At 45.8% G+C, this 287,542-nt stretch overlaps 5 protein-coding genes across 15 annotated transcripts; 3 read left to right on the forward strand and 2 right to left on the reverse strand.

The window, feature by feature from the left end:
• The first annotated feature begins 33,617 nt into the window (after positions 1-33,617).
• On the forward strand, positions 33,618-56,693 carry NEMP2 (nuclear envelope integral membrane protein 2). The gene is made up of 9 exons (XM_064157740.1): positions 33,618-33,931; positions 37,628-37,743; positions 40,438-40,666; positions 41,518-41,590; positions 43,137-43,230; positions 45,069-45,183; positions 46,943-47,168; positions 50,650-50,826; positions 53,344-56,693. Exons 1-9 carry the CDS (start codon positions 33,808-33,810, stop codon positions 53,567-53,569), a joined length of 1,380 nt encoding a protein of 459 aa, XP_064013810.1. The 5' UTR covers positions 33,618-33,807; the 3' UTR covers positions 53,570-56,693.
• Positions 56,694-58,203: 1,510 nt separating this feature from the next.
• On the reverse strand, positions 58,204-99,915 carry MFSD6 (major facilitator superfamily domain containing 6). 8 transcript variants are annotated; one of them, XM_064157766.1, is made up of 8 exons: positions 99,894-99,910; positions 91,831-91,950; positions 87,809-89,405; positions 76,866-76,963; positions 68,491-68,652; positions 66,693-66,791; positions 62,926-63,206; positions 58,204-60,282 (listed from the first exon to the last, which is right to left on the reverse strand). In XM_064157766.1, exons 3-8 carry the CDS (start codon positions 89,350-89,352, stop codon positions 60,100-60,102), a joined length of 2,367 nt encoding a protein of 788 aa, XP_064013836.1. In that variant the 5' UTR covers positions 89,353-89,405; positions 91,831-91,950; positions 99,894-99,910; the 3' UTR covers positions 58,204-60,099. The 8 variants fall into 8 exon arrangements, with proteins under 8 accessions (XP_064013836.1, XP_064013830.1, XP_064013854.1 ...); XM_064157760.1 differs by lacking the exon at positions 99,894-99,910 and adding an exon at positions 99,413-99,608; XM_064157793.1 differs by lacking the exons at positions 91,831-91,950; positions 99,894-99,910 and adding exons at positions 60,505-60,556; positions 99,413-99,612 and having other exon boundaries at positions 60,189-60,282.
• Positions 99,916-126,873: 26,958 nt separating this feature from the next.
• Positions 126,874-192,292, forward strand: HIBCH (3-hydroxyisobutyryl-CoA hydrolase). Its single transcript, XM_064157825.1, has 14 exons — positions 126,874-126,975; positions 127,977-128,019; positions 128,750-128,890; positions 130,407-130,491; positions 131,787-131,867; positions 138,324-138,376; positions 161,948-162,026; positions 170,311-170,456; positions 172,442-172,528; positions 175,429-175,487; positions 176,482-176,563; positions 182,924-183,043; positions 185,042-185,075; positions 191,206-192,292. The coding sequence occupies exons 1-14, from the start codon at positions 126,944-126,946 to the stop codon at positions 191,319-191,321; spliced, it is 1,158 nt and encodes a 385-aa protein (XP_064013895.1). The 5' UTR covers positions 126,874-126,943; the 3' UTR covers positions 191,322-192,292.
• Positions 192,293-196,781: 4,489 nt separating this feature from the next.
• Positions 196,782-215,188, reverse strand: C2H2orf88 (chromosome 2 C2orf88 homolog). 4 transcript variants are annotated; one of them, XM_064157837.1, is made up of 6 exons: positions 215,077-215,188; positions 214,763-214,899; positions 209,455-209,548; positions 207,216-207,289; positions 206,523-206,599; positions 196,782-201,262 (listed from the first exon to the last, which is right to left on the reverse strand). In XM_064157837.1, the coding sequence occupies exon 6, from the start codon at positions 200,867-200,869 to the stop codon at positions 200,606-200,608; it is 264 nt and encodes an 87-aa protein (XP_064013907.1). In that variant the 5' UTR covers positions 200,870-201,262; positions 206,523-206,599; positions 207,216-207,289; positions 209,455-209,548; positions 214,763-214,899; positions 215,077-215,188; the 3' UTR covers positions 196,782-200,605. The 4 variants fall into 4 exon arrangements, with proteins under 4 accessions (XP_064013907.1, XP_064013925.1, XP_064013915.1 ...); XM_064157855.1 differs by lacking the exons at positions 209,455-209,548; positions 215,077-215,188 and having other exon boundaries at positions 214,763-214,971; XM_064157845.1 differs by lacking the exons at positions 206,523-206,599; positions 215,077-215,188 and having other exon boundaries at positions 214,763-214,971.
• A 62,507-nt stretch (positions 215,189-277,695) lies between these two features.
• On the forward strand, positions 277,696-285,875 carry MSTN (myostatin). Its single transcript, XM_064166619.1, has 3 exons — positions 277,696-278,088; positions 280,247-280,620; positions 284,243-285,875. The coding sequence occupies exons 1-3, from the start codon at positions 277,716-277,718 to the stop codon at positions 284,621-284,623; spliced, it is 1,128 nt and encodes a 375-aa protein (XP_064022689.1). The 5' UTR covers positions 277,696-277,715; the 3' UTR covers positions 284,624-285,875.
• Positions 285,876-287,542: the final 1,667 nt, after the last annotated feature.

The raw sequence follows: 287,542 nt of genomic DNA on the forward strand, positions 1-287,542 counted from the left end.
TCCGTGGATTCCTTTGGTCCTACTCCAGCAGGTCAGTGTCCTTGCACTGAGAACTCCAGAGCTGCTCCTCCTCCTCCTCCTCCTCCTCCTCCTCCTCCTCCTCCTCCTCCTGTGAACTGGTCTGGTCACTGATGAAGTAGGGTGTGGTGTTACCACACATATAGTCTTGAACTGCCCCATGCCTGGAACACTGCTCCTGTGGACTCTGTGAAAGCAGCTGCACAGCTGCTGTTCAGGAAGTGCTCCCAAAAGGACACCCTTAGACCTAGTAAGGAACAGCAGTACGTGAGATGAGGGCACTCTACAGCTTGTGAGATGCATTGGATATTACAAGTGGCAGAACTCAAAACAGTGAGCAGAAAGTGTGACACCAGCTAGTGGCAGCAGCTCAGCTTACTTTAGGTGGCCATCTTCAGCCTTACTTATGTCCATCACTCAAGTCAGATTTTTCTTCTTTGCAAACAATTCCTAATATGATGACAGGAGATCATATTTGTGCTCTTCACAGGAGTGTTGCTTAAAATCTGGTCTTTCATCAGAATTCCTTAATTTAGGTTTTTATGTATGCAAAATACAGGTGGACAAAAATTCTATGCAAAATGCCAGGTGTCAGGTCAAGAAAACAAATGAGACCATCTACTTAACTGTTGGGGAGTTGATTAAAACAGAAGTTTTTAGTAATATAAAGCATATTTACTGCAGATAATAGAAAAAACAATAGAAAGAGATGTTCCGTCTCCTCTTGAACTGGGGAGCCCAGAGCTGGACACAATACTTCAGATGTGACCTCACTTGGGCAGAGTAGAGGGGCAGAAGAACCTCCCTTGACCTGCTGGCTACACTCTTCTTCATGCACCCCAGGAGACTATTTGCTTTCTTGGCCACAAGGGCACATTGCTTGGCTCACTGTGAACTTATTGGCTACCAATGCTCCCAGGTCCTTTTGGCAGAGTTGCTTTCCATCAGGTCCTCCCCTTATCTGTATTGGTGCAGGGGGTTATTCCTCCTCAGATGCAGGACCCTACATGTCCCCTTGATGAACATCACAAGGTTTCCCTCTGCCCAACTCTCCAGCCTGTCCAGGTGTTGCAGAATTCCAGCACAGCCTGACGGTGCATTAGCAACTCCTGCCAGTCTGGTATCATCAGCAAATGGACAAATATACCAGGCCCCTCTGTCAGTCTCCTCGTTTGTCCCCATGCCCATGTACGCATGGCATGGAGTGGTGAGTGGGAGAATCATACCTCTGGCTAGGAAACAGGAGTGCTGCTCTTGTGCAAATCTCTCCCACAAACGAGCAGTTTCCCAATCCTGAACTCACCCTGGGGGCAAAACTGCCACAGAATGCACAGAGGGGACCTCATCCAAGGGGAAATAGCTGGTGTCTGCAGAAATGGGCATCACCCAGAGGCCCTCTGCCATACAGAGGCACGGTCAGCCCTGCTGTGGCCTGACACTGGGTGCTGGTGGTTGTCTCCTGGAGTTTGGGGTGCGACCCAGCATCCCAGCAGAGCAGACAAGGAGGCAGAGGCAGCTTTTCTCCCTGGCATGCCATGGTTCCCATGAGAAAACTCAACTGCGCATTGCCCAGCAAAACCACAAAAATGTTCACAGCGCTGCCTCCTCTCCGCCCACTCCAAATGCCTTTGCATACGCCTCCAGGCGCCACAATCGTCGTAATTACAGCGGGAAAATATTATTAGTATCACCCTTATATAGGCTTCTCAGCCTGAATGCATCCATTGCAGCAGTGCTGCTGCTCCTATGGAGGGTGCATGAGAGATGGGAAGTCAAGTCTTCACTGGATGTGCTTGATGCAACTCCCTTCTTCAGCAAGCAGCTCTCAGGACATCTCTGAGATCCACTCAAGGACCTAGGCAGAGAATCTACATACAAAGAACTGTGCATGCCTATCTCAGAGAGACTAACATCACTGCTGTGGCAGTGCACAGAAGGACTTGCAAAGAGGCTCCCAATACACACTCGTGGTCCTGGTGGCTGAGTGTATGAGATGAAGCTCAGCCTGTCCTGGCCTTTTGGACCATAGAATCATTTTGATTGGAAGAAAACTTTAAGATCATCAAGTCAAATCACTAACCCAGCACTGCTAGGTCACCACTAAAGCATGTCCCTCAGCACCACATCCACAAGGCTTTTAAATCCCTCCAGGGATGGGGACTTCACTACCTTCCTGGGCAGCCTGTTCCAGGCCTTGGCAACCCTTTTAGCATTAGAAATTTCTCCCGACACCTAACTTAAAATTCCCCTAGTGCAACTTGAGGCTGTTTCCTCTTGTCCTGTTGCTTGTTACTTGGAAGAAGAATTGGACCCCTACCTTACTCAAACCTCCTTTCAGGTAGTTGTGGAGAGTGAGGAGGTTTTCCTTTCAACCTTCTTTTCTCCAGGTTGAACAAGACTGTAACCTACTCTGCAGCGTGTGCTTAGACCAGGAATGGTGGATTATCTGTTCCAGTCTGGCATCTCACACTGGGGAAGAGGAATAGGATAAATGTGCTCTGCTATCTCCCTTTCACCAGCAGATCTGAGAATGCTGGCCAAAAACACAGAGTCAATGAGATAAACTGAGACTTCCCCGGTGAAAAGCAAATGTTTTTACAGTGTTTTTTACCACTGTCCTGTCATTAAAATCCAGCTAATTTCCTCCCCAGGTACTGTGTTTCTGCACACAGATGACAAACCCACAGATGACAAACCAGTGCTGAGTCTAATCCCTCTCCCAGAAGTTCTGGCATCTGGAGGTAGAAGTGTCCTCCCAAGATGTCTGCCCTGCACGAATGGGAAGGCTGGGATAGAAAGAGAGATGGTAATGTAACAGCTATTTTTGTGCTGCTACATTTTGATTTTGAAATGGTTGTAGTGTACTGGGAGTGGGTAAGTAGAAGCGAGAAATTGTAATGCCAAGACATTGAATCAAGTGGATCCATTTATGGAGGCAGCAGAACTTCAGCTCAGAAGACAACCTCCATTTCATATCTCTTTCACCAAATGCTTGCAAGCTAGAGAATAAATCCACAATTTTAAGATCCTTAACTAGCATGAGGAGTATCTAGTCTGACCTTCTTCAGGACACAGGCACTACAGGGCGCTGAAAAGCTTGTGAAGAACATTCATCATAGAATGGGTCACGTTGGAAGTAACCTCAGAGATGATCTACTCCAACCTCCTGCCATAGGCAGGGACACTTCTCAATTAGACTTGAGTCCACACCCTCTCTGGGCATCCACAACCTCTCTGGGCAACGTATTCCAAAGCCTCACCACCCTTATCCTGAAGAACTTCAGTCTAAACTTACTCTCCCTCAGCTTAAAACCATTCTTCCTTGTTCTGCTGCCAGATGCCCTTAGAAAAAGTCCCTGTCCAGCTTTCCTGTAGGTTCCCTTTAGGTATTGGAAGGCAGCTACAAAGTCTCCCTGGTCCCCCGGAGTCTTCCCTTCTCCAGGCTGAACAGCCTCAGGTCACTCTGCCTATCCTCATAGCAGAAGTGCTCTAGACATTGGATCATCTTTGTGGCCCTCCTCTGGACTTGTTCCAGCAGTTCCATATCTTTGTTATGATGAGGACATCAGAACTGGATGCAGTATTTGAAGTGTGGTCTCACAAGATCGGAGCACAGGGGCAGAATTCTCTTTCTTGCCCTGCTGGCCACACTCCTCTTGATGAGTACACACTCTTTTGCATCCTGATAAACACCTAACCTCAACACATACTTTTTCTACCACTGTTCTAAGGTACCTGCATGGACATCATTCACATTCTGGATAAGTCCGTGAAAGGATTTGGTACCTTGAGATCTCCAAGGAACGAGAAGTGGATTGATCCATGGTACATGCAGATTTCCAGGCAGACAAGCTCTTCAGGGATTCACCACAGTCATTGCTGTTCCAGCAGTCCTACCCCAGTGGGCTCTGCAAGAGAGGTAAGGTGCACTGCCACAGAAAACTGGCAAGGCTGAGCAGCATGGGACATAGGGAGGTAAAGCACAGGGTTAGGAAGGAGGAAGCAGTAGATGTGGTGTCCCCTTCACCTCTACTGAGTCAGAAGCATCTGTGCAGGATCAGTCCTTTCTTCCTCTGCCTGGTGCACAGACTTCACCAACACACTCTTCCTCATGTTCTGTCTGATTAAACAAACAAAAGAGATTGGGATCACACATGGTGTGGGGACACTTCCATAATACAGAGAAGAAATCCTTCTTCAGACTCCCCAGACTGCAAGATTGATGAGGAATCTGAGTAGGTCACAAGTGCCACAGAATCAAAGGGAAAGAAAAAAAAGTAAAATCATCAGTAAGCAATTATAATCAGGGAGACAAGTCAGACCCAGAGGCAGCTCCAAGGCTGCCAACACAGCAGCTGGTACAGCTCCCCAAGGAGCTCCACACAGAACGTCTCCGTGGTTGGTCCTCAGCCTCCCCAACTGCCAACAGAGGAGCAGAGGAGGGTGAGCAGAACCCGGGAGCATAGGTGGTGCCTCTCCCCACACTGCCTCCTTCCAGCAGGTCACAGCTGCTAGCTGGGTCATAAGGCAGGCAGAAGCATTGCTGGAAAAGCATTTTGAAACATATTTCTCAGGGAGGTTATTAATGCCTGTGAAGAAAATACTTGAATTGGTCACTGTTAATGGAGAAGAGAAAAATGCATCACTTAGACATGAGTTTCTTTAGCTGCCCTTGAGGAAGCTACAGTGTCTAGTGGCTGGAACACGTAGCTGGGGACAGGGATGGCTGCACTCCCCTTCTAGCTCTCCTCTGTCTATGTAGGACAAATTATTTCATAGAATGGTTTGGGTTGGAAGGGACCACCAAAGGTCATCTAGTCCAAGCTCCCTGAGGTGAGCAGGGACATCCTTCACTTGTTCAGATTGCTCAGAGCCTTATCAAGCCTGACCTTGAGCCTCAACTACTTCCCTGGGCAACTTATTGCAGTGTTCCACAACCCTCATGGTACAGAACTTTTTTCTAACACCCAATCTAAATCTGCTTTTCTCTGATTTCAAATCATTGCCCCTCATTCCCACAGGCCTTTGGAAACAGTCTCTCTTCAGCCTTCTTGCAGGTCCCATTCAGGTATTGGCAGGCTGCTATTAGGTCTCACTGGAGCCTTCTCTTCTCCAGGCTGAAAAACCCTAGCTCCCTCAGCCTGTCCTTGCTCCAGCCTCCTGATCATCTTTGTGGCCGTCCGCTGGACCATCAGGTCCATGTCCTTTCTGTGTTGATGACTCCATAGCTGGACACCGTACCGCAGGTAAGGTCTCACCAGAGCAGAATAAAGGTGGCAGAATCACCTCTCTTGTTCTGCTATTGATTTCACCTCACAGAACCTCATTTTCCCCATCTGAAATCAGTACGATTTGACTGCTTCCTTGGTGAAGCGATTCTAGATCTGCTGATGAAGAGTGCTGGGTCAGGGGCATGGATTATTATTTAGCATAATAAATATTCATACCCTTGTGCAATGGGTGGGACACACTGAACACCACCCTTTCAAGACCATACCCAATAAAGTTTGCAGTCTCCGAAACACTATAGCTATGGATTCTTACAGTGCAACAAAGAACAAATATGGGGCAGCCACAACACCAGACTGAATGCATGGTTGGGAAAGAGAGTTTAGAAGAAGAGTTTGTGTGCTTGGGGCACATAAATGAGAAAGTGGCTTCAGATGAAAAGGGCAATACCCACCACACACAGAAAGATGTGCAGGGTGGGGTGGAGCTTCCATGAAAAAAAACAAAGACATGCAAACCTGACAGGAAGGTGAAAACCAGGAGACCAGGGTCAGGACTGAGTGTCAGAGGAAATTACCTCATCCACACAAGCAATATCTTTCCATTGATTTTCAAATGAATAGATTGTATGACCAGGAGCAATGGTTTAAAATCATAGGCTCACCTCTTGTACCCATGAAGATCAAAGAGTTTCATCTAGTGATTTGAATTAATCCTATGTAACCAGTGTGCTAATTACCATTAGTTGGAGGATACAGATTCACCACAGACAGACTTGGGCAAGCATATGGTTCATAGAACATGACTTGGCTAAACCATCTCATTTAGTCTTCATCAAAACCAGGCACAAAGCTGGAAACTACTCCATTTTAGTGTCGTGCCTGCCCATTTCTGTCCCTCAGGATACACAGGTCCTGCTGCTGTCCTCCCTTGAGGCACAAACCCAAGCAACACATGATTCTACAGCTGAAAGTTGGGAAGAGCTGCACGATGGATAATTGATAGTCAAAGCAGCAACTGCTTGTCTGGCCACTGCAACAATTCTTGCGAGGATGAAAAGGTACTAGTGCTTACTCCACTCCAGCATCACCTAAGCACCTGGAGAAGACTGGGCAGAACATCTGATAGCTGGGGAATGTGATGAAACATAGTGTCCTGGAGGATCTGAACATCTTCACAGGTTCAGTCTGTGATGAAGAGCTTCATCTGGGAAGTGGAACAGCTGCTGAGATGTCAAAATATGCCACGTCAATGTTTTCAGAATAGCAGTGCTGAACTTCTTCCTTTGAAACAACCTGATCCTGATTAAAAGCACCCCAAATTGTGTATATATAAAAAAAAAAGTTGGGGAAAAAATAGGGAAAAATTACTCCTGAAAGTTCAGCATGCCAAACATTGTGATGATGGCAGAATCATTATCTTGGCTTAGACTCACTGCTTTGGTCATATCAAAAACACAAGCATGGCAGTAGTATTTGTGGTTAGGGACACAGTTTTAATTCTGTGCCCTTTAGCCATCAAACCAAGGCAGCCATTTTTTGTCCAGTCCTAATGAAGATACAAGGCAGAAAAAAAGGCAAGAAAACACACTAACTGCAAGCATATCTAGCAGTGGGTTTGCTAGAGTGAGGCTTGTATGACACCTTTATGAAGGATTACAAAAGGGAACTTGTGACCCTCTCTGCACGGTTGCCATCATCAGTGGTAGCCTGCACCAGTCTTGGCCTTCATCCCAACCAAACCAATCCAGCAACTGTCACATCAGCAAACAAGGTGTCAGTAGAAGCTGCAACCCACAAAAGCTCAGGAGCACAATAATGGGGAATGCAAACCCATCCTCCTGAGCCCCTGGGTATTGCCAAGGCATTGCTCAGAAACCTCCTTCAGGGCAAAACTCTGGGCACATAAAAATAGCTGGAACTGGTGGCAGGAAGGGATGTCAGGAGCTGGCAGCTCCAGTGCGAGCAACAGCGCACGCAGCCCTGCCCCTCCAGAGTGGGAGTTCGGCTGCACAGAGAGGCGTGCAGATCGCATCGGCAGCCCGAGGGGGTTTGCAGTTTGTAACTTTAATCTTTTAATCTGGTTCTCTCCTCCTCTGCGTGGGTGGGGAGCATGCAGTGGTGGGTTAAGCCTCTGACGCCTCTTCGTCGCTTGCTGCTCACCATGCAGCAGACCCACACAAGCTGAAAATGAAGGCCGTGAAGTGCTGGTGCACCGAGGAATCATCCCAAGGAAATGGCTTTCAGCAAATGGGGAGACAGGGCACCTCAAGTTTGCTGAGGACAGGGCAGGTTAGGAGCAACAACAGTGGCCTCCATTGTGTGAAGGTGAAGACACAAGCAGCAGAAAATAACTAGAAGTTGTAAGCTTGCAATAAAACTAAATAACTGCCAATGCTGGTGTGTGCTCACAGCTGAGAGCAGGATGGTCCAGGTAAACGTTGGGTATTAGGAAAAATGTCTTTCCCAAAAGAGTGGTCAGGCATTGGAACAGGCTGCCCAGGGAGGTGGTGGAGTCACTATCCTTGGAGGTGTTAAAAATACGTGTAGACGTGGCACTTTAGGACATGGTTTAGTGGCCATGGTGATGTCAGGTCTTTTCCAACTGAACAGTTCTGTGATCCTACCCATGCCAGTATCCTGCCTATGCCGGTGCCCTCCACAAACACCAGCATGTCAAACTCCTGACAGGAGAGCTTGGTGCACACTTGCTCTGCAGCTCGGTACAAGCCTCTCTTCGCTGCCATTTAACACCAAAAGACAAAATGTTAACCTTGATCAGGATGTATTCACTGCTCTTCTTGCCGTGGCTAAGCAGACATCTGAATCCCTGCTGAATTCCCTTAAAGAAAGCGAGCTGGTTTTCAGTGTGCTGTACCTCTCCTTAGCTCCAGGTGCCTTTATGTGGCCCTGAGTGCCTAAATGTCAGCACATGGATTGAATCAGTGCCTCTGTTTATCCATCACTCAGTGATGGCTGAGGGCTATCACATCACAGCATTTTGGAAAGCCAAGCACTTGCAAAGAAGCTCAAAGCCTACAGGTGAAAGCCTGTGTGAGAGGGGAGAGGCAATTATCCTCCAGGCCCTTTTTCCAAGTAAGGAGAAGGCTTCTGTGCCTTCCAGCTCCTCTCTTGGCAGTGATCTGTGTGTAGGCAATGGTCATAATCAGGAAGTGCCTCCTCCAATTTACAGCTGGTGGTACCACCTGTGTCTTTCCAATTCCAGCCAAAACAGCCACCTCCTCAAACCCACTTCTAAGGAAGGGCAGAGGATCCAGCAATGACAACTCAGAGGGAAAAGCAAATTCCTTTATAAGTGCTGACATTTTCCCTAGACATGTACCACAGCTTATGAGTATTTTCCTCTTATACAATAATTGTGTGTAAGCTGAGAGAAGATCCCACTACACCACAACAGCAAACATCTTATGAGTGAAAGGCTAGACATGGGACAACAAAAAGGGTTAAGATGTTAAAGTTGGCTGGGCCAACAGGGGATCAATGTACATGCCTGTGTGGCAGCTGGAGTAGAAAAAAGTAGAGTCATTACTCATCACTTTAAGTCTGTCAAGGATTTTCTATCTGGAAGGAGAGCAGTAAGTGCTAGTGAGGCAGGGAACATTTCTTTACAACTGAGATACAACTCTCTGTATGGGAGTGTGTATAAACACATCCCTCAGTGGCATCATCCTTTTGTCCTCTGCATTGCTTTTTGACTGCCAGGTGCTCCTCAGGCTTTCACCTCATTGTGACTGAGACCATCTCCTTGCTTGTGGAGCATCACAAGAAACAGTTCTGGATTAGCAAACCCTGCTTTAATCTAATCTGGACTTTCCATAGAGTTCTTTTAGTCTGAGAACAGAAATTTGGTAGAATTAGGTCTCTGATCAGCCAGAACTAATACCAGCAAGGGAACTCTCACTGTTCCCATTGATGCCATCAACAACAGGGCTTCCCTGGCTTCCACAGATGAGACAGTGTGGACTAAAAAAAACTGAGACCAGCACCTTGTGAACCGGCATTCATTCAGGGTGATTTCATTTTTCCAGATATATGTCCCTTGTGTGGCATATGCTGTGTTCCTGCTCTGGTCCTACTCACAAAGCTTAGATTGGTTTCTCTGAAGCACACAGGACTGAAAGGCACTGATTTTCAGCGCATTTCCAGATAATCTGGCGCTGTGGGTGCCAAAACCTCAAGAGAGTCACTTACTCTCCTTGGAAATAACTATTTGAGCCTTTCTAATGCCACTGGAAAAGTAATCTTTTGAGAAGACTTAAGGGGATTCTAAAAGCTATACACATTAAAAAAACAATGGGCTCAGAATGAAAGCCAACAGTTTCTGGTACCAGATACAACACTTCCTTTCCCCTTTTCTTCTTTTCACCAGCTAGGTCTTTTCACGCACTTTCCATAGCCTCACAAGGTTGTTTTTGAGTGACCTACTTGCTGCAGACCTCCTGAAAAGGCCCAACCATCTACTCACATTCAGAAAGTACCTTGCTGCTGCCTGATCCTACCATCACTCGCATATGAACCTAGAGTGGGCAGGCTCTCATCTGCCACTCACTTTTGTTTAATGGAGGATGAAAGCGGAAGCAATTCAGCCATGCAGCTCTGCAAGGCTTTTGATCTGCAGCTTTCCCAGTCCAGCACCATGGTGACAGGCCAGCAGATGGAAAATCCACTGCACAATAAGCAAGAAATGTGCACTCTGTGTTTCAGAAAGCACCCTTCATGTGGCAAAACACCTCTCCCAAGGTATGAAGGGGGCATCTTCTTGTCTTTGAAGGCACTCCTGTCACAATGCCTACAAATCACTTTCCTTTGGAAAGAGGGATTTTATTTTTTCTGCTCAATTCTGTTCATCAGACTGGTCCCCACCACCTGTACCTGCTGAATCTGCACAGCATACTCCTATCTCCTACAACTGGGCTTGTCTTGTCAGCAGGATCCAGCATGACGGGGTCCTGACCCATGCTTGGGAAGTCCTGAAGTCCTGCTGCTACTGACACACTAATAAACCATAACTTTCCTTCCTCTAATCCACAAAGTCAAATGGTGACCTCATACCCTTGCATCAAAGCAAACCCCTGTGAGGCAGCTGGAAGCACATATTACAGCATCACCTGCTCTGACAGCTCTGGCTAGTCTCAGTGACCATCTCCACTGGCTACAGAATAAGGAATCCCTTTTTTTTTTTTTTAATTTCTCTTTGCTTCCTTGAGGCAGAGCAGCAAATTTTGTCTTTGCCTGCTACATGACCATAGAATCATAGAATCAACCAGGTTGGAAGAGACCTCCAAGATCATCGAGTCCAACCTATCACCCAGCCCTAGCCAGTCAACTAGACCATGTCACTGAGTGCCTCATCCAGTCTTTTCTTGAAGACCCCCAGGGACGGTGCCTCCACCACCTCCCTGGGCAGCCCATTCCAATGGGAAATCACTCTCTCTGTGAAAAACTTCTTCCTAACATCCAGCCTATACCTACCCTGGCACAACTTGAGACTGTGTCCCCTTGTTCTATTGCTGGTTACCTGGGAGAAGAGGCCAACCCCCACCTGGCTACAATGTCCCTTCAGGTAGTTGTAGACAGTAATAAGATCACCCCTGAGCCTCCTCTTCTCCAGGCTAAACAGGCCCAGTTCCCTCAACCTCTCCTCATAGGATTTGTGTTCCAGGCCCCTCACCAGCTTCGTTGCCCTTCTCTGGACATGTTCCAGTACCATGGTGGTGGTGCCTCAGAGAGCATCATTTCTAGCTGGATGAACTGGAACAAAGACTAGCTTTGTAATGTGTCAGAAAGCAACTGGTGGCCAACACAGACATCTGAGACTTGGGCTTTTGCAACAGACAGATGAAAGCAAAGCCTGCAGATTGCTTTCTTCTGTGCAAGTTGGACACAGGTGAGAAAAATCACATAAAGATACTGAACACAATTAAAATACATTCAGGACTTCTTCCAAGGGCTTTGCTAAGAAACAAAGCAGAAAAGACATTATCATCTTTGAGTAACAGGTGGATAGCTGCAAGGTTTACTCCAGTAATTGCTCTACAGGCCTTTTGTTTTCAAAATGAGCTGCCAGCTTTTCAAAGACAGAACAATATATGATCTTCTTAAGTTGTTGATCTGTCTTAAGGTGATAATTACTAGCAGGGCTGTGAGCTTCATCTCTTACCTACCATTTCCTATAATGAAACACTGTTTTGAGATGCTTCATTCTTGCTAAACTTTAATCATTTGAAGTTTTCCACACCAGGTATTTACCTCAAGCTGATTTTTTTTGTACCCATCTTTAGAGGTCTTACATCATTAAAATTGCTCACTGGACTTGCAGGATCATGGATAAGTAGGTCTGGTGTAAATCCACAACACAGAGAGAGAGATGTTAGATATACAGATTGTATCGAGTTAGAAGGGACCCTCAAAGGTCATCTTGTCCAACACCCCCTGCAGTCAGCAGGGACACCTCCAATTAGGAGGCCACATCAAGTCTGATCTTGAATATCATCAGGGATGGGGCATCAACCACATTCCCAGGCAACCTGTTCCAGCATTTCACTACTCTCACTGTAAAGAGCTTCCTCCTTATGTCCAACCTAAACCTGCCCTGCTCCAGTTTCAAACCATTACCCCTTGTCCTACCACTCCAAGCCCTTCTAAACAGTCCTCCTGTAGGCCCCCTTCAGATAGGGAAATGTAGCTCTAAGGTGTTCCAGATGATCAGACTTTTTTTGAGACCAGCTGAGTTTTTGTGAGACTGAGCCATTTTGCTCATTCCGTAAGTCTTTTCTATGCTGAGGCTTATTTTTAGCATTGGCAAAACCTAGCTCATTAAGTTGAAGTACATGAAAAATGCTTCCAACAACTGAGTGTTGCAGCTCATTACAATGTGCGGAATTCTGCAACCCTCTGAAAGCAGGACATGTGTAGTTTTACATTGAAAAGTGTTTCAAGGACCCTTCAAATGTCTTGCTAAAGGGAATATTCAATGTCAGGTCCTACATAACAGTGGAGAACAAGGATGAAGCTGAATGCCCAAAGCTTGCTGTTTTCTCCCCTTATACTGTACAGAGAAGTAGTTTCAGCTCTAGGTCAACTGCTACAAGATGCTAGAAGACGACATCATAGATTGGATGTTAGGAAGAAGTTCTTCACAATGAGGGTGGCTGAGCACTGGAACAGGTTGCCAAGAGAGATGGATGAGGCCCCCTCCTTGAAGATATTCAAGGTAAGGCTTGATTTGACTTAGGGTGACCTAATCTAGCTGAAGAACTCCCTGGTCACTGCAGCGGGGTTGGACTAGATGACCTTTAGAATAACCTTACAACCTGGGTGATTCCATGCTTGGTCAGGTATCACTTGTTGTCCAGCTAGGCACAAGCCTGGCCACTGCTCTGCCTGCCAGGCTTCTGTCCTAGCAGGAGGACATAGCATTAGCATACTTGGTGTGGGTCCAGTGACACAGGATTTTAAAGCAACCCGAAAGTGCTCTAATGGCTCTGATCTTGCTAAAGCCGCCAACAGGACACTTGGTAAGGCTGAGTTGCAGAGCTCAGTCCTGTGCTGGGACTTGTTGGGCAGTCAGACCTGGGCCAGTATAGTGCACACATAAGCATGAGGGGTGTTGTCCTGGTGGTGAGCAACTCTCGTCTTTAGAGCAGATGTGTTTAATCTTCACTTTGCATTTAAGAGTCCAGCTCCAGGGCTGAAGTTACTTCAGTATTAGACTTCATGAAGTGGTCTAAGACCTCTTACTTAGCACAAGACCCAGAGAACCAGTATGAAGCACTAAAACTTGGTCAGATTCACCTACAGCAGAGCTCAGTCTATCTGGTATGACTAAGAATGGCAGTTAAGCCCCAGGTGCTCCTCCAAACCTCAGCAATCTAGTGGAAGGGTTCCCTGCCAATGGTAGAGGAGTTGGAACATGATCCACCAGTGTGCATTTGGAGCTCAGAAAGCCACCCAGAACCTGGGTTACATCAAGAGAAGTGTAGCTAGCAGGTCAAGGGAGGTGATTCTCCCCTTCTACTCTGGTGAGACCCCACCAGGAGTACTGCATCCAGTTCTGGAGCCCCTATTACAGGAAGTATATGGAAGTGCTGGAATGTGTCCAGAGAAGGGCCACAAGGATAATTAGAGGGCTGAAGCTCCTCTCCTATGGAGACAGGCTTGGGACTGTTCAGTTTGGAGAGAAGGCTCTGAGGAGACATTATTGTGGCCTTCCAGTATCTGAAGAAAGCTACAAGAAAGCTGCTGAGGGGCTTTTTAGGATGTCAGGCAGTGATAGGACTAGGGAGAATGGAGCAAAACTACAAGTGGGCAGATTCAGATTCGATGTTAGAAAAAAGTTCTTCACCACAAGGGTGGTAAGACACTGGAACAGGTTGCCCAGGGAGGTGGTGGAAGCCCCATTCCTGGAGGCATTTAAGGCCAGGCTGGATGTGGCTCTGAGCAGCTTGAGCTAGTGTGAGGTGTCCCTGCCCAGGGCAGGGGGCTTGCAACTAGCTGATCCTTGAGGTCCCTTCTAGCCCCGACAATTCTATGATCCTAGATGATCTTTAAGGTCCCTCCCAACTCAAACCATTCTGTGGTTCTATAATTGTGTGAGCCCTGCTTTCTTTGCATCATGTTAGCTGAGAACAGGGTTTGAAGTGGCTGGCTGTCCGTTGTATGGCCAGTGTTAATGATCTAGCTCCGAGGGACACCACTGAAAACAATGCCATTCTGGCTTCATGACTTGCAGTGATTTGGGTTTCTTTTCTGGTTTTCCATTGTCTTTTCTCCAGCAGGAACTGGTTAGAGAGAGGACAAAGTGATTGTGGGAAAGAAAGAAAAAAAGAAGTGTGAAAATGGGAACCTGAAAAAAGGAGCAGTAAGAATTCATTGGAAGTGTCTTTAACAGTGAGAATGTTTCAGGGTTGTTGAGAGGCAGAACTATTCCTCACTGTGCCACAAGTAAAACTGCTGAACCGCACTATTTCCCCTCAGCTAAAAGCCAGTTTAATCACATAGATTTCAACTATTTAAGCAATGAAATAATGGCCAAAATGGCACTTGCCCTTCCTGTTATTAGTATTCATTTTTATTTGTGCCAAAAGTGATTTCTGACCTCCCATATGTGCTCCAAAAATGGTGACTGAAATAGAAAGCAAGACTTTCTCTCTGAATAAATGTTCTTAAGTTCTATGGTCACATAAGATGCAGAGCCCCTGCCTGATAGTTTCCTTCAATTCCTTCTTGGTCTTTAGGAATTCCTGGTGAATGATATCTGGGAAATCTGACCACAGTGTTTCAGGGAAAAGAAACCAGAAGAAGATTTCAACAATTACAGTGACATAAGAAAGTAATATTGGGGGAATTATTTGAAAGACCATCTTATCACTTACAGGATCACAGGATGTCAAGGGTTGGAAGGGACCCAAAGAGATCATCGAGTCCAACCCCCCTGCCAGAGCAGGACCATACAATCTAGCTCAGGTCACAGAGCAACGCATCCAGACAGGCCTTGAAAGTCTCAGAGAAGGAGACTCCACAACCTCTCTGGGGAGCCTGTTCCAATGCTCTGTGACCCTTACAGTAAATAAGTTCCCCCTTGTGTTGAGGTGGAACCTCCTGTGCTGCAGCTTCCATCCATTGCTCCTTGTCCTATCACAGGAAGAAAGTGAGTAGAGCCTGTCCCCGCAGTCCTGACCTCCAGCCCTCAGATATTTATAGACATTTATTAAATCCCCTCTCAGTCTTCTCCAGACTAAAAAGCCCCAGGTCCCTCAGCCTCTCCTCATTAGGCAGCGCTCCAGACCCCTAATCATCCTTGTAGCCCTCTGCTGGACCCCCTCCAGCAGATCCCTGTCCCTCTTAAACTGGGGAGCCCAAAACTGAATGCAGTAGTCAAGATGGGGTCTCAGCAGAGCAGAGGGGAAGGAGAGCCTCCCTTGATCTACTGGACACAGTCCGCTTAATACACCCCAAGATCGCATTGGCCTTCTTGGCCACCAGGGCACATTGCCACCCCATGGATAATTTGTTATCCATCAGCACTCCCAGGTCCCTCTCCACAGGGCTGCTCTCCAGCAGATCTCCTCCCAGCCTGTACTGGTGCAGTTTATTATTCCACCCCAGGTGCAGGACTCTGCACTTGTCCTTCTTGAACCTCATTTGGTTCCTCTTTGCTCAGCTCTCCAATCTGTCCAAGTCTCACTGTGCCCAGCTCTCCAGTCTGTCCAAGTCTCACCCACAGCTCCCAGCAGCAGTTCCAGGCAGGATTTATTCTTGCAATAAAAAATATCTAGGGGATAGAGGTATCAGAAGCAGCAGCACTGGTAGAGCCAAGTTATATATCCATGGTGTCACCTCCTACCTGCCTGCCCAGGGCAGGTTCTGTGGGATCACAAATCGGTAATTTTGTTAGCAGAAAGACTTGGGAGCAGATGAAAGCTTGGGTCCACCATCCCCCAACATACCTGCCAGAGAAGCTGAGCTGGTACAGGGCGGGGAAGTTAACTCTGTGAGGTAAAGGAGTGGTATTACAATCTCCCTTTGCCTGGAGCAGTAAAGAAACCAAGAGAAGGAATAGCAGCTCTGCAAAGGATACAGCTGCACACCACTCCTTTTTGAGGGCGAGCTGCAATACTTAGCTGTTACCTACTGAATTCATGCCTGAGTAATTAGAAGATGGAGCAAAACTAGGGGCTTTCACTGATTTCTTCTCCCCAGCCCTTTGTGCAGCATTCTTTATCTGTGATTTCATAGCTCTTACCGTCCCTAACTTCCGCAATTTCAACCAGAGGAAAAATGTGATTGGATTTTTTGCATGACTCACAGCTCTTGTGAAACACTTTGAAATGGTTCATCCTCCAGGCTTTTTAACCAGACTGAAGCAGAGTAAAAACCTGATTTCTGCAAAATGGCCTGGCCTGTAAAGTATACTTGGTGCTTTTTAAATGCGATTTTCTTCTGAACATACTACATCTGGCAAGTATCTACCCAATTAAGTCCACAATGGTGTGTTTCTAGATTATTTGGTATGTTCTTAGATACCTGCATACAGCTTCAGACTTGGTTTTGCCTTTTTTTTTTTTTCTTTCCTTATTTAAAATCAAGGACAAGTTTTCAATTTGCAAAATAGATCTGCAAATCTGGGCTTATTAAGCCAATGAGGAGTCTTTACCTGAAGCCTGCATACCTGATTATTCTGCTCTGAGCTTCTGGGCCCACATTCTCAGCTGGCATGAATCTGCAATAAAACCACCAGAAACCTGATTGTCAGAGATGACTCACCTGAGGGAGCTGGGCCTCTTTAGCCTGGAGAAGAGGAGACTGAGAGGTGAACTCATTCATGTTTATAAAGATGTGAAGGGCAGTGTGAGGAGGACAGAGCCAGGCTCTGCTCAGTGATGTGTAATGATAGGATGTCCCAGGTTGAGGCTTTATGGTTAAGAAAATTTTCTGGGGACTAGAAGTTTGTTATTCAATCCCATAATTCTGCTATCTCTCTATAGATTCACAAGGTCAGTTCGCTCTCCTTTCCTCCTCCTCCTGCCCTGAGTGTGTGGTGGGAGCCAATTTATCAGGAACATGTAAGCAGTAGGCCTCTTGGATGGCAGAGGTGTTGGGGGGGAGAGTGGGGGAGGGTGGGATTGGAGCACTGGGGAATGTAGATCTAGCTTTTTTGGTGATGGGGAAAACTTCAAGGGGGTTTGCCATTGTAATTGCTTTGTAATGTCTATCACTGTATTTTCTCTCCAATTTGATTTGAGAATTTAATTTCTGTCATCTCTCTTTAAAAACCCACGACATAGGACAAGGGGCAATGGGTACAAGCTGGAGCACAGGAGGTTCCACATGAACATAAGGAGAAACTTTCCAACTCCTGACGTTTTGGAATTCTGTGATTTTTAGTGCCTGTTGCATTTTAATTTCCACTTACCTTTGACCTGCTAACAGCCTTTCTCCTTCTCTCTGACTTTGTTAGTGCTTATGACAGAGAGGCCAGTAAGTTCTGGGACCTCCTTGAACAGCTGCATGCTCCTCATGCCTTTCTAAGTGCATTTTTGTGGCACAGACATCTGTTGCAACACCAATGGTCTGGGCTTTGCAGACATCAATTCCATCTTCTGTTTGCTTTCTAAGACACCAGAGTCCACTATACTCTCTCAAGACACGTACCTTCACAGAATCACAGAATGTTAGGGGTTGGAAAGAACCTTGAAAGATCATCCAGTCCAACACCCCTGCCAGAGCAGGATCGCCTAGAGTAGATCATGCAGGAATGTATCCAAGTGGATTTTGAATATTTCAGAATTACAGAAACATCCAGGTTAGAAAAGACCCCCAGGATCCCAAAGTCCAACCAATATCCCTACTCTACAATGTTCGCCCTAAACCATATCCCCAAGCACCACGGCCAAACAACTTTCGAACACATCCAGGGTTTGTGACTCCACCACCTCCCTGAGCAGCCCATTCCAATGCCTGACCACTCTTGCTGGGGAAAAATGTTTCCTATGTCCCATCTAAACCTACCCAGTCCCTGCTTGAGGCCATTCCTTCTTTTCTATCACTAATTACCTGTGAGAAGAGACCAGCATCAACCTCCCCACGAGGTCTTTTCAGGTAGCTGTAGACAGCAATCATGTATCCCTTCAGCCTCCTCTTTTTCACACTAACCAGCACCAGCTCCCTCAGTTGCTCTTCATAAGATTTCTTCTCCAAGCCCTTCTCCAGCTATATTGCCCTCCTCTGCACTCCACATCCCTCTCATACAGAGGTGCCCAAAACTGAACACAATACTTGAGGTGTGGCCTCACCAGAGCAGAGTCCACAACCTCCTGGGCAGCCTCAGCTTCCAGTCATTGTCCCTTGTCCTGCTGTTGGGCATCACTGAGAAGAGCCTGACTCCATCCTCTTGGCACTCACCCTTCACATATTTATTAACATGAATGAGGTCACCCCTTAGCCTCCTATTCTACAAACTAAATAGACTCAGTTCCCTCAGTCTCTCCTTGTAAGGAGAGACCCTTTGATCTTTCCATCTATTTTCTCTGGTCACAAGAAGATGACTTTTAAGCTTTCTAGTTTTCAAACGCCTGCATTGTGCACTGTGTTGGCAACTTCAGCTAAGGGCTCCCTTGTACAGAGAGGCTTTGTAAGGAGGCATGAAGAGAGAGCAGAGGCTTGTCTGGAAATGGTCCTTCAGCATGGTTTTGAAAAAGAAAACCCATGACCAACACAGAGAAAACCAGCAATTAGTAGTGATAATAATGGGTCACAGAGCAAATACATGTTTTTGACTGTCACTTAGCAGAGAATGAAATGTATCACAACTCTTGTCTCTTTTACAAGTGCTGGGAAATCTTGTCAGAGGTAAGAATGAAAGTATTAGGCAGATGTGACATTTGATATCTGAACTGCCATCAGACAGGAAATTGTATTGTTAAATTGCATTGTTACCCAAGTTAATACGGGGTGGGGGGGAAGGGAGAAAAGAAAAATTGACAGTGAATATGTGGGGCTAGCAGCAGTGTTGATCAGATTGAAGGTAGGAAGGCTCTACAGGCTGGATTGATAGGCCAAGGCCAATGGGATGAGGTTCAGCAAAGCCAAGTGCTGAGTCCTGCAACTGGGTCACAACAACCCCATGAATGCTACAGGCTTGGGGAAGAATGCCTGGAAAGTTCCTTCAGCAGAGAAACACCCTGGGGTGTTGATCAAGAACAAGCTGAAGGTGAGCCAGTGTGTGCCCAGGTGGCCAAGAAGGCCAACAGCACACTGGCCTGCATCAGAAATAGTGTGATCAGCAGCATCAAGGCAGTGAGTGACCCCCAGTACTGAGCACTGATAAGGCCATACCTTGACTATTGGGTCCAGTTTTGTCACCACCACTGCACGAGTGGGTCCAAAGAAGGGCAACGAAGCTGGTCAAGGATCTGGAGAACAGGTCTGATGAGGAGCAGCTGAGGGAACTGAAGTTGTTTAGCCTGTAGCTCTCTTCAACTACCTGTGAGGAGGTTAGAGCAAGGTGGGAGTTGGTCTCTTCTCCCGTAACAAGTGATAGGACAAGAGCAAATGGCCTCAAGTTGCATCAGGGGAGGTTTAAAATGGGATGTTAGAAAAAAATTATTCACCAAAAGGTTTTTCAAGCCCTGACACAGGCTGTCCAGGGAAGTGGTGGGGTCCCCATGGTTGGAGTTATTCAAAAGCTGTATAGAAGTGGTGCTGAGGGACATGGTTTAGTCACTTGGTGGTGTTGGGTTAATGGTGGGATTTGATGACCTTAAAGGTCTTTTCCAGCCTATGGTCCCTAGCTCAGTACCATCTGCTGTAGCTTCCAGCACCTGACAGTGGTTCCTGTTCTGCATCAGCCCCATGGTTGTCAACCTGAGCAGGCATCACATGAGGGTCCTGCAGGACTGCATTGGACATGCTGCACACTTCTAGGCTGAGCTATACAGGATGGCAAACAAAAATAACACTAAGAAACCTTCCAAATCAGAGCAAAGGAATCTCTCTTCCCCCCGCCCTTCCTCCCCCCCTCCCTTCCTTCTCCCCCTTCTTCCCCTTCCTCCTATACTCTCATCTCTGAAACATCATCTCACAGTGCCTGCTTCAACCTCTCAGCGCTGAAGAGGCTGCAACACTAAGCTGCAGGTGGATGGACTGAGTTCTGGCAGAGATGGATGGAGCAGGGAGGAAGTTCAGGGATAAAGTTTCACATTTCAGTAGACAGACAAATACGTCTCTAGAAGCAGAGGTCTGACAGAACTTTTTGCACACCTTTCTTAGTGAAAGGCTGAGCTCCCTTTACTCCTTCCATCATGCCTCAAAGAAACCCTTCTGGAGATGAGCACATGCCCGCTGTACAATCTGACATTATTCCAGTGCTACAGGGAACATCTTGAACATAATTGCACCACATGGAAGTTGACTTGCTATGAGAAAAACAGACCAAAAAAGCTATCACAACAAATCTGTAAACACATTTATGCTCCCAATAGCCGTGATAAATCCAATTAAACAGCCAGAATTTGTGCTGCAAACTGTCATTAAAGGAGTTAATGCAGTTTCTGTGACAGGGATGTACCAGCTTTTAGCCAGAAATCACTGTTCCCAGCCGCCTGAGGTTTACAATTGTGTAGTCAAACCTCCCTCAAGAGGACTGGCAGCCAAATCAAGACTCTAAGACTCATCTAACTCACATCCTGTCTATGCTGTAACTGCATTGCCTCACCCTCACTCTGCCCAGTCCTGGCATCACCTTTCCTCTACCCCAGCTAGCTCCTTCACAATGTTCTAACCTTTCTTGCAGTAGTGCTAGCAATGGGACCAAGGACATCAGAACAAGGCTTGCCTGGCCTTGTGACAAGCAGTTTTATTTCAGGTATGGTGCTGACACTTCACAGAATCCCAGCATGGTAGGGGTTGGAAGGGACCTCTGGATATCAACTAGTCACCCAGAGCCAGTTGCTCAGGAACACATCTAGAGGAGTTTTCAAATTCTCCAGAGAACGAAACCCCACGAACACTCTTGACAGCCTGGTCCAGTCCTCCAGCACCCTCACAGGAAAGTTTTCCCTCATGTTGAGTTAGAACTTCCTGTGGTCCAGTTTGTGCCCATTGCCGTGTCAGTGGACACCACTGAAAAGAGCCTGGCCCTATCCTCTCGGTCTTGGGTTGAGACTAGCTCTGAAGAAAAAGACTTGGAGGTGTTGATTGATGAAAAGATCACCATGAGCCAGCAGCGCCCTCATGCAGCTGAGAAGGCAGCCATGTCCTGGGCTGCATCAAGAGGAGTGTGGCCAGCAGGACAAGAGAGGGGATTCTGCCCCTTTACTCTGCTCTTGTGAGACGCCCACCTCGAATACTAAACCCAGTTCTGGTGTTCCCATCATAAGAAGGACACCAGGCTACTGGAGTAAGTCCAGAGGAGGGCCACAAAGATGATCCAAGGTCTGGAGGATAGGCTGAGGGAGCTGGGATTGTTCAGCATAGAGAAGTGAAGACTCCAAGGGGATCTTAGAGCTGTCTTTTCATACCTGAAAGGAGGCTACAGGAAGGCTTTAGAGTGACTTTTTCTAAAGGAGTCTGGCAGTAGGACAAGGGGGAATGGTTTTAATGTGAGGGAAAGTAAGTTTGAACTAGATCATAGGACGAAGTTCTTCCATATGAGGGTGCTGAGACTCTGCACAGGGTGCCAGAAAGTTTGTGGGTGCCTTCTCCCTGGAGGCATTCAAAGTCAGATTGGATGAGGCCTTGAGCAGCTGAGTCTAGTTGAGAAATGTCCCTGGTTGGAGTAGATGATCTCTGAAGTACCTCCAAAGACAAGCCATTTTATGATCCCCGCTCTTTAGATATTGATCAGCATTGAGTTATCTGTAGTTACAAAAAGTACTAAAAGTCAAACAAGAGCCTGCAGATCCACACAATAGCAGGAAACCAAATTGTAGGATACAATGCTGCAGAAAACTGGTTGTAAAAACACAAGTCTGAAATGTGAGGTAACTCATTTGCCAAGGTGCTTGGTGTCCCTCTGTTTGCTAAAAAGCATGGTTAGTGCTAATAAGCACACTTCTAAAGCCAGTTTAGCAGGCAGCCTTGCCCCAGTCTGATGCTCCCAAAGCACCAAAAGCATACAGCTAGCACAGAACAGGAATTATTTCAGCCTTCTTTCCTGCAGATGCCAGGAGGAAATAAAGGAGGAATGCTGCCTTTGCACAGGGAAGAACATGGTACATTGCAGTGTCAGGATGCAGGAAACTCTGTCCAGAGAACATCTGCCTTCTGATGCCTGCTGAACGCTGGTCCCGGCTGTAGCACACCACTGGAAACCCCAAGTGGTAGGGACTATCTTAGCACTCAGCTCCATTTCTGAGCATCCTAACCACCCCTGAACCATGTAGGTAAGGCTTCAGTTCATTATCCTTCAAATAAAAGGAGTGCAAGTGAACCCAAACTTGTCCTACCCTTCTGCAGGAAGAGGCTGAGGAGCGCTTTAGCCATTGCTCTTCCTCCAACCTGTGGATTCTATGCATATAATAGGTAACCCCTTCACAACACTGATTTCTGCTGTTCTTCCAAGGTCTGAAGCCTCCATGGCTCAGTGGACATAAGAATGGTCTCTCTCAAGGCTGTGGTGCTGCAACTCAGCAAAAAATATAATAGAACACCTGGCTTGGAGGCACAGATAGGCAATAAACCCAACAACAGTACACATCTACACAGCAATTTATGTCTACCTTGGGCAATTATTTTGAGCATTTCAAGTTTGGGTCACTTGGAAACATTTTAGAATCTTCTAAAGGTGTCCCACTGCCACACAAGGTCAGCCCAGAACATTTTGGGCTGCAGTACACCGCTGCTAACAGTAGGCAGGGCATATGGGAAGGGCAGGAATTGAGCTGTGCTACAGGCAGTGGGGTCACCCACAGGATGTTTCTGAGCCTCTCCCAGCCTGATGCCAGTGGGCACCACCTTTTTTCCCCCCATCTTAGATGCTTTTATTCCTGTCCTTTCTGCATCTGGGTACCTGGAAGAGCTGGGATCTTCTCTCCCCACACAAAAGCTATAGAGGCACAAATTAAGATGCCTTAATGTGGACAAATTAAGCTTTATCTGCATGCTTTTAGCTTAGTGAGTTTCTTTGGGCATCCAAGCTCCTGAAGCCACACCTGTCTGGCTCAGACATTGTTTGAATGTTTGCAGAGCTGCTGGGCACCTTGAGCAACAGAAAGCACTTGAGCCTCATCACTGAGCACTGCCAGGTGTGTCCAAATTGTTTCTGACCTTCTGTTTGAGTCTGTTTGGCTCACAGTGCTGGCAGGATCCCCCAGTCTGTTTGGTGCTTGTAACTTCTTTGAAGCAGAGAACAGTGTTTGCCAGCTTACCAGTTCTGCAGCTCCGTGCTGAGGAAGCTTGCTTGGAGCTAGGAACTGCCAAAAGTCCAAGTCAGCTGGCCAGAAACACCTGCCTATGAATGCTTTCCTTTGAAAACAGAGTTCTGGGAATTTAGACTTGAGGTTTCATGAGACAGAAAACCTGATGCATCCAGACTATGCTACCTTTGAGATTAAATGCTTTAAAAGTTGTTTGTTTTTTTTTTTCCCTGGAGTGACAGAAAATGTCCATGTCAGAAGCTTGCTACCCAGTTAACTCTCTGACACTAAAATGGGCAGACAGACATATGAAATATGTCTTTGCTTTAATACCCACATTACACAAGAGTGGAAAGGTCAGGAGTTCACTGTGCAGTTAAAAAAGTTGGTATCTCATGGAAACAGTTACTCTTGTGTCTCTAGCTCTCTCTCTTTTTCCCAGCAGTAAACGCATAAAAAGTCCATCAGCTCTAACCCTAAGGTGACAACGTCCTAGCACCAGTGCCTCAGAGAGGGTCACAACATTTAGCAGACCTATACTGAATATGGAGTATGATACAAAGTTAGTCTACAGTATATGGTAGGAACCACAGGGACCAGCCCAGCATCTACTCTAACCTTCAGAAGGTGGTCTTCATCCACAGGTCACTGCAGTGAATGACACAGGACAGTGAAACAGGCTGTCTTCCTGTGCAGCATTCACATCCCGCCCCAGCCTCAACGGTTCACAAAGAAATGTCAGCTCTCTCTAACAACTTGCCCTGATAACAGAATGGACAGCGCTCTCCTGCTCTTTCTTACACACTGTGCAGACTTGTGCCCTGCAGTCAGGAGCAACATTTTCACACAGGCTCAGAAGCAGCCTCAGCACAGAGGAATCCCGCTAACTCCAGCAGAAGCAGAACAGTAGGACACAGTGAGGTGTAATGCTGTAAAGCCTCAGGACAAGCCCCATTGCAAGGTCACCAGGCAAGTACCTCTGTTGTGTTTGGGACTGGATCAGAGACAAAATCCTGATAGTACTTTGAAAAGAAGACCTCTCACCTCAGCACCCCATTTATTTAAGTTATTTTTTCCTTTTCAGATAGATGCCAGAGCTGGAAGCACTCATTTTGTGAGGAGGATGGAGTGAGAAAAAAAATATTACTTTATGATTCTGTGTTCTTTGACTTGATTAGAGAGAGTCAGGTAACAGCTGAACTCAATAATCTTAAAAGTCTTTTCCAGCCAAAATGATTCTATGACTCTCCTGAAGCTTCTCTGGCCACTGCCAGAGACAGAAGCCCAAACTTGTTCAACCTTTCATCTGAGTCAGTATAGCAAGTCTTCACTTTTACACTTTCCAGCTGGCATTATGGGGGGGGGGGGGGGGGGGGAGGGGGAGGGGCAGGGGGTGGAGGGGTGGGGTGAGGAAGGAAATCCCACACCCAAACTCTGCTGCCGCCACCATCATGAAAATTCTGGTTTTGTCAGCAAGAGCTGATATGAATGCTGGGAAATGGGAATATTTGTAAAGATTTATCTGGGGCATGTTCTGCAATCCTCAAGTGCCTGCAGGAGCAGCTGTGATGAGCAGGGGCAAAACAAATGTACATCCTGGCTCTCCCCACCTAGCTGCTCCCGCACACACCAAGCACCTCTTGCTTATCAGTATTTTACAAAAGATAGCCCTGCAAGCAAAACACCCTCTTCCAGTAAAAGACACTGGAAAGCTGCCTAATGGGTAATGCACAGTGTAAATCCATTAATCAAGCAAATCCACCAGCCTATCTCTACCAAATCTTTCAATACCACTCGATTCTTTGCCTCTCCCATGTTTATATTTAAATAGGCAAAAAATGCAGCAGTCAAAATTCTGAGCTGATGAGGAAAAGAAGTAGTCACTAAGCAGCCTGCTCAGAGATGCATAGAAACATTATAATGAAAGACACATCTGGAAGCAGGAAAAGCAGACATTTAAGAACACCAGGTATGCTGGGAAGGGAGGGGATGCATGCCAAGGTGGCATACTTGGCTGGTAATGGCACTGCACAGCAGTGGATTTCACGTGGGTGCAGGGTGAAGGTGCACAGTGGGTAAGCAACATCAGGCTTCAAAAAGCAGCAGTCAACAACCCAGACCAGACAGGCTCCAAGGGCAAGGGGGTGTTAGAGGTAGTTTGGAAGTGCTAACAGCTGCCAGCCTGAGCATGCACGCAGAAGAAAATAGGAAGCAGCAAGACACCCAAAAATATAATGCATAAATGGCAACAGAAAGCCACAGGCTGCCTTTCTACCTTTGCTTTGGACCTACACAGTCAGGATGGTTTAGGCTGCCCTATATCTCACCATTTACTTAAAGCCAATGACAACAGTTTCAAGTAGAAGCAGGGCTGGTCCTGCTGAGGTTCTTCTCACCACTATGCTGGGTCATGCTCATGCCAGAGCCCAGCTGCACCCTGTGGGAGTAAGGCAGCAGGTGCCTGGAATTCCTGTCAGAGGTTAAAGCAGATTATCTCCTCTCTTGAAAATCTCTGCAGAGCACTTTCCTTGAGTGAAGCCTCACAAGAAGGTTTCCATAAATCAACTGGCTATTAAAAAATTACTCATCAACACAAAGGATCAGTTTTTGATCTGGTTTGACTCTGTTACTGGCTTGTGGACAGGCAGTTTGGAAGAGATGCCTATTAAACTTGCTGTCTTGGGTTCAAATGCAGGTTCCCAGAGACTCTTATAAATTTGGTAGACCCAATGACAATTTATAGAATTTATAGAGTGCCCTCCCCTCTTCCCCCTCCTTTCCCCAAAAGACAGGGAGAGACATAAAGGTAGGGACACCCAAATAAATCAATCTCACTCGATTTGGAAGTTAAAAGGAAAAGTTTAACAATAACTTAGAAAAAAAAAAGGGGATTGGAGGTAGGGGAGTTTACAAAGGATAAGGAAGGGAAAACAGCAAAATACAAACAGGGATGGATACAACCCGAGTAGTGTGATGGTGTCTCTGCCTCGTGGCTGCCACGTGTTGTGCTGGTATGCAGTATGGGTGTGTGGTCATGAGTGAACGCAGGAAAAAGAAAAAGAGGAAGAGACGGGGAGGTCCTGTCTCTTTTATACCACAGGAAGTGGGGGGGAGTGGGCTAACCATCACCTGGAGTGTGGCCCACCCCTGAGGAGGGGCCAAGACCCCTAGGGTCAGGTTCAGGGTCACTCCCCCAGGAGTGTTAACCCTATACACTTGCACCAGGTGAATCAGAAGTCCTCATTCGCCCTGACCAGCACACTAGCACAGCACTGTGGCAGCATTCACACAGAAGTGTCACTGCACAGCAACTGGAAGACACTATTGGAACCTTTTTAATATAAAGCAGCTTCCTTTGATCTAACAGAGCTTGACAGGCTCCTCTGACAATACTGAGATTAATCATGAAGGTAGCTGAGCACACTGGAACTAATATTTAATTCCAAGAACCAGTAGAAAGAGAGTAATTCTTTACACATTTTTTTAACACTGCCAGCAGTTCATTCTTCCAAGAGTGCTTTGTCAAAGCTAAAGACAATTACTAGAGGCTACTGTCTAAATGTAGTAACAAGCACCACCGGTTAATAAGAACATCAGTCTGAAGGTACAATCACATAAAACATTTGGTTGGAAGAGACCTCCAAGATCATCCAGTCCAACCCTTAACCCAGCACTGAAGGGTCAATGCTAAACCATGTCCCTAAGGGCCAGGCCCACGGCCTGCTTGAACACCTTCAGGGATGGTGACTCCACCACTGCCCTGGGCAGACCATTTCAATGTCTGATAACCCTCTCTGTGAAGAAGAATTTCCTAACATCCAGCCTGAACCTCCATGGTGCAGCTCCTTTCTTCTAGTTCTGCCACCAAGGAGCAGAGGCTCCCCCCTCCTTGTTTCAACCTCCCTTCAGACAGCTGTAAAGAGCAATGAGGTCTCCCCTCAGCCTCCTCTTCTCCAGACTGAACACCCTCAGCTCCCTCAGATGCTCCTCATTGGCCATGTGCTCCAGGCCCTTCTCCAGCCTCCTTGCCCTTCTCTGGACATGCTCCAGTGCCTCAATGTCCCTCCTGTAGTGAGGGGCCTAGAACTGAACACAACACTTGAGGTGTAGCCTCACCAGTACAGGTGTATGATCACCTCCCTGTCTCTGCTGGCCACCATGCTTCTAATACAGGCAAGGATGCCACTGGCTTTCTTGGCCACCTGGGCACACTGCTGACTTGTATTTAGTCAACTGTCAGTTACATGTCTGAGACTATCAGTCAGGATGAGAACATTAGTGGTAAGGCTTGGCTTTTGTGATATGGTTCTTGGCAGGTAAAGACCAAGCTAGGAGCCCCAGTCTGGTTACCACAGACCATTCGCTATCAAAAGAAAAAGATATTTTGATAACTACTAAGCTAAGCCACATATAAACTAGTGACCTAAGAACCAAAGGCTCATTGCTCAGCCAGCACGTTCAACCACACTGCTTTGCAGGATCTCCATTCATCATACACTTCACATGTCTTTTCAGAGACAATGTCCTGCCCCACCACACCGGCATAGATAGGAGCTTGCTCACACCAGTACCACCATCTGCCTGTCCTACAGCCAGCAAAAGCCCCTCTCATAAGAGGACATGTTTTATTCTAGGATCTTGTTAGCAAGCAAATAACCAAACACAAACATCCTGTTTCTCTCTGTTGTACCAGATGCATTAAAGAGTACCAGCTCCTTTCAAACTGTTTGCTTTGTCAAGAGGTCTCCTCACAATCTAGGGGGGACACAAATGCATGTAAGGGGTCAGTGCCTGCACAGCACCAGAAGGCAGCCTCACAGCTGCTCTTAGGTTACTTCATTGCTCTGTTAGATAAGTAGCAAGATCCCTTATGCTTAGGAGTGGAAGTCAACAGGCCATTGAAAAAATGAAGTCTTTAACATATTAATCAGAGCAAATTTACAATAATAAGTAAGGGCTCACGCTGCCTCTCTGTTGTAGATTCAAAGCAAAGGAGGAATCCAGTCAGGTTTGTCTCACTGCTTCCTTGCTACATAAATAGCTGCAATTGGCATGCTAAATATAAACCAGATAAATATTTAAGGCCCACAGCTACTTAAATTACTGTTGTGCTTGCTTACTGCTTACCGTTGTGTGAATCGGGAGTAACATCCGTGAGATCAATGAATTTACACCAGAATGCTTTGCTGAAGACAGAGGGAGGGACCCTGCAGACACATCCTCCTGTGCACACTTCACCATCAGCTGACTGAGCTTGCCTTCCTTCTGACCCTTTGGTAGCAAGGAGAATGTGAGCAGAAGAAAGCTGAAGAAGTCAGAAGCCACACAATAAGGGAAAAGCTGCTTTACTAAGAGAGCTCAATCTAAAAAACATTTGGAGTGCAGTCATCTTGGACATCCCTGAAGCCCCACCAGTAGTGTAGCAGGAAAACAGGCAGTATGGCACACAGGTTTTCAAAAGCAGGGACAGATAGAGTAAGTGTCTCATTCTATAATTTAACAGGAAAAAACAACAACAACAACAACAAACCAAACCAAACCAAAACAGCATAATGTGAGGGAAAAAATCCTTTTGCTTGATGACACATAGGTAACTTAAAAAAAAAAGAGAAAGAAATATTCCTAGCAGAGCAGTATCTAGCTCAGCCTCCCCACACATCAGCTAAACCAGCAATTACCATAAAACTACTGCAAAAATAAAGAGCTACACTTCTCTTTTGTAGATCATTTCTCTCCCCCCAAAATAAGTCCATATTTTGCTTGTGAAATACTTCAGGCTAATGCACTCTTGAAAAAAAACAACCAACAAACCCACCCAAAACCAAAAAGCAACCCCATAACAAAAACAACAGTCAGAAAGGAACAAAACAGTCTCAAGTGGCTCTTCTGCCTTATTTTAACTCTAATAGACTATTTTACATCAAATATAAAAGACAACATAATGTACCCAATAATAAATGGTATTATTTTGTGAGGGCACTCATGGAACACAGATTGTTTGTATCACTGGAGTAAACAGTCAACAGAATCCACCAAAACTATTTCAATGGAAACACAATCCCTCTCCATACTGAGTAAACCAAGTACACCCAACCCCAACTGTGCTTTAGCACACACAGGTATGGTGTCACTCTGATTACAAGGGAAAACCAAAGACACAAAGGCTGCCTGTTTTGCTACCTTCCCCTTGCTCTTCCAAGAACCCAAATACTAGGCACCACTTTACAAACCTCCTCCAGCAAGTTGATCCCCCTTCCCCTGATGTTCACCTTCTACAAATGACACAATCCATTCCCCATGTGGCAGCCCTAGGAAAGCAAGAATGTGGCTTTAACAAACCCCCATCCACTTGGGGAAGAACCAGAAAATGCCCTGGCACTCTGCAAACAAACTATAGCCCTTGCTGATGTCAGGAGGAGGAAGAGAGAGCAATCACCCACAGCACCTGTTGAGCTTTTGCTGCATACCTAGACATTAAAAGCCTCTGCTGGCTACAGTTAGGAAGTGGACGATAAGGCTGCAAATGGGTAAAGACAGTCACCTTGCAAAGTGGGAACTGGGACCCTAAGTGCCTGGTCCCCAGGTCCCAGATGGGAGACTGGTGTTGCAGGAATGAGGGGCTGTCCCCAACAGCACTAGGTGAGGCTTTGAGGAACACAAGTGACCTCCTCATCAGTGCCTTGTGCAGCTATAGCCTATTTCTACAGCTGCACAGGCCAAATAAATCATCAGTGGTAAGGAGCTGGGATCTTTGCAGTAGAAAAAAGATTTTCCAGCACACAGATTTGGTATTACAGTTCACATTGCAGTCAGCCTTTAAGCACCTAGACTAAGGGTATTGGGGATGATATTAAGGAGCATTTTAGGGACCAGATTGCATTGAGTGGAAAAAGCCAAAGCACCAAAAGCCTGAGAGGAAAATACGTGCTGGGTATGTGGCTCTGCACTGCCCACTTTTCCAATTACTAAAGTGGCAATTTGTCAAAAGCATGCAGCTTGAAAGCTCTGCATGCTGCATCCTGTCAATGTGACCCATTCCCTGTACCGCCAGCACTGCTGCCTGCTACAGACAGGTGTTCCCCTCAAGCTTTCCCAGCCAAAAACTTGTTTCACTCAACTCTTCTCAGCTTATGAAGGGCAAAGCTTCCACAAGCTGACCTGCACCTGGAAACGACCTTCTTCTCCCCTGTTTTGAATTGTATTTGTGAGCCAACACTTAAAAATACCACCTTGAAGCTCAGAACCCAAGATTTGGCCTAAGCAGCATCACCATTTAAGAAGCCAAACAAACAAAATAACACTATATAATTACTCAGAGCCAGCCTGGAAGGAGGATTGTGGCAAAAGCACTGAGTCTCTTCTATTAAGGATCTCTCACTGCAGTACAACGCTGCCTAATAGCTGCTGTATCCTGCTTGAGCAAGCACGTTCTCCTCAGAAATCACACAAAGGTTTCCAATCACTTTGACAGAGTGAGGTCCCTTAAAGCTACATTTTCTGTCTGATTCATGCTGACTGACTGTAACCCTACAACAGTTATTGAAAGTTAATTAGCAATGAAGTGCAAAGAGCTCTAGGAATGAAAATACAAGCGAGAAATAAACGTGGAGTGCCTCCTTTCCCAGAAAAAAAAAAAAAAAGCTGTCAAGAAGGTTAATATAACCCACAAAAATATTGCAAACTGAAAACAGAAAAGGGATTCCTGTAATAGCTTGGCTAGGACTGTCCCTTGCTGTTCAGACACACAACCAAGAGGTAGCATACTTCTAAGGGTTCATTAGGCAGTCAGGTAAGCCCCCAAACCCAGCATTTCTTTCGTCATCACACTCACTAGAGAAAGCTCCTGAAAAATTATGTAAAGGCAACACCCAAATTACATAAAGATAAATACAGACGAAAATCAATCGGTGCTTCCTTTGGAGACTGAAGTTTGTCAGATGTTGCACACACTATCAAATACCAACTATTTTTTGCCCTTGTCCTCTGCTTCCTCAATATCTGCAAGGAATAATACATAATTACATGTGAGCCCAGCCAGAGCAGAGTGGGCGTAGGAGGCGAGGCAAGGCGAGATGTAGCCCTGCACCGCCCACTCCTCACAGACATAAGCGCCAAAACGAGGTGCAAGGCAGTGGGCAGCACCCCTTCAGGTGTCAAAAAAGCCCTTCTTGGTACACCCAGGAGTTAAATCTAGTCTGAAACAATAAAAAAACAAACCCAAAAGTCAGCTTCATGCAGAGAAATGTCACAGTTTTAAGAACGAGGAAGGGAACATATTGGAGCAAAAGCAAGTATGTTGGAAAAGCCAAATGTAGGGCTCGGTATGAAAACAGATGTTGGTGATGCCTTGGCAAAACTGTGTCTATTGATTTTCATAGAATAGGAAAAAATTCCAGCCCTTTCCACCCCTGACTGCTGGCTGTGACTCACAAGTGATCTGAAGCAACCGCAGTGAGCAAGCAGGGACTGAGCTGAGTTGGACCTCACTCATGCCTTCACAGTGCTGATGAGGGACCTGTGTCCTGCTCCTGGCTCTTCTAGTGACTGCCTGGGGCATATGGAAAAGCTGTGGGCGTTCACTCCTATCAAGGCACCTAACAACATTTCATCCCGGGAGTTCCTCAGGGCGGGCAGAGGGGTTGATTAATACAAGTCCTTTAATGGTTGACTCAAGCAGTTGCAGGCACGCTGCTGAGCTGAGCTGAGCTTTCCCTTAGGTTGGATGGGGAAATAGACGCAGGAACAGAGTGCATAAGGAAGCAAGTACTAAGTGTTCTCACAGCGTCTCAGAATGTCAGGGGCTGAAAGGGATCTCGAAAGATCATCCAGTCCACCCACCCTGCCAGAGCAGGATCACGCAGGAACGCATCCAAGTAGGTCTTGAATATCTCCAGAGAGGGAGACTCCACAACCCCCATGGGCAGCCTGTTCCAGCCTTCTGTCACTCTCATAGGGAAAAAAAATACTCATGTTTACATGGAACTTCCTATGCCTCAATTTCCACCCATTGCCCCTTGTCCTGTCACTGGGCATCACTCCGCAGAGCCTGGCTCCATCCTCCTGGCACTTACATTTTACATATTTATAAACATGAATAAGGTCACCTCTTAGTGTGCTCCAAGCTGCAGAGCCCCAGCTTCCTCAGTCTCTCTGCAGATGACACCAAGCTGGGGGCAGATACGGCTGGGTTGGAGGGCAGAAGGGCTCTGCAGCGGGACCCTGACTGCCTGGACAGATGGGCAGAGTCCAAGGGGATGGCGTTCAATAGCTCCAAGTGCAGGGTGCTGCACTTTGGCCACAAGAGATACAGGCTGGGGTCGGAGTGGCTGGAGAGCAGCCAGACAGAGAGGGATCTGGGGGTGCTGATTGATACCCGCCTGAAGATGAGCCAACAGTGTGCCCAGGTGGCCTAAAGAGCCAGTGGCATCCTGGCCTGCATCAGGAATGGTGTGGTCAGCAGGAGCAGGGAAGTCATTCTGCCCCTGTACTCTGCACTGGTTAGACCACACCTTGAGTGCTGTGTTCAGTTCTGGGCCCCCCCAGTTTAGGAGGGACATTGAGATGCTTGAGCGTGTCCAGAGAAGGGTGACGAGGCTGGGGAGAGGCCTCGAGCACAGCCCTACGAGGAGAGGCTGAGGGAGCTGGGATTGGTTAGCCTGGAGAAGAGGAGGCTCAGGGGAGAGCCTCAGTTGCTGTCTACAACTGCCTGAGGGGTGGTTGTGGCCAGGAGGAGGTTGCTCTCTTCTCTCAGGTGGCCAGCACCAGAAGGAGAGGACACAGCCTCAGGCTGTGCCAGGGGAAATTTAGGCTGGAGGTGAGGAGAAAGTTCTTCACTGAGAGAGTCATTGGACACTGGAAAGGGCTGCCCGGGGAGGTGGTGGAGTCGCCGTCCCTGGAGCTGTTCAAGGCAGGATTGGACGTGGCACTTGGTCCCATGTCTAGCCTTGAGCTCTGTGGTAAAGGGTTGGACTTGATGATCTATGAGGTCTCTTCCAACCTTGGTGATACTGTGATACATAAGAGAGGTGTTCCGCTCCTTTTATCATCTTTGTGGCTCTGTGCTGGACTCTCTCAAGCTGTTCCCTGTTCCCTCAAGGTCATTCTTGAACTGAGGGCCCAGAATTGGACACAGTATTCCAGATGTTAGCCACACCAGGGCAGAGTAGGGGGGATTTTTTCTGTTCAGGTGGGATAGCTGCCTCGGTGGCTGAGATTTGGAAGTGTCACAAGCTGCTCACATGAGCCTTTGGGTTTGGATCAGTTTATACCGGACAGCAGCGGCCTGACCCAGAATAAAGGCAGCCCTGCCAGGACCGCCTCTGGACTGCTAGAGACTGCCTTGGATTTCTCTTTGTTGTGTTTGTAGCATGGTTTGGGCTGGAGGGGACCTTAAACCTCATCTCCTTCCAACCCCCTGCCATGGGCGGGGACACTCTCCATGTTTCTCAAGGCCTCAAAAGGACCGATTTCCACCGGCTCTCAGCCGGCTCTCCAAGCAGTTAGCTCACAAGTCCATAGAACAAGCAGGAGTAAATCCCTAGCTGGCGGCCAGCCACTCTGCACCCCTGCGTCCCTGCTAGTGGGGAGAAGGGCGGCGGGGGGGAGCTGGGGGCCGCACCGCCCCTTCCCCGCCCTCGCCGCGGCGGCTAGAGGCGAGGCTGGAGCCGGGAGCCGGCAGCCGCCGTATGGGTCCGGCACGGCCACCCTGCTGTGGGCTGCGGCTCCGGGCCCGGCCAGGGCCTGGGCTGGGGCTGCTGCTCCTGGCACTGTCCGGGGCGGCCGGGGGAAACGGGAAGGCGCCATCAGCAGGTACTGGCCTTCCCCTCCCGCCCCCAGGGGGCCAGGATAGCTCCGCCGGCAACGGCGGGTCAGAGCCGAGCAGACCGCGGGTGGGGTGGCGGTTGTGGGAGCGTGTGTGTGGTCGTTTCCCTGTCCGGGTGGTCACAGACTGGGGCAGGGCTCTTCAGCTCCCGTGGTCTGGAGAATAGGCTGTAGGCTGTCCTTCCCCCGCCCCGTTCCCTTCATTCTCCATCGCCCCAGCGAGACCTCCTGCCTCGCTTCTGCCCAAAATGGCGCCGCCCTGGAGAGAGGCAGGGGCCGCCGGTCCCGCCTGCGGCCGAGACCCTGCGGCTTTGGAGGGGCCAGACGCGCCCCTCGGGGGCTTCGCTCCGCTGGCCTGCTCGTCCCACCTCGGGTTGGTTGCTGCAGGAGTACTGCGCCTGCTGCCTCTTGGGGCAGGCACCGGCGACCGGTCCGGGAGAGCTGGCGCGAACAAAGCGGCACTGGGTGATTCCTGCCCCCGTCAGGGGAATGGGTTCCACTGCCGTGGGAAGCCGACCTGTGCCGGCGTTCCCGCTAGCCTGGCGCCGAGAGCTGGGCGCAGAGCACATCAGTTGTGAATGCGAGCCCGGAAAAGCCCGTGTTAGCGGCGGTAACAGAACTCAAGAAACTGCTCCTCCCCTTGCCTTGGTGTTACTGAGTCTTAGGAGTCATCTTAGGAGTCTCTCCACTACTCATCATCTCAGAACCTGAGACTTGTGCTCCCTGTGTGCTTTCACAGTAGCTAAAATTCTCTTCCATCTCACTTTTCCTGTTGAGAAACATCTTTCCTTTTGAAATGTGAGTGTTTCACTTTATGGAGCTGATGTCATGTCTAAGAAATTTATTTTCTCAAGAAAATGCCTTGAGAATGAAGACTAAGAAAGTAGTTGCTAGTCTTGTCTATGGAGCAGGTCATTGTGAAGAGTGGCTGAGGGAAGTGGGCTTCGTTTAGCCTGGAGAAGAGGAGCTTGATGGAATACCTCACTGCTCTCTGACTCCCTGAAAGGAGGCTGGAGCGAGATGGATGTTGGTCTCTTCCCCCTAGGAACAAGTGATAGTATGAAAGAAAGTGGCCTCAAGTTGCACCAGGGGATGGTTAGATTGGACGTTAGAAGAAACTTCTTCAGTGAAAGGATTCTCTGACAGTGCTGGTTGAATCCCCATTCCCCAGAGGTGTTTAAAGGATGCTTAAATGTGGAGCTCAGGTACATGATTTAGTAGCCCACTTGGTAGAGTTAGAGATTGGTTGGATTCAATGATCTTAAAGGTATTTTCCAACAGAAAGGATTCTATGATAGCTTACCTGTATTGGTAAAAAGCCCTCATACACTGCAGGGAAGGTGTTGGTCACTCAGATGCGTTTTGGACCTGCTCAGGCACTGCCACTGCTGTTTAGCCCTGGGCTAACAGGGCTGGGCAGTCAGCCTCACCTGCTTGCTGTGTCAGTTCACCATGCTCCAGAGCCTCATCAGTCCTTTTGTAACTGCATCTGGTGACTCCTGTGGAGGTGCCCATCGAGAGGCAGAGCCAGCCCTTGGCCTCAGGGGTTGTGCTCTCTCCTACTGGATTTGCTGTGGATGAAAAGTAATCAGAGGGTTAATTTTTCCCAATGAAAACACCCACATTTTAAACCAGTTTAAGCAGGATCATCTGTGGATGCTTTAATTTTGGAATAATGTAATAAACTTCTGTACAAACATGCACATAGGTAGCTTTCATTGGCTTAATTAAATTGGTTAAAAATCAATTTAGCTGAAGTTCAGCTGCCTTGCAGAGCCAGGGCAGGTTTTTACCTGCAAACAGTATCTCCTTGTCCAGATTGAGACTGTTTTTGCATGTACTCATTTTGCTGTTCTGAGTGTGTGACAGTGTTTTAGCAGTTATTACTGAGCTTGGCTTAGACCTACATTTTCTATTCAGTGAGCCAGATGATTCCCTCTGTTCAGATCTGTAATTATTTCCTTTATTCTTCTCTTTAATTATGTTCCTGGAACACTGTGGTAAGGCACTGTAGGGTATATTTTATACATGTATACAGATGGGGATGTTTGGTACTTGTCAAAGTTTGCTCCACATGCAAGGTTCTGCACCTAGGTCAGGACATTTCCTGATAGGTAGCAATATAGATCAGGGGATGATGTGATAGAGAGCAGCACTGCAGAGAAGGACCTGGGGGTACTGGTGGGTGAAAAGCTATATGTGAGCCAACAATGTGCCCTCACAGTCCAGAAGCCAACTGTGTCCTGAGCTGCATCCAAAGCAGCTTGGGCAGCAGGCAGAGGAAAATGATTTTGCTCTTCTGACCTGGTGAGCCCCAGCCTGCAGTACTGGGTGCAGCTCTGGTGCCCTTGGCACAGGAGAGACATGAATGTGAATCTATTAGAACTGAGCCAGAGGAGAGGCCACAGCAATGACCCAAGGGATGGAGCACCTCTGCTATGAGGACAGTCTGAGAAAGTTATGGTTGTTCAGCCTGGAGAATAGAAGGCTCTGGGGAAGCCTTCTTGTGGCCTTTCTGTACTTGAAGGGGCCAATAAGAAAGACAGAGAAAGGCCTGGTGAGACAGGACAAGTGATGATGGTTTGAAACTAAAAGAGGCAGATTTAGATTAGATACAAGGGAGAAACTTTTTACTTAGGGTGGGATGAGAGGTTGCCCAAAGGGATGGTAGATGCCATCCAAGTCAAGATGGTAGAAACGTTCCAGGTCAGGTTGTTTGGGTCTCTGAGCAACCTGCTCTAGTTAGAGGTCTCTTTTCTCACAGCAGGAGGTTGGGTTAGATGACTTTTAAAGGTCCCTTCCAACCAAAAGCATTGTGTGATGAATCTCTTAGGTGCATTTCTGCTCAAAAGTGCAGTCTAACTCTGAAGTTCACTTAACACTGCAGGAGAGTTAGACCAATTAAGTCTGTAATTAAATGACACCATGGCAAGATACCACTGCTGCTGTCTTATTCTGCGTTGTGGCTGAACTATGTTGGGCAAATAGGTTTGGAAAAAGAAGAGTTGTGGTGTTTGACACTAGAAATATTTCCTGAGGAGAGGAGTTTGGTTTCTTGATCAGCAGCTGTGTCATGTGCATGGTGACTATTTTGATGCATGAGCCTGTTTACCTGCTCAGACTCCCACAGTTGCCTTCACCATTGCTGTAAGAGTGGAGTTACACCCACTTGTGCCAGCAGTGCATTTGGCCCAGAGGTGCTATTCCAATGCCATCGAAACACTGCTACTGTAGCCAAGCTTTTATGGATTATATTTTTTTAATAAACATCACTCTAGATTATTAATTCCCCCCTCTCTGCCCCCCAAAGGTGTTGTGGTTTACTTTGGAGCCAAAGTGACTCACTCAGGAGTCTAAATTGAATTTTCATCTAAATTATATCCAGTGTGCCACCCTGCAGCTTGGTTCTGAGGTTTGATCATCTGTCAGTTCCTTGTGATTCCCTCAGCATACAGAACATCAGGCATTTGTATCTGACACAGAGCATCGTAGAATTGTTTTAGTTGGAAAAGACCTCTGCTATCAAGTCCAACTGTCAGCCTAAGACCACCATGGCCATTAAACCATATCCCAAAGTGCCATGGCCACGCCTGTTTTGAACACCTTCAGGGATGGTGACTCCACCACCTCCTTGAGTGACCTTGTTCCATGCTTAAAATGAACTTTTCTGCCCTCCCTCCACAGGTGGAAAGTGTAGCTTGCTGCAGGAGATGGATGTCATCCAGAAACAAGATGAAAACTGTTACTGCTATGTGCAAAACAGAACCTTTCACTTACAGTACATTTGGTCAACTCTTCAGGTAAGAGGCCACGTTAGACGTCGTTCAGATAAATCATACATGCCATATCGACTTCAAGCTCTAACAAGATCAAAGCAGTATGTCTGTGTAATTCATAGAATCTCAGGATGTTAGGGGTTGGAAGGGACCTTTAGAGATCATTGAGTCGAACCGCTCTGCTGAAGTACTTAGAGTAGATCACACTGAAACACACACAGGCACATTTTGAAAGTCTTCAGGGAAGGAGACACCGCAACCTTTCTGAGCAGTCTGTTTCAGTGCTCCACCATCCTCACAGTAAGGAAGTATCTCCTTGTGTTGAAGTGGAATCTCCTGTGTTGCAGCATGCCCTTGTTCCTTGCCCTGTCTCTGGGCACCACCATAAAGAGACTGGAACCTTAGATTGACCCTCATCTCTAGATATTTATAGACATTAATAAGATCCCCTCTCAGCCTTTGCAAGTCTACACAGCCCTGGATCTTTCAGTCTTTCTTCCTTGGAGAGATGTTCAAGTCTATTAATTATACTCATAGGTCTCTGTTGGTGTCTCCAGCAAATCATTGTTTCTTTTGAACTGGGGAGCCCAAAATTGGACACGGCATTCCATGTGTGGTCTCACCAGGGCAGAACAGAGTGGGAAGAGAACCTCCCTACACCTGCTAGACACTTCTTTGATTCACCCTAGGATACCATTGGCTCTCTTGTCCCATGGATAACTTGGTGCTCACTAGGACTCAAAGGTTCTTCTCTGTGGAGCTGCTTTCCAGCAGGACAACCCCTAGTCTGTACTGGTACCTGGTGTTGTTGCTCCTCAGATGAAGGACTCTGCACTTGCTCTCATTTGACTTCATGAGGTTCCCTTTGCCCAGCCCCTGTCCAGATCTCGTTGGATGGCAGCACTAGAAGGGTGTCAGGCGGGCCTATAGCATGATGCTACACAAACAAGAACTAAATGTTGTGTGGTATTTTTCTGCATGCTTTTTCTCCTGATGGCCCACTGCTCACCTCTGGAGCCAATGTTTTTGCCTGTCACAATCACCTTTATGAAACTTGGAAAGGTGAGGATAAATGGCAGCTCTGTGACTCACCCGCACACCAGGCCACAGCATAGGAGCCAGAAGTGCTGTTGTGACTAACCAAAAAGCAGCAGGAGCAGTGAATTTCTCCTTTTCTGACTAAGAGAAAGTCTTTCTACAAGAAACATGTTTAGAGATTGTACTGGTTCTAGTGTAAGCTTCCTGGAGCTCAAAAGCCTAATAGAACAATTTAATAATAGGATGCCTTCCCCTCTCCCCCCTTTGGAAAGAAAGGAATTAGATGTAGAGAGTGAAAAGGGGTAAAACACCCAAAGAATAGTCTTGCTTCAATTTGGAAGGTGAAAGAAAAAAAACTTTAACAATGAATAAAAGTTATTTAAGATAAGGGGAGTTACAAAAAGGTATAGGGAAGGGAAACAAGGTACAAAATATATATACAACTAGATTGATGACAATGGATGGAGGTAGAATCAGGAGGTGGTTGTCCCATTGTGTTGTAGGGTGGCCACGTGGCAAAACAGGAGCAGCAGGAACAAGGATGGTGCTACCAGGCAGGCAGGGCAGAGAAAGAGAAACAAGAAGTTCCTCTGTTTTTATAGGGGGTCTAGACAGGAAGTGTGAGTCGGCTCCCCACTACACTTAGGGTCAAGTTCAGACTACTCCCAGGAAGGGTTAACCCTTTATAGAGATTAGTTCAAAGCAATATAAAAAATTGGCCAATCCCAAGCAGAGATACAGGCTGGATGAGGAGTGGCTCAGGAGCAGTCTTGAAGAGAAGGACTTTGGGGTGTCAATTGATAAGAAATCAACATGAGCCAGCAGTTGTTGCTGGCAGTCCAGCAGTGAGCTGTGTGCTGGGCTGCATCAAAAACAGTGAGAGCCACAGGACAAGGGAGGGGATTCTGTCTCATTACTCCACTCTTGTGAGACCACACCTGCTGTGCTGTGGTCCCAGCATGAGGGACATGGAGCTGCTGGACCAGGTCCAGAGGAAGGCTACAAAAGATGATCAGAGGGCTGGGAAACCTCCCCTATGGGGACAGGCTGAGAGAGCTGGGGCTTTTTATCCTGGAGTAGAGAAGGCTCTGGGGATCAAAGGGGCCTACAAGAAGGGTGGGAAGGGACTTTTTACAGGGGCTTGTAGTGATAGGATGAGAGGGAATTAATTGAAGCTTGAGGAGGGCAGATTTAGACTGGAGATCGGGAAGAAATTCTTTACATTGAAGGTGTGAGACACTGGAACAGGTTTCCTGGGAAGGTTGTGGATATTCCCTCCCTGAAGCTGTTCAAGGCTAGGCTGAATGAGGGCTTGAGCAGTCTGGTCTAGTGGAAAGTGTCCCTTGCCATGGCAGGGGAGTTGGAACTACATGATCTTTAAGGTCCCTTCCAATCTAAACCATTCTATGGATTTTGTGGGCAAGTGTTACGGTGAAGCCAAATCTACTGAACCCTTCCATAGAACTTCACTGATACTGACTTTGTGGAATCACTTTGAGAGGCCTAAATCATTACTATTTGCATAATAATTAATTTTCAACAGCTAAGAATTGCACTTCCATTTTATTCCCTCTGTACTGATTTTCATTATCACTTGCATGGCTCACACTGCATAGTTCAGAAAAGCAGAAGCCCCCAGTGATTCTGAGCTGTTTCTCTGTGGCTTCTCTTTGGTTTTAGGTGAAAGTTAACAGCTCAGAAACGTTCAGGTTTGAGCCTATTTCAGAAAACAGCAACTGTCGCCATGCAGAAACTGTTTTTGAGTTCGCTGCATGTGCTGTTCAGATCTTCTGGAGACCTGAGACATCTACAGAAACTTCCCTAAGCATCAAGCAATATGGAGAGGATCTGTGTTTCAAAATACAGCCGTTCAGAGCTGAGCCCTACACCATCACTGTGAAACGAGAAAGTAAGTGCAGGAGTTTCACCTTTACATTGGTGTTTCCAGTGTTACTGAAAGCACCATCCTGAATTCACCACCATCCCTGGTGGTGTTTACAAGATGCAGAGATGTGGTGCTGAGAAACATGGTTTAGCTCCAGCCTTGGGAGAATTAGATAATGCTTGGACTTGATGATCTTAAAGGTCTTTTCCAACCCAAACAAAGCTATGATTTTATGGTCGTAGAATGGTTTGTGTTGGAAGGGACCTCCTAAGGTCATCTAGTCCAACTCCCCTGCAGTCAGCAGGAATATCCTCCACTAAATCAGGTTGCTCAGAGCCTTGTTTTAGCCTGACCTTGAATATCTTCAGGGACGAGGCCTCAACTACCTTCCTGGGCAACCTGTTGCAATGTTCCACCATCCTCATGGTAAAGAACTTGTTCCTAACATCCAATCTCAATCTCCCCTTCCCTAATTTCAAACCATTGCCCCTCATCCTATCACTGCAGGCCTTTGGAAACAGTCTCTCTGCAGCCTTCTTGTAGCCCACTCCAGGTTCTGGAATGCTGCTATTAGGTCTCCTCTGGAGCTTTCTCTTCTTCAAGCTGAACAACCCAAACTCCCTCAGCCTGTCCTTGTAGCAGAGATGTTCCAGCCCCCTGATCATTGTTGTGGCCTTCCTCTGGACCTGCTTCATCAGGTCCATGTCCTTCCTCTTTGAGGGCTCCAGAGCTGGATGCAGTATTCCAGGGGAGGTCTCAGCAGAGATCATGATGTAGATTCTTGGGACATTTCTGCTGATTCTTTATATAATCATTATGTTAGATTGAATTAGTCTAAAGTCCATTTCTTTTTTTTCTCTTCCCCCTTTTTTTAGTGCTAGATGGAAAGCTCTTGTTTTTGTTTGTAGCTGGAATTTTTCTGTTCCATTTTGCAAACAGCCTGAGCAGGTGAGTACTAGCTGCTGATTTTTGACCTCCTTTCCCAAAGCCTGTACATTTTTGGTCTGTTTTGTAAGCTGAAGAAGGCATTTCTTTGGGAAGGTGAAACAAGGAAATCAAACATCCATTTAAAACTTCTTCATACCATTTGTGTTTGGACAGATTGTGAAATACCTGGGAATGCTGCACTCTATTAATTGCTTAGCTGTGTTAGGGTTCTTGTAGCCAAGCTTCATGCACTGAGTGACACCAAGACAACCCTCAGTGAGAAGTGTGTGGCTGCAGAAAAATGCTCTCTCCATTTTGCAGGCCACTGAGGTTGGCTGAGTGCTAAACAATGCAGCCTGTGTTACAAATCATGCCTTCCTGCAGCAAGAAATGCTTAGGATGGGGTCATATGGTACCTCATTTCCCTCCACCTTTGTGCCAACCTTTCTCCATCTTCCCACTGATACATAGCAAGTAAGGGAGGATATTTGTTGTTATAGCAATACAGGTGTCCCCTGACTTCAAAGCAGAATGAGTCACAAATTGTCAGGAGGCACCTCTACAGCAAGGAGAGCAGCCACAGGTCTCAGACCTTGAATGCAAAGTCAGAGTTAATAAAAGCATAAAGCTTAAAATAAACTTGGGGTCGTTTTTGGTAACATTTGGTAACATTACAGGATCACAGGATGTTAGGGGTTGGAAGAAGGGACCTCTAGAGATGCTTCAAGCCCAACCTCTTGCCAGAGCAGGGCCATAGATTCTAGCACAGGTCACAGAGGAACACATCCAGACAGGGTGTGAAAGTCTCCAGAGAAGGAGACTCCATAACCTCTCTGAGCAGCCTGTGCCAGTGCTCTGTGACCCTTACAGTAAAGAAGTTTTTCCTCATGTCAAGCTGGAGTTTATATCCGTTGCCCCTTGTCCTGTCCCAGGGCACAAGTGAGCAGAGGCTGTCCCTGTCCTTTCTTGACTCCCATCCCTCAGATATTTATATACATTTATTAGATCCCCTTTCAGTCTTCTCCTCTCCAGACTAATCAGCCCCAGGGCTCTTAGCCTGTCCTCATCAGGCAGTGCTCCAGTCCCTTCATCATCCTTGTAGCCCTCCATTGGACTCTCTCAAGTAGATCCCTGTCCCTCTTGAACTGGGGAGCCCAGAATTGGATGCAGTTTTTGCAGTACAGAACCATGTCAGGAAGTAAAAAAAAAAAAAAAAAAAGAATTACTGCTAAGTAGAAGGTCAGGGAAATCAGAAATAGTGTATGAGCCTCAAAAAAATCAACATCATGCCCTAGGGGATCCAGCTTTGGCAGGTGGGTTAGACTTGATCTCTGGAGGTCCCTTCCAACTGCTAACATTCTGTGATCCAGGGACCTTGAAGGCTTCGTTGGGAATTTTTCCACACAAGGATTTAATATCTAAACTGGGCCTGTTAACTGTGTACCTACTGCATTACCTTTAAGCTGTGTTCAGTCCTTACTGAAGATCATTGCTGCCTTATGAACATTGGCATCTTAACCAAGCACAAGTGATGCTTCTCACAGCATTCTGCCTTCTTGTCTTACAGGAGTACCAAATGCTTTTACCTTTCTGGAATAATCCTGGGTGTTCTAGCTCTGCTGGTCTTTGTCCTGTTGGCACTTAGAAGGTTCATTCCAAGGGTAAATGTACATTTCTAAACCAAAATACCAATAGTCATCGCCATCATAATATAGAAATGAAGAACACAGAGCCAGATGCTGACCTTGCTCTGGTTTTGTGGCCAGGTAACTGCTCTGCAACGCTTGCCGGATTGCTCACATCCAGTAAATGCATTTAGGTCAGAAGCAAGTCGTAGTTAGCTTGCTCCAGGGTTCAAACTAAACAGGAATCTGCTGATGTGCAAAAATTGCTTCTTTTGAAACATACATTATTTTTATGGATGTAAGCTTACTTTTGAATTTATAAATCAGTGTAAATCAAAATGTAGTTTTTTAGTGGCATCTGAGAGAGATTCTTGTCCGTTCACCAGAGGCAATTCATTGCAAGACAGATGTGAATTTTCCCTTTACTTCAACAGAGTCCATGCATTCCCACAATGTTGCTGAGATCTCTTCACTGGGAATGCACTACAGTGGGCTCCAACAAGCCACAGGGACATGACACACATGTATGCAGTTGCTACACTTAGAATTGAGATCATAAAGTTGTAGAAAGCAGAGCACTACAGTGGAGTAAGCCCTGTAGCTCTACCAGGTATCACATCGGTTTTGGCTTAAGTTCCCTTGCACACAATGGACCTGATTCTGACTTGAAATGTTTTCACAGAATCACAGAAACGTTCTGGTTGGAAAAGACCCCCAGGATCACCAAGTCCAACCAACATCCGTGCTCTGCAAAGTTCACCCTAAACCATATCCCCAAGCACCACAGCCAAATGACTTAAACACATCCAGGGTTGGTGACTCCACCACCTCCCTGGGCAGCCCATTCCAATGCCTTACCACTCTTGCTGGGAAAAAAATGTTTCCTAATGTCCCATCTAAGCCTACCCAGTTGCTGCTTGAGGCTATTCCCTCTTGTTCTATCACTAATTACCTTTGAGAAGAGACCAGCATCAGCTTCTCCACAAGGTCCTTTCAGGTAGCTGTAGACAGCAATGAGGTCTTTCCTTAGCCTCCTCATTTTCACACTAAGCAGCCCCAGCTCACTCAGTCACTCCTCATAAGATCTATTCTCCAAACCCTTCCCCAGTTTTGTTGCCCTCCTCTGGAACTGCTCCAGCACCTCCACATCCTTCTTGTAATGAGGTGCCCAAAACTGAACACAGTACTCAAAGTGTCACCTCGCCAGAGCCGAGTTCAAGGGAACCATCAATCACCTCCCTACTGCTGCTGTACACAGCATTTCTAGTCCCAGCCAGCATGACATTGGCTTTCTTTGCCACTTGGGCGCACTGCTTGTTTGTCAATGACAACCCCCAGGTCCGTTCCTGCCGGGCAGCTTTGCAACCACACTTCCCCAAACCAGTAGCATTGCTTGGGGTTGTTGTGGCTCAAGTGCAGGACCTGGTATTTGGCCTTATCACAGCTCATGCCATTGACATTGGCCCATCCATCCAGTCTATCCAAGTCCCTCTGTAGAGCCTCCCTACCCTCCTGCAGATCAACACTGCCACCCAACTTGGTGTCATCTGCAAACTTACTGCTGACACGCTCTATGTCTTCATCAAGGTCATCAATAAAGATGTTGAACAGAAGTGGTCCCAGCACTGAGCCCTGGGGACACCACTTGTGACCAGCTGCCAGCTGGATTTAACTCCACTCACCACCATCCTCTGGGCCCTTTTGTCCATCACTGCTTTACCCAGTAGAGCTGTGCTTGTCTGAGCCATGAGCAGTCACTTTGGCCTGGAGAATTCTGGGGGGAGACAGTGTCAAAGGCTTTTTGGAAGTCTAGGTAGCCTTTGAGTTTTGATTTTTTCCAAAGGTTTTAATTTTTTTTTATATTTAATTTCCAGCACAGTACCTTCTGGATCTTAATGAGTGGCTGCTGGATGTTCTCCCTCTATTTAATTTACTGCTTCAAAGAGAATACTCAGTGGTTGTGGTCTGAACACAGAGTCTACTTACTGGGTAAGACAATTACCAGAGAATGTGCTGCACATTTTGTGTTAATTTAGCAGTTAGGTGAATACCTGCCCATAAAAAAACCCAAATCAAGTGACTCATTTATGGAGTACATTTTTCTCCCAAGCCATTGATGTTGGAATATTTCAAATGCATTCAACTGAGCATTTACTCACGTTGTGTCATTAAAGGAGTTTGGGACAGTGGGCCAGTCGCAGCTGTAAGAGCAGACTTCTTCTGTATTATTTGTTCACTGATTTGTCATTACAAGCCTACTTTGTAACAGCAAAAGGGCAGCCACACTGGTTTGCACGTTGCTGGATCTGGGAACTGGATGCAGAAATTACTAACTGGATGTTACTGGACTCTGGAGTGACTCCAGCTGCAGTGCTAGGTACAGCTCTGCAACCCTCAGCACAAAGACGTAAACCTGTTGGAGCAGATGCAGAGGACGCAAAATCGATCCAAGGGCTGGAGCACCTCTGCTGTGAGGACAGGCTTGAGAGAGCTGAGGTTGTTCAACCTGGAGAATGGAAGACTCCAGGGGAACTTTACTGTGGCCTTTCAGTACTTGAATGAGCCAATAAGAAAGCTAGGGACAGACTTCTTAACAGAGCCTGTTGTGACAGGATGAGGGGTGATGGTTTGAAACTAAGAGGGAGATTTAGGCTAGATACAAGGAAGATTTTTTTACAGTGAGAGTGGTACAACAGTGGCTCAGGTTGCCCAGAGAGATGGTAGATGGATGCCCCATCCCTAGAACCATTCCAGATCAGATTTTTTGGGTCTCTGCACAACCTCTGTAGTTGAAGATGTCTCTGCTCAGTGCAGGAGGGTTGGTCTAGATAACCTTCAATGGTCCTTTCCAACCTAAAGCCTTCTGTGAATTCATGTGGCTGCAGAGGTTGACAGATCTATTGACCTGGCACCTGCCTCAGCATTCTTGCCTGGGCAGAACTCACATGCTGCATTAGCTAAAAGCTGCTCACAGATCACTTCCTGAACTCTTAGCACACTTTTGAAAGATAAAGCATACAGAGATACCTGCAGGATGTTGTAAGACAAACAAGAATCAGTAGTTTCAACTTCCCAGCAGTTGCAAGCTTTGTGAACCAAACTAATGATAGTTATATGAGTACTTGGCATATTTTTCTCCATGTCACAGAATTGTCAGGGCTGGAAGGGACCTCAAGGATCTTCTAGTTTCAACCCCCCTGCCATGGTGAAGGATACCTCACACTAGATCAGGTTGCTCAGAGCCACATCCAGCCTGGCCTTAAACTCCTCCAGGAATGGGGCTTCCACCACCTCCCTGGGCAACCTGTTCCAGTGTCTCACCACTCTCATGGTGAAGAACTTTGTAACATCCAATCTGAATCTGCCAACTTGTAGGTTTGCACCATTTCCCCTAGTCCTATCACTACCTGACACCCTAAAAAGTCCCTCAGCAGCTTTCTTGTAGCTCCCTTCAGGTACTGGAAGGCCACAATAAGGTCTCCTTGGAGCCTTCTTCAGACAGAACAGCCCCAAGTCTTTCAGCCTGTCCCCTTAGGAGAGGAGCCCCAGCCCTCATGGCCCTTCTCTGGACACATTTCCAGCATGTCCATATCTTTCTTGTAATAGGGGTTCCAGAACTGGAAGCAGTACGCCTGGTAGGGTCTCACCAGAGTGGAGTAGAGTGGAAGAATCACCTCCCTCGACCTGCTGGGCACACTTCTTTTGATGCAGCTCAGGATACAGCTGTCCTTCTGTTCTGCTTCTGCAGGGTATTTTCTGGCTGTTGGATTTGCCAGCTTTGCTGTTTGCTATCAGCATGGACCACTGACCACTGACCTGAGCATAACCTTGTTCACGTGGACGCTCCAGCTGACAGCCTTTCTCCTGATATACTGTGGGGTCACCATCCCGCAGGTCGCGTATGCGGTAATAGCAGTCAGCCTCTGTTCCAAAGGCCTGGGCTACCCCCTTGGCGCTGCCTGTCGCATCGGCAGGTTGGTACATACGTGTCAGTGTCCATGTCTCGTGTGGGGAGACAGCCTGCAGAATCTGAGAGGAGCAAGCAGATGTTAAGAAGTGACAATCCTTGCAGATTAGGTAGCATCAAGTTCAGAGACTAAAGACCCATGTCCACAGAACCACAAAGCGGTTTCACAGAATCATAGAATGGTCTGGGTTGGAAGGTACCTCAAAAGGTCATCTAGTCCAACCCCCTTCGCAGTCAGCAGGGACATCCTCAAATAGAGAGGTTGCTCAGAGCCTTTTTGAGCCTCACCTTGAATATCTTCAGGGATGAGGCCTCAACCACCTCCCTGGGCAACCTGTTCCAGTGTTCCACTACCCTCATGGTGCAGAACTTGTTCCTAACATCCAATGTAAATCTGCTCTTCTCTAATTTCAAACCATTGCCCCTCATCACTGCAGGCTTTTGGAAACAGTCCCTCTGTGGCCTTTTTGTAGGCCCCCTTCAGGTACCACAGGGCTGCTGTTAGGTCTCACTGGAGCCTTCTGCTCTCCAGGCTGAACAACCGCAGCTCTCTCAGCCTGTCTTTGTAGCAGAGGTGTTCCACTGATTTTGGTTTTCCAAGGTTATTATTATACCTTTAATTGGTGGAAACAATCTGTGGAGACATTCTCCTGTCTTCCCAGAGCTATATTTACACTGTGGCCTCTGGAATGTGAACTGCGTGCAATGTGTAGACCTCTGTTTACTGAGTGCATTAGTGACAGAGGACCAGCGTGTTTGTTCATCCTTCAGTTAGAGGCATAAATGCAAATACACTCTCAAATGAAGCACAAATGCAACACTCAAAATGAGGATTCTAAAAAGCCTTGTCAATTTACATGTCTTTTTAACCTTCAGTGGTAGTATCCGGATTCAGAATCTGTTAAGTCCAGACTGCCCTGTAGCAGTCGACTTCTCCTGAATCAGAGAACCAGGAGGATGTAAAGGCTAGAACTGGCATAACCAAAAGAATAAAACCCAAGTATTTTCTTTTTCAGTCTTTTACACATTGTTTAGTTTTGAAGAACTTATTGCTTTGCTCCTGTGTTCTTTTTAGATGAAATGTGGACTGGGTCAGAGCTTTTTTATTGTAGGTAGAAGTTATTGCTTGTTGAAGACTGATATTTTTGAGGGTTTTGCCTGCAGTTGAGCAGCACACAGAAAACTGCAATATACAGGATCAATACATACCTGATGTAAGCAGGTTCAGCTTACTCTGAAATTAGCAAGGGTGGGTTGAAAAAGTCACAGACTCACAGAATGGTAGGGGTTGCAAAGGACCTCCAGGGATCATCGGGTCAAAACCTCGGCCAAAGTAGGATCACCTAGGGCAGGCCACACAGGAACATGTCCATAGTGACTTTGAAAAGTCTCCAGAGAAGGAGACTCCACAACTCCTCTGCACAGCATGTTCCAGTGCTCCATCATCCTCACAGTAAAGAAGTTTCTCCTCCTGTTTAGGTGGAACTTCCTTCTAGCTTATATCCATTATTCCTCGTCCTATTACTGGGTGAGAACATGTCTGGTTTACCCTGGGACACTAGTTTGTGCTCCGTGTGGACCTCTTGTGTTTCATTTACTCATACTTCTATAAAGCCCCAAAGCACTGAACTATAGCTCTATAAATCTCTTAGGAGAATAAGGGTTTTTTTGCCCTGGTTCAAAACATGAAGGAGCAGCATCAACCTGTGAGGTCATGATGCCAGCTACACAGTTCAGAGCAGCAGATGAATCAAAATCACTAAGAATCTTGCATTATTTGTTGATAAGCTCAGTACTGATCCCACTGAGCCAGCAAGGCCTTCACCATTTGACCTGAGCATGGGCTACAGTTCATTCTTGCTCTGTAGGCAGACTAGGAGGGAAGCTGAAGGCTGCTGTTTGGACCAGGTGTTTTTATACAGAGCTGAAAGTTTTACAGGCATCCAGCCCTTGCTTTTCTTAACTCATCACAACATCTAAATTGACAGCAGTCGACAGAAGGGAGCAGAACATGGCACACTTTCTAATTGATAGCTAATTAGATTCTACATCGCTACGCAGCAGCTTAAAAAACCCTCAGCTTGAAAACAGTTTGGCCTCAGAATACTCAGTTTTGTAACTTAAAGCGAGACTTAGGAGAAGTGATCCAGTAAACAACAGGAACAACTCCGAACAGACTCAGCTTGCTGCTTGTCTTTGAAGTTATACATGCAGCCTGTGCCTCTGCACAGGCACAATTTACATGTTGCACCTAAAAATGACTGAGCAAGCAGCCATCTCTGGAATTCTCTGAGATACACACTTAAGGATCTGATCCAGAGATCATTTGAAGCTCATTTAGGTGTCATTTCCTGCAGTACTCAGCACTGGCAAGGCCACAGTTTGAGAACTGGTTTCAGGTTTGGGGGCTTCACTACAGAAAAAGACATTGAGGTGCTGGAGCAGATCCAGGGAAAGGCAATGAAGCTGCTGAAAGGTCTGGAGAAGAAGGTTGGTGAAGAGTGCCTGGGGAAACTGGGGTTGTTTAGTCTGGAGTAGAGGAAGCTAAGGGGAGACCTCATTGCTCTCAGCAACTCCCTGAAGGGAGGTTGGAGCCAGGTGTGGGTCTGTCTCTTCTCCCTAGTAGCAACAGGAGAGGAAATTGCCTCAAATTGCATCAGGGTAGGTTTAGGTTGAATATTAGAAGAAAGTTCTTCACTGGAAGGGCTTTTCAACAGTGGAATAGGCTCCCCAAGGAGGTGGATGAATCCCCATCCCCAGAGGGGGTTTAAAATATTGGAGAATAAATCTTAGAAGGAGCAACTGAAGGAGCTGGGGCTGTTTAGTGTGAAAAAGAGGAGGCTGAGAGGAGACCTTCTTGCTCTCTACAGCCACCTGAAAGGATGATGTGGAGAGGCTGGTGCTGGTCTCTTCACACAGGTAATTAGTGATAGAACAAGAGGGAATGGCCTCAAGCTGCATCAGGGTAGGTTTGGCTTGGACATTAGGATTTTTTTTCCTGGAAAGAATGGTCAGGCATTGGAATGAGCTGCCCAAAGAGGTGGTGGAGTCACCAACCCTGCATGTGTTTAAAAGTTGTTTGGATGTGGTGCTTGGGGATATGATTTAGGGTGCACCTTGTAGAGTAGGGTTATTGGTTTGACTTGGTGATCCTGGGGGTCTTTTCCAACCTGAATGTTTCTGTGATTCTGTGTAGGCAGAGCTGTGCTGAGGGACATGGTTTAGCACTAGTCTTGGCAGGGTTAGATCACGGTTGGACTCGAGGATCCTAAAGGTCTTTTCCAGCCCAAAAGATTCTAGTTCAGTTGATGCCTAGGGGGTAAACAAGCTAGCAAACCGAAGACATCTCATCCGAAAATGTTTGTGCAAGAATGCAGTTTCTTCTCTTGAAAGGGTGAAAGTTAGTAAGAGGTAGTAGAGGAAAAATGATAGACCATACTTACATGGCAGAAGACCTTGAGATACTAAGTGATTTTTTTTCATTCTAGAAAAATGAAAAACCACTTTCAAGCTAAAAAGTTGGAGTTTAAATTCCTGACCGAAGAGGAGTATCGAGAACAAGGTGAAACAGAAACCATCAGAGCCTTGGAGGAGCTACGCTCGTTCTGCAGGAACCCTCACTTCCCATCGTGGTTAGCTGTATCCAAGCTGCAGTCCCCACACAGGTAAGGACCCTTGGCCTCTCTCCAGCAGAAACACCTTGTGCAGCTGCTGCTGCACAGCAAATCCAAACACTACTGCAGGCACCATCCCAGCTGCCTTTATCTCACAGGCAGCCAGACCTGTGGCCAGCTTTACCTTCTTGAGTTGTCCCACTAAAGAGCACAGCCACACCTCTCAAGGATATTATGTGCTGGTGGTAATAAACCCCTTGTTTGTTCCTCCCTGACCATAAATTACTCTGGGAGTTTGCAGACACTCACAGCTAATTCATGGTGATGGCAGCTTGCCTTAAAACTCTTCCTACACTGCCCCTAAGTTCCTTCATGGTGACCCTGGTGGCTGAGGCAGTGCCACGCCCCCTTCAGTTTTTAGAGCAGTAACCTTGTGCACTGTGTGAAACTGGGACAACCTGCTCAAATATAACCTGCATTCAGCTTTCCAACTGCAGCTGCACAGCCAAAGGAATCTTACTGCTTGAAGGATCAAACAATATCTAAGGCTAAGAATGCAGAGAAGGAAATTGGTACCTGCACCTAGGGGGTTTAACAGGTAGAAGAGCTGCTCCAGGTGTAGTTTATTAGATGTGGTTTTGGAAGGGTCAGATCAGTCAAAAGTCTTGCAGAATATAAAAACCATCATCATAGCAACACATTTCTCTCCAACCCAAAACATCAGCATATCAAAAGCAGAGTTTCACATGGTGGTTACCAGGAAGACTTGGCTCTTGCCATAGATCCAAATGTCAGGGTTCCAAAGGAGCCCCACAGAGCTAAGTGTCAGGATTCCAAAGGAGCCCCACAGAACCAAGGTCAGGACTCCTAAGGACTCCCACAGAACCAAGTGTCAGGACTCCAAACGAGCCCCATTCAGCTCAGAATTTAATCAATAAAAAGTCCAAACTAGTTGCAGAACCTTTTTTTCCCTTGGATGGGCACACAGCCAGCCTCTTTGCCACGTTTTAGAAGTAGCAGGTTTCAAAGACACAAGAAAGAAAAGCTCACTGCAGTATTGTGACACAAAATACTGCCAAACGCACAAACAACTGAGAAGTATTCTCTAGCTTAGTTAGCACGGTTCTTGTAAGCTGTTGATTATAAAAACACAAAAAGGAGAACCAGCAGCAGCCTGATGGAGTTGAGCACCTCTTCAAGCTTCCATTAAGCATCAGAAGACAGCTCAGCTTAAAGCAAACCTGTCAAACACAGCCAGTCCAACTCTGTTCCCCATTTAGACTAACAGTGCTTCCAAGAAGAGCGAGGTGACAACACTCCTCTTGCAGAAATGTGAAGCCTAAGATGTAAATTATTGATCAGTTTACCAGAACTCCAGAATGTAGCTGCATTTCCTTCTTACATTTCTCTGATGCTGTCGACACTTACCCAGGTGTCAGAACTGCCGTCTGTTTCCACACGCCTGCCAGAAACCTCCAGCTCCATTCTCTCTCCTCAGTGGAATTGCCCACTGAAAGTCAATTCCTGGCCAACTGAAATGTTGGGAGGGTGCTAAGTTCAGGCTTTGTTCTGCCAGACCTCCATTTGGGCATTTACTCGCCAGTCTGCAACTCCAGGTTCACCCAAGGCAGGAATTACAGAATCACAGGATGGAAGGGACCTGTGGAGACCACCCAAGCCAACCTGCCTGCTAAACCAGGGTCACCCACAGCAGGTTGTCTGGGATCATAGTGTCCAGGTGGTTTTGGAATCTCTCCAGAGAAGGAGACTCCACAACCTCTCTGGGTAGCTTGCTCCAGGCCTCCAGCACCCTCACACCAAAGAATTTCTTCCTTGTGATTAGGTGGAACCTACTGAGGTTCCAGTTTGTGCCCATTGCCCGTTGTCATGTCACTGGGCACCACTGAAAAGAGTCTGGCCCCACTCTTTAGCTACTGCTCAGCACTGATCAGATCCCCTCTTAGGCTGCTCTTCTGCAGGCTGAACAGCCCCAGGTCTCTCAGCCTCTCCTCAGAGCTGCTCCAGTCCACTATTCTTTGGCAAGACTTTAGCTCAGCTTGCCCAGAGTGTCCCTGCAGCACCAGACGTGAGGTGACAGCACAGCAAGGTAGGACTGTGATGTTCTCCCCATTTGCCCTTCCCTTGGCAATGCCACCTTACCTGAGCTCTTACAGCCCTTGTCTCAGGTACACCCCAGCTTTATTTTCAGAAGCTAAAGCCCCATCTATCCAACTGTACAAATGCTTACTCTGGATTACCACACGAGTACTGACAAGGTGTGAAAACTAAGCCAGATCCTGCTTAGTCACAAGACCTTGCAGATGGTCTCCAGAAGAGAAAAAGATCACTTTTATGGAACAAAGTGAAAAGATGAGGCAGAACAGATCCTCAGGGTTGTTGCCACCTGTTGTAATTTACTCTCTTGTTCAGGACTCCCTAGCTCACACTGCAACTTCCCCTTGTCTGCACTGGCTGTGGGCAGATCCTTATGACATCCCTGCTTAACTGGCAATATCCTGGGCTTGGGCTTTACAGTAATTTGGTTTTTCCCCTTCAATAACCTGCCAGGTTTGCAGCTTTTGTCCTGGGATCTTCTCACATCTCACCTGCAGAAGCAAGGGCGCATGATGAGGAATACAGCATTTGGAGCTGCTTCCTTGAAGAGCAGCTCTTTGAGCCAAGGGCAGAATTTGAGCAGGACAACCTAGCCAATCCCATTCATGAAGGAGATGAGGAGGATGAAGATGAAATGCCTAAACAAACTGTATTTCCATATGCTACTGAGTTGCTCTGAGCTTTGAGAAGTAAACAAAGGAGAGGGGAAAGACATTCATCCTGGAAAGGAAGGTTATGGAGAACTGTGTGGTGGTTTCTTGTGGTTGCTGCTGGACAAACAAGGACTGCTGAAAAAAAACTTTCCTGTGTCACTGATATCTGCTGGTAAGAGCAACAGGAGACCAGAGGGGCTGCTCCAGTGAAGATGATTCTCCTGCTGTTAGTACTTCTAACTGGGGAAGTAAATGCTGCCTATCACCACAGCAAGCGTTGGCAGCAGCCTTCTCACCAGGATGCTTTCTTTCCACAGACACTACATCCAGAAAACAGAGAATCTGTTTTGGCCTCTTTTCATTGTCAAGTCCTCTCTGGTGAGCACTAAAGGGAGAAGTCACTATCAGTACTCTACTTTTACTAAGTACCTTGAGTGTCAACAGTTGTGATAATGCTGATACACCATTTTTATTGATTGTGAGACTTTTCAGTAGAGAGGGAACACAGCTGAATGAGGGTGGTTTGCTCTTCTGGCTAAGCTTGCTCTCTGTTAGCTTCACTTCGCCTCTCTATGGTTGGCTGAAGCTCCTCTTACACTGCAGAACTCTGCCTGACTTTTCACCCTTTGCTTATATTCTGCTCTTGATCTCTGCTCTTAGTTACAATGCAACTGTTTCTTTCCAGGCCTATTTCTTCACATACTCTTCTCTACTTGTCCCTCTGCTGAACCTGTCTCCATGCCTCGGTTTATCCATCTCTGACAACTACAGATGATTTAAGAGGGGATTTCTGTCCCCAAATGCATTGTTACATTTCAGTTTCACTATCATCTTACCTCAGACAGGTGCTTGGCCCATTCCAGGCCTCTCAATGAGCCAGAAGACAAGGCTGAGGCTGTTTCAGCTGCTTAGAAGAAAGGGAGCAATGCTGTAACCATGTAGTTGGGAATGCAGATAACCCTCACACAGCTCCTCGGAGTCCTCACTAGTTTGCTTATTCAGTAGTGTGTGGCAAGTCATTCTGGGCCAGACAAGAAGGGAAGGATACCTGGTTCCTATCATTCCTTCTGCCCTCTTTGGGATTTACCACAGGAGGGTGTGTGGGGAGGAGAAGAGCAGAAGAGGGAAAGAAGCTTAAATAGGCAAATGTCTCTCAGCTTATGTATTAGAGCTCTAGACTGTCACCTCATCCACCTGCAGAGGTCATTTCCTTTTGTCGTTTACACTGTCTCTGGACTCCTCTCTCTCCAGCTTGCTGTTTTCCTTTACTGTCATCCAAACTGCAGAAAACAAAAGCTGAACAATTCTGTCATTACTTTTACAAACCCTCCCAGAGCTGCCCGTGGTGGGAAGCCTCTCTCTCTCCAGAAGGGCATGTCCCACCAGGGTATGCTTGCTCTCTCTAACATGCCTAGCATGCACTGCTGTAGTTTCTGGTTGTCTACTGCTGGACAAAGGAGTCTCTGAACAGAGCTAAGAAGCGCTGCTGCTTTACCGCATTCCAAAAGCTTGTCTGTATAAAATGGGACTCAGAGTCAGTGCTTGAAAGCCTTGTAGGCTCCTTTCTCTTTTATATATGGCTTCAACTTCATTGTAGAATGAACTGTTCCATTTTACAGCCAGGAGACACTTCACACCGTTCAGTGATGTAATTCATAAAAACATATGCAGAAGCTATAGCACGTGTAGCAGAGAAGCCTTGTCAAGGAGGTGAGCCAAAATACACTCCTGGTTAACTCCACACTGTTCAGACACAGAGCAAGAGTTCTGTTCAGGGGGGCCACTGGCAGTAAGCCTCTGAGAGAGGCTGCTGCTACCAGAGTCACAGTTAAATGGCATCCACCCTCTGGAAGTCAGGCTTGGCTTGCAGGGTTATGTCACTAGCAAAAAGCAGTTGTGAAAATCAAGGAAAGCCTCAGTCTCTCTGGTGGTTTGGGAGAAGGATGGAAATTCCCTATCCCAAACAGTGCTCTTCGTAGACTGAAGAGTAAATACTGGAACAGGCTGCCCAGGGGTGTGATTGAGGCCCAGTCCCTGGAGACATTCAAGATGAGGCTTGATGTGGCCCAGAGCAGCCAAATCTACTTGGAGGTGGTCCTTGCTGACTGTAAGGGGTAGGGCAAGATGACTTCTAAAGGTCCCTTGCAATGCAATGTGTGACCTAAGGCCTGTGTCTCTGTTGTGAAAATGAAGTACTTAAAATTGCGACAGAGGAGTTAAAAAAGGCTACTTGAAATGATGCCTGAAATGGGTTTTTGCATGTTTTAAAACGCACAGGTTTTATTCAGTGTACTTTGTAGCAAGCTAAGATCTTCCATCCATCCAACTGGAGGCAAAGTTGGAGAATCAGATTTGTTCTAGCTTCAACCCAATTTTTCTGGATTCCTTCTCTTTACTGAGGCAGCAATGATGATCCAGCCATAAGTGATATGTATTTATATACAGTAGTCTATATACATGCAGATAATGTTTTACATAAGCAATGTACTAATGGGAAAATCCCTCCAAATGCAGGCAATTCCAGATTTTGGACACTGTCCCTATCCCTGAGTTCTTTAGAACATCACCAAGCAAACTTACTTCAACAAAGGGAAATACATATGTGTATATATATATAAAAATAAATCATCTCAGGTTTTATGCTGTTGTAAAATCATTTGCCAGGGATGGGTAAATTCCTATCCAAAAAGCAGAGCAGGAAGCTAAGTACATCCAAGGCAGAAGGGCAGCAGTATGACGATGACTGCTTTAGCAGACAGCTGATGCTGACCTTCAATATCCTCCCAGGCATTTTCCAAAGCTGGGAGCATTCTGTAAGCAAAGCCCTCCAAAAACAAGTGCTGACACTGAGCCCTCTGCCAGCACTGAGATACTGGCACAGTGTTCTTCCTGTGACAGATGAAGAGGTTGACTGACACACATCTGCTAAGTACTGTCCAGTGTCCAGCCAGAAAATCTGGGAACAGGGTCTGGATGTTAATCCGTTGCCTTAATCTTTGCCTTTCTTCCCCAAGGAAGGATGAGCCACATCCATTTTCTGTTTCATGGTTTTTTAAGTTAGAAATCCATCGTTATTTTGCATTCAGGCACAGCACATTTGATAAACTTCTGTACTTGCAAGACTTTCAAAAATAAAGTATTTTTGAGCTATGTGCTTCTTCTCCCTCATCAGTTCGCTCTCCCCTCTACCTCCAGCATAGCTCCCTGAAGGGACCTGCCATTCTCATTCTCCACTCACGACAGATCCAAAGTAGCCTGAGGGCAAATTCACAAGGTGATAGTGAGGTCTGGCAGTCACAGGCACACGCACAGCAAAGCAGAACAAAGACCTCTCCCTGCCATCACTTTGTACAAGTTCAAGTTCAGCAGCTGAAATAGGGAACTTTCCACTGTCATACACCTGAGCTAACACAACTCCAAACAGATGTGCTGCTGTGCAGGGCAGGTGGAACACTGCAAACACATCTCCTTGATCAGAAATAAGAAGTGGAAGCACTGCCATGCAAGGGACTTGGCCCTACACTGAGCAACCTCCACCTCAGGAGTCTGAGGTGACAAATGTCATTGGGTTCAGACTCACAATGTCCTGAACACTTCCACCCCAGCCTGTTTGTGCTGTGCATTATGTGCATCCCCTCCATTCTCCTCCCTCCACAGAAGGAATTATTGCTTACAGTTGGAATTTCTGATGAAAGGAGTTGTAATGTTTTGCAAGGAGGGCTCTGCAGAAGGATCTGGGTAGACTGGATCAATGGGCTGAGGATACCGTGCAAGGTTCAACAGGGCCAAGTGCCAGGACCTGCACTGAGGTCACAGCAACCACATGAACACTCCAGGCTTGAGGCAGCTGCCCAGCAGAAAAGGACCTGGGGTTATTGGTTGACAGTTGGCTGGACATGAGCCACTAGTGTGCCCAGCTGGCCCAGAAGGCCAACAGCATCCTGGCCTGGATCAGAAATAGTGTTGTCCCTTTGTACTCAGCACTTGTGAGGCTACACCTCGAGTACCAGGTTGAGTTTTGGGCCCTCACACCAAGAAAGACATTGAAGCTCTGGAATGTGTCAAGAAAGGCAACAAAGATGGTGAAGGGTCAGGAAAAACCAAGTCTTGCAAGGATCAGCTGAGGGAACTGGGGTTGTTAAATCTGGAAAACTGGAGGCTGAGTAGAGACCTTCTTCTCTACAACTCCCTGAAAGGAGACTGAAGTGGGCTTGGTCTCTTCTCCCAAGCAGCAAGTGATAGGATGAGGAAATGGCCTCAGGTTGCACCAGGGTTAGCTTAGGTTGGACATGGGAAGAAACTTCTTCCCTGAAAGGGTTCTCAAACACTGCAACAGGTTCCCCAGGGAGGTGGCCAAGTCCCCAACCCTGGAAGTGTTTAAAAGAGGCAGAGATGTGGTGCTGAGGGATATGGTTTAGCACCAGACTTGGCAGATTTAGAGAATGGTTGGACTCAATGATCTTAAAGGGTCAACCAAAATGCTCCCACAATTCTAAGAACAGTTCCCATGCTCTAGGCTGACTGTCCTCCAGGCAACATCCCTCAGTGTACCTAGCAAAAGGGCATCATCAGGGAATGATTTTCAGTGCAGGTGACTGTGTGGGCTGCTGGCACCATAACGGGAGCCCAGGTAAGTGCAGCAGACAAAGAGAGGAGTCAATACCTTACGAATGGTTTATATTTCTTACCACAGCTTGCACAGTGTCACAAATGTCAACCCCCAGGTGCACAGTATGCTGTGCAACACAGAACGACCAAACAACTCCCCCAGCAGCAGGCATTCCGAGCGCACGATTCCCAGGTGTCAGCACAGTGGGCAAGCTCTCCTTCCAGCCAGCTGCTGTGCAGCAACGGCAGCCAAGGGAACAGCATCAACTCCACAGATGCTTGCTTTGCCTCCAGATGATCTCGAGCATCCTTCCGTCCTGTCCCCTGTTCAGTCTTTTAGCTCTCCCCCGGGATATACAAAGATACAATAAATACATTTCTGATTTTAAAGGACACTTAGACAAGTCATGAGGATTTATGTGAGTACAGTACATTTGAGTGCAAAAAAAGTTAACTAGTGGCTAGTCATTGATATCTCTTCTTGTCTATGGTGTTGGTCCCAAGCACCACCAGAACATGGGTTGTTCTAAAAGCACAGCTAAAGCACAGCTATGGGACACCCATTTGGTCAAGCTAGCTGGATGTCAAAGCGCAGGATGCCTCCTGCTTTGCTGCTGCCGTCTTCCTCTCCCCTGACCCCGTGCTGATGTTAGTCCTGCCTCTGGATCACTGCACAGCCCCACAGCACACACCTTCCCTGACACACACATCTGACTTGATGGAGGGCTCAGCTGCACGTGGTCCTGTAGGAGCTGAACGCTCAGAATCTCCCAAGAACTAGCTCTTAATAAAAGCAAAAGGGACAAAACACTCCTGACTAAACTCACCCAGACTCCTCCCTGAGCCCAAGTATTCCCCTCCAGGAGCAGCTGTCACTATGCAGCCAGTCAGCTGTCTGCAAAACACAACACAACAGCATCCAAGGTCTTCCAGTGTCTGGACATTGGGCAAAGCAATTTACTAAACCTATTGCAGCTGACTTACGTTTGCTTCCTCCTGAGAATCTCCCACTCTGCTCCACAGATTTGCCTCTATAATTCTAATAAGTTTTACATGATTCCTCCCTACCCCCTCCATCTTCCCTAGGCACTTAAAGCTTACAGTTTTCTGAATAAATAACCACAGTAACCATACTGCATTAAATAAACCATTGTCTAGATGATGAAATACATCACCCCCTGAACGGCAGCCTGTCCATTGAAAACCTTCAGCAGTCTTGCGTTGTGCAATCCTGAGCAAAGATTCTACTCCAAACACATCAAACCTAAAATGAGCCCAACACACATCCTGTGCCCAAGCAAAGGGCTGTGAGCACAGAGGTGACCTTCAGAAGACTCCCTCCAGTGCCAAACCTTTGCTTTGGAGAAGTAAACCTTGATCTCAGACAATGTAATCTTAGTTTCACAAACGTGCTCTGAATACGTGAGTGTGACTCCATCCATCATGCAGCTACTCTGTTGCTGAGAAATCTTTACAGAGACAGTTTGGTCCTGTTCCTGTGTTTAATGGATCTGAGATTTTCTAACAGACAATGCAGGGAAACTCAAGTTTCTCTCCCAAAAAGTCTTTCGTCTGTGGAGCAAATTCAAAGAAGATCACTCAATTGAAGTAAGATGCTCTGTGCCTCAACATATGAGGAGTGAACTCCTTTCACAGACTGCAAAGAAATCTCATAGCACTTGACTCAGCTTTAGCAAAGTAGCCAAGAGTTCTTCCCACTGTCAGATCCAGCCACATCACTTCCCTCAGCAACTCCAAACTCTTGGCTTCCCTGCTCATGTTGCTCTGTGGTGTAGTTGTATGAATATTCTTTATATAGTTAAAAGCTTGCACTGCATCACATTATGATCGTTAAGATGAAGGAAGTCCTACTTTTGAACTTCTACTCCAGCGTTTCCCAGGTGAGAAGCAGAATTCCATGCAGGAGATTTGATAAGATGAGGGCCCCTCAGGGCCCTGCAGCAGCAGGCTGAGCAGCATGATCCAACACAAGGCAGTCGCCGTCTGCATGGGGATCGGATGGTGCTGGAGGTGTCGGTGCTGAACAAGTTCTGGAGTGCCCAGAATCTGTTTGGCTTGGAGGCTGTCTTGCTGAGCTGGCTGATGAAGCGCTGCAATCCTCACTGGTTTTCTAGCGAGAGGGGAGAGGACAACATGCACAAAGTCAGGACAGACCCTCAGAGCACTGTTCCCAGCAGAATACTACCCCCAGGATGCATTCAGGCACTTCTGAAAAGTCACAAAGCACTGACTCTGAATGCCCGCAACAGAACAAATCAAACTCAAAGCAGCAAAGCAAAAAGTAGTACATTGAAATCCAGAGGACACCAAGAGCAAGCAGACAGTCACTTACCTTCCATCTCTTTTCCTAACTGCACTTTCCCAAGAAGCATGCAAAAAACAAACTTGTTGTGTTTCAAGGGGACAAAAAACCACAATTAACTGGACTTCAAAGTGTTCAGACAAGATCATTCTTTTCACTAAACAATTCATAGCTTTTTATGCTTTCCTCAACAGCTCCCTCCCCAAGACACTGCTCAGCCTTTCTGCAGTGCTGATCGACCACTCCATCCAGTCCACTCAAACAGGCCTCACCTAAAGGACATGAAGAGCACATGGCTCAGGGTGAAGCTGCAAGCCTTCACATTCATGCACTGCACATCACAAGGGTGGTGGGACACTGCAACAGGTTGCCCAGGAGGGAATTGAGGCCCCATCTCTGAAGATATTCAAGGTGGAGCTCAACAAGGCTCTGAGGCAGTCTGATCTAGTTGAGGATGCCCCTGCTGACTGCAGAGGGGGTTGGACTAGATGACCTCTGCAGGTCCCTTCCAACCTAGACTGTTATGGTTCTATGACATAAATTATTTGTTTTGCACTTAAGAACAGAAAATATGACAAGGATTACCCTCTGCTTGAAGCAAGCAGCAGCAAAACCAAGCCAAAATCTCAACGAAGATTAAGTACGTTTTGTCACTAAGTCCATTTCCTGTGCACTGACCCTCCTTCCAGATGGTTCATTTTCATTTAGAGGTGGCTGTTTAACCAATTTAGTGAAAAAGCTGGGCAGATCTGGTTCTAATTTTAGTATTTTAGTTATCACCAGCCTAAAATAAATGACTATGCACAAGCCCTAAAATGTTTTGGAGCACCTTTGTCCTTTCAGGGCACTGGAAGAGGGATCAGAGATTTCTGGAGAATATGGATGATAGATAAAATAGTACTGTGGGGTGCACTGAATTTCAGCAGATTGACAAGAAGCCCCACCCCTGGAGGCATTCAAGGCCAGGAGGGATGAGGCCTTGAGCAGCCTAGTCTAGTGGGAGGTGTCCTTGCCCATGGCAGGGGCATTGGAACTGGATGACTTTCGAGATCCCTTCCAACCTTGGCCATTTTATTCATCTAAGAAACTACTTTTCTATCAGCACTGTATACTTTAAGGAAGGAAAGAACAATGAAGACCTCATGTGCCACAGAGAACAGACAGGAGAGCCCTTCTGGCCTCTACCTAGCTGTCAGAGAAGCAGCTGGGTGATGTCCAGCAAGTATGGACAAGTTTCCCTCAGACAACACACAACTACAAAACATTGTTTTTCTGGACATCTTCATCATGGAAGTTCTGTGCAACTGCTTTCCCCTGATTTAAAAGGGGGCAGCTGATGCTAACCACCACCCTGAGGACATTCACCAGTGGGATGCAGAACAGTTTGGCTGGAAAAATTACTTTAGGTGTCACAGACCATGTGGGATCTTCAGAATTACTACAAAAAATAGCTTCTTTGACTCAGGGAGCAAAGCCAAACACAAACCCCAACCAATCTAAAGCAGATGTGCCTATAAATATATCTTTAAGCATAAAGACAAATAAAGGCAGGAAATGGCTAAGCAGGTGAAATTCCTCCAAGCTCTGCTCTGCTGATTCATGCTGCTGTCCCAAATGACCCACTTCTAAAAGCAGCAGTACTGGAAAAAGCATTTCTGTGTTCAGGTCTGGCTGAGTACGTAAGAAGGAACCTCAGCCACTCCCTTCCAGACAGGCAAGCACCATGGTTTTAACATCAACCATGCTGCTCTGAAGCTTGCACTGACAGCACTTCTCCACTTTGCTTCGGCAGCATTCTTCAGCTCCATTCTGAAAGGCATGGCCAAAGCATTAGGAGATAGTCCAAGATCCATCCTGATGAAGTTATTTTGTGTGAGAGACTGAAGAGAAATGGTGTAAGCAAGCACCAGCAACCAGGGATTTTATAGATCACAGAATGGCTCTTATCTGGTGAAATTCTAGGTAAAAAGGAGACCCCAGAAGTCTCTGTATCCCGTCAGTGGTTGTCTGGAACAGCTACTTCAGCTACCATGCAGCCAAGGAAGCAAAACTGAACAGAAGTCATTTTACACCCTGTTAAGCAGCTGTACATCCCTGTGTTCAATTACCCTGTACACGTTGCAGAATGCATAATCCAGATTCCAAATCACATGAAATCAAATGTCAGCTTAAAGGGAATTCAAGTCCAGCCCAGCCTGTAAAACCATGCCTTTCTAGATCTCTCCCTCTCCTTCCATATTCAGGAAGATAATACTTGCAGAAAGTAATTCCTGCTGTCCTATACATAGAAGCCCACTCTGGTTCACACACTGGTTCAACTGCTGTGTCACAGCTCCAAATTGTTACAAGCTGACAGAGGATACCTGCCAGGTGCTAACACATTTACACAGCTAGATGGGTTTTTGAGCACCTAGCAAATACTTGAAAGGTTCCTGTAGATTAGAAGATTACCTGCAAAGGCTGATTCTCAGATGTTGGATTGGTTTTAGACAGTTTAACCATCTCTTTTATCTGGTAGACAGCATAAGCTAAGGTGACCCAAGGAGAAGAGCTGATGCCCCAGGCAGGCTTGTTCACATCCTCTTGCTCTTCCTGGTGTTTTGTTTTCTTCAGAGGGAGTCTGGGCTCAGTTCGAGGCACGGTATCTTCTGCTTGCTGCTGTACAAGGTCAATGGTTGCTATGGGAACAGGACTGGAAGGCACTGGGATCCTTTCCGCCAGCATTGCCTTTTCTGAAGTTTGAAACAAAACAATCAGTGGCAAGGCAAACAAATTTACAAACCCCACCAAGCTGCCAACCAACACAGAATGGTTCTTGCTTTCAGAACAACCTGAATGGTTCTGTGCCTAACATTCAGTTTCTGCTACTAACAATGTGGCAAGTTTGAACGTGCTCTTTTCTTTCTGTGACTAAGGTCACAATCTTTACAATGCCAATCATTTAGTGCCCTCTCCCAGTTTAACATATGCATGTAGGGAGAGATGGCAATTCCTCCTGGCTCTGCTGAGGGAACTGCCAGTGTGATCTAGTGGAGGATGTCCTTGCTGACTGCAAGGGGATTGGACTAGATAACCTCTGGAGGTCCCTTCCAACCCAAACCATTCTATGACTCTATGAACGCGGCTATCACTATACTGAAGGCAGAGCACTACAACAAGGAGCCAGGAGTGAGACTTGCCACAGCCTGGTTAATGAAGCACCACGTGGATGTCACCTGCCCTGCAGCCTGCAGTGTGATGTGTTAGAAGTCTGCAGAAATAGGAGGTGGTTACAGAGTGTGAAGTGCTCCATTTCTTCCCAGGAAGCTATTAGAAATCCCTGCTTTTATGTTACAAAAACACTGGCTGCAAACAGGAACCACCTCACAGGGCAAGGCTGCATGGCTCTCATCATCAAAGCAGCCATTTCTGGTCTGGACATTTCTAGACCTACTGATCTGCCTTCCTGAGAAAAGTTGTACTACACCTTCATCTCTTTTTCTGAGAAGCAAACTATCCCTCCAGAGCTACAAATGGAGTTCTGCAGTTTGTGAGAAAGGAACACAAGTAGTGAGTGACCTTAGAGGAGACAAGGTAGCTGTCACAGTTTCAGGGGAAAGGATCTGAAGAACCTTTAGATATAAGGTCTTCTGATAATCTGAAAGAGTTTTCACAACTATCTTGAAATACAACCCGTGAAATGACTCTTGTGACCCAACACAATGTGCCTTACACCCTGAAAAGTAAGGGTACTTATACATGAGAAGGAATTATATATGAAAAGGGATGGACATGAATACAAACTAAAAAGAATTAAATCACATCCTGGGCTGCATCAAAAGCAGTGCAGCCAGCAGACTGAGAGAGACGATCCTGCCACTCTGCTCTGCACTGGTGAGATCTCACATGGAGTGTTGCACCGGGGTCCCCAACACAATAGAGGCATGCACCTGATGGAGCAGCCACCAAGATTCATAGAGTCACAGCCTGGGCAACCTGTTCCAGTCTCTCACTGCCAAGAATTTCTTCCTAATCTCCAGTCTAAAACTGCCGCTCTCAATCTTAAGATGATCAGAGAGCTGGAGCATATCTCCCATGAAGACAGGCTGAAAGAATTTGGGCTGGACAAGAGAAGGCTTCAGGGACATCTTACAGCCATAGGTCCAAAGAGGACCTACAGGAAGGCTGGGGAAGGACTGTTTAGAAGGGCTTGTGGTGATAGGATGAGGGGCAGTGGTTTGAAACTGGAGCAGGGCAGATTTAGGTTGACAACAGAGGAAGGTCTTTACAAGGAGTGGTGAATACTGGAACAGGCTGTCTAAGAATGTGGTTCAGGCCCTGCCCCAAGAGACATTCAAAACCAGACTCGCTGTGGCCCTAGACATCCTGATGCAGTTGGAGGTGTCCCTGCTGACTGCAGGATTGTTGGACAAGATGACCTTTGAGGGTCCCTTCCAAGTCGATGCAATCTGTGTCTGTAAGACACTGCTGGGCATTTTCAGTAACAGCTCTGTGTTCTCTACCAGTCTGCAGAAATATTTTCTCCTAGTAGAAATATGTTACTCCTTAAAAATATCCTATTTTCCTCAAAATTCTAAAGTTTACAGACTTAGATAGTACTGGGTATTTTAAGCAATGGCTGGATCTTCTCTAGTAGTAAAGAAGTGAAGGGACTAATCCTGCACACATTTGACCACATGGCTTAATTTTGACTCATCCAACTGGTCTTGCTGAAAGCAGGCTCATTACTGCCATGCTCAATTTTAAGACACACACTGTTAAGGTGGGAGGTAGTGTGAGAGGTTCTCCTCCCCATCTACTCTGCCCTGTTTAGACCACATCTGGAATATTGTGTACAGATCTGGACTCCCCAGTTCAAGAGGGACAGGGAACTACTGGAGAAAGTTCAGTGGAGGGCTATGAGGACACTCAAGGGACTTTCATCTCTTAGGATGAAAGTCTGAGAGACCTGGGGCAGTTCAGTCTGGAGAGGAGAAGGCTGAGAGGGGACCTTATCAATGTTTACAGATATCTGAAGGGCAGCTGTCAGGAGGATGAAGCCAGATTCTCTTCATTGATGATGAGTGACAGGACAAGGGGCAATGAGCGTGAGCTCAATCATAGGAAATTTCATCCTAATAGGAGAAAAACTTCTTTACTGAGGTTGCTGGAAGCCTGGAGCAGGCTGCCCAGAGATCTTGTGGAGTCTCTTTCTCTGGAGAGACTTCAAACCCACCTGGACATGTTTCTGTGTGACCTGCCCTAAGTGGTCCTGCTTTGGAGTGGGGTTGGACTCTTACGATCTCTGGAGGTGCCTTTCAACCCATGACATTCTGTGATTCTGTGTGTATCAAACAGAAACCAAAGACTGATGCAAACTAACTGGAGTGAGGCCACTAAGAATAAGCTATTCTTTTGTAGGGTGATGTGTAATGAATCAAAAGTTGATGACAAACTAAAACCGCAAATATCCTACTCATCTTTTCATTTTTTGCCACTATCATTGGTGAAGAAATTGCTATAAAAACAAATATTTGAACAGCTCTGTAGAAGCAACTTAGCAACTAGCTAAGGGCAATTAATTTAACATCCACCTAACAAGAACTAACCATTTTATACTCAAAGCTGATGTTGGAAAGTAACATTTGGGTAAAATGCAGCTCACAAATTCATTTCTTGAAAGATTTTTAGTTTTATTGCCTTCTAAGAATAAGATTTATGGTAAATACTTTACTTTGCACCATCATACTTAATTTCTGATTAGCCTTTATATTAATAAAGACAGACATGAAAAGGTTCCAAGTTCCACCTGAGGGGAAACTTCCCAGGTGCCAGAACAGAACTGAAGCAGCTATAAAAGTCTGTGTTCTCTGAAGCCATCTCTACAGTTTCTGGCAGAAGTGTTTTGCAGTGATAGAATGAGAACATACAGTGGTCAAAGTGACCTCAAAAACTGAAATGACTTGCTACAGCTGTTAGGAGCAGCCCAAGGGATTCTCAGGACCAAAAGGACCTATGTTATGCTTTCCTCCTATTGACATCCAAGAACTCAATCTTGTCCTTACAGCAGCAGCACACCACTTCAGTTTCTATCACTGCTCAGGAAAAAAGGTCTCACTTGCAAACAAAGTTTTGTGAAGACACCAAGTATACAGAATGGTAGCTGCAGGGAGCAGGTTCAGAGATACCTTTTTTCACCAGCTCTGATTTTGTGGTGTTTTAGTGACACAAATATTTACCTTCTTCTTCATCAGGAACCAACAGCCACTGGATCAGTGCAAACAGCAGAAGGATCACTAAACAAGCCATCCCTATTCCTCTGAACGTGGCAGCAGGACCTGTAATGAAATTATTTTTCTTATTCTCCTTGGAAAATCTTCTTACTTACTAAACTGAGTCAGCACTCTATGCTTGGGTGAGCATTGTCCCGTGCAGACTCTTATTAGCTTGGTTCATTCTACTTTCCTCCCGCAACGTTTCTCCAACAGGCTTTGTAAAGGATTTTTAAGCAAATAATTAGATTCCCATTTGTTCATCAAGAGGCTGCACAGTATCAACCTGTTCTCTTGCAAAGGATTCATTCATCTTACTTAAGGATCAGGCTGAAGCTTTGCTCAGACAACACTAAAAATATCTAGGCACAACATAGCTAATCAATCTGTAAGGCTGACAAGACAAAGCCACAAACACTCTGCTCTGAATTCAGTACTGACCTTGCTTTGATCAGCAACCTGGGCTGAAGATCTCCTCAAGTACCTCCCAGCCTAAGCAGTTCTATGATTCCATTACTTAAAGTCAACTAGTCTTTAACACACAACAATACCTTAAACATAATGTAGCAGTTTAAGGCATAGTGGAAAACTCCAATAAGAGAAATCAGGACTTGCCTGAAAGTTCAGTGCAGGATGTAAATAAAATATAGCACCAACTGTAAAACAGTAATAATGATCAAATCTCCATTATTCACTGATTTGCTAAGAGGGATACATTGGCCACGTATAAACAATTTCACTCTCTTAGGCTCTGGCTCTTTTACTGTTCTTTGCCTCCCTGACTCCTCCACACCATGTACTAACCTTTTACTGACAACACATGAGCCTTGCTGGTTTTCTATTTGCGGGGAGAGAAGGTGGTGGTGGTGACCTGTTCTAGGCTTTCTTTAACTAGGGTGATGGTTTGTGTATTACCTGCCCCCCCCCCCCTTAAGAAAAATCACCCAGGCTAGACTCAGACAGATGGAAATGAAAGAATGAAGCTATATTTACAGCTTAGCACAATCTAAAAGCATATATACACAAATATATACAGTTATATACAAATTAAAAGTAACACAGAAACACAATACCTCTCCCAATTAAAAGTAACACAGAAACACAATACCTCTCCCAGAAACAATCAGTGTCTCCAGGAGGGCTCCCAACCCAACCCCCCTTTCCCCTCCCTCTTTCTCTCCCTTCAGAAATAACCAGCTCAACGCACATATATCTCACATGATTAATCTAGAGATCTGAGGTGAGATGTCAAAAAAAAGACGGGAAGGAGGTTAGAGGAAAAAGGGGTTAGGTGCATTAGAGATCTAAAGGCAGAATCAGCCAGAGAGAGCAGACTGCCAGAAAGAAGGTGCAGCCCAAAGTGAGAGCTGAGCAGTGTGTGTGTGAAGTGCCCATCTTATCTATATCTTGACTAGCTGCATTTCTCAGCAGAAAACTGAGGGACAGAGATTACTGTTTTTAACTTTCTTCTCACAGCTAAGGATTTAATTTCTCTCAGTAAAAATTAGCCTCAAACGAGTACAGGGGAGGATTTGATCTCTGTATTATTTCTGAATTGTACATAATTGTAAATCCAGGTAAATATATTTTGTATACATGCTTGTAAATTTAGCTTTATCTAACTTGCAAACCATCTGAGCTGGCCTGGTAAATTTTATCTGGGGAGTGACTTCTCAAACCCTCTACACATAAATAAGTTTAAAGCTGGTAGCTGAGTAAAAGCAAAACTTCACCAAATAAATATTTCAAGACAATTTTTTCTTACCAAAATAATTGACCAGAACTCCTCCAACCATAGCCCCACATCCTCTGCCCAGGCCCAGGTGGAGCCCTTGGAGAATTCCCTGGGCTGATGTTCTCAGCTCCGGTGGCACTGCTGCACTAAGGTAGGAGATACAAGCTGCCCATATAGCCGCGTGTGTGACACCTGGAGAGAAGAAACATTGTGAAGAGCACAGGGTTCACGGCATGCTGCCATCACCTCACAGCAGCTGGAGCACTCCTGAAGAGAAACATCACAAAATCCCTTCACTGACAAATGTCTGTGAGGCACAAACCAGCTCCCGCTAATGAGTTTCTTGCAACCAAGCCACACAACGACTCCTGTACAGTCTGGCAATAGCTCTTTCCCCCTCTGAAATCATCTCACTTCTCTTCTTGAGGCAGAGACCCTAGGAAGACGAAATAAAGCACTTGTCTTTGCCAGATTCCTCGTCCCTTCAAGAGTGACGTAGGGGGGTTTGAAATATGGTCCTGATTTCACAAGCTGCAGCCAACTACAGAATTGGTGCCTCTCAGCAGTTTCCTTATTGCCACAGTGAAGGCACTTGCAAAGGTCACAAAATCCAATGTCAGAGATGTCATTTCAGAGGCATCCATCTCACATTAGGAAGAAATTCTTGACAGTGAGGGTGGTGAGACACTGAAACAGGTTGCTGAAGGGAGGTTGTGGATGCCGCCTCCCTTAAAACGTTCAAGGCCAGGCTGGATGAGGCCTTGACCAAGCTGGACTAGTGGAAGGAGTCCCTGGCCATGGCAAGGGGTTGGAACTAGATAATCTTGAAGGTCCCTTCTAACCCAAACCACTCCATGAATCAGTGAATTTTGGAGGCAAGAACGAATCCTCTCCTTCCCTTCTTGCTCTCCATCAAAACTAACCTCCCCCAAGCAAACTCTCTTTGAACTCAACACCAACAGAAGGAGAAGAGTTAAAGGGAATGGCCATCAGCACACAGGAAGATGCTGCAGGTGGAGCAAGTTTTTGAGTGCCCACATGGTGGGAAAAGAACAGAACAGGAAAAGACAGGGTCATGGAGAAGCTGGATAAACAAAATAGCTTTGTAGCTCGTCACACATTCAATAAGCCTGAACTATTTTGCCACCCTCAGACTGAGTGGGAGCATTTTTTTTCCTTATTTGAGTGGTATTAAAAACAGATCCTCACAGCTTACAAAAGGTGAAGTTCTACTGCCTCAGTTTGAAAAAATGCTGGCATAAGTGATGACTCAGTCAACATCTTTCTGTCCTCTGCACTTGACGTGCTACTGAACAGCTGGACACTCAGGCATTATTTGGGCATTTAGGCTGAAGACTAATTAAAAAAAAAGAAACCATGTGGGTTTGTAATACACTCCCAGATTAATCTGGATTTTGCTTAGCTGCAGAATGCTAAATAGCACTGTGTGGTATTGAAACAGCTCAGGCACAGATGTGTCAGATGTCCTCGAGGCTCATACAACTCAATTTCATTCTGCATCTAAATGCAAATGCCTCAAGCTTCGGGCTGGTAAAGGCCACCTTCGTACACTGCACAGCTGGGTCTGGTAACGGTCACAGAGTCACAGAATGCCAACCTGGGAGGGACCTGTGTATCACCTTGGTAAAAAGTACAATTCTCTCCCAAGGATGAGGGTGTTTCACCTTCCCACTTGCAATTTAAGGCTTTAAAACCCACAGGTCTTTGCATGCCAACAACTCAGAGTTTTCAAACTCACTGAATATTGACACTTTTTTAATGCAGGGCTGTGTGTGCACTGAAAATCACAGCATTATAGAATGGGTTGGGTTGAAAGCAACCTTAAAGATCCTCTAATTCCAACCTCCTGCCATAGGTGGGGATACCTCCTACAGACCACTATGCTCAAGGCCTCATCTACCCTGGCTTTCAAGAGTTCAAGGCTTGCAGCCTCCACAGCTCCTCTGGGCAACTTGTTCCTATGCCTCACCACCCTCATGGGTATGAATTTCCTCCTAACGTCTAATCTAATAGCAACCAAGAACTATCCCAGTAAGAAAGCAAAGCCAGTCTAACACAGATAATGTGGGTTTGTTTTCAGAAGGGTATCAGTTAGTGCCAAACATTCCATTTTATCAGCAGTTAAGGAGTAAGTTAAGTTTTAAAGCCAGGCAAATCAAACCCACATCCGAAACGATTTGAAGCATGAAGAACAATATCCCTGTATGTGTTTGGAAACAAAAGGCCATAACTCAACTAACAGGTTCCTAGATGTTTCCACCTTTCCCAGGCAATACACATAGAAGAGGGTGTTCCCACTTCACAGACTCATAAAATAGTTTGGACTGGAAGGCACCCCCAAAGGTCATCTAGTCCAAACCCCTTGCAGTCAGCAGGGACATTCACCACTAGATTTGCTTAGAGCCTTGCCAAGATTCACCTTGAATATCTCCTGGGATGGGGCCTCAACTCCCTCCTTGGGCATCCTGTTCCAGTGCTCCACCACCCTCATGTTAAAGAACTTGTTCCTAACATACAATCTGGATCTGCTCTTCTCTCATTTCAAACCATTGCTCCTCATCCTATCACTGCAGGCCTTTGTAAACAGCCCCTCTGCAGCCTTCTTGCAGGCCCCCTTCAGGTACTGGGGCCTTGGATCACCCTTGTGGCTTCCTCTGGACTCACTCCAACAGTTCTCCTACCCAAGAGTTGGGAGCCATGGGGAGAGGTAAATTTATTTCAATAGATATATTCTAACCTTTGTCAGTGACAGACACAAGCATTTTGCTCTCTAAACACAACTCTGTTGGAGCATAAGTGGGAGCCACTTCTTGCTTCGGGGTTTGTTGGAGAAGTGTCAAATAAAAATAGCTCATTTTCAGGTTACCAACAGAGCTATGGAATTTAGCAAACCCCTGTTAATGCAACTGAGGAGCTGGCATAGCTATTAGCAGGGAATTTGGGCCATGGCTTTGGGATAAAAAATTGCAGCTAATGAGCATAGCAAAACTTCACCGCCAAGTGCACGGTGAAGACAACTGCTTGTGTGTTCTGAGCCTGATGACACCTGCACACGCTGCACACTACACACATCAACCTGCAAGGGTGTCTCGACATTTTCAGTTGTTAAGCTCTTTTTTTTCCCATGCACTGCATGTGCAAACCAATGCAACAGACAGATTCAAAACTCTGAACTACAGCGTTGAAGTCTCCTCATTTGCTCCTTGGCGCACTTAAAGAGTCCTCCACAAGCCAATAACAGCCAGCAACTGGAACACAGCATGGATCTTACTACAATCAACAGAGGTCTGCAGTCATCCTCCAGAAATCATTCTGTGCCCTTCTGCACTGCACATGGGGACAATCCTCCTTGTACTCATAGAATCACAGAATGTTTGGGGTTGGAATGGTCCTTCAGGATCATCTATCTAGGCCCAGTGCCCTCCCTGCCATGGACAGTGATGCCTGCTACCAGACCAGTATGCCTCCAGCCTGGAGGCCTCCACAGCTTCTCTGTATACCCTGTTATTATCACGGAATCACACAATGTCAGGGACTGGAAGGGACTTGGGAAGCTCATCCAGTCCAGCCCCCCTTCCAGATCACACAGGAACACACCCAGGCAGGTTTTGAATATCTCCAGAGAGGGAGACTCCACAACCCTCCTGGGCAGCCTGTTCCAGTGTTCTGTCACCCTCACAGGGAAAAAATTCCTCCTCGTGTTTAAATGAAACCTCCTATGCCTCAATTTCCACCCATTGTCCCTTGTCCTGTCAATTGGGCACCGCCAGCAGAGCCTGGCTGAATCCTCTAGGCACTCACCCTTTACATATTTATAAACACTGATGAGGTCACTTCTCGGTGTCCTCCTCTCAAAGCCACAGAGTCCCAGCTCCCACAGGGTCTCCTTGAGAAAGAGATGTTCCATTCCCTTGATCACCTTTGTGGCTCTGTGCTGGACTCTCTCAAGCAGTTCGAAGTCCCTCTTGAACTGAGGGGCCCAGAACTGGACACAGTACTCCAGATGTTGTCTCACCAGGACAGAGTAGAAGGGCAGGAGAACCTATCTCGACCTACTGATACACCTCAGAATGGCATTGGCCCTTCTGGCCACAAGAGCACCTTGCTGGCTCATGGTCAACCTTCCATCAACTAGTAACCCCAGATCCTTTTCCCCTTTGCTGCTTTCCAACCGGTCAGACCCCAACCTATACTGCTACCTGGGGTTGTTCCTTCCTATGCCTCACCACTCTCATGGGAAAGAATTTCTTTTAATGTCTACTCTAAATTGAGCTTCTTCCAGTTTGAAGCTCTTTGTTCCGTTGCAGAAACAGTAAAAATAAAAGTAAAATCTTTCTAAAACTCAGCTGAAACTGCTGTTGAGCTTAAAATCCTTCCAGCTGATGGGACTGGAATTTAACACAGGATTTGGTAGCCTGGGAAGAGAGTTATGGACCATTAGAACAGGGACTTTGTCAAGGAATTTGTTTAAAAGACCTATCATTTTGATGCAGCCACCTGGCACCTACACCTTCTGTTCAACCTGTTCTTCTCTTTTTTTTAAACACTCCTAACTTAAATATGCAAGACAGCTACAACTCCTACCTCCCCCTCTCAAAAAACTCACTGAACAAAACAAAGAGCTTCCACCTCACCACATTTCATATAAGGTGTCACCTGTTACAGGATTGTAGGATGATTCTGGTTGGAAAAGACCTTTAAGATCACCGAGTCCTACCAAGGCTGGTGCTAAACCATGTCCCTTAGCACCACAATTCTGCCTCTTCTAAATGCCTCCAGGGATAGGGATTAAATCCTGGGCAGCCTCTTCCAGTGTCTGAGAACCCTTTCAGTGAAGATGTTTCTTCCAATATCCAACCTAAACCTTCCCTGGTGCAGCTTGAGGCTGTTTCCTCTCCTACTTGCTCCCAGGGAGAAGAGACCAATAGCAGACTCCTTTCAGGTCACTAGAATCAGAATCACCATAGAATTGTCAGGGCTGGACGGGACCTCAAAGATCATCTAGTTCCAACCCTCCTGCCATGGGCAGGGATACCTCACACTAGATCAGGTTGCTCAGAGCCCCATCCAGCCTGGCCTTCCAAGACCTCCAGGGACGGTGTTGGAGAGTGAGGTGGTCTCCCCTCAGCCTCCTTTTCTGCAGGCTAAACAACTGCAGTTCCCTCAGCTGTTCCTCACCAGACCTGTTCTCCAGACACTTCCCCAACTTTGTCGCCCTTCTCTGGACCTGTTCCAGCACCTCAGTGTCTTTCTTGTTCAGCACCTCAGTGTCTTTCTTGTAGTGAGTGGCCCAAAACTGAACAGAGTTCTCAAGGTGTGGCCTCACCAGTGCCAAGTACAGGGGAACAATCACTTCCCTGCCGCTGCTGGCCACACTATTGCAATCCAAGCCAGGATGCTGTTGGCCTTCTTGGCCACCTGGGCAGACTACTCGCTCATCTTCAGCCAGCTGTTAGCCAACACCCTTTTCTGCTGGGCAGTTTTCAGCCACTCTTCCCCAACCCTGTTGTGTTCATGGGGTTGTTGTGACCCAAGTGCAGGACCTAGCACTTGGCTTTGTTGAACCTCATTTCACTGGCCTTGGCCCATTGATCTGCTGAACCTTACCTATACCAACAGTTTCAGTGGATGTGTAGGAAGGAAAGCAGAGCTCACAGAAATAGGATTTGGGAACTGCTGCAAAAGGAATGAATCAAAATGGTTCAAATCAGTAAGAGCAAGGAATGCAAAAGCACAGACGGGGGCAAAAATTCAGCAGTGGTTCTAAATATATGCAACTTGCATGTCCCATTCAGCATCACTCAAATGACACTACTGGAAGGTAAGCAATGGAGTGGCAGTAATTAAGACACAGTGTACATATGGACTTCACAGACACTAACAAACCATGGATGAGGCCTTAAGCAACCTGGTCTAGTGGAAAGTGTCCCTGTAACAGCAGAGAGGTTGGAACTAGATGACCTTTAAGATCCCTTTGAACCCTAAACCACTCTATGAATCTATAAATCTATGGTAAACGCAGGGCTGAGGAGTGCCTGCAGAACACAAAGAGGCTTTGGGGCCCAGAGTGCAGGGCTGTGTGTGCATGTGTGTCTGTTTTCTTTCCCAGTTTCTCATTGCTGACTATAAATAACTGCACATGGCAAGATTAGCCCAAGAGTCCATGATTCAGCGCTGACTAGATATAGAAAGTCTGGCTGATATATTTATGAGAAATAATTATTTTGAAGGTCTTCTTTTTTTTTACATAGATCTCAAATTACTCAAGACTACACCCCACAGAAACTCACCAAAACAGCTCCCTCGCAGCCTTGCTGTAAAATCAAACCTACACATATTAAGCAACTCATGTTGAAATTTGAGCTGAATAAAACCATGATTCAAAGTGAAAGAAACTTCTGTCTCAGCCATGAGGCGGCTGAGGCCTCATCCCTGGAGATGTTCAAGGGAAGGCTCAATGGGGCTCTGGGCAACCTGATCTAGTTGAGGATGTCCCTGGCAAGGGAGTTAGATTATATGATCTTTAGAGGTCACATGCAGTCTGGGTGATTCTATGACTATGGAATGCTTCTAGGCACAAATTTATGGCTGTATTGTGAAAACACAAGGTTTTTTTTTTAACTCTATTATTGAGCTGAGGTGTCTTTGAAAGAGGATTACCCAGAAAGGTAATATCCAAATCTTTCTATTCATCATTTGTTCCCTGTGGATGTTTTGGCAGACAAGAGTATATATAACACATACACATTCTTCAGGTTCCCTGCAGTATTTTCTTCTTTTCACACTTAGTATGAATGATGAAGCAGCAATTCAAGAGCTGAGGCTTGGAGTTTAACAACAAAATTCAGAAATCTCCTGTTGTGGCAGATGTAATACAACAAACTGGTTTTGTTAGCAGGGTGGAAAGGAGCCAGGACACAAATTTCTTGCTGTGCATATGGAAAGATGGACACAGTGCTCTCCAATGGCCATTTTAGAACTAAGGTTAAATCAACTCTGCAAAGGTTTCTGTAAAACTAGCAGAAAACATTAATGCCAAGTAACTGAAGAGATAAGGACAAAATACTGGCTTTAACAGAGAGGGTAGCATTCATTTTAAGAGCAGGGAAAACATTTTCTGCACTTAAAATTTCTTTTGCAAACTTGCAAACTCAAATCTTTCAGTATTCTTCAGGGACGAGGAAACAGAAAGAAAATAGCCCAGATGTCTCCTGGGTTTGAGAAGTGGTACCCATTGCAAAGGCACCAAAACTGCTGTGAAATTGAAGTCAGAACAATTTAAAATTGCAGTGAAGGCTTTAAAGACTTCTTTGACTTGAAAACAGGGTGGAAATTATTTTTTCTGTAGATTACACCTCTGTCTTTCTAATTAAATCACAGGGCAAGTAACTTAAAGAAGCTCTATTAACACAGACAAAGCTAGTGAAAAGAGGCCACAAGGATGGTCTGGAGGCTGGAGCATCACTCCTCTAGGGATGGGCTGGGAGAGCTGGGCCTGTTTGGCCTGGAGAGGACTTTTGAGAGACCTCAGAGCAGCCTTCCAGTACCTGAGAGGGGCTGCAGGGGAGCTGGGGAGGGATGTTTACATGGGCTTGTAGTAATGAGACAAGTTAAAAGGGCTTTGAGTTAGAAGAAAGGAGATTTTGACTGAATATTAGAAATAAATTCTCAGTAGTGAGCTGTGAGACACTGAAATAGGTTGCTCAGGGAGACTGACAGGTTGGACTCGATGATCTTGAAGGTCTTTTCCAACCTGGTTAATTCTGTGATTGTGAATGCCTCCTCCCTGGACCTGTTCAAGGTCAGATTGCACAGGGCCTTGGATGGTCTTGTGGGAGGCATCCCTGTCTATGGCAGGTCCCTTGCACCTCAAACCATTCTATGATTCTCTGAAATAAATCCTCCCTAAGATATTAAATATATATATATATATAGTCTAAAGGGTGATTGAACACTACCCTCAACAACTATAAATTCTTTTAACCGAGCCAGAACGATGCAGACTGTGCTCCTTATTTTGATGGCATCCTTCCAAGAACTGCGACCTTCTGCAAGTAACAAAGCTCCTGTTCACCACCAAACAGGATCTGCAGTAGGTGTGTAGCCAGCTACTGCCTCTGCCCCTTTGTTTGGTTAAAGGGTGTGTTGGTCTCAGTCCTGTTTGAGTATACACAGAACTGTGCACAATCACATGCAACCCCACCCTTCTGACATCAACTATTTCCCTAAGATAAACAGTTTAATGAAACTGGGTACTCCAGGGTATTCGTGGGCAAAATAAATCAAGAGAAATACCCAATTTGGACTTAATGACAGTTTGCTTGAACACAGGAACAATGTAGGCACCTGTCTTACAGGGGGTAGGGTGCTCTGCACTGCCTTACCTTGAAGCACTTCCATCGGGAGAACAGTCCAGGCGTTTTCCAGATAGGAGATGTAAATGTATCGAGCTGTATTGCAGGCAAGGCCAATGTACAGCACTCTAAAGTGAGGAAGGAAGGAAAAGAGAAGTCAGGACAGGAGGGTCACCAAGATAGTAAGAGGGCTGGAGCACATCTCCTAGCACTGAGGCTGTTCTGCCTGGAGAAGAGAAGGCTCCAAAGAGACCTCAGAGCTGCATTTTGATATCTGAAGGGGACCTACATGGAGGCTGAGGAAGGACTGTTTAGAAGGGCTTATAGGACCTGACTAAGGCATTTGACTGTCCCGCACGACAACCTGGTCACAAAATGGGAAAAACATGGACTAGATGGGTGGAGCACTGCTGGATAAGGAACTGGCTGGACAATCACATGCAGAGAGTGGTGATCAACAGCACAATGTCCACCTGGAGACCAGTGCCAAGTGGTGTCCCTCAGGGGTCAGTGCTAGTACCAGTGCTGATTAACATCTTTGTCAGCGACATGGACAGAAGAATTGAGTGCACCCTCAGCAAGTTTGCAGATGACACCAAGCTGTGTAGCACAGTCAACTTGCTAGAGGACAGGGATCCATCCAGAGGGACTTGGGCAGGCTGGAGAGCTGGGTCCAGGCCAATCTCCTGAAATTCAACATGGCCAATTGTAAGGTCCTGCACCTGGGTCAGCACAATCCCAAGTATGAATTCAGGCTGGGTGGCAAATGCTAAGAGCAGCCCTGAGGAAAAGGACCTGGGGGTCTGGGCTGATGAAAAGTTCAGCATGAGCCAGCAGTGTGAGTGCAGCCCAGACAGCAACTGTGTGCTGGGCTGCAGCAAGAGCAGTGTGGCCAGCAGGGCAAGGGAGGGGATTCTGCCCCTTTACTCCGCTCTTGTCAGACCCCACCTGGAGTACTGTGTGCAGTTCTGGAGCCTCCAACACAAGAAGGACATGAAACAGCTGGAGCGAGTCCAGAGGAGGCCACAAAGATGATCAGAGGGCTGCAGCAGCTCTGCTATGAGGACAGGCTATGACAGTTGGGGCTCTTCGTCCTGGAGAAGAGAAGGCTTCAAGGAGACCTTGTAGTAGCCTTCCAGTATCTGAAGGGGGCCTACAGGAAGGCTGGGGAGGGACTATTAACAAGGTCTTGCAATGACAGGATGAGGGGTAATGGGTTTAAACTGGAAAAGGGGAGATTCAAATTAGATATTAGGAAAGGGTTCTTTCCAGTGAGGGTGGTGAGACACTGGCATGGGTTGCCCAGGGAGGTTGTGACTGCTTCCTCCCTGGAGGTGTTCAAGGCCAGGCTGGATGAGGCCTTAAGTGACCTGTTCTAATGGGAAGTGTCCCTGCCTATCTTGGGGGGGTGGCACTGGATGACCTTTGAAGTCCCTTCTGATCTAAACCATTCTACGATGAGGTTTAACGGTTTGAAACTGGAGCAGGGTAGATTTAGGTTGGACATAAGGAAGAAGCCCTTTACAATGAGAGTGGTGAGATACTGCAACAGGTTGCTCAGGGATGTGGTGAAGCTCCATCCCTGCAGACATTCAAGATCGGGGGGTGGCCCTGGGCAACCTGCTGTATTTGGTGTTCCTGCTCACTATTGCAGGGGGCTTGGACAAGATGATTTTTGAGGGTCCCTTCCAACCCAGTGCAACCTGTGAATCTGTTTGCACTTGACTCTTTTAACATGTTGCAATATACCTGCCTGCTCCAGAAATCAGTAGTACACATGCAGTTTGCCAGTCTGCTCTACACAGAATACATCAACTGTTCTCTTGCCCACTCCAAATGTATTCAAACCAAGGCTCAAGTTAAACACTCTCTTCAAAATCCTAATGTAAAAAAATCCAAGGGACAGCAGATCCACAGTTTTTAACTAAACATTAAACTTCACAGATTCATAGAATGCTTTGGGTTGGAAGGGACCTTAAAGATTATCTAGTTCCAACCCCCCTGCCATGGGCAGGGACACTTCCCACTAATCAGGTTGCTCAAGGCCTCATTCTACCTGGTCTTGAACACCTCTAGGGAGAAGGCATCCACCATGTTCCAGGGCCTCACAACTCTCACTGTGAAGAATTTCTTCCTGATCTCCAGTCTAAATCTGCCCTCCTCAAGCTTCAATCCATTCCCTCTCATCCTATTGCTACAAGCCCTTGTAATAAGTCCCTTCCTGGTTTTCTTATAGGCCCCCTTTGGGTACTGGAAGGCTGCTATAAGGTGTCCCTGGAGCCTTCTCTTCTCCAGGCTGAACAGCCCAAATTCTTGCAGCCTCTTCCCAAAGGGGAGGCTCTCCTCATCTTCATGGCCTCTTCTGGACCCAGTCCAGCAGTTCCATGTCCCACTTATGCTGGGGCCCTAGAACTGGACAAGTACTCCAGGTGGGATCTTAACAGAGTAGAGGGGGAAAACTGCCTCCTCCTTCTGGTCATACTTTCAATATTTCAGATAGACCTTTTCTAAGCATATTCAACAACTCTTCCAATCCTTTTTTCTAACTGTTAAGAGATTCACTCTTCCATTTTAATGTAAGCCTGGTGCAGGTTTTGATAAGATGAATTAATTTCACCCCAATTAATCTAAGTTGATAGCCCTGGTATCTGTGAACTGCTCAGAACTACTCTAAAAACACATCCCACAGAAGCAATATGGTTTACAACAACATGCCTGAGGATAAAACTTCACCATCCTGTTGAAAAGCAGCAGATGCTGCATCTCAGAACGAGGAGGAAAAAGCTCCTCTAACAGTTTTTAAACAATGAAGCGCAGGGACTACTTGTGAGAGTGCATTTCCCACTGCACTTTTACCCTGATGTCTCTTCCCCTTCCAGTTTTCAGATTCAGGTTAGCTCATCTCCAGGGTGCCTATGCATCCAGCAACCTTTGCCTTTTTTTAAGATGCATTTAGAAAACAAAGGTTTCATTCGAAACACCATTTTTGCTTGGAAAAAAAATGCCATTGAAACCATTAAAGATTCTATCTGAGGACAAGGATAATTTGTCATCCAAACAGTTTCTTGATTGACTCCTGGTTTGGCACAAGTGAAATAAATGCAATTGATCATTAAGGTGTGAGAATAGACACTGTGAAAGGGCTCATTACTCTTTGTGCTGCTTTCTCAGTTATCCTATAAAAGCAGTTAGTTATTCTCTAAAAGCAGACTGAAATTTATCTAGACTGAACTACAATCACAAAAACACAGCATGTTGTTAGCACCTGAGGTCTCCAAAGACACCTGCTGACAGCTTGTCATGGTAGGCCTGATAGGCTAAAAATGGGCTTATGCATGCCTTGGCTTGCCCAGGCATGCTTTTCTGCTCTCCTCCCTCTTCTGCGTGGGAGAAGCAATTGTGGGAAAGGAGGACTCTGGCTTGCCAGGACATGTCCCCCTCCCCTCCTCCTTCTGTGCTGGGGGAAGCAATCACAGGATGGGAGGGCGAAAGCCCTGCCTTCACCTAATGGTCAAGCCTGGCAAAGTGCCATTCTGATTGGCTAATCTGTGCCCAATGCCCCATCAGTCTCGGGCAGATGCTGATAAAAGGGATGAGCAGGTAGCACAGTGTGCTGCTGCCTTCTCTTTGCATACTGAATTTTGCCTGGAAACTCCACACCCTGGAGAGCTTACCAGGAACAGGCTCTAAATGCCTGCACACGATCAGCCTGCGTAACGAGTATGCCACTGCGCCAAGACCGCACATGGCATCGCATCCTGCCTGCCCCTCTGCAAGGCTTCTGCTGAACTGGCAATCAAGAGGAACCAGAGCAGAGGCTCTGCTATAGACTCCCAGCTTCCTGAGGAAAGAGCCTGGGAAACTCCAACAGCTTTGAGACTGCCCACAGCAACTCCTCCATGTGCTTTGGGTACTGTCTGATACTATTTTGTGAGTAAATACTTACAGCCTCTTCTAATTCATTAATTGCCTTCTGCCATGAGCAGAAAGGGGGTTCCTGTGTCCTCTAGCGGATAAGCAGTACAATTAACCACGTGAGGTATAACCAAGCACAAGAATCTCCTCTTCCAGTATAATGTTTGCATTTGGCACTTTAAGAAATAAATGATCTTGTTTTGCCTGCTTACTGCATGTATAAATTTCCAAGCTGTGTATTTTGGACCTTGTGAATAAGTTTTCTGGTGAGTTTAATGTTAATAAACACTTTTCATAGTTATTAATAATCATCGCCTGGATATCAAAATTAATACAGGTTATTAATTTTGATAATCTGTCACACAGCTAAGCTCCCACTGCCACATTTCCATCATGAAAGTGATATCAAAAAACCCAAACATTCACCACTAGAAGGCTGGGTTTGAGCATTTTGCCATAACACAGATATAGGGAAGTCAGTACCAGCAAGTTTGCAGATGACACCAAGTTCAGTGCTGCAGCTGATAAGACGGAAGGACAGAATGCCACTCAGAAGGACCTGGACAGGCTGGAGAGGTGAGGTGAGCTGAGGACAATCTTATGAGGCTCAATCAGGCAAAGTGCAAAGTCCTGCACCAAGGTTGGGGCAACCCCTGCTCTCAGTACAGGCTGAGGGGATGATGACATTGAGAGCAGCCTTGCAGAAAAGGACTTGGAGGTGCTGGTGGATGAGAAGCTACACATGAGGCAGCAATGGGCACCTGCAGCCTAGAAGGCCAGTGGCATCCTGGACTGCATTAAAAGAAATGTGGCCAGCAGGTTGAGAGAGGGGATTCTACCACTCTGCTCAGGTGAGACCTCACCTGCAGTACTGCATTGGGCATGGATCTGATGGAGCGGGTCATGACCCAAAGGAGGGTCACAAAGATGATCGGGGGCCTGAGAACTTCTGCAAGGACAGGCCAAGGGAGCTGGAGTTGTTCAGCCTGGAGAAGAGAAGGCTCCAGGGAGACCTAATAGCAGCCTTTCAGTCTCTGAGGGGGGTCTAAAAGAAGACTGAATTGGAACTGTTTACAAAAGCCTGCAGTGATAGAATGAAGGGCAATGGTTTGAAACTAGAGGAGCAGATTTACACTGGATATTAGGAACCAGATCTGCACCACAAGGGTGGTAGAAGACTGCAGCAGGCTACCCAGAGAGGTAGTCGTGGTCCCATGCCTGCAGATATTCAAGGCCAGGCTTGACAAGGCTCTAAGCAACCTGATCTAGGGAAGAATGTTCCTGCTCACTGCATGGGTGTTGGACTAGATGACCTTTGGAGGTGCCTTCCAACCCAACCCATTCTATGATTCTTTTACTTTCAACAGGGTAAGCTTGAAGGAAGTTCCTCCTCCCAACACATCTGACCAAGCCATGTTGCTTCCAGATAGATGCAAAGTCCATAGACAGCTGGTTTAAGCTGCCTTTAGGCAAAGCAAGTCCAAGCATTCATTGAAGAAAACATGGGAAGCCATGAAAAAAGTCAGTATTGCACAGTTAAGAAAGCAAACTTGTTCTTTGTGCTGTGCATCAGAAATGTCATCTCCCCTTTTAATTAATGCCTTCCGGTCCAAATAATTCCTTTCATAGCCGCAGCTTAATGGAAGTATTATACACAATGACTTTTATGGAGTGTATTGGGACACATCTGTCACAAAAGGTCAGCAAATACAGGAGGTCTGCAGACTCCTTTCCTCATTCCTCTACTAGTAAGGCCCAGAGTGATGCATGCTCTTTGGCACACAAAGCCATCACCTCACTACATACTTGGTTTTCTTTGTCAGCAGCACAGATGCAAACAGCTCTATGTTTAGGACTGGCTCTTGCCAACTTCATTTCACTTTTGTCCAGCAAAAATTTTGCCTGTGCACCAAGAACTTCCCATCTCAGCTGTTCCCTATCATGGCCAGACTAGAGATGTGAGGAGGTCTCTTCCTGCTTCACACCTTTTCCATCACCACGAACATGCTGAGCTATCTGTGCTTTTCTACCATGTTCCACTTGCAGAAAGATTTTAACTCAGAGCTTAAGAACAGAATCACAGAATCATTTTGGTTGAAAGAGACTTTTACCATCCCCAAGTCCAATAATGACCTAACTCTACCAAGGCTGGTGCTAAACCATGTCTCTCAGGACCACATCTCTTTTAAACACCTCCAGGGATGGGTATTTAACCTCCTCTCTGGGGAACCGCTTGGAGAACTCTTTCAAAGGTCCTTCCATATCCAACCTTTCATCCATTTCCTTTCATTCTATCACCTGCTGCTTGGGAGAAGAGGCCATCACCCACCTCACTCCAACCTCTTTTCAGGTAGCTGTAGAAAGCAAGAAGCTCTCCCTTCAGCCTTCTTTTATCTAGGCCAAACAACCGCAAGTCTCTTAGGTGCTCCTCACAAGACTGTGCTTAGACACTGCACCATCTTCATTGCCCTTCTCTGGACATGTTCCAGCACCTCAATGTCCTTTTTGGACTGAGTGCCCCAAAACTGAACCCTGTACTGAAGGTGTGGCCTCATTAGTGTTGAGCACAGGGAGACAATCATTCCCCTGGTCCTGCTTGTCAGTGAGCAGCAATTTAGTCAGGTGCTGCCTTTTGATTTGTTGGGGTAGGTACTGAGTTTGAGGTAAATTACAGTTTACCAAGCATTCTGCAATTAGGCTTTTGGAGGGGTATGTCATATCAGAACTTGGGTCTTTGCAGTGTCTTTTAAATAATGTATTTTTAACAACCACTTATGCTCTTCTGGATGAGACACTTAGTGCCATGGTCTGGCTGATTGGACAGAGCTGGGTGATAGGTTGGACTAGATGACCTTGGAGGTCTCTTCCAACCTGGTTGATTCTATGATTCCATAAATGTAAAATGCAAATGAACCCTGTGTGCAGAACCCACACATGTATCCTCTTCGATGTATGGGTTAAATACTTAAAGCACCAAATCTGCATTAATGTTAAAGGAATGAAGCTCCTTACGGCCATGACTACCAGCCTCTGCTTCCTATAAAAACCTTACATGCTGGAATCATGGTCAGAAAATCACATTCAAGCTTAACCTCAAAATAGAGGTTATTTGCAGAGGTTAACATCACCTTCCTACACTCCAGTGGCAGCCAGGAGAGCTACTATACAGGACACCAGTTAACAACAGTGCCTATATATTTTATATCCTGTTTTGTATGCTTTTCCATCACAGTTTCTGCTCAAAGAACTTCTAGCCTTCACAACACTTTCTCACGAGCTACTTGTCACTTAAATTTTAAATAACAATCTACTCTGTCTTCTCTCAGAAGGTAGGTGGTGGAGGCAAGATAAAAAAAAACTTCTAATATCTGCCTTATTCCCTCCCCTCATGAATCACAGAATCATAGAATAGTTTGAGTTGGAAAGAGACCTCCAAAGGTCATCTAGTTCAACCCCCCTGCAGTCAGCAGGGGCATCCTCAAATACATTAGGTTGTCCAGAGTCACTCATTTTGAATATCTCCAGGAAGAGGGCCCCAAGCACTTCCCTGGGCAACCTTTACCAGCATTCCACCACCCTCATAGTAAAAAAACTGTTCCTAACATCAAGTATAAATCTGCCCCTTGTCCTATCATGGCAGGCCTTTGTAAATAGTCTCTCTCCATCTTTCTGTAGGCCCCCTTCAGGTACTGAAAGACCACTATTAGATCTCCCCAGAGCCTCCTGTTCCCTAGGATGAATCTGTACAGCCACCAAGCAGCCTTCCAGATTCATCTGCTGACCTGCTAATACAGTACTGGGAACACAAGCAGCATGTAGAACATGCAAACAAGCAGTGCACCTGTGAACAAACAGTAAAGCTGATGAAGTCAGAAAGCAGAGACTTGCAGTCAGCAGCTCAATGTTCAAATGGAGACCAGTGACAGGTGGTGTCCCTCAGAGGTTAGTACTGGGACCACTAGTATTTAACACCTTTGTCAGTGACAGGGACAGTGCGATTGAGGCACCTTCATCAAGTTTACAGGTGACACTGAGCTGTGTGGCCTGGTTGGCAAGCTGGAGGGAAGGGATGGCATCCAGAGGGACTTATGCAAGATTGAGGGGTGGGCCAAAGCCAACCTCATGAAGTTCAACAGTGCCAAGTGCAAGGTCTTACACCAGGGTTGGGGCAATACCAAGCACAAATATAAGCTGGGTGAGCAGTGGCTTGAGAACAGTCTTGAGAAGGACTTGGGGGTGTCAGCTGATGAAAAACTCAACGTGAGCCAGCAATGGCCATTGGCAGCCCAGAAGGCAGCTGTGTGCTGGGCTGCATCAAAAGCAGTGAGGGTAGCAGGACTCTACTCTTGTGAGCAATGCATCCAGTTTTGGTGCCCCCAGCATAAGAGGGACATGGAACTGCCGGAGTGTATCTAGAGGAGGGCCATAAAGATGATCAGATGGCTGGAGAACCTCCCCTATGAGGATAAACTGGAACATTTGGGACTATTCAGCTGGGAGAAGACAAGACTCTGGGGACACTTTCTAGTGGCCTTCCAGAACCTGAAGGGCACCTACAAGACATACATAAAGGGACTTTTTACAAGGGTTTGTTGTGATAGGATGAAAGGGAATGGACTGAAGCTTGAAGAGGGCAGATTTAGACTGGAGAAGAAATTGTTCACAGTGAGAGTGGTGAGATACTAGAACAGGTTGCCCAGGGAGGTGGTGGATGCCTTCTCCCTCAAGGTGTTCAAGACCAGATAGAATGAGGCCTTGAAGCAACCTGGAAGGTGTCCCTGGCCACAGCAGGGGGGTTGAAACTAGATGACCTTTAAGGTTCCTTTTTAACCTAAAGCATTCTATGAATCAGGTTTTCTAATTAGCAGATGTTTGGCATGGTCATGCTTTAAATGGCTGGACAATAATTAAGAGTATTAGTTGGACAAAACCCAAACAACTGAAACAACTGTGAAAAGTTTGTCTCCTCTTCAACAAGCTATACATTATAGAGAGCTCAAAAAGCACAAGGGAAAAAGACAACCAGGGGGAGCCATCTCAAACTGTGATGACTAAACACAAGTAAGCATTAAATGACATTAAACTATGACTAATGTGCATGTCCCAGGTGGAGGTATAAAGAATGCTGTTTCACTGCAAATAGGATCAAGTGTTTAAACAACTTCATCTTGATCCCATCTTGGCTTCATAGTGCAAAAGGAAAAAAAAACAATCTTTCTTTCTGTGGGCCAATGCTTCTAACCTCTACACAGTCCTGCCTTCTTTTGGTTTTTCACTTTCTCCAGTTGAATGCAAGCCTGAATTTTGTACTCTAGCAGTATACATTAAAAAACACTCAACTATCTTTAGCTTTCGAGACTGTGATCCGTTCTCACCACTCCTCCATCATCATGTCCTTCCTCCAGTCTCTGCATGCAAGGTGTCATATTTTTCTCACACTAATTATCAACCAGGACAGAGATTAAAAGACTGACTCAAAGTAAAGAGATCTTCCTCAGTTTAAAGCAAGAAAAAATATTTTTTAAAGTAATCTCTCAAATTATCCTAAGAATCTCAAACATTTTAGTCAAGATCAAACATATCAAAATATCATCTCAACAAAAGCAAAATTAATAATTCAACAGCCAAACAACAGAACAGCATGCACAAGAACAACAGTCTATGAAAGATATTTTATCTCTCAATGACTGTATGATGAGAAATAGGATTTTTTTTTTCCTTAGGCTGCAGAGGGACTGTTCCACAGGCCTGCAGTGATAGGATGAGGGGCAACGGTTTGAAATTTTAGAAGAACAGATTTAGATTGGATGTTAGGAACAAATTCTGCACCAGGAGGGTGGTGAAACACTGCAGCAGGTTGCACAGGGAGGCCCCATCCCTGGAGATATTCAAGGTCAAGCTCAACAAGACTTTGAGCAATGTGATGTAGTCAGGATGTCCCTGCTTACTGCAAGGGGACTGGGTAAGATGACCTCTGGAGGTCCTTTCCAATTCACACCATTCTATGAATCCGTGATTCCAATATTCACAATTACACTAAATTAATTGTTTCTTACTGATCCTACATGTAACAGTTGGCAGAAGTGGTCCTGGACAGCTCTAAAACCAACAAACTGCAAGCAGGTTGTACTAGATGACCTTTGGTGGTCCCTTTCAACCCAAAACATTCTGTGGTTCTATGACAATCAGAAAGCCCACGATGCTAACAGCACCCAGAGCCCTGTGCTCAGTTGCACAGAGTAGCTGACTAGATAAAAAAACACCAAAACTTTTTCAACTTCATTCACACAGATTTCCCCCTCTTGCCTCCCAAGAGGTATTTTAAATAGTAGTAGAGGGATTTAGAATACACAGAAATTAAGCCAGTTGTGAATTTGGTGCAAAACAACATTCACTGATGTGCTGGAAGTAATCAGTTTCAGTGACAAAAGGCAAGAACTACAGGAGCAGCCCTGAAGAAGCCATCTCACTTCAGTAGCTAACAGAGACAGCTGCAACTAAAGTAAGAGAGAGGGAGGAACTGAACCGGTAAGTGACACTACCCGGCTGCAACCTCATTCTGCCAACACCCAGAGTCTCATTACAAGGGCATGCCTCACTGCTTCATCTCACCCAGACCTGGCAGTGTGCAAGTGACGTCAGGCTACTGTGGGGGCAAAGAGGACTCTAGAACGCTGCTACTCGTAGGGAAAAAAAAACATGCCAAATTAATGGTATTTCTGTGTCAAAACAGTCCCTGAGTGGGTGGCAATTTGTAAAGGTCTCTAGCAAAGCTCTGCAGCACTAAACCAGGATGTCATCTGCAACAGCCTGCAAAAGCTCACAATCCAGTGCATCATGCACATAACTAACATGCAACTTAAATGCAAAGGTAACATTGCAGAACATTTCCAACCTCTAACGCAGTAATCACAAACTCCATCAGGCAAGTCACATAACTGAGCAGGACTTCAAAATGTAAAACAAAAAGATTCACTTGAATTTCACTTTGAAACATGAGGCTAAGCCTAAAATTCATCACTATTTGAATAGCTCTTTTGTAATTGCTGTCCCCTTACCTGATATGACCAACCAATTCAATCAGTTTGTGGCTGAAGAAGTAGGCAGTCAGCTCAGACACATGACTGAGCACAGAACAAACTCCAAAAAGAGTGGTGGTGCCATTCAGGTCTTCCAAGTGCCAGTAAAGAAAGGTGAACACAAAGCCATATCCAAACCCCATGAACCATGCCACGAAGAGCACTGAGCCGTACTGGATACTACAGAGCAGCTTTATGAGGTCCCAAAAACTGAAAGACTGAGACTGGCTCACACTGGTGGGAGTGTTATCAGAGGAGTTGTTGGAGGCACTTCTGTCTGCCTGTGAGATTTCTACCTCTTTCCTCTTGTTCTCGTCTTGCTTGAAGTGAGTGTAATGAAATCGAAACTGAGTGGCCACAATTAATGCCATTGTCATCAGAACACCAAAAACTATGAAGACTATCCTGTAGTTCTTGTATTCAGGAGATTTACATCCTTGCCCTTCAATGGCAACTTCTGTATGGGTGTAGTCAATGCCAATCCCCACAGAGAGCATGGCCAGGCCCCAGCCCAGAGAGCCCCACATACGCTGCAATCCATAGCGGTCCCTGTGCTTGCCGAGGTACTGCAGAGTTACAGTGTCCACAATAGTAACAGAAGAAGCACTGAAAAATTCTCCTATGATGACAACCAGCAGAATGAGTAGAAAGATGGCTTCTACTTCTTGTTGGTCATAAACCAGCATGGCTTGGTCAGAAGGCATTGGCTTTGTGGTGACGGCAGCTGCGGTGCTACTCAGAGTCACGTTCCCTGGTGAGACTGGGCTAAGGGTGGTGTTTTTCGAAGTCAGATGGGTGCTGTTCTCCAAGACAAACTCCAAATCACTGCTCTGCGTAGGTACCAGGGATATTATTTCAGGCTTAGCTGTCCCTGTGGTTTCAGAAGTGGCTGGACTGGAAGCAAGCACGTCTCTCTTCCCACGAACTTTTAGGGGTGCAGTACTGGCTGTGGGCAGCGGAGAAGACATGGAGGCATTTTGTGGAACTGCTGTTAAAAGGCTGCTTGCATTAGTGGGATGTGCTGGGGGAAAGCCCTTTGGTACACATCTTAAGGTGGCTGGTCTGACAAATCCAATCCCCAAGTTAAATAAAACCCAACATAAAAGTGAGAACAGGAGGACTATCTTCCCTTTCTTGAAGCGATCTGCCACCACTCCCCAGAAGGGAGCACTGCAAAACTCAATAAAGTATCTGATGCCCACCAGAAGTCCGCTCTGACTGGGTGACATTCCCAGCTGCTTGTAATACACAGGCAGCAAGGGGTAGAGAGAGCCATAAGCAGAATAGAAGAAAAAATAAAAGACCTTTGAGATCAGAAGATCGTTGTTTATCTTGACGCAGTGCTTTTCCAACCAGTCCAGCTCTTCCTCTGGGATAGCAGTGGTCTCTGTCGAGGGGGATTCATTATGGGGTGGCAAGTCTCGATCCTTGGAAATGCCATTGAAGGGATCAGCAAGCACATACTTCCTCTTCTGTTCTTCTTCATCATCAGTTAAAATGGCAACTTTATCATCAGCTGCCATGGCTTACCACAAGCATCTGCTACCTGGCACACTCTCAAGGAACTTGGGCTACCCTGTGAACAAAGAAAAGATGAGATGGTGAAGGTAGCACGGACCTGCAATGCCAGCCACCAAGGACAAAGACAGCTTCTTTTTTATAAGCGACATTCTTGAGCAATAAAGGCAGTTCCAGGGTGGGGAAGGTCATTTGTCTAGACTAGTGGTACATGGTAGCATCAATAAAAACGGGCTTTATGACTGATTCTGTGAAGCTCTCCCAACAGCACCTTTAATATCGTGCCATAAAACCTCCTTCATGTTTAAGATAGACAATTATTTCTATATTCAAAGTTGCTGTGGCATTTAAGTGCTAGTATTGGCAAGTCTTTTCTTTCAAGTTGTCTTTGCTCCCTCAAGGCTAACTGCTTTGTTTCCAGTATTCCCTATTATACCAAAGAATAGCCATGACTTCATCATTAAATAATGCAGCCACACGTATATCCAAGTTTTTTAATTATCAAACCACATCATTATCCAAAGCTTCATGAGGCCTTCAAAAGGTTCATCAATCTCTGCTTGAAATAGGATTTTCTAAGCATTTCACAACCACAGCAGAAAGAGGTGGGAGGCTTGAACTTCTAGGCTGAACAGGAAGAGGGGTGGGTTGATGATCTCAAAGGTCCTTTCCAACCAAAACAATTCTATGATTCTAACTAGGATAGGGCTTCAGGATTAAAACAAGAGGTACTCAAGGGCAACAAATTCAAAGGCATCCAAGACCTGGGAGTAAAAAAAAAAAAAAAAAAAGAAACAGAAAAAACATATAGGCTCTACAATGATCTCTCCCAATCAAATTCTGAAATCAAAAAAAAAGGTGGATTGGCAGGTAACTGCACTGCAGCTGCCCACACAAATCCTCTGCAGAAGGCTGCAGGACTGACAAGCAACACTTGAAAATAAAATCACCACTACTGAGACTTTGATTTGACCAAGCAGCTTTCATATTTAAAAATGACAAACTGTTCTAACAAGCTAGGCCAGCTATCAGCAGCTTTCCTTTCAAGGAATAAAATGAAAGCTCTGTCAGCAGGCCACCAGCTCCAAGACATTCCATTAGACAACTCCTTCTGCTGTATTATTATCCGTAAAGTTAACCTAGTATGATTAGCTCATGTTCAGTATGAGAAAGTTGAATATTTAATATATCTCAGCTTTGCCATGCCTTTGTGGTTTGGATTAGTGTTATTATCACACAGGAACAGGAACCTTTTCATGGACTTATATTTTAAAAGAGCATTTTATTCCAGAAATGCCTGGCATTTCTCTGCAAGCATTCAGTTTACAATTGGGAATATTATCCCAAGGAATGTGAAGCACTTTTTGGCAAGTCTGCACTGTATTCCCACTACAAATGATGCCACAATCTTTCAAAACTCAACAGAAAGCACAGCATTATCCCTTCAAAGTAGTCACACACTGATATATGAATTATCTTTAAGTTACTTTATTATAATTCAACATTTATTTAAACACACAGCTCCAAAAAGCAGTGCAAAGCTAATTACAGAAGACAGGCTCTTAACATTCACTGTGCAGTTGCAGCCTAGAAGTCCAACCACATCCTAAGTTGCAACAAAAGGATGGCCAGCATGTCAACAGAAGGGATTCAGGCATTTTACTCTGCTCTGTGCTTTGCCAACCAGTCAAGTTCTGCTAAGACCTCACCTGGAGTGCTGCAGCCAGCTCTGGAGCCCTCAACACAGGAGGACATGGGTGTGATGGAGTGGGTATAGAGGAGGGCCAAGAAAATGATAATCAGGGGGCTGGAACACCTCTCCTATGAGGACAGGCTCAGGGAGCTGGGGGTGTTCATCCTGGAGAACAGAAGACTCGAGGGAAACCTAATAGCAGCCTTCCAGGACCTAAAGGGGCATCCAAGAAAGCTGCAGAGGGACTGTGTGATAGGACAAGAGGCAATGGCTTGAAATTAGAGAAAAGCAGATTTAGATTGGATGTTAGGAACAAGTTCTGCACCATGAAGGTGGTGGAACACTGCAACAGGTTGCCCAAAGAGAGAGCTGAGGCTCCATCCTTGGAGATATTCAAGGTCAAGCTCAACAAGGATTTGAGCAATCTGAGGGAGTGGTGGATGTCCCTGCTGATTGCAGAGAGGTTGGACAAGATGACCTCTGGATGCCCCTTCCAATTCAAATCATTCTATGATTCCATGATTCACAAATATGTTAAATTAATTGTCTCCTACTCATCCTACACTTAACAGCTGACAGAACTAGTCATGGACACCTCTAAAACCAACAATCCACTAAAATAAATTAAACTTTACACAGTTCAGTGACAGACAAGTCTAAAAATACCATCATTAAAATCTCAAATGCTCACGAGGTTCGTGTGTTTCACTTTTAAAGGTCATTTCTATGGGATACTATCTGTGAGGATCTCTGGTTTCACTTAGAAAAGGCTGCATAAAAATCTTGGTACCTTAAGTATTCATTTATTCAAGGACAGAAGTTAATCAAAATGACAACAGCACAGAGACACAGACTGCTTGTTCTCTCCAGTTTCTTCAGAGATAATCCGATTTAACAAAAAGGATTTCAGCTGTCAAGAGAACAGAAAAAGTCCTAATTAAGTTGTTAGAACACGTGAAAACACATTTTCTTCCTCATACCTGCTACCAAAACCCAGCAGCTGTCTAGTCAGCTCCCACCATTTTGGGTTCAGTCAGCCACTTCCACCTGACAGCAGGGCTGTGGGGTTTTTGCTCCTCTATTTGCTCAGTTTTGGCTTCTCTATGCATAAACTAAGTGCTGCTAATGAGTAATCTGTGCCTTTTACATTTTCTTTAGGCCTCACCTCGCTTGTACAACAAAGATTCCTTACTTCACAGGAACGTAACTGAGGTTTCAGTGTTGTTCCTGCACCCTGCCAAAACCAGTATATGCTCCTCTATTTACAACCACTTGCTTACCAGCTCTCTCTGAGCACTGTAGCTTTTCATTCTGAAGAATAAATATCCTCCCCTGTTGCCATGACGTGACAACACAGAGCTCACATTTTAACCACTCACATATTAGGACAACTTATTTTCAAGTATGTATTGAAATTCACAGATGAGATTGGGTTGGAAGGAACCTCAAAGGTCATCTTGTCCAACCTCCTTCAGTCCGCAGGGACACCTCCAACTAGATGAGGCTGTCTAGGATCATAGTGAGTCTGATCTTGAATGTCTCCAGGGATGGGGCCTCAACCATGTCCTTGGGCAACCTGTTCCAGTATTTCACCACTCTCACTGTAAAGAATTCTGATGTCCAACCTAAATCTGCCCTGCTCCAGTTTCAAACCGTTGTCCCTTGTCCTATCACGCCAAGCCCTTCTAAACAGTCCTTCCCAAGCCTTCCTTGGGATCCCCTTTGGATACTGAAATGTAGCTCTAAGGTCTCACTGGATCCTTCTCTTCTCCAGATTAAGCAGTCCCAATCTTTACAGTCTGCCTGCTCCATCCCTCTGACCTGTGTAGCTCTCCTCTGGACCAACTCCAGCAGGTCCATGTCTCTCCTGCGCTGCGGGTGCCATTGCTGGACACAGTACTCCAGGTGAGGTCTCACCAGAGAAGAGTGGCAGAATTACCTCTCACAACCTGATGGCTACACTTCATTTGATGCAGCCCAGGATGCATTTTGCCTTCTGGGTTTTAAGTGCACATTGCTGGCTCATGTCTAGCTTCTCATACCCCAGCACCCCCAAGTCCTTTCCTGCAGAGAACAGTTTAAATAACACAGCCATTTTTCTTATCCCTATAGACAAGCTCTGAACCACCTGGTTTCACATAAATTACAGTGAAGGTTTTTAGAACGAGTAATAGTTGGCTTTTTAAATTCAGTTTCCCTTTTCCACTGGCATGGGACTTCATTTTTGTATGCAGCATAAATAGTAAGTATATTAAAAATGTATACTGCTAATCTCTAAACACTTCAGTCACTTTTTCTCCCCACCACACCTTCTATCTGCCCTAGCTTCCATTTTCTCCTAACCCACTGTGTGCAAGGATAAATCCAAAAGATCCACTCCTAGTATTGTGACTAGAACATATTGGGTTAGAATGCTACCAAAAGTATATTTCATAATAATTCCAGTAAATATTTTCCCACCCTGAGGGTGCTTAACTCAGTATTATTAATAACAGAGAATATACTCTTCAGAAATATAACAGCACCATGACTGGTAGGAGCCATATGGCATTCTTTAATGTTTTGATCACTAGTTTGTTTAGGAGTCAGGTTTTTGAAAGCCATTTCATTTAGCAATTTTGTAAAGTTCCAAAAATAAATGACTGAGAATGAGAAAACCAAGAAAGTGGCATTGTTACCAAAAAATCTACAAAAACATTAATAATCTCTGGGGCTTTCCTTCTCCCAACAAAAATAGAGCACGAGTCAGGGATGGAATGTGCAGCAAATCAAACAGATGGAAGAAACGTGTACTTCTGAGTGAGAAGAGACTAGTTATCTATTGGTTATTTTAACTACAGCCTTCAAATACTATACCACTACTTTGAAAAAAAAACTTCTCCTGATCCACAAAAGAGCAAGGGGACAAAAGATTGCTCTACTAGTAAGGTCAAAATGAACAGAAGACTGAGGAAGAAAGGTTCAGGAGAGGAAACAGAGTGGACTTCAGTGTGAGTATATATTTTAGAATCATAGAATTCCTTTAATTGGAGAAAGATGCTCAAGATTTCAGTGTGCTTATACATTTTAGAATCAAAGAAGTCTTTTGGTTGGAAAAAGATCCTTAAGGATCATCAACTCCAACTATTTAAGCTCATAGATTCACAGACTGAATTGTGTTGTGCAGGACCCTCAAAGGTCATTTTGTCCAACCTCCTTCCAGTCAGCAGGGACACCTCTAGTTAGATCATGCTGCCCAGGGCCACAGTGAGTCTGATCTTGAATGTCTCCAGGGATGGGGCTTCAAGCATATCCCTGGGCAATTGGTTCCAGGGTTTCACCACTCTCGTTACAAAGAACTTCCTCCTGATGTGCAACCTAAATCCGTCCTGCTCCAGTTTCAAACCATAATCCCTTGCCCTGTTGCTACATGCTCCTCTAAATAGGCCCACTCCAGCCTTCCTTTAAGCCACTTCAGGCCTGGAAGGCTGCTATCAAGTGCTCTTAGAGCCTTCTCTTCTCTAGTCTGAACACCCCAGTTCATTCAGCCTGTCTTCACAGGAGAGATGCTCCACCCTTCTGATCATTTTCATGGCCTCCTTTGGAGCTGCTCCAGCAGGTTTATGTCTCTCTTGTGTTGGAGGCCCCACAGTAGACACAGTACTCCAGGTGAGGTCTCATCAGATCAGAGTGGCATGATCGCTGCTCACAATCTGCTGGCCACACTGCTTTTGATGCAGACCAAGATGCTATAGGCCTTCCAGGCTGCAAGTGCAGCTGGCTCATGTCCAGCTTCTCATGCACCAGCTCTCCCAAGTCCTTTTCTGCAGGGCTGCTCTCAATTTCATCATACCCAAGATTGTTCTGCCTCAAAGTTATTTGAAGCAGAACAGAAAATAATGTTTTGGTAGTACTCTGTAGAATGCCATCAGTTCAGCCAGGACAAATGAGACCAGAGAGGTAGCAGAACGGTAACATCACTCTAAAAAATACGAGTAAGGGTTTTGAAGACTAAATTTAGGTAAGTGCACAAACATTCACAAAGCCTTAACATGCAAATTAGAAAGAAAAACTTCTGATAAAGCCCTGAAAATGGAAAGGGAAGAGGTGCAGCAGGTGGCCAGGACAGCAGATGTATGTCACGAGAAAGCACCTTGGTCCTCGGGCAAACAGACAAGATTTTGTCATCCCACAGGTTTACATTTCCAAAGCACTACAGAACAGGAATCAGGGAATCAAGCCTTTGTTCCCTCATCATCCCACCACGCCTGACATGGCTACAATGCAAAAAAGACTTCATCAAAATCTGAACTGCCCACTTCCTCCCCAGCCTGCGATCCTATCGTACCAGCCCTGGAGCATCAGAACCCTGCTCACAGCAGCACAGGAAGCTTGTGGTCAACTCAGCGTGCTCAGGCCTGGGATTATTCTGTAAAACCACTCGTGCTTTCAGCCTGTTTATGCATAAGGAAGCTTGTGCTTCCTTCTAGATTAATACTTATCAACCACAAAATAATTCTTCCTTCAAGCTTTGTACAGCTATTGTTTTTTTTACCCAAATGCTAGAGTCTATTAATTTTTCTAAGTTTCCTGATACAGATTGGTGCTGCTTGGCTTTTATCACTCTACCAAGTCAAAATCCGTTCTACATCTACAACACATCTTTCATCTAATCATCTTCTACCAACCACTACAGCAGCTTCCTTGTAGAGTTGGATCTTCAGCCACTATCTGAGGAACAGAGGAAAAACTGTTTGTCCCAAGGAATTCAGTGATGACAGTGCAATAGTCATTTTAAGGACTAATGAAGCTCTTTGGCAGGTTGGTGGATAGAGGCAACATTAAGTATCGTCTTGCCATCTATTTCTTAAATCGATCCTCATTTACTCTGGCTCTCCTAATAATTAAGAGGATTTCAAGATCAGAAAGGATAAAAAGGTAATCTATTCAAGACAACCTGATGTTACAACAGGTTCCCCCCAAGAAAAAAGAAAACAGTTAATAAGGAAAATAACAATAAAGGACACCAGAGGGCCTCTCCTTGGCGTCATTCTTCTGAAAACCTTGAAAAAAAGCCAAAATGCCTCAAAATACCTGCTTTGGACTGTATCTAAAAAAAAAAAAAAAAAGCTAATCAGCAGATCAGACTGGGCCAGCAAATCCCTAAACCTCTTACGGAAAACATCATGCTTCTAAAGCACAAGGCAGTAAGACTTCACTTGGAGACCAAAAGTAAGATTAAGGGTGAAGGAGAACTCTTGGGTTTTAATAAAGTTCAATTCAGCACGAATATTCGCTAGGCTTTAAGAATTAAAGTATAATTAAGACTCACAAAGCAAAGCTGCAGAATCAGAGTTTAGACCTACAGTGAATGTGAAGAAGCAAATGAAAATGTCCCCCAGGGCAGTTCATCACAAGGCACTGCAAATGACCATGAATAGCTTAACCCAATAAATAACCTATAAAATCATTGGTAGATTTATATTTCTATATAGGCTCGGGAAAAAAATCTCTAATATTCCAAAACACGAATCATTAATTAATCTCTTGGGCAACACACTGCTGCAAGAGAGGAATAAACCAGCTTACTGTTTGCATTGTGTGGATAAATCAAAGCCAGCCAACATGGCATCACATCTCATTTTACCTCTTTCAGACTTCCACTGACTAGTAAACTGACTTGGTAGCAAACACATCAAATTCCACATGCAGTCTGCATAACAACATTTAAAAATCTATTAACAGAAAGCATGTTTCCTCAATAAACATTTTTCTTAGAGTCTCTAATTGTTGTTTGATCCAGAACAGACCTGTGTTGGAGAATTAGTCTGGAAAACAACTTATCACTCTCACCTCACTCATTCCCCGGGGCTAGCAGAACTGCCACAATAAGTGCAACCATCCTACTGTTCATGCACACTACCTTCTCCTCAGTCCTCCTCATCCCACTGATCTAAACTACAAAACCTCTGGATCAAACACTTTCTGCCACAGCATGTCTCAGAATTAGGCCCTGCATTCAGCAGGCCAAGAGGCAGTGCTGTAATAAACATCAATAAGAGGCCATGTTTTCCATTTCCAAGCAAGTTTCACATGTAAGGGAACAGTCCGGTGCTGTCGCCTGTGCCCATGCCAGAAAGGCGAATGTTATGCAAACAACTTGCGTCATGACAGAGGAGTGCACTGCCTTCCTCTACTCCTGCATCAGGTCCCCAGACCTCTCCCAGGGAGGCCAACCGCGAGGCGGAGCCTTTGGCTGTCCCCAGCCAAGCCATACCGCTCAACTCCAAAGGCTGACCTACCTGCCTCACATCACCATCCCCTGCTCTCCGGGGTAGGCAGTCCCCCTGCGAGGACCCAGCATGATCACCTTAATCAGAGTTTCTGAAATCAGGCACAACTCACATTTAGTGAATTAACCTGGTGCTGGGAAAAACATTTGCCTTAAGTCAGACGCGAGGCATCTGTGCTGTAAACACTCACCACCACACTCAGAGTTTCCATGAAGTAAAACACTGCACTCCTAAAACTGGTTTATCTTGTGTTGCTTGGCGTGCACTTCCTTAATGTCTTGGTTTATAGGTTTTCTTCTTAATTCAGTACTCATTTAAAACCCCCCACACTTTGACACATTCAATCAGACTGAGAGATAGCAGCTTGTCTTATTAAACACGGCAAGATCAGGTTTTTAATAGGGTTAATACACTTTACAATCAGTCTGGAATTGCTAAGTTGATACAATAGCGCCAGAATTAACATCAGACAGGAACACTATTAGCTCATCATCTGTTAAAGAAAAAAAACACTCAAAACATTAACTCACATCTCAGACCTCCTGCTTTCCTCTTTTCCATTTAATTTTTGCAGATCACAATGCCTTAGTAGACTCCATTTTTAAATCAGTTCATTTTTAGTCAGTATCAGACTGTTTTTTTAACCAGTTTTTAACTTGTCAACTACATACCTACACTGCCGAGGTCTACACTTCATTAATGGTAGCAAACAAGAAGCGTGCCTTCAGCTACAGAGGAGGGAGGTGGCCTGAGTGAGCGCCAGAGGCACGGAGGGGGGAGGTGGGGGTAGGCACCCAGCTGCACTACGGAGTCTGGCACCGGCGGGAGCAGTGGTGGTTTCAAAACAGAGCGGCCTGCCACGAGATACCCAGCTGCTGTGTTCCACTTACCAGAGAACACTAACAATAAATGCCGCCTTTGCTCACTATTTGTATCCAGGGGAACAATATCCAAGCTACAAAACTGAAGGTTTTCTTGTTCCTTGGACATCACTAAAGACAGTGGGCAACCAGATCTTGTATTTCTTAGTAATTTAATCATGTTTTGGTCAATTTTTTACTGGAATACTTCAGTGCTATGTTCACACAGCCACTCACCTCTCTCCCAAACTCCTAAGTCCCTCACTCTTCAACACTGCATTTCTCATTAACATATCATTTTATAAGAGTTTGCTGAAGCAACTTCAGAGCTGTTGACCAAATAGGGGCTTTAAACTCCGTCTCAGAATGCAACAGGGACCCACGATGCCTTTGCTACCTGCAGCACCAATTTCTCACACCAGATTCTATTTCTATGCTTGTTTTGATAAACAAAGCAGCGACTGATAACCTGCTTGCCAAAAATCACGGTGTTTTACGGACATAAGAAACCGAGTGACAGTGACGCAACAACCTGCCAGCATCCAGGAAGCAGGGACAAGCGCAGGGGTGCCTCTACATAAGTTCCCACGGGACACAGCCCTGCCAGCGGCCGTCTCCGGGGACCCAATGTCTCCGGTGATCCTAGGGCACTTGGCACTGGTGGTTACACCCCAGCCACAACGCTGGGTAGCTGGCGCTGAGGGCCGGCGCCCAAAGGAGGTCACCGCTCTAACAAAGTCACGTCAGGGGACCTCCAGGAGCGCGATGCCAGCGCACAGCCGAGCTCGACTGAGGCGCCGCTGATCGGCCCCAGCACGGCGCGGGCAGGAAACACCTCCGAAAAGGGAACTCACAGCACCGCGCCCGTTAAGATAGGAAACGGCTGAAGCAAGAGCCCAACGGCAGCATCCTGGGCGGCCGCGGAGACAAGGCCCGTCGCCCCAGTGGGGAGGGAGCTGCAGCCGGTGCCAGGTCAGAGACCGGGGCTCGGTGGAAGCGGCCTCGTCGGCTCGGCTGCTGCCCAGCTCCCAGCGGCAGCGGCGAGACGCGCCATAGCTGGCCCGCCGGCCGTCTTGCCTGTCCGCAGCGCCACAGCTACCCCCGGGGTGGTACCCGCAGGTCTGCTGCCGGGCCCGCGGAGCGCGGGTGCGCGTAGGCGGCGGCATCCAGGCGGGAGGCCTTGCCGCGGGCCTGGCTACCGGCCCGGCCCCCCGCGCACCGCCGGGCCGCGCTGACTCACCTCGCCCGGGGGCGGCTCCGGGGGGGCGCTCAGCTGGGTGCATCGCAGCCCCCTCGCGCCACCGCCGCCGCCGTCTGCCGCCGCGGCTCCGCGCACCCTCTACCCGCCCCCCAGTCCTGGTCGTGCCGTGCTGTGCCGGGGCGCTACGGGGAGAGACGGAGCCGCCTTCCGCCGCGGGGAGATGGGGGGGGGGGGACGACACACACCGCGCACCGCCCGCCCAGCGCCGCCTCCGCGCCACCCCGGACAGTGCTAGCCCGGTCGCAGGGCAGGCGGGGAAAGAGTCGTACTTACGTGGTGCGGCGCGGCTGCGGGTGGCGGCTCTGTGCCTATGCTGGGCCACGGGCTGAACACTGGGTTTAAAAACAGTGTTTGGGGAGCGCTCGTGCACCTTCAACAACCAAAGAACGCAACCGTCCACGGTGCTTCCTGCTCCTCAGAAGTTCGAAACTTATTACAGCACAAAGAATTCAATTATTACCTGCGGTGCCTTCCGTGGTCACTGGCATCATCCCATTGGTAATATTGTTTCTAGAATTATATACAAATAAAGTTACGCAAATGCTTACAACAACGAAAAAACATAAGCTTTAATTAAGGAGGCGGAAAAACCCAGGCAGGGAGGGTAACTTCCAGAGCAGCAGCTCAGCCCTGTTACACTACCGAAAGGTCAGCAGCACTGAAGGCTGACCAAGGGGAGTAATCAGGGCAGAAAGTGAAAGGCCTGAGATGTGGGGTGTTTATCTGCCCTGAGCTGAACAGAAGGCAGTTAACTGACTTGAGGATTAAACTGAAGTGCTGGTGTTCTGCACACTGGAGCACGGGCTGGGCCATAGCCCAGCAAGAGTCAGTAAGAGGAGTAGGCTCCACAGCACAGGCAGCTTCTGCCCCAGACACTGACGTGATGGTGACATGATGGTGTCGACAGGGATAGCACTGCGAACACACATCTTTGTTTCTTTTTTTGCTGAGAAAGGATCCTCCTTTCCCCAGAGGGAAAAAAAATCAAAAAGCAAATTTGAATTATTTTGCCTGAGGGAAGAAATGGAGAAAAAAAATGCATGTTGGTGTAATGAAGGCAGGCAGAGAGGAATGAGGGCACCACTGGTGTTCCAACCATTTAACTAGGGTCCTCACCAAAGTGAAGGGGACACCAGTGTTCCTGGAAAGCATTGCTCCCTCCAGGTCATTCCTCTACCATGCCAGCATACCAATGGGCATTGATCTCTGTATGCTGATGTGAAGGCCGCCAAGGAGCCTATCTGATTAAAACCTTGCCTTCCCCCACCTGCAGTAAAGGCCTTTCCTGAAGGAGGCAGGAGACAACAGCTCCATTTCATAGTGGAGGTGACCTGGGGCAGGAGAAGGCTTGTTTGTCATCTGTCTCTGAAGAATTTTCAACTCTTCGTCTTTGAGACTCTCCCCCACAGCTAAGTAACCCCAGAGAGACAGAGAGAAACCCGGTCTGAGCAGGCCTCCTATAATCTTGCAGAGTTCACAGACAAGGCTCAGCACATGGAGTGGGGTTTATTACAAACTACCACTGGAACAAAACAGATGCCAGATCCAAACGAAATTAATTACTCTTGATGGAGATTTTTTGGCAAATTAATACAAAAGCTTTTAAGGAGAACATGTATTTCATATAATTTCTAGTCACTGTTTATGAACTGAGAAAGGAAACTGGTCTTTGTAGTCACAGGCTGCATCTACTGGAGGCATAAAAGCAGTCCTTCCCTGAACTCTGTCAAAGCTGCCCACCAAACACTAAATACATGACAATTCTCTGCAGCTTACCTTTCCTTAGAGCTGTGTTTCTGAGGAGTTACACCTCGACCATCCCAATTTCTTCTACTTTGTTTCAGAGGTGCCTGGGATATTTTCTAAAGCAAATTTTAAAATGTCCTTTGAATGGAGGAATTAAGGCAAAATATGTAACAATTCTTTGTTGCATAATCAGATCTATGAACAAGAACTTGCAGCTAAGGATCAGAGTATAGAACATCACAGAATCCCAGCCTGGTAGGGGTTGGAAGTGACCTCTGGGGATCATTTAGTCTAACCCTTCTGCTAAAGCAGGATCACCCAGAGCAGGCTGCCCAGGATTGCAATGTCCAGGTGGGTTGGACGGTAAAATGTGATGTATAAATGGGGTAAACAATAACTTTTTTCTCTTAATAGTTTGACACTAATGATTTAAACACCTGACCACTGGATATTAGAATATCCAGCAACAATGCTTTATAAAAGAAATAGAATTCTTAGAACCATTAATGTTGGAAAAGACCTCCAGCATCAATTCCAGCCATTAACCCAGCACTGTCAAGTCACCACTAAACTATGTCCCTAAGTGCCAGATCTACATGTTTTTTGAATGCTTCCTAGGACAATGATTCCAGTAATTCCCTGAGCAGCCTTTTCCAGGACTTAACCACTCTTTCAGTGAAGAAACATTTTCTAATGCCCAACCTAAATCTCCCTTGGCACAACTCGAGGCCATTTCCTCTCATCCTATTGCTTGTTACCTGGAAGAAATTCATACATAATACATGCTACAGAATAAACTTTGTTCTAGAAACCCACACCTAGCTTAAATTTACCTTTGAAATGCCTGTAGATTTTTGTGGGCTTTTGGATGAATGCATGTGACCTTTATGTGTCCTATACCACTTCACCTTATATCATGATGAGATTACTCACCAAAATTAGTTACAGATGCCTTGCTGTTTTAAAACAAACAAACAAACAAACAAATTTAGTATCTAAAAGAAATTTCCAAGTGAACTGAAAAATTAAAGCAAAGTTTTAATCTTTTACAGGTAAAATAAGCAAAATTATATCCAAATACCTGCTGGAGCTGAATCTTGCTCAGTGGTAGTACACTGTACTTGAAAAAGGACTCAGTAGTGTCAGCTGACTCAGTGGCTTGCTCCTTAGGTTCGAGAAAAATAAAGCAAATATAGCAAATGAAAACATCTGGTATATGGATGACAAATGCATCTTGTGCTTCTGCTTTTTTCCCAGCAATGGCAAAGGAGCCCCATCTCATGGAAATACTTTCTAGGAGCTTAAAATTTAATGTATAAAAAACCCAAACATCTTCTTGATTTCTTTCATAAGCTAGAGCTTTGAAAACAAGAATTTCTGGTTGACACAAAATATTCTGCTGTCCTTCAGCAGCTTTTAACTCTGAGCCAAAAAAACCCCAACATTAAACAAATAAAATCATTTACATCAGTCAGATGAGAAAGGTAAATTGAAGGTGAGATTGATGCTGCTAGGACTTGCTCCAGAGTACAGTAAAGACAACAGCAAAGCTTTCCTTTCCAACAGACCAGTAATATATTTTGCATAACATGAACAAAATTATGTTTTATTAAGCCTTTGCTAGGAGAGGTATTGCATTAAGGCAGCTAAGGCATTAATTTCTTTAGGAAGTTCTTTGTAACATAACAGCTTGTATGTATCCCAGCATAAATTGGGAAGAAGTTGAAGCACTAGGAGGGACAAAGTGGCTTTTCCCACCGTTTCAAAGACTAAAAAGCAACTATATTACCAGTGAGAGAAAAAACAAAACAGAGGAACTAAGAAATAGGCACCCAGTGAATCAGCACATCAAATGCAGCTGCAAGGAATGTTAGTGGTAACTGGGGACAGAACAGTCACAGCCAGTAAGACAGAGCCATGACTGCAGTGGTCTGTCTGGTCTGGCAGGGAAACAGATTCTCTTCCTTTGATTTTTAATGTAACACTTCTAGAAGTATATTCATTAGCAAAGAGAAGACAAAACACAAGAAAATATTAGTTACAGAAGCTGGGCTTACTGATGCTGTGTTTACCGAGGGTGTAGATATGTACTTCTTACTGGAGAGGTTCCCCCCCTTTCCTCTCGTCAAGAACCTTTGAACACACTGGCAGGTATCTTATCTGATGTATGATGACACAAATACTAATTCCTGCAAATCTGTGTGAACATCAGTGGCAAAGAAAGGAAGGGCAGTGCCCTTCATGGGAGGAGAGCCCTCGGTGTGAATTCTCTTTTGTGCTGGGAATCGTTGCGCCAGAGCAACAGTGCAATTAGCTTGTGAAGAATCGGAGGTGGGGTAAGTGAACAGAGGAAGGAACAGGAGGCTTTTAAAGCGATTCGTAGATTGCATTGGGTTGGAAGGCACCCTCAAAGGTCATCTTGTCCAACGTCCTTCCAGTCAGCAGAGACATCTCCAACTAGAGAGATCAGGCTGCCCAGGGCCAGAGTGAGTCTGATCTTGAATGTCTCCAGGGATGGGGTCTCAACCACATCCATGGGCAGCCTGTTCACTATTTCACCACTCTCATTGTAAAGAACTTCCTTCTGATGTCCAACCTATATCTACCCTGCTCCTCGTCCTATCAATGCAAACCCATCTAAACTGTCCTTCTTACTCTTTCTGCAGGTCTCCTTCAGATATTGAAACACAACTTTAAGGTCTCTCTGAAACCATCTCTTCTTCATTCTGAATAGCCCAAATTCTTTCAGCATATCTTCATAGGAGAGGTGCTCCAGACCTCTGATCATCTTTGTGGCCTCCTCTGGACCTTCTAACAAGATATTCTCTAATGTTGTCCTTTACATTCACCAAAAGCCCACATACAGGGTCAGACATCCCTGCTTTCCTAATTACCAGTCAGTGACTTGAGGTCAATGGGAATTTGAGTCCTCAGCTTTTGACTAAATTAAGTTTTTAAGAACAGTTTTCAAAGGCAATACAATACCACTGCACAGCTAAACCAAGTGTTGAGGTTCAGCATTCCACATTTTGAAAGATTATTCATGAAAACGACCTCTGATTTGCACGATGTTATATATTCTGATCCTTTAATGCAAAGGCTAGCTCTCATCAGTTCTTCCCAACTTCTCCCCAGTTCAAGAATAGGGAGAGTCGAATGGAGGGCTATAAGGATAATTAAGGGACTGGAGCACTGCCTGATAAGGAAAGGCTGAGAGCTCTGGGGCTGGTTAGTCTGGGGAGGGGAAGACTGAGAGAGGATCTGTTAAATGTCTATAACTGAGAGTTGGGTGTCAAGAAAGGAGGGACAGGGACAGCCTCTGCTCACTTGTGCCCTGGGATAGGACAAGGGACAAAGGATGTAAACTACAGCACAGTAAGTTCCACCTCAACATGAGGAAATTCTTTGCTGTAAGGGTCACAGAGACTGGCATAGGCTGCTCAGAGAGGTTGTGGAATCTCCTTCTCTGGAGACTTTCAAGACCTGTCTGGATGCATTCCTGTGTGACCTGTGCTAGATTCTGTGGTCCTGCTCTGGCAGGGGGGTTGGACCCAAAGATCTCCAGAGGTCCCCTCCAACCCCTAACATCCTGTGATGTGGATAAAAACAAAATGGTCAAAATGCTGAGAGCAGTTTTTAGCTGGGATTTTTTTAATCAGATGCAACTACAGTCATATGATCTTATCTGCCTGATTAAATTCAGGTCCAATACAATGTAGCTTTGTAAACCCAAGCCAAGACTAAGGCATTTTCATTTAGTATGCACAAATGTGATTTTTGAGCAGCACAAGCCATGAAATCACCTTTTGTACTAAGGGATACACTGCATCGTGCTCAGGCCAAGGCTAGCTACTAACTTCAGAAGCTTCACATCTAGCTCTCTCTAGGGCCAAGTTTGCCTCACTATGAACAGCAGCAGCAAATGTCACTTTTCCCTCACAGTGTTAGCCAAGCCAGCTAACTTGTTTCCCCAGAAAGCAGACTGATCTTTTTCCATTTGTGCTTCATCTCAGGACCTCCTGCATAACTGATGGGTTAAGCTGTTGTTAACTTTTTGGTTAATATGAGAATATCCAAGCAATACTGGTTACTGAATTTACTTTCAAGGTGAATGTCAAAGAGTTGTTCCTCCCTGAAGTGTGTGAAAACAATGAGCAATTCAGTGATACCCTTCACAAAGGCTCATGATGATGTTCCTTACATACCTTAGAGCTGCTTGACTAGAGAGAAGAGGTGAATGGGAAAAGGGAATGTCTTGGTGAACTGTGTTTCATGCTGATTGGAGAGAATTTTGAGCAGTTTAGGAATGTCCTAGTGGGTCAGAAAAAAAACATGAATTGCACTAGTACAAGTCACTTTCAGAAGAACTATCAATAAACACATCTGTGATGCTGTGCACTGGATGTTGAGTGAACCAATGTTTTTAATTTGCTGGAGCCCTCAACACAGGAAGGACATGGGCCTAATGGAGCAGGTCCGAGCCGAGGTTGGTCAGCCTGGAGAAAAGGAGGCTAAGGGGAGACATAATAGCAGCCTTCCAGTATCTGAAGGGGGCCTACATGAAGGCTGCAGAGGGACTGTGTGATAGGACAAGGGACAATGGTTTGAAGGTAGAGCAGATTTAGATTGGATGCTAAGAACAAATTATTTACCAGGAGGGTGGTGGAACACTGCAACAGGTTGCCCAGAGAGGGACTTAAAGCCCTATCCCTATTCAAGGTCAGGTTCGACAAGACTTTGAGCAACCCGATCTAGTGAAGGATGTCCCTGCTAACTGCAGGGAAGCTGGATTAGATAACCTTTGGCAGTCCCTTCCAACCCAAAACATTCTATGATTCTACTACCTCTGGCAGCAGGAGGATTGCCACAGACTGCCATTACACTGAGGTTCAAAGCAGTATCTCTGATCAAAACCAATTGTGAAGTAAATAGAACCTTTTCAGACAAACAAATACTTTGCTATTTAAAATGTTTGTAGGACAGAGTAACTACATTGCCAGTCATGCGACAGAACAATTATAGCAGCTTTAATGTTCTCTGAGAATATTAAAGGATAAAGCAATGTTCTCACTTCTGTATCCAAATTTCTGGCTAGAAATAAAAATAATTACTAACATATAGGAAATGTTTGAGATGTTTTCTCTTCAGGGCTGTCAGTGAGATAAAGATTTCATGTTCTGGTACAAATCATTTCAGAGATATTGTACACAGCTATCCACCTGTTTCCTACAACATCCCAATAATCACAATGACAGGACTCAACATACTGTAGCAGTCTCAGTGGAAAGCTTCAGAACATCTGTTTATTTCAGAGTCTGAAGTTGAAGATAAAAATGAGAAAAAATAATTTGCAGAAGATATTAATAGTCCCACACTTATGGAGCTTATTAATACATTTATTAGATTCCTCCCCAGCGATGTTTCTTTAACAAACCTGGAAATGGAATTGTTGACAGTGAAAAAAAGCACAACAACATATGTTTAGTTTTCAAGAGAATGCTAATTTAGATTTGAAAAACCTGATTCTGCACCATGTATTGGTTGAAACTTCTATTAAAAACAATGACAGCTGGAGGCACTTTTCAAGCAAAGATCCTGCAGGAACTTTGTTAGAGATAGAACATTTATTTTGCCGTGATGAGAATGTATCTAGGCTATGGCAAGCTGCTTGCCATGATCCTGCCACTTTCCTCTGGTAAGACTGCACCTGGAGTACTGTGTCCAGCTCTGGAGCCCTCAACACAGGAAACACATGGACCTGATGGAGTGGCCACAAAAATGATTAGGAGGGTGGAGCAGCCCTGCCTCAGGGACAGGCTGAGGGACCTGGGTCTGTTCAGCCTGGAGAACAGAAGGCTCTTGGGAGACCTAATAGCAGCCTTCAGTACCCGAAGGAGGCCTACAAGAAGGCTGCAGAGGGACTGTTTCCAAAGGCCTGCAGTGATAGGACAAGGGGCAATGGTTTGAAATTAGAAAATAGCAGATTCAGATTGGATGTTAAGAATAAATTCTTTAAACATGAGGATGGTTAAGCACTGGAACAGGTTGCCCATAGAGGTGGTTGAAGTCACATCTTTGGAGGTGAAGCTCAACAGGGCTCTGGGCAGCCTCATCTAGTTCGGGATGTCCCTGCTCACTGCACGGAGGTTGGACTAGATCGTCTTTAGAGGTCACTTCCAACCTGGGTGATTCTATGATTCTACATAGTTTCACAGTAACTCAGTCTGGTTTCAGGAAGAGGCTTCTCTTCAAAACAGAAACATACCCTACAGAATATGACCTCATTTAAGGTCATATTTTACCCACAGTCACCAAACCATCTTGATCACAGAAATGTTAACAGAATTACATACTTGAAGGATAAGAAAATATCCCTTTGTTATATGTATATGGCTGGAGGAATACCACTCCCAGCAGCCAGGATTCAGCGCAGGACAACTACTTGTTCTTCCAAAGTCTGTTTGGAAGTGTCAGCAGGATCTAAACAACCTGACCAAGGGAGCACTCAAACAGAAACAAAGGAGTATTAGACTGTTTCCCAGTTGTAATTCTTGCACTGCCTTGTTGGACAAGGTTTCAACTATATGCTAAGGCACTCCACTAAGATAAAGGACTTTGGAGGCAAAGTGGATTAAGGGAGTAAAACTGATGAATTTGGGTTGGAAAAGATTTCTAAGATCATCTGGTCCCAAAACCCTGCCTAGTAGACTAGGCTTCTCAAGGCCCTGTCCAACCTGGCTTTCACCACTTTCAGGACTGGTGCCTCCACATCTTCTCTGGGCAACCTGTTCCAGTGCCTCACCATCCACGTCACAGGGATTAATTTTCTCCTAATGTCTAATCTATATGGAGCTTCTTCTGGTTTGAAGCCATTACCCCTTGCTGTGTCACTCCATGCCTTTGTAAAAGGTCTATCTCCAGGCCTCCAGTAGCTCACTTCAAATACTGGAAGGCTGCTCTAAGGTCTCCCCTGAGCCTTCTGTTCTCCATGCTGAGCAATGCAAACCTGCTCATCCTTTCTTTGTAGCAGAGATGCTCCAGCCCTCTGATCATTTTGGTGACTTATCTGGACCCACTCTAACAGTTCTATGTCCTTCTTGTGCTGAGAGCTCCAGAGCTGGACACAGTATTCCATGTAGGGTCTCACCAGAGCAGAGCAGGACAGAATCTCCTCCCTTAATCTGCTGCCTATGCTTCTTTGGATGCAGCTCAGGATACATACAGTTGTTTCTGGGCTCTGAGCACACATTGCTGACTCATGTTGAGCTTTTCATCCACCAGTATGCCCAAGTCCTCCTCAGAGTTGTTTTCCATCCATTCTCCACCTAGTCTGTATTTGTGCTTGGCATTGCCATGACCCAGGTGCAGAACCTTGCCCATGGCTTTGTTGAGCTTCATGAAGTTGGCATTGGCCCACCTCTCAAGCCTGTCAAGGTTTCTCTGGATGGCATCCCTTCCCTCCAGCATGTTGACCACACAGCTTGGCATTGCCAGTAGACTTGCTGAGGGGGCACTTAATCCCACAAGGCTACCAGTTCAGAGTGCATCAGTACTGCCAGAACAATTCCAATGCCAAAGTGAAACATTCCACTTAGTGGCTCAGCAGGGTTGAAACACTTAATTGTCTGTTCTGTTTTAGCTTCACAGTAAGGAGCTGCCAGGTGCCTTCTTCTGTGAGCTCCTGGAGATGGAGCTGGATGTCATTCTCTGCTTGGCACTGTGACCAAAAGTGCCACCTGATGCCACCTGATTGTTCCCCCCCTGCTGCACAAAGAGCATGAGCTCCTCTGCTGCAGTTAATAAAGCATTTCAAAGTGAGTACTTCCACTCTGTGAGACATCTGAATCTCAATCCACATCTACCTTTTTTTCAGCTAACCTTTTACAAGAGTTCCATTCCCTTTGTGTCCTGAAGATTGTGATCTATTTTTAACATCTCAGCTATTTCTAAACCTGGAGCAGACAGAAATTTGATGTGTCACAGGAAGGAGATGCCTTTGAAACGGTTGGGTAGGAAAAGAGAGGGGAAAACAACACAACGGAGGGAGGTGACAAAAGCAGAAAAAAGAGTAGTTTTTGTCTGTGTAACGCTTCTTTTGTTTTTCTCTGCCTCCCTAAAGCAGCACATCAACTATCAATTCTAAAGTTGGGGTTTTTTTTAATTAATTTACCAATTCCTTTTCTTCTTTCCCCTCTCTTCCCCCTCATCTATTAATAGTTGAGAAAAAAGTCTGTTGCCGGCAGGGTTGGGCAAATTTTCTCTGCCTTTAGGAGGTACAACCAAGCTCCCTGAGGATTCCTTGTATTGCAGTAGTGTAGTGTTAGCTGTTTAATGCCAGAAGGTTCAAAACTGTCAAAGGGGGGACAAAAAAAAAAAAAAAGAGAAAGATTGTTAAGTGCAAAACCAATTGCAAAGAAAGAATTCTATTTTAGCATAATATATGGATTTTTTTTCCGCACAGAGAGAAATTCAGACATAGATCCCATATGAATTATAGGGAAAGGGAAAAAAATCAGTATGGTCTCCTCATTTTGAAAAAATAGTATATTCGAGTTGGAAAAGGTTCAGAGAAGAGTGCTTATAAGTTTGGAATGATTTCTCTTCTTGGAAAAGCCAAGTAGCCTAGATTTCACCAGTCAGGGAAAGAGGCAGCTTAGTAGGGATATAGATTTACAAAGTCATGCACTGGAGAAAGGAGGCTAATTTGCTTTTTCTTCTCATGCATGGATTAGGGAACACCAAATGAAGGTAGGAGGAAACAGGAACAGCTCTACAGAAAAGGACTTAGAGGTGCTGATGAATGAGAAGCTGTACATGAGCCAGGACTGTGCACCTGTAGCCCAGAAGGCCACTGACATCCTGGGCTAGATCAAAAGAAGTATGGCTAGCAGGTCGAGAGAGGTGGTTCTGCCACTTTACTCTGCTCTTGTGATACCTCACCTGGAGTGCTGTGTCCAGCTATGGGGCCCCTAGTACAATACAGACACGGATCTGCTGGACTGGGTCCAGAGTAGGGCCAAAAAGATGATCAGAGGGCTGGAGCACCTCTCCAGACAGGCTGAGATGGACCTATTCAGCTTGGAGAAGAGAAAGCTCCAGGCAGACCTTTTAGGAACATTTCAATCTCTGAGGGAGACCTGCAGACAGGTTGGGGAGGGACTGTTTAGAAGGGCTTGCAGTGATAGGAGGAGGAGCACTGGTTTGAAACTGGGGCAGAGTAAATTTAGGTTGGACATAAGGAGGAAGTTCTTCACAATGAGAGTGATGGAACACTGGAACAGGTGGCCCAGAGATGTGGTGGAGGCCTGTCCTGGTAGGGTATAAATCCTGCCAGGCCAGTTTAACCCTTGCTCTCCTCCTCCTGTTGTGGGTCTGGGAGTGGAGTCAGATGAGCAAACAGTCTGGGTTTGTTCCCAGCAAAGCTTTGAGGGCTAGGGGGTTCATTATCATGAGTTTTGAAAGCTTCTTTGTAGAGGAGACTTATTCAAAGACCGGATCGTTGTGAGTACATATGCTGGAGTTAATGCTAAGACTCCATAAGCAAAGATAGAATTTCCCCATTTTACCATTCCTATTTTCCAAGTTCTGATTGTTTAAACTATTCATTCTGCGTTAATAATTTCCCTTGGTGCAGCTACTTCCTGTTGACTGAACACCCAAAGAATCTCAGGGAATTTCCCTGAATTTTGTAATATTAATGATAAAAGTAATATTACTATAGAAAATAAAATTCATAACTCATAACAGATTATTAATTTCCAATACAAGGCCACATCCCTGGAGACATTCAAGGTCAAATGTGATGTGGGCCTGAGCAACCTTATCTAGTTGGAGATGTCTGTGCTTACCATAGGGGTGGTTGGATGAGATGACCTTTGATGGCCAGTTTCAACTTGATGCATTCTGTGATGCCAAAGATACTGTGGATGCTAAAAGCCTGTCAGGTTCCAGAGGATGGTGGAGAAATGCATGGAAGAAAAATCCCCACGTTACTACACAGGAAAAAAAAACACCACATCCAACTCAGGAGTCCCCCAAGCTGGAGACAGAATGTGAGTCCTGTTCTTACTTTTTCTCACACAGCCCTCATCACTGTTTTTGAAAGATGGTGTCCTGGAGTAGACAGTCCTTCTGTCTGACTCCCTGTGGTTGAGTTTATGTCTTTTTGTTTGTAAGAGCTGTGATCTGCTGGGAAAACACTAAATCTGTTTTTTGTAGGTCACTTTTGAGCTGCTGGTTGTTGCACAGACATTCCAGTTCTCTAGGTCACCCTGTAATAAGTGCTACTAACCCTCATGCATTGCCTTGAACAATGGTTCATAGATGTATGGAGTTAGGAACCTGAGATTCTTCCTGTTCTCCAGAGCCACTCCAATGCACTTAGCGAGGGAAGGAGTAGCCAGAGCAAACTATGAGCAACTGATCCTTGGTATCACAGGAACATTCGGGTTGGAAAAGATTTGCAGGATCACCAAGTCCAACCAATATGCCTGCTCTACACAGTTCACCCTTAAACCATATCCCCAAGCACCATATCCAAGCAACCTTTAAACACATCCAGGTGGTTGGTGACTCCACCACCTCCCTGGGCAGCCCATTCCAATGCCTGACCATTCTTTCCAGGAAAAAAAATTCTAATGTCAAATCTAAACTTACCCTGGTGCAGCTTGAGGCCACTCCCTCTTGTTCTATCACCATTTACCTGTAAGAGACCAGCAGCAGCCTCTCCACAAGGTCCCTTCATGTAGCTGTAGACAGCAATGAGGTCTCCCCTCAGCCTCCTCTTTTTCACACTAACCAGCCCCTGCTCCCTCAGTAGCTCTTCGTAAGATTTATTCTCCAGGCCCTTTCCCAGCTTCCTTGCCCCAGATATTCCTTGTGTCTTCCATAGCCTTGCCCACTGATAGCAGTGGCAGCAGGGAATGTTAAAAGAATCCTAAGGTCTCAGTTCCATCTCTTTGTAGCATGTGTGTGCTGAGTAACATCACTGCAAAGGGTGCAAATGCCACTGGCTCTAAAGTACAGGGGTTTGTTATTTGAGCTGTAGTGGAATTATAAAGTTAAAACAATTACTGTAAACATGGTGGAAGACACTTATGAACCAGCCCTTCTGATGCCTAAATAACCCTTCAGAGCCATCCTTCTGTTTCAGAAGACTTCTAATCTTGGAAATTCTCCTGCAAAGCAGGGTTAATTACAATTTCCACTGGCAAAAATTAAAATCATAGAAAGATTTAGGTTGGAAGGGATCTTAAATGTCATCTTGTCCAACCACCCTGCAATGAGCAGGGACAGCCTCAACTAGAACAGGCTGCTCAGAGCCTCAAGCAACCTGACCTGGAATGGTTCCAGGGACAGGATTTCTACCACCTTTCTGGGCGACTTGGGACAGGGTCTCAGCACCTTCACTGTAAATTTTTTTTCTTGTCTCTAGTCTGAACCTCCCTCTTTCAGTTTCAAGCCATCACCCCTTGTCCTGTCATGAAAAGCCCTCCTGAACAGAGTATCCATGGCTTTTTTATCATCCTCTTTAAGTCCTGAAAGGCTACAAGATCTCCCTGGATGTCTCTCAGCCTGCCCTCACAGCAGAGGTGCTTCAGCCATTTGATCATTTTTGTGACCTTCTCTGGACCTGCTCCAACAGTTCTGTGTCTTCCTTGTACTGAGGGCTCACAGAGCCAGACACCATACTCAAGCCAAGATCTCACCAGAGCAGATCAGAGGGACAAAATCCACATCCTTGACCTGCTTCCCACACTGCTTTGGATGCAGCCCAGGACACAGCTGGCTTCTAGGCTGTGTGCACACATTGTTGGTTCATGTCCAGCTTTTCACCCACCGGTACCTCCAAGTCCTTCTCCGCAGAACTGCCCAGTCTGTATTGATAGAAGGGATTGCCCCAACCCATATGCAGACTTTGGTACTTGGCCTTGTTGAACCTCATGAGGCCCACTTCTCCAGCTTGTCCAGGTCCCTCTGGATATCATCTCATCCATCTGGTGTGTCAACTGCATCACTCAAAATGTATACAGACAAAAAATGTACATGATACATGGGTTGCCTGTCTAGCTGGAATGTCTCTCTTCTCTTCTAAATCAGTAACTTAAGCATCAAATACCAGTCCAAAGAGCAATGCTGGAGAAGACTTTTCAAGCCATCCGACTGCAATACATTTTAAAACCTGAACCAACAGCACTGACTTTTAAGCCAATGCAAATATCATTAAAATAGAATGCAGGAACTACTTTACAATACCTGTCTAAGCTTTTGATTCAAGAGCTAAAAATACCTGGTAAACCTTTGGACTCTGAGCTGGGTGAGGGTTATCTCCTTGTGACAACAGCAGCTGAACAAATAATACATGGTTTATACACAAAAAAGCTCCAAAGCAGGAAATGGACACTGGAAAGTTGGCCACTAATTAACTCAGACCTGTCTGGAAGACACAGAGATAGTGAACCAAACTACTGTTGAACTTGGAATTGAAGCACTTCAAAACAAGGCTGAGCAGTAGGTTGGTTGCTTTTTTTTTTTTAATCAGGCAGGTAAATACTGCCCACATCCTACACATTAGACAAATGTGAAAGCTTAAGACACACCTATAAACAGTTCCCCTTCCTGAACAAGAAAAGTAAAGGTTACACAGCATGGGGCACCAAAATCTTTGGCAAAAGGTTTCCAGATCTAAGATGAAGAGATATCTTCTAGGGAGGACGTTATCTTTTCACCTTCTAGAAAGAACTCCACTCAATTCCTGAAAGATGTGCTTCTGGATGTTGTTATGCTGGGACAAAGCCACACGTAATTAATTCTATTACCTATAAGCATTATGAGCTCTTGTGGGAAGCAACTGACAAAAGTAAAGGAGTTAGTGTGAAGCAGAGAGCTGACTGCTTGTTGAAAAACCTTATAACCTCCTGAAGCTGTACTGCTGGAGCTGAATGAAGTTTGGTCTTTTTACTTCTGTAAATATTGGCTTTTTTTTTCTTAACTTTTCAATCATTTTCTTAACCCAAAAACATTGAAATACATTTTAATACAGCACGGATTTGTTTGTCCTGTGCTAACCGAATTCCTGTACTAAGGGAGGGAGATTCAGACTAGAATCAGCCACAGAAACATTCAGGTTGGAAAAGCCCCTCAGGATCACCAAATCCAACCAATAACCCTACTCTACAAGGTGTGCCCTAAACCATATCCCTAGACACCACATCCAAATGAATTTTAAACACATCCAGATTACACAGAAGAAAGATTTTTTTTACAGTGAGAGTGGTGAAACCTTTGCCCAAGTTGCCCAGAGAGGTGGTAGAAATTACATTTCTGGAAGCATTCCAGGTCAGGTTGCTTGGGGCTTTGAGCAACTTGGTGTAGTTCAGGCAGGGGGATTGGACTAGATGACCTTGAAATGTCCCCTTCAACATAAAGTCTTCTGTGATTCTCTGATTTCAGACTGAAACTAGATTTTTTGATAAGTTTTCTTCAAGTGCTTTCTTGGAAAAGTGTTGAATTTTCACTTAAGTCAAACAAAAGAGGTTTCTTCTTGGAGCTGGCCAAAACAAAACATCTTAATTTTCTTTTTACGACACAAATGCCAACAAAATGGCTTTTCAGATTATCTTAAATCTGTGAAATTGTGCCCCAGGCTAATTCTACATGGTACTACATCTCCTAAGCAGAAGCACAGCCTTTAATTCAAGTAACAGATTTGCGTGCTTTAATATCTTGGCAGTTACCAGATTGAAACCCTGCTGTTAACTCCTGCAGCTAACCACACAATAAAGCATCTTCTCACTCCTAGAGCCTGGAGAAGTGCTCTTAGCAACAGCTCTATAAGGCAGTGCATTTTTCTTGGCAGACAGAGGTGTGTCAAAGTATGACTAAATCACACTGTGTTGCATGTTAATTCTGAAATAACTATATATTCCCATATAATGCTCTTAGCAGCATGGACTTCTGTTCTACTCTGTTATCATAGAGACAGAGAGACATTGAGAGAACAGGTGGGACTGTCCACATCTGGACAGGAAAACCAAAGCCATCATGCAAGCTCTGGGCCAGAAGGAAGATTGAGGTTATAGAATCACAGAATGTCAGGGGCTGGGAGGCACCTCAAAAGATCATCCAGTCCAACCTCCCATGACAGGGCAGAATCACCTCCAGGCAGGTCTTGAACATCTCCAGAGGAGACTCCACAGCCCCTGTGGGCAGCCTGTTCCAGCGTTTTGTCTCTCTCACAGGGAAAAAAATCCCTCCTCATGTTTACATGGAAGTTTCTGTGCCTCAGCTTCCACCCATTACCCTTGTCCTGTCATTGTGCTTCACCCAACAGAGCCTGGCTCCATCCTCCTGACACTCACCCTTTACAAGCATGAAGTCACCTTTCAGTCTCTTCCTCTCCAAGCTAAAGAGCCTCACCTCCCTCAGGCTCTCTCCATAAGACAGATGTTCCATTCCCTTGATCATCTTCTTGTCCCTGTGCTGGACTCTCTCAAGCAGTTCTATGTCCTTCTTGAACTGGGAGGCCCAGAATTGGACACAATACTCCAGATGTGGTCTCATCAGGGCTGAGTAGAGGGGCAGAAGAACCTCTCTTGACCTACCAACCACAGTCTTTCTAATAGAGCCCAGAATGGCATTGGCCTTCTTGGCCACCAGAGCACACTTCTGCCTCATGGTCAACCTCCCATCCACTAGGACCCCCAGATCCTTTTCCCCTTCACATTCTTCCAACAGGTCAGTCCTCAACCTAAACTGATACCTAGGGTTGTTCTTTCCCACAGTGAGAACTAATGATACCAGAGACCACATACTTCCTTGTGAGTAACTTAGGTCTATATTGTGCCCTGCCATGGTTGCCACTGCCTTCCTTCACCATGCACTGCATCCCTGGGAAAGTACATCCACTAAATGGGGAGGGTCCAAGGAACCAAATATTCTGCCACTGTCACTTCCATTTTAAGTATTTATGTTGCAGGATGATCCTATTTCTTTGCAAAAGACACTTTCCCTTCTGACTTGCTGCATGTCCTTCCCATTGGGTTAATAATTACACACAGAGTTGGTAAACTGAATTGCATTCAAGCAACCATTTTCTCACAAACAGCCCAAGCTGGAGGCTGGTCACTGGTACTGACACACAGAGAACAGATAAGTAGCAATCAATTAGAGTTGATGGGTTTGGTTTTAATAGCCTAAATGACTCTATTAGGGGACCTCATGAAGTTCAACATGGGCAAGCATAGAGTTCTGCTTCTGGGGCGGGAATAACTCCCTGCACCAGCACAGGTTAGGGATTGATGGAAGGCAGCTCCACAGAGAAGAACCCAGGAGTGGTGGGGGACAAAAAATTCACTGTGAGCCAGAAATGTGCTCTTGTTGCCACAAATCCAGTGGTATCCTGGGGTGCATTAAGAAAGGTTTGGCCAGCAGGTCAAGGGAGGTTCTCCTCCCCCACTACTGTGCTCTAGATTAAATTCATCTGAATTACTGTTTCCATTTTGGGGATCCTCTGTTCAAGAGAGTCCAAAGAGAGTCCAGCAGAGCCTACAAAGATGCTGAGGGAATGGGAGCATCACCATGACAGGTTCAGAGACATGAAGCTGTTTAGCCTGGAAAAGAGCAGACTGAGAGGGTATGTCTTCAATGCAGATCAATATATACAAGGAGGAGGGGGAGGGGGGAGTCAAGAAGATGGAGATGGCTTCTCTTCAGTAGTGCCCAGCAACAGGACAAGGGGCAATAGGCACATATACTAGAACACAGCAAGTTGCATCTAAGCATGACAAAAGAACATTGGATGAGGGTGCCCAGAGAGGTTGTGGAGTACTCTTCCCTGAAGAGATTGCAAACCTGCTTGGTGTGATCCTGCTTTAGTGGGAGGGAGAGAGGGGGCTTCTGACCCCCACCATTCTGTGCGATTCTGTGACTTATTTTGCCTACTTATTTTTTTCTCCCTCACTTTTAATTTCTCCAATCAGCTGCACCATTTGTAACATTAAATGAATTCTTGCTCTAGGCAATGTTCTTCAAAGGCATTATTTTATGAACAGTTTTATTTGTACTCCAGAATTTAGTAAAATATAAGGATTATTTTTTTGAAAAAACATTCTTAATAGTGACTTTTCAAATCAAATGCAGATCTTTTCAAGTGAAAATTAATACCTGTGTGGGGCATCAGATGAGTAACGTGGAAAGGTTTGAATACAGACACATCCATTTAATAAGATACCGACTGTCATGCTGTCAGCCAAAGTGCCCCACTGAAGATCCTCACTTTAATTTGGAGCAACAAACTCTTAAAATAAACATCCGAGGTGCTCTTGGTGCCACTCAAATGCCTGCACTGCCAGAAAGCTACTAATTACTATCAAGTGCCTTTATGCTTAATTCACTTTGATTTTGACTAAACCAAAGTGAGGTAAGAAAATGTTTACTGCAGCCTCTGAGAAGGAAGGATTCAGGACTAGATGGCTCAAGACCAAAGCATGTGACATTCCAGCTCAACAACACATGAAACAGGGAGGCCGCCAATGGAAATGCTATACACAGGGCTGAGCTCCTAAAATAGGTTTTTAACAATCCAAAATATTTGGTTGCTTTTGTTGGTAGTTTTGTTTTTGGTTGTTTTTTTTTTTTTCCCCTATCACTGCTTCTGGAATAATATCATTCTTATCACAATGGATCACAGAAGGAAAATTTCAGGCTAAGAGTAGTTGGCAAGAGAAGAGTATAATCTGCATTTAAAATCTGATGTGCATTCATTGATATAAAAGGTAGGAAAAGCACTACCTTTAAAGTTAACTGAACTAATGTTAAATGAGAGACAGAGTCACAACTGAGCCAGTAATGCTTCAAAATGCTGCTGCCGAAGGAATTGATACAATGTTTTAAAAGGAAATCAGTCAAGTGATGTGAACTTACTACATGGAGTATTGTTCATCCTCAGGGCTGCTACCTAATGCTACCAGATGATGATTATAAGTAACACAAGATTCAATGGAAAGCTGACAGAATCATAGAATGGTTCAAGTCAGAAGGCACCTCAAAGATCATTTAGTTCCAACCCCCTGCCACAGGCAGCAACACCTCTCACTAAAACAGGTCACTCAAGGCCTCATCCAACCTAGTCTTGAACATCTCCAGGGAGGGAGCATCCATAACCTCCCTGGGCAACCTGTTCCAAGTTTTCACCACCCTCACTGTGAAGAACTTCTTCCTAACTTCTAGTTTAAATCTCTGCTCTTCCAGTTTAAACCCATTACTCCTCATCCTGTTATTACAAGACCTCATAAATAGTCCCTCCCCAGCCCTCCTGTAGGCCCCCTTCAGATACTGGAAGGCCACTAACAAGGTCTCTCTTCTCTAGGCTGCAGAGCCCCAACTCTCATAGCCTGTCCTCATAGGAGAGGTGCTTCAGCCCTCTGATCATCTACGTTGCCCTTCTCTGGACTCACTCCAACAGTTTGATGTCCTTCCTGTATTATAAGGATACATTTAAAATATTAATCACCATTTAGAACTAAGACTTCCAAATTATCAGGATAAGAAATTCCATTGAGGCTATATCTCTATTCTTCCTGTTCTAACAGAAGTCAATCAGCTGATTCTTATGTTGTGTCACATGCAGATGTGTTAATTAGGCTTATTCACAAATTCCTTTGTTTCCGAGATGATCACTGAAGGGATTAAGCCCCACATTTTTAATTCTTGCTCTCGGGTAAGGCCTCCAGAGCTACAGGAGATAGGCTGGGAAGGGAGGCAGTGGCACTGAAGTCAGTGAGACCAGTTCCCTGCTGCACTTTATCTGTGTGGTCCTAGTCTAAGAGGCTGTCAAACTGCTGAGTCTCGACTGGAAGGCAAGTTGCCTCCTGACAGGATTTCACACTCCTGTTCTATGAAGGAAATTACTGTACAGGGCTAAAACCAGTCAAATGTCATCTCACTAGGAGAAAATCACATGCCTTAAAAGCATGAGAGTCACAGTTCATCAATTGGATGTTGCTGTATCAGGACCATTAAAGAATACAACTTGAAAGAATATGCGGAGCAAGGGGGCCTACAGGAGAGCTAGAGAAGAACTTTCTACAAAGGCATGTGGTGATGGGATTAGAAGTAACAGCTTCAAACTGGAAGAAGCTCAATTTAGATTAGATGTTAGGAAGAAAATCATCCCTGTGATGAGGATGGTGAGGCACTGGAACAGGTTGCCCAGAGAAGTTGTGGAGGCTCCAAGCCTAGAAGTGTTGGAAGTCACATTGGATGGCGTCTTGAGCAACCTGGTCTAGTAGGAGGTGTCCCTGCTCATGGCAAGAATGTTGGAACTAGATGATCTTTAAGGTCCCTTCCAACCCAAACCTTTCTGTGATTCTGTGATCAGTGATACACATGGAAAGTCAGATGCTGCTAAGAAATCCAATCAAAATAAAATTCTAGGCAGTTTTGGATTGAGAAGAATGCTGTACCTATCTCAAATTAGGACAGCATTGGGATTACATATTGTAAAACCTGTATTCCAGACAGCTAAGACAAACCAAATCAGGACCTGAAAGCTGTTCTGTACCCTTGGTTCTGGGAGTCTGTCTGTGAGATTGCATAAGCAACAGCAGCAGCAGCACTTTGCACTCTATGCCACTTGTCTTACAAGTTCTGTTTTCCTGTACTAGTTTCGCTGCTATTTTCATATAATACAAGCAATGCACCTCAAGTAACATCATTTTCCACATAAATAAGCTTGAATTTAATCTCTCATAGAAGCACAAATTTAGAGTAAAACTTGAATTAACTGATATTCTGGGATAGAGCTATTTCAAGAAGTCCAACATCAACAGTATTATAAAATACATAGCTACACTTTGTGACAACCACATGCCTCCTTCTCTTCCTACATACAGGCAGCTCTGGCTCTCACAGAATCAAGCACTATGCATCGTGAGGAGAACGAGAGATGTGATGGCACAACAGGATGCAATAAACCATCATTTGCTGAGCAGATGAAAGAAAAAAAACCCACGGCTTGCTAAGCAAGCTTTCCTGAGCAAAGCACTGGCTGCCTACCCGGGACAAAGAAACTCAGTTTCATTCTTTCCAGACCTGAGGAACTCAAAACCTTAAAAACCAATTATACATCCAAAAACACCCTCAGCAGTAAGATATCCTTGGGGGATTTTTCTGGTCCACTAGAAGTTAACTGTCCTACCAAGAGAAATTCACTTTCTTCTGGCCCCATTCCCACACACACTCCCTACAGCGATTTCCACCCACACTACAGCTCTTTTTAACTGTGTTTAAAAAGCTGAGAGAGAAATGTGCTGCTGCTGCTGCTGGTGCTCCTCCTCCTCAGGTGGGCGGGTTGGTAGCTGGTCAGTTTTCTGCAGCATTTCTCATCGCTGGATGCGTGGGAGGCCGGGAGCAGGAAGGGAAGGAAGCAGTTCTCTTAGGAAGGGAGGCATATCGAAGCAAGTGGGAAGCAAATAGCCCCTTCCCACCCGCACATGTGCAATTATATGCAAATGAAAAACTAACACAATAGAGCTGCAAGCATTGCTCTCCAAGCTGTGGCCCTAAAAGGATATCCAAGAGCTTGGGTCTCAAAGCCAAACTCAGGGGTGACCAGATCTCTGGAAGAAAACATTTTCCACCCACCAGAAAGAACAGAGCCGTGGGGAGGGAAGGGGGGAGGGAAGAGGGCGTTCCTTACAGCTCTGGGCTGGTACGTGGGTGGAGGGTGGTTCGAGGGGAGGAGTGACAGATTGCTTGTGGCGGCAGGGAAGAAAGACGTAGGAGGGTGCTTGCCCAGGGTCCTGTCTAACCTAAGGGGGTGTTGCCAGGGTGGATGGAGTACCAGGGGTGAGTCTAAGCCGGCGTGGTGGGAGGGGAAGAACCCACTGGTGGAGAGACCTTGCCTGGGGCCTCTCTCCCGCCCTCATCACCACCCCAGCGTCTGCAGCAGCACCCAGCCACCCCCACACTTTCCCTGCAGTGCCCTCGGAGGCCGGAAGAAAATGGAAATTACTTCACTAGCACAGTTCCATTATGGATTTGCTTTCATCCTTTTCCAAACACTGCTAGTTCCCCACTGATAAGATGCAAATGAAATGGTAAGAAAGAAGAAAAAGAAGCGTTGTTTGGTGGGTTTTTTCCCTTTCACACACTTTTTACAGAAGAAATTCACTCCTGTGTGCCATTAGCTGTGCCCTCATCCCAAATCTATGACTTCATGGAGGCATTATCTGAAGTTTTTGACCAAAAGCCCTGGGAAAGGCACTCTATTCCCATGAGATCACTCATATTCCAGACAAAGGCAAAAACCTGCTTCTCCACATTACAGATGTGACTCCCCTGGTTCAGTCTTTCTTTCCCTAGGCTAGCATATTACAGAGTGGAAAAAAGATTCATTTTTCCACTTAAGTCTACTTCTACTCTCAGTGACATCAGTGGAAGACTCTCACCTTTAGCACTTGGTGACCACACTGCAAGGAAAATTTGAACCAGTGTCATCAGTGGAGGTGTTCTGGAGTATTGTCATTTGGTCAGAGGAAAAACAATCCAAGGATTGCTTGCCAGTAGAGTAATAACCACTTAGCTGGGAATTGTTCCCATTCTGCTCTTCAAGCCTTCACAGACTCGTTTATCCTTACCTTCATACACTGCAAAGATGCAGCTACTACCCACACAGAGAAATTGGCTGCTAGCTGTTAGGCCAGCAGATGAAATGATTAAATTTACAGCCAGCCTGGATGCAGCAGAACAGGACACAATAAAGTATTGCACCATTTATATCTAGTCTTGATGAACTATACCATGAGCTCTCAAAGACAAAGGGAGAGGTACAAATTAAAGGTTAATTTGGGGTCTAGAAGTGGCTTACAATACACAGAATTGCTCTTGGAATCCTTCTTGGGGAGAAGAGCTCCCACATCCTGAAGTTAGACGTTTGCTTCTGGAAAAGAAACCAAAACTACCCAGAATCAAAACCTGAAAACATCTGCTCAGCTCTGAAGTCCTCCTACAGTCTGCAATTTGTTTTTTCTTCCCAAATCTGCTGAAAAGCACTGCCAGGAAAATTCTCTAAGGGCCGAAATTGCAACCTGCCTATCCTTCTGGCTACTGCAATTACATTGCCTGAGTTCCATGTATATCCAGTCTCCCACAGCCTTCTTTTCTATTAGTAAGGTCATAACATAATCCATAAACTCCCTGGTTAAAGGTCACCTCATTTCACTTATATGACTTATTTTCAATTTAATGAAATACAACAAAGGCAAGCATAGAGTCTTGCAGCTGGGAAAGAACAACTCCATGGACCAGTATAACTTGGAGACTGACCTACTGGAGACCAGCATAGGGGTCCTTGTGAACAAAAGGATGCTGATAAGCCAGCAATGTGCCCTTGTGGCCAAAAAGGCCAATGGCATCCTGGGGTCCTGGGGTGGATTAGAAGGGCTGTAATTAGTAGGTTGAGAGAGGTTCTCCTGGCCCTCAACTCTGCCCTGCTGAGGCCGCATCTGGGATATTGTGTCCAGTTCTGGGCCACTCAGTTCAAGTAGGAGCTCAAGGAACTGCTTGGAAGAGTCCAGCACAGGGCCACAAAGATGATGGAGGGAGCGGAATGTGTGCCTTGTAAAGAAAGGCTAAGGGAGCTGGGGCTCTTTAGCTTGGAGCAGAGGAGACTGAGAGGTGACCTCATTCATGTTATAAAGATGTGAAGGATGAGTGCCACAGAAAATATCTAGTTGGAAAAGACCTTGAAGATCATCCAGTCTAACCTTCAACCCACTGAAGGGTCAATACTAAACCACATCCCTAAGCCCCAGGTCCACACATTGCTTAAAGACCTCTAGGGATAGTGACTGCACTACTGCCCTGGGCAGACCATTTCAGTGAAGAAATATTCCCTAATATCCAGCCTAAACTTCCCCTAGTACAGTTTGTAACCATATCCTCTAGTCCTGTTGCCTGTCATCAAGAAAAGACTGCCTCCTCCTTGCTCTAGTGTTGCTTCAGTGTTGGGAGGACAGAGCAGGGGCTCAGTGATGTCTAACAATAGGAGAAAGTGGGCAACAGGTGCAAATGGAGCAGAGGAGGTTCCACATGAACATTAAGGACAAAATTTTTCACTTTTGCAACAGAGCCCTGGAACAGGCTGCCCAGAAAGCCTCCTTGAGATACGATACCCACCTGGATACATTCCTGTGTGGCCTGATGGAGGTGATCCTGCTCTGACAGAGGGATTCGACTCAATGATCTTTTCAGGTTACTTCCAACTGCTAACAAACTCTGATTCTGTGAGTCTATGATTTTCACTCTTTTTTCCTGTTTCTACTTAGAGAAGCTTTCTATTCACTTTTTAGAAAACATTTTAACTTTACTATTTCACTTTGAAAAATAACTATAGGTGTGCAGGAGAACTACTGAAAACCAGGAAGACACCTCAGCTCTTTTTGAACTGGCTTGCTGTCACTACATGGCTGACTGTCAGAAAATTGCCATTTCCTAATAGCTACTATCTCCTTATTCCCAGAAAAAATATAGGTGAAGTCAAACCATCTCCAGCACATTTTAAAATGAAGAACACTGGACTCATGACAAAAGGCTTTTTCTGTCACTGCTCCTTCTCAATACCATATAGTTAACAAAAAGGGCAATAATTTAAGGAAAACGTGTAGCATACATCGAATCAGCACCATGGAAAGAAATCAGTGTCTGTGGCAAGGCAATGCTCTCTGTAACATCACTGTGTACAAATGAGCGGGCCTTACCGTTCTAAACCAGACACGCAGCTGGAAGACAACAAACAAAAGTTCTACACCATAATTTGTACTGAAGCTAGGAAGAGGGAAGCGATTAAAATCAGCTCAAGTGAAAGATGAATCAGACCACTGACTTCTATTTTGGACTTTACTTTAGAAACAGACATCTCTGTGTAATCGTGTCCTGATCACAGCCTTGCCCATGTGCACCATGTGCAGGTGGAATTTAATGAGAGCTTTGCAGAGGTTTCAAACAGCCTCCACCTGCACTTAACAAGGTTAACTTCCACAAGCTGATTTCTTCATTTCCACCACCACACTAGTGGGAAGATTACCCTACAGAAAGGTTCAGCTCATATTTGTCTGAAATATGATCTTAAGATGTAGGATATTAAGTACAAAAATGCTGCCTGTTTATTAAACTCCCCTTGACTGGGTTATGCCTGGATGAGAGATACAGTTATCCTAAGTGTGATAATTTGGTGTAACTTAGGCAGGGTTAGATTTAATTGCACTCTACTTGCTGTGAAACAATATATAGAGAAGACACTAATAGGCTGCATCTTTGATGAACATGTAATCTGCATGTAAAAGTTGTCTGGATTGATTGATGAATTCTGCAATTAATTAGTTTGTAGTACAGAATCTCCCAATGCCTGCAAAAGCACCTCATGTCCTGCTCTGTTTCATTCACAGTATACAAGACCAAAAACTGAGACTGCATAATACAGAAAGATTCTGTCTTTTTTTCCTTCCCGCCTATTTAATTTGATTAAGATTTTTACAACCAAACTTAATATACTCTGAGAGTTACTGCAACAGAAACACGAATACAGAATACAGATTCAGCAGGGGCTGAATCATTTATTGAAATGAAGAGCAAGGTTGCCCTCTGGGGACTTCTCTAGAAGTGCTTCAGAGGGATGGGATTTTTAAATTTTGTTTTCTCCAGCAAAAGAATTTTGCTACAAGGATTAAAGATTTTTTTTTAATATAAATATGAATCAAGGCAGCCAATGCTAAGAACTTGCTACTTTGAGAGGTGATGAAGCTACATTTCTGCCTGGTGCACTGTATTCTCATTCAGTGGTTCATGACACTTTTCAGTATCAGTCTCATGCGGGTATGCGTCAGCCTAGAAAAATCAGGTCTGGCACAGCTACTGAAATAAAAGTTAATTTAGTATTATAGCCTTCTATTGTGATGTCCATAAATTCTCACACGCCTTTATGTTTGGTTTTGTTTAATGGCAGTTTTTCTGGTTGTAATTTCTGCATCTGTTTACACTGAACACACTCTGTTCAAGCTCATGGTTCTGCCTGTAGCTACTACCAGGGCTGTAACCATGCCATTTGCTTAATCCCCATATCTGCCTTCTAGGATAAACAGGGTTTGGTGGGATGTTACCTTAAAGCGGATCCTTAATTTCAGTTTGCTGATTGAGATGATGAAAATAGCCTCAAGTGGCAAGAGGAGATGTTTAGGTTGGATATTGGAAGAAAATTCTTCACTAAAAGGGTTTCCCAGAAGTGGAACAGGGTCCCCAGGAAGGTGGTTGAATCCCCATCCCTGGAGATGTTTAAAAGAGATAGATCTCGGGCTGACGGACCTGGGTTTGCACTAGACTTGTTAAGAGTTAGATAATAGTTGAACTCAATTATCTTACAAGGTCTTTTCTAACCGAAATCAGGATCCTATCTATCAGTACTCCAGATGTGAGGCCACATCTGATGTACTGTGTCCAATTCTAAGCACCCCAGTTCAAGAAAGACATAGAATTGCTTCAGAGAGTCCAGCACATGGCCACAAAGCTGATTAAGGGAATGGAACATCCCTCTTCTGGAGAGAGCCTGAGAAAGCTGGGGCTCTTTAGCTTGGAGAGGAGAAGACTGAGAGATAACCTGATCAACATTTATAAATATGTAAAGGGTGAGTGCCAAGAGGATTCAGCCAGGCAGGCTCTGCATGGTGATGCCCAGTGACAAGGGGCATTTATAAATATGTAAAGGGTGAGTGCCAAGAGGATTCAGCCAGGCAGGCTCTGCATTGTGATGCCCAGTGACAAGGGGCAATGGGTGGAAGCTGAAGCATAGAAAGTTTCATGTAAACGTGAGGAGGCATTTTTCCCCTGAGGGTGACAGAACACTGGAACAGGCTGCCCAGGAGGGTTGTAGAGTCTCCCTCTCTAGAGACATTCAAAACTCACCTGGACATTTCCTGCGTGATCTAGTACAGGAGATGCTGCTCTGGCAGGGGAGCTGGACTAGGTGATCTTTCGAGGTCACTTCCAGCCCCTGACATTCTGTGAGTTTTGTGAGTAGCTAAGAGGGCAGCACAGGTGTGGCCGCAGGGGTAAAGGATGAGAAGAAAAAACAGGAGGTGAGAAATTAAGAAAGTGGTTTTGCTACTGAAAACAGCACGTTGTCAAAACGCCGGTTTAGTCCACGAAGTTCAGCTCTGAAGGTGACCTGGCAACGTGGCTCTCTCTCTGGATCCCCTCTGGTCATCAACCACTGGAGTTTATATTATTGTTACGCACGGCACCGTTTGCTTCACCCACGAAGGAACAGCCTCACCTCACGTCCACGCACCCCTGGGGCCTAATCCGGGATGTAGAGCAGGACCGCTCACCCCAAACCCTGTCACGGTAAGGAAAACCCTTCATAAAACTACCGAGCGAGTAGCCTACAGCCCTGCTTACAGATTCCGTGAAGCCTGCGGGTTAATCTGCTTTTGTTCGTCGCTAACTTGGCTCGAAAAGAACTATTCGAGCGAACCCCGGGGGGACTGCGTGTCCCCACCGGCGGTCCGTCGGGCAGCCGGCAGCGAGGCGCGCAGGCGAACGTAGCGCAGCCCGCCCAGCAAGCTTGCCCCGCAGCCCGCCCAGCAAGCCTGCCCCGCAGCCCGCCCAGCAAGCCTGCCCCGCAGCCCGCGCCCCCGCGCATGCGTCCTGCCCCTCCCGCAGCGCTCTCAGCCGGCCCGGTGACGGCGATCGACCGCGCCGGCTGCTGCCATGGCGGGCCGGGTTCTGAGGCCGCTGCCCAGGTAACGGGGAGGCGGCTGTGACTGTCCCGAGGAGCGGCAAAGCTTCTGCTGCACTTCCCCCCGGCCCGGTTTCGGCGCTGAGGGGCTTGAAATAGCGCCGGGGGGGTTGACATGGCGCCGGTCCAGCAGAGCCCTCAGCCCTGTGGCAGGCAGCGGTAGTCCGCGCAGGCCGCCGAGGCTGCATGGAAGTGTGAGCAACACCTGAACAGGTGTAAAAAATAATGTAGTCGTAGATTAGCCAGGTCGGGATTAATTAACTCCTTCTAAATCGAGTACGTACTACAAAACGAGCGTAGGATGTTGGGATGTAACATGTTAATGGGCCCCATTGGTCCCTTGGAGTAGCCGAAAAAGTTGCTTGTGACAGAAGCCATGTGTCTGAACTCCGGCGAACTGTCCTGCTCACTGTCTGCCTTCTTCAGAGTACCGTGATAATTAATGAGCAACAGCCTCATTACTTAAACGGATCTGCTCCCAAAAACATTTCTGCGTGGCTTATCTGCTGTCAGCAGCAGAAGCGTGAGCCTGGTTCGAGCTGTTACATAAACCCAGTGTGGTTGTATGTACACACCCAAGGACATGCTGCCGTGGAAGCTTTGGAAATGGCACAAGTGTTTTTACAGGACGATTTAAAAAAAAAAAAAAAAAAAAAAAAAAAAAAAAGTAGAAATAACAAAAAGGCTGAAAATCTTTTAAAGGTACACGCTGAGAAGTGTCAGATGTGTCCCCCAAACTCTTTCTGTTTCCAGGTTCCCTCCTGACTTGAAATCAGTAGTCAGCCTTGGTATCTCCTGTCTATTTACTAGTAAGCAAAGGAGTTCCCAACTATTTTGATACCAAAATAGTTCTTGTGTTTACTTGATTTTTAGAAAGGAGACTGTAAAACAAACTTCTTTCAGAAGTTTTCCTAGCACATCTTTACTGAACTCAGCAGTTACATATCTGGGCATTGTGTGGCTGGTTTGGAAGTTTTAGATGTCTTTTTAATACTTCTTTTTCAGGCTGAGGCCATTGAACAGGCTGCAAGTAGTACTACAACATTTGGTAAGAACTCTGTCTTGTTTGAGCTTGAAGCCTTTAAGGATACTAACTCTTCTGATACACCAAATGTGCTTACTCACAACAGTTCTGAAAGCCATTAATTTATTGCTCAGGCATAATGTTGCCCACATCTTTGAGCACTTTGTTGCAAGCTTCTAGTATATTGTAAATGAAAGCCTAATTATTTTGGTCTTATCTACTTTTATGATTAGTTTCTGTGGTATCTTCTTACATATCATTTAACAGTGAGTTTGAAATCAATTGTGAAGATACTTCAGCAATTTGTTATCTACTGCTGAAGTCACTTAACAGACAAAGCAATGTGTAGTTTGGTGTTTGAAGTGTCAAACTGCCAGTAGGGATACTTGGAGCTGTTACCGTTATAATTGTGGCAGGTATTTTCAGAATGTCAGCCTTAAAGAACCTTGTTTTGTTATGTTGTGGGGTTTTGGGTGTTGTTTTTGGTTGGTTGGTTGTTTTAGAATGGAATCAAATGTCAGAAAGCCTGTTGCTCAGAAACTTGTCTGAAGTTTGTTACACTTTGATGAACTCAAACATAAAGTGTCTTTAGAAATAATTGTTTAGGAAATGCAAATAAATCTTGCAAGTACAACTCCAAAATGCATGTTTTATGGTCTCATACAGTGAGTTTTGAGAATACAGATCAAATTCTTGTGTGTTACTCAAAGTATCTGATGACATGTGCTGAATTTACTTGCTTTTTCATGTGCAGAAGATGTCCAAGCATGCAGATTCCACAGCTGAAGTGTTGTTGGAGAAGAAAGGATGTGCAGGAATAATAACTTTGAATAGACCCAAAGCTCTCAATGCAATAAATATTTCTATGATCCGACAAATCTATCCACAAATAAAGGTTAGTAACCTTGCTCCTACTCATCTACATGTTACCTAAAACCAGTTTTAAAATTCACTCTGACACTTCTAGGTGTCCTGATTGAAGGCAGGAATGTCTGTGTGAGTACATTGGCCAGATACATAGAATGAGAAAGGACAGTTTCAAGCCAGTTAGGAGGAGGCACATCAAAGAAGTAAGCTGTCAAACAAAGGAGAGGGGGGGTGGAAACCCCATCCCTAGAGGTCTTTAAGGCCAGGCTGGATGTGGCTCTGAGCAATCTGATCTAGTGTGAGGTGTCCCTGTCTATGGCAGGATGGTTGGAACTAGATGGCCCTTGCAGTCCCTTCCAGCCCTGACAACTGAGTGGTTCTACAATAGTTAAATCTACCATCTGGAGAAAGAGACCCATATTAAAGCCAGAATTGAATGCAAAGCAAGCAGCACTTAGGATTTATGTGTTGTTCCCTTTGGCAATACACACTGGCACTCAAAAATTCCAGGCTATACAGTGGTGTTGCCTCTTCTTTGGGCTCATTTTCTGTGGGAAGGCTGCATGCCTGAAATAAAAGATACAAGCCATTGGGAAGGAAGGTGCTGTCAGAGGCATTCCTTAGAGAAGAAATTTGTGAATTTACAGGCACTGTTTCTACAGGCTGTGAAATTTCAAGCATGCCAATGGTCCTTTTTAGTTTAATGATACTATATAGGCAAAGTCAAACTTTAACTAGGTACCAGTATTTGTTGGATACTTGTCTGCCTTTAGATACTTTGGTAGACAGTTGTGTAGCAAAATTATATATTTAAAGAAATAAACCTCAATTCTGTAGTGCTGGCTGGACTTGAAGTGCAACCTCAAAAGGTGGCATAATTTTGATACAGTTGCTGGTGTACAGAAATACCTTGTTTTTCCTGTATCCACTTACTTGAATAAGGGATATATAAACATAATTTTAGTGTAGAGGAAAAGCCTTTAAAGGCTCTCACCACAGTTGGGCTGCTGCTGAAGTCTCGTTACCAGTGTATTTCAGTCAGGGGAAAAAAAACCCAAACAAAAACCACCACACCACAGTCTTTGTACCTAGCAAAGCATCTGCACACAAATTGATTTGATCTAGTCCTTGATCAGCATTGATTGCAGTCATTTCAACAAAATACATCAACAAGTTAAATGCTGCTGTCCTTTCCATGCATCTTAGATTTAAAAGCTTTGCTATTTGGTCTGAAATGCTGTTGTTGTATCTTAGATATTTGAAGCTTGCTGCCCTGGCATTGTGTTCCTCATGAATTTCTTGTCAGGTCCCACTGCCTTTCTTCAGAGAGCTCTGCACACAGGTGTGATTCTGAGCTATGCTAATTCCTGATGTCAGGTGTGCATAGGACATGAGTGGCAGAAAGCTTCAGTTTACAACAAAGTGTTTTAAGTATGGTTTGATTTGCTTTTTGAAAAAGTAAAGTAGGAATTATTGACAGTACTCAGAGAAAGTAGTATTTACACAGCCTTAAACCCTATATGGAATTGTTTACTTCTTTTTAGACTTGGGAGCAAGATCCTGAAACTTTTCTAATAATTATAAAGGGAACTGGAGGAAAAGCTTTTAGTGCTGGGGGTGACATCAGAGGTAAGGACACTAATCTCTTAAACATTTGATGGTTAAATAGAGCTGGCAACAGTGATCAATGCATCTGTGGTTATATTTTAACTAGGGACTATAAAAGACTCCCAACTGTTAAATAAGCAGTTGATTTAAGTGTTAAGTAAACGAGCAGCGCAGGTTATCTTTGAATTACATCCTGCTCTAATTGGCTTCTCATTTTTAGTATTCAGTCTTCAGTATAATCACTTTTAATTGACTGTTTGTATATTCATGGAATCAGCCAGGTTGGAAGAGACTTCAAAGATCATCCAGTCCATCCTAGCACCCAGCCCTATTTGATCAACTAGGCCATGGCACAAAGTGCCTCATCCAGTCTTTTTTTCACCACTTCTAGGGATGATGACTCCACCACCTCCCTGGGCAGCCCATTCCAGTGGCAAATCACTCTCTCTGTGAAGAACTTCCTCCTAACATCCAGCTTATACTTCCCCCGGCACAACTTGAGACTATTGATAGGAAATGTCACAAATGAGACTACCAGACATTTGGAGGGGATTCCATTGTGTAGAAAATGGACTCACAAGTATGTGACAAAGTCTGCAGCATAATAATAATGGAAGAGATATGGGGAGCAGGCTGAGTACCACTGGGCTGGCATTCAATGTCCCTCTTGTTGGGACTTGACACAGCCAAGGGTGTAAAACTTTACCAGTAGCCTTGTTGCTGGAGAATCCCAGGAGCTCTCTTATGCAGATACAAATAGGGCGCTGGGATAAGGCAGCTCCTTGAAACAACTCCCTCACAGGAGCTTGGAGCCAGATGGGGATCAGTCACTTCTCCTAAGGAATAAGCCATAGTACAAGAGGAAATAACCTCAAGTTGCACCAGGAGAGGTTTAGGTTGGCCATGAGGAACAGTTTCTTCCGCTTGAGGGTTGTCAAGCCCTGGACTAGGCCTCCCTGGGGCAGTGGTGAAGCCCCAACCCCTGGAGGGCTTTCAAAGCTGTGTAGATGTGGTGCTGAGTGACATGCATTAGTGCTGACCTGGCAGTTCTGGGTTGGTGATTGAACTTTGTGATCTGAAAGGTCTCTTCTAACTGAAAACAGTTGACTGACTTCTTCATTTCAGTGAATGAGGAAAATAAAGTTACTTGAGTGTGGGGGAGGGTGATGAAAACCTTACAGAAACACATTCTAATGGTAGCAAATTTTCTCAAAATGAATTAGTGTGAAGTTGTTGTAGAGAAAAAAACATCTGTTATGTAGTTGTTTTCTTCTATTGAACTTGTAGGTATCTTGAGAATTCTTATTTCTTTTAAGCCATCACAGACGCAGGAAAAGTTGGTGATAGATTGACACAAGATTTCTTCAGAGAAGAATATACCCTGAACAATGCCATTGGTATGTCTGATAGCAACTTCTGTTTTCATAACTGTGGACTTAAATGTAAATTCTCTTTCTATGCTGTGATAATGTAATGGAACTAGTACTTTTTTTTTTTAAACCAAGTTCAATACCAGTACTGTAACATGTGGATGAATTAATTCTTAGATGCAGAAAGTGTAGTTCTGTGCTAAGTGTTGTTGATCTACTTCAAAAAGGACCTGAAAGTAAAAAAAAAGATTTGTGAAAAATCATTACTATTCAGTCAGAAAGCAGAAGATCAAATTACAGTTAAAGCTTTCCATTTTAATAAACTGCATAAATTAATGTTTCCAGAAGCCTGTACTGGTAAGGCGAGGGGCAATAGTTTGAAGTTAGAGGAGATTTAGATTGAATGTTAGAAACAAGTTCTACACCATGAAGATAGTGGAATACTGCAACAGGTTGCCCAGGGAGGGAGTTGAGGCCTCATCCCTGGAGATATTCAAGGTCAGGCTCAAGAAGGCTCTGAGCAGCTTGATCTAGTTGAGGATGCCTCTGCTTACTGCAGAGTGGGTTAGGTTAGATGATCTTTGGAGGTCCCTTGCAATCCATTCTAGGGTTTTATGCATACTCAAGCTTGGAGTTAACTGTGTTTACACTGGGTACAGCTTACTGGGGTACAGAGTATTAACAGGGGATGGATATTCATTCTGAAAAGTCATGAGTTGGATATTTTTGCGAGAAGAAACTTCTCCAAACATACTTAAATTGAATTCAGTTTTGAGCTATTAAATACTGTATCCAGTGTTAGCCACTCTAGAAGTGACCATGCTGGTATCAGGCTGAGAGAAAAGAGTTCTTAGATTAACTTCTAAAAAGTTATTTTTTTACTTTATTTGACAGAGATTCCAGTTTTAGTAGGTTTGTACCTTTCTAGCCTTCATCAAGAGAAATAGCTGAAGGTTTTGGGTATTCCCCTGTCAATTGAAGTAGATGATTGTTCTAGGGCTGTTGCAGGCCACGCTGCCTGCTCTCTCTGCTTGGAGCAGGAGCTGCAGTAGACAAGCCCATAGACCAGTGTGGTGTGGAGCAGCTGCGAGGGTCTCCAGGCGATTCAATGTGAATTATGCAGAAGCCAATTTTATTACGTACAGCCCAAACATATGTACACTCAGCCAGCAGAGCACAGACCTACACATTAGCATAATTAGTCAGGGACAACCCACCACATCTGCATAAGTACACGCCTTGTTATTCTTGTTAGCGAAGGTCCATTATCTACCCCTTCTGAGATGAAGTGGCCAGCTGCATGTGAGAACCAAGGTCAGTTATTACCAGGATATGCCTGTTGTCACTTCTTTTCACTCCCACAGCTCTCCTGCACCTGCACCCCACAACTCTTCTGCATTCTGCATTCCCACATAGTATCACAGTATTTCACAGTATCACCAAGGTTGGAAGAGACCTCACAGATCATCAAGTCCAACCCTTTACCACAGTGCCCAAGGCTAGACCATGGCACCAAGTGCCACATCCAACCTTGCCTACTGCCTACCTCCACCACCTCCCCAGGCAGCCCATTCCAGTGCCCAATGACTCTCTCAGTGAAGAACTTTCTCCTCACCTCGAGCCTAAATTTCCCCTGGCGCAGCCTGAGGCTGTGTCCTCTTGTTCTGGAGCTGGCCACCTGAGAGAAGAGAGCAACCTCCTCCTGGCCACAACCACCCTTCAGGTAGTTGTAGACAGCAATAAGATCACCCCTGAGCCTCCTCTTCTCCAGGCTAAACAACCCCAGCTCCCTAAGCCTCTCCTCGTAGGGCTTGTGCTCGAGGCCTCTCACCAGCCTCGTCGCCCTTCTCTGGACACGCTCAAGCATCTCAATGTCCTTCCTAAACTGGGGGGCCCAGAACTGAACGCAGTACTCGAGGTGTGGTCTGACCAGTGCAGAGTACAGGGGCAGAATGACCTCCCTTTCTGTTTCTTCTTAAAGTGGAGGTCGTGTTTCTCATCCAGTTTGCAGGGCCCTTTGCAAAATAAGTGAAAAACACAGCACCTCTAACACTACTAACAAAGGCAGCTGCTCCTTATCCAATGTGTAGGTTCTTCTGTGCTCTAATAACAGAGTCAAGCTGACAACTCTACTTTTGCAATTGCCTACTCATTAAAATAGCATTGCTAGAAGCTTGTGAAGCAGGAACCTAAATCATTAAGCATGATCAAAAGCTTAACCATATCTTAGTATACATTCCAATACACAGTCATCTGAGCAAAAGTCCTTGCTTACCACAAAGAAAACAGACTGAAAATACAAGCTGACATCTATCAAACCAAAAATCTGGGCACATTTGCCCTCTTTTTCTAGCCCCCCCCCCCTTTTTTTTCTTTTGTGTGTTTTGTTTTTTGTGAGTGCCATGGTGTGCAGTCAGCATAAGCAGGTGCAAAGTATAATATCTGAGCATATAACTTGCACAAGAGTGATGGTACTATTGCAGTGACCTGTCACAGGTCAATCCCACAGAAAGCCAGTGCCTAAGCTGGCATGAAACTGGATCAAAAAATCTTTGCCATAGTAACCTTGCCGAAATCATAGCCATGTTACTTCTCTGTGTTGTTTTGGTGTGTTCTGTTTCCACATAATTCTTACCCTTAAAAGAAAAAGTTCCAAGAAAGGAAAGTTATCCTACAATATACCTATGAGAAACTATAGAATCCTTAACCATATTAATGCTAAAAATTGATAAAGGGGAAATTTGAACCCTGGAACTGATTCCAAATACAGAAAAAATAAGAAACCCAAAGGAAAAAATTGAAAGAGAGTTGTTACACAATGCAGTGCGGTTAAAACAAAAAAGAAAAATATTAAAAAATTATGAAGCCATGGCATGTAGGGAAAAAAAAAAGAAGCTTTTAGGGCAGTCAATCCCAAAAGGAAAAAAAACATTTGTTAATCTATCAGTTTCACCGTAGTAGGACTAGTCACAAACTTAGCATTCTTACCCCAATATACTATTACAAGTAACAAGCACTTAACGTCCAGTTAGCTCTAAGATCCAGTACAATCAGAAGGATAAAAACATCATCAAGATTTACATCAGTAACATACAGTCAGCAAGATACAAAATAGGGCTTTCCTCACTCTTTTAGTTATTCAAATATTGCAAGAGTTGATACTTGCAAAGTTTAGAGTTACCTACCTCTTTAGTGCAGGCAATTACAAAACCTAGGTTTTGAATAACTTTGGTATGACACTATTCCTTGAAGGCAGATGTCTGCCAAAAAGATACAATACTTGTGTCTTATATTCTAGAACTTCAAAATACGCAGGAGAGCTGCTGGAAATGTAATTCAAAGGCTGGCATCCAGTGCCCATGCGTAAGCTTATCTGTGCATCTAAGAACAGAGCTAAAAATGTGATTCTGTTATCACACAGAATCACAGAATGTTAGGGATTGGAAGATGATCCAGTCCAGCCCTCCTACCAGAGCAGAATCATCTAGAGTAGGTCACATAGGAACATATCCAGGCAGGTTTTAAATGTCTCCAGAGAAGACTCCACTACCTGCTTCAATGCTCTGTCACCCTTACAATGAAAAGTATTTTCTTTATGTTCACATGGAACCTCCTCTGCTCCAGCTTGCTCTTACTGTCCCTTGTCCTATCACTGGACATCACTGAGCAGAGCATGTCTCTGTCCTCCTGACACTCATCCTTCACAAACATGAATAAGGACACCTCTCAGTCTCCTCCAAGCTAAAGAGACATCCTCAAAGAGAGATGTTCCACTCCCTTTAATCATAGAATCAACCAGGTTGGAAGAGACCTCCCAAGATCATCCAATCCAACCTATCCCTCAGCCCTATCCAGTCAACTAGACCATGGCACTAAGTGCCTCATCCAGGCTTTTCTTGAACACCTCCAGGGATGACGACTCCACCACCTACATGAGCAGCCCATTCCAATGCCAATCACTCTCTCTTTGAAGAACTTCCTCCTAACATCCAGCCTATACATTCCCTGGCACAACTTGAGACTGTGTCCCCTTGTTCTATTGCTGGTTGCCTGGGAGAAGAGGCCACCCCCCACCTGACTACAACCTCCCTTCAGGTAGTTGTAGACAGCAATGAGGTCACCCCTGAACCTCCTGTTCTCCAGGCTAAACAACCCCAGCTCCCTCAGACTCTCCTAATAGGGTTTATGTTCCAGGCCTTTCACCAGCTTTGTCGCCCTTCTCTGGACACCTTCCAGCACCTCAACATCTCTCTTGAATTGAGGGGTCCAGAACTGGACACAGTACTCAAGGTGTGGCCTGACCAGTGTTGAGTACAGGGGAAGAATAACCTCCCTTGTTCTACTGGCCACACTGTTTCTGATGCAGGCCAGGATGCCATTGGCTCTCTTGGCCACCTGGGCACACTGCTGGCTCATCTTCAACCTACTATCTATCAGTACCCTCAGGTCCCTTTCCTCCTGGCTGCTTTCCAGCCACTCTGTCCCCAGCCTGCAGTGCTGCTTGGGGTTGTTGTGGCCAAAGTGTAGAGCCCTGCACTTGGCCTTGTTAAATCTCATCCCATTGGCCTCTGCCCACCCATCCAGCCTGTCTAGGTCCCTCTGCAGGGCTCTCCTACCTTCCAACAGATCAACACCTGCTCCTAGCTTGGTGTCATCTGCAAACTTACTGATGCTGGACTCAATCCCCTCATCCAGATCATCAATAAAGATGTTGAACAGGACTGGGCCCAGCACTGATCCCTGGGGAGCACCATTAGTGACTGTCTGCCAACTGGATGTGGCACCATTCACCACCATTCTCTGGGCTCTGCCATCCAGCCAGTTCTTGACCCAGCACAGAGTGAATCTGTCCAAGCCATGAGCTGCCAGCTTGGCTAGGAGCTTGTTGTGGCAGAGGCTGTCGAAGGCTTTGCTGAAGTCCAGGTAGACTACATCCACAGCCTTCCCCACATTCACCAGGCAGGTAACCTGATCATAAAAGGAGATCAGGTTGGTGAGACTGGACCTGTCCTTCCTAAACCCATGATGGCTGGGCCTGATCCCTTGGCCATCCTGTCATGATCTCTGGTGGCTCTGTGCTGGACTCTCACAAGCAGTTCCCTGAGGCACTTCCTGAACTGAGTGGTCCAGAATTGGACACAATATTCCAGGTGTGGCCTCACCAGGACAGAGTAGAGAAGGAGGAGAACCTCTCTCAACCTGCTAACCACAGCCCTTCTAATACATCCCAGGATGCCATTGGCCGCCTTGGCCACAAGTGCACATTGCTGGCTCATGTTCACCCTTCTGTCCACCAGGACCTCCATGTCTCTTTCCCTGTGCTGCTCTCCAGCAGGTCAGCCCCCAACCTGTGCTGGTCCATGGGATTGTTCTTTCCCCAGTGCAAGACTTGTTTGGTTTCATTCAATTTCATTCAGTTTCTCCCTGCCCACCTGTGCAGGTCTGGCTGCAACAGCAGCACTATTAGTGTGAACTGATACAACAGTCTTTTAAAACAGTTCTTTTCTTAAACAAGGATCTATAGTTGGCTGCTGAAAAGCTTTGCAATGCAGTTGCAGTGGATATTGGTATAAGCAAACTGACAATGTTGAATCTGACCTGAAAACTTGCAGTGAGCCAGCACTTTAATTCACGGTGAACTTTGGAATCTTTCCATGAACATTAATTGAAAGGCCTTCAGATTGATGCCTCCTAAAGGCCCCAACAGATAAAGCTGACAGGTAGAACTTTGAGACGTTATCATCTCAATGTACCTCTACCAGGTTCAAGGTTGAAACATGCATCAGAGTTGGCAAGACAGAACTTGTTTGCATTGCAGTAAGTTACAGTCACATTTTGACTCAAACCTGCCTGTGCAGCTGGCTTTATAGTGAAGTTCTGGAGTGCAGTTACACACACTCTGCTGGTATTCCAAGCTGCAAAATGGGACGAAAGGGAAACCATTGTGTCCCAACATCCTGCAAATCCTGTTTATAATAATCTTCCACCTAAACATAAGGAAAATATTTGCTGAAAGGGAAGAGAACCCTGGAGCAGGCTGCACAGAGATGTTATGGAGTCTCCTTCTCTACAGAGATTCCAGTCCTCCTGGGGTATTGTGATCCTAGGCAAACTGCTGTGGGTGTCCCTGCTTTACCAGGAGATTGGACTAGATAATTCCAGAAGTCTCTGATGCTGGGATTCTATGATCAGCTAAACTTGTGCTGGCTAAGTCTGTGATGGCTACATTATCAGGTAGTCACACGGCAAACTCTGCCCTTTGCTGCTTGTTCGGTGTTCTCTTACAATACTCAGAAGGCAGTCAGTAACTGCTGTTTCTTTTCATTGCTTAAGAACTACATGAAGTACTTTCATTATAAGTTGGTATTTCACTGTTGAATTTATCATTTGTTTTCTGTTGCTCTTGCTGTAGACAGACACAGGTTTATTCTTTGGAAAGAAACCCCAAATTTGTCTTTTTTTTTGTTTTACTTTTTCTTACAGGCACTTGCAAGAAGCCGTATGTGGCACTCATTGATGGCATTACAATGGGAGGGGTAAGTTTGGTACCTTGGTGTGACATCTGATATAATTTGTTTTAAAGTGATGTGCTATTCTGTACTTGATTGGAATGAAGCACACATGGGGCAGTTCAAATGTCTCCATTCAAGAACAAGCATCATGATCTGAATCCTTGTCTGTCTTGGTTCTAATTTAAATTCCCAGAGACTCAAATATAGTTGATAGAATCAATAACAATTTATAGAATGCCCTTCCCTCTTCCCCCTTCTTTCCCAAAAGAAAAGGAATTAGATGTAGAGAGAGGAAAGGTAAAGCAGACCCAAATAAATAATCTCACTGCGATTCGGAAGTTAAAAGAAGAAAAGTTTAACAATAAATAAAAAGGTATCTGAGGTAGGGAAGTTACAAAGGTGTAGGGAAGGGAAAACAAGGTACAAAATATGTAAATACACAACCAGGTTTGTGATGGCAGTGGGGTTTGTCCACCTCGTAGTGGTGATGGCCACGTGGTGAAACAAAGAGCAGCAGGAAACAGAAATGGTGATTCCTCATGAGCAGGAAGGGAGGGAGAGCAGAGAGAGCAAACAGAAGGTCCCCCCTGCTTTTTATAGGTCTTTAGACAAGAAGGGGGAGTGGGCTAACCATGAACCACCTGGTGGTGTTCAGACCCACCCCTGGCGAGGGGTCAAGAAAATCTGGAGTCACATTCAAGGTCACTCCCCCAGAAAGGTTAACCCTGTATGTTGTCTCTTGCTGCCAGGCTAGATTGCTGCTCCTTTATGTGCTTCTGCTGTTCTTTAGTAGATTAGTGCAGCTGCTTTCTCTGAGGATCTGACGATTATGGTGACAAAAAGAACAGGAAATGCCCCTCACCAAGGCTTTCAGAATGCTGAATTGTGAGTCTGTAGATCATACAGGAGCTAAGAAGAATTTTCTACTCAAAATTTGGTATTTCTGTATAAAAATAATTTAGTGTAAACTCTGAAAAACTGGAAAAATAACCATGCTAAGCTAAACTTCACCCACCAGGTGAATGTGAGGCAGGCTGTGGATGTAGTATCCTTTGACTTCATCAAGGCCTTTGACACCATCTACCACAACAAGCTCTTTGCAAAGCTGGCAGCTTATGGCTTGGACAGATTCACTCTGATATGAGTCAAGAACAGGCTGGAGGGCAGAGCCCAGAGAGTGGTGGTGAATGGTGCCACATCCAGTTGGCAGCCAGTCACTAATGGTGTCCCCCAAGGATCAGTGCTGGGCCCAGTCCTGTTCAGTGTCTTTATTGATGATCTGGATGAGGGGATTGAGTCCAGCATCAGTAAGTTTGCAGATGACACCAAGCTAGGAGCAGGTGTTGATCTGTTGGAGGCCCTCCTCTGCAGCCACTCCATCAGGTCTCTGTCCCTCCTGTGGTGAGGGCTCCAGAGCTGGACACAGTACTCCAGGTGAAGTCTCACCAGAGCGAAGTGTGGGTGTTTTCATCAACACCTCTTTGTTTCTCCCCCTCCTGCCTTGGCAGCACATGGAAGTACCTATTAATAATTTAACACAGGAAACCAGCGGCAGTATTTCTCAATACTGATTAATTTTTGCCTATGTGCTTTATGATAGCTTCAAGATGTCTTTTATGTCTTTCCTTTTGGTTCCCTTATTTCTCTCTAAGATTTGTCTTGAGTCCCCCTAACTAGACCAGCAGTTACATAGTAAGAGTGCATTAGCTACCATCCTTCACCCACCCTCCCCTTTGACTATTTTGAGCCCTGAGAGCCTAATCACAGCTGAGCTTAACCAAGCTTAAGGTTTGCAGCAATTATTTACCACTGTGGTCCACATAGGTTCATGGGAGTGGGATTTTATAGCCCAAACCCCTCTAGAACAGCCCTTAAACTTGTCAGAGTCAGCGTTAACTTGTTCTGCTTGCTGTATGGAAGTACTCTGTCCTGCTGCAACTGTATTCCTACAAAGGAGTTGCTCTCTTCATGATATACAGATTCTTTGTCTTAAATCATTCAGATACTGGGTTCTACCTTTTTAACACAACCAGGTCATATCTAATCTATGTCATATGCTCAAGACCTGTATTAGTCCCTACAAGTCACTGAGAGCTAGAGAGATTTGTCACTCAAAAACTACAGGAAATGCCTTTGCAAATACTTTTAAGGGCAAATGCTTGGGCTTAAAATCGAGGGCCACCTCTTAAACACTGCTGTTTCACTATAGACCATCTATGAGTGAAAGTGCAGGCAAGTCAGTCTCAACCTGGCTCATAAAAGCAGCACTGTGCACACAGAGTGTTCCGTTCATAGATTCATAGAATGGTTTGTGTTGGAAGGGACCTTAAAGATCATTTAGTTTCAACCCCCCTGCCATGGGCAGGGCACCTCCGACAAAACCAGGTTGCTCTAGGCCTCATCCAATCTAGCCTAGGGTGCATCCATGACATCCCCAAGCAACCTGTTCCAACTACTCCAAACCCTCACTGTGATATTCTAAATATTATAAACTTAGTTATTACATACTTGGGTAAGGTTGCTACTGATGCACAGATAGCATAGATCTATGATGGGAAAACTTGTATCAAAAAGCAGATGTGGTTCTACCTGAGCAGTATTGGCTGGAGGCCGCTGATAGATGACTTTCTTGAGAGCTTCATTAGCCAACAGATGGGGCTGTGGAGCTTGTTTGCCGCACCTTGTCTATACTCCTGTAGTTGATGTGTGTTCAAGAGAAATGTGTGTTTACATCTGTTTGTACTTGTTCAGAGCAGTAAGTCCAAGCAAGAAGTATGTGTGAAGCAGCAAACATCACTATTCTTTAGTAAAATGCACAAGGAAATATATTATGAATGCCACATTTACAGCTAAAGGGTGATGTGTTCCCTGTTGGCCTGTTGCAGCAGGACAAGGGGTGATGGCTTTAAACTAAAAGTGGTAAGATTTAGACTAGATACAAGGAAGAAATATTTCACTCTGAGGGTAGTGAGAAAGGTTGCCCAGAATGTTGGTAGAAGCCCCCCATGCCTGGAAAACATTCCATGTCAGGTTAGATGGGGCTCTGAGCAACCTGATGTACTTGAAAATGTCTCTGCTCACTGCAGGGCAGGGTGGACTAGGTGACCTTGAAAGGTCCCTTCCAACCTTAAGCATTCCAAGATTTTATGATGCTATTGAGGGGAACACTGGGCATGTCCTCTTATGTTGTTAAAAACTACTATTCAGATTATTTCACTTGACTGGACAGATGGGCAGAGGCCAATGGGATGGCATTCAATAGCTTGAAGTGCAGGGTGCTGCACTTTGGCCACAACAACCTCATGCAGAGATACAGGCTGGGGTCGGAGTGGCTGGAGAGCAGTCAGACAGAGAGGGATCTGGGGGTGCTGATTGATACCCACCTGAACATGAGCCAGCAGTGTGCCCAGGTGGCCAAGAGAGCCAGTGGCATCCTGGCCTGCATCAGGAATGGTGTGGTCAGCAGGAGCAGGGAGGTCATTCTGCCCCTGTACTCTGCACTGCTTAGACCACACCTTGAGTACTGTGTTCAGTTCTGGGCCCCCCAGTTTAGGAGGGACATTGAGATGCTTGAGTGTGTCCAGAGAAGGGCGACGAGGCTGGTGAGAGGCCTCGAGCACAGCCCTACGAGGAGAGGCTGAGGGAGCTGGGATTGTTTAGCCTGGAGAAGAGGAGGCTCAGGGGTGACCTTATTGCTGTCTACAACTACCTGAGGGGTGGTTGTGGCCAGGGGGAGGTTGCTCTCTTCTCTCAGGTGGCCAGCTCCAGAAGGAGAGGACACAGCCTCAGGCTGCTCCAGGGGAAATTTTGGCTCGAGGTGAGGAGAAAGTTCTTCACTGAGAGAGTCATTGGGCACTGGAATGGGCTGCCCGGGGAGGTGGTGGAGTCGACGACCATGGGGCAGTTCAAGGCAAGGTTGGATGTGGCACTTGGTGCCATGGTCTAGCCTTGGGCACTGTGGTGAAGGGTTGGACTTGATGATCTGTGAGGTCTCTTCCAACCTTGGTGATACTGTGATACTGTGATACTGTGACTTCTGTCCACAGATTATTTCCTTGAAGTTATATACCTAAAAAGTACACAAGAAATGCATTTAAAGGTTTTTTTTTTGTTTGTTTAATATTATTATCATCTGGCAATAAGGTCCTAAGTTTGAACTTCTTAACTGTAGAAAAGTCCAAATCTTTTCCAGAGTTCTTTGGAGATGATTAGAAGTGTGCTGTTTAAGCCCAACTTAAAACTATAGTTTTAAATAGGGCTTCGGCACAGAATATTTTATTACATTAGATACTCTCTCAAATTAAAAGAATCGTAGAATAGTTTGGGTTGGAAGAGATCTCCAAAGGTCATCTAGTGCAACCCCCTGCAGTCATCAGGGACATCCTCCACTAGAGCAGATTGCTCAGAGCCTTGTTGAGCCTCACCTTGAATATCTCCTGGGATGAGGCCTCAACTACCTCCCTAGACAACCTGTTGCAGTGTTCCACCACCCTCCTGGTAAAGAACTCATCCAATCTGAATGTGCTCTTCCCCAGTTTCAAACCATTGCCCCTCATCCTATCACTACAGGCCTTTGTAAACAGTCCCTCAGCAGCCTTCTTGTAGGCCCCTTGCAGGTACTGGAGATAAAGGCCACCAACGCTGATTTCCATTCTTAGCTCCCTTAGATGCTAGGGTCCAGTTAGTGAGAGCAGAAGTAGTACCCAGTACTGACTGCTCTTTTTCCTCTCCTCAGTAGAGAAGAGAAGGGGTGTATGAGAGGACAATTTGTTAATCAAGCCTTAGGGTTCATGAGTGGCTTTCCACTAGTTTTGAGAACACACCTAGCAGTACAGATTTTGTAGACAAGGTGTTTAACTTAAATGGAAACTCTACATCTAAATTACACAGAGTATCTTTAAGGTTAGTATTAGATAGCAAAATTTTCTAAAGAGCTCTTTGAGACTCTGTTAGTCACTCAGGTAGTAACATCAAACACATTCAGCTTTAAACTACACAGAAGTACAGAGCTGAGAGAAGCCTCAGGATTGCTCTTTTGCACTTGAAGTAGGGTTAAATGTAGCAAGGTGATTGCTTAGCAGATTGTTACCTAATGGATTCAGAACTCTCCAACAGCAGAAATTTTGTCTTCCCTCTGTGCTTATTCTTTTCAGTTTAAATTCTTTAGTGTCCAATTCAGGTGTGTTTTACATGCAACCAGTATATTCTGTATTAGTTACAGCTCCCTAAGAACATCTTGAGATGCTTGTATTCTTTGCCCCTAGCCATCTCTCTTTAATAGGGATAAAGATAGTTACTCAGCCTTTAGTATAGATTAGGTCTCCTGGATCTTCTTGCAATCCTCTGGAATCTCTCCAATTTGTGTATTTTACAGTTCATTACCAGAGATCAGACAGTATTTCAGCTGGAGGATTCATCAGCACCAAATAGAGCAGAATAATTTCCATCCATGTACTACAGAGATAATCTACCACAAACAGCCCACATGAATAGCAGCTTCTCAAATCATCAAGTGGTAGGAAGTGACCACAAACTTCCACCTCAATACATCTCTATCACTTACCTTTTACCAGTGTTTAAGTCCACCTTGAACAAGAGCTTCTTTGCCAAAGAGTCAGTACTGTGGAGCTGCCCTTTCCCTAGGTTCATAGACTTGTTTAGGTAGATCCATAGAACAGTTAGGCTTAGAAAGGACCTTGAAGATCATCTGGTTCTAACCACCCTACTATGGGCAGGGAGAACTTCCACTACAGCAGGTTTCTCAAGGCCTCATCCAAACAGGTTCTGAACACCTCCAGGGAGGGAGCATCCATGGCCTCCCAGCACAACCTGTTCCAGTGTCTCACCACTGTCACGGTAAAGAGTTTATTCCTGCAATATCCATCTAAATCTTCCCTCTTCAAGCTTCAGTCCATTTCCTCTCATCCTGTTACTGCAAGGAAGTACTAATTTTTGTCCTCCAGAAACCTGAATTCCTCATCAGCTGACATTGCCTTTATAACTCCAAGACTGAGCAGGTGTATTGAATCTTGGCTTTAGCCTTTTGATGCCTCCTGATGGAGGCTTTGCTGCAGCCTAATGCCTTGAGAGGTTCTTTTTACAGCAGCACTGTGCATGGTTATTTGTGTTAAGTTCATGGTTGCTATTCATGCCAGATAAATACCAAGGCTTTGGTTCTGTACAAAACATACTTGCCATCTCTACCTTAGATTTTGCTTTCTTAAGTATAGTTCTTTTCACAGAATGTTTGGAAGTGACCTTAAAGATCTCATACTTCCAACTCCCTGCCATGGCCAGGGACACCTGCTAGATCAGGTTGATCAAAACCCCATCCAGTCTGTCTTCACTTTCCTAGTTCCTATCTGATCTCCAAAGGTTTTGAATTCTGATCTTGCCCATCAAAGTGTTTGCCTTCACAGAACATAACCTGTGAATGACAGCAATCCTTTGCTCCATCAGACAAGCAGGTAATATCTAATAAAACTTGATTAGCAGTTGGCTTCAGTGTGACCTCAGCTACTTTCACAGTATCACAGTATCACCAAGGTTGGAAGAGACCTCATAGATCATCAAGTTCAGCCCTTTACCACAGAGCTCAAGGCTAGACCATGGCACCAAGGGCCACGTCCAATCCTGCCTTGAACAGCTCCAGGGACAGCGACTCCACCACCTTCCCGGGCAGCCCATTCCAGTGTCCAATGACTCTCTCAGTGAAGAACTTTCTCCTCACCTCGAGCCTAAATTTCCCCTGGCGCAGCCTGAGGCTGTGTCCTCTCCTTCTGGAGCTGGCCACCTGGGAGAAGAGAGCAACCTCCTCCTGGCTACAGCCTCCCCTCAGGTAGTTGTAGACAGCAATAAGGTCACCCCTGAGCCTCCTCTTCTCCAGGCTAAACAATCCCAGCTCCCTCAGCCTCTCCTCGTAGGGCCTGTGCTCGAGGCCTCTCACCAGCCTCGTCGCCCTTCTCTGGACATGCTCAAGCATCTCAATGTCCCTCCTAAACTGGGGGGCCCAGAACTGAACACAGTACTCAAGGTGTGGTCTAACCAGGGCAGAGTACAGGGGCAGAATGACCTCCCTGCTCCTGCTGACCACACCATTCCTGATGCAGGCCAGGATGCCACTGGCTCTCTTGGCCACCTGGGCACACTGCTGGCTCATGTTCAGGTGGGTATCAATCAGCACCCCCAGATCCCTTTCTGTTTGGCTGCTCTCCAGCCACTCCGACCCCAGCCTGTATCTCTGCATGGGGTTGTTGTGGCCAAAGTGCAGCACCCTGCACTTGGAGCTATTGAACACCATCCCCTTGGACTCTGCCCATCTGTCCAGGCGGTCAAGGTCCCGCTGCAGAGCCCTTCTGCCCTCCAACCCAGCCACATATGCCCCCAGCTTGGTGTCATCTGCAAACTTGCTGATGACTGACTTGACGCCCTCATCCAGATCATCTATGAAGATGTTAAAGAGGATGGGGCCCAGCACTGCTCCCTGAGGGACACCACTAGTGACTGGCCGCCAGCTGGATGTGGCACCATTCACCACCACTCTCTGGGTCTGGCCCTCCAGCCAGTTCCTAACCCAGCACAGAGTGTTGCCATCCAAGCCATGGGCTGACAGCTTAGCCAGCAGTTTGCTGTGGGGGACAGTGTCAGAGGCCTTGCTGAAGTCTAGATAGACCACATCCACAGGCCTCCCCACATCCACCAGGCGGGTCACCTGATCATAGAAGGAGATCAGGTTGGAGATTTTTGATTACAAGCTTTGTTAACAGTATGCTTTCAGGTGCCCACCATTTCATAGTGATATCATCTAGGCTAAGGTTCCCTAGTTTGTTTATGAGAGGAAACTGCTGTGTTCTTTGGGAAGCATCTGAAATAGTTCAAAACATGAAGCTTTCCCAGAGTGCTGCCTACTGAGGGACTTGAGCTGAGTACTTCCTAATTAGCCTAATTTCCATTTCGTGTTAGTGCTACTTCATTTTCAGCAAAAGATTCCAGAGGGCTGACATTAAAGGAATGTTGACTTTCCTTGTCAGTCAGATCTCAGCACCTGACGTGTTAGCTCTCAGTTAGAAATCTGCTCAGTTGAATTTGCATCTTTGCTCTGTGGTTATTCTGTTGCACCATGTGAAGTCCATTTATCTTATTACGGGTTTAAGAAGGATTTGACTTTTGGGGAATGATGACATCTTAACTCTCTTCTGGAAAGAAAGCAGAATGCTTCTCTGTGTTAAACTTTGCTTTATTCAATAAAACCCTGCCAGTTTTAATGAATAATTTTCTAGAGGGAGTTTGTCATGGTTTATGTCAATTTTAGCTTGGCATATTTGGGAAATTTTACCTCACAGCATTCTGAAAAGGTTTTGTAATTGCAGAAGTTTGTTTAATAATACTTTGTATGTTTCCAGTGGTAACTCCAATGTTCTGAGACCTAAGGAGAAAGACTTACTGGGAATCTACATCAGATGTGTAACTTCTCTTTGTAGTGAAGGTCTTCAGTAGGTGAAGGTCGATGCCCAACATGCAAAATATTAGAGTAACTGCAAGTGCAATCAGCAGCTTTTGAAAGTAGTCTAAAAAAAATGAGTCCCCATGCTCTTGTATGTGTTTAGGGATGTTTGCTGCCAGAAAATGCATGTTACCATGCCACAGTAGGAGTTGACCTACTTCCCACGGTTCCCCTGCATGGAAAAAACCTGCTTGAGGTTCTTCGTGGAATAAATAGCTGAAATCTGTGGAGGAATTTGTTCCAAAGATATCACATGAAATTGTCTTTTTTCAGGAATCAGTTTTTCCAGAAGAAATAACACAAATGGGAATTATGTGAAAATATCAGTTCCTGAAATAAAGGAATTTCCATAAAGACATGTGACGTCAATGTTCAAGCATATTCATAGATTCAGAGAAAGGTTTGAGCTGGAAGGGATCTTAAAGATCATCTAGTTCTAACCTCTCTGCCATGGGCAGGGACATCTTCAACTATAGGAAGGAATGCCATCCAGAGGGACCTGGACAGGCTGGAGCCAACCTCATGAGGTTCAACAAGACCAAGTGCAGTCTCCTGCATCTGGGTCGGGGCAATCCCAAGCACAAATACAGGCTGGGCAGGAAGTGGCTAGAGAGCATCCCTGAGGAGAGGGACTTGGGGGTGCTGGTGGACAAGAAGCTCAACATGAGCCAGCAGTGTGCACTTGCAGCCCAAAGGGCCAACCAGATCCTGAACTGCATCAGAAGTGTGGCCAGCAGGTAGAGGGATGTGCTTCTCCCCCTCTACTCCGCTCTGGTGAGAGCCCACCTGGAGTACTGCATCCAGTTCTGGAGCCCCTATTACAAGGAGGATGTGGATGTGCTGGAGTGTGTCCAGAGAAGGGCCACTGGGATGATTAGAGGGCTGGAGCACCTCTCCTACAAGGACAGACTGAAAGAGTTGGGGCTGTTCAGTCTGGAGAAGAGAAGGCTCCAACATGACCTTATTGTGGCCTTCCAGTATCTGAAGGAGGCCTACAAAAAAGCTGGAGAAGGACTTTTCAGGCTCTCAGGGAGTGACAGGACTAGGAATGGAGCGAAGCCGGAGATGGGTAGGTTCAGACTGGACATGAGGAGGATGAGAGTGGTGAGAGGCTGGAATGGGTTGCCCAGAGAGGTGGTTGAGGCCCCGTCCCTGGAGATGTTTAAGGCCAGGCTGGATGGGGCTCTGGCCAGCCTGATCTAGGGTAGGGTGTCCCTGCCCATGGCAGGGGAGTTGGAGCTGGATGATCCTTGTGATCCCTTGCAGCCCTGACTGATTCTATGATTCTACTGAGACGAGAAATGTCATTCACAGCAAAATTTTTCCAACAACTAAATTATGGAATAGCCTGCTCAGGGATGTGGTTGAGGCTCCATTCCTGAAGACGTTCAAGATCAGAGTTAGTTTGACCCTGGGAAGCCTGCTTTGATGGGAGGTGTCCCTGCTGACTGCAGTGGGGTTGGACAAGGTGACCTTTGATGGTCCCTTCCCACCCAATGCAATCTGTGACTCTGTAATGGGATGTTTGGTCAACAGTTCTTTTTACATTATTATTTTTAAACAAGTCAAGTGGAAGTGTATTATGCATTCCAGTAGTAGAATTCCAGTACACAAAGGACCTGAAGCTGAGCAATAGCTGTCTTTATGCTGTCACATTTCTATCCATAGTATGTAGCTCTTAATCATTAGGAATGTTTCACTACCAGTAGGCATGTTAAGTATCATATGTAGTTTTCCTTGCTTCTTCCAAACTATGTTTTAAGCATCAATGTTGAATTTAAATTACATGTTTGTAAAATGGAATGACTTGGGATTTTGATTGCCTAATGTTATGTGATAAAGCTGCATAGGGAAATCCATACTTATCTGACTGCTGCAGATGAAAACAAAAAATACATTTCTTTATTCCCAGACTTCACAGATTACAAGTAGCTGGACTGCTGTGGTAGGTAGGAGGAGGAAAATAAAGGAATATCTCAAAGATTCAGAGGTCCACAGCCTGAATCTGTTCACTACCAAACCCAGTGCCCTGTGATACAGGAGTGAAGGATCTGCCCTTGCTCTCTGTTTTCTCTGAATGTGGACATCTACACAGAGTATTTCCTTCTCAGCAAGTTGCTTGGCATTGCTATCTTAACTTGCAGATCGGTGCAACAAAATCATTGTGCCCATAACACCTGATGCCAGCCTGACCTTTTCCGTAAGATGTAGTTCATTAAAAGTTGTGGGCCTGTGTGTAAACCCAAAGGTAAAATCTTAAGAACCATTGAACATTGGTGTTTCAGGGTGTTCAGCTCAAAGTGGGAAGAGTAAAGACAAGCAACTGCTTTAGTTCATCATGGTCTCATTTGAACTATGAGAATCTGCAGAAAAGAAAAAGAGATAAATATGACAGGCTGCAATAATTGCAGCTGTTACCTAAATGTTTAAGTTAGGTGTCTTCTGATATTCTGGATGAGCTGGAGAGGTGGTTCCAGGTGAAATTCATGAGGTTTAACAAGACTGCGTACAGAGTCCTGCACCTGGGTCAGAACAGTCCTCATTATTAAGACAGTCTGGGGAATAAGGTGATAGAAGGCAGCTCTGTGTAAAAGGAGTTGGGAGTTCTGGTGGATGAGAAGTTGGACATGAGCCAGCAAGGTGCACTTGCAGTTCAGAAGGCCAGTTGCATCCTGGACTGCATCAAAAGCAGCATGGCCAGCAGATCAAGAGGGGTGATTCTGCCACTTTGCTCTGCTCTCGTGTGATGGTTTGGGGGTTACCCCGCCCCTCCCACACTTTGTATTTGCTCCAGCTAACTCAGACGGACCCTGGGAATATAGATGAAGCAATTTATTTACAGCTAGCAGAATTTACAAGCAGCTATTTACAATATATATACAGTTATATACAATTATATACAGAAATATACAAAAGGATAAACAATATAAAAGCACAACTCCCCTCCCAGAAACCTGAGTCCCCAGGAGGGGCTCTCAAACCACCCCAACACCTCCCCCGGCCCTCTCAACCTTACCCCAGTTCTCAGGAAGAAAAGAGGTGCAGCCAAGAGGTTAGGGAGCAAGGTTAGTAGGAGCAAGGTTAATGAGATGTGTCTCGGTCTAAGGCAAAAGCAAGAGAGAGAGACAAAATGGAGAAAGTTTACTTCTTCTTCCCAGAGCTCTCAGCGTGACTGTGAGAGAAGTTGACATCAATTGTTTTCATTTCACTGCCTGTTATCTAGTTCTTTTACCAAAACATTCTAGCTTGCTTCAAACTAGCACATCTCATAAAACCTCACCTGGAGTGTTGCATCCAGCTCTGGAGCCCTCAACGTGGGAAGGACATGGACCTGCTGGTGCAAGCCCAGAGGAGGGACACGAAGATGATCAGGGGCTGGAACACCTCACCTCTGAGGAGAGGCTGAGTGGGCTGGGGTTGTTAAGCCTGGAGAGGACTCCAGGGGAATCTTAGGGCTGCCTTCCAATAACCTAAAGTGATCCTACAAGAAGGCTGTGGAGGCACTGCAGTGACAGGATGAGGGGCAACAGTTTAAAATTACAGAAGATTTAGATTGGACATTAGGAATAAGTTCTTTAGCGTGGGGGTGATTGAGCACTGAGGCTGCCCGGGGAGGTGGTTGAAGTCCCATTGTTGGACATCTTCAAGGTAAGGCTCAACAAGGCTCTGAGCAAACCTGCTCTAGTAGAGGATGTCCCTGCTGACTGCAGAGGAGTTGGACTAGATGAACTTTGGAGGTCCCTTCCAACTCAAACCATTCTGTGGTTATATGATTCTGATAAAATATTATGGAGGGAGTAGGGTGGGGTAGGCTCCCTATTTTCTTCCATCTTGTAATATATCTCTCCATCTGTATTTTGTTTATTTGCTTTTAGGATGCATTTGTTTAAGTTTCATCCATATATGTTTTATACAGAGGTGTAGATAACAGCATCTAAGACCAACATTCAAAACCCAGGCAACACTGGAATTAACCATCTCAGTAAATCTCATGCTTTTTTGCCCGCTTGTGAGACACAGGGGAATGTTCCTTTGTGAAGTGCATAGGTGGATGTTGCTCACAGAACAAACAGCTGTTCATTACAGAAATTCTGCTTACTAGTTATTAATAGAGTGTAACCAAATCACATGCTTTGGATGACTGCAGCATATAAATGTTGATGAAAAATAATTATTTTACTTAGCACAGCACTTCTGTACTGGGCTGGACATTACTACCCCTTTTTTACTGCTAGGTAATTGGAAGTTAGAAATGTGCCAAGTGCTTCTGGGGACTTCTGATTCTTCTTTCCCTTCCCTTTTATGTTATATCTCTTGTCAGTCATCGTGCTCTGAAACGTGAACATCTCTGGATTTGTTTTAATTTATGCTCTTAAATCTGCCCTGAAATAAAAGTCAAACTAAACCTCCATAAGCTGCTTTCCAGTCCTCTCTCTCCCTTCCTCTGAAAAGTCATTGATGTGCACTACTTAGAATCTTGTGGCCTGTTTTGTTGCCAGTACTTTAAAGCTGGAGGCAACTTTACTGTAAAACAGATTTTGCAAGTAACTCTTTGTTGTGCACTGAGACAAATCTTTGTGGGACTGACCACACAGCTTTTGTGATGTAGGATGCTGAAAACAATGCTGAGGCAATACTAAAACAGGATTCGCTCTGCTGATGTTTCAGTGTGTTTGCCATCTGGCATTCTGGGCTGCCTGCTAAGCTCCTGCTGCATCTGATCCTAGACACAAATGCTGCACTTCATTTTGTAGCTAATCAGACTATAGTATCAGCAGCTCTTGACATCAGCCAAAAACCCTATACTGATGGGCAGTGTTTTGCATGTGATGTTATTCCCCAAAGAGCTGCAGCAAGTAAAATTCCTCTTCCCTTCCTTTCCCTACTCCACAGTGACTGAGCTGCAGAGTGTATGCTGTGAAAAGGAAGAAGTACCACTGTTTTAGACCCAGAAGACAAAGGCAGACCTCCTGAATATACATTGTACAGATGTTGATAATACTCAGTTGTACTGCACTTAATATTTAGAACTGCAGAAGTGTTTGCACTCCTGCATAGTGCAGTGACATGTAGGATACGTCACACAGCCCAAAGCTTAAATTTTAAGCTGTGCTTTCCTGAATTTTTTCTTTTTTTTCCTGAAACCCATGTCTGTCTAAATGAGGTTTTATTTGTGGCTTCATGCGAAGTTTTTCTACCCCCTGCAACATGGACTGTCATTGCAGAGATTTTTCATAGACTCAGAATGGTTTTGGTTGGAATGGACCTTAAAGATCATCTAGTTCAGACCCCCCTGTTGTGGGCAGGGACATCGCCCGCTAGAACAGGTTGCTCAAAGCCTCATCCAACCTGGCCTTGAACACCTCCAGGGAGGGAGCATCCACAACCTCCCATGGCAACCTATTCCAGTGTCTCACCACCTTCACTGTAAAGAATTACTTGATGGTACCCAGTCTAAATCTGGCCTTCTCAAACTTAAGGCCATTGTTGCAGGCTTCTGCATAGATTTGTTCTTTAAACCAGACTCTTTTCTTGCTAAAAGTTCCACTATTTGTCTCTAATTCTAGGCCTTCATGTAGGTGCCTAATCTCACATTGAGTCTTGTCTCATTATTTCCTTCTCCTTCCCTTTATTAAAGATCAAGGCAAAAACATTCTGAAGAGAATTATCTTTGCCTGCTTCTCTGTCCTTTCACATTTCTGCTATTTTTTTTTCATTTCCAGAGGAACTGGAAGGCTGATTTCCTCCTTCAGTCAATTTTAGTCATACTTTCTAAGCATTTTTTTTCCTGAAGAACATCATTCCAAAATCCCCTTAGTTTATTCCTGTCATCCCAAATAACTACGCATCTGCTTAACAACAGTTCTGTTGCAAGGGCCTATCTTCAAGAACAAGAAGTATTTCTTCAGTGTTAAGATACAACCTCAAAGCTTAGTTAGGTGCTGATGCAAGTTGTTGAAATGGTTCCCTCCCACTTCCAAACTGTGTGGGACAGGAGGTCATCCAGGGGGACCTGGATAGGCTAGAGAGGTGGGCCCAGGTGAACCTCATGAAGCTCAACAAGAGCAAGTGCAGGGTCCTGCACCTGAGGCAGAACAATCCTTGCTATCAGTCCAGGCTAGGGTATGAGGTGTTAGAGAGCAGCCCTGTGGAAAGGGACTTGGGGGTGCTGGTGGATGAGAAGCTAAGCGTGAGCAGACAGTGCGTGCTTGCAGCCCAGAAGGCAAATCATATACTGAGCTGCATCAAAAGAAGTGTGACCAGCAGATCCAGAGAGGCTATTCTGCTATTTTACTCTGGTGAGATCTCAACTGGAGTACTGCATCCAGTTCTAGAGCCCTCATTATAGGGAGGGTTGTTCAGTCTGGAGAGGAGGAAGTGCTGAGAGGACCTAATAGCAGCCTTCCAGTACCTGAAGGGGGCCTACAGGAAGGATGGAGAGAAGCTGTTTACAAAGGCCTGTAGTGACAGGACAAGGGGCAGTGGCTTGAAACTAGAGAAGAGCAGATTTAGATTGGATGTTAGAAACGAGTTCTTTACTGTGAGGGTGGTGGAACACTGCAACAGGTTGCCCAGGGAGGTGGTTGAGGCCCCTTCTATGAAGACGTTCAAGGTGAGGCTTGACAGGGCCCTGGGTCACTTGGTGTGGTGGGGATGTCCCTGCTGGCTGCAGGGGGGCTGGACTAGATTACCTCTAGAGGTCCCTTCCAGCCCGGCCCATTCTATGGTGCTATGATTCCCCTACAGTCCCTGCAGACATTAATATGTGATGAGCTGGACAGAGAGATTTCTTGCAGTAGGTGATACAGAGAGACAAATGGACTGAGGCTGTCCAGTAGTGAAAAAATGAGGGAATCATTTTAAATTCGGGACAATCAGAAGGAAATCATGGTAAGGGTTGTTATGTTTGCACAAGGTCTTACAGCTGGCTCGAGACAATCCTCATTATTAATAGAAGCTGTGGGATTATGTGATTGAGAGCAGCCCTGCAGAGAGGGAATTGAGGGTGCTGGTGGATGGATATGAGCCAGCAACGTTCACTCACAGCTGACAATGGCATCCAAAACAGTGTGGACAGCAAGTGAGGGAGGGGACTCTGCCTCTCTGTTCTGCTAAATGATTGCAGAGTTCGCCCGAAGCATTGTTTCTTAATGACACTTCTAAAACACCCATACAGAGTTGATTTGTGTGGTCACCACCAAAGAAAATTATATTTTTGGACCACATTGATCTGTTGTGCTGCATTGCTCTGGTTAACTGAGTCATCTTGTCTGTTAGTATGTACAGCCAAAAAGGGATTATACTCTTTGGAGTGTTCCATAACATTAATGATGAACAAAGATTAATTGTGATTGAGTTTTAAGATTTACTGTGTCTGGAGGCAGGGGGTAATGTTCTTACATCAGTGATTTTTGATATAACATAACTATAAGCTCCTGCTGCTTCCTGAATCAATTCCACTCACTTCTTTGCTAGTTAATGCTTTTGAAAACAGTTTTGCTGTCTTTACACATCTCTGTTCAGACATAGAATCACGGAATTAATCATGTTGGAAAAGACCTCTTAAGATCATCAAGTCCAACCTATAATCTAACCCTTCTAATTGTTAAACCATAACGCTAAGTGCCTGTAGTAGAGGAATAATTAATTAATGCAAGATGGTATTTTTTTCAAAACTTAATATTGTTTATTAATTTTCAATATTTAGGGGTCTTGCCCCCCTGACCTCTAAATAATAATCAGGTTCTTCTGCAACAGTCATGGAAACTTTATACAGATGATAACATAGGATCTAGAAATAACTAAGAATGATAGAACATTAATTGAACCCAGATGAACTGGAAGAGAAGATACCTGTGGTCAGTACATTGCTTGCAGTTAATTATACTGCTTGTCCACTAGACGGACTCAAGTAACTCTTTTCTGCTTATGGCAGAAGGCAATTGGTGAATTACAAGAGGCTTTAAGAGTATTTACTCACAAAAAATTATCTCCTAAATCATGGGGCTAGCTACAGCTTCAGACAGTACCCAAACGCTTTCAGGGAATTCTGTCAGTGTCTTTTCAGCCGCTGAAGCTTATGATTCTTCCCAGGCTTTACAGGGTGCTGGGGAAAGGAGGCAGACAATCTCTGACCTCCTAGTCCTGATTTCTCTGGATGATCTGTGTGTCCCCTCTATGGCTCCTTGTCTCGGCAGGTGTAGGCAGGATGTCTTGCACTGTGCAGTCTTGGCACAACGTCACTCTGGCTATGAGGGCTGATTGCGTGGAGCCATTTAAAGCCTGTTCCTGGTAAACTCGAGGCAGGCAGTGTCCAGGCAGTTCAGGATGCAATAAAGCAGTGAGACAGAACACTGCCAGAAGCAGAGAGCAATGGCAGCAGGCATCAGCAGGCAAGCAAGCACGAATACAATGGCAGAGCACATTTTGTTACCTGCTCATCTCTTTCTATTAGTACAGCCCAAGACTAATGGGCCTTTGGACACTGAATAGCCAATCAGAATGGCAGTTAGCCAAGCTTGACTGTAATAGGTGAAGCCATAGGCTTGCTCTACCCAAATTTGGGAAAACATAGGCCTTGCATGAGGCAGGCGCAAGCCAAGTGTATGTACCTTGTTTGCCACAGGATACAAACAGGAGCAAAACAAATCTAGGCGGGCCAGAGTCCTCAGACTTAGTGGCTGCAGGTTCTTTGTCTTCTTTTCCGTGGTTGCTTCTCCCCGGAGCAAAAGGAGGGAGAGCAGAAAACCATGCCTGGGCAATCCAAGACATATATAAGCCTATTTTGGTCTATTCAAGCCTACCATGACAGTGCCTCATTCAGCAGCATCTTAAACACTTCCAGGGATGGTGACTCCACCACCTCCCTGGGCAGCCCATTCCAATGCCAATCACTCTTGCTGTGAAGAACTTCTTCCTAACATCCAGCCTAAACCTCCCCTCGTGCATCTTGAGGCTATGTCCTCTTGTTCTGTCACTGGGTGTCTGGAAGAAGAGACTGACTCCTGTCTGGCTACAGCCTCCTTTCAGGTAGTCGTAGAAAGCAGTAAGGTCTTCCCTGAGCCTCCTCTTCTCCAGGCTGAGCAACCCCAGCTCCCTCAGCCCTTTGTTGTATTATGCTCAGCTGGTTTGTTAATTGCCACATTACTTGAATTACTCTGGCCGTAAGAGGAAACGAATTGTTGTACAGTCACTGGATGTGAGCTGTTAGATCACAGGATCACAGGATGTTAGGGGTTGGAAGAGACCCAAGGAAATCATCAAGTCCAACCCCCCTGCCAGAGCAGGACAATACTATCTAACACAGATCACAGAGGAACACAGCCAGACAGACCTTGAAAGTCTCCAGAGAAGGAGACTCCACAACCTCCCTGGGAAGCCTGTTCCAATGCACTGTGACCCTTACAGTAAAGAAGTTCCCCCTTATGTTGAGGCAGAACCTCTTTTGCTGCAGCTTACACCCATTACTTTTTGTCCTGTCACAGGGAACAAGTGAGCAGAGCAGAGCCTGTCCCTCCCCTCCTGGCAGCCTTCAGATACTTACAGACATTTATCAAACCGCCTCTCAGTCTTAGAATCATAGAATCAACCAGGTTGGAAGAGACCTCCAAGATCATCCAATCCAACTGATTTGTCTCAGTTGCCCTCCCAGCCGGTGATGCTTCTGCCTGCTCCAGGATCACCTCATCCTCAACCTCTAGTGCCCTATATCTGTTGTGTAAGGGGAGCTGGGGATGTGAGGATGGCTGGAAGGGTTTTCCCTTGCCCCTTCTGGCAGGCACCTGCATCCATTCTCCTTGGTTACTTAGTTCATCTCCCTCTGGCAAGGGGGACTGCAGAGCATGGTGCTCTCTTTTACATTCCCTTTCAGCCTTCAGGCGCTCCACCTCTCCCTTGAGTTCAGCCACCAGGTTAAGCAGACTATTAATCTGCTCACACCTAATGCAGCCAGTGCCTGTGTCTCCCTCGACTTAGAGTGCCAGGCTCCAGCACTCCTCACATCCAGTCCTCTGCACACCTGCATTCCTACAGGTGGGCTCTGTTTGGGTGCCCACAGTTTTACAAGTATTGTACAGCTTGGACCTAGTTTGCACCATGTCTGGCTTTCCTGAAGCTCCGATGTGAGTTGTTTGGTGTTTTTTTTCCCTCCCCCGGAGCGCTGCGCTGCGCTCAGCAGGGACACCTCTGCTGCTCCTCGTTTAAATCTGCCGCTCGCCAGGCACCGCCCTCTGCCTCACCTTCCTGCGAGCACTCAGCGCCTGCCGCTCCCTGCCCCCTTCTGGGCTCCTCGGGTCGAGAGAGCCTCAAAATGGAGGAGAAAAAAGGCTTCGAGAAAGCGCGTTTCAGCTGAGCTAGCCTTCTTTTCTCCAGACTAAAAAGCCCCAGGTCTCTCAGCCTTTCCTCATCAAGCAATGCCCTCCAGTTCCCTAATCATCCTCTGAGTCCTCTGCTGGATCCTACCCAGAAGATCCCTGTACCTCTTAAGCTGGGGAGCCTAAAACTGGACACAGTATTCAAGATGAGGTCTCACCAGGGCAGAGTAGAGGGGAAGGAGAACCTCCCTTGATCTGCTGGACACACTCTTCCTAATACAACCCAAGATCCCATTGGCCTTCTTGGCCACAAGGGCACATTGCTGCCCCATGGATAACTTGTTATCCACCAGGACCCCCAGGTCCCTCTCCACAGGGCTGCTCTCCAGCAGATCACCTCCCAGCCTGTACTGGTGCAGTTTATTATTCCTCCCCAGATGCAGGACTCTGCACTTGTCCTTGTTGAACTTCATCTGTTTCCTCTAAGAGTGGGACTTTGATTGTAGACTACATTAATATTGGTATTACCATTGAATTGCTTGCTTCAACTGCCAAAAACCGCAGAGTCACAGAATGCATGGTGTTGGGAGGAACCCTCAAAAGTCATCTTGTCCAAGCACCCTGCAGTGAACAGAGACATCTCCAGTTAGATCAGATTGCTCAGGACCACATCAAGTTTGATTTTGAATGTCTCCAAGGATAGGGCCTTAACCACATTTCTGGCCAACCTGTTCCAGTATTTTGCCACCCTCATTGTGAAGCACTTCCCTCCTGATGTCTAACCTAAATCTACCCCTGCTCCAGTTTCAGACCAGTGCCCCTTATCCTGTCACCACAGGCCTTTCTAAACAGTGCCTCCCCAGCCTTCCTGTAGGTCCCCTTCAGATATTGAAATGTTGCTCCCCAGAGCCTTCTCTTTTCTAGGCTGATGAACCCCTATTCTTTCAGCCCATCCTTCAGAGGAGCTTCAGCCCTCTGATCATCGTTGTGGCCCTCCTCTGGACCTGGTCCAGCAGGTCCATGCTTTATTAAAGCCAAATTCTTTACCAGCCTACTGAAGAAGATACAAACAGCAGGTTGCCCAGGGAGCTAGTTGAGGCCCCATGCCTGTACATATTCAAAGTGCGGCCCAATAAGGCTATGAGCAACCTGATTTAGTGGAGGCTGTCCCTGCTAACTGCAGGGGGATTGGACTAGATGAGCTCTGGAGGTCACTTTCAACGCAAGCTATTCTATGATTCTATGGTTCTAAACTACAAAACTTGATGTCTTATCTAGAAAGCAAATCCAATTATGACTTAAGCACTTGAGAGAAGCGAAATGTGATTTAATTACTTCTTTCAAAAGAAAATTACTTCTTTCAGGTTTTTATTACTAAAACTCCACAGTCATTTTTATCACTATAAAAAAAAGCAGGCTTGGAAGAGAAGCTCTTTCCAGGGAGTTCCCATTTGAGTCCTCATTAGTTAATGCTCATACTGAAAATTTGAGTGCTTATACAAACTTCTCGTTGTCTAGAAAATAAGCCAGAAAAAATGGCTTGTGATAGGTAACGTTTGTATCTGTAGAAATGGGATTAGAATAAAATAAGCATTGTAAAGAGGAAAATGAACATGATATTTTTTAACTCTGACTATAAAAAGGTCATTATTGCTGTTCATGCATAAATATTTTCCTAACTGAAGTGCAAACATAGTATTATGATCTGGAAAAAAAAGTTGGAAGTGACAAAGTCACATTTCCATTTCTTTTAAGAAGAGCTGTTCAGAAGTGAATGTAGCTTTGCATTTGCAAGAGAACTACATGCAGGGATACCACCCTTGCTGTTCAAATCTGCAGCTTCTGACCAGTCCTCAAGTGAAAGGGCTAAAGGACAGCTAAGGGACAAGACATAAGATAGGAATAAGTTGCTCAAATGCCATTTGCCTCCTTGAGAGAGAGTAATGCTTCATGTGTACAGATTTGGCTTCATCTCTGGATATAAAATCATGTGATAGGCAATTACCCTAAGTGTCCATTTCTCAGGAAATGAGATTGGGATTTTAAAAACATTTCTATTAAAACCTGAGACTGGCAGGCGTGAATTTCACAGAAAAGAGCTTGAAGATACTCCCAAATGTAGTAATGCATCACCCTAATGGAATAAACAGTGACAGTTAGTTTCTTGCTGGACAAAACTGCAAGAATCAAAAAACGTTCCTGAAAAGACCCCCAGGATCTCCAAGTCCAACTGTTATCCCTACTCTGCAAAGTTCACCCTTAAACCATATCCCCAAGCACCACATCCAAACTCCTTTTAAACACATCAGGATTGGTGACTCCACCACCTCCCTGGGCAGCCTATTCCAATGCCTGACCGCACTTGCTGAGAAAAAATGTTTCCTGATATTTCCTAAGAGAAGCTAGGGAAGGATGCACAAGAATGGTGTGAGGAAATGCAGATAATTTTTATTAAATTGAGATAATTTTTTTAAAGTTTAACGTAAAAACCCCCACAAAAATCTCTGCAGATAAGCAAAATAAAATGATACTCTGCCATATTCTGCTCTCCCCTTAAAAGCCTGTCAAGTGTAAAGTCCTTGTCTAGTTACTTACCCGGTTGTCTCTCTGGCTTGGATATAAAGTCTGAGGTATTGTAAACATGTTTGTAAAACCAGTGGCCTCAGTTGGATAAAGTGCCATTTTTCTAGCATCTAATCAATCAGAAATGTCACTCACGCATCTATTTCATCTTCAGGAGACACTGACTTCTTTTGGCCAATCATAGAATCATAGAATCAACCAGGTTGGAAGAGACCTCCAAGATCATCCAGTCCAACCTAGCACCCAGCCCTAGCCAATCAACTAGACCATGGCACTAAGTGCCTCATCCAGGCTTTTCTTGAACACCTCCAGGGACGGTGCCTCCACCACCTCCCTGGGCAGCCCATTCCAGTGGCAAACCACTCTGTGAAGAACTTCCTCCTAACATCCAGCCTATACTTCCCCTGGCACAACTTCAGACTGTGTCCCCTTGTTCTATTGCTGGTTGCCTGGGAGAAGAGGCCACCCCCCACCTGGCTACAGTGTCCCTTCAGGTAGTTGTAGACAGCAATGAGGTCCCCCCTGAGCCTCCTCTTCTCCAGGCTAAACAACCCCAGCTCCCTCAGCCTCTCCTCATAGGGTTTGTGTTCCAGGCCCCTCACCAGCTTTGTTGCCCTTCTCTGGACACATTCCAGCACCTCAACATCTCTCTTGAATTGAGGGTCCCAGAACTGGACACAGGACTCAAGGTGTGGCCTGACCAGTGCTGAGTACAGGGGAAGAATAACCTCCCTTGTCCTACTGGCCACACTGTTCCTGATGCAGGCCAGGATGCCATTGGCTCTCTTGGCCACCTGGGCACACTGCTGGCTCATCTTCAGCCTACTATCTATCAGTACCCCCAGGTCCCTTTCCTCTCGGCTGCTTTCCAGCCACTCTGTCCCCAGCCTGTAGTGCTGCTTGGGGTTGTTGTGGCCAAAGTGCAGACTTGGGCCTTTTCAGCCTGGAGAAGAGAAGGCTTTGAGGAGACCTTGTAGTTGCCTTCCAGTATCTGAAGGGGCCCTACAGGAAGGCTGGGGAGGGACTATTTACAAGGTCTTGTAATGATAGGACAAGGAGTAATGGGTTTAAACTGGCAGAGGGGAGATGTAAACTAGATGTTAGGAAGAAGTTCTTTCCAGTGAGGGTGGTGAAACACTGGAACAGGTTGCCCAGGGACCTGTTCTAGTGGGAGGTGTCCCTGCCTATGGCGGGGGGGTTGGAACTAGATGATCTTTGAGGTCACTCCCAACCTAAATCATTCTATGATTCTACAATAGAAAAATTGGATGGATAAATGGACGAAGAGAAATTCAATAATGAAAAAGGGAAGTAAGATGAAACAGTGAGAGGGATGAGAAAAGAAAATATTTGTACAAAGAAATTTCTTGAAACGGGCTGTGCAGAGGTGTAGTTAATGCCCCATCCCTGGAGACATTGAGGATTAAACTTGATTGTGGCCCTGGTCAGATTGTTATAGTTGGAGGTGTCACTGCTGACTGCAGGGGAGCCAGGCAGGATGACCTTTGAGGGTCCCTTCCAACCCAGTGCAATCTCTGAATCTGTCTTCTCAAGAAGGAATACTTAGAGATGTGAATTTTCTTTCTGCTTTGGAGAACAGAAGTTCTCAGGTTCAAGAAGTGAATCGGAATCAATAATGCTGAAGGCTTTTCTGCTCTGTGTAGTTTAATGGAGAAAATGGAGTGATGATTAGCAAGTCCAGAGGAGGGCCACAAAGATGATCAGAGGGCTGGAGCACCTCTCCTATGAGAGTTGGATCTCTTCAGCCTGGAGAGGAGAAGTCTTCGAGGAGACCTTGTAGTAGCCTTCCAGTATATAAGAGGCCCTACAGGAGGGATGGGGAGGGACTATTGACAAGGTCTTGCAGTGACGGGATGAGGAGTGTTGGTTTAAATCTCCCCTCTGCCAATTTAAACTAGATGTTAGGAAGAAGTTCTTTACAGTAAGAGTAGTGAAACCTTGGAACAGGTTGACATGGGAGGTGGTGGATGCCCTCTCCCTGGAGGTGTTCAAAGCCAGGTTGGACGAGGCCTTGAGTGACCTGTTCTAGTGGGAGGTGTCCCTGCCTATGGCAAGAGGTTGGAACTAGGTGATCTTTGAAGTGCCTTCCAACCTAAACCATTCTATGATTCTATGATTATGTTATTTTTACTGGTAATTTTCTAACAGTATCCTTTGCTTGTGCTCCTCTCCTAGGGAGTTGGCGTCTCAATCCATGGACGTTTCCGAGTGGCTACAGAAAACACACTTTTTGCAATGCCAGAAGCAGCAATAGGCAAGTATTGTGGCAGGTGATCACACCTTAACCTGATTAAACCTTCACTGTCTCTGTGCTCAGGATGAAATGGCTTTAACTGAAAGCAGTGGCACTAATGAAAGAACTGCAAAAAGGAATTGGAAATGAGCTTATGCAGAAAGTGATTTGCATTCAATTAACAGAAACTTGGCCACACCTGGGAGGTTGCTTATTGAGGTTCTGATCCTCGGGGTTGCTGTCTAGACTGCCACAACAACCGTGTCACAGGATGCATTTTTTTGTTTAATGGAAGTAGATCTGAGGAGCTAAGTGTTTGCTACAGATGTAGGCAGATAGTCTGAAGATGCCAATGCAGGTGTGGCAGCTTGATGTCTGGAACTCACTGCGAGTCAAACTGGCTGTTCCGCAAGCTGCTCTGCAGTGTTAATGAGACAGGTTTTGGAATTCCAGCTTTCTTGGTAGATTAGTAATCTAGACCCATTACAGTTGTTTACAGACTGTGTGCATGTGACATCAGTGTTGTCAGTTTTTTTGTTTTCAATAACAACATAGAATCATGGAATTATTTTGGTTGGAGAAGATCTCTAACGTAATTGAGTCCAGCCATCAACCTAAGACCATCATAGCCTTTAAATCATGTCCCCATGTGCTGTGTTCACACATTTCTTGAACGCCTCCAGGGATGGTGACACCACTGCCTCCCTTGGCAGCTTGTTCCAATGCCTGACCATTCTTTTCCATAAAGACATTTTCCCAATACCCAACTTAAACCTCCCCTGGCACAGTTTCAGGCCATTTTCTCTTGTTCTGTCACCTAATAGTAGGGAGAAGAAACCGACCTGCATCTTGTACCAGCCTGCTTTCAGGGATTGTAAAGAGCAATGAGATCTCTCCTCAGCCTCCTCCAGGCTGAACACCTCAACTGCTCCTCATCAGACCTGTTCTCTATACCCTCCCCCAGGCCCTGTTGCCCTTCTCTGGACACGCTGCAGCAACACTATGAGTACCTTGTGCATTCTTACTCGTGACCCTACAGCTTCTTTGTTAACTCTGAGTTGCACAAAAGAAATGTTGTGCCTCAGAGCTATATGAAGGTGTTGGTATGACTCCAAAACAGTCAGGTCAAAAACACCCCTCCTATGAAATAATTTCTGTTTCCCTGCAGCACAGTCCTGGCACCAAGAGGGTATTCACACTGAACCTATTACTGTCTTGTGTATAGACCCCATTAATGCTCTTATCAATGTCCAAATCCCTTCTCCATGGGTATATGTATGGAGAGTGCTGAAAACCTGTGACTTACCCTGCGTTTCTCCTACAGAATTTCTAGTTTCTATGTATTTCCAAGACAAGGCAGCTGAAGGGTGACTGCAATTGTTCTTACTTTCATAGAATCACAGAATTGTAGAACTGTTTTGGTTGGAAAAGACCTTGGAGATCATTTGGTCCAGCCATTATCTAACTGCCTGTATTGGAAATTAATAATCAGTTACAAATTAAGAATATTAATTTCTGTATGAACATTATTTTTTATTATTAATATTTGTGATGGTTTGGGCTCTTACCCGCCCCCCCACACTTTTGGAATTGCCCCAGCTAACTCAGAAGGCCTCTGGGAATATAAATGAAGCTATTTATTTTACAGCAGCAAATATACAAGCAGCTATTTACAATATATACAGTTATATACAGAAATATACAAAGGATAAACAATACAAAAGCACAACTCCCCTCCCAGAAACCTGAGTCCCCAGGAGGGGCTCTCAAACCACCCCAACACCTTCCCCGGCCCCTCTCAACCTTACCCCAGTTCCCAGGAAGAATAGAGGTGCAGCCAAGAGGTTAGGGAGCAAGGTTAGTGGGATCAAGGTTAATGAGATGTGACTAGGTCTAAAGGCAAAGGCGGAATGAAAGACAAAATGGAGAATGTTTTACTTCTTCTTCCCAGAGTTCTCAGCGTGACTGTGAGCGAAGAGACACAATTGTTTTCATTTCACTGCCCGTTATCTAGTTCTTTTACCAAAACATTCCAGCTTGCTTCTAACTAGCACAATATTTTAAAATTTCCTGAGATTCTTTGGATTTTCAGTCAACATGAAGTAGTTGCATGAAGTGTGGTCACACCAGAGCTGAGTACAGGGGAACGATCACTTTCCTGGTCCTGCTGGCCACACCATTTTTGATCCAGGCCAGAATGCTGTTGGCCTGCTTGGTGTCTTACCAACTGAAGCAGGACAATGAGGCCAGTCTGTAATATATGGCCCTGTTGAACATATTGATTCAGAACAGAAAATATTATTTGGTGGTTAAGCAGCTTGAATGGCACCAGACACAACACTACTAGGTTCGGTCTTGGTTTCACCTCCCAGAATTAGTTGTAAGCAGTAGTGACCATTATTTTCTTCAAAGAGTTTCCAAACACTTATTAATGTTAAATACTGTAAATAATCAATCAGGATTCAGGTCTGAAAAGACAGTTACTAGAAGACATTCTGCTTTGGTTGAAAATATTTCCAAGTACAATAATCTCATGGGATGGGTTGGGTTGGAAGCGACCTTAAAGATCATCTAGTTCCAACCCCCCTGCCACAGGAAAGGACACCTTCCACTAGACCAGGTTGCTCAAAGCCTCATCCAGCCTGGCCTTACAACTAAAGTTGAAATGCACACTTGCCTAGTGCCTCCCATTAGGAAAACTTAAAAGATCTGACAGTTTTCATGTTTTTAAAGAGTGTCTTACACATACTATCTGTTGTTTGGTGCTACCCAGCCAGCATCAAAGATTTCAGAAGACTGATTCTGAAATCCTTAGAGTATGAAATTGAGATGTGTCAGGTCAAATAAAACAGAATAAATCCTTCAGATATCAGCAAGCTCATTCTGATTTTAACTCAAGAAAAAAAAATACAGCAGTTCCTGCTAGCTGGTGTCATCTAATTCTTCTGAATAAAGAAGTCTGAGGTGAGGAAAAAAAATTAGCAGCCTGACAGCCTTCCAAATTTTTTTCCTGCTTAGGAAAAACTTAAGCTGAACTTTCAACCTGGGTGTTAATACAACATGAACTTGCCAAAGTCCTCAAGTTCTTAATCAGTTGTGCAAGAAATCCATTTGGAGGAAGCAGTTGGTTGTTTGTTTTTTAACTAAACAAAAGTGGTTCTTTGGTGTATAATATTCATAGAATTGCAGCACGCTAGGAGTTGGTAGGGAACCTCCAGAGATCATTGAATCCAGACTCCCTGCAAAGCAGGGCCACTTAGGACAGGCCACACAGGAAATACTTCCAAGTGGGTTTGGAATCTCTCCAGAGGAGGAGACTCCACAACCTCTCTGGGCAGCCCACACCAGGGCTCCTTCACCCTCACAGAAAAGACATTTTTGCTCATGCTGAGATGGAGTTTCCTATGATTGAGATTATGTGCATTTCCTCTCATCCTGTCACTGGGCATCACTGAAAAGAGGCTGGCTCCACCCTCCTGACAGCCACCCTTCAGGTATTTGTATACAGTGATAATGTCCCCTCTCAGCCTCTTCTCCTCCCTTCTCTCCTCCTCCCCATTCCAATAATAAAAATACTTTCTTTGGTTCCTTCTTCAAAAGTAAAGATATGAGTGGCTTTATATTAGCAAAAGTTGTACATTTCTCGGGTTGACAAAGACTTATTTAAACAAACAGACTGAAGACATGTAAAGGAGAAGCTTAGAACTTGCTTAGAAACCAAAGCAATTAAAACCCTTTTAGAGTCAGGGGTAAATCCACTGAAATCTGTTTGGCATTAAGGCTTCAGCTGTTTTGGTCTCTGTGGTGTACATTTAAAATGTCTGTCTAGATATTGTATGAAAGGAGTTTTTTCCTCTGTTCACTTACTTTAGCAGGTGTTACACCTTTTCTGTGCAATGAAAACAAAGCTATCATTCAGCTGCATTGCTCTGCATTTACATTTCTCCATGCATAAGAGGATATTGAGAGAGATGCCACTTTGCAAACAGAAATGAAAGGCAGTTCTAGAATGTGGGAGTTTGAAACTGAGATAGGTAAGATAAAGCACTGGAAAGGGGCTTAAATATGGGAGGGCATGGGGAAAACACTGTTGGGAAGAACAGAAGATAAAATTATATTGTCAGAGGTGGGCTTTAAGATGATGTTACATTAACAATGGACACTTTCTTGTCCATTTGACATTTGAGTGACCTGCAAGGCAAGAGGTGATTCTACCACTGCTCTGGTGAGATCTCACCTGGGGTACTGTGTCCAGCTCTGGGCCCCCAACACAAGAGAGATATGGACCTGCTGGGAGAGGTCCAGGAGAGGGGCACAAAGTGCACCTCTCAGGTGAAGACAGGCTGAAAGAATTGTGGCTGTTCAGACTGGAGAAGAGAAGTTTTCAGGGAGAACTTAGAGCTGCATTTCAATATCTGAAGGGGACCTGCAGGAATGCTGGGAGGGAGCTGTTTAGAAGGGCTTGCAGTGATAGGACAAGGAGCAATGGTTTGAAACTGGGGCAGGGCAGATTTAGGTTGGACATAGGAAAAAAGTTGTTTACAATGAGCGTGGTGAAGTGTAACAGGTTGTGCACAATTAATAATCTGTGTTAATTTTGATATGCAGGCAATGATTGTTAATAACTATGAAAACTGTTTATTAACATTAAACTTGCCAGAAAACTTATTCACAGGTTCAAAAAACGCACAGCTTGGAAATTTATACACACAGGAACAGGCAAAACCGGAGCACTTACTTCCTAAAGTGGCAAATGCAAATATACTGGAAGAGGCTTTTAAGTGTTTACTCACAAGGTATAAATTAGACAGTACCCAAAGCACATGGAACTCTGTCTTGTTGGCTGCTGAGACTTGATTCTTCCCAGACTTCTGGGGAAAGGAGGCAGACAATCTCTGACCTTGTCTCCTGGCTCCTTTGGATGATCTGTGTATCTCCAGGGCTTCTAGTCTTAGCAGGAGACTTTCAGGTGCAGGCAGTCTCAGCACAATGTCTGGCTGGCTATGCAGGCCGATTGTGTGCAGGCATTTAGAGCCCATTTCTGGTAAGCTCTCCAGGCAAATTCAGGTGGAAAATGAGATGGCAGCATCCCTGTGCTACCCTTTTATCAATATCCAGCCGGAGACTAATGGGGCATTGGACATAGATTAGCCAATCGGAATGGCACTTTGCCAGGCCTCACCATATTAGGTGAGTTCAAGGCTTTTGCCCTCCCCAACACAGAAATAGGAGGAGCAAGGGAACATGTCTGGGTAAGCCAACATGGATAAGCCCATGTTTGTCCCATCAAGCCTACCACCACATAAAGTATTGGAACAGGTTGCCCAGGGATGTGAGGCCCCATCCTTGGAGACATTCAAGATAGACGATGCAGCCTTGGGCAGCCTGCTTGAGTTGGAGGTGTTGACTGCAGGGGCTTTGAAGGTCCCTTCCAACCTAATGCAATCTGTGAATCACTTTAAAATCCTCCAGTTCTTTTCTATATTCACTTACCTCACCCCCATGAGGTAATTACCCCCACAGGGTAATTTCACTGCTGCTTAAGCAGTGTGATCCCTTCAAACTCAATGCAGTCTGTGAATCTGTGAGCTTTTAGCTTTCTAGAAGTCATTTACTCATAAATCTGCAAGCACATCTGCAAGATAAGGTAGGCCTGGAATAGCACTGTCTTTATCTTTTGCTTGGCAACTGCAAAGAGTTTCACAGTTGGGGTTGCAGTGAAGCATGCTGCATCTGTCGCAGAGCACAGACTGCAAGTCAGCAGTACTGGCTTAGGCTTTTAGCCTAGTCAGCCCAGCACGCATTCAGCTTTTCTCTTATTTAAGATTTGAGAAATAGTTGGACAATGCTATAAAAACAAAATCATGACCAAAATCGTCCGTCCCATCCCCCCACCCGCCTCATATTGGTACATAGAATAAATTAAGAGGAACCCAGTAGCAAGAAGGAACATGAGGAAACATTGAGAGAGTTAAAAGGAATAGAACAGGGGCAAGATAAGTAAAATGATGAGAAGGAAGGAAGGAAGACTGTGTTCAGTTTTGGGCCACTGACTACAAGGAAGACACTGAGGTGCTGGAGTGTGTTCAGAGAAGGGCAAGGAAGCTGGGGAAAGGTGTAGACAAAAGTCTTAGGAGAAACAGGTGAAGGAACTGGAGTTGTTCAGCCTGGAGAAGAGGAGACTGAAGGGAGACTCCCATTGATGGGAGTTGGTCTCTTCTCCCTACTATCAGGTGATAGAATGAGAGAAAATTGTGCCTGAAATTGTGCCAGGGGAGGTTCAGGTTGGATGTTAGGAAAAATGTCTTTATGGAAAGGAGTGGTCAGACATTGCAACAAGCTGCCTGGGGCAGTGGTGGAGTCACCATCCCTGGAGGTGGTCAGGACATGCATGGACATGGCACTTGGAGACATGATTTAATGGCCATGGTGGTTTTAGACTGACAGTTGGGCTCGATGAAAGAAGTCTTTTCCAGGTGAAATAATTCTATGATTCCAAGACAAGGATACAGCAGAAGTTACAGCAGACTCTGTTTATGTGGCCAAGTCAGTTTAAAGTGTATTAGTTACACCTTCACTAATTCTGTTTGTAAATGCCTTCATAATTAAAGAAACTTCCATTCAGTTTACTTACCTCTAAAGGAACTTGAGTTGTTCAACTTCACGTTTTATGTAGAATTAATTTTCCTGTGTGTGGCTGTGTGGAAAGGTCCTCTCAGTTCCAGCAGAAAAACAGCTTTTCCTCTAGAAACACTGGAGCAGAGGTAGAGGAATATGTCAAGCAGCTATAGGGAGGGTTTTCTCCCCCTCTACAGTGCCCTGCGAGCAATGAAGTCTCCCCTGAACATTCTCTTCTCCAGTCTGAACACCCCCAGCTCCCTCAGCCTCTCCTCACAGGGCTGTGCTCCAGCCCCCCTCACCAGCCTTGGTGCCCTCCTCTGGACATGTTCAAGCACCTCAACATCTCTCTGAAATTGAGAGGCTCAGAACTGGACACAGTACTCAAGGTGTGGCCTCACCAGCACTTAGTACAGGGGCAGAAGGACTTCCATAGTCCTGCTGGCCATGCGATTCCTCATACAGGCCAGGATGTCATTTGGCCTTCTTGGCCACCTGGGCACACAGCTGGCTCATGTTCACTTGGCTGTTGACCAGCAGCTCTCTGCCTGGCTGAGACTCTGGGCAGCCTGTTCCAGGACTCTGCCACCCTCACAGGGAAAAGTGTTACCTTATCTTCATGGGGATTCTCTTCTGCTCCAGCTTGCTCTCATTGCCCCTTGTCCTATCATTGGACATCACTGAGCAGAGCCTGGCTCTGTCCTCTTGGCACTGCATATCCGTATAAACATGAATGATGTCACCTCTCAGTCTCCTCTGCTCCAGGCTAAAGAGCCCCAGCTCCCTCAGCCTTTCCTCATAAGCGAGATGTTCCACACCCTTCAGCATCTTTGTGGCTCTGCACTGGACTCGTTCAAGCAGTTCTCTGACGTCTTTCTTGAACCAAGGGGCCCAGAACTGGACACAACATTCCTGATGTGGCCTCAAGAGGACAGAGTAGACAGGGAGGAGAACCTCTCTGAGCTTACTAACCAAAGCCCGTCTAATCCACCTCAGAGGTTTAAACTTCAATAAAGGCATGTTACTTACCAGTTTCAACTTCCAAGTATTTTAAACTGTGTTAACAGCTTTGAAGTTTTAAAAATCCTCCTGTTATTTATATTTTAAAAAATCCCACAAAATTTAACAGAGTCAATAAACTGGAAAGTCAACATCTCATGCCTCCACCATCAGGAAGACCCTGACAATATTGTTGCTCTGTTAATGAATTCTCAGCCCCTTAAATGGTTCAGTCTTTGCTATGGAAGAGGCACTTGATTGTTGTGTGATATTTTTATCATAATAATAGATTTCCAAGAAAAACAAGCATCCAGTTTGACTTTGCACAAATTCCTTCACTGTTCCTAGTGTCCCTTCTGATTTTTGCTGAGAGCATGGTTGACTCTTGGTGCATCTAAAAATGTCTCAAGTTGTTGGCAGATAAAATGAACTCCATTGTCTGGTCTACATTTGTAAATTATGTGCCAAGGGAAATGATACAGCTTGAAAGGGATTCAAGAATTTGCTTTAAGAAGGATTTTGGTGACAGAGAAAAGTCAAACCAACTCAAGGAGAAACCTGGGCAAGAAAGCTGTGTCTGAGACAGGGAGATCAAAGCAATAAAAGAAGAAATAGCTGCTAAGCTCTGTGCACAATTAGAACAAGTTCTTCTCCCTTCATGGTTGTGCTTTTGTTTTGTTTATTCCAGGCCTTTTTCCTGATGTAGGGGGTGGCTATTTCTTGCCAAGATTACCGGGAAGGATTGGCTATTACCTTGCCCTAACTGGATGTAGGCTGAAAGGAAGAGATGTACTAAAAGCTGGCATCGCTACGCATTTTGTAGCTTCTGAAAAGGTAAGGGGCTCATCAGTGCTAGCAAAGACACAGCCTGCAGCCAGCATGACAGCTTGGAGTTGTGTAGCACACCAGTATGCTTCTACTGACTTCAGTGCTGCAGAGGCACAGTTACAGCAGCTGGCCATGCACTGCGGGTGGGGGTCATAGAATCATAGAATTGTCAGGGCTGGAAGGGGCCATGTAGCTTGCCGCGGGCAGGAACAATTCACACTAGATCAGGTTGCTCAGAGCCACATCCAGCCTGGCCTTCAAAACTTCTAGGGATGAGGTGTCCCCCACTTCCTGTTCCAGTCATGAGATGCTTACAAGAGTTGGGGCTCTTCAGCCTACAGAAGAGAAGGCTTTGAGGAGACTTGTTGTAGCCTTCCAGTATCTGAAGGTGGCCTACAGGAAGGCTGGGAAGGAACTATTTTCAAGGTCTTGTAATGACAGAACAAGGGGTAATGGGTTTAAACTGGCAGAGGGGAGATTTAAACCAGATGTGAGGAAGAAGCTCTTTCCAGTGAGGGTGGTGAAACACTGGCACAGGTTGCCTGGGGAGGTTGTGGCTGCTCCCTCCCTGAAGGTGTTCAAGGCTAGGCTGGATGAGGCCTTGAGCGACCTGTTCTAGTGGGAGGTGTCCTTGCCTATGGGGGGGGGGGGGGGGTTGGGACTAGATGATCTTTGAAGTCCCTTCCAACCTAAATCATTCTGTTCTATGATTCTATGTTGCCAAACTGTCATTATAACACTTGCCAGCTACTGACAGGTTTGCTTGGAAGAAGGAGTAAACCTTGCTGTCTTCGTGATATTACAGCTGGAGGTCATGATTTACTGAGCATAACTGAAGTTGCTTCAAAAATTGTACAATTTAAACAACAGTGTCTGAAATGAAATATTATTTATACAGCTGCAATGTTTTTAATCAAGGTAGTACAGAATCCCAGCATGATGGGGATTAGAAGAGACCTCTGGAGATCATCTAGTCCAGCCTTCCTGTTATAACAGGGTAACCTATGGCAGTTTGCCCAGGTTCACAATCAACAGGGAGGTTTGGAATCTCTCCAGAGAAGAAGTTTTTCCTCCTGTGTAGGGGGAACTTCCTGTGCTCCACTTTGTGCCCATTGCCCCTTGTCCTGTTGCTGTGCACTAAAAAAAAAGAGTCTGGCCCCATCATCTTGCACCTCACCCTGTAGCTATTGATCAGCATTGAGAAGATTCCCTCTCAAGCTGCTCTTCTCCAGGCTAACCCTCCCCAGGTCTCTCAGCCTGTCTGGTCAGAGAGATGCTCCAGGCCCCTCAGCATCTTTGTAGCCTCCATTGAACTGCCTCAAGTAGTTCCTCATCTCTCTCAAACTGGGAGTCCAGAACTGGATCCAGTACTCCAGTTATGGCCTCACTAAGGCAGAGTAGAAAGGAAAGAAAACCTCTGTTGACCTGCTGGCCACCTTCTTCATGCACTCCAAGATGCCATTGCCCTGCCTCATGTGTATTCTTTGTCAGTCTCTCTAACAGATCCCCAGCTTGTTTCTTACAGTGGCTGTGACAAGGTGTGAAAATTCATATATGTCCTAAGAATCATTGTGCTCCAGTAACTTGCCTGAACCTAAGTGAAGGAGAAACAATGACTTGCTTTCCTTCTCTCTCTAAAGACCCATGACTGTCATCATGGAACTGGCTGGATACTATTTTGAGCACTGCATGGTTGCCAGACTCTTCTTTTCTCTTAGACTGTTGTAGGCTGGCTTTACCTGCTGCAGTTGTAGTCCCACACTGGGGGACTGGTTGGGAAGCAGAATTCTTTATTGATCACTGCAGACACAATGAAATCCAAGCAGTTCAACACTAAGTGAACTCTGGCTGCTTAGATTGTTTTCTTTGTACCTCTTTAAGATCTGCCTGAAATGTAGGAAGTATACTCTATAGTACCATTGCCATAGCAGTAGTAATCCAAGAAGTACATTTTGATCTACTTACACTTAATTAAATCTTGTTTTTAATAGATACCTGCCTTAGAGAAGGACCTGATAGCCCTGAAATCTCCTTCAACAGAAAACGTTGCAGACTTACTGAACTCTTACCATGCAAAGGTAATCTGATCAGTTACTGAAATCATGCAAAACTGTAAAGCAGTTTTAACCCCAAATTGTTTTATCTGAGCTACTGATCATTTGATTTATGGTTAAAGAACTAAGGAGTTTCTAAACTTCTGGTAGTCTTTGAAGAATCTGTAGCCCTAATACCTACAGTGGTCAAAATTAAAAGTCTTTCTTAACTTCTCTTCACTTTGGATACTCCTCAATTTCCTATCGTGACCAGCTCGCCCTCTTTCCAAGTGTGGATGCAGATCTCCAGCCATGATAATGCAGAATGTATTTTGCTGCTTAATTCCCCACCCTGTTATTCCTGGATTTCTAGCATGCTTTTCAAAAGGCAAAACAGACAGGCACCAGCAGGCTGGCAGCTGTATGTGATGGCAGTTGCAGTGGCAGGGGTGGGATTTGACCTGAATTTCAGGGCTTCTGACAAACAGAAACAGCAAGGGTAGGACTGCGAGGCTAGTCCAGAGGCTGCAGAAGTTGCAGTGCCAGTTATTAGATGCTGTGCTGCTCACTGCTTTATTTCCATCCCTTTATCAGCCTGAAGAAATATTTTGCTAGCTCAGTGCATTGAATGTAAATTTTAGCATTACTTTGATGCATACCATCTGCACTCCAGATGTGAAGCCTGAATTTAAAGGCTTAAGTTGTTGCTTTAATTCCTCACTTATTTTGTATGTTTGTAACCTTGAGAGAATTGAAAGACTGGATAGGCACAGCAGTTCTCAGTAGGGTAGGTATCAGCAGAGTGCAGATATGCTGTAGGGAAAGCATTTGAGGTCTTTAAGCAATATTTTCACAAACTCACAGAATGTTAAGAGTTTGAAGGGATCTCTGGAAATCATCTAGGCCAGTCCCCCATTCCAGAGCAAGATCACCCAGGGCAGACCATGTAGGAAAGCTTCCAGGCCTGTTTTGAAGGTCTCCAGAGGAGACTCAACAACCTCTCTGGGTTCAGGGGCAGAAAGGTGCTGCTTTCCCAGTGGACAACCCCAAAGTTCTCTCTTGTTATTTTGGAGATGAATGTAACTGTATTGATAAAATACAATTTATATTATCTCCATGGGCATAAAAAGAAAAGGTTTGGGCTCTACAGTCAGTTTATCCAGTGGCCATTTTAGCTGCTTAGATGCACATTGTCATTACATTTCAAAGGAAATGAAACTTCTGGAGCCAAATTCACCATTTTCAGCCAATCCCTTTATTACTTCACAGTTCTTTGGCTTTAAAATCAGCAGTGCCTACTCTTGTTATTTCTGTTTTGGATTGATTAAGATCACATATAAAGAATTAATTAGAAAACTAAATGGGATAAGCTAATTTACATAGTAGTACTGATTATTTGGACAAAATAGAAAACTACAAAATGAGAGTGATTATATGTTGCAGTGTGCTGCATAAGAAGTTGACACTAAATGGAAGAGGAAGCTGTGTATTTTTAGTTACCAGAGCTGAAATGACAGAGAACCTCTCTCAGCTTCAGCTGCTTTTACTGAAACATCTGCTAACATCCTAAACCCACAAGATAGGAGATGGTCAACAGATCTTTCACACCCTTTAGCTGTCTAAATAAAATACTGTAAAATGACAGGGAATAGACAGGAAAGAGAAATGTGGGGTTTGTTGTGGTAGGTTTGTTCACAGAATCATAGAATCAGTCAGAGTTGGAAGGGACCACAAGGATTGTCTAGTTCCAACCCCTCTGCCATGGGCAGGGACACCTCACACTAGATCAGGCTGTCTAGTGCCTCATCCAGCCTGGCCCTAAACACCTCCAGGAATAGGGCTTCCACTACTTCCCTGGGCAACCCGTTCGAAGGTCTCACCACCCTCATGCTGAAGAGTTTCTCCCTAACATCCAGTCTGAATCTAGCCATTTCTAGCTTTGTTCCATTCCCCCCAGTCCTATCACTACCTGACATCCTAAGAAGTCCCTCCCCAGCCTTCTTGTAGGCTCCCTTAAGATACTAAAAGGTCACAATAAGGTCACCTTGGAGCCTTTTCCTCTCCAGACTGAATAGCCCCAAGTCCCTCAGTCTCTCCTCATAGGAGAGATGCTCCAGCCCTCTGCTCATCCTTGTGGCCCTTCTCTGGACACCTTCCTGCATATCCATATCACTCTTGCAACAGGGGCTCCAGAACTGGATCAGTACTTCAGGTGGTGGGCTTGTGTTTTGCTTTGTAAATAAAATACACCTACCTGGCTAATTAAGGAAATCAAAGCTGCTTTTCTGAAATATTTCCAGGTTTTTAAATAGATTTATCTTCACATTTGGATAGAAATGCACTGACAGAATAATCATGATTACTTGTGTACAAGACAACACCGAGCCAAACAGGCATACATATTAGCTGAAAGCAAGCAGTGCATTGTGAGGTGACATTTTCAACAGTCACAAGATAAAGTGACAAGTTCAAGTCATTTATACACACTGGAAAATTGGCATTCATTACAAATGTCAGTGGCTTATGAATATTCGCAGATGGCATTGGCTTGAAGGGACCCTCAAAAGTCATCTTACCCAACTGCCCTGCAGTCAGCAGGGGCACCTCTAACTAGAGCTGGCTGCCCAGGGCCACAGAGAGTCTGATCTTGAGTGTAGCCAAGATCACAGCCTCAACCACAACCCCAGGTAACCTGTTCCAGTATTTCACCACTCTCACTGTAGAGAACTCCTCTTGAGGTCCAACCTAAATCTGCCCTGCTCCAGTTTCAAACTGTTGCCACTCGTCACCACAATCCCTTTTAAACAGTCCTTCCCCAGCCTTCCTGTCAGTCCCCTTCAGATATTGATAATCTATTTCTGTACAAAAGTCATTCAATTTTTCAATTCTGACAAGCTTTCCAGTCTAAACTAATCAAGTAAAATACTTGTTTGCTTTCTAAACAGAGCAAAGCTGATCAAGACAAGCCATTTGTACTTGATGAACATATGGAGAAGATTAACAGGTATTCAGCAATCTCACTTCTTTTGTGTTCCTTTGGGTAGAGAACATGAAGTATTAGTAGGAGTGTTCCACAGAGAAGGTGATTGAAATTAAATTCAGGTTAGTCATTTAAACTTTTTTTTGTCTCTAGGGTGCTTTATCTGAAGGTCATTAAATATTCCCCTCATCAGTATATTAAATACTGGAGCATATTTGCCTGATTTATACACCATTGTACTAAGCAGCTACCCCGTGTCATGTTAAAATGAACATTTTCTGTAGAGATTGGTGGGAGTAATTACTCAGTTGGACAGGAGATGTTACACAGCATGTTTATACTCATTGGTATAAAGCCATTTCTCAGATGGTTGGAACTTCTCTGTATCAGAAACGAAAGGAGAAATAAATGAGAATGATAAGCAGCAGCTAAAATTCCCAAAGAAGAGTGCCAGTAACTGAGTTTAGATGCAAAAGATGTTGGCACCAGGTTAGCAGAGTGGAGCTGACAGATGAAGATTTGATGTGTTATGAAAATACAGATTCAAACACTCATAGAACGGTTTGAGTTGGAAGGGACCTTAAAGGTCATCCAGTTCCAACTCGCCTGCCATGGACAGGGACACCTTCCACTTAGACCAGGTAACTCAAGACCTCATCCACCTTGGCTTTGAATACCTCCAGGGAGTCAGGTAAGACTGATAGTAGTAATGAAGATTTCTGGATCAATAGTAGATTTTGAAGATGAGGTTTGCAGAAATGCTAAAGAGTTGTTAAGGGGGAGGAGATTGGACTGGATGATCTTGGAGGTCTCTTCCAACCTGGTTGATTCTATGATTCTGTGATTCTATGAAATGAGTTACTTAGAAGTGTACAACAGAGCAGTACAACAGCTGCTAAGAGAAGCTGGTTCTGGTAGTTACACTCAATTTCTAATCTCTGTGTTACTCACACTTCTTGGGGAGGGAAGCTGAAGCAGTTCGTACATTTATTGTTTCATTGATTTTTTTCCCTTGTAGTCTTTTTTCAGGAAACAGCATGGAAGAAATTGTAAAAAAATTAAAGCAAGATGGTTCTGCTTTTGCCAATAAGCAGCTGGAGGTAATGTCTTTTATGTTGTTTTTATTAAGAGATCTTAAGTCTGGTTCTGTACTTCCTTAACATGAGGCAGAATTTAGTCTTACTAACATAACTCATACTATGTAACACCAGTAAAACACTGGACTGAGACCTTTGGGTTCTCACATATAGTCATAGAATTATGGAATAGTTAGGGTTGGAAGGGACCTCCCAAAAGTCATCTAGTCCAAGCCCTTCTGCAGTGAGCAGGGACATCTGCTACATCAGGTTGCTCAGATCCTTGTAGAGTCTTACCTTGAATATCTTCAGGCATGGGGCCTCAAATGTCTCCCTGGGCAATCCAGTGTTCCCTCACCCTCATGGTAAAGGACTTGTTACTAGCATCCAATCTAAGTCTGCTCTTCTCTATTGTCCCTTGTCCTGCAGGCCTTTGTAAACAGTCCTTCTGCAGCCTTCTTACAGGCCTACTTCAGGTGCTAGAAGGCTACTATTAGGTCTCCCCAGAGCCTTTGTTTCTCCACTCTGAACGACCCCAGCTCCCTCAGCCTGTCCTTGTAGCAGAGGTGCTACAGCCCAAATCATCTTCATGGCCCTCATCTGGACCGTCAGGTCCACGTCCTTCTTGTGCTGAATCCTTTGGGATTGTCAATAGTTCTACTCAGACAAGAATATTCCTCTGTAAAACCACAAAATGTGAATTCCAATCTGTTGTGTAAAACTGTGATCTTTCAAAATAGTTCAAACTTTGAACTCCCTTTTCCCCTCACCATGACCAGGGTGTTGTTGGTGACAAAGATTCCTTTTATAGCTTTTCATTTTATTGCCAAGAATTGGAGTAAACCAAGGCCAGAACAATGTTTTCTTTTTTCTCCCTTTCCATATCTCATCTGGGTAAATATGAAGTCATTTGTCATCACAAAGGGGCCTTTTTTTTCATCTTTTTAAGTTTTGGATGTGGTGATTAGTCTGAATGCACGCTTCATCCTCAGAAATAAGCAGCAGCTCATATTAATTTATAAGTAATGTGTGTTTTCTTTTTCCTTTGAAGTGTTTGTGTTTAGGTGCTTGGTAAAATTGTGAAATGTTGCTTAAAGTTGGATAGAACAGAGGCTTTTCTCTGACAACAGCTTTGATTTAACTTTAGTTAAACAAAGGGAGGAATAACTCCTGCATCGGCACAGGTTAGTGGTTGATACGCTGGAAAACAGCCCCACGCAGAAGGACCTGTGACTCCTAGTGGACAAGTTCATCATCACAATATCACAGTATCACAGTATTATCAGGGTTGGCAGAGACCTCACAGATCATCAAGTCCAACCCTTTACCACAGAGCTCAAGGCTAGACCATGGCACCAAGTGCTACGTCCAGTCCTGCCTTGAACAGCTCCAGGGACGGTGACTCCACCACCTCCCCGGGCAGCCCATTCCAGTGTCCAATGACTCTCTCAGTGAAGAACTTTCTCCTCACCTCAAGCCTAAATCTCCCCTGGCGCAGCCTGAGGCTGTGTCCTCTCGTTCTGGCACTGGTCACCTGAGAGAAGAGAGCAACCTCCTCCTGGCCACAACCACCCCTCAGGTAGTTGTAGGCAGCAATAAGGTCACCCCTGAGCCTCCTCTTCTCCAGGCTAACCAATCCCAGCTCCCTCAGCCTCTCCTCGTAGGGCTGTGCTCAAGGCCTCTCACCAGCCTCGTCGCCCTTCTCTGGACACGCTCAAGCATCTCAATGTCCCTCCTAAACTGGGGGGCCCAGAACTGAACACAATACTCAAGGTGTGGTCTAAGCAGTGCAGAGTACAGGGGCAGAATGACCTCCCTGCTCCTGCTGACCACACCATTCCTGATGCAGGCCAGGATGCCATTGGCTCTCTTGGCCACCTGGGCACACTGCTGGCTCATGTTCAGGTGGGTATCAATCAGCACCCCCAGATCCCTCTCTGTCTGGCTGCTCTCCAGCCACTCCAACCCCAGCCTGTATCTCTGCATGGGGTTGTTGTGGCCAAAGTGCAGCACCCTGCACTTGGAGCTATTGAACACCATCCCATTGGCCTCTGCCCATCTGTCCAGGCGGTCAAGGTCCCGCTGCAGAGCCCTTCTGCCCTCCAACCCAGCCACATCTGCCCCCAGTCATGAGCCAGCGATGTGCCCTCATGGACATGAAGGCAAATGGCATCCTGGGGTGCACTATGAGCATGGCCAGCAGGTTGAGGGTCTTCCCATACCTGAAGGAGGTCTACAAGAAGGCTGCAGAGGAACTGTTTACAAAGGCCTTCAGGGATAGGATGAGGGTCAATGAGAGAAGAGCAGATTTAGATTGGATGCTAAGAACAAGTTCTTTACCGTGAGGGTGGGGGAACACTGGAACAGGTTGCCCAGGAAGGTAGCTGAGGCCCCACGCCTGGAGATCTTCAAGGTGAGGCTCAACAAGGCTCTGAGGAACCTGACCTGGTGGAGGATGTCCCTGCACACTACAGAGAGGTTTAGACTAAATGACCTTTGGAGATCCCTTCCAGCCCAAACCATTCTGTGATTCTATTCTGAAGCTCTCACCAGAGCAGTAAGAGAGTGATGTATCTGTCCTTAAGCAGCTTTCCTGTGGTGCTTTGGCTAGATGCTCTTATTTTGTCAAAGCTCATTCGGAACCTTTGGTGCAGATGGTCAAACACTTTGGTACCTGGGGAAGTGGTGCATGTCCTCATCTACTGGAAGCAAAGTGATAGGCTGGACCTCTGGGAGAGTTTTTTGCTTTGTTTCTAAGGTAAAGAAAGCCTCCCTCAAGGACCCTCAGCAGCTCAGGCTGAACGCTGTAGTGATCCTGGGATACAAAAGGTGCAGCCGGTAGTGTAGCTATTATTCGTGTGAGGGACTCCATTGAGTCAGTGCCACTTAATTCAGCGGCCTTCTGATAGTGCCTTATTGGAATTCAGGTCTATTGCAACTTCAGCTTGTAGCTTTTGGGATCAAGATATTGGTGTAGATGCCAAATACTTGTATGAAGGCTTCTTTGTACTTAAGTATTCCCCACTTCAGCCTATCTTATTTTCAGGCTTGTTCCCTAGCACCAATCCCCTCTTCCTCTTTGCAAAAGAATTTATTTATAGATACACCAGTGACTCATTTTTCTGCAATTACACCTACCCAATTTCTTTCCTTGTTCCTTTTCCTTCGGCTTGATTTCTGGCAGTCCCTCCTCCACTTTCACCCTCATTGATATGCCAACATGAGGCAGCTGCTGGATGCACTAGACTAGTTAAGTGTTGCTTTCAGATCTTCCCTGTTTTGATGCTTTCTTTGACCAGAAAGAACTCGCCATTTCACCTATGGAGCCCTCTGGTTGCACTCCATGTACCATATAACCTGCTCTGAGCAAAGACTAGCAATGTCAGAATGGGAAGCTCAAAAGGAGGAAAGGTCCAGTTGAAAGGTCAAGCCAGCAAGAGCATATTACAAGAAATACAGGGTCTGGTTAAGAGTTGGTGTCCATCTGAGACTTACATAGGCTGTAATTAGAGCTAGATTCTTCATCTGCTGAAAGGCAGCTCACCTTTACCAGAGTGGAACATGTTGCCCAGGGAAGTCATGGATATCCCTTTCCTCGAGGTGTTCAAGACCAGGTTAGACGAGGTTTTGAGCATCCTGGTCTAGTGGAAGGTGTCCCTGCCCATGGCAGGGGGGCTGGAACTAGATGATCTTAAAGGTCCCTTCCAACCTAACTTATTCTATGAATCTATGAAATGTTGACAGTTTGAGGCAGTGTTAGTTTATCCTACACTGGCTTCTCTCTCAAGTGAAGTGGCCACAGAATCATAGAAACATACAGGGTGGAAAAGACTCTCAGAATCACCAAGTCCAACCATTAACCCTGCTCTGCAAGGTTCACCCTAAACCGCATCCCCAAGCACCACATCTGAATGACCCTTAAACACATGCAGGGTTGGTGACACAGCCACCTCCCTGGGCAGCCCATTCTAGTGCCTGACCACTCTTGCTGGGAAAAAAAATCTCCTGATGTCAAGTCTAAACGTGTCCTGGTGCAGCTTGAGGCCATTCCCTCTTGTTCTGTCACTAATTACCTGTGTGACGAGACCAGCACCAACCTTTCCAGCAGAATGCCAGAACCAGTGCTTTTAAGGTACAGTTGCACAGCCTCCTGCTTGTGTAGCTTGCATGTTTTCCAGCTTAACTAGGCAAAATGGGTCACTACTGTATCAGCCAGTGTCTGGAGAGGGATGAAGAATAATTGGGAGCCAGAAAAATGTATTAATGTTGATGACTGGAAACCTGCCATTTCAGCCTCTCTGTAAGGTCTCTCTCCACTCTGCAATGAACATAATGTAAAGAGGTAAATCTTACCATCTGCTGTTTTTCAGTAGTGGTACAAATGGCCTAATTAAAAGAAAATGTCTATTGTCTTATGAATAATACAGAGCTTTTAGCTGGCTTTACAGGGGAAGAAGAATCTTGTTTAAAGTAGGAAAACAGACCAGCAACAATGAGACTTAGCCTCTTACCCCCACAACCTGGAAAGCTTTAAAGCTCAGTTCTGTTTTCTTGACTAGTGTTTTGTGTCTTTCTTCCCACTTCCCCCTACTGTTTACTGGCATGCTGTTAGTTGAAGGATAGTCATGAGAGCTTGATTTACAGCATTTGTTTGTGTGCCTTAAACAGACCCTGTCAGATGCGTAACATTTACAGCCTGTAGCTCAGTTAAAGGAAGGCAAGACCTCTAGGCTTCCTGTCAGCAAAGCAGTGTAGGGCTAAATCTCCACAGTATCTGTTGATCCCAGACAAGAAGCCTGGACAAATACACTTCTGTATTTGATGGCTTCCTGTATTTTTATTGCACAATCTTCTTCATATATTGTCTAGTCTTTGCAGGTGATCATAAAGCAACTTGTTGAAGTTTGTGGCAAATCTCACAGAATGTTAGGGGTTAGAAAGGACCTCAAAAGATCGTCAAGTCCAACCCCGCCCTACCAGGGCAGGATACATCTGGAGTAGGTCACACAGAAATGCATCCAGGCAAGTTTTGAATGTCTCCAGAGAAGGAGACTCCATAACCTCTCTGGGCTCTGCCACCTTCACAGTGAAAAAGTTTTTCCTTAACTTCATGGGGAACCTCCTTTGCTCCAGCTTGCACTCACTGCCGCTTGTCCTATCGCAGTACATCAATGAGCAGAGCCTGGCTCCATCCTCCTGACACTGCCCTTCACATCTGTATAAACATGCTTGAGGTCACCTCTCAGTCTCCTCTGCTCCAAGCTGAAGAGCCCCTGCTCCCTCAGCCTTTTCCTCACAAGGGAGATGTTCCACTGCCTTCAACATCTTTGTGGCTCTGTGCTGGACTGTTTTAAACAGTTCTCTGAGGTTCTTGAACCGAGGGGCTCAGAACTGGACTCAACATTCCAGATGTGGCCTCAACAGGACAGAGTGGAGGGGGAGAAGAACCTCTCAACCTATTGACCCTGTGGTTAATCTAATCCACCCCAGGATGCCATTGGCTTCCTTGACCACAGGGACATATTGCTGGCTCATGGGCATCCTTCTGTCCAGTGGGTCCCTTTGCCCTATGCTGCTCTCCAACAGGTCAGTCCCCAGCCTATACTGGTCCCTGAGGTTGTTCTTTCCCAGATGCAAGACTCTACACTTGCCCTCTTTGGATTTTACTCAGTTTCTCCCTGCCCAACTTGCCAGCCTGTCCAGGTCTGGCTGAATGGCAGCACAGCCTTCAGGTGTGTCAGCCACTCCTCTCAGGTTTATGTCACTGGCAACCTTGCTGGCAGTGCCCTCTGTGCCCTTGTGCAGATCTTTGATGAATACACTGACTAGTACTGGTCACAGTACCGAGCCCTGAAGGACTCATCTGGATGGAGGCCTCCATCTGGACTGTGCCACTGACCGTAACTCTCCCATTGCTACTACCTCACTACTCTGATTGCAGTACCAAATAAAACCAAAATGCTGCACAGCTACAATATCAGTAGCACCCAAGAGCATTTCAGACCACCTGTAGATGACATTAAAACCAAAAAGCATTGCAATTGCTTGCAGCACTCACTGTACCACTTCAGAGGAGCTGTTTGTAAATGGCTTTCAAGCTGTATTAGATTCTCTGGCTAGTAGTAATTTGATCATAGATGATGTGACTTTAGTAGTTGTATGCTTTCCACGAGTAATGGCAGACAGCCCAGAGATCTTGCTGATAGAAGTTTATACAAGGAAGTTCACTTGGTGTGACAGCATGCTGGGAGGGAGCAGGCAGAGTAGGTATCACATCAGTGGGCTCAGGGAGGAGGCTGCCATAATTTACTTCACAAAGCTTAACAGGCTTGCAAATGTGTCTGAATTGAAGAGAATAAAAATAACTGGTAATGTCTTCCTCAGACTATTAACAAGATGTCACCTACGTCCCTAAAGCTGGCTCTCAGACAGCTCAGAGAAGGAGCTTCCATGAGCTTACAGGAGGTACTCATGATGGAATACAGACTGAGCCAAGCATGCATGGTAAGCAAGCAGCTGAGTCTTTGTCTCTTCCCAGCCATGCAGGAGTAGCCAGTTTGTTAGAGGCTAAAGCTGGCATAGATTATATCAAGGGCTCACAATTTAGAGGTTTTTATTTTCTTCTTTGTGTGTTTGTTTGGCCAAAGCTTTCTTTTTTTTCCAGTTCTATATCCTGAAGAAGACTATGTTAATGATGGTCAGATGGAAATGGTAGAGGGCTTTGGAAACAACTATGATAGTGTTACAGCATAGAAAGTTTTATATTTGGACCATAATTTCACAACTTTGGTGTTCTCAAATAAATTTCCTATTTAAATTACTTTGTCCTCAGTGCCTCAATTCCCATCAGCAGGATGGAAATGGTTTTATATGTATATGTTTGGAGCAGAGGACGAGTTTTCCAGAGGAGGGCCACTAAGATGATCAGAGGACTGGAGCACCTCTCCTCTGAAGACAGACTGAAAGAATTAGGGCTGCTCAGACTGGAGAAGATAAGGCTTAGGGAAGATCTCGTAGCTACATTTCGGTCTCTGAAGGGGACATACAGGAAGGCTGGGGAGGGACTGTTTAGAAGGGCTGGGAGGGATAGGACAAGGGGTGATGGCTTGAAACTGTAGCAGGGCAGATTTAAGCTGGACACCAAGAGGAAATTCTTTACAATGACAGTGGTGAAACACAGGCTGACCAGGGATGTGGTTGAGGAGAGTCCCTGGAGATATTCAAGATTAGACTTGATGTAGCCCTGGACAGCCTGCTGTAGTTGGAGGTGTCCCTGCTGGCTGCAGGGAGGTTGGGCAAGATCACCTTTCAGGGTCTTTTCCAACCCAATACAACCTGTGAACATGCATATCACTGCCTTTCACAAATGCTGTGAGACAATTATTAAAGAGGTTTATAAAATGGGTAGATCTATTAAAGAGAATTTATAAAGAGATCTTGATACTATTTGTAGTAAGGGATGAGCACTTTGGGTTACAAACACAGGAGGAAGTGACCCTTTCAGTAGCACAGAGTTGCTAACTGAATTATTTGAATGGATTTCTTCAAAGCTTCCTTATTAGTTTTGTTCACATTTTAAAGTAAAATTTTTATATATATGATTAAATTAATGGATGACAGTTCAAGAATATATATATCTCTAATTCTGATAACTTATAGTGCCTGGTGGGACCCTTGCGCTGTTTCTCCTGAAACAAGCCTTGCTGTTCAGTTGCAACTGAAGCATCCTTATGGATTTAAATGTTCCATTTAAATTTATCAAAAAATAACTCCATGTTTCTAGGATTGCATTTAACTGCAAAGTGTTCTGAGTAAGCAGAATATGTTTCAGCTCCTAAAGACCGGCCTTTCTCTGAAGAATTTCTAATTCTGCATGATCCTCACCATGCTAAACTCATCAGGAGAATTTATGAGACACCCAGTGCACGCCCTCTGTGTTGTGAAAGTTGACTGATAACTGCAGTTTGCCTGACTGATACAATTTTAGAGCTGTGGCTGCATTTAAGCAAGAGGCTCTACAGATCTTTAGTAAGTGAGACTAGAGGAGAACAGTACAAGTGGTATTTAAATGACTCTTGAGAACTTGAGGATCTTGAGATCCTGAGGAGTGACTTGAGAGCAGTCTCGAGAAGGCAGCCTTAGGGGTGTCAGTTGATGGAAAAACTCAAAGTGAACTGGCAATGGGTACTTGAGACCCAGAAGGCAGCCATGTGCTGGGCTGCATCCAAAGCAGTGAGAGCAGCAGGAGCAGGGAGGTGATTCTCCCTGCCGGAGGGGTTTAAAGCCAGTTTGGATGAGGCCTTAAGCAACTTGGTCTAGTGGAAGGTGTCACTGCCCATGGCAGTAGGTTTGGATCTAGATGATCCTTAAGGTCCCTTCCAACCTAAACCACAGGATTCTGTGAATCCTATGGAAGTTTGCATTTTGAGCAGAAGTGAGATAGGAAGAGATGAGAGAAATAGAAGCTGATGTGCTAATAGTTTTGGGGTTTTTATCTTTCAGAAAGGCCATGACTTCTATGAAGGGGTTCGAGCAGGTAAGCATGCACACCAGAAATGTTTCTCAATCATATGCAAACTCTCTGTTGTGTTGCTTCTCTGGAGACTAATTGAAGCCCAGGGAATACTTCCCAGTTTGCTGCAGCTTTTGCTTATTGGGCTCCTGTATGGCCAGAATTTATTATTATTTCCCAGGTCTGATAGCAATAGAATCACAAAATCATTGAGGCTGGAAAAAACCTCTGAGATCATCAAGTCCAGCCTATGACCTAGCACCACCACATCAGCTAAACCATGCCACCAAGCACCACATCCAGTCTTTTCTTAAACACCTCCAGGGATGGTGACTTCATCACCTCCCTGGGTAGCTCTTTCCAGTGCCTAATCACCTTTGCCATGAGGAGGTGCTTCCTAACATCCAGCCTAAACTTCCCCTGGCTTCAGGCCATGCCCTCTTGTCCTGTCACTTGTTGCCTGGGAGAAGAGCCTGACCCCAACCTAACAACAGCTTCCCTTCAGGTAGAGAATTATGAGGTCCCCTCTAAGTCTCTTCTCCAGGCTGAACACCCTGAGCTCCCTCAGCCTTTCCATCCAGCCCCCTCCCCAATCTTGTTGCTCTCCTCTGGACCCGCTCCAGTGCCTCAGTATCCTTCTTGAAGTGAGGGGCATGTCGTTGCTTTGTTTAAATTGTTTCCTGTCATTATTCCACATGATAACACAGCACCATCAAAAGGTTTCACCAGTTCATTGGGAAAGTTCAAAATTTGTTTCATACTGACAGTAGCAAGTAGCTATGTGTATCACTTGTGTCTCCAGAGTTAGTGTTGGCAGTTGCTGGCTCAGGATGGGTTTAAGACTCAAAAGTCCGCAGCAGCTCCTTGTGTAGAACATTGTTAAAACAGAGAGGCTGCTTTCACCACGTCAAAAATATCTCTGTGTAGAGGTATCTTATATCTTAAAAGTGTTTATGTAAATAATTCAGCATTTTAAGGCATTGGTCAAGGGTAGTGAGAGAAGTAGAGCAGCAGCTCAGCAAAGTTCATCTGAGGGACAGACTTAGATTCTGTCCTTGATTCTACTGCTGATTCACTACGCAGTTTGGTAAACCCAATGTCACATCTGTTAGAAACTGTAGTAGTTATTTACAGCCTATTCAGCACAAGATGAAGCAAAGCAGAGGCATTTTGTTTTCCAAGGAGCTTACAGTACAAGACATTTGGATGAATAACACTTTGGGACTGAAGGAACCTGGCTGTTAATTCACACACTTACATATTGGAGTACATCTTAGCACCTCCTCCTCATTTTTTTCTGTCTGTCTTTCTGAAAGTAAAATCTACTTGAGTAACAGATGTTAATTTGAGTGTTCACTTTCAGTAATCCTTTATTAAAGGTAGCCCAGGGTGAAAGATGCCAAGTTTGCATGGCATGGAAAAGATTTCACATATTAACTAAGTCATCTTTTGCACTTATTAGCAGAGACTCCTTTGAGGAATTTACCAGACATACATCGTTTTCGTGGTGTTGGGAATGAGGACAAAGATAGCTTGAAAAGAATATTCCCAGGATATATTCCAAATCACCACATAAGCTGCAGAAATGTTACTGAGGAAGTGACAAAACTCAAAGCCAGAGTCAGATGAGCACCAAAAATTCCCACTTGTAGTGACCTTGCAAGGTCATTAAACCATCTGGGGATATGGTAGAGAGCAAATGCAAAAATCATTTGTCACTGTGGCCAGTAAATGACACAAACTGCTTGTAAAGAAAACAGCTGCCAGAACAGCAGTTGGAAAGCTGCTTTTTTAATACCAGAAGATGTAGCAAAGGCTTAGCTATATCAGAAGAAGAAAAAATACAAACCCTAAAACACCAAGGTCCAACTGCACTGACAGGGTTGTGAATATTAGCGATAACAACAGTTTGCTCTTGAAACACTTTTGTTCTGCAGATGCCCTGTTCTCAGATTTGTCTCCTTAAAATTGTTTCTCTTGTAAAGAGTGGTGCAGGTTCTCACTCAAGGTCAAGATCATTTTTGTAGTTGGGTCTAATCTGACCCTTTTTAGTAGGAAATAATGTAAAATATTTCTTAGGATCAAGCAATTTTGAGTCAAAATGAAAATGATAAAAAAGTTACTTTCAGTATTAGCTTTTTCTTTACTGAAATGCTACACTTCAAGCATTTAAGCACCAGTTGCTAACCTTGCCTATCACAGGAAGACCTACCACAAAGTAGAGCTGTAATAGTCAGATTTTACTTCTTGAAGGTGAAGTTTTAAGAACAGCTTTGATTTGCTTCAAACCATCACTTTCATAGGCATGCTGGGGAAGCACTTTAAAAGGTTTTTAAAAGTACTCTGACCTGAGATCAGAATTTCATTTTTAGCTAATTTTCTTTCACTAGACTGATCATTTGCTAGCCAACAAGTTTGCCCAAAAAGCTACTAAAGAAAAGCCAAAACCCTTAAAGCATAAAAATACACAGATCACCTTTCATCAGCATTTTCCCTTGTAACAGTAAATGTGGTCTTTGAACACTTTAGGTATCCCTTTTTCACCTTGATTTATGGAATAATACATAAAATAAGAAATGTGTAGCCCTGGGTGATTTTCAGGAGCTCTGGCTTTTAATTCTCACTGCATAAGAAACGTGGTCGTTTTCTGAAGCCAGTGCTAAAAACACACCCAGGTTAACTACAACACTCTCAGCAGCCTGAAGAGACAAAAATCTGTTAAATTAGCCTCGTAACGATGTGTGCACTTCAAATGGGATTCTACATACTGCTGATCCTGCAAAGATCTTATTTCTATCTGGCTTCTGCCCTCTCCCCTGCAGTGCTGGCAGTTGGCAGATGTGAGCCTTAGCCTGGGCACACAAACCCCCCTGCAGTCAGTGAGTGGGTAGAGAGATTTCATTTCAGTTAACAATGTCAGGTGCTTAGAAATGTCAGTGATTTTGACTGTGCTGAATGCAGCTGGGCAGTAGAACACTAACTGAAGTCCAGTGAAGTCACTGCCACTGAACAGAGGGGGTTGGGGTTGTCATTATTTTTCTTAGAACTATTAACACGTCTGCATCCAGTTACTTTTATCTTAATGAAGTACCCTCAGCCAGCCTTAGAAGTCTTCAGGATTTCTGTTCTAGTGTCTGACACCTCAAGCTGGAGAAACACAAAATGCAAAGAAAGTATTGCAGAAGGGGCTGTTTGCTTGATGCTCTTAGAAAACAAGTATTTTAATTCATGGAAGATTAAAGGTTTCATAGAATCATAGAGTCAGTTGGGTTGGAAGGGATTGCAAAGGCCATCTAGTCCAGCCCCTTTTGCAGCTGGCAAGGACATCCTCCATTAGATCAGGTCACCCAGAGCCCTGTTGAGCTTCACCTTGAATATCTCCAGGGATGGGGCCTTGACTACATGTCTGGGTAACCTGTTCCAGTGCTCCACCACCCTCATGGTGCAGAACTTGTTCTTAACATCCAATCTAAATCTGCTCTTCTCTTTTTCAAGCCATTGCCCCTTGTCCTATCCCTGCAGGCTTTTGTAAACAGTCCCTCTGCAGCCTCCTTTCAGGTACTGGAAGTCTACTCTGAGGTCTCCCTGGAGTCTTCTTCTCCAGTCTGAACAACCCCAGCTCCCTCAGCCTGTCCTTGTAGGAGAGGTGTTCCAGCCCCCTGATCATTTTCATGGCTCTCCTCTGGACCCACTCCATCAGGTCCATGTGCTTCCTGCATTGAGGGCTGCAGCACTGGAGAGGACATTTCATTGGAGAGGCCACTTGGAGCATTCAGCTTATCCACCAGAATAAAACTAGTCACAGAACCAGACAGAAAGGTTAACTTGAGTACACATTAGTGCTATATCATGGAGCATGTTCAGCAATCACTGCTCTGTTTCAGAGTCAAAGCTGCAGTAGTATGCACATGGACTTTTTTTTATCTCTTCCCTAATTTAAAGCATGTCTGATCAGTGCTGGCTTTTGTGAATAACAGTCAAGATTATTTGGGCCAGATGGTGAGCTTCAACTGAAATTGAAGAAAATCCTTAAGCAAATGCTGCTTCAGTGGGAAAAAAATGGGGCAATGATGCATTTTAACTCAAACCAATCCATGGATTCAGCTCACAAAGTTTAAAATTAACCTGGATCATAACTTTTTCAATAGCTACTTCTACAGCACACTTCTTCTAAAGAACTGCTCCTGTGGGTTCTGCTCTCTGTGGAATGGCAGCTTCGATGTACATGGAATGGGCTGCCCGGGGAGGTGGTGGAGTCGCCATCCCTGGGGCTGTTCAAGGCAAAGTTGGACGTGGCACTTGGTGCCGTGGTCTAGCCTTGAGCTCTGTGGTAAAGGGTTGTACTTGATGATCTGTGAGGTCTCTTCCAACCCTGATGATACTGTGATACTGTGATAGATTCATATAATGCTCTGGGTTGGAAGGGACCCTAAAGATCATGTGCCATGGGCACGGACGCCTCCCACTAGACCAGGCTGCTGCAAGTCTCATTCAGCCTGGCCTTGAACACCTCCAGGGATGGGGCCTTCACCACCTCCCTGGGCAACCTGTTCCAGGCTAGAATGAGTTTCTGTTCAAAAATGAGTGGGTTTTTTTTCTGTATCCAAGGACTCCTCAGCCCTGTATTTTGAGGTAAATGGAAGAAAGGCTCTGGTTCTCCTTTCTCTTTAGAAAATGCCAGCTGAAGTTGTAGTTCCTGTATGTCTTCAGCTACAGAAGCATTAGTAATTGCAGGTGTCACTTCTATTTTGTAGGCACTTCCAAGGGTTGGCTATAGAGGAAAACCCTAAGTTTCCAAGTTAATTTTTTTTACCACAGGCTTCCATGAGGCTTGTCTTTTGATAAGGCACTATCTAGGTGGATGTGAACTTCAAATTCACCTCCTTTGCACATTTATCATCCTGGATGGCTCAAGTTTAGTCACCAAGTCTGTATAGAAAGACATGAGAACTTATCAGAAAAGCGACTGTTACTCTTCAAAGTAGCTATGTGCTGAGAATGTCTTCTGTCCACACACCTTTCAAACCCTCTTGTCAGAAAGAAAACCCAAACAACAGAAATCAGCAGAAGTACTTCCTGCCTGTCCTCCTTTCTATGCTGTGGGCTCTGTTGGTCAGAAAGTCTTTCAGGACACAGGTGCATCTCCAAATCTGCTGCTGATAACACACATGTGAAGAGATGGGGGTGGGGGGAGGGCTGTTGAGCAGGCAGTGCATCCAGGAGACCAACAGTTACTGCAGCTGCCCTTCTTTGAGTGATAGAAATCTGATGATCTTGAATAGCACCTTTTGTGGGTTTGTTTTTTTTTGGAGCTAGAAAGGTGCTCAAAAGCACACTCTGGAATTCCATTTGCAGTGGTCATTTTTACACAAGAATAAACTTTCTCTGGTCTTACTACAGTTTGCTAAGTGCAGCTGTCATTGCTGATATGCTTTAGACAGTCCTGTCATGCAAGGAATGAGTTTGGAGCTTTTTCTTGTTGCTCTTTGACATGGGATCCATTCACTGATGATTTTTGCCTTCAGGGACGTGTTTCACAGGGTAGCATAAGGTGTACTTGCTAATTTGATACAAACCTCCTCAGGTAGAGTGTTTACGGATAAATATTCTTGGGTTTTCCCACAAAGAGACTCTGCTTTACTCTTTGCTTGTCATTTATTTCATTATTAATGTATACAGTGTGTTTAAGTGAGCTGTAGATATTTAACCCCTAATTTGAATCATCAGGAGGTGAGTTAAAGCAGGGGTTAAATGTTCTAATTCTATAAAGAATCAGAGGGGTTTGCACAGAGATGTGAAAGCCCTTGTGCAGGAGGAGCTTTGTGCATGTTCCCAGGTTCACATGGAAAAGCAGAAGCCAGACAAGCGGAGTAGGTCCAATAGAAAGGACTAATTTCAGGTCTGTTCCTGCAAAGTTTGACCTACTTCAGAAGTGATCCACTCCTCAGGCAACTTGTAGATACATCTCTAGACAGGTCACAGCTGTCTAGGATTTTCATTAGAGTACAAATGCATGTTACAAAAACTCTTGTCTTCTGCGTAACATATTGATCTTTCTCCCCCATGTGTGCACTGTAATTGCCTATCTCGATGCAAGCCAAAGTCATCTTTGCATTTACAAGTAACTTTTGTCTTGTTCTGCTCCACCTGACAGTGCTGATTGACAAAGACCAGGCCCCCAGATGGAAGCCAGCTACTCTGGAAGAAGTCAGTGATGCATTTGTGGACAATTGTTTTAAGCCATTGGGAAACAACGACCTCAAGTTGTAAAGACCAAGCCTGTTGTCACCTTGTGCATCTGTTAATTCTATGATATCAGCATTAATGGCAGTGTTTGACAAGATGCTTTTAGCTAGCCCAAGATTCCTTTGTGCAGTCAGCAACATTCTCTTTTGTTATGCTGCCATAATGGCAAAATAATCATGTCTCTGGTTAATAAGGAGAAAAATTGCTTCAAGGCAAATTGTTATTTTTCACTGCTTTACATAATGCTTAACGTAATGTTTAACGAGGAACCACATGGGAGGGAGAGAGCATTGTTAAGACCTAACAAGCAAGAAATCAGGAGACCTTTGTGTTCTTGGCTCTGTCATTGAGCTGGTGAATTGTGCCTCAGATTTTTCTCTACATAACAAAAATAAATCATACATACAACTTTAAAGCAGCCAGAACTGCAAAGGAAAATGCAAGACATGCCAAAGCCATGGTGTTAGGAGTCTTTTAAAGAAAAGATCAGACATATTTTTAGTCTGGGAGCAAGAAGTTGTTCTCTTGATTTAATATTTTGTCAGCATTAGTCTTGCTGTGTGATGCAGACATTGTTCCAAATGTCATCACGTTGCCAGAGCCTAGAGCACACTTCTGCTTGATTGCAGAAGCATTTGTTTGTTTGTTTTTTCCCTTTCAGTGCCATTAAGTTTGATTGAACTGCATAATTAGTTTTTCAGCATTTCAGAATTTTTCCTGGTCTTACACTGGGGGAAAAGTAACTGCCTCAGACCTTCCTCTGAACGCTGACTGGCATGTTTCCTGTTGATGTTAGTGATTTTACTGGTCCTGACTTTGCAAGTGGCTGGAGTTTAGCCATACCAACTAGTCTGGGTTCTTGTTTTCTTGTGCTCATGAACATTGTGTCTGCTGGGTGGAAGAATGTGTGACAAGGGGACACTGAAGATAAAATACAGGGGAAACCATGAAGTATCTGCTGTTACCTGGATCATAAAGGTTTAGAATACAACGTATCCTAACATGTGTTTCTTGGGATCAAAGGTTAAATATGCATTAAAAGCCTCTCGCTGCACATGTACTAAAGGTTTCTGGCTTCTCAAACTAATAATATTTGAATCCCAGCCTGGTGAGAGGTGGAAGGGACCTCTTGGGATCATCCAGTCCAACCCCCTCTGCTAAAGCAGGGTCACCAACAGCAGGTTGCCCAGGATCACGATGTCCAGGCAGGTTCACTTAGTGCAAACAAGTTTATTCCTCATGTTTAGGTGGAACTTACTGTGCTCTTGTTTATGCCCAGCACCCCTCATTCTGTCAGTGGGCGTCACTGAAAAAAAGACTGGCCCCAGCCTCTTGCCCCTTGCTCTTCAGGTATTGATCAGGGCTGAGAATACGCCCTCTCAGGCTGCTCTTCCCCAGGCTAAACAGCTCCAGGGCTTTCCACCTCTCCTGCCAAGTGAGTTGCCCCTGGCTGCTCAGCATCTTTGGAGCCTCCGGTGGACTGTCCTCAGGAGTTCTCTCTCTTGAACTGGGGAGCCCAGAACTGGACCCAGTCCTCCAGATGGTGCCTTTACTAAGGCAGAGGATGAGAAGAACCTCCCTCAACCTACTGATCACACTCTTTGTAGTGCTCCCAGCTATAATGACATAAGCAGAGATTTTTGGACAGTAAAAATACTTTTCCTGTTGTGTATGCAACACATAGTTTCTAACCTTTCCTCACCAAATCAGTATTTCTTCCTACTTGATTCTGCAGTTGTAGGCAGGTCACAGATACAAATTGTGGCTTCTCTGAGGATGAACCATTGAGATTAAGGGAAGAAAACTCTTGTTCAGGTTAAGGTAGTCACTCATCAGCACTGGGGAATCAAAAGCCAGAGCTACAGCAGAACCATGACAGAGTTTTCAACACTGTCATTTTATTGCCAACTTGAATGGTCTACACTGGCTAAAGGCTCCCTCCTTCCTAGAAGCTGTTGCCTGGAAACCAAATCTAGAAAATTTAAGCATCAAGGTGAGCTACTAGAGTGACTGTCAAAGACTTGGAGGTGTGAACATGATGGAGAGAATAGCAAGAAAAAATGGCACCTTGCTTTGTCACTAGAATCTTCCAGATAAAGTGGTTAAAAGTTCAGCTGCAAGTTGATGTTAGCACATCATTTGTTACCCACTAGTAACCAGGGATTGCTTTCAAAAGTGAGAGCTTCCATGATTGCCTGTAGGGTAATTCTGAAAACAGGACTTGAATTTCTACCTCCTGCTGGCTCCATCAGAAACGTAGCCCTCCACCTCTTGTGTTAACAGAATGTTTATATGGTTTAGATTCTTCACAAAGGCTATCTTAAAATTAGTTCTTTCCATGATCCTTACACATAAGGAGCAATGCTCAGTGCCCATATTTAATGCAAACCACAGCAATTCCCAGGGAGCAGACGTGATAATGCCTTTTCTGATTAAAAAGAGCAGTGTTTCAGCAAGAGGATCCTGCTGAATCGATAAACTTTGGCTTGCCTTTCTGGCTGCTTCCAGAATTGACTTGAGCAGGAATTATTCCAAACTCCTGGTAAGGAGATCCTGTCTGGGCTTCTGTGCACTTTTTTTCTTTTAACCCAAGAAAAGTCATACAAGCAGGTGGTGAACTTTAGTTTTATTTGGTCCACAAGAAAATAGTTTCCACCAGAAAAAAATACTGTAAAAATATATCGCTGTGTGTTTTATTTTGGGAATACTGAATGTGTCTCAACTCCAGAAGGGTCCATGGTACAAAGTTGTGCTGCAGTTAAAATGTTTAGAACCATCACTAACATCTCCAATCAGTCACATCATAACCACTCAAGACTACACTTACGTTTCCTGGAAAAAACAGAAAGCAGATGTGGTTTTAACTCCTAAATAGAAGTAAATAGTTTTGCTGAGTAAGCCATAGTCCCATGCTGGAGTGTCTTTGTTACACAAAATCCAGTCAAAGAATCAGTGGCAATTTAGCTGGGAAGCCACTGTAAGACAGCTTGAAGTAACCTAATGATGAATAAAGAGATGTCATTTTCTGCAGGTATTTTAGGTGGTAAAGAACTCTTTATGTATTAGTACTGTGCCTGTTAAAAATGCAGCAGAACTCTGGGAAGAGATTTCCTTCAGTCCCTCACCAGTTTGCAGTATTGAACAGATTTCTATTTTTGTTTATTAAGGGTGAGTGCATTATTTAAGGACAGCATCTCGTAGAAGAGATGATTTTCCTGGTGAGGAGCTGTCTCCCTGTTGTTTGTAGCTTGTTTGCAAGCTCGTTTTCTTTCCATTTGCTGCATCCTTCCCTGAAGTGCCAGTGTCATAGAAAGTAGCATAAAGCAGCTGAAATTGCACTTCAGGGTCTTTTGAAGCTGCTGTAATCTTCAAGCATTCACAAGGGAGGACATGTTTTGTGGCTGCAGGTCAGCAACTGGTTGGACATAACAAGCAGCAAGCAATTCAGTCATTGGCAGGTTCTGATAGGTGGCTCTGAGTAAGCAGTGCAGCCCCCCACATGGCACATGCTCCAGAAGCAAGCTCTCTGCATGATCAGTTACACCCAAGTAACTTTCTGTGGTGTGCTGTAACTTCAGGCTGTTTTAATCGAATCATTCAGGTTGGAAAAGACACCTGAGATCATCAGGTCCAACTATTAATCCTACTCTACCAAATTCACCACTAAACTATATTGCTAAGTGCCACATCTAAACAACCTTTAAGCATATCCATGGATGGTGATTCAACCACAGAATCACAGAACATGAAGGGTTGGAAGTGACCTCAACTGATACCCAGTCTGACCACCCTGACAGAGCAGGATCACCTAGAGCAAGTCACACAGCAACACGCCCAGGCAGGTTTTGAATGTCTCCAGAGAAGGAGACTCCACAACCTCTCTGAGCAGTCTGTCCCAGGGCTCTGTCGCCCTCACATTGAAAAAGGTTTTCCTTATGTTTATGAGGAACTTCCTCTGCTCCAGCTTGCACCCATTGCCCCTTGTCCTGTCACAGGACACCACCGAGCAGAGCCTGGCTACATCCTCCCAATACCCTTCGCATCTTTATAAACACGAATGAGACAACCTCTCAGTCTCCTCCAAGGTAAAGAGCCCAGCTCCCTCAGCCTTTCCTTACAAGGGAGATGTTCCACTCCATTCAGCAGCTTTGTGGCTCTATGCTGGACTCCTTCAAGCAGTTCCCTGAGGTCTTTCTTGAGGTGAGTGGCCCAGAAGTGGACACAATATTCCAGATGTGGCCTCAGCAGGGCAAAGGACAGCAGGAGGAGAATATTTGCCAAAACAACCCCAAGCAGTGCTACAGGCTGGGGACAGAGTGGCTGGAGAGCAGCCAGGAAGAAAGGGACCTGAGGGTATTGATAGATAGTAGCTGAACATGAGCCAGCAGTGTGCCCAGGTGGCCAGGAGAGCCAATGGCATCCAGGCCTGCATCAGGAACAGCAGGACAAGGGAGGTTATTCTTCTGCTGTACTCAGCACTGGCCAGGCCACACCTTGAGTCCTGTGTCCAGTTCTGTGTTCCTCAATTCAAGAAAGATGTTGAGTTACTGGAACATGTCCAGAGAAGGGTGATGAAGCTGGTGAGAGGCCTGGAACACAGCCCTGTGAGGAAAGGCTGAGGGAGCTGGGGTTGTTTAGCCTGGAGAAGAGGAGGCTCAGGGGTGACCTCATTGCTATCTACAACTATCCGAAGAGAGGTTGTAGCCAGGTGGAGGTTGGTCTCTTCTCCCAGGCAAGCAGCAACAGAACAAGGGGACACAGTCTCAAGTTGTGCTGGGGGAGATATAGGCTGGATGTTAGGAGGAAGTTCTTCAAAGAGAGAGTGATTTGCATTGGAATGGGCTGCTCATGTAGGTGGTGGAGTCGTCATCCCTGGAGGTGTTCAAGAAAAGACTGGATGGGGCACTTAGTGCCATGGTCTGGTTGATTGGCTAGGGCTGGATGCTGGGTTGGACTGGATGATCTTGGATGTCTCTTCCCACCTGGTTGATTCTATGATCTCTGGACCTACTAACCACAGCCCTTCTAATCCACCCCAAGACACCACTGGCCTTGGCTACAAGATGTCCAGCCAAAACCTACCCTGGTGCAGCTTAAGGCTATTCCCTCTTATCCTATCACTAATTACCTGTGAGAAGAGACCAGCACCTACTTCTCTACCTTGTCCTTTCAGGCAGCTGTAGATGGCCATAAGGTCTTTCTTCAGCCTAATCTTCCTCAATGAATGCCAGTATCCTCAGTGGCTCTTCCCAAGCCTTATTCTCTGGGCCCTTGACCAGCCTAGTTGCTGCTCTTTATATCCTTTTATATCCTAATCTGAAATCATTTTATATTCTAATGCTGCCTTCTATTGGACTGTGCAGTTGCAGCCTGCCAGTGGAGAAGCTCCTTCCAAGAGCACATCAGATAATTCTACTTCCAGAAGTGTTGCATCCAAAGAAAGGATCTGAGACACCTCAAAAGCAAGCAACACCCAACCCCTCATGGCAGCCATCAATGTATTTGTAAAAAGGGCCAAGGCAGATACACCAAAGTGCACTCTTAGAGCAAATGCAGTTCTCTATCTGTCAGATAATCTCTGTGGAGCTTGGGTTATGCCTTTGGCAGTGCTAACATTCTTCAGACAAGACTAATGTTCCAGAAAGGCAGACCTTTATTTGTAATAGAGCTTTCCTTTAGCTGGGCTAAGTCTTATCTTCTAATACTCTGGTGAAGCAATATCCAATTGCTATGCGCTGATCTGATGGGTCTTTTGGGTTTGCTTTTAAATTCAGCCTGCCCCATGGCATGGAGCTTTATTAAATAGAGCAGATGTAAGTTATGATCTAATGTTCTATGGGTTTTAGAGCTTCAAGGAACAGTTATCAGTTGAATTTAAGGGGGCCAAAATGACTTAGTCCCACTTACCTATGGCTTCAAAGACTGCATTACTTCAAAGAATAAGACATGACATCATATGCAGGTTTTGTTCCCTTTTTCAGCAGAAGCCTGAGAACAGTCTCAATAGCAGGGTCTAGTCTAGTTGCTGTCCATTAACAGCAGTGTTGTGCTGTGCTGCAAAGAAGCATTTTTCACCCTTTCCTCCTGATGCAACCACTCCCTATCCAGGTGAATTTCCAAGCACTAAGTTTGTGTCACAAAGGTTGCGGAGCAGCTCAGTTCATAGACTGTCTGTGCTGGAAGGGTAATAGGCCTATTAGTTGCCCTACCCTTCTGCTGTTGGGGAAGCAAGGGTGGGAGGAAAACAAAGGCTTGGGGCATTATGTCCCCTCCCAAAGTGATAAACAGGTACCCACAGGTGTTTAGGTACTTGTTGGTGCCTTGCTCAAATAAGGGTGAGCAAGCCCTGGCTTCACCTAATATGGTCAGTTTTGCAAATGCCATTCTGATTGGAGAATCTCTGTGGCCAAAGGAGCCTTTGCACTCAGGCAAGTAATATAAATGGAGCTAAGCTGCAAGCAGTTGTGCTGCTTCTGCTCCACTGCTCTTGGACAACATATTCTACTCTGTCTCATGCTCCAGATGAGGTCAGCCCTGATGTTTTGGGCTTGCACTACCTGGAAACTTCAAGTGTCTCAAGTTTCCCAGGAGAAGACATTAAGTGCCTCATGACGTGTCAAGAAGTGCCACCGACATTGTGCCCTCTGCACATCTGCAAGAGATCCTGCCTGCACCTCTGCAAACCTCCGTGCCAAGCGGAACCAGGATCAGGTCAGAGATTGTCTGCCTTTTACCCAGCACCCTGGGAAGATCTAGCAGCCTTTCAATGGCTGAGCAGTTCCAACCCTGCCACAAAGGAGCCAGGGACTATCTTGAAATTTCTCCTCCATCGCAGGGAGTAGAACAGACTTTCCCTAGGGCTCTGGGCTGCCTTTTATTTGCAAGTGTGGCAAAGCCATTTTGTGTCCAAACCTTTTCCAGTATTTCTGATTCTCCTAAATTAATGAATTGCCCATAAGGATCCTTGTGAAGATTTTTCCTGACTGAATTAGAACCCAAATTTAACTAACTTGTATATAGTAGTGGGTGGGGCTTTCTGGAGATAAAATCAACTATTTTATAATTCCTGCCTCATTAATTGCCCCAACTAAATCACTGTCTTACAGCTGAGAAGATAAGAATATAGGCAGACCTCTCCCTGCTTAGAATCACAGAATTGTTTTGGTTGGAAAAGACAGGCTGAGGGAGCTGGGGTTGTTCAGCCTGGAGAAGAGAAGACTCGAGGGACACCTGATAGTATTCTTTCAGTACCTGAAGGGGACCTACAAGAAGGCCACAAAGGGACTGTTTACAAAGGCCTGCAGTGACAGGACAAGAGGCAGTGGTTTGAAATTAGACAAGAGCAGGTTTAGATGGGATGATAAGAACAAGTTCTGCACCATGAGGGCAGTGGAACACTGGAACAGGCTGCCCAGGAAGGTAGTTGGGGCTCCATCCCTGGAGATCTTAAACAGATGAGGCTCAGCAAGGCTCCGAGCGACCTGATCTAGTGGAGGATGTCCCTGCTGACTGCAGGGGGGTTGGACTAGATGACTTTTGGAGGTCCCTTCCAACTCAAACCATTCTATGATTTTATGAAAGACCAGAAGTATGTGTAGCTTTTCAAAGGAGTAACACTTTTGGCCAGTATGGAAAGCATTTTTCTATGAAATTAAAGCATGAAATGGAAAGCACTTGGATCTAGGCAGCAACCCCCCCTGCATCTTTTACAATGGCCAAAACAGCAAAAGGAAAAAACAGGTATTACCCCCTCCCCCCAGCTTTTAATAGGCATTTACTTGATAGAAAGCATCAGCAGAACTGTAGCTTTAAGGGGATTAATTCATCCCTTTGTGAACATTTCAGATGCTAGTTAGGAGCTTGGAGAAGTAGGGTGCAATCATATAATTATGAAACATTCCAGCTGGGAAAGATCCCCCAGGATCATTAAGTCCAACTGTTATTTCTACTCTACAAAGTTCACCCTCAAACTGCAATCCCCAGGAACCACATCCAAACGACTTTTAAACACACACAGGGTTGGTGACTCCACCACCTCCCTGGGCAGCCCATTTCAATGCTTGACCACTCTTGCTGGGAAAAAAACGTTTCCTAATGTCCAGTCTAAACCTACCCAGTCACAGCTTGAATGTAATGTAATGTGTGGCTGCAAGCTGGATAAAGTAAAGAATGGAACCCTCTAGCTTTGGGCCTAAGGCTTTTCCACTAATTCGGTACACTGCTCAGGCTGTAGGTTTCCATAGCTCGTTGGTGCATGGCTGAGCACTGTTCTACCAACCAGTAAGCAATGAGGAGGAAGGCAAACTGTCCCAAGGGGGTTAACTGCAGAGTGAAGTAGTGTGATACAGCCAGAGTTCCCATGAAACACAGTCCTAAAACACTGTTGGACCTTTGAAGGTTCATGTCACTAGTTAGCATCAGTAGTTTGTGCACACCTATCTGGGTTACAGTAGAAAAGGCAAAACATCCTTCCCTCCCCTTGCCCCCAGCTCAACAACCTAATGCTTAAAAAAAATCCAACAACAAAATCCCCAACCCAAAAAACAAACAGCTTTGGTCTGAACACAGTGGTCAGATGTCGTCAGACCACCGTACTGCAGGATTTGAGAGACCTGGCTTCACGCTTTTATGGAAACCAGAGCATCTGTCAATTCTAATGCATTGCCTCTCAATACTGTAATGGTTCTCACTGCTTCTCTTAAGACTGGAAGTGAAATTGTATCATAATCCTTGTGGTTCACTGAATACTGCTTGGCTTTATAAAATGCTTCTCATTCACCACCATCCTTTTGTGGTTTACAGATTGAGTCAGGTCAAAGAATCAAAGTAAAACCTGTGACAGCCGCCAGCCCTGCTACGTGCAGACCGTGGCTTCATTGGAGCAAAACGGAGGCAGAGTTACCAAGCACTGAGAGTTCTGCTCTTTTCACCTGCACACAGCTCTGAGTTTTTAGGCAGCACACAAACCTACTCCGCGCGTTGTCATTAAGCATCCTGGGGGCCGCCGTGGCAGTGCTCGCAGAGGTGCAGGGCAGCCAGGTTACCTCCCTTTTTAGCATTAATTTCTGCTCACATTCAACACAGACAAAGACAGGACACACTCGGTAACACATGACACTTGATTAACAGAGCCTACTGTAATCCCGTTAGTTTCTTAGCAATACAGATTAAAAGGCAATTTCTACCCCCAGCCTCTTCTTGCACACACATTCAGGTAGCGGCTTTTATACTCAGCTCGCAGCTGATTCTGCGTACCGAACGCCAGCTGCTGGGCAGACGGGACAGGGCCCGTCCCGGCTAGGCAGGGCTCAGGGCACATCGCTCTCGATGAAGGGGATGTCGCTGTATTTGCTCTCAGTCACCGCCCACTGCTTCACCGCCTGGTCGAGGATCTCCCGCGAGAGACGGTGCGCGTAGTCCAGCACGATAGTGCTGGAGGGACCTCTCTCGTCCGCCTTCGCTCCTATCAGCGAGGACTTCTCCCCAGCGCAGCCTTCGCTACCTCCCCCGATGCGCTCATCCTGGATGGCGTTTGAACCTGCGAAGGCATTCTTGGATTTGATGCATCCCATGGTACATTTGACGGTGTGGCTGCAACGCTCAGCTCAGCAGCATGGTTTTGAGGATCTGGCAGCGGTTTCCCTGTTTGATGCACAGCGGTGTTGCTTCTTGCTAGCGGGGCCAGCTGTTTTCAAAGAGGAGAACGTCTCCTGTGCTTCCTCTGTCAAATCAGTGACGCGTGTAAAGGCAATAAACAGTTTACTGTTGTCGGCGAGCTCAGAGGAAAGCTAAACTCACTGCAGACGCTTGCAGAAGCAGCTTTAATAAATCTCTGTGTGGTGCGTGTGGAACGTTTTTATCAGCAACATCCGTCTGCTACAAGTAGGCAAAGCTTGACCTCAATTCAGGCTGCCTTGGAATGCAATTCCCAGTACGTGCTGTAAGCCATCTAGGAATGTAGAGGCCTAAAAAAAAAAAAAAAAAAGAGGCAGAAATAATCTGTTTCTCTCCAAGTGCTCTTTTCTGGAGTCTGTAAACAAGTGCTGCTAAACTCCACCGACTGCTACTGCTCCTGGGCACAGCTTTAACCCTCTGGGGGGGTGACCTTGAACCTGACCCTAGGTGGTCTTGACCCCTCCCCAGGGGTGGGTCCGAACACTACCGGGTGATGGTTAGCCCACTCCCCCTGCCTGCCTAAAGATCCATATAAGCAGGAGGACTGCCTGTTCTCTGCTCTCTGTGCTCCCTGCCTGCCAGCATCACCAGCCTGTTCCTGGTTCTTACCACGTGGCCATCACCCGCAAGGCAGACAAAACCATCACCTTCAAAAATCTGGTTGTATTTACACACTTTGTAATTTGTTTTCCCTTCCCTATACCTTTGTAACTTCCCTACCTCAGATACCTTTTCAAGTTATTGTTAAACTACTTTTCCTATTAACTTCCAAATCAGAGTGAGATTATTTATTTGGGTGTGTTTACCTTTTCCTTTCTCTACATCTAATTCCTTTCTTTTGGGAAAGAAGGGGGAAGAGGGAAGGGCACCCTATAAAATTGTTATTGCTTCTCTCATATATTTAAGTCTCTGGGAATTTAAATTAGAACCGAGACAGGTAATTTGGCACCCAACATGGGGCTCAAACCCACAAGCCTGAGATTAAGAGTCTCATGCTCTACCGATTGAATTAATTGGTAAGAACCAGGAACAGGATGGTGATGCTTGTAAGCAGGGAGGCAGGGAGGCTCACCTGGTAGTGTTCAGACCCACCCCTGGGGAGGGGTCAAGACCACCTAGGGTCAGTTTCAAGGTCACTCCCCCTGGAGGGCTAACCCTGTACATGCTGCTGCTGAAGAGAAGAAAAATAAACCCCAGGGTGCACAGGACCACCACCCAACAACAGCCTTGTGCCATGGCTGTTGTACACCCCTTGGGCAGGAGTGACTAATTCTGAGTGTCACTGTGCTGTTGGAAGCTTGAGCATGTAGTCAGAAGAAGGTGTTCAGGAGTAACAGGAGCTGCTTTTTGGGTTTTCCCTCAGGAGACTGGGAAAAGCAGTGGTGGACTACTGTGCTCAAGGCAGTTCTGACACAGCTGGAGCTTTATTACTGAGATCTAGACAATCATAGAATGGTTTTGTTGGAAGGGACCTTCAAGATCATCTAGTTGCTCATGGTCCCATCCAACCTGGCTTTCAACACTTCCAGGATTGGAGCTTCCACACTTTCTCTGGGCAACCTATTCCAGTGCCTCACCACCATCCTGGGGGAGAATTTCTTCCTAATGGGCCATCTAAATTGAGCTTCTTCCAGTTTGAAGCCATTACTCCTTGTCTTGTCACTACTTACCCTCTCCTTCAAATACTGGAAAGCTGCTCTAAGATTTGTACTGGGGAGAGTGAGGAACAAAAATGCCAGGCAGGGTCCTTTTGTTAGCCTCATCAAGAATCAGAATTCAAGGGTCAGTCTTGCATTCTGGGTGAGTTTTTTTGTTTATTAGCTCACAAAGCTGTGCCTTAGGCCACTTTCTGTACACAGGCAAAGCAGAATCTCACAATATGCCCAACTGTGCTTGGCATGAGCTTACCCACTTCTCAGAGTTAATAGACTGCCAGCCAAAATAAAGACTCAGCTGCACAGAAACCAACTGTTCCCTACAGCTTCACCCGATGACGTGGTTCTAAGGTCAGCCAAAGTTAAAGATTTTTTTGTAAATAGCCTTAGAAAACATAATCATGGCAAAGATGATGAGCCTCATTTATTTGCTTTGTATGCTGGGAAACAGAGGTTCCAATCCAGTAACCTGATCACAAGCAAATAGTCGCCAAAGAGATCAGTTCCACGGGCTAACAAATAAATGGTGCTTCACAAGTAGGATAGGACTTACCCTACCTGACTCACTAGAACCAGGTGCACAGGGAAAAGCTCCTCTCCTCTTTCTCCTAGTTCACAAAATCATCACAGAGTCATGGACTGCATTGGTTTGCAAGAGACCCTCAAAGGTCATCTTGTCCAACCCTTCTGCAGTCAGCAAGGACACCTCCAAATAGAACAGACTGCCCAGGGCCACAGTGAATGTGATCTTGGGTCAGGGCCTCACCCACATCTCTGGGCAGCCTGTTCCAGTATTTTACCACTCTCACTGTAATGAACTTCCTCCTTATGTCCAATCTAAATCTGCCCTGCTCAAGTTTCAAACCACTGTCCCTTATCCTGTGACTCTAAGCCCTTCTAACAGTCCTTCCCCAACCTCTAAATAGTCCTTCCCCAACTTCAGATATAGAAATGTAGCTCTAAGGTCTTCTCAAAGCCTTCTCTTGTCCAGGCTGAGAAGAATAGGCTACCTGTTTAGACAAAACAGTTCATAGGACCAGAGTGCCAGCATTCAAAAGTTCTTCACCATGAGGGTGGTGAGACCCTGGAACGGGTTGCCCAGGAAGGTGGTGGAAGCCTCATCCCTGGAGGTGTTTAAGGCCAGGCTGGATGAGTCTCTAGAGAGCTTGTTCTATTGTGAGGTGTCCCTGCCCATGGCAGGGGCTTGGAACTACATGATCCTTGTGGTCCCTTCCAACCTTGACTGATTCTATGATTCTGTGGTCTCAGCAAGTCAGACTGATAGGGCTTCTGAAACCACCAAGTTCACACAAATGTTTCCATCCCTTCGGCTTCGTACCAGAACATTTCAGCATTTTGGAGAGATGTTTGTAAACTGCTTTAATAAAATGCAGTAAAGCCTCCTTTGTTGGTAATGACAGGCTGCAGTCCATGCTGGTGTAGTTTAGAGCAGGCAGGAAAGCTGAACAAGCCTGGAGCATCCACCCTGCTGCTCGAGTGTGTGCTGCTACCCAACAGAGAGGGGAGCTAAGCTATCACTGAGGTTTTTACTGCAACAACTTGCTATTAAATGAGTAAAAAGAAGGACTCCCTTTACTGCTCCAGAAATCACATCTATCCTTGTGGGAGTCTATAAAACACCCATGAGCTGATGAAACATTTACAGAACATGCTTACAGACCAGAGGCCAAGGGGATAAGCTGAAGGGGCTGGGGTTGTTCAGCCTGGAGAAGAGAAGACTCTAGGGGCACCTTGTAGTAGCCTTCCAATACTTGAAGGAAGTCTAAAGGAAGGCTGGAGAGGGACTTTTCATGAGGATGTCTAGCAATAGGACTAGGGAGAATGGTTTTAAGCTGGGGCAGAGTAGGGTTATACTGGATCTTAGGAAGACATTCTTCAGAACAACAGTGGTGAGACACTGGAACAGGTTACCCAGAAATGTGAATACCTCCTCTCTGGAGGTGTTCAAGGCCAAATTGGATGAGGCCTTGGACAACCAAGTCTAGTTGAGAGGTGTCCCTGTCCATAGCGTGGGGGGTGGGGTGGAGTAGATGACCTCAGAGGCCCCTTCCAAGCAAAGCCATTCTCTGATTCTATGAGATGTCTGAAGGCAACTTTCCAACAGCAGTGTCTTCTGCAGGTCTAATTTTGATATTTATCATTAATAAAACATTAATAAAAAGAATCTCCACTTGATCCTCTGGACAGCTCCAAGTATCTGCTATGGCAAAGAATCGCTAATACCACATCTGTGACCCAGCACTGCTGCAGTCTTTATCCAGGCAAACTAACACCCAGGCCTCACTGGGAGGCAACACAGGTATGTGGCCTAATCCCTTCTAACTGTGCTACTGGTAGCAAATGGAAGTTTTAGATTTGATTTTGTGTCCTCCTTAGGCTTAGCCAGAAGTGTGAGTGTTGTAGATTTACACCTCACATCCCTCAAACACCTGAAGCTCTATGCCACACCTGATAAAACAACATATTGTATCAGAGTTTCAGCTCTGACACTTTATTCAATGATGTCTCAGACTTTATTTTTCTGTTTGGAGCTGTGTTTTCTGCCCTGTCCTTTTCTTGCACTTTTTACAGGAGGTCTGTCAAGTGGTAGCCAGCTCTAGTTAGCATTTTGTCATCATTTAAAGATATTTCCCTCCCACAACTGGAGATTCCCTTTCCTCTTCTGTGAGGCAACTCCAGCAGATGAATTAGTGCCTAGCCCAAAGAGAATGTGAGTTGAGGAAGGACCGAGATCTCCTAAAGCAGCAGGTAGGGAAAAGTCCCCTAGGTCAGCATCTTCCTCTAGAGGATCGACTTCTGTTCCCACCTTCTCACCTCTGCCTTTTCATCTGGGCTAAAGCAAACGTTCTTGTGGCTGTCCTAGACAGAAGGAGGGGTGGGTTATAAAACTTCCAGATCATGGCAAGGCATGCAAGACAGCTAAATTGTTCCAGATTGATTACCAGTTGATTTGCTTAAAAGCAAAGTTATTGACCCTAGTTGAAATTCATGACCATTGCTCATTTCATTATTTATAGCCCACACTCCTTTCCAAGTCACTGCAGTAACTTTTATGGTTTGCCTGCTCTCCTCAAGGTAATAGTTGTTAGCATGTAAATGATCACAAATGAAGCTGCCTTCAGTCCTCTGCCTGCTTTCTAGCTTTTCTGACAACCATTACTTGCACAGACATGGTGAAAAATGCTCTAAATCCTATCTCACCTCCAGACTGCCAGGTTCTGACAGGGAGTTTAACATCTCTAGCTTTCCTCATAATGCTCACACCCTCAGAGGGGAAGAAAAGGCAGTTCCCTTAACTCCCAGGAACTGCACAAGGCAAAACTGTCTGATATGAATCTGTTTCTTTTAGTGTTCAAGCTCTAATCTGTTGCCAGTCGTGCCTCAGAAACCAGAGCATAAATGGTTCAGGCCAAAACCTCTGCAGATGCCATTCCTCACGTGACAGAGAAGCTGCTGTGCTTAGCTGGAGGCAGAGGTTGGGGAGCTGCAACCTGCTCTCTGCTCTTGTATACCAACAGCCAGGAGTTAAAGCAGCACTATCCAGACCCTTTACTTGTCTTCTCTTTTCAGAGGCTGACTTCATAGTAAGTGAAATGTTGATTTAATTAATTTGAAAACCAGGGGTTTTTAGTTGTGCTCGATGTCAGTGGACATATAGTCAATATGCTTTTAAATACCTCATTTAACTTCCACACAACAAACTGTGCAGTATTTTAGACAGTCCCCAAAACAACTCCTTCTCTTCCCTATTCCTGCAGCTGGGAGTTCCCAAGGACGAGTGCAGGTTTTGTTCCACCTCTTAAATTATTTACTACACCTGTGCCCCCTGGTGAGAAAATGCCAAGGGAGTTGTACCACACAAAGCTGCACTCACCTTGCAGGAGGGGGTTAAGCAGTCTCTGTGCCAGCCTGGCCAAGTGCTTCCTGCCAAGCTAAGTTCACTTCTAATCACTGAAGGAAACAAAACAGTGGTAAAAAGATGCCTGCAGCTCACTGTTACATGATATAAAACACAGGCCAAAAGAAGCATCACTAGCACAACTGCAGTTTTATTTGAGTAAATAAGATTTTTTTTTAAGGTATTAAAATCATCAATAAGAAACAATTGGAGAAAAAAAAAAAAAAGAAAGATAAATGCAGGCTTCCCAAATCCAAGAGTTGCTCCTGCCTCTTTGGAGTAGTCTTCATCTGATGAAGACAGGCATAAGAGCAAGAGTTTTGCTGTTAGGCAACATCTCTAGCTGCCATAGGCAAATAAATTCCTGCTTCTATTTAAATGTCTTCCATTCATAAGACCCGTGACGAAATCTCCTTGGAGTTCAGTGCTACACTGCAAGAAATCACTTTCCCTAAGACTTTCTGTTACAGCAGTCACCAGATTGAAAATGTCACACTTTTCAAAATAGCTCAGTGCAGCTTTGCCCAGCTGAAGACAGTGAGGAATTTCTGCTGAGGCAGAGCCAGACAGGCTGCCTGCTTTCCAAATTTTAGGTTCATTTATGCCTCCCTGTGACCCTCCTCCAGCCAGGGAGGAATTTAAGGTTTTTCACCTCAGTATACTACTTACCAAAACCCCATCTGCTTTGACCCAGCTGTCTCACTTGTCCTCAGTACAGCACAGACAGCTTCACAACTGGGATTCTGCAAAGGAACCATTAAATAAAACTGAGTGCCTGCGAAGGTGTCAAAGTTACACACCAATGCAAAGTTAGATGACTGGCCTTGCAGAAGCCCATTTGCCTGCTCACCCACGGTATTTGACTTTGACAAAGGTAAAAGAATGATACAGCACTTTGGGAATTGGACTGAAAGGCAGGCTGCAACAATTTCTGTGCAGCACCTAACCCTGGGTGCGCAGCGAGGCTGCTGCTTGGGCAAGTGGCTCCTGTGCTTTACGCAGGATGCTAACCTTCTGCAGCCAGGACTGCTTCAGCAAGGACATCAAAAAGGTAATAAGCCAGCACCTGGAGCACCCCAACTTTGGCCTAAGCTGGCTTCTCTCCTGTTTTCCCTTCTACCTCTCAGAGCTTCTGGTGAGACCTGGACCTTTGTTATCTGAGCACACGGGGAGAACAGACAGGTCCTGTTGTGGCTGCGGAGACAATAAAGACTACACTTTGTAACAGAGACCTTCACAATCACGGCAGGTGTGGTGGTTTAAGGCACATTGGAATATTCCAGTGAGAGAAATGAGATCATTGGTTGTAAAAAGAAAAATAATGATAAAGTCTATATCATTCATTACTTTGCTAAAAGGGATGAAAAGCCAAAGTACAAGCAATTCCTCCCTCTTTGCTTCTGAGCGCTGGATCCCTTCGCTTCTCCTTTGCTCCACTCTAATCTTTCCCACTAACCTTGGCTAACAGATAACAAATAAGCCTTGCTGGTTGTTTTCTGTCTGGAGAGACAGAGAGGGGCAGAGAGAGAGGGTGGCACTGGGCCCCTCCTGGGCTTCTTTTCTTTGTCTGGGAGGGCAGTTTGGATTTCTGTATTGTTTTCTAAATTGTATAGAATGTCAAATGCATGTAAATATATTATAGATCTATATCTATGCTTGTAAATTTAGCTTTGCTGTAAATATAGCTTTCTCTTACTTCCAATCTGTCTGAGCTGGTCTGGTAAATTTCAGCTGGGGGGGCAAGGGGGAGAAGGGAATGTTCCTCAACCCACCACAGGTGCCCCAGCTAACGTACCAGCAGAACAGCATTCAGCCTTCCAGACCTCTGAACTGTGCCTCATCACCTTAAATACTGAGTGTGGTGGGTTAAGGAGCTTCCCGCCCGCACACACTATTGAAATTTACCAGAGCAGCTCAGACGGCCTGGACAGTATTTACACCATGTATTTACAATTCTATACAGTTCAGAAATAATGCTGAAATGCAAACTCCCTCCCGGACAAACAAAAGCATCCCAGGAAGGGGCTCGAAGCCAGCCTCTCACTCCCAGACAGCACAGCTTGTCTGTCAGCCACGGTTAGTGGAGAGATTAGAGAGCAGTGAATAGATCCAATGCTTAGAAGCGAAGAAGGCAAAAGAGGGACAACTTGTTTGCACTTTGGCTTTTTATCCCTTTTAGCAGACCAACGAACGACACAGACTTTATCATTATTATTCTTTCACAACCAACGATCTGTTTTCTCTCAGTAGAATATTCCAGTTAGCCTGAAGCCAGCAGGCTGAGCGACGCAGAGCCCGAGCACATCCTTTGCGTGCCTTTCCTGCGGCTCCCGAGGTGGGCTGTGACCGGGCGGGCAGCTGACGCCGTGCGGCTGGAGGCCCTGCGGCTCGGAGCGGAGCAGCGGCGCGCAAATGGCAGAGGCATGAATCACTCGCCCGGCAGGCAGCACCGCCTGCCGCGCTGCCCGGCAGCCCCAGCCGGGGGCTCTCGCAGCTCCCTCACTCACACACAGAATCACAGGAAGGTCCAGATTGGAAAAGACCCTCAGGAACAACAAGTCCAGCCTAGAACCCTGCTCTATGAAACCATATCCGAAGCTCCACACCCAAACGAGCCTTAAACACATCCAGCGTCTGTGACTCCACCGCCTGCCTGGGCAGCTCATTACTGTGCCTGACCACTCCCTCCGGGAAAAACTTCTTCCTAGTGTCTAATCTAAACCTACCCAGTCTCGGCTTGAGGCCATCCCCCCTTGTTCTGTCTCCAACTACCTGTGAGAAGAGACCAGCACCAACCACACCACGATGTCCCTTCAAGGCACTTTCATTTCTCCTTAGCAGCCGTTTTGCTGCAAATCCTACAGAGGAGGCAGGGAGCCTCATGGACCGGCACAAGCTGGGGGCTCACCTGCTGGAAAGCAGCTCTGCAGGGAAGGACGCGCAGGTCCTAGTGGTCAACAGGATGATCATGAGCCCTCGTGGCCAAGAAGGACAGCGGTCTCCTGGGGTGCATTAAGAAGAGTGTGGTCATCAGGTTAAGAGTGGTTCTCCTTTCCCTTTATTCTGCCCTGGTGGGGGCTTATCTGGAGCACTGTATCCAGTTCTGGGCTCCCCAGCTCAAGAAGGGCAGGGCCAGCAAAGGGCTATGAAGATGGTTAGGTAAGTAGAGCATCTCTCTAATGATGAAAGGTGGAGAGATTTTGGGCTTTTTACTCTGGAGAAGAGAAGACTGAAGGGGGGGAACTTATCAGTGTATATAACTACTTAAAGAATGGATGTCAGGAGGATGTCAGGAGCTCTTTTCAGTGGTGCTCAATGACAGACTGAGGTAATGGGTTCAAACCCGAACATAGGAAGTTCTGTCTAAACATAAGGAGAAACTTCTTTACATTGAGGGTGATGGAGCACTGGAAAAACGCTACCCAGAGAAGTTGTGGAGTCTCCGTCTCTGGAGTAATTCAAAACCTGCCAGGGCACCATCCTGGGCAACCTGCTCCAGGGGAACCTGCTCTGGCAGGGGGGGTGAGCTGGATGATCTCTGGAAGTCCCTTCCAACCCTTAGCATTCTGTGTAACAAGCTGTAGTAACATAAAGGCTTCCAGAGAAAGGGAGTTTTAACAAGCTATTTCAAGACAGGCATTATTCCCCAGTCCATCTGCCTCAGACAACCACCCAACAATCATTCAGACAATCTCTAAAGACCTCAAAAAAACTCAAGACAGTGAAGAGGAAAACGGGGTCCTCATTCCTTGCAAGGCCACCCTCTCCCTCTCACGTTGCTTACTGCCAACAAGAGATAAGAGCTACAGACTGCAAGGGCTGGATGCAGGAGCCACAAACAACTGCTGCGCAGGATTAGTGTGTAAGTGAAAGCCTCCTGGTTATCTGTCTTGGAGCACACACTGGAATTTCAGAGGCTTGAGCTTTTCCTCCCTGTGACTAGAACTGATAAAACTTTTGGAGGCTTCTAAGCTAGCCTATAACAGAACAGGGAAAGAACACTTTCCAGCTAGACCTCTCATTTACTTGAAAAGGCTTTTCAGTAAGAGGACAGCTCATGGAGCATGCAAAGGAGTACAGCAAGACACCTTCAGGTGAGGACACCAACAGCTCAGAAAACAGCAGTGCCAGCAGGTACAGTCCTCAGCAGCCACAAGGTTAGTTTTCATCCAGGAAAAGAATAAAAATTCTTGTTAAAAGCAAAGAACATTGTGTGCTTGGGAGCTGTCTGATTGCATGAAAGTAAAACTGTCTCCAGCCAGCCTGTCCCAAAATCCTCCCTCCTCCTGTTTACCAGAATCACATGGAGCAGCCTGAAGGCAAGAGGGTGTGAGGATGTTGAAAATTTCTTACAGGTTCTGCTCTCGGTTTAACTGAGCTTAACTGCTCTCGTTTGACTGAGCTCTCAGTTTGAACTGAGGTCTAGGCAGTTCTCCTCCCCCTCTGCTCTGCCCTGGTGAGACTACACCTGCAATACTGTGTCCAGTTTTGGGCTTCCCAGATTAAGAGAGACAGAGATGTGGTGGAGACAGTCCAATGGGGAGCTACAAGGATGACTGAGGGACTTGAGCATCTCTCCTATGAAGAATAGACTGAGAAACCTGGGGCTGTTTAGTGTGGGGAAGAAAAGGCTGAAAGGGGATCTTACTGATGTCTATAAATATCTGAGAGGTGGGTGTCAAGATGAAGGTGCCAGGCTCTTTTCAGTGGTGCACAGTGATAGGACAAGGAACAACAGGGACAAGCTAGAATAGAGGAGGTTGCACTTCAACACAAGAAGACACTTCTTTCCTGTCAGGGTGCTGGAACCCTGGAATAGGCTGCCCAGACAGGTTGTGGAGTCTCCTTCCTTGGAGACTTTCAAAACCTGCCTGGAAGTTTTCCTGTGTGATATATCCTAGGTGGTCCAACTTTGGCTAGAGGGTTGGACTAGATGATCCTTGGAGGTCCCTTCATGCCCTTAATGTTCTATGATTCTGTGAGCTGCTTGTTCAAGCAGCTGCACTTACCACTCTTTTCTCCAAGTGTGGACAGGAACATGTACAACCTATTCATTCTGCTTAGTTATCAGCAGAGACTCTCTACCAGACTACAGATGAGGGAGAACATTAACCTGCCCTCATACACACAAGAGCAGGATGCCTACTGTAGGTGAAAGCCTGTTTTCTAGATAAGTAAGACTGGGCCAGTAGATTTCCTTAGAAAGTGAGGCCTCACAGCCAGGCTGTAAAAGAAAGCGTGTGGGAAAGATGCAGAACCTCTCAGAAACTCCATCTGTAGGGAGTTTAATCAACTACTACTCAGCTACAGAAATTAGAGAGGCATGTCTTGGTGATTAATGATCTCAGACATCTGAAACTCTCTAAGAAGCCAAATAACAAGTAATGCTCAAAAGTAGTAAGTGAACAGAAACAAAATGTTAGAAATAGGCATAAAGCTTTTAACATAAATGTGCAGCTGTTTCCTTCTCCTGCACCCTGGAGTCAACACATCTCTCAGCAAAGCCCAGTTCTTGTGTTATCAGCCCATCCTCCCATAGTCACTGACTGCAAATCTACACAGTCAGGAAGCAGACCCACACAAACCTTCTCTCCACAGTGAAGGTAAATGCAAGGTGGACCATCAAAGGCTGTCAGAGGCACTGGCCAAGCCCCACATGCTTTAGACTGCTCTAAAGCACGGCACTGGGTACTATGCATGAAGCAGCCTGTTGGCTTTTTACAATGCTGTGACACTGTTTTGGAAGTGCTAGGGTGGAAACTGGTATTTTTCCCTGTCTACCACAAAACTTCCACCCCAGCAAGTCACAGCCCACAGAATTACAGAATCACAGAATGTCAGCAGCTGGAAGGGACTTTGAAAGGTCATCTACTCCAACCCCTCTGCCAGAGCAGGACCATCTACACCAGAAACCACCTATACCACCTTCAGGAACACATTCAAACATCAAGCTACTTAGACTTGTGCAAGCTTAGGATCTAGCCTTGTATATAAAACTACATTAGTGTCCTCCACAGGTGCCAGCCAAAGGCAGACCAGTGCGGATGACAAATAGAGATGCACAAATCTTTACAAGAAAGCTCCTCCTGCCATTATCACTGGCTGCTGCCCAGCCTGGGGATCCTGCCAGCAAGAGTTGGTGAGCAGCAGCAGGTAAAGCAGTGGATCAGTATCTCAGACTGACAGGGTCGTGTTTTATTGTACTATCTGTCAAAAGATCTGGCTCTGAACATATGGAGCTGCAGGTCATAAGGTATGAATGAGGTAGGTGGGTTTGCTTTGGGATGCTCTTATGAAGGACTTTTTACAAGGGCTTATAATGATAGAATGAGAGGGAATGGATTGAAGCTCGAGGAGAGCAGATTTAGACTGGAGATTAGGAAGACATTATTTCCAGTGAGGGTGGTGAGACACTGGAACAGGTTGCCCAGGGAGGTGATGGATGCCCCCTCCCTGGAGGTGTTCAAGACCAAGCTGGATGAGGCCTTGAGCAAGCTGCGCTAGCGGAAGGTGTCCCTCCCCATGGCAAGGGGGTCAGAGATAGATGATCTTTAAGGTCACTTCCAACCTAAACTGTGAGTCTATGAAAGGCAGATGCTTGGATTAATGCAAAAGAAAGTCAGAAGGATGGAGACAGCCAGGATCTGCCCAAGATCAACCACAGAAGGGTACAAGGAAAGCAGCACACAACCCCCTTTCTGTCCCTGTACAGAAGCCACTTGTAAAGCTGGGAATCAGAATGAAGAATGCAACAGAAGATCTGTTTCTCCACATCTCACATAGGCAGGTTCAGGGAAACCCTGCCCCATGTTTTAAAATTACAATTCCACTGCTGAGGACAGGCAGAAACCAACTGAGGGGCAAGAGACTCAAGGAGAAGTTAATACCCAGATAGTCCAGCTGCCCAGAATTGCAATGAAGAACTGTGCCAGCCTTACAAATCACTGTCTCACGGCTCTCCCCCAGGATCTGCTTTCTTGAATGTCACCACTCCTAAGGTGCCAGCTTCTACTTCCAACAGAGCTGCTGCCTTCGCACCCCAGAAGCCAGCTGAGGCAGATGTGCCTCGTGCAGCCTGGTGGCACTGCCACCCCACCCCGGGACCCTGCTCATGGAACCACCTTGTCCCCAGAGACGAGAGCATGACACGGCTCTGCCAAGCCCTTGTGAGGCTTGCACAAACCACAGTCATTTTGAAGGGAGAATTCTCCCAGCAGAACATCATGTTCAGAAGAAAATGAATTGGAATGAACTGGAAGGTTAAAAATGCCATTTTGTGGGGACTGGAGTATAAATGCCTGTATTTTTCTTTTCTTGTCCTTTTTTTAAACTACTATATTTAGAAACCTAATTTGGACTCCTACTTCCCAAACTATGAGAAAACAGGAGATGTTTCTCAATGCTTTATATTTTTTGCCATGGCTGGTCTTAACATTTCTAAACCTGCATTTCACAACGTAAAGGTAACATCAAGGTAACCTGCACACAGCTTGGAAAAGGTACTGGGGGCAGAGGAAGAGGAGGATCCCTCCCAGCACCTCAGCCAGCAAATACAGCTGTCTCATGTCCTCCCCGCAGCAGGGCCACGGAAGCAGCCACACCATTTACTTTCCCATCAGCTCACATCCTTTTACCCTGCACTGCCTCCTCTCAGGTGATGCTGTAGGTGCCCAGCTGGACCAGCACCTTTCAAAGCCATCGAGTCCCAGCCCCCTCTGGCTAGAGCAGATTTGCCTAGAGCAGGCTGCACAGGGCAGTATCCAGGTGGTTTTTTAATGACTTCAGAGATGGAGACTCCACAGCCTCTCTGGGCATCCTGGTTCAGTGCTCTGCCATCCTCAAAGTGAAGCATTTTTTTTAGGTTTATGTGTTCCAATTTGTGTCTAAACCTCTGTTTTGAGGACTTGGTTGCTCACAACCTTGCTCTGAGATGATGGGAGGAGTAAGACTGGCTGAGCTGAAAAAACCCACATTAAAGCCCAGTTCCTCATGGTTGTGGTGGTGAAAACCAGTCCTGCCCGCAGCTTCTGCTTACCCCACGGGTCATAGAATCATAGGGGTTGGAAGAGACCCAGTCCAACGCAGGTAACTCCTCGATCAGGTTGCACAGGAACGCACCCACACCTGAGGTGGAGACAGCCCCATCCCCTCCCACAGCCCAATGCTGGGCTACCCTCATCCTTGTAGGGCCTCCAAGCAAGTAAACCTCGACCTACCAGCACGACGAGGGGGGTGGTTTAAGTGCCAAAAGCATGGTTATCCCACCAGCGCTCCTCCATCCGTCAAGTCAATCAGCTCGCTGTGGGCTTCCCTTTGCTGCTGCTTCAGGCTCTCATCCTCCAGCTTCTCGTCCCTAAAGATGCAAACCCACCGCTTTAGGGTTGCGTTTCACCTCCTCAGCGCTTCCTGGGCTCCCTCCCGGGGGGGCTACCTGTGCGAGGAGCGTGGGAACGGGCCCGTCTCCACGCTCCTCGCACAGGTAGCCCCCCGGAGAGGGAGCCCAAATCGGCTGCCACCCTCCGCCACTCACCCGGCTGCGCTCCGCTGTACTCCTCCCCTCGGTACCGCTGATGCTGTCGGGTGGAGCGGAGAAAGGGGAGGAGGTGGTGAGGGGGGAAGCTCAGCCTCACCGCTCCGCCCTCCCCCGGTGCTGAGGTGTCTCAGCAGCGGGATGGAGCTGAGATAGGAAATTAAAGAGGCGGGGAGGGGAAAGGGTGAAATTCAAGGTAAAAAACCAAAAGGGGGGTGTGGGTGTGAGTGTTTCCTTGATGAAGGATGGAGGCAGGAAATGGATCAAGCAGTGGATGGAGAATGAGGAAGTGATGGTGAATGGAAAAGTGAGGAGAAACGGTGGGAAAGGTTAAGAGTGAAGTGTGGAAGGAGTTTTTTGGGGGTATGGAGGTGTATGTTTCTCCTCTTTCATCCTGCCAGGCAGCATCAAATCATGTAGGGGGGGAAAAATAGAAACCCAGAACTGCGTTTGGTTCAAAAAGACCTTTAAGATCAGCAAGTCCAACTATTAACCCAGCATGACCAGGTCACCATTAAACCATGTCCCTCAGCCACCACACCAAGTAAATTCTACCAAAGGTTTTAAACGAGCCCTCCCCTCCCCCTCTCTTCCTGAATGAAGGAGATGAGCAAACCAACAGACAAAAAAAAAAATCACATTTTTCACTTTGTTAGAAGGAAAGCAGTGCTAAAAATGTAAAATATTTGCTGTGGAATAGAACCATAGCATCATTTTGGTTGGAAAAGACCCTTAAGATCAAGTCCCGCTGCTGAGTAGTTGGATTATGGTGGGACTCAATCATCCTAAAGAACTTTTCCAACCAAAAGGCTTCTGTGGTTCTCTAACTCTACCAAGGCTGGCACTAAACCATGTCACCCAGCACCACATCTCCGTCTCTTTTAGCTCCTCTAGGGTTGAGAATTCAACCACCTCCCTGGGGAGCCTGTTTCAGTGTTTGGGAACCCTTTCAGAGAAAAAGTTTCTTCTGATACCCAACCTAAAACTCCCCTGGTGCAACTTGAGGCTGTTTCCTCTTGTCCTATTGCTTGTTTCTAGGGATGAAAGGGCAACTCTGATGGGGCGCTACAAAGATGATGAAAGGGCTGGAGCACTGCCCTGTGAGGAGAGGCTGAGGGACCTGGGGCTTTTTGGTTCTGGTGAAGAGAACACTTAGAAGTGGTCTAATCAATGTTTATACATATCTGAGGGCTGGGGATCAAGAGGGAGGAGACAAGCTTTTCTCAGTTGTGCCCTGAGGTAGGACAAGGGGTAATGGATATAAACTACAGCACAGGAAGTTCTACCTCAACATGAGGAAGAACTTCTTTACTGTAAGGGTGACAGAGCACTGGAGCAGGCTGCCCAGAGAGGTTGTGGAATCTCCTCTGGAGACTTTCAAGCCTTGTCTCTGTGTGTTCTTGTGTGGCCTGATCTAGATTCAATGGTCCTGCTCTGGCAAGGAGGTTGGGCTGGATGATCTCTGGAGGTCCCTTTCAACTCCTAACATCCTGTGATCCCACGAACTTCCAGTGCACTACTACAACCTCCTCAGGAGAGGCTGTGAGCAAACATCTCAGGTCAAGTATGCCTGCCTTGGGGAGTCTCAGCAATGAAACTCCTGTGAGATGCACCTTGAGAGATCACCTCTCAGAGGCTGCTGCAGAGCTCATGCCTGTCTGGGGCTGAAATATAGCCCCTCAGGACTGGCAATGGTCTTCTGGTCACAGCATTGTGCTTTGGGACACACTGGGCCTCGATTTCTCCTGTAACAACAGGATGATGGAGTGCTCAGCATCATGCTTGTGCCCTTGATGGAGGTAAGGCTTGCTTTAAATGTCCATGGTGACCTCTGGCTAAGCCTCCCTGTGCATTTAGGCAGAAATTCTTTTGCCAAGCAGCTTTCTAACAAACACACTTCCAGTTAGGCAGCAGCCAGCCAAGGGATTTATTGCAATGCTCTCAAAGCCAAAGGAGACACCACACTGACAGTGATCAAAGAAAATGCTGGCCTGGCTGTAGGTGCTGGGTCATAGCTGGCCCACTGCTCTGCTGTTAGCAAGTCCTGGAGGGGCTGTGCGGGGCAGGGGCTGGATAGGCTCTGGAGAATACACACCATATCCCCCCAGTCCCTGCTGCCTTCCCTGTGACTGGCAAACCCCAGGCTCTGCTGCCTAGCCCAGAAAGCTGGAGGGCAAAGGGTGGGCAGTCGCCCCCTGCCCCTCTCCACAAATGACACCCATCAGTTCCTTCTGTGACAGGATCTCTGCCTCTGGCTGCTGTGACCACTGGACAGCAGGGCCCAACATTGCACTCATTACTTGCAGAGAGAATCCCAGAATCACACAGAATCCCGACAGGGTGGGAGTTGGAAGCAGGGCCACCTACCACAGGTTGCACAGGATCACATTCAGGTGGGTCTGGAATTTCTCTGGAGAAGGAGACTCCACAACCTCTCTGGGTAGCCTGCTCCAGGGCTCCAGCCCCCTCATAGCAAAAGTTTTTCCTTGTGTTTAGGCAGAACTTGCTGTGTTCTAGTTTGCATCCGCTGCCCCTTGTCCTATCACTGGGTACCACTGAAAAGAGTCTGGCCTGATCCTCTTGCTCCCCACTCTTTAGATATTCAAAAGCATTGAGAAGATCCCTTCTCAGACTAAACTCCTCTTCTCCCAAGCTAAACAGCCTCAGGTGTCTCAGTCTCAGGTACTAACATCTTCTCCAGGTCCTCACACCTCTGATTCTGAAGACATGAGTTCTCCAGCCAGAAGCCAGCCTATTGGGAGTGAAGCACACGTATGTAGGTGTTTGCAGCAGGAGCAGGTTTCAGGGGGTTGACTCACAGCCTCTAAAGCTGGTGGCACCATACCCTCTGATCTCAAGGAGCTTTGGCTTGGGACCTGCTGACCTGGGAAGATTTTGGTCATGTTTTACAGAACCATAGAATCATAGAAATGTTTTAGTTGGAAAAGACGTCCAAGAGCATCAAGTCCAGGGTCAACCTAAGACCACCACAGCCATTAAACCATGTCCCTATGTGCCATGTCCACACATTTCTCGAATATCTCAAGGCATGGTCCCTGGGCAGCCTGTTCCAATGCCTGATCACTCTTTCAGTTAATTAATCTTCTCTAATATCCAATTTCAACCTTCTCTGGTGCAACCTTGTTGCTGTCTACAACTACCTGAGGGGTGGTTGTGGCCAAGAGGAGGTTGCTCTCTTCTCTCAGGTGGCCAGCGTCAGAACAAGAGGACACTGCCTCAAGCTACGCCAGGGGAGATTTAGGCTTGAGGTGAGGAGAAAGTTCTTCACTGAGAGAGTCATTGGACACTGGAATGGGCTGCCCGGGGAGGTGGTGGAGTCGCCGTCCCTGGAGCTGTTCAAGGCAGGATTGGATGTGGCACTTGGTGCCATGGTCTAGCCTTGAGCTCTGTGGTAAAGGGTTGGACTTGATGATCTGTGAGGTCTCTTCCAACCTTGGTGATACTGTGATACTGTAACCTCAGGCTGTTTCTTCTTGCCCTATAGCTGGTTACTTGGGATAGAGACCAACCCCCACCTGGCTCCAACCTTTCAGGGAGCTGTAGGGAGTGAGAAGGTCTCCCTTCAGCCTCCTTTAGTCCAAGCTGAACAACCCTGGTTTCCTCAGCCACTCCTCAGAAGACCTGTGATCCAGAAGGCACTCTCTCCCTCTGGAAGAAATAATTTTGAACCTAGATTGATGTTTTTGTTGTGGTAAGATCTGGTACCTCTTCTCCAGGCTAAACGACTCCAGTTCCCTTAGCCTCTCTTCACAGGAGTTGTTCTCCGGGCCCAAGGTGAGTGGAGGAGCAGATCACATAAAATCACAGCTCTGAGAATTAAATCAAGATGGAGTTCTGCAAAGGCAGGGTTGCCTTGCATGAAGACAGTGGTACTATGACAGCAGCGAGTTTTAAATTGTATACTAAGACCTTTAAGTAAGAATTTTGTAGCTGTGTTACCCTCTCACCATTTGTGGCCACTTTGGTCTTTGTCCCTCTAGCCTGGTTTCTAACATGAGGCTCTGCTTTAACTGCAGCTTTTGAGATAATGCTGTTCCTACTGAGAGGCTCTGCAGACATTTCACTGGGTTCAAGCACATCACAGAAATCACAGAAAATGTCTGTTTGGAAGAGATCTCCAAGCTCACCCAGTCCGATCTTCAACTCAGCACTGAAGGGTCAACACTAAATTGTGTCCCTAAGTGCCAGCTCCACAGGCTCCTGGAACACCTCCAGGGATGGTGATTCCACCACCACCCTGGGCAGAACGTTCCAATGCTTGAGACCTCTTTCAGTGAAGAAATATTTCCTAGCCTCCAGCCTGAACCTGCCCTGGTGCAGCTTGAAACCATTTCCTCTGGTACTGTTGTCTGCCACCAACGAGCAGGGGCTCCCCCTCCTTGCTCCAACCTCCCTTCAGGCAGCTGTAGAGAGCAATGAGGTCCCCCCTCAGCCTCCTCTTCTCCAGACTGAACACCCTCAGCTCTCTCAGATGCTCCTCATTGGCCATGTGCTCCAGGCCCTTCTCCAGCCTCCTTGCCCTTCTCTGGACATGCTCCAGCACCTGCATGTCCTTGCTGTGGTGAGCAGCCCACAACTGAACACAACACTCAGGTGTGGCCTCACCAGCTCCAAGTACAGGGGATGATCACCTTCCTGTGCCTGCTGGCCACAGTGCTTATGACACAAGCCAAGATGTCATTGGCTTTCCTGGCCACCTGGCACACTGCTGACTATCATTTAATCGACTGCCAATCAGGACCTCGAGGTCCCTCTCCGAGTTGCAGCTTTTCATCCACACATCCCCAGGTCTGCGCTTTCCATCAGGTGACACAGATGAAGGACCTGGCACTTGGCCTTGTTAAGCTTCATACAAGTAGCCTTGGCCTATCTGTCTAACCTGTCCAGATGCTGCTGCAAAGCCTCCCCACCCTCAAGCAGAGTGACACAGCCATCCAGCTTGGTGTCACCTGCAAACTTACTGAGGGTGCACCCAATCCTCTCATCCAGAGCACTGATGAAGATATTGGCTCTATTGTCAATAGCTCCATGTCCCAGTGCAGGCCAGTGACAAGCAGAGTCCCTCAGGGATCAGTCCTGGGACCAGTCTTGTCCGACATCTTTGTCGGTGCCATGGACAGAGGCACTGAGTGCAGCCTCAGCAAGTTTGCTGACAACACCAAGCTGTGTGGTGCAGCAGACAGGCTGGGGGGAAGGGATCCATCCAGAGGGACCTGGACAGGCTGCAGAGCTGGGCCCAAACTGACCTTATGAGGTTCAACAAGACTAAGTGCAAGGTCTTGCATCTGGGTCGAGGCAATCCCAAGCACAAATCCAGGCTGGGCAGTGACTGACTGGAGAGCAGCCCTGAGGAGATGGACTTGAGGGTGCTGCTGGACAAGAAGCTCAACATGAGCCAGCAGTGTGCACTTGCAGCCTGGAAAGCCAACCAGAGCCTGGGCTGCATCAGGAGAAGTGTGTCCAGCAAGGTGAAGGAAGTGATCCTCCCTCTCTACTCCACACTGGTGAGACCTCACCTGGAGTACTGCATCCAGTTCTGGAGCCCCTGTTACAAGAGGGCTGGATCTGCTCTGCTATAAGGAGAGACTGAGGGAGCTTGGACTGTTCAGTCTGGAGAGAAGGCTCCGATGCGACCTTATTGGGACCTTTCAGTATCTGAAGGGGGCCTACAAGAAGCCTGGGGAGGGGCTTTTTAGGCTGTCAGGTAGTGGTAGAACTGGAGGGAATGGAACAAAGCTAGAAATAGATTCAAACTGGATGTTAGGGAGAAGTTTTTCATCATGAGGGTGGTGAGACCCTGGAACAGGTTGCCCAGGGAGGTGGTGGCAGCTCTATCCCTGCAGGTGTTTAAGGCCAGACTGGATAAGGCTCTAGACAGCTTGATCTAGTGTGAGTTGTCCCTGCCCATGGGAGCGGGGTTGGAACTAGGGCACTTGTGGTTCCTTCCAACCCTGACTGATTGTATGATTCTATGATATTAAAGGGGACAGGCCCCAGTACTGAACCTCAGGGGAAACTAGCACCCAGTCTGGTCACTCCCTTACATCCCCACAGCTAATGACCACACAGCCCCTGGGCACTGCTCACCTGCCCCTGCCACCACCCCACAACAAAACATTTAGCCCAAGCAAGGGCGCTTCAATGTAAAGTGGAGGGTGGGGACAGGGAGTTGAGATGGAGCTGTGTTTGATGAGAGCTTCGAGCTGGTGTTTACTGCTGGGTGCCAAAGCATGTTTAATATTTGATGAGCTGAGGAGCAGGAAGATGGCTTCCTCACGCGTGGCTTGGGAGAGGTAGTCAAACACAGAGCAGCCGTTCGGAGAGGCTACCAGGCACAGACCAGGCAGGGGATGAAATATTTAGCTTGTGAAGCATTTCACTGTGAAAGACTGGGGCCAGACATGGGTGCTGGGAGGTTGAAAACAACGATGCTCAAATTCAAGGTACCTGCCAAACACGGAGGCCTCAGATGTACAGCAGTTGCCCAAGGACCAGGTCTGTGTGGTCTTCAAGGTACTCCACTCTTTGCCAGGGCACAGGAGCCCTTGCTGTACATGGGGTGGTTTGGGAGGACACAGACACCAAAGCTTTTCCTGGCACTCAGTTTCACAACCATACTGCCTCTTGCACTCCTCTCCCTGCTGGAAGCACATTCCTATAGGGGTAAGGTATCATGGAATCACAGAATCATTTCAGCTGGAAGAGGCTGATCTATGCATTAACCCAGCACCACAAAGTCCACCACTCAACTGTGTCCCTCAGCACCACTCTACATGGCTTTTAAATTCCTCTGGGGATGGGAGCTCCACCACTGCCCTGGGCAGCCTGTTCCAGGGTTTGACAACCCTTTCAGGGAAGATTTTTTTTTCCTGATATCCAACCTAACTCTCCCCTGGCACAACTTGAAGCTGTTTTCTCTTTCTCTGTTTCTTGCTAATGGAGAAAAAAGACCAACCTCCAACTTGGCTCCTTTCCAGGGAGCTGTAGAGGTGAGGTCTCCCCATCAGCCTCCTTTTTTGCCCAGGCTGAACACTCCCAGTTCCCTCAGCCACTCCTCAGAAGAGCTGCGTTCTCGAAGGCACTTTCTCCCTCCAGAAGAAATCACTTTGAACCTCGTTTGATGTTTTTGTTGCCCTAGGAGCTGATATTTATTTATTTTATTAGCTATTTTTATTAGCTTTTTACTTTATTTACCAGAGCTTGCTGGAGCTTCTGTAAATACCAACTCTGTAAGTGCTTGGCATGTCCTGCCCTGTGTCTGTGTGCCCGCACTGGTGAGGGACAGCTGCTTGGATGTCCCCAGAGTGATACATGCACTTGCCCATAATAAGGTGCATGCAGCATAAATACATTTGCTGTGGGAGGAAAATGATGCAAACTGAACCACAGTTCCCATCCCTGTCCTTCTACCTGCTATGCACCATGGTTTCTCCACACCTGCAAACCCTTCCTCCCTCCACATCTTTCATTCCTCCTCCTGTAATTTCGTACAACTGTTTAGGTTGGAAGAGACCTTAAAGATCACTTTGTGCCAACCCCCATGCCATTGGGGGACACCTTCCACTAGCCCTGGTTGCTCAAGGCCTCCTCCACTCTGGCCTTGAACACCTCCAGGGAGGAGGCATCCTTCACCTCCCTGGTCAACCTGTGCCAGTGTCTCTCTGCTATGCTCATTTCTGTTCTACTCATATACTCTTCAGCTAGGCAGCATCTCAGTTCCCTCCCTTTTCACCTGTGCCCAATTCACAACAACCACAGCTTTCTTCTGACCTGTGCTGTGTGACTGACCAACATGCTCTGGCTTTAGCTAGATGCTGCCAGGGTCTATCAGCCCTGCACACCAACAAACACTGGGTCAGATTCTCCCTGTTTTTCAGTCACAAAGCAGAGTAAAAAAAATAGCAATTAAATTCTTTCCCCAAAGCAGTGCTTAAGTTAATTTAAGATCTCAGAATCACAGAAGGTCAGGGGCTGGAAGTGACCTCAAAAGCTCGTCCAGTCCAACTCCCCCTGCCAGAGCAGGATCACCTATACCAGATCACACAGGAACACATCCAAGTGGGTTTTGAATATCTCCAGAGAGAGAGAGAGACTCCACAACCCCCCCGGGCAGCCTGTTCCAGTCCTCTGTCACCCTCACAGGGGAGAAATTCCTCCTGTTGTTTCTATGGAATTCCCTGTGCCTCAGCCTCCACCCATTGCCCCTTGTTCTATCACTGGGCATCACCAAGCAGAGCCTGGCTCCATCCTCCTAGCACTCACCATTTATACATTTATAAACATGAATGAGGTCACCACTCAGTCTCCTTTGCTCCAAGCTAAAGACCCCCAGCTCCTTCAGGCTCTCCTTATACAGAAGATGCTCCACTGCCATAATATATTTTTTTGGCTCTATGTTGGACTCTCTCAAGCAGTTCCCTGAGGTTCTACCTGAACTGAGGGCCCCAGAACTTGACACAGTATTCCAGATGCAGCCTCACCAGGGCAGAGTAGAGAGGGAGGAAAACTTCTCTTGACCTGCTAACCCCAGCTTTTCTAGTACAACCCAGAATGGCATTGGCCTTCTTGGCCACCAGAGCACATAGCTGGCTCATGGTCATCCTTCCATCCGCCAGGACCCCCAGATCCCTCTTCCCTATGCTGCTCTCCAACAGGTCAGTCCCCAACCTGTACTGATCCCTGGGGTTGTCCTTTCCCAGGTGCAAGACTCTACACTTGCCCTGGTTGGATTTCATTTAAGTTCTCCTTGCCCAGCTCTCGCTGATGTGGGACTTGGCATTCAAAAGGGACACAAAACTCCACGGGGGAGAACTGGATCTGTCCAGCTCCACCAACCAGGTCAGTCCCTAGCTGCTGGCTGAACCACTTCACACTCGCTCTGTCTCTCAGTTTGTGCCATGCACACACCTGTACCTGGGAGGCCCTGACTGAGGCAGGTATTTGGAGCTCAGCTGAAGAGCTAAAAGAGGGAAGCTAGGACAAATATGCTGTGGCCCAGTAGCTCCTCCCCAGCATGCCCACGGTCATGTGGTGACTTCACAGAATCTATTTCTGTGTGCAGTAATCCACTAGCTGCATGGGCTGGAAAATGTTACGCAGCCAGAAAAGAATCAATGCTAGGGACTGAAGAGCTAAAAGGCACCGAAGTTTTCTCATAGACTCATAGCTCCCCAGAATCCACAACCAGAAAGCCTTAAAGTTTGCCCAACATACTCTGGCCACCTCACAGTAGGCTGCCTGGGTAGAGTTTCAGAACCAAACAGCTGCAGTTGTTTAGCTCTTTTAAATAAGAGCTCTATTTTCAAAAGCTTTATTGATGGGGAAGATGTTTTCTACCTCCACTATGGATTTTCTCTCTCTTTTTTCACAGAACCTCCATGCTGGGGGTTGGAAGGGACCTCTGGAGACCATCTGGTCCAACCTCCCTGCTAAAGCAGGGTCATCCACAGCAGCTTTCCCACGGTTGCAATGTCCAGATGAGAGGTGTGCTAAACCAGCCTTCATTCCTGTGCCATGGCAAGCTCTGGGCAGCCTGGGCCAGGGCTCCAGCACCCTCACAGGAAAGGAGTTTTTCCCTCATGTTTAGGTGGACTCTCCTGTGTTCCAGTTTGTGTCTGTTGCCCCTTGTCCTATCACTGGGCACCACTGAGAAGAGCCTGGCCCTGTTCTCTTGCTTCCTGTCCTTGAGATATATTGACCCACACTGATCAGATCCCCTCTCAAGCTGCTTTTCCCCAGGCTAAACAGCCCCAGGGCTCTTCCTCAGAGAGATGCTCCAAACCCCTCAGCATCTTCATAGCCTCCACTGGACTCTCTCCAGAAGTTCCTTATCTCTCTTAAACTGGGGAGCTCAGACCCAACCTGCATACATTGTTTATTATGCATTGCTCTCCTTGCTCTCTGTGCACAGCTGAGAACTGCCAAAGCCATTTCTCACAGCTCCTCTTTTCTTCCGACGTTTCTTTGTTGCCTGTGACCATGTGGACCAAATGGAAGGATGAGTATGGGCAGAGCATTGTGTACCTCGAGTCCTGTGAACAGTTCTGGGCTCCTCAGTTTAAGAAAGATGTTGAGGTGCTTGAATGTGTCCAATGAAGGGCACCAAGGCTGGGGAGGGGGCTGGAGCACAGCCCTGTGAGGAGAGGCTGAGGGAGCTGGGGGTGTGCAGCCTGCAGAAGAGGAGGCTCAGGTCAGACTTCATTGCTGTCTACAGCTACCTGAAAGGAGGTTGTAGCCAGGTGGGGTTAGTCTCTTCTCCCAGGAACCCAGTGACAGAACAAAAGGATACAGCTTCAAGCTGCACCAGGGCAGGTTTAGGCTGGATATTAGGAAGAAGTTCTTGACACAAAGAGTGATTGACACTGGAATGGGCTGCCTGGGAAGGTTGTGGAGTCACCACCTGAGTCACCATCCCTGAAGGTGTTTAAAAGGAGACAGGATGTGGCACTTGGTGCTATGGCTTAGTTAATTAGAAGGTGTTAGGTGATGAGTTGGACTCAATGATCTTGAAGGTCTTTTCCAACCCGTTTAATTCTGATTCTGGGTATCCCCAGAGCGAAATCACTCAGTGCTCCCCAGTTTCCAACTCTGTTACAACAGAAGTAGACAGCAGTAGTGACTGCACATTTGCTATGAACCTTAGGGCACAACATTGATTTCTAGACCATGATTATTTTTGGAACATCCCACCCTCCTGCTCTCACAAAAGGATTTGACAGTTTCTAACTGCAAGTTTGGAGTATAAATGTAACCCCTGGTTCCACTTCCATGTGTGAGGATATCCTGAATATTTAATGTTTAATCCTGAATATTTAATGTTTTTATGATTTGAATGTGCATAGAATCATACAGTTGCTTCAGTTGGAAAAGCCCTCTAAGATCATCCAGTTCATCCATCAACATAGCATGGCCATTAAACCACATTCCCAAGTGCCATGCCCACAGGTGTCTTGAACACCTCCAGGGACAATGACTCCACAATTTCCCTGGGCAGCCTGTTCCAACACCTGATCACTCCTGCAGGAAGGAAATTGCTCCTCATACCCAATCTAAACCTTCCCTGGCACAATTTCAGCTCATTTCCTCTTGTTCTGTCACCTGATACTGGGGAGATCAGGCTGACCTCTACCTCACTCCAACATTTCAGGGAGTTGTAAAGAGTAATGAGGTCTGCCATCAGCCTCCTCTTCTCCAGACTAAACAACCTCAGTTCCCTCAGCTGCTCCTCACCAGACCTGTTCTCCAGACCTTTCACCACTTTTCTTGCCCTTCTCCAGACCTGTTTCAGCACCTCAATGTCTTTGCTGGGGAGAAGGGCTCAAAACTGAACTCAGTGCTAAAGGTGTGGCCACACCAGTGCTGAGTACAGGGGGACAATCATTTCCCTACTCCTGCTGGCCACACTGTTGTTGATCCAAGCCAGGATGCTGCTGGCCTTCTTGGCCACCTGAGCACACTGCTGGCTCATCTTCAGCCAGATGTCAACCAGCACCCCCAGAATCCTTTTCTAGCAGGCAGCTTTCCAGCCACTCTTCCACAAGCCTGGAGCATTCCTGGGTTTGCTGTGACTCAAGAGCAAGACCCAGAACTTGGTGTTGTTGAACCTCATAGTGCATCTCCTGCTATAGCTCAAAGGGCAATGTGAATCATCAGTCCATTTACTGAACTTTGTGCACATGACTGAATCCCCAGCACCATCTGAGACTGTTAGTCTTCATGCTCACAGGACCACAGGATGTTAGGGGTTGTAAGGGACCTCAAGAGACCATAGAATCACAGAAACATCCAGGTTACAAAAGACCCTCAGGATCACCAAGTCCAACCTACAACCCTACTCTACAAGATTCACCTTAGACCATATCCCCAAGCACCACATCCAAATGACCCTAAAATACATCCAGGGGTGATGACTCAACCACCTCCCTGGGCAGCTCATTCCAGTCCCTGACTACTCTCTCTGAGAAAAACCTTTTCCTAATGTCCAATGTAAACCTCCCCAGTCTCAGCTTGAGGCCATTCCCCCTTCTTCTGTCTTCAATTACCCGTGTGAAGAGACCAGCAGCAGCCTCTCCATGACGTCCCTTCAAGTAGTTGTAGACAGCAATGAGTTCTCCTCTCAGCCTCCTCTGGATCATCGAGCCTAACCCCTCTGCCAGAGCAGGACCATTGAATCTGGATTAGGTCACACAGGAATGCATCCAGATAGGTCTTGAAAGTCTCCAGAGAAGGAGACTCCACAACCTCCCTGGGCAGCCTGTGCCAGTGCTCTGTGACTGTTAGGGTAAAGAAGCTCTACCTCATGTTGAGGTGGAACTTCCTGTGCTGTAGTTTATACCCATTACCCCTTGTCCTATCCCAGGGCACAACTGACAAGAGTTTGTCCCTTCTTGACCCCCAGCCCTCGGAAATTTCTAAACATTGATTGGATTCCCCTCTAAGTCTTCTCTTCCCCAGACCAAAAAGCCTGGGAATGCAGCCCCAGGTTCTCAGATTGCATTTGGTTGGAAGGGACTCTCAAAGGTCATCTTGTCCTCAGCCTCTCCTCATAGGGCAGGTGCGATCATCAGGAGACATTTGGGGAAAGACCCTAGGTTTCTTTTCCCAAAAAGAAGTGACTCACTCCCTTTAACAGCAGATCTCGAAGCACAAGCTCGGTTCTACTCATGGACTTACACTTCAGTGTATTCCAGTGGGGAGAGGCTGAGTTGCAGCAAAGGATTTCATCCAGCCAACGACGCCTGTGTGAAGACCATCACGGTGCATTAAGCCACCCCACTGGCCACATTCCCTGTGAAGAAACAACCTTAGTTACTTGGAACATGTCTAGGTGCTTGTAAACATGCTCAAAAAGTTAATTAGGACAACATATAATATGTGGGTATGAGCTCTTTTCTCCCATAGAACAACTCAGCAGTGGTAAAGAAGAAGAAACCACAAGACTGGTTCTAAAATCAATTGGTAAGCAGTGGTAAAGAAGAAGAAACCAGAAGAGGGGTTCTAAAATAAGCAACACATTTCCATCAGCCCAAATTTTTAGCCAGCTGAAGGTAGAACTTGTTGGATGTCTTTGTTTTGCTATGCAGAAGCTGTTAATCCAGAAATTGATAGAAAGTTTGTTGTGAAAGCCTTTTTCTAGGGCAATCTTAGGAACTTTTACAGCAACATTGATTCCCAAAGTAGGTTCTGGTTGTTTGATACATTGGTGAAATCTCCGAGACATGATGCCACACCACATCTCACTGAAATGCTGTCCCAGGTTCACAGATTGCACTGGGTTGGAAGGAACATTCAAAGGTCATCTTGTCCAACCCCCCTGCAGTCAGCAGGGACACCTCCAACTAGATCAGGCTGCCCAGGGCCACACTGAGTCCGATCTTGAATGTCTCCAGGGACAGAACCTCAACCACATCCTTGGGCAACCTGTTCCAGTATTTTACCACTCTCACTGTAAAGAACTTGTTCCTGCTCAGTTTCAAACCATTGCCCCTCATCCTGTCACTCTCAGCTCTTCTAAACAGTTCTCCATCCTTCCTGTAGGTCTCATTCAGATATTGAAGTACAACTCTAAGGTCTCCCTGGAGCCTTTTCTTCCCCAGGCTGCACAGCCCTAATTCCCATTAAGAAAATGTGCTGTTGTTTTTTCTCCTGTAGGGCACAGAAGACCACATTTGTAAGAAAGCATTAAGACAGAGAAAGCCCAAAGAAAGTTTTTGTCCTCTGTTTTTTCGTAAGGTAAAGCCTGAAAACATTTTAATTATTTCAGCTTTTTTGGTCCAAAAAGTGTTTGTTATAAATCTTCAACTGCTCATTCTGCATTGGTCTTGCTCATCTCCCATCTTATCTTTGTTCAGCAGATTTATCAAGGAACATTATTACAAAATAATGGAAACAAAGAAACCTGGAATGGTTTGGGTTGGAAAGGTCTCCCAAAGGTCATCTTGTCCAACCCTTTCGCAGTCAGCAGGGACATCCTCTACTAGATCAGGTTCCTCAGAGCCTTGTTGAGCCTGACCTTGAATATCTCCAGGAATGGGACCTCAGGTCCCTCCCTGGGCAACCTGTTGCAGTGTTCCACCACCCTCATGGTAAAGAACTTGTTCCTAACATCCAATCTAAATCTGCTCTTCTCTCATTTCAAACCATTGCTCTCACCCTATCACTGCAGGCCTTTAGAAACAGTTTCTCTGCTGCCTTCTTGAAGGTCCCCTTCAGGTGCTGGTAGGCTGCTATTAGGTCTCCCTGGAACATCCTCTTCTCCAGGCTGAAAAGCCCCAGCTCCCTCAACCTCTCCTTACAGCAGAGGTGCTCCAGCCCCCTGATCATTTTTGTATCCCACTCCCCCCAACCTGCTCCATCAGGTCCATGTCCTTCCTGTGTTGAGGGCTGCAGAGCTGCAGCCAGCACTCCAGGTGAGATCTTACCAGAGCAAATATTAAACACTGAAGAACACAGCTGTCTGGCATAGGTTCCACCTTTTGTAGCACTGCTGCAGTGCCAAGTGACATGCTCCTCCTAGTCTATACATAAAGAGTTACAGAATTGTTTGCATTGGAAAAGAGCTCTAAGATCATTGAATTCAACCATCAGCCAGAGACCATCATGGCCATGAAACCATGTCCCATTTGAGGTAAAAGCAGGACCAGAGTCTGGCCTAAGGACATAGAGCAAAACATTTCTAGGACTGCAGGAGGACACCTTAGAGTATCGCAGAGTCATAGAATGGCTTAGATTGGGAGGGACTTCCGAGATCATCTACTTCAGCCTCTCTGCCATGGGCAGGGATGCTTCTAAGCTAGAATTGGCTGCTCAAAGCCTCATCCAGCCTGGCCTTGAAGCCCCCTAAGGAGTCTCCACCACCCTCATACTGAAGAACTTCTTCCCAAGATCCAGTCTAAACCTACTCTTCCTCAGCTTCAAACCATTGCCCCTGGTCCTGTCTCTAGACACCCTCAGGATAAGTCTCTCTGCAGCCTTCCTGTGGGCTTCCTTTAGGTATTGTAAGGCAGCTCTAAGACCCCCCTGGAATCTTCTTTTCTCCAGCCTGAACAACCCCATCTCCCTCAGCCTATCCTCATAGCAGAGGTGCTCCAGCCCTTGGATCTTCTTCAAAGAGGACTAATTGTGTAAGAGAGAGAATATGACTGACCAGCATTTGGATTATTGGTGCATCCTCCAGCCACAGTATCACAGTATCACCAAGGTTGGAAGAGACCTCATAGTCCTTCCAAAAACTGAGACATTTTTTAGTGGAAAGGCTCATTTTACATGTACCACATGCCCTAGAAGTGCAAATCAAAGATGAGAGTTTGCTGTTTGTTTGGGGTTTTTTTTTGTTTTTTTTTTATTACCCCAAGTGCAAGAAATGTGTAGGTATTTGGTGAGTAGTAGGGCTGCAGAGGTGCTGAGGGGCCTGGAGCAGCTCTGTAGCTAGACAGGATGAAAGACCTGGGTCTGTTTAGCCTGGAAAAGAGCTGACTGAGAGGGGATCTTCTCAATGCTGATCAGTACCTAGAGGGTGGGGGCAAGAGGATGGGGCCAAACTCTTTTCAGTGGTGCCCAGCAACAGGACAAGGAGCAATGGGCTCAAGCTAGAACACAGGAAATTCCACCTAAACAATGAGGAAAATTGTGAAGGTGCAGGAGCCCTGCAGCAGGCTGCCCAGAGATGTTGTAGAGACTCCCCTGGAGAGACTGCAAGCCCTCCTGGACATTGCAACCCTGGGCAACCTGCTGTGGGTGAGCGTGCTTTAGCAGGAAGATTGGATTAGGTGATCCCCAGAGGTCCCTTCCCACCCACACCAGGCTGGGATTCAAACATTATTAGTTTGAGAAGCCAGCAACCCTTAATATATCCACAGTAAGATGTTTTAATGTATATTTAAACTTTGATCCCAAGAAATACTGCTCTCCAGAGGAGACTCCACAAGCTCTCTGGGCAGCTTGCGCCAGGGCTCTAGCACCCTCACAGCAAAGGAGTTTTCCCATAAGTTCAGTGATACCTCCTGTGTTCTAGTTTGTGCTTCTTGCCCCTTGTCCTGCCACTGGGCACCTCTGAAAAGATTCTGGCCCTGTTCTCATGGCCTCCACTTCTCTAAGTATTTATATACATTGACCAGATCCCCTCTCAGACTGCTGTTCTCCAGGCTAAACAGCCCCAGGTCTCTCAGCTTCTCCTTGTCATAGAGACATCCCAGTCCCCTCAGCTTCTCTGTACCCTCCACTAGACTGTCTCTAGGAGTTCCCTTCAGACTGGAGAGCCCAGAACTGGACACAACACTCCAGATGTGGCCTTACTAGGGGCAAGTGGAGAACCTCCCTCAGCCTGATGGCCACAGTCTTAATGCACTCCAGAATCCTCTTGGCCTTCTTGGTCATGGGGGCGTGTTGCTGGGTCATGGTGAACTTGTTGTCCACCAACACTCCTAGGTCCTCTGCAGAGCTGCTTTCCAGCAGGTCAATCCCTACCCTGTACTGGGTGCACCCTCCTTACCTTGGGCACAGTCCTAGAAAACACAAAGCAGGAACACAGTAAATAGCAAATGTTTTCTTAACGAGGCAATCTAGCAGTCTGAGAACCACTCCTAATTTCTAAGCAACTCTTCTTCCATTCACTTTAAACATTTCAATCCCTATCTACCAGCAGTAAAACATAAAGCAGCGTAGGAGACACAGCCACAGCCCTGCAAACACCAGCCGGCAGCACAGCAAGGGGATTAAGCAGCCAGGAGGCATTAGAATATTGCAAAGAGGATCAAAAGAGATTTGGGACTGAAAAGCCACCCTCCAGAATTATAGTCAGCTGAGAAGCCAGGCAGGAGGAAAATGGGTAAATCTTTCACATTTAGAGCTCTCCCAGAATCAACTCCAGCTTTGGGAAGTGCTCTGCAGTATGTCACACCAGGCTTCCTGGCCACACCAGGCTGCAAGCAATGACATCTTTCTAGATGGAAAATCATCCCAGGCAAATATCATCTGTCAAAAAAAAAAGCAGAAATCACATGGAATACAGTCAGAAAAAGTTAGAGAGGCAAAAGCCCCTTTAGAACTTAGGCTGGCCATTGCTGTTAAGGAGAATAAAAGATGTTTCTACAAGTATATTAATGGCAAAAGAAGGGGCAAGGACAACCTCATTACTTATTAAATGTAGAGGGGAATATAGTAACAAAGGATGAGAAAAATGCAGAGGTACTTAACACCTTCTTTGCCTCAATCTTAGAATCATAGAACCAACCAGGTTGGAAGAGACCTCCAAGATCATCCAGTCCAACCTATCCCCCAGCCCTATCCAGTCAACTAGACCATGGCACTAAATGCCTCATCCAGGCTTTTCTGGAACACCTCCAGGGATGACAACTCCACCACCTCCCTGGGCAGCCCATTCCAATGCCAATCACTCTCTCTGGGAAGAACTTCCTCCTAACATCCAGCCTAGACCTCCCCTGGCACAACTTGAGACTGTGTCCCCTTGTTCTATTGCTGGTTGCCTGGGAATAGAGACCAACCCCACCTGGCTACAGCCTCCCCTCAGGTAGTTATAGACAACAATGAGGTCACCCCTGAGCCTCCTCTTCTCCAGGATAAACACCTCCAGCTTCTTCAGCCTCTCCTCATAGGGTTTGTGTTCCAGGCCCCTCTCCAACTTTGTCACCCTTCTCTGGACATGTTCCAGTACCTCAACATCTCTCTTGAATTGAGGGGCCCAGAACTGGACACAGGACGCAAGGTGTGGCCTGACCAGTGTTGAGTACAGGGGAAGAATAACCTGCCTTTTCCTACTGGCCACACTGTTCCTGATGCAGGCCAGGATGCCAGAACAAGGGGACACAGTCTCAAGTTGTGCCGGGGGAGGTCTAGGCTGGATGTCAGGAGGAAGTTCTTCACAGAGAGAGTGATTGGCATTGGAATGGGCTGCCCAGGGAGGTGGTGAGGTCATCGTCCCTGGAGGTGTTCACGAAAGGACTGGATGAGGCACTTAGTGCCATGGTCTAGTTGATTGGAGAGGGTTGGGTGATAGGTTGGATTGGATGATCTTGGGGGCCTCTTTCAACCTAATCGTTCTATGATTCTATGATTCTATGAAAACTAACAGCCCCTCAGCACAGCAGCACAAAAAGGGATAATAGAGAGAAATAAGAGGAATTTAAGGGCTCAGTCTTCCCAGAACAACCTCTCCTCCAAAATAAAAATCATTCTCAGAGTTCCCAATCCACAAAGATCTTAAATAGGAAATGATTTCTAAGCAGAGAAACAGGCACATTGCTGCTGACACATTCATGGACAGGGTAAGATCCTGCTCCTCCCAAGCTTGCAGCATCTGTGGACATTAATGTACTGAACATAGAGCAGGAAAGTATTTAAGTGGAATGTTGTACCAACATCTTCACCTCCAAAGTTTCCTCTTGTAGTCAACATCATCACAAGCAACAACAGGAGGAGGTCAATAAATATGGAGCAGGAGTAACAGGCTTGGTATTTGCCCTGGGTCTGGCAGGAATGGAGTTACTGTCCTCTGTTATGGCCCATGGAGTGCTGCAGGCTGCTTGTGCAGTGAGGACAGTATTGGTACCTCACAAATAGTTTGGCTGTTGCCACATAGTGCTTGCATGGCATTGAGCCCTTTCTCACTCTGCTCCCCCCAGCATGTAGATTTAGAGGGACTCACAGAATCACACAATGTCAGGGGCTGGAAGGGACCTCAAAAACTCATCCAGTCCAATCCCCTACCAGAGCAGGATCACCTATACCAGATCACACAGGAACACATCCAAATGTTTCTTGAATATCTCCAGAGAGGGAGGCTCCACGACTCCCCTGGGCAGCCTGTTCCAGTGTTCTGTCACCTGCATACAGAAAAAAAAACACCTCCTCATGTGTAAATGAAACTTCCTATGCCTCAACTTCCAGCCATTGCTCCTTGTTCTGTCGTCAGGCATCACCAAGCAGAGCAAGAGAGATGTTCCATTCCCTTAATCAGCTTTGTGTCTCTGCACTGTACTCTCTCAAGCAGTTCTATGTCCCTCTTGAACTGGGGGGCCCAGAACTGGACACAGTACTCCAGATGTGGCCTCAGCAGGGCAGAGCAGAGGGCAGGAGAACCTCTCTCAATCTTGTCACCACAGCCGTTCTAATACCCAAGCATGGCATTGTCCCTCTGATTTATTTGGGGCATCTCACCTTCCTTCTGCTTTCTTCTGCTCCGTCAGAAGAGGGCTGGTATGTGAGCAGCCAGGTGAGTGTTTGGCTGTTGTTTAGAGACAACCCACCACATTATTTCATTCCAGCTTTGCTTGGGCTAAACCCACCCTGCCTCTAAGAACTGATATGTTCCCTGAACATGCTCTTGATGTCTTTTTTTGATGGACAAGGCTAAAGACTCTTGACGGGTGTGAAACGGAGAGCTTCGCCTAGTACTTATAGTAACTCCCAGACCCAGCACTGCCTAGAAGATTGGTTTCTCCACCTGGGGAATGTAAGCCACACAGCCTTGTGGAAGGATGGACTCTTGCTGCCATGAGAGCAGCTGTAATGTCTCTTGCTATTTTAAGAGGCCCACTTCTCAGTTTTCCTTGAGGGCAGGCATGCATGCCCCCTCCTCCCCCCACCTCACTTGCAGGGCCATCTTTGATTTCATTTGTTGTTCAGTTGCCTGCCCAGCACAGGCAGCCCATCAGGAAACCACCAAAGACTCACCCTGCAGTGCAGTCTGAGCTGGTCAGTGCATTAATGAAGCGGGCAAAAAAATCCCTGTCTCCTTTTGAGCACAGAGCAAATAGATTTCCAAATAGGAAATGAGCCAGAAGATGCCTTAAAAAGAAGCTGGGGTAGAGACACTCTTGGAGGCTACTCTGGGGTGAAGACAGAGGACTGAAGGATGCAGATGCTGGGGATAAGCAGCCCCCAGGGAGATTCATGGTTGACTGAATCAGAGCTACTGCTGCTGCAGACTGCTTCACTTCCCTAAAATGCCTTCCTGACTGAGAGAAAAACTCTTTCTGCTTTCATGCACCAACATCACCTTTCACAGCACAAATGTCAAGTGATTTCCTTCATAGAGCCACTGAATTATTTCAGCTACAGCTGGAATAGGAATATATATTTGAAATTCATTTTCAGAAGAGTGTAATTTCCTGCTAAAGAGCTGTCATTGTGATTACCTCATACAACAAATATTTTGATATCTACTGGTATTATCCAGTATCCAAGTGTTGTAATTCTCTCACTTGAGCTACTATCCAGCCTTTGATAGCTTTTTCACTCTATCAAGAAGTTTTAAGCTGCATAATCCTAAAATCAGGGCTCCTGTACACAGTGGGAGTTATGACAGTAGACAAATCAAACAGCAAGGTGCAATAAAAACATTTATTGGAGGTCCTAAATAGAAATATTATCTGTAACTACATAATGGCAAAGAAAATGGATTTCATCCATGGCACACATGGACCTTGACAGCTCCAACTTTGCAGTTTGATTTCAGGAGGACACATTATCTTTTAACTTGGTATAAGTATTTTGTCTTGGGGAGAGAAAAAAAACCATTTTTGTCTTGAAGACATCATGAGCATGGCAGAACAATGCAGTTAAAACAAATGTTAGTTCTGGATGGTCTGTGTAACAGGTACTCTATCTGGAGAGACTCAAGTCCATGAGTACATGGGTAAGTAGACCTGTTTTTTAGAATCATTAAGGTTGGAAAAGACCTCTAACATCATCAAGTCCAACTACCAACCCAACACATCCATGCCTGCTAAACCATGTCCTGAAGTGCCTTGCATATATGTTTTTGGAATACCTCCAAGGATAGTCACTCTCCCACCTCCCTTTCTGTGTTCTGCTTTCAAATCCCAGTTTTCCCAATCAATAGTAAATTCTGTTATACCAATTGTCTCATTAAATATAGCTTGGAGTAGTTTAGTTGGAAGACCAAATTAGACTGCATAAGCCTAATTTTTGTCATGTATGGAGTGGTTTTTATGATTGGACTCAACATTTTTGATGTGCTAATATGGAATCAGAGAATCATGTGGGTTGGAAGGAACCTCCAAAGGTCATTTGGTCCAATTCTCCTGCAGTCATCAGGGACATCCTCAACTAGATCAGGTTGCCCAGGGCCCTGTCAAGCCTCACCCTGATTATCTCCACAGATGGGGCCTTAACTACCTCCCTGGGAAACCTGTCTAAACAACCCAATGAAGCTTACCATCAGCTACCACTAAAACAAATTAAAAGTTGAGCTGAGATGTAAATAACATTGATAAAGCATTCATAGAATCACCTCTGGAACATAAAGCCAGGTTTAAGTCCTAGGTTTCAGTGGTCAGTGTCAATGGATGTTGAGTGTTCACTGCTGATGGGTGGTGGGAACTAGCAGGGTACTGGTGTGCTAAGGGGAGCTTGAGCCAAGGGAAAGTCATATGCCAGAGCAAAAGTAAATGTCCAGAAGTACATTGACAAAGTGCACTGAGAGGTGAAATCCAGACATTTGGTTTGGACTGTGTCCAGGGTTAACCCTCCTGGGGGAGTGATCTTGAACCTGACCCCAGGTGGTCTTGACCACTCCCTAGGGGTGGGTCTGAACACTGCCAGGTGATGGTGGTTAGCCCACTCCCCCTTCCTGTCTAAGGTCCATAAAAGCAGGGGGACTTCCTGTTTGTCTTGCTCTTCCCTGCTTTCCTGCTCACCCGAAATCACTATTCCTGTTTCTTGCTGCGCTCTGTTTCACCATGTAGCCAGCACCTATGAGGCAGACAAAACCCATTGCCATCAAATCTGGCTGTGCATTTACATATATTGTATCTTGTTCCCCCTTCTCTACGCATTTGTAACTTCCCTACCTTATATACCTTTTACTTATTGCTTAACTTTTCTTCTTTTAACTTGCAAATCCAGTTCCTGGGAGTTCGATGGCAGGATGGTTGACGCCACATCCCTATGGATGTGGTGAATAAAGTGGCCGCTATGGTGGAACCCACTAACCAGAAGGAGACACAATCCTTCTTGGGGTTTGCAGGCTTTTGGAAGATGCACATTCCCGGGTACAGCCAAATTGTGAAACCCCTTTGATGTCACAAGAAAGAGAAATAACTTTGAGTGAGGACCTGAACAGCAGGTGGCATTCAACCAAATCAAATGAGAGGAGGTCCATGCCATGGCCTTGGGACCAGTTCAAATCAGCCCAGAGGTTAAGAACATTCTCTACACAGCAGCTGGTGAGAATGGTCTGTTGTGGAGGGCCTGTAGGCCTGAAAGCAGGCTTATATATGCCTTGCTCTGTCTGGACATGTCTCTCTGCTCACACCAGGGGTAAACATACTAAACAAGCACAAAGGGGCACAACAGACCTGGTGCCATAAAGTCTGGCCTGCCCAGGACACCTGTCTGTGTAAGCTCCTACATGCCCAGCTCGTGCCTGCCTAGTGCTGGGCTCACATGATTCCCATATTTGGAACGTCAAGACTTACGGCTTTTGCCTATTATGGTAAGGTTTGGCTGACTGCCAACCTGATTGATCATTTTGGTGGCCAATGGGCTATTAATTCTCGGCCCACATTTAATAAATAGGGGTACACAGGCTCATGTGCTTGCTCTCCCATGTTGCTTGTTTGCCTGCCTGCGTACATACTTGCAGAGCTCACTTATGCCTGTCTTTCTATGATTACCTGGTGTGCACCATTGCCACAAGTTGGCAGGAGCAGACCCACTTGTCTGCACTCAATCAGTCTGAGTAGCCAGAGTTACACAGTGCTGAGACAGCACAGCATCCTGCCTCTGCACCTGAGATCCTGCCTACGTATCCCTGGAGAGAGAACCCAGAAGAAATCAGCAGCACAAGGTCAGAGACTGTCATTTCCCTTGAAGCCAGAGGATTCCAGCCTCAAAGTCCACAGGCAGAGACTCTGAAGAATTGGACACTAGGCATAGGCTGTGACGTAGCCCCAGAGGGTGATTATTGATTAATCAGAAATGTGAGTAAATACTTCAATACCTCTGTAATTTCTATTATCTCTGCAATAGAGCAGAAAACAGCTTTCAGCCCACCCTTGCTGGGCAAGTAGTGTATGACCCCAAGCAGCATTAAGCCATGGGGAACACTCTCTCTGTTAATAGTTTGAATGTTTGTTAGTTGTTATAATAGTTAATGTTTGATATATTCCCATAACCGTGTAGAACAAATATTAATATTAAAGTTCAGTGGTTGGGGGTGGTGAGAGTTGAAAATATTGAAGTTAATAAATATATATTTTTATAAAATATCCTCTCACATCAATTAATTTCTTCCCTCAGCCACAATCGGTGTAGGCAGCAGAATATCCCTTTGCAACATGGTCCTAGCTGGAGCTTATGGCAGAAAGCTCCTGATGAAACACAAGGCTGCCCACTCGGGTTCTGCAGCAAGGCGTACAAAGGTTCAGAGGCCAGTTATGCCCCCACAGAGAAGGAAATCCTAGCTGCCTATGAGGGAGTTAGAGACGCTTCTGAGGTGATTGGAATGGAGTCACCACTCCTTTTAGCTCCAAGGCTTCCAGTCCTGACTTGGATATTTAAAGAGAAAGGTTTGACTCCACACCATGCCACAGATGCCACTTGGAGTAAGTGGATGGCTCTGATAACCCAGAGAGCTAGAATGGGGAGCCTCAAGCACCCAGACATTGTGGAAGTCATCACCAACTGGCCAGAGGGCACTGATTTCAGAATGCCAGCAGAAGAGAAGGCAGTGACCCGTGCTGATGAAGCCCTCCCATACAGTGACCTTCCTGAGGAGGAAAAAGCATATGCTCTCTTCACAGATGCATCCTGCCGCCTGGTAGGCAGCAAGCAGAGATGGAAGGCTGCCGTCTGGAACCCCACACGCAGGGTTGCAGAGGCAAAAGATGGAGAAGGTGAATCCAGCCAGTATGCTGAGGTGAAAGCCATCCAGCTGGCCCTGGACATTGCAGAGCGAGAACAGTGGCCAGTGCTCTACATCTACACCGACTCATGGATGGTAGCAAACACCTTATGGGGGTGGCTGAAGGAATGGAAATTAAATGAGTGGCAGAGAAAGAGGAAGCCTATTTGGGCTGCTGACCTCTGGCAAGACATTTCTGCACGCCTGGACAAGCTACAAGTTAAAATCAGACATATCAGTGCTCACATCCCCAAGAGCAGAGCCACTGAAGAACAACAGCACAACCACCAAGCTGACTTGGCTGCCCACATCTCCCAGATAGACCTGGACTGGAAACACAAAGGTGAACTGTTCTTAGCTCGGTGGGCACATGACTCTTCTGGCCACCAAGGAAGAGATGCCACATACCAATGGGGCCATGACAGGTCTGTGGACATACCCATGCATGCTATAGCTCAGGTGATCCATGACGGTGACATCTGTGCTGCCATAAAGCAAGCTAAGCACATGAAGCCTTTGTGGTATGGGGGACAGTGGTCAAAATACAAGTATGGGGAGGCCTGGCAGAGGGAAGCATTGGCTGGCTGGAAACCTACCCAGTGCCTCATGCCACTGTCCATAACACCATTCTGGGTCTGCAGAGTCACATCCTGTGGGGACATGGTACCCCAGAAAGAATAGAGTCAGACAATGGGACCCATTTCAAGAACCACCTCGTAAGCAACTGGGCAAAAGAACATGGGATCGAATGGGTTTACCACATCCCATACTATGCACAAGCTGCAGGAAAGATTGAGTGTCACAATGGCCTGCTGAAAACCACCCTGAAAGCTATGGAGAGGTGGAACTTTCAAAAACTGGGAGAAACACCTTGCAGAAGCCACTTGGCTGGTGAACAGCAGGGGATCAGTCAACAGAGCTGGTCCTGCTCAGTCTGCCCTACTGCCCATAGTTGAGGGAGATGGAGTTCCTGTGGTCTGTGAAAGGAATCTACTGGGGAAAAGGGTGTGGGTTGCTCCTGCTTCTGGGGGCAAACCTATCAAAGGAGTGGTATCTGCAGAGGATCCTGGTCACACATACTGGGTAATGCTGGAAACTGGTACTATTGAGTGTGTTCCCCAGAGGAACCTGACTTTGGCAGAAAAGGTCTAAATCTCAGAGTTGGTTCCATGTAATCTTGTATCGTGGCTGTATAATAGTTGTGTAATAGTTGTGTAATAACTGTATAATAATTATAAGTGGTTACAAGCTTCTTCTAGTTACACCACCACCACCACAGCACATCCAACAGAATCCACACCACACGAGTAGTGATCCAGAGGAATTACACCTGTTTCCCTGATGCCCTACAGTGAAAGACTGTTCCTGATGTTTTTATTCCAGAGGGAAAAGACCTTTTTCCCCTGAATATTCCCAGAAGAGAAAGAATGGTTCCTGTTTCCCTGATTATTCCTCCATATTCCTGTCCTGCTCACACCTCACTTCACCAACCTGCACTGGAGAAGCACATTGCCTTGGGATACAGCTGGGGACCAAGAAGAGCTTTAAGAACTCTTAATCCATGGACACATTTTCCTATCTTTGGAAAAGGAGACTGTCTGCAGGAAGGTGGAAATGGTCTAACCAAGGGGTGGAATATACAGGGTTAACCCTCCTGGGGGAGTGATCTTGAACCTGACCCCAGGTGGTCTTGACCCCTCCCCAGGGGTGGGTCTGAACACTGCCAGGTGATGGTGGTTAGCCCACTCCCCCTTCCTGTCTAAGGTCCATAAAAGCAGGGGGACTTCCTGTTTGTCTTGCTGTTCCCTGCCTTCCTGCTCACCAGAAATCAGTATTCCTGTTTCTTGGTGCTCTTTGTTTCACCACGAGGTGGACAAAACCCATTGCCATCAAATCTGGTTGTGTATTTACATATCTTGTTCGCCCTTCCTGTTGTGGAGGCAGGAAAATTAATGTGTGGCCGAGTCAGGGAATTTTATACAAAAATAGAGTTGTTTTATTTTCCCAAAACCCGCCCCCAAAACTATATATACAAAGATTGGTTTAGTTTAATTAGCAGACTCAGTTGCTTGAGAATATCTACAGGGGTACAATTGATAATCTGACTATTTTGGAAGTCAGAAGCTGGAAATTAATAGTGTTTTCTTACTAATAAAGTTGAGCCAAAACAACTTGTGTGGTCTGTCTCTCTCTCGTTCCCTTTCAGCAGCTGCAGGTGGACCATTAAGGGTCGTTAGGCTTACAAAGGGTGTCAATAGGTGAAGCAGTCTTTGAAGATTTCTCTGCATCCAAGGCAAGATGAGAGAGGTGGGGGAGCACGAAGGTGCAGGCAGAAACAAACTCCAAGTGGGACGAACTCCAAGGTGGGAAGCCCAAAGGCGGGAATATTTATACCCTCGCTAGACAAAGGGCAGAGTTACCACTTCCTTAGGCGTGAAAGGGCACAGCCAATCCCAGCCCAATTCCAGTGCGGGCACTGCACGGGGCACTCCTCGTGCGGGCAGGACCCCTCTGCTCACCCCCTTCACGCCTGCAGGGCAAGCGAGGCGGGGGGGGGGGAACCAAGCGGCTTTCCCTCTCCCCTGAAGTCACAGCAGGAGAGGAACCTGGGGGTATACAGGACTCCAGGACACTTCCTTACACCTTTGTAACTTCCCTACCTCGTATACCTTTTATTTATTGTTAAACTTTTCTTCTTTTAACTTCCAAATCACAGTGAGATTATTTATTTGAGTCTGCATACCTTTTCCTCTCCATCTAATTCCTTTTCTTTTGGGAAAGAAGAGGGAAGAGGGAAGGGCATCCTATGAATTGTTATTGGTTCTATCAACTAAACTTGAGTCTCTGGGAAACTTAAATTAGAACCGAGAGAGACTGGAAGGAAAACAGAATCTAATTGTGGCCGTTTGAGCTGATCCTCTAGCTCAGACATAGGGGAGAGATGAACATTCCAGGGATAGGCCACATAAATGGCAACAATAGATAAATTAATATAATTTCATTGGAGCATCAAGAACTTAATGTCTAGAAGCACAGCTTGTTCTCCCCCTTCTCCCGCTGGCTTCTGCTGCTGCAGCCTATCTTCCCCGGCTGCTGTTTTGGCTACTGCTGCTTCTGCTGCTTCGCTGCCGCTTGACCCCTCCCCCATCTCCCTTAAGGTTATTGTATTGTTGTTCTTTTTTCTCCTTCCCTCCTTCTCTAGTTATTATCTCTCTTTACATTGTTATACTTATACTATAAGAAAATACAATTTCATCTTTCCCTGACTTTCAAAAAAGAAAGGTGTTAAAACATATTCAGGAGATGGATGATAGTGATGATAGTGACGATGAGCAGAGAGCCCCAGGAGAAACACGTGGCTGACCACTTGGTTTCTGGAGTAGAGGATATAGAGGGTCAGAAGTAAACTATACAACAACAGAGAAAGAGATCCTTGCTGCTTATGAAGGTGTGAAAGCTGCTTCAGAAGTAATAGGAACAGACTCTCAGTTTCTTTTGGCTCCCAGATTACCAGTTTTGAACTGGATGTTTAAGGGAAAGGGATCATCGCCACATCACGCAACCGATGCTACCTGGTCTAAGTGGATGGCTCTCATAACACAGCGAGCATGCATGGGGAGTCTTGAACAACCTGGCATAGTGGAGATGATCACCAACTGGCCAGAAGGTACAAACTGTATAAATCCTCCAGAGGAGCGAATAAGTCGGGCTGAAGAAGCTCCTCCTTACAGTGATTTGTCTGAAGAAGAAAGAAACTATGCTCTATTTACTGATGGTTCTTGTCGCTTTGTTGGAAACAAGAGAAAATGGAGAGCTGCAGTTTGGAGCCCTATACAAGCAGTGGCTGAAACAAAAGCTGGAGAAGGTGAGTCGAGCCAGTTTGCAGAGGTAAAAGCTATCCAACTTGCTCTTGACGTGTCTGAACGTGAGAACTGGCCCATGCTTTACCTCTATACTGATTCGTGGATGGTGGCTAATGCCCTATGGGGTTGGCTAAAGGACTGGAAAAGAAATAATTGGCAATGGAAAGGAAAGCCAATTTGGGCTGCTGACTTATGGCAGGACATTGCCACTCGTCTAGAGAAAATCCCTGTAAGAGTAAGACACGTAGACGCTCACATGCCCAAAAGTAAAGCTACTGAGGAACATCAGCACAACCATCAGGCAGATTTGGCTGCCAAGGTGTTGCGGAGGGCAGGAATACATGGCCGAGTCGAGAATTTATCAAAAATAGATATTTTTTATTTTTCCCAAAAACCCGCCCCCACAACTATATATACAAAGATTAATTTAGTTTGATAAACAGATTCAGTTACATGAGAATTAATCTACAAGGATACCATCAATAATCTGACGATATTTGATGTCAGAAGTTGGAAAAGGACTCAGCTATTAATTAATAGCGGTTTCTTACTAAATTAAGCTAAGCCAAATAACTCACTCAGGCTGGCTCGTTCGGTCTATGTTCCTCTTCCTTTCCAGCGGCTGCAGGAGTCGTTAAGGGTCATTAAGGGTCGTTAGGCACACAAAGGTGTCGACAGGAAAGCGAATGCTTGGTCTCTCTGCAGTCCAGGCACAGGGGAGTGTGTGAGCTCAGGCAGACACATACGTCCAGGCACGGGCAAACTCCAAAGCGGGAACCCCAAAGGCGGGAAGACCCCCAATATTTATAACCTTCGCTAGACAAAGGGCAGAGTTACCACACCTTAGGCGCGAAAGCGCACGGCCAGTCCCAGCCTGGCTCCAGCGCGGGAACTCACGGGGCAGTTGCCCCCCCCCTTCATGGGGCAGTCCTCTCCCCCTTCACGGCTGCAGGGCAGGCGAGGGGCGGGGGGAAACCAGGCGGCTTTTCCCCTTTCCCCCTGAAGTCCGGGCAGGAGAGGAATTTAGGGGTACAGGACTCCAGGACACAAGGTGTTTCAGACCGATGTAAATTGTGATCTGGATTTAGATTGGGAACACCAAGGTGAACTGTTCTTATCCCGGTAGGCCCATGATTCCTCAGGACATCAAGGCAAAGATGCTACCTACCAATGGGCACGGGATAGAGCAATCAACATCTCCATGGACACTTCAAAAAAGGAGGGGGGTTTGTGTTGTGAATTTTCTTCCTGGGGGAGGGATCAGCCCAAACCCGGGACAGGATCTTTTTGGCACCTTAACGTGGGGCACGATCTTGGCTTGTTTTTTTTTTTCCTTTCCCCCTGTTGATTGGTAATCAGAATAAGAACATCAGGGAAAAATGAAGTTGTTTGATATATTCTGGCCTATTATTGCCTCAATTCTGACTCTGTCGGTTCAGCAGTGTTTTACAGCTATGGTGCACTACCAGGTGTGTTCATTCTTCGCTAAGATGGTCTGGGACTCGGTAAAAGCTGTGCTAAGGAAGGTTGGAGATGTTGTTAGGAATGTTTTAGGGTTTAGGAATGTCGTTGAGGGTGTGCTGTATGTTACATTGGTGTCAGAGACTAGGAGTTATTTGGAAGAGATGAGCTACCCAGTAGCATGCCTAATATGTGTGAACTTGATGGTTTTTTTTGAAAGTCAGGGAAAGATGAAATTGTATTTTCTTATAGTATAAGTATAACAATGTAAAGAGAGATAATAACTAGAGAAGGAGGGAAGGAGAAAAAAGAACAACAATACAATAACCTTAAGGGAGATGGGGGAGGGGTCAAGCGGCAGCGAAGCAGCAGAAGCAGCAGTAGCCAAAACAGCAGCCGGGGAAGATAGGCAAAGCTGCAGCAGCAGAAGCCAGCGGGAGAAGGGGGAGAACAAACTGTGCTTCTAGACATTAAGTTCTTGATGCTCCAATGAAATTATATTAATTTATCTATTGTTGCCATTTATGTGGCCTATCCCTGGAATGTTCATCTCTCCGCTATGTCTGAGCTAGAGGATCAGCTCAAACGGCCACAATAAGGCAAAATAAAGTTTATAGGGGCCTGCCAAAAAACTATTCAAAGCTTCAAAATTTGTCAATGAAAGTTTCCTGGTGGTAATTCCAATCTCTATCCATTTTGCAATTAGCTCTGGCTCACAAGAGAACACATCTCAGCTAAGGTTAAGTGATGCTTTGTTCTCTGAGGAGACGTGTGTGAGAAAAAAGTCATGGAGGAGTATACAGGAATGAAACCTCTCTGGATCAGCTTTTGTAGGGCACATCTATCAAAAAGCATCAGCCATCCGTACTGTGGCAGCTGGGGTGTAGTCCCAGGTTTCAACAAGGAAATGTGTTCACAGATCAATGTATATACACTTACAGGTTTGTGCTTTAATAACCTGCTATGATCCAATAGCTCAGAACCTAAGAGAGGTCTTCACCCTAGTTTTGGGCTGTTGTATGGTTATGTTCTGACAGAACAGTTAGTATTGGACAGTGATACTACTCTGCCCAGGTGAGACCTCACCTGGACTATTGTGTTTTGGGCTCCTGAGTTTAGGAGGAACAGTGATCTACTCCAAATAGTCCAAGAGAGGGCTACAAGGATGATGAAGGGGCTGGAGCACTGCCCTGTGAGGAGAGGCTGAGGGACCTGGGGCTTTTTGATCTGGTGAAGAGAAGACTTAGAAGTGATCTAATCAGTGTTTATAAATATCTGAGGGGTGGGGATCAAGAGGATCCCCACAACTCTTCTCAGTTGTGCCCTGTGATGGCACAAGGGGCAATGGATATAAACTACAGCACAGGTAGTTCTACCTCAACACGAGGAAGAATTTCTTTACTATAATGGTCCCAGAGCACTGGAGCAGGCTGCCCAGAGAGGTTGTGGCGTCTCCTTCTCCGGAGACTTTCAAGTCTTGTCTGGATGTGTTCCTGTGTGACCTGCACTAGATTCCACAGTCCTACTCTGGCAGGGAAGTTGTACCTGATGATCTCTGCAGGTCCCTTCCAATCCCTAACATCCTGAGATTGAATGTCTGAGGGCTAAATGGGTGACAAAGCATCCAAGAAGGCCATCCCATCCCAGGTGGTCTGCCAACAGCCCTACAGCTTCATATTGGAACTCCACTCCTACTAACAGGGATTTTTTTTTCTTATTTCTCTGCCTCTCCTTCCTTCTCCTCACCCCAAAGGCAGAAGTCTGCTGTTTGAAGCCTGAATCAAACATTGCTCATCTCACCTAGTTCAAAGTTCATGATCCTACTTGTACTCAGCTTGACCTCTTAACTAGCTGGAAAAATTAAGTCAGACACAAACTCTGTGAGAAGAAGCCAATGACTGGATGCAGTTTCCACAGCAGAACTTGTGTCACTGAACTCCAAAACAAGCCTGCATTTGATGAACTAAAGGAGGCTCAGCCAAGAGCTTGCAGCCACAGGCGGGCTGACACATTCTTTTTGGTGAGCGTCAACAGCATGGACAGACAGACAGACAGACATGCATTTCAAGCCTCACTTCTTCTGAATCAGAGAGGATGAATCAGGATGAATTGTTTCAACCAAACAGGAATATTAAATATTTTTAGCTACCTCATCTCATGCCTAGCATCACATGGCAGTGATTACAATAGTTGGACTCAGAGGTGTTAAAGGTCTTCTCCAACTAAAACAATTCTATGGCATACTGTCAGTAACTAAATAACTGCTCGATGTCTGCAACCTGCCCCACTTGCCATCTCCTGATCCAGTTGCCTGTACACTTACAGTGGTTTCACCAAGGAAGCATCCTGGAACATCATCTATTTTGTTCTTGTGGACATCCTCCGAGTGGAAAATTACCTTCACTTTTCAACAGCAGGGAAATAGGGGCTGATGAGAGGGGAAGGGTACAGGAGTCAACAGTGTGCATTTGCAGCCCTGAAGGCAAATCACATTCTGCTCAGCATCAAAACTGTGGCTAGCAGGTAGAGAAAGGTGATTCAGCCACTCTGCTCTGGTGAGACCTCACCTGGAGCACTGTGTACAGCTCTGGAGCCCTCAAAACAGAATGGCTGTGGACCTGCAGAGTAGATTGAGAAGAGGGCCACGAAGATGATCAGAGGGCTGGAGTACCTCTCCTATGAAGATGGGCTGAAAGAATTAGGGCTGTTCAGCCTGGAGAAGAGAAGGCTCTGGGGAGACGTTATAGCAGCATTTCAGTATCTGAAGGGGCCCTACAGGAGGGCTGGGAATGACTATTTAAAGGGCTTGTAGTGATAGGATGAGGGGTAATGGTTTGAAAGTGGAGAAGGGCAGATTTAGGTTGGAGATAAAGAAGCTCTTTACAACAGGAGTGGTGAAATACTGCAACAGGCAGCACAGGGACGTGGTTGAGATCCTGGCCTTGGAGACATTACAGATCAGATTCTCTCTGACTGCTCTAGCTTGAAGCATCCCTACTGACTGCAGCAGAGTTTGAGACTTTGAGGATCCCTTCCAATCCAAAGCAATCTGTGGATCTGTGCAATGTGTAGGCTTAAGGCGTGCATGCAGTGAAGGGCTGCGCAGAGAGCTGTGAGCTGACTCGCAGTGAGCTGGGGCAGAGAACAGGGCAGATGTAATCACACTGTACTCTATGGCTGTGCAGAGAGCTGTGAGCTGACTCGCAGTGAGCTGGGGCAGAGAACTGGGCAGATGTAATCACACTGTACTCTATGGCTGTGCAGAGAGCTGTGAGCTGACTCGCAGTGAGCTGGGGCAGAGAACTGGGCAGATGTAATCACACTGTACTCTATGGCTGTGCAGAGAGCTGTGAGCTGACTCGCAGTGAGCTGGGGCAGAGAACTGGGCAGATGTAATCACACTGTACTCTATGGCTGTGCAGAGAGCTGTGAGCTGACTCGCAGTGAGCTGGGGCAGAGAACTGGGCAGATGTAATCACACTGTACTCTATGGCTGTGCAGAGAGCTGTGAGCTGACTCGCAGTGAGCTGGGGCAGAGAACTGGGCAGATGTAATCACACTGTACTCTATGGCTGTGCAGAGAGCTGTGAGCTGACTCGCAGTGAGCTGGGGCAGAGAACAGGGCAGATGTAATCACACTGTACTCTATGGCTGTGCAGAGAGCTGTGAGCTGACTCGCAGTGAGCTGGGGCAGAGAACAGGGCAGATGTAATCACACTGTACTCTATGGCTGTGAGGTGCATTGGCAAGTAAGACTGTGTCAACTCATTTAAAGTTGGTTCTGGTGTCTTAATGCAGCCTTGCCTTGAGGGGGTGAGGTGGGGCAGGCATACCTAGAAACCAGGCAGGCAGATGGATACTTGTATTGACAAAAGAGTAAGGGCTTTAAATCACAGAGTCACAGAAATATCCAGGCTGGAAAAGACCCCAGGATCATCAAGTCCAACCTATAAACCTACTCTGCAAGATTTACCTTCATAGATTCTTAGTGTACCAGGTTAGAAAGGACCTCAAAGATCATCCAGTCCAACCTTTCAGGGTAAGAATATAGTTTAAATGAGCTGGCCCAGTGCCCTGTCAAGCTGGGTCTTGAAACTGTCTAATGTAGGGGAATCCACTACCTCCCCTGGGAGTTTATTTCAGTGTCTAAGAGTTCAAATGGTGAAAAAAAGCTTTTCTGGCACTCAGTCCAAATCTCCCTAGTAGCAACTTGTACCCATTACCACTTGTCTTCACTACATGACTCTTTGTGGAAGGGGTCCACTAAGCTAATTAAATTAATTATTCACAGAATCAGGGTTAGAAGGGACCACAAGGATACCTAGTTCCATCCCCCCTGCCATGGATGGGGACACCCTACCCTAGATCAGGCTGTCCAGAGTCTCAGTCACTCCTCATAAGATATCTTCTCCAGGCCCTTCCCCAGCTTCCTTGCCCTTCTCTGGAGCTGCTCCAACACCTCCACATCTTTCTTGTATTGCAGTGATTAGCAATTAGCCCTCTTATTGGTATTGGATGTGAAATGCTAAATTGATTTGTCCAAGGTTACCCAAACTATCTGGGAAATGGAGTCGGCAATTGCCCCTTCAGTTTGTTGCAGCCACTTCTTAGAGCAAGATTTGATATAACAAAGAGATTGATTCCTATCCACCCAAGCCACAGAATTACAGAATGGAATCATAGCACGGTTTAGGTTGGAAGGGACCTCAAAGATCATCCAGTGCCAACCCCCCACCAGAGGCAGGGACACCTCCCACTAGAATAGGTCTCTCAAGGCCTCATCCAACCTGGCCTTGAACACCTCCAGGGAGGGAGCAGCCACAACCTCCCTGGGCAACCTCTGCCAGTGTCTCACCACCCTCACTGGAAAGAACTTCTTCCTAAGATCCAGTTGAAATCTCCTCTCTGCCAGCTCAAACCCATTACTCCTCATCCTGTTATGACAAGACCTTGTCAATAGTCCCTCCCCAGCCCTCCTGTAGGCCCCCTTCAAGTACTGGAAGGCCACTACAAGGTCTCCTTGAAGCCTTCCTTCTCCAGGCTGAAGAGCCCCAGTTCTTGTGACCTGTCCTCATAACAGAGGTGCTCCAGCCCTCTGAGCATCTTTGTGTTTTCAGTAGAGCTAAGGCTCAACTTTGAATGTTTTGAAACCAAATAACCTTTCTTCATTGGCCAAACTGACCCTTTGAGCTTTGCTACTCGTGTAAAGCAATTTGTGATCAGAAAAGCATGCCTGGCTGCTGCTCTCTGCCCTCCAGAAATCAAGCTGGGAGCTCCTCACAGTGCTGCCATGGCCTTGGAGCTGGTGTAGATCTTCTTTAACGTGCTACACAATAATACCTTTTACTGTAGTGAAAGACGGGACAGGCGTTGGGCAGGGAGGAGTCACTGTCCCTGTTCAAGAAACATGCGGACATGGCACTTCAGAATGTGGTTTAATGGCCATGGTGTTCTTAGGCTGATGGTTGGACTCAGTGATCTTAGAGGTCTTTTCCAACAGAAACCACTCTATGATTGCCCAGGGAGGTGATAGAGTCACTGTTCCTGTTAGGTGTTCAAGAAACATGTGGACATGACGCTTTGGGACATGGTTTAATGGCCATGGTCATAGGTTAATGATCTTAGAGGTCTATTGCAATGGAAACTATTCTATGATTCCATGTTTTTCTGTGCCAAAGGATCCCAGGCCACTAGGACTTGTTTATGGCTGTAAATAACTTGCTACTTCACAGAATCACAGAACTTTAGGCATTGGAAGTGATCTCCAGAGATCACTGAATTCATCCTCCCCGGCAAGGCAGATCACCCAGGGTAGTTCACACAGGAATGTATCCAAGCAAGTTTTGTGTGCTAGTTTGAAGCAGGGTAGAATGTTTTGGTGAGAAGAAGTAGAGCACAGGCTGTGAAAGGAAAACAATGGTGATGTCTACTCCCCTCAGAGTCTTGCAAAGGAGTTTGGGAAGGAGAAATGAAAACATTAGATAAGGCTCTCACCATTTTTCACTCACTGTCTGCCTTGGGCTGCTGCCTGAGCTGCATCTCCCTAACCTCACCTTCCATTTGGCCTAACTCATCTTTGCTTCTTAACCTCTTGGCCGAACCTCTATTCTTCTTTAGGACTGAGGTAAGGTTGAGAGGGGCAGGGGGAAGGTGCAGGGGTGGGTGAGAGCCCCTCCTGGGGACTCAGGTTTCTGGGAGGGGAGTTGTGTTTCTGTATGACCTTTTACCTTGTATATGTCTGTATATAACTGTATATACTGTAAATGTCTGCTTGTATATTGTGCTAGCTGTAAATAAATAGCTTCATTCATATTCCCAGAGCTGGCTGAGTCTAGTCTGGGTATTTCTAAAGTGTGGGGGGGTGGGGAACACCCAAACCATCACATTTTGAAAGTCTCCAGAGAAGGAGACTCCGCAACCTCTCTGGGCAGCCTGTTCCAGGGCTCTGTCACCCTCCCTTTAAAAAAGTTTCTCCTTGTGTTGAGGTGAAAACTTCTGTGTCCCAGTTTGTAGCTGCTGCTCTGTTGGATATAGTAATTAAATGCAGTGATTTTATAGAATTGTTTGACTGTGGTACAGCTATTGAAATATTATACAGTGGAACATAAGCTATGGACAGGCAAGAGTGCACGAGTTCAGAAGTACTGATAGAGGGTTGGAATGACCTTAGAGAATGGTGTAACAACTATAAACAAATGTGAGGCTGGAGTCTGTGGTTTTCTCCTTTCTCTGCTTAGACACAATATACATGTTGATGAGAGAATATGAAGAATGTCTATGCTAATTAGTGTGTAATCCTAATGTAGTCCTAATGCAAGTGTATGTAACCAGTTAGAGTCTAACATGATTTGTAACCCTGTTATGTAGCCTTCTGATAGAAAGTATATAAGCCCATGCTTGGAGTGCAATAAACTGGATTTGGAATTTGCTTTTATCAAGCCTTTCTCCCTGTCTCTTATTACTCTATTACCAATGGTAACCAGCCTGTGGCATTGCTTCTTGTCTTATTGCTGCTGAGCATGGAAAAGAGATTGGTCCCCTCCACTTGACACTCACCCCACAGCAATTTGTACACATTGATCAGATCTCCTCTCAGCCTTCTCCAGACTAAACAGCCCCAGGGCATTTAGTTTCTCTTCGTGGAAGTGATGGCCAAGTCCCCCAGTCATCCTTGTGGCTCTCCACTGGACTCTTTCCAGCAGGTTCTTGCCTTTCTCAAACTGCAAAGCCCAAAACTCACCATAGTAATCCAGGTGTGGTCTCCCCAGGGCTGAGTAGAGGGAGAGAAGAACCTCCCCAGACCTGCTGGACACACTTTTCCTGATGCACCCCAGGAACCCATTTGCTCTCTTGGCCACAGGGGCACATTGCTGGCCCACGCAGAACTTGCTGCCCACCAGCACTCCAAGGTCTTTCTCCACAGAGCTGCTTTCCAGCAGGGCAGCCCCCAGCCTGTACTGGTGCCTGTTGATATTCCTCCCCAGATGCAGGACCCTGCACTTGTCCTTATTGAACTTTATGTGGTTGCCTTCAGTCCAGCACTCAGCCTGTCCAGATCTTGTTGGATGGCAGCACAGCCTGAGGGCTGTCAGCCACTCCCCAGTTTGGTATCATCAGCAAACCTGCTGAGGGTGCACTCAATACCCTCATCCAGGTCGTTGACAAAGATATTGAACAAAACTGGACCCAGCACTGATCCCTGGGGAGCAGCACTGGCCACAGGCCTCCAACTTGATTGTGTGCTACTGATGACAACTCTCTAAACTCTATTGTCAAGCAGAATTCAATCCACCTTACAGACCAGATGCCTATGCCACATCTCCTGAGCTTATCTCCTTCATTTACTATTGGCATGATTGTAATCATTACAGGAGTTTGTGAGGGGTTTTTAAAGTCTTTTGGCAGAACTGATTTAAAATCCGATAGGTGAAACCATCCTGTGAGCATAAATAATCCGAATGAAGATGGAGCTGTCGAGTTCCTTCTGAGATTCCCCCTACCACATGAACGCTCTGCTTCAAGCATTGTGACAGTGGCAGTGAGCTAATGGCCTGCCTCAGTGAAGGTAATACATTATTTCACAGCTGTCACATACATGATGCTATCATATCATCCCACCGTGCTATGTGTTTGGCGTCCACATAATCCACCTGGAGTACTGTGTGCAGCTCTGGAGCCCTCAGCACAAGAAGGACATGGGACTGTTGGAGCCAGTCCAGAGGAAGCCACCAAGATGCTCAGAGGGTTGCAGCAGCTCTGCTATGAGGACAGGCTATGAGAGTTGGAGCTCTTCAGCCTGGAGAAGGAGGGCAGAGAGCAGCAGCCAGGCATGCTTTTCTGATCACAAATTGCTTTACACGAGTAGCAAAGCTCAAAGGGTCAGTTTGGCCAATGAAGAAAGGTTATTTGGTTTCAAAACATTCAAAGTTGAGCCTTAGCTCTACTGAAAACACAAAGATGCTCAGAGGGCTGGAGCACCTCTGTTATGAGGACAGGTCACAAGAACTGGGGCTCTTCAGCCTGGAGAAGGAAGGCTTCAAGGAGACCTTGTAGTGGCCTTCCAGTACTTGAAGGGGGCCTACAGGAGGGCTGGGGAGGGACTATTGACAAGGTCTTGTCATGACAGGATGAGGAGTAATGGGTTTGAACTGGCAGAGAGGAGATTTCAACTAGATGTTAGTTTACAGTGAGGGTGGTGAGACACTGGCAGAGGTTGCCCAGGGAGGTTGTGGCTGCTCCCTCCCTGGAGGTGTTCAAAGCCAGGTTGGATGAGGCCTTGAGTGACCTATTCTAGTGGGAGGTGTCCCTGCCTCTGGTGGGGGGTTGGCACTGGATGATCTTTGAGGTCTCTTCCAACCTAAATCATGCTATGATTCTATGATCATGACACAGTCCAGAAGAGAGCATTCAGCACCTTTTTTATTAAGGTGAGGGAAGAATGAGAACCATCTCTCACCTGGAGGATGCTAGCTTGGAAATAATCTTGAAACACTAACCCTTGCAGGAGAGGCAGCAAAAATATCTCTTCTCTCATCTTACAGGAGCAGCCTGTGAGCCACGTTAATCATCTCGGGCTGAAATTTATAACAACACATGGAAGACTCCCTTCACTATTATTAGAAGTTGCAAGTTTCATCTGTGGTCTTTGACTAATTTAAGGGTCACTCCTGCTTTGAACATTACACCCCAGGCAATGAGCTCTACAACAGGTCGTTTGCAGGCAGGAAATTATTTTTGGAAGAAGATACTGCTTGATGTGAAAGGCCAAAGGCCATTGCAATTTAAATTCAGGAACTGACTTCTCTTCAGCCCTGATCCATGCAGCCTTTTGACAGAGAGAAGATCTTTTACAGATTCACTAATAGCATTGGGTTGGAAGGGACTCTAAGTCCAGAACTTCCAGTTACAAGAAGGATATGGATGTGCTGGAGTCTGTCCCAAGAAGGGTCATGAGGATGATCAGAGGGATGGAGCTGCTCTGCTATGGGGACAGGCTGAGAGAGATGGGGCTGTTCAGTCTGAAAAGGAGAAGGCTCTGAGGAGACCTTAATGTGGCCTTTCAGTATCTGAAGGGGGCTACAAGAAAGCTGGTGAGACCCTTGTTAGGCTGTCAGGTAGTGATAGGACAGGGGGAAATGGGTACAAGCTAGAGGAGGGGAGATTTAGATTAGACATTAGGAAGAAGCTCTTCATCATGAGGGTGGTGAGACACTGGAACAGGTTTCCCAGGCAGGTGGTATAAGCCTCATCCCTGGATGTTTGTAAGGCCAAGCTGGATGTGGCTCTAAACAATCTGCTCTAGTGTGAAGTGTCCCTGTCCCTGGCAGTGGGGTTGGATCTAGATGATCCTTGAGGTCCTTTCCAGCCCTGGCAATTCTATGATTCTATTATATGATTCTATGACTCTCAGAGATCATCTCATCCAGCCCTCCTGCAGTCAGCAGGGACACCTCCAACTAGAGTAGGCTGCCAATGGCCACATTGAATCTGATCTTGAAGGGCCTCAACCACATCCCTAGGCAACCTGTTCCACCACTCATTGCTCCTTGTCCTATCACCACAAGCCCTTCTAAATAGTCATTCCCCATAAGTCCCCTTCAGATATTTGAAATGTAGCTCTAAGTTCTACTGAATCCTTCTCTTCTCCAGGCTGAATAGCTCCAATTCTTTAAGCCTGTCTTCATAGGAGAGGTGTTGGGAATCACGTTCGGTGGAGCGCTATGGGAAGATGACTCTTTGTTCACCAATATGGTTAGATGGTCAAATCCACTTTATTTCCGTGATACAGTGACTTATATGCATTCTAACAAGAGGCGTGCTCAGCTTAAGATTGGTTACAGGTGATAATTGAAAGGTTACATGTAATGTGCACATAGGTTAACTTATCACAACATTCCAAGGGTCAACCCTCCAGACCACCCACTCCAGCCCCCTTGGTTATCTAGTCTCTGCCCACTGCAGCTGTGTGTGGGGTGCTCAGTTGTTTACATCTCGATTTCCTAGCCTCGCTGGGAACCAAGGACGTTCTCAGCGCCAGTTACCCATGTTTATGACTTTATGTCCTCGACTGGCGAGAAATTCTTCCACAGAGAGGTGCTGCAGCCCTGTGGTTATCACTTAATTCAGTTTCAAAGGATCTGGATAACACTGCCTTATATTTTCTCTCCAGTGATATTTTACCAGGTTTTATTAATATTTGCCCTTGGCTTCATGTCTGTGCCTGTTAGAGAGTAGAGTTGCACAGGAGATTTGGTCTCTTCTTTATTTTTTAAATCTTTATTATGCTCCAGGTGGGGGTTGGCCTCTTCTCCCAAGCAACCAGCCACAGAACAAGGGGACACAGTCTCAAGTTGTGCCAGGGCAGGTATAGGCTGGATATTAGGAAGAAGTTCTTCACAGAAAGAGTGATTTCCCATTGGAATGGGCTGCTCAGGGAGGTGGTGGAGGCACCGTCCCTGGGGGTCTTCCAGAAAAGACTGGATGAGGCACTTAGTGCCATGGTCTAGTCGATTGGATAGGGCTGGGTGCTAGGTTGGACTGGATGATCTTGGAGGTCTCTTCCAACCTGGTTGATTCTATGATTCCAAATGTAAGGACTGTTTTATTTCTTCATTGAAAGAAGAAAGTTGCTTAATGCTACAAAACCTCTCCATTTGACTCTGATAGTATTGTAGGCACAAAGAAAGAATTTTGTCCAGAAATGCTTGCCTCTCTTTGGATCCTGATACAACTTCTTTCTTCTCCCTAGCAGGAAACCTGAAGATTTTGTACTTTGCTCCCACTTGTGGATTTCATGGTGTTAGGAATGAGCATAGGCACACTGGTGAACATCCCACCTCAACAGCATTCATACCCCATCTTCATCCCCAAAATCAAGACCTCAAACACTCAGTGCTGGAGCAGTCAAGAAAAGACACTGTGGGAGATTCTCAGCTCAAAGTCATTACTGAGCTTCAACAAGGTCAAATGCCAGGTCCTGCACTTGGGCCACAACAACCCCAAGCAATGCTACAAGCTTGGAGCAGTGTGGCTGGAGACATGCCTGGCAGAAAAAGACCTGGGGGTTGGAATAGACAAACAACTCAATATGAGGCAGCAGTGTGCCCCAGGTGGCAAAGAAAGCCAATGGCATCCTGGCTGAGATTAGCATTGCTGTGTCCAGCAGGAGTAGGGAGGTGATTGTCCCCTTGCACTCAGCTCTTGTGAGGCCACACCTCGAGTATGGTGTTCAGTTTTGGGAACCTCATTATAAGAGAGATGTGGAGGTGCTGGAGCAAGTGCAGAGGAGGGTAAGGAAGCCGGGGAAGGGTCTGGAGAAGAAATCTTATGAGGAGTGACTTAGGGAGATGGGGCTGGTTAGTGTGAAAAAGAGGAAGCTAAGAGGAGACCTCATTGCTGTGTACAGCTACCCTAAAGGACCTTGTGGAGAGGCTGCTGGTCTCTTCTCGCGGGTAATTGGAGACAGAACAAGAGGGAATGGCCTCAAGCTGAACTGGGTGGATTTAGACTGGACATTAGGAAACATTTTTTCCCAGCAAGAGTGGTCAGGCATTGGAATGGGCTGCCCAGGGAGGTGGTGGAGTTACCAGCCCTGGATGTGTTTAAAGATTGTTAGGATGTGGTGCTTGGGGATACGGTTTAGGGTGAGCCTTATAGTGCAGGGATATTGGTGGACTTAGTGATCCTGGGGGTCTTTTCCAACTGGAACATTAGTGAGTGTTAGTCAAGTGAATAAAGTCTATTTAAACTTTGAAACTTGCTTTACCCACCCTCTTTTTCTTTAGCTGTACTGCTGCTCCTACCCTCAGATGGGAGGTACACTTATTCCACCTTAGCTCCTGAACACTCACCTATGCAGCAGGCAGGGTCCTAGGTGGTGGTGTGTATACTGCATGTAGACTACACCACTGACTAGCACATAGTGAAAATGGAGATAGCTTTTTCTCCTGCCTTGTGAGGAAAAGGAGGTTTAAGATCTATGAGGACAAACTGAGAGAGCTGAGGTTGTTCAGTCTGGAAAGGAGAAGGCTCTGAGACCTTACTGTGGCCTTGCAGTGTCTGAGATGGGCTACAGAAAAGCTGGGAAGGGAATTTTCAGGATGTCAGGTACTGGCAGGAGTAAGGGGAATGGAGCAAAGCTGGAGATGTGTAGATTCAGATTGGATGTTAGGAAAAAGTTCTTCACCAGGAAGGTGGTTAAACACTTGAAGAAGTTGCCCAGGGAGGTGGTGGAACCCTCATCCCTGAAGGTCTTTAAGGTCAGGCTGAATGTGGTTCTGAACAGCCTGATCTAGTGTGAGGTGTTCCTGCCCACGGCAGGGGGGTTGGAACTAGCTGATCCTTGAGGTCCCTTCCAGTCCTGACAATTCTGTGATTCCATGATTCTAGATGATCTTATACAGAAAATCAAAGTCTCTGTGATGCAAACATCCCTTTAAGAAACCTGGGTTCTTATTTACATTGGAGGCATGTCAGTAGCAAAAGGATTTAACACTGTAGTCATCACCCCAGGAAACCCAAGTGCAGTATTTAAAACATGACTTAAAAAAACATATAAATACATTGTTTAGGCAAATTTAACCTGTGCAAATTTCTCTTTAGAAACAAAATTTCTTTTTGGAAGAAAATCAATCTCTGATTTTTTTTTAGCCAGAACCACCCAAAGTGGGGGAAAAAAATGATGCTGTCTTTTAAAAGCCACAGTTCTCCTGAGGTTTCACTATAGCTGAATTGGAAGTGCTTTGCAAAGGCTTCTTTCGTTCTACCTTCCAGTCAAACAGACCTGCAGAGCAGACTGCTCAGTTGGGATTACTTACTACACCCAGAGCCAGAAGCAAGAGCTGAATCCCTTGAAAAGGTTACAGGGGTTTATGCCTATTCTGTATTAAAAACAAAACACCAAAAATGGTTATTTAAAGAGCACACAGCTGTGAGCAGCTCTTTCACAGTGTGTCAGTGTGAGCTCATAGGCTGGACTCGATGAGCTCAGAGGTCTATTCCGGTCTCAATAACTCTGTGATGTAAGTATATATCATTTTAGAATCACAGAATGCCAGAGGCTGGAAGGGACCTCAAAAACTCATACAGTCCAACCCCTCTGCCAGAGCAGGATCACCTGTACCAGAGGACACAGGAACACATCCAGGTGGGTTTTGAATATCTCCAGAGAGGGAGACTCCACAGCTCCCCTGGGCAGACTGTTCCAGTGTTCTGTCACCCTCACAGGGAAAAAAATTCCTATCCCTCAGCTTCCGGCCATTGTCCCTTGTCCTGTCATCAGGCATCACCCAGCAGAGCCTGGCTCCATCCTCCTGGCACTCACCCTTTACATATTTATAAGCATGAATGAGGTCATCTCTCCGTTTCCTCCTTTCAAAGCAGCACAGCTCCAGCTCCCTCAGGCTCTCCTAGTAAGAGAGATGTTCCATTCCCTTAATCAGCTTTGTGGCTCTGTGCTGGAATCTCTCAAGCAGTTCTATGTCCCTCTTGAATTGGGGTCCCCAGAACTGGACACAGAACTCCAGATTCAGCCTCACCAGGGCAGAGTAGAGGGGCAGGAGAACCTCTCTTGACCTACTAACCACAGCCCTTCTAATACATCCCAGAATGGCATTACCCCTACTGGCCACAAGAGCACATTGCTGGCTCATGTTCAGCTCTCATCCACTAGGACCCTCAAGTCCTTTTCCCCTTTGCTGCCTTCCAACATGTCAGTCCCCACCCTATACTGATCCCTGGGATTGTTCTTTCCCAGGTGTAAGACTCTACACTTGCCCTTGAATTTCATTCCATTTCTCCCTGCCCATTCCTCCAGCCTGTCCAAGTCTCTGAATGGCAGCACAGCCTTCTGGTGTGGCAGCCACTCCACCCAGTTTAGTGCCATCAGCAAACTTGCTCACAGTGCAGGTTGTTGATGAATACATTGACAAGAACTGGTCCCAGTACCGACCCCTGTGGGACCTCACTAGTCACAGGCCTCCAGCTAGACTCCATCCCATTGACCACAACTCTCTGGCTTCTTTCCTTCAACCAGTTGCCAACTCACCTCACTGCCTGATCATCCAGACCACACTGCTGCAGTTTAGCCAGAAGGATGCTGTGGGTATGTACAGACAAGTATATGTGTGAGTAAATATAAGGGAACTATAGTTTCTCTACAGCTGTGTAATCAATATGTCACCTTACCTGAAACATTGCAGGCTTTTGCAGAAACTTGTTGATTCCTCCATCTTAAGAGAAAGAAAGTCCTCACTGAATGATCCTAGAGAAGAGAAGCAAACAAACAAAATTATAGACACCTCAAAGACTAATATTGAACAAGCAGAGAAAAGAAAGAACACAATGAATTATCTAAAGCCATGCATGGAACAGAGTGGGCAGGTAAATTGTTTGCTTTCTGTTTCTCACAGAAAAAAAGTACAATAAACTATGGAACAGAAAGGAAGGAAATTCCATAGTGATACAAGGAGAAGTCTCATTACCTAATCCATCATCAGCCCACAGGAGATGCTGCCATTAAATTGGATTCAGAATACTTGGAATTGCTGCAATATGCACCTTAAAAGGATTGGTAAGGATTTCTGATCCCCCTATCCTGGGCTGCAGCACAGTGTGACTAACAGGATGAGAGAGCTGATTGTGTCCCTCTACTCTGCTCTGGTGGGACCTCACCTGCAGTAGTACACCCAGGTTTGGGCCCCCCAGCATAAGAAGGGTGTCAAACTGCTAGAACAGGTCCAGAAGACGACCACAAAGATGATCAGAGGGCCAGAGAACCTCCCCAATGGGGACAAGATGAGACAGTTCGGGCTTGTTAGCCTGCAAAAGAGAAGGCTCAGGGAAGACTTTACAGCAGCCTCCCAATATTGGAAGAGGGGTTAAAAGAAAGGTGGGAAGGGACTTTTTAAAATGGTTTGTGTGATAAAACTAAGGGGTGTGGACTGAAGCTTGAGGATGGCAGATTTAGACTGGAGATGAGGAAGAAATTCTGTTCAGTGAGAGTACTGAGAACTTGGAACAGGTTGTCCAGGAAGGTTGTGGATGCCCCTTCCCTAGAAGTGTTCAAGGCCAGGCTGGATGAGAGCTTGAGCAACCAGTGCTAGTGGAAAGTGTTCCTGCCCTTGGGGTTGGAGATGGATGATATTTAAGGCCCCTTCCAAGTTAAACCATTGTATGGATCTGTGAATCTCAAGGTTCACCCCTGCAGCCAGTTCTTAGCAGAGCCCAAAGTGGAGAGTTCTGAGATTAATCTGCAGGCTTGCTGGGATTTCTTGAGGATTATACAATTTCCCCAGGACCATGATTTTGGTCAAGAGAAAAGGTTTTGCACAGCAGACTCAAAGGACTTGGGTGGGTATTAAATACCTCTGATTTCACAGCCTCCACCAAAACTGGTGGATTACTAAATAGAGAAAACAGAAACCCACAGATGTCATAGAATGTGCAGCTTGACAACAGCTTCACTGGAAAACAAAAGAAATTAGTGAAATTCAGAAAAGAGAAAGTCAAGGAGGAGAACAGAAATTCAGGCAGGGCAGTTTGCATTCCCTGTAGCCATGCATCTCTCCAATTCTGGGTCATAGCCATGGGAATGTGATGAAAAGGTGTCCTCTGATACTTGAGGAACTAGCTCTTAGTAAGTGCAGAAACACAAATTAACTGCATGTAAATGCTGAGGATGCTGCATTAGATTCAGCAACATAACCCCAGGAGTCAACAACGAGAGACTGTAAAGATATCTGCATTATGTCTTTACAGAAGCAGAGAAATCTTAGGAGGTTTGTCCAAGCTAGAATCAAAATAGGCCACGTTTCTTGGATCCTCACTGATGCTGCCCCAGAATCCTGGAATGGTTTGGGTTGGAAGGGAGCTTAAATATCATCTAGTTACAACTCTCCTGTCAGGGGCAGGGACATCTCCCACTAGAGCAGGTTGCGCAAGGACTCATCCAACCTGCTCTTCAACACCTCCAGGCAGGGTGTACCTACCACCTCCCCAAGCAGCCTGTTCCAGTGTCTCACCACCCTCACTGGAAATAATCTCTTCCTAATCTCCAGTCTAAATCTGCCCTCCTCAAGTGTCAATCCACCACTCCTTGTCCTATCACTACAAGCTCTTGTAAAAAGTCCCTTTCTGGCTTTCTTGTAGCCCACTTCAGATACTGGAAGGCTGCTTTAAGGTCTCCCCAGAGCCTTCTCTTCTGCAGGCCAAACAGTCCTAACTATCCCAGCCTGTCCCCACAGGGGAGGCTCTCCAGCCCTCTGATCATTTTCTGGACTGGTTCTAGGAGTTTGATGTCCTTCTCATGCTGGGGAGCCCAGAACTGGATGCAGTGTTCCAGGTATGGTCTCAGGAGAGCAGAGCAGAGTGGCAGAATCCCCTCACTGTCCTTCCTGCTGCTCTCACTGCTTTTGATGCAGCCCAGCACACAGCTGCCTTCTGGGCTGCAAGACCACTGCTGGCTCATGGGAGAAGAGCTGCCATTCCCATGCTCAGGAGCTACTGCTTTGGAAACCAGGGACCTGCAGGCTGCCTGTCAATCTCTCCTCACCCTCCACACATTCCTGTGGTTTGGAATGCTTGTTTTGCATGTTCTTGTGATGTCTACTTTTACATTGAATGAAAAACTCCACAGTGGCCACATTGTGAGGAAGATGGAATGACCAAGAACACCACTCCTGTACCATTGGTTGATATTTCCTTTTCTGTGTGGACAGAGGAAGTTTGTCCAGGGCAAAAGGACAGTAAAGGAGTTGGTTCTTTTTTGTATTAGGAGATCTTTCAGCATCTTTCTAGTAAGGTTCTATTGTCCTTCCTCCCAGGACAAGTGGCCACCTAGTCATACTTTGGTATCAGTGACCTTGAAGTTCCCATCCTAGGTCCCAGTGAATAATGTCTTCAAGTTACCTTCCTTGGTCCCAGTGACCAATGCCTTGAAGTCACTTTCTTTGGTCTCAGTGACCAATGCCTTTTTTTATTACGAATGGAAGGGACCTCAGAGATCACCTACTCCGAGGCCCCTGACATAGAAGTCACTTTGTTTGGTCCCAGCAACAACGCCTTGAAGTTACCTTCCTAAGTCCCAGTGACCAATGCCTTGAAGCTACTTTCTTAACAGAGAAGGTTCATGGGAAGGGTTTAAGTGTGCTTTATACCCTGTGCATGGCAGATATGCTCCTTTGAGGTTTATAATGCATGACACATGTCTTGTATATTAATACTGATTCTCAATGAGCAACTCTGCCCCATCAACTGGCTTTAGGCAGTAACACCTTGCCTTTAGACAGATGTTTCTCAGGAAGCAAGGCTCTCCTCTGTAAATGCTACTAAGTCTCAGGATATTTTAGGACTATTCTATGTAATCTAAGTGAAAAGAAGGCACATTGTGCCCAGCTGTGTAGAGAAATGATTGACAGTGGTGATCTCTTCACCACCTACAAGCCACAGGTGACTGTTGCAGAGGGGGTTTCCTCAGCACCTACACCTAAATGGCGGAGGGGAGAAATTAATTGGGGTGACATCATTTTATATAAAAATACGTATCTAATAATCTCAATATTCTGAACTCTCGCCACCCCCAACCACTGTATATTAATATTAAAATTCGATACATGGTTATGAAAACACTCTAGGATAAAATATGTACAGGGAATTTGTTAATCAACTAGCAAACATTCAAACTATAAACAGAGAGAGGACTTTCCCCCACGGCTTAATGCCGCTTGGGGTCATATACTATTTGCCCAGCAGAGCAGGCTGAAACTCTTTCTGCTCTATGGCAGAGGCAACAGACATTTGCAGAGGTATTGAAGCTTTTACTCACAACTCTTATTAATTATTAATCACCCTCCGGGGCTCTGTCACAGCCTGTGTCTAATGTCCAATTCTCCAGGGTCTCTGCCTGTGGACTCTGAGGCTGTAATCCTCCCAGCTTGAGGGGAGAGGATGAATCTTCCCAGCTTCTGGGGAAATAGGTTTCTCTAACCTTTGTTCTCCTGGTGAAGAGGCGATCTCTGCCTTTGGTGCTGCTGGCTCCTTCTGGATGCTGTGTCCAGGACTTCTCAGCTGGCAGGATCTCATGTACAGCAGAAGGAGAATATCGTGCTGTCTCTGGCACGGTTGTTCACGGCTAGCAGGCCATGTGTGTGTGCAGACAATCCAGAATCTGCTTCCTGGTTATCTCAGCAGCAATGACGCTTACCAGGCAATGATAGGCAGTGGGCATGCAAAGTGTGCACGGCTGCTGGGAGTCTGAGCTCTGTAGGTAAAGGCAATACAGGATCTGGTCCTGATAGTACAGTAGTGTGCAGATGTGCACAGCTGGCTTAGGAGACTATAGGCTCCTCATATATATATTACAGGCAGGCTTAAATGAGCTCTGCATCTAAGGTACGCAGGCAGGTGAGCTGCGAATGAGTCAGAGCATGAGGCCTGGGCCTCTGAGCATCTGAGTGGCTGAGCTATGCAGGGTCTGTGCCTGAGGGTCTGAGCTGAGCAGGTGAGTCAGAGCTGTGTCTGAGCTGAGCACTTTGTTTCCCTGTGCACCCCTATTTATTGACTGTGGGCCAAGATTAATGGCCTCTTTGGCCTCTCGAATGACCAATCAGGTTGGCAGCCAAACATTACCATCATAGGCAGAAGCTCTTGCCTGGGCTTTCCCCAGATACGGGGATCACATGGATTTGGCCCAGGGAGACACGAGCTGGGTGTGTGGGGGCTTACACACCCTGTTTACAACCAGGGGTCCCGGCAGAAAAACATGTCCAGGCAAGGCAGGGCATAAATAAGCCTCTTTTGGGGCCTCCAGGCCCTCCAGGACAGTGACACCGCCATGCTGAAAAACACTTTTTGGTTGGATTCTCTCTGGAAAAGAAGAAATAGCTTCCATGCTATGCAGTGGTAGTTGCTGGTATTACAGAGAGTTCCCAGAAGTGTGTTCTTGCTGCATTGTCTTGTGTCAGTCTGGCCTAACACAGCTTGAGGCCATTTCAAAGAGCTTCTTGAGACACAGCAATGCATGAGACAAAACTATCACCCTGTGCTTTCTGGCTGCTCAGTCTTACTTGCAGTAGAGGTTACAAACTTGTCTTTCCTCTGACTGTTACACTTTAGTAGGGCTGAGTGGCTGAAAGAGAAAATCAGATTTAACCCTAGACAGCAATGCTCAGGTAATGAGCTGTTAGTTTATGATGAAGAGAGTGGATGGTTTGTTTCTAGCATGACTAGCTGACATCAAATCTTAGCTCAACATGCAAAATGTTGTTCCTGTCAGCAGGTAAGCAGCTGTTCTAAGCACAACATTCCTGCTACACAAACAGCAAACAGACATTCATACAAGCACAGGCTGAAATCAGCAATTCATAGAATCATAGAATGTCAGAGCCTGGAAGGGACCTCGGAAGATCATCCAGTCCAACCCCCCTGCCAGAGCAGGATCACCTCCACCAGATCACACAGGAATGCATCCAGATGTTTCTTGAATATCTCCAGAGAGGGAGACTCCACAACCTCCCTGGGCAGCCTGTTCCAGTGCTCTGTCACCCTCACAGGGAAAAATTCTTCCTCAGGTTCACATGGAACCTCCTGTGCCTCAACTTCCACCCATTGCCCCTTGTCATGTCACTGGACATCACCCAACAGAGCCTGGCTGAATCCTCCTAGCACTCACCCCTTACATATTTCTAAACACGAATCAAGTCACCCCTTAGCCTCCTCCTCTCCAAGCTAACAAGCCCCAGCTCCCTCGGGTTCTCCTCATACGGAAGATGCTCAACTTCCTTAACAATTTTTGTGGCTCTGCACTGGACTCTCTCAGGCAGCTCCCTGTCCTTCTTGAGCTGGGGAATTCCTTCTTAATAATCTGATTGACCGAATTTCTTCCAAGCAATGTGTAGCATTCGTCATGTAGCACAACACTGGAAAGTGTTCAGTGACTTCAAGGTCCTCCTGGATAATTCCTGATTGATGGGCCTGAGGGAAGAGCTAGAGAGAAAGGCAACCTCCCTTACTAAGCCAACCAGTGCAGGAAGTAGCAATAACCAAGTTTTTGACCTGAGAATTTGCTCTCTTGGTTGAATCTTTGTCAGCGATGTGGACAGTGGGATTGAGGCACCCTAAGCAAGTTTGAGGATGACATGAAGCTGTGTGGCCTGGTTGGCAAGCTGGAAGGAAGGGATGGCATTCAAAGAGACTTGGGCAGGCTTGAAAGGTGGGCACAAGCCAAACTCATGAAGGTCGACAAGGCCAAGTGCAAGGTCCTGCACCTGTGTTGGGGCAGTCGTAGCACAAATACAGGCTGGGTGAGAGCAGTCTCGAGGAGAAGGACTTAGAGGTGTTGGTGGATGAAGGCTCAGCATGAGCCATGAGCCAGCAGTGGTCTTGCAGCCCAGAAGGCAGCTGTGTGCTGGGCTGCATCAAAAGCAGTGAGAGCAGCAGGAAGGACAGTGAGGGGATTCTGCCACTCTGCTCTGCTCTCCTGAGACCATACCTGGAGCACTGCATCCAGTTCTGGGCTCCCCAGCATGAGAAGGACATCAAACTCCTAGAACCAGTCCAGAAAATGATCAGAGGGCTGGAGAGCCCCCCCTGTGGGGACAGGCTGGGATAGTTGGGACTGTTCAGCGTGCAGAAGAGAAGGCTCTGGGGAGACCTTAAAGCAGCCTTCCAGTATCTGAAGTGGGCTACAAGAAAGCCAGAAAGGGACTTTTTCAAGAGCTTGTAGTGATAGGACAAGGAGTGGTGGATTGACACTTGAGGAGGGCAGATTTAGACTGGAGATTAGGAAGAGATTATTTCCAGTGAGGGTGGTGAGACACTGGAACAGGCTGCTTGGGGAGGTGGTAGGTACACCCTGCCTGGAGGTGTTGAAGAGCAGGTTGGGTGAGTCCTTGCGCAACCTGCTCTAGTGGGAGATGTCCCTGCCCCTGACAGGGGAGTTGTAACTAGATGATATTTAAGCTCCCTTCCAACCCAAACCATTCCAGGATTCTGTGAAATACTTTATATACACACATACATTACACATACAGACAAACACAGTATTTTTGTCAGAGTTTAGGATGTAGTGAAGCAATTTCTCTCTACTGAGTTACTTCTAGGGTATAAAAAATTACCATATTTCTTTCTTGGAGTCACTGACATCAATCATTAGATGGCTCAATCAATATTGGGATTAGCAAAGCAGCTATTTCTATTCTGCACAGTTCAATAGCTACCCATTCATTTCCCTTTGTTCTGGAGGCTTTGGGCAACATGACAGAATTCTTCAGTTTCTTCATACTTATCTACTGTTGATAATTTGTAGGAAAAAAACTCAAAACCAACAGAAGTAATGATAAAAATATAAGAAAGCCATTTGATACAGTCGGTTTTATTTCCACTCTGTATCGCACTCCTAATTGTACCCATCCACCTCTTTAAATCAATGTGCAATAAAAAGCCTTATAAGTTTGGTCAAGCTGCCATTAATCATGAGCTTGGCTTTTGGACCCTTCCCCCCCTCTCTGTTTAATGTTCAGTCACAACCATGAAGTACTGCTTGAATATCCTTGGATTTTCCTACTCAAAATACCTTGCTACAAAGCTCACTTGCCACAAAACAAGCTCTGAGCAGTTATCACCAAGTGAGTAGCACGTAAATAACTCTCTATCTATTAATCTGGGTGTCCTAGGAACATTTCTTATCCTATTAACTCATCCAGATCTACTTATTAAAAGCCATTCTCCATTTTTTTATTATTAGGAGCATGCCTATTCCACCCATGGCCTAAAATGAAACTCTGAAGCAACATCTACTGTGATACTTCAGATCTATTGCACAAATTTTTGTAAGTATCTCTTCAATGATTTGCATGGCCAATTAAAGTACATTAAATCTTTATGTAATTTCCACGAGGATAGGGAATATATCCCTTGGTATAGTGACAGTCAGGCTCTTTGCCACAAGACTATGAAGAGTTAACTCTCTGGAGGTATTTGAAATACCTGGTGCTGAGGTACATGGTTTAGCAGCTGGTTTGGTAGTGTTGAGTTAGTGGTTGGACTCCATCTTAAAGGTCTTTTCCAGCCTGAACAACTCTATGTATCTACAGAATGATAAAGGGGTTTTAAAAGTCTGTTGCTGAAGGTTAAATAAAAAGGAAAGAAAAGCTTGCAAGTCCTGAGAAAACCAAACCGCACCACAAACCAAACCACAAACCAAAACCAACCACAAACCAAACCACAAACCAAAACCAACCACAAACCAAACCACAAACCAAACCACAAACCAAAACCAACCACAAACCAAACCACAACCCAAAACCAACCACAAAGCAAACCACAAACCAAAACCAACCACAAACCAACCACAAACCAAACCACAAACCAAACCAACCGCAAGCCAAACCACAAACCAAAACCAAGCACAAACCAAACCACAAACCAAACCAACCACAAACCAAACCACAAACCAAAACCAACCACAAACCAAACCACAAACCAAAACCAACCACAAACCAAACCACAAACCAAAACCAACCACAAACCAACCACAAACCAAACCACAAACCAAACCAACCGCAAGCCAAACCACAAACCAAAACCAAGGACAAACCAAACCACAAACCAAACCAAACCACAAACCAAACCACAAACCAAAACCAACCACAAACCAACCACAAACCAAACCACAAACCAACCACAAACCAAAACCAACCACAAACCAAACCACAAACCAAAACCAACCACAAACCAAACCACAAACCAAACCAACCACAAACCAAACCACAAATCAAACCAAACTCACAAACCAAACCCACAAACCAAACTAAAGCACAAACCAAACCACACACCAAACCACAACATAAACCAAACCAAAACATAACTCAAAACAAACCACAAACTTAACCTGCAAATTTTTAAGGCATCAGCTTCTGAATTGTGAGGGAGTGGAAACATCTGCTAAAAGAACCAGAGACAATTCCCCAAGAGGCAGCAAATCTTCAGCCTGCAGAGGAGGAGCACTCCTTCAGCTGATGCTCTTAGGCTCATAATGGAGCTCATAAATGCAAATCTACTACATCAACAAGGAGTAAACAACAAGCAAGAAAATATGTCAGAAAGGAGAAGGACTAAAATGACATTTCTAGGTTTTGGTTATTAAATGCCTTTGAAAGCTTTGATATATTTAATCATCAAAATAAAAGAGCTGGTTTGGCTTTTGCAATTTACATCACCAGTGTTTTTAGCATCAGGGTTAAAATGCTGCTGGCTTAGCTCTGAGCTGTCACTTAGATGGCACTGCTGAACATGCCAGACTCAAAGGCTTTCTTGGGTGACACTGGAGCTAAGTGTGAGCATTACCATCACTTTCCATTCCATCACAGAGGCTCTCATCTCAAATCAAGCTGTCTGAAATCATGTTAACTAACTTCAGATAGAAGAAATCCCAGTCCATTAGCTTCTCTCTCCACACTTTGAATCTCTGGAATACACAACGGTTCCCAGCATTAACAGATGTTGGAAGTACCAATGGGCTTGTTTTTAAACTTCTTCTTCTTCCGTGACTGAAAATCTAACATCTTGCAGCATTTTCTGTCAGAGATTGGCTCGCGGCAGAAAGGAAAGGAGAAACTGCACCACCGCTCCACCTTGTTCTTTCTGCCTCCTTGCAGTTACAACAGGACCCATGTGCACACCTTTGGGCAAGAACTGCAAGCCCTGTGTGCCTGAATCAGCTCTGTAAGCGGGGTGTGTGTGTGTAAATCATTACCTCTTCCATCAATCCTGCATTGCTGTAAGGTATGAGCTAGCACCTTGTGAAGGGAAAAGGGCATTTTACTGCTCATTGCTGCACTGCCATTGCTGAATGGAGTTTCATGGGCAAAATCACCTTGATCCACTGTTCACTGCCTCTCCTTCTCCTGGCAGTCACTTGAATCAGTCTGCTCTTCTCAGCCTAAACACAATCTTCCCTTTTTTTGTGTCAAAAGATCTGAAAAATGTCAATGCAACTTAACAGAACTAAAATGCCTTAGATGCAGGAGTCAACTATTTCACATTATGTAGGTAATTGTGTCTACAACTGCTTGTGAGTAGGTAATTGTGTCTTACACCTGCTGGAGCTGTTCCGGCTTTTCTGACTGAAACATCTAAACAGCAGATGTGAAAAGCAAAGACTGACACCTTTGTGGTGCCTGTTTAAAACTCAGCTCACAGCCTGAGTAGAGCAGACTGATGCTGGTTTGTCAGCAACCAGGAGAGGACGTTGCTGCATGCTTTGATGACCTGTTCCATGCTGCAATCATTTCATCAGAAGAATGTCACTGTGACTATGTCCCAGCCTAAAAGGAGTTCAGTGAATGTCTTGCCTCTGCTGGAATACCATCCCAAGCATGTGATGATCCCAGAAAATCAGTTTTCTTTTAACCATTAGAACTCAATGTATTTATAAGTTTGCTGTCCCAAATGGTAAGAGTATTAGAAGCCCCTAGTTCAAAGCCAACTCCTCTGGCTTTGAAAAAATCAGAAAGGAAAACAAAAGCTGTACCCTTTAATATCAGTCTTTTCCTCTGGTTTTACTTACTGCTTACAAGCAGATCCCAGGTGTTAGAGGTGGTTCCCATTCAGACTGGCTCTATATTCAGTAGGAGCAAACCCAGAAAGTGGCACATGGGCCATAGGGAAGGCAGCAAAAGGACAGTTTGAGATGAGGAGTCAAATCTTTCCTACACCTCTCTCCTGATCAAAAGAGTGAATTAGTCCATAACTAGGTCCGTTATGGCACAGGGCACAATTACAGATCCACAGATTGCTTTGGGTTGGGAAGGACCTTCAAAGGTCATCTTGTCTAACTCCTCTGCAGTTAGCAGGGACATCTCCTGAGCAGGCTGCCCAGGGCCACAGCAAATCTGATCTCAGTTCATGGCTTGGGCAGATTCACTCTGTGCTGGGTCAAGAATGGGCTGGATGGCCAAGCCCAGAGAGTGGTGGTGAATGGTGCCACATCCAGTTGGCAGCTGTCACTAGTGGTGTGCCCCAGGGATCAGTGCTGGGCCCAGTCCTGTTCAACATCTTTATTGATGATCTGGATGAGGGGATTGAGTCCAGCATCAGTAAGTTTGCAGATGACATCAAGCTAGGAGCAGGTGTTGATCTGTTGGAGGGTAGGAGAGCCCTGCAGAGGGACCTGGACAGGCTGGGTGGGTGGGCAGAGGGCAATGGGATGAGATTTAACAAGGCCAAGTGCAGGGTTCTACACTTTGGCCACAACAACCCCAAGCAGCGCTACAGGCTGGGGACTGAGTGGCTGGAGAGCAGCCAGGAGGAAAGGGACCGGAGGGTACTGATAGATAGTAAGCTGAAGATGAGCCAGCAGTGTGCCCAGGTGGCCAAGAGAGCCAATGGCATCCTGGCCTGCATCAGGAACAGTGTGGCCAGTAGGACAAGGGAGGTTATTCTTCCCCTGTACTCAGCACTGGTCAGGCCCCACCTTGAGTGCTGTGTTCAGTTCTGGGCCCCTCGATTCAAGAAGGATGTTGAGGTGCTGGAACATGTCCAGAGAAGGGCAACGAAGCTGGTGAGGGGCCTGGAGCACAAATCCTATGAGGAGAGGTTGAGGGAGCTGGGATTGTTTAGCCTGGAGAAGAGGAGGCTCAGAGGTGATCTTATTACTGTCTACAACTACCTGAAGGGAGGTTGTAGCCAGGTGGGGGTGGCCTCTTCTCCCAGGCAGCCACCAATAGAACAAGGGGACACAGTCTCAAGTTGTGCCAGGGTAGGTATAGGCTGGATGTTAGGAGGAAGTTGTTGCCAGAGGAGTGATTGGCATTGGAATGGGCTGCCCAGGGAGGTGGTGGAGGCACCGTCCCTGGTGGTCTCCAAGCAAAGCCTGGATGAGGCACTTAGTGCCATGGTCTGGTTGATTGGATAGGGCTGGGTGCTAGGTTGGACTGGATGATCTTGGAGGTCTCTTCCAACCTGGTTGGTTCTATGATTCTATGATCTTGAGTGTCTCTAGGGACAGGGTCTCAACCACATCCCTGGGCAGCCTGTTCCAGTATTTCACCACTCTTGCTGTAAAGAGCTTTCTCCTTATGTCCAACCTAAATCTGCCTTGCTCTAGTTTCAAAACACTGCTCCTTGTTCTAGCACTCCAAGTCCTTCTGAACAGTCTTTCCCCAGCCTGCCTGCAAGTGCCCTTCCGATACCGAAATGCAGCTGTAAGGGAGAGGAAAAGGAAGGAAAAGGGGGAAGAAAATGAAGGGAAAGGGGGAGGAAAAGAAGGGGAAACGGGGAAAGGGGGAGGAAAAAGCTTCCCCTGAGCTGTGGCTCATTTTCCGGTGGCTGCGGTTCCCAAACACCCCAGCAGAGGCCAGGCCAGCCACAGCAAATCACTGACCTCCAGGGCTGAAAAGCCCCTTCAGAGAGCAGCGCCTTAAAGAAAACACAAAGATCCTTGTAGCTCGAAATACCAAGGTGAAATACTTTACTATTTGGAACGCTTGGATTATGCATACGCAGAGGCCAAACCCCTCTGAGTGCTGTAAGCTCCTGGGAGGAAACCAAGGCTTCCCATCGGGGATGCAGTGGCTGGTGCAGCTACTTCAAAAGACACTGAAGATGAAAGTCAGGATGAATGTCAAGAATTGGTGGTCAAAGCATAAAAGCCACAACTCTAAAGAAAAGGTAGCATCTCTCAACAAAGGTAGAGCTCTCAGAATGAAGCAGGGCTATTTAATAAGATTTAGTATAAGATATATAGACACCACAGCAAAGGCTGCAGAAGAAAACCTTGAACACAAAAGAACCCAGAACAACTGGAAGTATTCTCTACATTTGCCTCCTTCCTTAAACGTTTGGTTTTTAATGAGCTTAACAGGAATATATTTCCCTATCAGTTTCTAAAGTTCCATCCTCCCAGGTAACCAGCAATAGAACAAGGGGACACAGTCTCAAGTTGTGCCAGGGTAGGTATAGGCTGGATATTAGGAAGAAGTTCTTCACAGAGAGAGTGATTTCCCTTTGGAATGGGCTGCCCAGGGAGGTGGTGGAGGCACTGTCCCTGGGAGTCTTCAAGAAAAGCTTGGATGAGGCACTTAGTGCCATGGTCTAGTTGACTGGATAGGTCTGGGTGATAGGTTGGACTGGATGATCTTGGAGGTCTCTTCCAACCTGGTTGATTCTATGATTCTATGATTCTATGATTATTGTACCTGGTTGGCTCTGCAGCAACATCTACTAGAATATGTAGGAGAGAGAAAGGCATGGGGATGTTTTTAGCCTGTGCCACATGTATGGATATGCACAGCAACACAAAAGCTGCTGCCAGAAAGGAGGTGCCCAGAAGAGCAAGAGTAAGCTTGAAGCTGCAGGGAACCTTGCATGGCAACATCTTCTGGGCAATCTAGGAAGTGCATCATAGGCCAAAACGACCACAGCAGCCTGTTTCCCCCATTCTATCCATGGCATGCTTGCAAACCATGGCTTGTGAGAAACTCCCTCCCACAACTCCTGAGTCAAGGAGGTCATCTGCCAGAGTGACTGCAAACACAGGTCCTCTTGGAGGCAATGGCTACACATCCCTCACACCATGGCTTTCCTGAAAGCAAAGGCTGAGGAGTTGTGGTGTAGCCCACTCAGATGCCAGTGTATCAGGGCATCTGTGCCCTGCACCATGCATGCTCTTCTCATGCTCTCTGATACCTGGAACTCCAAAACTGGTCAAAACAATATTTCCTTCCTTCCTTCCTTCCTTCCTTCCTTCCTTCCTTCCTTCCTTCCTTCCTTCCTTCCTTCCTTCCTTCCTTCCTTCCTTCCTTCCTTCCTTCCTTCCTTCCTTCCTCCCTCCCTCCCTCCCTCCCTCCCTCCCTCCCTCTCTCGCTTTCTCTCGCTTTCTTTCTCTCTCTCTAAGTCAAAGGAGTTCAATGTCCATACCATCAAAGTAGAGAGAAATGACTTGCAGTAGCTGATACAGCTCAATGTTTAGAAGGTTAGGTATGACCAATTTTGAAGGAGAAGAAAAAAAAAAAACAACCCAAGAGTATAGCAGAGGACAAACAGCTTCAGGGCATTTGTTACAGAGGAAGAATTCATACCAGTTCCAGGTTTCGTATTTTAGTTCATGGTAATAAGTTTAATTTCAAGCATGGTTCCTTTTGCCTTATAGTAGCTGCAGCTACGTAATGGGATTGGGATGATGTTTTCACAGGCATTTTGTTGTTGCAAGATATCTTTCTGGGTGCTTTATAGGCATAAATCTCTTATGTCTGCTTTGGGGTTCAAAATAATGCATTTGTCTTGTCATTCCTCTTGCTCAGAGCAAGCTCCTGGAGAGTCCAGACAGCTGGCCTCACAGTTAAACACTTAAACCAACTTCACTCCATTTGATTTAATCATATTGCTGATTTTTCCCCCCCCTATTAAAATTCAACTGTCCTGACCAAAATGACTTCACAAACACCATTCCAAGCTTATTGTGAGAGGTCTCAAAACATTAAAAAAAGGAATTTTCTATCTATTTCAATATGCTGGTCTGGAAATTAGGCTTTATACTGAGAAAAGATGACTCAATATCTTCCTCAGTTGTTCATCAGGAATGTTGTATCTTCCTTGTAAGACAAAGCATGGAGAGAAGCCAGCTGGGTTCAGAGATAGGACTTGACATCAATGGAAAGAGCAGTCACAGATTTACAGTGCATTTCCTACCTTCTGATTTTTGGTTGCTTTGTCTTGTTTCATTTCCCTCCCCCCCCCCCAAGTTCTACCTTCTGAGTTGAATCAATTATGGAAACTATTTCATTTCACTTAAACACCAGGAAAAAGAGCAGTGAATTTCTGGTTTTGCAGGTTGTTAAAGGAAGCATTTGGAAATCTAGCCCAGACAACAGGATGAAGCTGTCCTGTTTCTGGCACGGCTACAACCCCTGTCCCTCTCCTTCCCTGCCACGAGAACAGCTCCTTCATACCCTTGTAACTCTCCCTTTTCTCAGAAATGTCCCTGTTCCCTTCCAGGTCCAACTGGTCCACCTCCAAAACACGCTCAAATCCCATCCTGCTCCCTATCCTTTCTGGGTTGCTGGCCTGGCAAGGGATGCGAGCTGGCTAAGGACAGAGCAGCACAAGCTGATTGGGTAACTCGAGGCTGCCAAAAGGGATGGGTAATGGTTGGGCTCTGTTTGCCTTCTCCTCGGGGAGGGCATTACTAATCTCCTTTCCCCTTACACAGTCACTGTTTTCCCATAAATCTCACAGTAACAGAGTATCTTTGAAACCTCCATATCAGTCAGATTTGTTGGGGATGCCTTTGGGACTTTTTTCCTTCCTTTTTGTGGTTTGTTTTGTTTGTTTGCTTGTTTTGTTTGGTTTGTTTCTCAGGTTTTCTATCAAATTCAAAGGCTCCTGGTAGAACGGGTCAAGGAGAGAAGTTGACAGGTAGACAGATGTGTGCCTTTTTTCCTTTAGACAAGAGCACATTCTTCCATTTCTTGGTTTTTGGGGGCCTGAGCCATGATCTTTGAATAGTTAGGGTTGGGAATACTATTCGCTATTGGCAGGCATGGTGGATAGAATGACACAAATCCCGAAGGTAATATTAAAAAGCCATAAAGTTCAGTAAGATGTGCAGTTCATTTTTAACTCTTCTCTAGTTTTGCTGGTGGTAACGTGCTGGGGTTTGGGAGTTTTGAGAGTGCTTTGTTTGTTGGTTTTTGTTTGGTTGGTTGTTTTTTCCCAAACAAATTTTTGGAACTCCATTTACCTGCTCACTTTATCACTTAGTTTTCTCCTCTCTGCCACCTACTTCTGCTGTCACCACGTTCCAAAAGTCAGAAAGAGAAACAATTTGCATGCTGTATTCTTATTAAAACAATTAGAACTCCTGATCCAGTGCAACTGCTTACGTTGTCTTCCAATTTTTTTTTTTTCTGCAAGCTCACTGCAAACAGGCAGATGGCAATGAGAGAAGGTGAAGAGAAAGGGAATTTACCACCAGTCTAGAGTTATTCAAAGTACATGGATCTGAAATGCATTTCATGAGGGCAACAATAGAAAAAGTACTGCTCTTGGTTATGCAGCTGCTGGTGAACTCTGGGGCACTTTAGCCATCCTTGGCTGGTAGTCCCTCTGCCACCACTTCAGCTGCTGTTTGCTGCCTCATGAGGAGAGGCATAGTGCTCAGTAGTGCCTTTTGCCACCAAGGATCACTGTGGTGGCCGAGAGCAAGCTCAACTCTTGCTCAGAGCTCACTGGACATTCAGGGACACAAGAGGGCATTTTGTCCCTGCGGTCATACAGAAATGCATAAGGGGCCCTTTTTTTGCAGGTCAGTGGAATCATTGCAGAAGATTGGAAAGAAGAAACTGAAGCTCTGCATGCTTGCAGCAAGCCACAGTCAGAAAGAGGAGACCCTGAAGGAGAAGGAGCAGGCCAAGTACCAGCGTGGCCACTGAGCAAGCTGCTGCAGAGCACAGTTGAAGAGAAGCCACAGTGCTGGAGGCATTGCTTTGCTGAGCACTTCTCTTGTCCCCACTCTACACACTTATAGCCACAATCCACCAGAACGTTTATTTAGTCCAATGTTAATGACTGCATCATTACTGCTAACTGATGGATCTTTAAAACTGTTCTTAGTGTGAAACGTGCTAGTTTCACTTCAGGGTAGATTCTTTTTTATACTCAACTGATTGTATCATTCTGGTTTAAAACAACAAAGAATAAAATCAGGTTTTCTTATGATGTTTACTGTCATAACAGTAAGCAAACAAACAAAGCAACCTACCCCTCCTCAAAAGCTCATTACAGGGTCAATGCTTCTCAAAAAGATTCTTGCAGCGAATCATGCCATGCACCTTCCACAGAACAACATTTCCAGCACTTGAAATGCACAAAGAATCTGTTTAAAATACATTACAGGCATGTCAGGCAGTCTCCATGCAAACCCAGATCTGACCTGACTTCTGGTTCCAATGAATCATGAGCCCATTTCTGCTACCACGTATTGAGAGTGGCAGCACTGGAATCTTGTGTAAAAAGCAAAAGCTATGAATTCAAATTGCTTGCTTTAAACATGGATTTGGGCTGAAATCAGAATATCAGGGTCTGACACTACAGCCACAGGCACGGAATGTACTAGCATGGTACATCCATCTCTTGCATCAACTTTACACCAGGGTAGGACAATCAATTTGGACTGAATACTCATGATTTGTGTCACTGGTCAGGAGCTGAATATTAGGTTCTGTTCTGTACTGTGTGATGAATTTACATGCTCTGGAGAGCTGTGAGAATGGCCAGGCAGAAAACAGCTCTTTGAAAGATCTGTCCCACATCTTTCTATATATCAACTTCCCTCCCCCTCTTCCCCCCCCATGAACACATTAAACAAATTAACAAAAAACCTCCAAACAAACAAACCCCAAAACAACCACCACCAACGACAAAAATAAACCCAGAAAAATAAAACCACAACATAAAAGACAAAACATTTGCCACTTCTCTTTTTGAGTGTACTCAGAGTGGAAAAGGAAGAGAAACTGAGTGAGAAACTGACAATTCAGTCCTATGTGAGACAGGAAAACTTTGGTACATTGCACAAATCTCTGCCTGCTGCAACACAGAGGTTCCAAACGTACACAACATGCACAAATTCCAGAATTTCTGCTAGCTGTAATACACAGACAATGCTGAGCAGCAGTTCCCCAGCCAAGCCTGAATTCTCTAATTCTTGCTAACAAGCACCTCCAATCTCACACTGCTGTAAGGTTTTGATAAGCAAGTCTAGAGATGTAAACGTTTTAAGTCTTTTAGTACTTTCACCACTAGTAAGAAAAGCAAGCCTTTATTTCTGAATAACCTCAGAGTGAGTAGCTGGAGGTTTTCCTTTAAAAATACCTTTGTAAAGGTATTAGTAGATATTAGTAAATACCTTTGAGATTTCTCAACATTTGATTTACTGCCCAGGAATCTGCTGACCTAGCATTAGCGTGAAGAGGCGACAGACTCATTTTTCATAGCTGCCTACTGATTCAGGCAAAGGATTTGTTCCGTTGGCTTTTGATACACACTAAAGGGACTAACAGATAAGAGACACATTTACAGAGAGCCCTATACACACCAAGTCTTTATTCCAGCTTCGGCTTGCACCTAGGAGGAAAACCCATTAGAGTTTGCTGAAATATGAACTGCCTGATACGTTTGAGCTGTTGAACAACATAACTTACCACTGCTTACAATGCATTTCTAAAGGGTTTTCCCCCTGCCTGCTAACAGGAATCCCCTGGGATTTTCTTTTAAATGGTATAAACTTTAGAGCAGAAAGAAAAATAAAGTAAGCAACCCTCCCCCCCCCAAACCAAACAACACTTCCAGCCTGAACAAACAAACAAAAAATACCCAACCAAAATAACAAACAAAAAACCTACAAACAAATAAAAACCCAAACAAAAAACACCTGGCATAAGCCTAAGGCAAGTTTAGAGAGAGAAGTCTGCCCAGGTTCAGGGTGCAAGCACAGGGTTGGTGTACATTTAAGAATGACAGTGCTGTCTTTCAGTACTGCTGCCCACAATAGTTGGAAATATATCCTTTCAGCATGAGAAGACATATCCTCTGCGAAGCACACAGATAAATCAGCTCACCCTTGGCTGTAACTAAATGCTGTCTAGTGACTTGTGATCGACAGGGCTTTACCCTCTGACAGCCAGATTCATTGTTGGGACAGCAACCAATCGTCGGGTTTGACGACATGAGCCTAATCAAAGTTGGGAGTATAAAAAGCCCCCTTGGAATATATAAGGTGCACCAGCGTGGCAAAGCTGTCTCTCAGATTGCATTTGCTTTCACGGATCTGTTCAGGACTGAAAGGGAAAGGGGGAGGGAAATAAAAGAGGGGGGGACAAAAAGGCAAGGCAAAGCACTGAGCTGCATGTGAGACCATGCAAAAGCTAGCAATCTATGTTTATATTTACCTGCTCATGCTGATTTCGGTTGATCCGGTGGCTCTTGATGACGGCAATCAGCCCACGGAGAATGCTGAGAAAGATGGACTGTGCAACGCTTGTATGTGGAGACAGAATACAAAATCTTCCAGAATAGAAGCCATAAAAATTCAGATCCTCAGCAAACTGCGCCTGGAACAAGCTCCTAACATTAGCAGGGATGTTATTAAACAACTTCTGCCCAAAGCTCCTCCGCTGCAGGAACTGATTGATCAGTATGATGTCCAGAGGGACGACAGTAGCGATGGCTCTTTGGAAGATGATGACTATCATGCCACTACCGAAACGATTATCACAATGCCTACAGAGTGTAAGTAACCCTGCTGCTTTCACCTCTCACTGCTCCTCAGAGAGACTTGTCTCCCTGCTGTAGAGCCATGCAACTCCTCCTTAGGCTCTCCCAACAGGCTGCTGGCTGAAGTCTGATAGAGGGAGGGAGGAGAGTGTTATTCCTAAAGATTTCAAGCTAGGTTCAGATGACTGTGTTGTGATCCTTTGTTTTTACTGTTTGGTTTTCGGCTCCTTGTAACGTGTGTGCCCTGTAGCACCTGGGATTTGCCTGCTGTCTTAGAAGGCAAAAGCAGACCCGCAATTTAGTTGGCTTCGTTAGCTGCATTTTCCTGTCGCAGCCAGAAAGTCCAAGTGTGGATAACGAGGTGACTGGGTTTTCCCCAGGGAGCTATTTGCTAGCCAGCGTTTTTGAGGAGTGACAGAAAGCAGCAGAAATACAGCTCGGAGCACCAGACCTACCTAACTGAAAGCAGAGAGTTAAATTCTTGCTCCTTTGCTTGATTCCACGAAGCAGCACCGCCCACCTCCCAGTTAAAACTATAATATTTAAAGCAAATATGTGTGTAACGGATTAAAGTGTTGCATGTCCCCTCTACAGCCATCAGCTCTGGTAGGTTGTGCCAAGGAAGAATGAAGGCATTTACTGAATGAGCAGATTCTGAGTTATCTTCTCAGTGCTAAACATCTGCTAAGGCTCCTATCAAGTATCTTTTGCCTGACTAATACTGTAGTATCTTGTGTTCTTCATCAGCTCAAGTATTTGGCTAGGGCAGCTGGTTTTACTAAATAACACTTACCAACACGATGTCAAAAGGGAAAAAGATGACAGGACACATTAGGCATGTTAGCAGTTACAAGGCTCAGGCTTAGAACAATATCAGCTGCCCCCCGACAGCCAGCTAAAAATGTACACATCACTGAGAAACTTGTTTGATCTCTTAGTTTTCCAACTTATTAATGTGTGCTTAACAGCAAGGTGCTTAGCTGCAACCTTATCACAAAGCTGAGCTCTGGCAGCAGCTTGATTCCAGCCTGCTATGTCCCAGGCTCTGTGACTATTTTTAATTAAACTCTTACGTAATTAGCAAGGCTGAAGATAAAGTCATTGTGCTTTGCTGATCCCAGTTTCATCTTCTACATTTGGCTTTAAAAAAAAAAAAAAAAAAAAAGGCACTCCTTTGACTATTTTAAATGCACTGAAGAGACAGATCTCTTAAATGGTGAGATTTATGAATGTCAAAGCCCTGCACCATTTAAGATTAGCGTTACCCATTTTATCCTGGCATGGAGAGATACTGCTGTGACTAGGTAGGACAGCTGCATTGTAGGCTACAGGAAGGAGGAACGCAGCCCCGCATGTGACTTCCCTATAATATTGCTTAAATGAAAAGAAAACAAAATGATCCTTAGACTAGTACTTTCTTAATTACCTTTCCCCTTCCTCTGTCCCACCCCCCTGCCCTGAGTAAAGTCTTCATGTAGTTTGGCCATGACTATCTCTGTACGATGTGTAACAGTCAAAGGCTACTCAGGAAATCAGTTAGATCTCTCCCCCCCCCATACACACACGAATTGAATCAGCTTAGGCAAAGCTGTTAGTCTGCAGGCTTTGTGGAGATCTAGCAGAAATGAGTAGGTAGTAGTCACTGAAGTGGAATAGGCTATACCCTCTCCCCAGGGAAAGAGTCATTTTGCAGCTGTACTTGTCAGCCTGCAGCACTGCTGCTGCTGGTCAGAGCCTTAAGCATGCTGAGGACCACAAAGATCCTCTGCAGTGTTCATCTTCTTGTGACAGCTCAGCGCTGCTGAGTTTCAGCCTTTGCCCTGCTTAGTCGATGGAGCGCAAGGCACCAGCTAGATGGATATAGCAATTGATTACCCAAACCTCACTTTAGCCTATTTAGAAACCAATTATCTGCTCCTTGTCACGTGAAGCTGCTTTCAGGTGATAGCATCGTGCTTTTGTTGACACCCCCCACCCCGGGAAATCTGGCATAGAAACTAAACCTCAGAAAATGAATGAAGTGAAATCCGCCTTGTTAGTGGGGGATGTTCATAATGTGTTTTAAGAGCTCTTACGCAGTCTGGAGGGGAAAAAAGAAAGAGTAATTTGGTTTATATATGCATATTTCTTTTTGTTCCCTGTTCAGTAATCTGTTCTTTCCATTCATTTATAGCTGATTTTCTTGTACAAATGGAGGGAAAACCAAAATGTTGCTTCTTTAAGTTTAGCTCTAAAATACAATATAACAAAGTAGTAAAGGCACAATTGTGGATATACTTGAGGCAAGTCCAAAAACCTACAACGGTGTTTGTGCAGATCCTGAGACTGATTAAACCCATGAAAGACGGTACAAGATATACCGGAATTCGATCTTTGAAACTCGACATGAACCCAGGCACTGGTATTTGGCAGAGCATTGATGTGAAGACAGTGTTGCAAAATTGGCTCAAACAGCCTGAATCCAATTTAGGCATCGAAATAAAAGCTTTTGATGAGAATGGACGAGACCTTGCTGTAACTTTCCCAGGACCAGGTGAAGATGGATTGGTAAGTTTGCTTAGAAATACACCATTTAAATATCCTGGAAAGGCTTTAAGCTGTGGGGTTTTAGGATGAATCGGATGCATTGTTTAGGGAAAGGAAAAGTCTGTGCTTTGCTCTCTGGACACCTCGAAGCATTGCTCTGTCTTCATTTCCCTATCTGAAAGACTGAGACAAATTGCAGCATTTCAGAGGGATGCTGAGAAGCGTCAGCTAGGAAATGTTTTGCTAATTACTGATGGATGGTACTGTCAAAGTCATATTGCTTTCAAACTTGAGAGCAAATACTGCTTACTAAGACATTATTTTACCTCCAGCTAAAAGAACAGTCATTGCATTCTCTCACTGGTAGGGAAGTTGTCTCTGATGCTGCTCAGAGAGGGAGGCTCTCCCTACTCTATATGTTTATATTTTCTATTAAGGACAGCAAGAATTGTCTGTGTGTATGAAGGCAAAGACAGATCTGCTTCATAATGCATATCTGCACCTTTCGGTCTGTGATAGTCCATTGCTCCATGTTTGAATAGTGGAATTCTGCTTGATAGAACAAATGAGTACAATGATCAGAAAGAGCATAAAATAACTGTTTTGGTTTGCAAATATGGAGCAATTAAACCTGACGTGGACTAGTCAAGCTAATTAAGCTCTGGTGCCCTCAACGCAAGAGAGACACGGACCTGCTGGAGCAGGTCCAGACTAGGACCACCAAGATGATCAGAGGGCTGAAGCACCTCTTCTATGATGACAGACTGAAAGAACTGGGACTGTTCAGCCTGGAGAAGAGAAGGCTCCAGGGAAACTTTACAGCTGCATTTCAATATCTGAAGGGCACCTACGGGAAGGCTGGGGAAGGACTGTTTAGAAGGGCTGGGAGTGATAGGGTGAGGGGCAATGGTTTGAAACTACAGCAGGGCAGATTTAGGTTGGACATCAGGAAGAAGTTCTTTACCGTGAGAGTGGTGAAACACTGGAACAGCCTGCCCAGGGATGTGGTTGAGGCCCTACCCCTGGACACATTAAAAATTAGACTTGATGTGGCCCTGGGCAGCCTTCTCTAGTTGGAGGCGTCCCTGCTGACTGCAGGAGGATTGGACAAGATGACCTTTGAGGGTCCCTTCCAACCTACTGCAATCTATGAATCTGCGAACTACAGCATTCTCCTTGTTACTTGTTTCTGTAAATCACTAATTGTTAGCAACCTCTAAAAACTTCTGAACCTATCGCAGCCAAAAGCACAACCAAAGAGTCTCTTTGGGAATAAGATATAATGAGCATTACTCCATTTCTGCTACTCTGTAGTGGACCAATCTGTTTAACATAAAATCATCTATGTTGAAAAACACCTTTAAGATCACTGAGTCCAACTCTATTTCTGTGCCTATGTAACAGCTAATTTCATAGCAGTATAATACTCTTGAAAGAACTTAAAGGAACTCCATACTGGGTTCTTAATTCTTGATCCAAGATGTGCATTTCCTAGACTTAGCATCACAGAATCATAAAATCAAGCAGGTTGGAAGAGACCTCCAAGATCATCCAATCCAACCTATCACCCAACCCTATCCAATCAACTAGACCTTGGCACTGAGTGCCTCATACAGTCTTTTCTTGAACACCTCCAGGGCCAGCAACTCCACCACCTCCCTGGGCAGCCCATTCCAATAGCAAATCACTCTCTCTGTGAAGAACTTCTTCCTAATATACCTGCCCTGTCACAACTTGAGACTGTGTCCCCTCATTCTGTTGCTGGTTGCCTGGGAGAAGAGACTTGAAAGAGGCCAGCTAGAAATCGCGATAAGGAATGTCCTCACCACTACCACACATTAAAATACCCAAGCCTGTGCTTTCACACGTGTAGCTCCATGGTTATCATCATCAAGAAAAACAAACCAAGTCAGCAGCAGGGCAGGGTTAGATCATTGGCTCTTCCCTCTGGCTCCTCTCCACAGCTCCCCATACAGGAATGCTCCTCTCGCCAAGCCCCTTCCATATCATTTACCTTTGGGAGGAGTATCTCTAGCAGCTGGAAAACTTGCAGCCATAAAGACAAGAATCTTGGAAAGGACAAAACTGTGTGACAAAGTTAGCTGGGCTGTTATATTCTCCCAAGGAACGGTCTTCCTTCACGGGACAGTCTGGGCAGCACCAAACCAACAAATGGGGCCAAAATCAGTGCACAGAAGGGAGGAAACTTCAGGGCTTTTTTCACAGGAGCACAGAACTTTAGAGGTTGGAAGAGAATTCCAGAGATCATCCAGTCCAACCTTCCTGCCAGAGCAGGATCATAATCTAGTGCAGGTCACACAGAAACTCATCTAGACAGGGATTGAAAGTGTCCGAAGAAGGAGACTCCACAACCTCTCTGGGCAGCCAGTTCCAGTGCTCTGTGACCCTTAAGGTAAAGTTCTTCCTCATGTTGAGGTGGAACTTCCTATGCTGTAGTTTACATCCATTGCCCCTTTCCAAAATGCTGATTGCAAGTTCTTTCTCACGTGGTGACTGTGGGAACGCACCTTCGGAAGGAGGCACATGCCTCAGAGGTCTGGCAAAAGTCCAATCCTGGCCACAGGGCTTGTTCAGGAGCCAAAATATCAGCTGCCCCTCCAAATTCAGGGCAGTGAGTTGAGTGCTTTGGCAGAAGGGAAAGCTGGGAAGACCCAGTAATGTGCATGAGCTGGGAAGGCACTCATTCCTACAGCTCTTACAGCTGTTCAAGCATGACAGCAAGTATGGAGCATATTTTGTTCCCCATGGTCACAAAGACTCACAAAAGGGAGACTGGTTGGTCTTGCCCAGAAACTCCCCAGAAGTTTTTGGAGTTCTTGGTTTTCTATTGGGAGTTCTTCTACAGGAATACATAATTAGTATTAAAAAACCCCAACCACCACCAACAACCCATTTCCGGTTACAGAGCTTAAAACAAACAAACCCTGCACGAAAAGTGAAAAGCTGGCACCCTCCAGGGTTCTGAAACATTCAGGTAGCAGTTAGCACAAATGATGCTAGGACCAAGATAATGCTGATTTTAGGAGCAGATACTCGAGATAAAGGTGTTTATAGAGAAAGAATGGGAAAATGCTTATTCTCAGCTTGAAAAAAAGAAATAATCACAGAATGGCTTTGATTGGATGGGAGCCTAGAGAGTGTTTCCTCCAGCCTCCCTGCCATGGGCAGGGCTCCCTCTCAACTAGCCTTGATTGCTCAAATCCTCATCCAATCTGGCCTTGAACACCTCCAGGGAGAGGGCAACCACAGTCTCTCCAGGCAACCTATTCCAGAGTTTCACCATGGTCATAGTGAAGAACGTCTTCCTAAGATCCAGTCTAAACCTACTCTCCCTCGGCTTCAAACCATTCCCCTTTGCCCTATTGCTAGATGCCCTCATGAAAAGTCCCTCTCCAGCCCATAGGCTCCCTTCAGGTATTGCAAGGCAGCTTTAAGGCTCCCCTGGAGGACCTTACCCTCGAGAAGTGATCAACTGTAGGTGGAGGACAACAAAGCTTCATTTGCAAACATGATTCGAAAAGGTTGATTTGATACAGCTCTGCCTAAAATCTTCTTTACTGGCACATTTTGACTGAGCTTAGGCTTACCATAGTAATGCTCCTGCTTCCTTCTCTCCCCTCAGAACCCCTTTTTAGAGGTCAGAGTTACAGACACGCCAAAACGGTCCCGCAGAGATTTTGGCCTGGACTGCGATGAGCACTCGACAGAATCGCGATGCTGCCGCTACCCACTGACGGTGGATTTCGAAGCGTTTGGCTGGGACTGGATTATTGCACCTAAGAGATACAAAGCCAATTACTGCTCCGGAGAGTGCGAGTTTGTCTTTTTACAGAAGTACCCCCACACTCACCTCGTCCACCAAGCCAACCCCAGAGGCTCAGCAGGCCCCTGCTGCACGCCCACCAAGATGTCCCCCATAAACATGCTCTACTTCAATGGTAAAGAACAAATCATCTATGGCAAGATCCCAGCCATGGTTGTAGATCGCTGCGGGTGCTCATGAGATCATTGTGAGACCTATTGCTTCGTAAATTGTGAAAGCTACACCCCCCAAAAAAAAATTATCAATATTAATTATAATTATTATTATTATAACATTATACCCCCTCACCAGTCTTTGAAACTGTGAAGTTACGTACACTAGGCATTGCTGACATCCTACATGCTGTATGATAGGCTATCGTACAGATTTTAGCGCAGCACCAGCTCCAGAACCTGAACTCAAAGGAGGCGATAGCTACCCACCGGGCGGTTGGGGTTTTTTGAGCCAGGGAAAGAGAAAAGCTCCAATCAAAACCCACCAGATCTAAACACACCAAGGTCTTACATTGTGAGGGAATCAACGGTCAAGCACTCAGACGCAGGTTTGAGTCTGCGTCGGTAGCCAACATGGTAAGCAAAAGCAGGCTCCTTCTCATCCGAGGATGGAAGGAGCAGGCTTTTAAAGTCCATTTCTTCACAGCTTCACTCACTATTGTATTTACAGGAAAATATTTACTGGTAAACATTATACACCACACTACACAATGCCACCGAGAATCATCCTTAAACACTTGAATATATATATATAGAGAGAGAGTACAGAGTCGTGAAATGGATTGGATGGAAATTCCACATAAATGGATAAACCTTGAAATTAGGGATGGCGTAGAGTATTTAGCATGTCTCCATTCCTTTTTCTTGTTAGATAGGCTAGGAATCACTGGCAATGGTGCTACGTAAGCAGGCTGAGTAAATAGCTAGTTATGGAAGATGCAGAATTTTAGACTAACAAGGAATTTGCCCTATCCTCAGGTACACTACTCAAAGTGTTTTGTAAAAGAAATGGATGTAGGCATTTTGTAGAAGAGAGGGAATGGTTTTCCAGCCCATTAGAAACCAAAAGGCAGCCGAGAAAGTCCAGCCTTCAGACCCCCCCCGACCCCTCCATGCTAGAACCTGCCTTTGCAACAGTACCGTTTGCACTATGATAAACCAATGCAAATAGTTGGTTGCTACAGATAACTGTTTTAGAGAAACCACTTTGATACCAACCGACTTGTGTCATATGTATGCATCAATATTTTGTAAATAAATGTTTATTTTTTAATCACTGTTGGGATATGTTCATCGCAGACAATGCAACGACTTCAACCTGTACCTTAGCTTAATAAACGCCAACCAATATTCTCTTCGGCACAGAATTCCCTGGATTTTTGAACACCAATACTGTGTAGGAACAATGCAACAAAGTAAACCATATGTTGAGAATTGTGCTACATTTTATATGGGGTTTTTTTTTGTTTGTTTGGGTTTTTTTTGGGGGGGTTTTGGTTTTTTTTTTTTACATTGGTATATGATCCATCTGTGATAAATGATAGGTGTTGACATGTTGATAAGGTTCTTTGGGTTACTGTTTTTACGGTCGTTATTTTGATCCACAATTGAATTTCCATGCTTTGAATGTTATGTCCATAGAGAATGATGATGCCACCAAAAAAAAAAAAAAAAAAAAAAAAAAAAGGGAAAAAAAGGGGAAAAATTGCTATTAAATGCATTTTATTATATTTAAAAGTTTGCAGCAAAGTATTATCTTTATTTTGAGTAAACCTGGCATGTGGATTTCCACACAAATTTGGTATATTTTCCATATGGTTAAAAAAACCCCAAACTAATCCCAAACCTGTTAATTGAAATTAAAAGCAGCTATTTACTACCGAGCCCCTTTCATCTCCCACGTGAAATATGACTGGTAAACCAGGTGCTTGTTAAGGCAAGATGACTGCTGGCAAAATATCTTCATATTAGAATGAGATGTGTTGTTGTTTAATTCTAGAATTGACTTTGGAATTTTCCTTTGTGTAAAAAAAACCCTATAACTGCAAAAACAGTTGATTTCCCTTCCTTCTTGAATGCATTTTCTGCCTTGGTGGTAATTATTTTATATTGAGCTTTCTACCTTTTGGGTTTTTTTTTTTTTTTTTTTTTTTTTTTTTTTTTTTTTTTGTTGATGTTATTCCTATTTGTATGTAAGGACACAAAAATTTAAAGTGTGAGCGACAAGGTTTGAGACTTCAGAGCAAAGAGATTGTCTACCATTTCTCTTGCATGACTCTGAGCTCTGCTAAAGCTGCACCAGAGCATCAAGCAGATGTTCAGCTTCTCCTGATGCAGTTCATCCAGAGCATGTCCCTGGGGCCCTTAAATACACTTTCAATTTAGTTTCCCACAAAACACAATCAGAGCAAGCAGAAGACAGAGTACAGAGCCTTGGTGAAGCCACAAGAAGTAAAAGTCTAACACGATTCCTCCCCCCCTCTCAAACCCAATATTACAGAATTAAGGGAGAAGTCTGAGGTCTGACAGAGTTCATCCACTGGCTTTAAGGCAGATCAAGGTTTTGCCCTTTGCCTTTTAACTCGTGACATTCAGGCATAAAATAGTCCCTGTCCTGCTCATGTGACCTATCAGTAGTATCTCTCTGCATACTAAAAACCTCTTCAAACAGTCAGATTAACCTCCCTTGTATCCTGTGCAGCGAGACCTTCACTTGCTTTAATTGGGTCAGTTCATATAGCAACAGCTGCAGAGACGTGGCCGCATGGATTTTGGAGCTGACAGCAAACAAAATATTACCCCCGGTCTGCACCAAAGTCCTATTATGACATTTGCATGATTATTTTCACTTGTGATAGCTCAACTCAAGCTTAATGGAAACTCAGTTACCCCCATCCAAGTAATGTAGTTGGCTGTCCAATAATAAATGTATCGTGTGAAAATGTGGTGCATGAGAGCTGCAGGTTTTTGTGTATATCAGAGAAAACAAAAATGCATCAAACAAAAAAAAAATAATACATCTGAACAATGCACATGAATTCCCCAAAGCATCTCTTCCAAGCAGCATTCCATCCTGACAGTGAGATAAATTCTATTCCTTGGAGAT

This window comes from Pogoniulus pusillus, chromosome 2 (genome assembly GCF_015220805.1).
Source record: "Pogoniulus pusillus isolate bPogPus1 chromosome 2, bPogPus1.pri, whole genome shotgun sequence".
NCBI classification, from domain to species: domain Eukaryota; kingdom Metazoa; phylum Chordata; class Aves; order Piciformes; family Lybiidae; genus Pogoniulus; species Pogoniulus pusillus.

Coding starts and splice junctions, on each gene's coding strand:
- NEMP2 (XM_064157740.1), top strand. CDS start 33,808: ATGGGTCCGGCACGGCCACCCTGCTGTGGGCTGCGGCTCCGGGCCCGG. Junction 40,667..41,517: donor CATCACTGTGAAACGAGAAA/GTAAGTGCAGGA, acceptor CCCTTTTTTTAG/TGCTAGATGGAAAGCTCTTG. Junction 45,184..46,942: donor ACACAGAGTCTACTTACTGG/GTAAGACAATTA, acceptor CTGCTTCTGCAG/GGTATTTTCTGGCTGTTGGA.
- MFSD6 (XM_064157784.1), bottom strand. CDS start 89,352: ATGGCAGCTGATGATAAAGTTGCCATTTTAACTGATGATGAAGAAGAA. Junction 63,207..66,692: donor GGTTCCTGATGAAGAAGAAG/GTAAATATTTGT, acceptor TTCAAACTTCAG/AAAAGGCAATGCTGGCGGAA. Junction 60,283..62,925: donor CTGAGAATCAGCCTTTGCAG/GTAATCTTCTAA, acceptor CCCTCTCGCTAG/AAAACCAGTGAGGATTGCAG.
- HIBCH (XM_064157825.1), top strand. CDS start 126,944: ATGGCGGGCCGGGTTCTGAGGCCGCTGCCCAG. Junction 130,492..131,786: donor TGCTGGGGGTGACATCAGAG/GTAAGGACACTA, acceptor ATTTCTTTTAAG/CCATCACAGACGCAGGAAAA. Junction 138,377..161,947: donor ATGGCATTACAATGGGAGGG/GTAAGTTTGGTA, acceptor CTCCTCTCCTAG/GGAGTTGGCGTCTCAATCCA.
- C2H2orf88 (XM_064157837.1), bottom strand. CDS start 200,869: ATGGGATGCATCAAATCCAAGAATGCCTTCGCAGGTTCAAACGCCATC.
- MSTN (XM_064166619.1), top strand. CDS start 277,716: ATGCAAAAGCTAGCAATCTATGTTTATATTTACCTGCTCATGCTGATT. Junction 278,089..280,246: donor TATCACAATGCCTACAGAGT/GTAAGTAACCCT, acceptor ATTCATTTATAG/CTGATTTTCTTGTACAAATG. Junction 280,621..284,242: donor GACCAGGTGAAGATGGATTG/GTAAGTTTGCTT, acceptor CTCTCCCCTCAG/AACCCCTTTTTAGAGGTCAG.